We start from the raw sequence: 255,000 nt of genomic DNA, 5'->3' as shown, positions 1-255,000 counted from the left end.
GTAATGCGGGATTTACCCACGGTTCGCCCTCGGGACCAAACCATGCCAACCGTGGGTAAATCCCGCATTACCCACACCCAGGCGTGGGTTATTGCTATAATAACCATATGCTACTGAATGTATATGGATGTGTGTAGCATTTTGGGACAGGAATGTATTTATTTCCATATCTTTCAAAGGAGAAACTCTGCAAACAAGCAATGGAATCTCAAGCATCCTCACCTTTATGTCAACTTTAGTACATCTTATTATATGAAAATACAGAAATTCTCCTGAATGGCTCAGCAGGCTCACTGTACCCTTTATTTAAAATAAATGATCACATCTCCAAGGGGGAGAGATTGTGAATAAGTACAGCAATAGTATGGTTAGAGTTTTTGCCTGTTTCAGTTCCGTATTCAGTGATATTTTTGGTGGTACAATGGCATTCTGAATTGAAAGAGTGATTCTACTTTTTAGCTGTGTTTGTACACTTGCTGTTTTTGTTTATTTTCACTATTTAGTATCATATGACAAGATAGACATGGCTGTGTGGGACTTAGTAGACTGTATACATATAAAGGTATTTTATCAAGGTCTGTTGCATTTTGGGTTTTATATGGTGTTCTCTTTGGGTCTGTGAACATGTATCTTCTACTTCATAGTCATGAAACCATTTATATCACTTTATACTGCATGGAGCACAGCAACTACTCTCTGAAAACAGGGAAAAATCAAGCTTGTTAAGCACCTTTCTGATACCAGTAAGGTGCTTAACAAGCTTTTGTTAAGCCCCCTCTCTGCTGTTAAGGTTTACACTAAAGCATTAACAGTGGTGAGTGGTCCGCAGGCACCACAAAACAATGGCAGGAAACTGAAAGAGCTTTAAAACATTCATAACTTCATTCAGCCTTTCCTTTTCGGACAAATTAAGTATTTAATATGTTTTAAAAGTTTTTGTGGCACTGTCCTGTGGTGGCCTCTCTCTGTGTGTTAGCGCTAAGTGTGCCACAGCTTTCAAAACTGTAAAACGCTTACCACTCCTATGCTTTTTTCTTTAGTTACTATAGGACATGGAACCGGACTAAGCTCCATGCATGACAAACAATTATGATCAGGTCTGTCTGTGATCATAACACTGTTTAGGTGGTAGATGTTAGCATTTCTTCCCTACAAATTCAGTGATGGACTTTTTTATGAGATAACTGTTCTAAAATGTAATTATTTTAAGTAGAAGTTAGCAGTGGAAGGTTTCTGAAGAAAATTATGTTTGGATACTGAATGCAGTTTGCTGTCAGAGCGGCAAGTTGTCCCTGTGATGTTCTTTCTTTCATAGGCAGATTCTGAATATTTACTTAATATGTTGCTTTTATTTTGGAGGGTAAGATGAGGTCAGCCATAATAAGCAGGAGCTATTTTATGAAGTACAAGAGCTGTGTCACTGCAGTTGTGAACTGCTTAAAGTGGGCACCTGGCCAGCTGAATTTTTTTTTTTTTTTTTTGATAATAGGGAGTTCCTGCCTTGAATGTTCTGGATAGTTTCCTAATGAGAATGATTTCACAATTGCTGTGTGAATGAACAAGTTATTTAACCAGACAGTGTTACTGGGTCACTCCAGAAAATAATGTTTTTGTCCACTGGACTCACCAGGTTAACAAGTGAAAAAAATTAACATAAACCATTCTAAAGCATGAAATAAATATGAAACTGTAAGAGAGTGCAGTAGGTATACATTTCATTAAGACTTTGTTATCGGAATTTATGTATTTATCTGAAGTAGGGCACAAGGATTTATCATTTTAAGCGAGATTTTATCCTTATCAGGTTTGTTTGGAGTATTCTAACTTATGTGTTTGGTTTTCAATTACTGAGACCATTTTACATTGGGAGACCCATGAGTATGCGTATTGATTGCAATTCAGTAATAAAAAAAAATAATTTGGTAGGTTAAATACTGGTTATTATACCTGACTGGGCTGAGTCTGAAGGGTTCCTATCAGCAGACCGAAGATGCATGTTTTCAAATGCGTCTTGGTCGAACTGACAAAACCTAAACTGCAAAATATCGAAGCGGCATGTAAGCAAATTATTTCCCTGGGAAAGAATTAGCTTGGCCGTTTCGGTACTTAGTTGTTTTCAGCACTGTAGTGCGGTCTTGGAGTTGGTATATTTAAGTAGGGGGGTGTGGGGGACACAGCCCCCCACGTCGGGGGGTGTGGGGGGCGAATCCCCCCACTTAATCTCATGTTTTAATCTGCTTTTTTTTGTTGGAACAGCGTTTTTTTTTCCCTTGGAAAAAAAAATCGCTGTTCTGACAGTTCGGTTTTGTAAGCTTTCGCTTACATGGGGTTGATTAATCATCATTCGCTTACCTAAGCGTTCGGTGATCTAATATAGACCCTAGTCGGAAAAAGGTCCATAGAGATCAGTGCTCATCCTCTGTTAACAAATAGAAAATAAAATGTAAAATAAATTTTTCAGATGTGTATGTGTATATACCCGTGTGTGTGTGTTGCTTATTTGTATGGGGCTAGCGAGTTAAGGAGAGTACATCATGTGCTTTTTTTGCAGAGAAAGACCCAAAGTACTTTGATGTATCTGGAAAGGTCAAGAGATTTTCTGTGGTTTGCTGAAGACTCTGTTTGACAAATCTGAAATCATATTGCTTGTATTTTTCCAAACCTGGATAATTTTGAGCCTTTAGTTTACTTTACATAACTATATACACTTTATTTTACTTGTATATCTTGGAATATATGAAAACATATGCTCTATTGGTGGGGGTGTGGAAAGGGAAAGGTCATTTTTACTTGATGTAGCACTTCATTTACTGTTTTGTCAGGCAGTATATTTAATTAAGAAGGTCCATCCAGACTCCTAAATATTTAATGACAGTAACACCTGAAACTGTCACTGTGTACAGGGAATCGTATACTTCCCCAATACATCTGCCTCTAAATAGGTTATTCTTAGGTGCTCAGGACTGTATCGTTATGGCCCCACTGGGATTCAGACATTGTTCTTTGTTGGATGTGCTGCATCACTGGTATCCTGGTCACTTACTGGTGAGGAACAAGCTCAATTCTCCACCCTTCCCTGGTCACAGTTTATTGGAGGAGGGGTCTGATCATATGACAATGCACTGACAAATTGGGAAAGACAGGTAGCCATGTGCTACATCTGATGTAGCCAAAGGTCACATTTGATGAAATCTAATGCAGTCAATGCAGGTGACTTGGAGTAGTGACTGCAAATAAAATCAGTAAGTAAAGTGACAGGTTGATCACCACATATGACACAGCTCTTCCCTTTGCTCTTAGGAGATACAATAGTGTAGTGTGTCTATAAGGCAGAATGTGTTGTTAACAGAAGTAACATAAAGGAAAGGGTAATGCATAGGGAGCCCTCCCCAGTACATTACCTTCTCCTTGTAATGTCACATCTTCTGCCTTTATGACACATTGTACCATAACACCTCCTGTGTGTATAGGAGGGTGTGTCTTGTTCAGTGAACAGTGTGTCTGACATTGTCCATTATTGTGTGTATATTTTGAGACAGTAATCCAGCACACCTACATCAGATGGATTACAATGCATCATTTCTTGCTATTAGCTACCAGTCTTAATCTACTTGTCTGTTGATGAATTGTTAGGCAGCTAGAACCATTAAATCCATCACAGGTATGATCTGTCTTTCTTTTCACATGTAAAGCTGGCCAGTCATTTCACTCCAGAAATGTACATAGTCACCCATTGTGTTTCAGTTAAAGGTCATGTCACACATCAGGTGTGGAATATGGCTTTGATGGTTATATTTTTTTTCATCTAGGGCTAGGTGACTAGTCATCAATGCTGTGATATTATCTAACTCAGGATATTGTTCTTCAAAACTTAATTGTCTAGCAATGCAGTTTAGATCATGTGATTATCAAACACCTATTATATACCTTCTCTGTATCCCCTGACACATATCAATAGAATAGACTAGTGAGCCACATCTTGGAACAATTAGCAACAGCTGACATTTAGCAGTTTTGTAGCCACTCATCAACCTTTGTTAACATGTCATAACACTTCTCAGTGGCCTTTCAGCTGTACATTGATGTTTTGTTTTATGTGCTCACCTTCTTACATCTGATTTCACCAAATCAGATCTAGAACAGAATTTCTGTTCCAGAATAATGTTGCTTGTTTAGTACTGGTGGGTACCTGCAAGACATTAGGCTAAGTGAAGAGAAAATTACTGATCCAATGTTGCAAAGGCTTACTGTTGGAGCTCATTGCTTTTAAAGTATTCTTGAATGTTTCAGAAAATACTAGCATAAGCTGTTATCTGGCTGGGCCCTGATGGGAAAAGTGCAGAATTAAAATGTTTAATTCCATTTTGCTTTGCATCATTGTAAACTGCAGACTACTAATGATATGGTCAGGAAAGTTGTTTCTTGCAAAACTTCTCTTCCTTCTTTGTACTGACACTACATTTCTATACATTTATGACGCCACATAGTATATTTCAGACCACTTTGAATAAGCACACACTGCAGCTGGCAGCAGTGAGTCCACAAAAAGGACCTACAAAGTCGAAGTGAATACATTTTCTTGGAGGTGGGGTGCTGGTGTTGATACATTTTGGACCACCAAGAAGGATTATGGCTAACCATTTATACTCATTGTGCAGGTCAAGCCTCTGCATGAAACTGTGGATAAGGGGTCTTATTTTTAGAACCGCTGAGTGCTTGTCATGTGGATATCATTTCCTGTACTTTGGAACATATCTTGGCAGGGATTATGACACTGAAGCCACGCAATAAGATTCCTGCCATCACAACAAAGGTGTGGTACAACAAGTTGAAATCTTTAGGCCATCTTTGTATAACAGCCATATATTTATGACAGTACTGTTTTATTTAGTGTTCCTCCAGTCTCTCCAAATCAGAATGAACTGCTTATTAAAATAAAAACAGGCAAGCCTTTGAGCAAAACAACATTCTCTCCTTAGGTCTCTTCAAATATAAAAACAATATAATGAAAAGTATGCAGCATTATATTAAAAAATACAAACCAGATTCAGTCGGTCTGATAGTCTGAACTATATATTTAAAACTGATTCAAACTAATTTTATCAACTGATGATGTGGATGACTCAAACCAATGAAGCATCTGTTGGTGGCAGCTATGGGTATAACCCTTGGTATGGAAAGGTGCCAGATAAGTCGACCACAGGCAAGGGAAAGGAGTTATGCTTTGAAGCAGATCAATACACATAGTAACTGGACAACCTTTTGGACCCTTATTTCATACCACCTACCTCACCGGTATTCTTTCTCTTGGAGAACTGTACCCCATTTAGTTATATAGTGGCACAGGTAAGTTGGTGTAGAAGGAATGAACTCATAACAGTTTCCAATGTTAGAAGAGATGACAGCAACCAAAAGATGCCTGGTTGATTTCATATGTTGATTATAAAGCAAATAATTACATATATCTCATAAAGTGAGAGGCTTGGTTTTGGTGGCCATTATTTTACCAAATTGTATTAATGACAGAAAGTGGAACCTGGCTGTTGTGTATTACCATATTTTCTCTGTCAAGACTTGTTGCAGTACTTGGATTCAGATGCAGCCATCTTATAAACACTTTTCTTTCTGTTGCAGCTACATTGACTTGCTATTTTAAGATGTTTTCAGTTTAGCTCTTCTTCTTACTGAATGGGTTTTGCCCATTTGTTTACAGAAAAATAACTCTGTATGTTTCTGTATTTAGGGTCCCCAGAAGAAAAGCATTACAAAAGAGAAACCAGAGCTCAAGGAAGGCGAGGAAGACTTGTGATGTGTCACATACTTATATGCACAATGATTATTGAAATGTGAAATAAATATTCCTCATGCTTAGATGCTGTGTGTTTTTTTCTGAATCTGATATTCTAACTATATTGTACTGTACTTATATTTATTGTAGAATGTTTTACTGGTACAAGGTAGATCAGTAAAAATATGGATCAAACTTGGGTCACGTTAGTGCAAAGAAATAATGTTGTTAATATACCTGGCTAGCCCATTGGTACAGAGATAGGGTGTTGACTTTGTGATATATACAAGCCATGTTTAAAATGTATCATGAGTGCATGAAGTCACTTGGGGTGGAGAAAACAATTAAGGCAGTGAAGGGGGTGCATGTTGACATCCTCTTGATCTGTGAAAGTGGTATAAGGTTCCAAAGAGGTACCTCCATTAGTGGAACTTTCTGATCAAGGATGAAGACTTGAGATAGCTAAAAAGCTCTGCCAAGGAACATGGTTCTGGGAGGGGAGGAACTTGCTGAAATCAGTTCTGCCTCCTCTCACAGCCCAACACCATTGCAAGATGAGTTGATTGAGTGCTTATAAGAGCTACACATAAAGTGCAGCATCTGAGCATGCAAAAAACCCTTCTACAACAAGACATGGACCATCTTCTATTCTGATGATGATTAGCATAATAGGTTTAAGTGCCCTGAGGAGATCAATGGAACAAAAATAGTTAAAAAAACAGACTAATATGCTATACTTTTTTACCTCCCTGTAGGGCTTAGTGTTATGGCTCCTGAATCTGCACCCAATCAGCTTGTTCATTCCTCTAGTAGCAAGAGTCAGGAGTATAGAGTGGGCCAGTTTGCTGGTCATGTGAGATGGCCTACCATCCTCGTAGTAGAGCAGCCTCTTTTCCTTGGTGGCTATCCAAGCTTCATTGCATACTGCTGAGGAGTGTGATGTCCCATGCTGAATCCGCCAGGGCATACAATTGCATAATAGTAGTGAGTACTCCCTAGATCCATAGTCCATGGATGTAACATCTGATGCTCCCACTCTGAGTCATCCACGTGATAAGTCATAGCTGCACCTCTTCCCCCGGAACTGGAAAACTTGCATCATGTATTCACTCCCATTCCCCCCACTTGTCAGATTCTACAGATAACTGAGCTACTATTGAAACCAGGGTTACTTCTGTCATTATCAGAGCTTTATCCCTCTATATTATAGAGCTGTTCTATGTGCTATGCTTTTCATTAGGATCAAAATGTAACATAAAGCAGCTGGCATGCTTGAATAGAGGTTTTGCTCCAAATTGTAGCACTGATGACAAGGGTTTGAATACTGACCTTGATGTCAATGGCTATTGGGAAAGAATAGTAATGAAATGACCTACAGAAGGTCTCCCATATTTAGAGGGAGGGTGATGGGCCTTTAGCTGCAGCATTGCCCTTGGTAAATACTGGGAGAATGTCTGGCAGAATGTAGAATCATATTTCTTCATCAATGTCAAAGAACATCTTTAGTCAACCATCTGCATGGTATTACATCACATGTAGGACTGGCAAAGGAATGGGGTGGGGGTGCTATGGATAAAAGACTGTGCTCCTGGCTCCTGGTCAGGTGCTTAACTGTCACATGATTTACCAGTGTTGTGCCAATTGGGGCAGCATCCCTTAAGTAGCTGGCAAATAAGGGCTAGAGGAGGGGTGTGTTAATGAAAGAGGGAAGGAAATTAATATGATATTAAGCTGTAGAGCATGGGGAAAATAAATTGCCTAATGTACACAGACATCCCTCTCATCCTACCACCCAACACTACAACCTGTGAGAGATGCACATATCTAGCCAAACTGGAGGTAAAGCCCTCTCCAACTAAGACTGAACTACAGTCAAGAGGAGAAGGTAAACACTTGCAACACACCACACTCATCACATAGTCCCACTAAACCTACACCACCAAAATCCACACATAAAAACACAAAATCATTTGCGGAGGCTCTCAGTAATAATCTGCTCAAGCAACAGAGACCTCCAAAGCAGAAATGCAAACAACCTCCACCCCCAAACACAACCCAAATGACACATAGCCCACAGAACAAGTAGACCAAATATGAGGCAAACAGAATATACTAGTACAACCACGCATGACCAGTCAGCAGTTCTCCATGTTTCTGATGAAGTCATTGATGTATTCCTGACGAAAGCGCTTAAACTACTTTGGACATTTACAATTAAACTATCGTGGAGAACTGCTGACTGGTCGTGCTTGGTTGTACTGGTATATTCTGTTTGCCTCACATTTGATCTACTTGTTTGTGTTGGGTTCTTGGTTTCTCACATAGTCCACAGACTCAGTGTGCCATTCAACCACAGTCCATAAGGCAAAACAATGTACCTAACACACTAGTCATGGGTGAGTCTATAGTCAGGCACACTGATGTCCCACTCACCAGGCTAAACAAGGAGAAGGTTACTGTCAGCTGCCTGTCAGGTGCCAGAGTCCACCACATAAACCCACACACTCAGGTCACTCCACAACAAGTACAAATATGACTCTGTCATTGTCCATGTTGGTGTGAATGACCTGAGATGTACCTCTCTGGGCTACATGAAAAGAGACATGGAAGAGCTATCCAATCCTGTAGTCCAGGCAGGTATGACCATAACCCTGAGTAGCATCCTGCCATCACCCAGAATGATACTGCAGAACAAAGACAAAATGATTGACTTCAACAATTGGCTAAGCTTATGGTGTCATTCTAAGGAGATCCAGTATCTGTCTGCCTGGGACGACATGGTCAACAGACCACGATGCTTTGCCAGAGATGGCCTGCACCTGTCATCCCTGAGATTCCGGATACTGGCTAAGGCTCTTGCTGCCCCTATAGTGCCTTTTTTAGGCAAGGTTCAAATGACAAATTCACTACCATAACAGGAACAGGCAAGTAAAAACTGTGGGTAATGCTACTCAGTGCTAGAAGTCTAAATCTCAAAATGCACTCCCTCTAGGCACTCCTTAAAATAGAGAAAATCGATGTCTGTGCAGTGACTGAGACCTGGTTCAAGGCTCTAGAGAGCACCCCTGCATTACCAGGCTATAACTCATACCACACTTTTCGGCCACCTAACCTGGACCGGAACACCAAAGGCGGAGGTGTGTCCATATTCATTAAGAATATCCACACCTCCTAGTTGCTCAGCATAATGCATCCGAGGTTATCCAAGTGCAACTAACTCTGGGCAAAACTGCAATCCAAACTGTAGCTTGCTACAGATCCCCCACCATGCCCCAGGATTCCCACTCCTCTTTTCTTGATATACTGGAAAATATTAGGGTTCAACCAAACACCCTAATAATGGGTGATTTCAACTACCCCACCATTAACTGGGAAAACTACTCATGTACCAACTCCTTCGCTCAACGCTTTCTGGAATTCATAAATTCCAATCCCCTGGATCAACATATCCACACCCCCACCAGGGGCAACAATATCCTAGACATAGTCATTACCAACATGAGTGACCGGTGTTCCACACCTGAAGTCAAATCCTCGTTGGTCAGGTCTGACCATAAGCTAATCACCCTAGATATCCACATCCCGCCCCCACCCACCATTAAGGAAACCACAATAAAAAGCTTCTCCAAAGCCAACTTCATGCTTCTTAAGACTGAAGTGGCGAACTTCATGACACCCATGCAGATGAACAATACAGTTACAACTACTAAATCCTACACAGATGCACTCTATAAGCACTTACACGAGTGCATGGATCGTGCTATCCCAAACAGAACCAAGATGCTATCCTCCAAAAAAAGGAAGCCAATCTGGTGGTCCCCTGCCATAAATAAACTCTACAACAGAAGGAAGAAACTGTTGCAAAAGAGAGTAAAATCCCGTGAGTGGACGAGTTCCCTGGTCAGCCTCAGTAAGAAGCTGAGATCCCTTATAAGATCCTACAAAGCTAGGTACGAAAACAAAATCACTACTGATTCTAGGGACAACCACAAAGCATTCTATAGCTAGGTCAAGAATTTCAATGGCAACACCCAGATCTGCTCTGAGTTATAGCACAATGGCATGAAAATTACAGAACCAACTGATATTACCAACATCCTAGGAGATAGGTTCAGAGCTAACTTTATCCCCCCTCTCACCCCCGAAAGGGCCCATATCTATACAGGAAGAATGCAGAGTCCCTGTAATCACAACTATGCAGGTAAAAGCTGCACTCTCTAAAACCAAAAACACAGCATCCATGGGACCGGACAACATCCCAGGCTGCGTTTTAGACAAACTTCAGCCTAAGCACCATGTTCAATCATAGTCTCACATCAGGCTTTGTGCCCATTGAATGGCACACAGCAACAGTTATCCCACTCCACAAAGGGGGAGCCACCACTGATCCTGGGAATTATCACCCTATTAGCCTGATGAGCCTGGTCTGTAAGGCCATGGAACGTATCATCATGGAACTCATAAACAAAGACATTGGTAACCTCCAAACTCTGGAGCCCACCCAGTTTGGGTTCGTGAAAGGCAGATCATGCCTCCTGAACCTGATCAACTTCTTTGAGGCAGTCACCAAAGCTGTAGACGAGGGTAAGATGGTTCACACAGCCTGTCTTGACCTCGCCAAGGCTTTCAACACCATCCCCCATTCTGGAATTATAGCTAAACTCACTAAACTAGGTATAAATCCCTATGTCACAAGATGGGTTGCCAGTTGGCTCACTGACAGAATCCACACTTTAAAAGTTGCAGACTCCAAATCTGACCTCAAATCAGTGACAAGTGGAGTACCACAGGGTTCAGTCCTGGGACCTCTCCTGTTTGGTATCTACTTCACTGAAGTACAGGCTAACACAAGGCCTTTGGCTAGGTGAAGTTCACAGATGACTGCAAACTAGGAGCCATAGTCAAGTCCCCAAATGATGTGGGCATCCTACAGAAGGGCCTCGCTGAGACAGATGCCTGGTGTCAGAGCCATGGCCTCAAGCTCAATGGCAAAAAGTGCATTGTCATCCCCTTTGGTAAACACTCTGTACCCATGAACTACCACATAGGCGGCAGTCTACTTAACACCAAATGTGTGATAAGAGACCTTGGGACCCAGGTGGTCTGTCCTTTGATAATCACATTGCCACATTAGTCAGGAAATCCTTCTACATGGCACACCTCATCACAAAAGGGTTCTCGTCCAGGAAAAAAAGAGGTCATTGTTCCCCTCTACTTGACACTCATTAGATCCATTATGCCCCTTTTGGACTGTACCTCACAAGACATCTGCAGCAGCTGGAAAGGCCACAGAAGTACCTCACAAAGAGGATTACTGGCCTCAAACAGATGCCCTACACTGACTGTCTCAAAAAACTCCAGATTTACTCCATAGCATATCGCCTACTCCGAGGAGATCTCTGCCTAAGATACAAATCTATGTCAAACCCAGAGTTGTTAGACATGCTACACCTAAAGAAATCCCAATCCCTCTGAGCTACACGCTCTAGGGACCTAAACCTTGTCACCACAATAAACAATACATGCTGGAGGGATAGATTCCTGTCTGAGAGACTTCCCATGCTCTGGAACAAGCTACCCATCTATGTCAAGCAAAGTTCCTCATTAGCACTCTTCAAGAAAAATCTTGATGAGTGGATGGGAAATAGGAAATACACCCTGAGGATCACTTCTGTGGCTCTGCTCAACAGGGGTGCAGGAAAATAACTTTCTTGGGTGGCGTAAGCCAGGGAACCTTGTTGGCTAGGCTTACTTAGGCCCTTGGGCCGCTAGCCTAATACCTACCTATGAACCTATATAAGAAAAGGATCATTTTACTGAGACATGATAGTTGTAAATGAGAAAATATAATATTCAGGAGCAGAGTCCTTTGTGAAACATTACAGGCTTGAATATCCATGGCTAATAATCAACTGTACCTTTTAATGAAATGTGGTGATTTTATAAGTGACCCCACCTAGGTAAATGGTACTTCTCTTAAATGTGATCTCTTTCAAAATATCTGAATGCAAAATACATTATCACTACATTTCAGTTTGGGTATGTATGATACATATTTAAGTGTAGGATAAACAAGGAAGATGTTTAGTTGCAAAATACTTTACAGAATTAAGATGTCATAAACATTTAATTTACTTTACCAAAATATGACAAATTGAATAAATATTTTTAAACACCCTTACTGATTTACCTTTGCAATGGTGATGGACAGGCTAACAGATGAGATCAGACAAGAGTCCCCGTGGACTATGATTTTTGCAGATGACATTGTGATCTTTAGTGAGAGTAGGGAACAGGTGGAGGAGACCCTGGAGAGGTGGAGATATGCTTTAGAGAGAAGAGGAATGAAGGTCAGCAGGACTAAGACAGAATATATGTGTGTGAATGAGAGGGAAGATAGAGGAATGGTGAGGATGCAGGGAGTAGAGGTGGCAAAGGTGGATGAGTTTAAATACTTGGGGTCAAAAGTTCAGAGCAACGTTGAGTGTGGAAGAGAGGTGAAGAAGAGAGTACAGGCAGGATGGAGTGGGTGGAGAAGTGTCAGGAGTGATTTGTGACAGATGAGTACCAGTAAGAGTGAAAGGGAACGTTTACAAGAGGGTAGTGAGACCAGCTATGTTATATGGGTTGGAGACAGTGGCATTGACAAAAAGGCAGCAGTTAGAGCGGGATGTAGCAGAGTTAAACATGTTAAGATTTGCACTGGGTGTGATGAGGGTGGACAGAATCAGGAATAAGTATATTAGAGGGTCAGCCCAGGTTGGATGGTTTGGAGACAAAGCCAGAGAGGCAAGATTACGTTGGTTTGGACATGTGCTGAGGAAGGATGCTGAGTATACTGGGAAAAAGATGCAAAGGCTGAAGCTATCAGGTAACAGGAAAAGAGGAAGGCCTAAGATAAGGTTTATGGATGTGGTGAGAGAGGACATGCAGGTGGTTGGTGTGACAGAGCAAGATGCAGAGGACAGGAAGAAATGGAAACAGATGATCATCCGCTGTGGCGACCCCTAATGGGAACAGCCGAAAGAAGATGATGATGATGACTGAATTATCACTTGTGAAATAGGCAAATTTACATTTATATAAAAGTAATCAAATTGTATTTACTAGATCACATTTACAAACATTATACTTTACATAACCTAAGCAACATTACATAAATTATTCAGTTCCTGACCTTTTTTTAAAAACAAGATATATCTTTAGTAAACCAACAGTTATGACATAGTCAGTCATACATTTATATAAATGAAAGCAAACCACACAGACACAATCTTAGTTCCAAGCATTTTACATCACAAACCAGAATGACACGTTCCAGTTGCAAACATTATACATAACTTTTATAATCTACCCAATTATTTTCAGTCAAAATGTAAACTCAGAATGGTTTATGAAAACATGGCAGTACTACATATGCAGGTAGGTTATAAGAAGAAAACAAAGCTCAGCAGTACGAATATAAAAACAAACAGCAACAAGACGTGACTACAATATGGAGATGACAGTTCTTTGATTCGTAATGTTATGATCACAAAATAATAAGATATATTAAATCAGGATGTAAAGAAATTGTATTTTTTTCCAAGTGATTCAACAGAACAGACTCTAATGTAAATAAACGTGAAGGAGTTACAGCCTTGTTTGACAGAATGAAGTTTCTATTATAATATTCTTCACGCTTTCTATACCTCTGTTTAATGGAAAGTACTTTGTGCACTGGCTGTTGTTATTATGATTATTATTATTTTTATTATTATTATTATTATTATTATCATGTTGTATACATTTTAGTCAAATACATTCTAACTCCCCAACAAGAGTGTCATCATGCATGTAGCACATAAACTATGGCACACAAATTCATTTTTAAGGGACAGCAGGCAATAATTGATCCAACTTCAGGCACATCTTTGAAATTAAAAGGGCATAAGTGAACCAGCAGAGAAAATAACTATGTCCTGAATTATGTGCACGTGTTTAAGAAGACGTGTTGTTTTAGAAGGTGCTTTGTGCAATAAACAGTATTTTTGAAGAGATCCGTTGATTTCTCTACAGTGGCCTGGCTGATGTACGAACAAAGCTTCTCCTTATGTAAAATGTTGCTTAATGTTGCAGAAGACATCCAGAGAAGCCGTACTCTTTGAAAGTGGCTTATGAGAACAGACTATAGTGCAAATGAATGCAAATGAATTGTGCTGTATGACAGAATAAACTATGTCATAGAATTCATCATAACTCCTTAGCACCAGGGGTCTAGCCAGGATTTTTAGAACTGTGCACCACTTTCAAAAATACCCCCCAACCCCAGGCACTGCATGTTTCTGGACAATATATCTTTTTGATACTAGAAATATCTGAATTAACAAATTTAAGCAAATAAAAAATAAAATAAATAATAGCCGAGCAATGGGGCATAATTTGTGTTACCAAGTGTTTTGTAGCATGACTAATATTCTTTTACATCTGCTCAGAGCAGAAACCCTTCTGTGTGTTTTCTGGTTTAATTTTTCTAAATGTTTAGAGTTTGTTAATACCATGGCGGACTGGATGCCATTTCTACATCAATGTGAAAGGGCTTCTGTTTGTATAAAGTCCAGGTCAATTTGAAGGAGTAACAACTGAAGAAGGTATATTTTTTGCATGACGTTCAAGAGAAGAGATTCGAGGACAAAGATGTAGGGGTACTGGGGTGGCATTTATCAGAAAGAACTCCTGCACATGTCTTTAAAGGGACAGTCTTTTCAGTTAGAAAGTATTTTCTGCAGTGGGTCATATTTATTTTCTAAGAGTTCTGTGTATTTTAGGCAATTAAATGTACTATACTTGCTTATAAATGTGGCAAATACCTATTCTGGGACTCTGTATCAGAAATGCAAATGTTGAGCCATATGACTATTGAAAAGAAACTGAGATTAAAAAAAACAGATAGTTAGGGATCTGGAAAGCTATGCTGACAATGACCTGTTCTTTGATTACCATCTATCTATTGTTGTAAAAACACTTTTCATTGAACAGCTGATATTCAAAGGTGCTGTGCCCACACCCAGGGATGTAATTGGTCCACTGTACATGGCACTCATTAGGCTGACCATTGAGTTCAGTGCCCCTCTTGGTATGTTCCTGTCCAAACACTTGTCACAACTGGAATGACCACAATGCTTTCTCATTAAAAAAATCAATAGCCGAAATTATAAAAACTGAGCAGACAATCTCTCCACCTTCTTCTTCTCCTCAGTATCATACAGGCTACTGAGAGGCGACCTCTGTTTTGTGTATAAAGCTTCAACTGACCATTTCTATTTGACCTATTACACATTCCCAAGTCTGATGATATCATAAATGACTGCTGAAGGGATGTCAATTTATTTTGCAAAATAAATAGAACATGTCGGAGGAACACAGAATCCCATTTCTATGAAATCATCTCATTCCACATAAAGCAACGAACTTCTCTTATTCTATTCACATGTATTTTAGAGGAATGGATGGATAACAACTAATTCATCCCCAGTTCAGCACCCATGTTCATGGATAGCGGAAATATATAAAATGTCCCAACATATCTTTATTTGGCACATTTCTGAATTATTTTATAACAATATAATAGTTAGAAAATACAATGGGAATGTAAGGCTAAGCTTCTTAAGATCCTCACAGATCAATTGCCTAGTAAGTACTTATGAGCCTATGACATATACTTAGGTACATGCCAGAGGGGCCATTGTACTCAGTGACTGGTCTTATGAGGGCAGAGTACAACAGAACAATGACATATTTGGACCTGGATGTTATACCCTTGCTTATAAGTTGTGCAACATAAAATTATTTTCTTACTACTGTAGAAAAATGATGGTTAAAGACCAAGTCCCTGCCTGCATGCATTCCCAAATCCCTGACTACTGATTCTACTTTTAGGGGTGTATTAAAAATGGTGTAATTTGCAAGGGTGGCTTTCTAACCAAAATATACTGTTATGCACTTCTTGGCACTGAGTTGAAGACCGTTATTCCAGCACCAGTTATTAGTCTGTGTCAGGCCTTCCTGGACTTATTTGTGTCTTGGGGGCAATTCAGTGACTGAGCTTAACTTAAAAATGGTCTGCAATCTTGGTCAGAAAAAGGTATTTAACATTAGGTATGTATGATAACAAGGGCAGCAGGTATGATAAAAAGGGTGTATGCATGATAACAAGGGCAGTAGATATGACAACAAAGGCTGTAGGTATGATAAAGGCTGTAAGTATGATAACAAGGGCAGTACATATGATAACAAGGGCAGTAGATATGATAACACAGGGTGTAGGTATGATAACACAGGGTGTAGGTATGATAACAAGGGCAGTAGGTATGATAACATGGACAGTAGATATGATAACACAGGGTGTAGGTATGATAACATAGGGTGTAGGTATGATAACAAGGGCAGTAGGTATGATAACACATGGTGTAGGTATGATAACAAAGGCAGCATGTATGATACAATGGACTCTGGGTAAGCAGAGCAAAGTGAATGGCATAGAGGCTTAGATATACTGGTACCTTATGGAAGGTATAGAGGCTTGGATATACTAGTACCTTATGGAAGGTATAGAGGCTTGGATATACTGGTATCTTATGGAAGGTATAGAGGCTTGGATATACTGGTACCTTATGGAACGTATAGAGGCTTGGATATACTAGAACCTTATGGAATGTATAGAGGTTTGGATATACTAGTACCTTATGGAAGGTATAGAGGCTTGGATATACTAGTACCTTATGGAAGGTATAGAGGCTTGGATATACTGGTACCTTATTATAGGTTGATAGGTTGATACTAGGCTATCTGCCCTAGGGCATTTATAAGTCTAGCCAGAGTGTGTTTGGCTTTCACCACCCTTTTAGATTAGTTGACTGTGCCTCTGTATAGTAGGTCACAGAAGGTAGTCCTTTTAAGGTTAGTTTACTGTACCTCTGTCAAGCAGGGACACAGAAGAGATCCTAGGGGTAAACTTACGATCTCCCATGCACTCGTCAAGATTTCTCTTGAAGAGGGTCAGTGAGGGGCTCTGCCTAACATGGATTGGGATTTTGTTCCAGAGTGAGGGGAGCCTCTGGGATATGAATCTGTCCCTCCAGCATATCCAATTTATTTCTGTGCTGAGGTTCAAGTCCCTGGAGCATGTAGCTCGAAGAGATTTGGATTTCCTGAGGTGAAACATGTCCATTAATTCTGGGTTGGACATGGCTTTATACGTCAGACACAGATTGCCTCTGAGTAAGCGGTACACAACTGAGTAGAGCTGGAGTTTCTTTAACCGAGCTGCATAGGACATCTGTTTGAGCCCCTTGATCCTCTTGGTGAGGTACTTTTGGGGTCTTTCCAGTTGCTGCAGGTGTCGGGTAAGGTACATCCCAAATGGGGCATTGTATTCAATTATGGGCCTAATAAGTGATGAGTAGAGGGGCACAATGACCTCTCTTGATCTAGATGTGAATCCTTTCATGATAAGGTGGGCTATATAGAAGGTCTTTCTAACCACTTTGGCAACGTGATTGTCAAAGGAGAGATTGCTATCTACTTGAGTCCCCAAGTCCCTAATTACTTCTTCCGTACTTAATGGCTTACCACCTATGTGGTAATTTGTGGGCACTTTGTTTTTCCCAAAGGGGATGACTATGCACTTTTTAGCATTTAGCTTTAGGCCATGGCTCTGGCACCAGTTATCCATCTCTGTGAGACCCTTTTGGAGGATGCTTGTGTCAGCCGGAGAGTCGATTACGGCACCCAGTTTGCAGTCATCTGTGAACTTGGTCAGCCATAGTCCACCCGTATTAGCCTGTACCTCTGAGATATATATACCGAACAAAAGAGGTCCCAGGACTGAGCCTTGTGGGATGCCACTTGTAACTGGTTTAGAGTCTGACATGACACCTGCTTTTCTGACCATGTGGGTTCTATCCCTGAGCCAGTTTGCAACCCATCATGTGACATAGGGGTTGATATTTAAGCTGGTGAGCTTATTTATGATGCCCGAGTGGGGTATTGTGTCGAAGGCTTTTGTGAGGTCCAGGTAGGCTGTGTGGACTACCTTCCCTTCATCTATGGCTTTGGTAACTGTTTCAAAGAAGTCAACCAGGTTCAAAAGGCAAGATCTGCCCTTAACAAAGCCGAATTGGGTAGGATCCAGTGTCTGGAGGTTCCCAATGTCTTTGTTTATGATTTCCATGATGATATGCTCCATAACTTTGCAGACCAGGCTAGTCAGGCTTATAGGGCAATCGTTTCTGGGGTCTGTTGTGGCACCACCTTTGTGGAGTGGGACCATTGTTGCTGTACGCCATTCCTTGGGTACATATCCTGTAGTAAGGCTGAGATTGAACAGTGACTTTATATGAGGGTTTAGTTCTTCTTTGAGCTTGTGTAAGATGCAGCCTGAGACACCGTCTGGTCCCATTGATGCTGTGTTTTTTGCTTTGGAGAGGGCAGCTCTTACCTGTGCATCTGTAATCTCAGGAAGGCTACACTCTGTTGGGATAGACATTTGCTCTTTTGGAGGGGGGGGAGAGTTTGCACTGAACCTTTCTGCCAGGATGTTGACAATGTCTGTGGGTTCAGTGTATTTTTTGTCATTTTGCACTAACTCAGAGCATATCTGGGAGTTACCTCCCAGGTTTCTGACATAACTAAAGAAGATCTTGTGATTATCTTTAGCGTCTTGTGCAATTTTTCTTTTCTTTTGAAGCTGGCCTTAGATGATTTTATGAGGGATCGTAGTTTCTTGCTAGTACTGATCAGAGACGCCTTCCCTTTTTGGGATTTTGCTCTATCATGTAGTAGCTTTCTCCTTCTGTTGTATAGCTTATTTATGGCTAAGGTCCACCAGACAAGCTTCATGCATTCCTGTAGGTGTCCATAGAATGCTTTTGTAAAGGATTCTGCATTTTGGGCCGTATTTTCCACTGGCCCGGGGGCCTTGAAGGATTCCACCTCAGTTTTGAGAAGTGTGAAGTTTGCTTTTGAGAAGTTCTTCACCGTGGTTTCCTTGGCTAGGGGTGGGGATGGAATATGGATGTCCAGTGAGATAAGTTTATGGTCTGATCTTACCAATGAGGGGTATACCTCTGGTGTGGAACATAGAGACCCCATGTTGGTGATGACCAGATCCAATATGTTTTCCCCTCTTGTGGGAGTGGTGACCATTTGTTCCATAGCATTTGAGTTTATAAATTCTAGGAACCGTTGGGCGAGGGTGTTTGGGCTTGAGTAGTTTTCCCAATCAATGTTTGGGTAGTTGAACTCACCCAATATAATGGTGTTTGGAAAGACCTTCATATTATTCAGTGTTCTCAGGAAAGCCGAGTGAGGTTCCTGTGTTTGGGAGGGTGGTCTGTAGCAGGCTACAAACTGAAAGGCAGTTTTGCCCACTGTTAGTTGCACATGGATGGTCTCTGATGCTTCGTGCAGTGCCACTAACCTGGAGGTGTGGGTATCTTTGATAAATATGGATACTCCCCCTTCTTTTGTGGTTCAGTCCGAGTTTTGGGACTGGAAAGCATGGTATGAAGTATAACCTGTTAGTGCTGGGGTGCTCTCGGGAGCCTTGAACCAGGTTTCTGTTACTGCACAGATATTGATATTCTCCATACTGAGGAGAGTCTCGAGTGCGTGCATCTTGAGGTTTACACTTTTGGCGTTGAGCAGCATTACCCTTAGTTTTTTTTTTCTGTGTGTTGTCTATGGAGGTGGGTTTGTCTTTTGAGCCTTGCCTAAAAAAGGCACTATGGGGGAGGCAAGAGCCTTTGCCAGTATTCGAAAACCCAGGGCTGACAGGTGCAAGCCGTCCCTAGCAAAGCAACGTGGCTTGTCGAGCATGTCATACCAGGCTGACAGATACTGGATTCCCTTTGAATGACACCAATACTTTAGCCAATTGTTAAAATTAATAATTTTGTCTTTATACTGTGGCATCATTCTTGGTGAGGGTAAGATGCTGCTCAAGGTCAGGGTCATACCGGCCTGGGCTACATGGTCAGAGAGCTCCTCTATGTCTTTTTTCATGTAGTCCAGGGAGGTACGTCTCAGGTCATTCACACCAGCATGGACAATGACTGAGTCATATTTGTACTTGCTTTGGAGTGACCTGAGTGCTTGTGTTATGTGGCGGATCCTGGCACCCGACAGGCAGCTTACAGTGGCCTTCTCCTTGTTCAGCCTGGTGAGCGGGACGTCAGTGTGTCTGACAATAGAGTCACCTATTACAAGTGTATTAGGTGTGTTGTTTAGCCTTAAGGGCTGTGACTGTGTGGCACACTGACTTTGTGAGCTATGTGCTACGTGGGTATTGTTTTGTGGTAGGGGTTGCTTGGATGTCTGCTTTGGAGGTCTCTGCTGCTTAGGCATATTTTTATTTAGAGCCTCTGAGTATGTTTTTGTGTGTTTATGTGTTTGGTTTGCTGATGCGATAGGTCTATGTGAGACTGGATTTGTGGTGTGTGTGGTTACCTTCTCCTCCTGACAGGCTGTGCCAGTACTGGGTTGAGAGAGCTTAGCCTCTAGTTTGGCTATATAGTTGCATCTCTCACATATATTTGAGCTTGTTGGGAGGAGGAGAGGGTGGTCTGTATACATAAGGCAGTTGTAACATTGCCTCAAGCTTCCCAGATTCACCAGCTGGACTGGAGAGTAAACCTGAAACTGACCTTTGGACATGCCTGAATAATATAGGGAACTACTTATTGACTGATCAGAAAGAACCAATAGGGAGCAAGTGCTTTGAAGGAGTGTAAGAGGATGTAGTGCTTTAGTTTGTGTTTACCTATGAGTTTACTTATACCAGCAAGTGCAGGGCTTTAGAATGAAAATAGAGTGCTTATTTTGAGATTTAGAGCAGTTCTAAGGGGAAAAAGTGAAGAGCAGACTTTGTGGAGCCGGGAATAGTTTAAACCTGTTTAAGCGCGCTGCCCGACGCTGCTCTGTGCGCAAGACCGCGCAAAAAGAGAGTTGCAGGGTTTTAAGAGAGAGAGATCAAGGAGTTTGGAATTGACCCAAAATGGTCAATAAAACTACAGCTTCTAGGTAGTAACCACTCCTACAGGGACAGGCAGGCTGCTCAGTGTTAACTACTGCCACTGGTGAACACAGAGACTTCCCTTTAGCCCAAGCAAGCACTGGCCTCCAAGAAACTTACAAACAGTTCAGGAACAGCAAATCTGTAACTGAACTTTCTTAAATTTCAGAAAGTGGGAAAAGCAAGATTTTTTGTTTTAGTTTAAAGGTAGCAGAGATACAAAAGTAGCAAAATAGTCAGAACAGTGCAATAAATGACCCCACACTGAGTGCTAGGCCAGAGTCAGGTAAAATGCAATTTTAAGAAATCTGATTTTAAATTAAGTGCAACACAGGAAATGCAGTAAACAGGCTCTAGATGTGTTCTAAATACTGTTTCTAATACAGATATCAACTTTAGCAAGCCAGAAAATGTCAAAAAGTAGGCGGCAAAGCAGTAATTTTAAACAAAAAATCAGAAGAAAATACTTAAAATCTCAAAAGTGGCTCCTTTCTTCTCTCAGCATTTTCTCCCCTTGGTAGGTGCTTCAGCAACAACTATCAATGGACATTTGGGGATTCATATGAATGTCAGCCTATCTATACTAGCTGGGGAAAAGCATGGCTCAACTTTTTTTATTGAAGTTGTCACTACTGTATAAATTAATTGCTTATCCATACTTCAGAACCCAACTGATGCCCATAAAGAATAAGGTGCCTGCAAAATATCCCAGCAAACCTCCAAACCAAAGGGGAAAAAAGACACACACACAAACCATTCAGTAAAAACTGCAGGGAAAGCCCAGGCAAGCTAGAGTTTTCCCTATGTGAAACCTTAAATCTCCTGCAGTAGAGGCCCATGGGATATATGCAAATGACCCCTTCACCTTTTAGGGTTTGGCTTTATAGGCTTGAATATTACCATAAAAACGTAAAAAGTAAAAAAGACATGGATATTCATAAGCCATGTAGCTGAAACACGATGTCCTGAAGGGGTCTTTTGCATATATCCCATGTACCTCCACTATACAAGGTTTAAGGTATCCCACAGTGAAAACTCTAGCGTGTTTGGATTTTCATTCCAGTTTTTATAGCTTGTTTGGGTTTTCCTTCCAGTTTTTACTGCATGGTTTGTCTGTGTGTCCTTTTTAACCCTTGGTTTGAACATCTGAGTTTTAGTTATGGCCAAAAGACAAATCAAAACTGACAGAATGCTATCGTGAAAATTTAAGTTTAGCTGTGACAACTAACAGACCAGTAAAACTGGAGGAAGTATGGTGTTAAGACAAGTGACAATCAGCACCAATTTATATTTTCTAGAGAAAAATATATTTGTTATGCATTTCTTATTTTTAGCAAAAGTGTTAACTGTGATAACTACTGAAAATAGCAACACTGTGTACATAAAGCAGTATTTGAAGGAGAAAGAGAGGCTTGCAGAGTACAAATTTCCATTTAGGATGGACGTTATAATAACTGGTGCTGAGATAAAAACTGTGTGAATACTTATGTACATAGGAAGGCATTTCAGTGCCTTATAATACTTTTGTTAAACCACAGTTTATAGGTTCATAGGATGATACTAGGCTATTGGCCGAAAGGCCCCCATAAGCCTAGCCAAGAATTTTGTCCATGTTCCCTCAAAGATAGCATCTGTTTCTTCTGTCCAGCAGGGACACAGGTGGGATCCCAGGGGTATATTTTTTGTTTCCCATCCAGTCGTCCAGGTTCCTCTTAAAGAGTGCTAGAGAGGTACTCTGCTTGACATGGAGAGGGAGTCTATTACACAGACAGGGGAGTTTTTGTGACACAAGTCTATCTGCCAACAAGTTTTATTAATGTCATAGACCAGGTTAAGGCCTTGCATGTGGGTTGTGCCAGTGGAGTTTGGCTTACGGATATGCAACAACTCCATCAAGTCTGGGTCTGAAATGGCCTTGTATGCCAGACACAGGTCACCTCTGAGCAGTCTGTATGAGACTGAGTAGAGGGACAGGACTTTTAGCCTATCTGTATAGGATAAGTGTTTGAGACCCTGGATTTTCCTGGTCAGGAACCTCTGTGGTCTCTCCAACTGCTGCATGTGCTTGGCAAGGTACATGCCGAAGGGGGCATTGTACTTGATAATGGGTCTAATAAGGGAGAAGTGCAGGGATGTTATGACCTCCTTGCAACTGGATGAAATACCCTTATTTATGAGGTGGGCCATGTAGAAAGCCTTCCGTACAATGGAGGCAATGTGGTGGTCAAAAGTCAGGTTGCTATCAACCTGGGTGCCCAAGTCCCTCACAAATGATTGCATGCTTAGTACATTGTTATTAATGTGATAATTAGTTGGGATGATGTTTTCCCCAAAGGGAATAATGATGCATTTCTTGGCATTCAGTTTGAGGCCATGCCTCTGGCACCAGTCATTAGTTTGGCTAAGGCCCTCTTGGAGGATGTTCACATCACTAGAGGAATTTAAGCAGTGTCCAGCTTGGAGTCATCTGCAAACTTGGTCAGCCACAGACCACTGGTTATGGCTTGCACCTCAGAAAGGTATATCCCAAACAGTAGAGGCCCCAAGACTGATCCTTGGGGTACACCGCTTGTTATGGGTCTACTACTAGAGGTGCTTATTTTGAATGAGTGGGTTCTACCAGTGAGCCAGTTAGCTACCCATCTGGTAACATACAGGTTGATGCCTAGCTGGGAGAATTTATCTATTATGCCCGAGTGGGGAACAGTGCCAAAAGCTTTGGCTAGGCCAGGGTAGGCAGTGTGTGCAGTCTTCCCCTTGTCCATGGCTTTGGTGACGAGAATATTTATATCAACAGGGCAATGGAGTGTTTAGTAATTAGAATTCATGCCTCACACTGCTTGCTTCTCTTTCCGGATTCCAACCTGTTGGAGGCTTTATACCATTCTCTGTGTCCTCATGCATTTTCAATGGATGCTTAAGTTTCCAGCACCTAAAATGTGAAAATAATTGAAATGGGAGTCTTCCAAATTTTCCATTGCTATGGATTGTGTATGTGGGTGTAGGAGGATCCTGCTTGGAATATGTTTCTCTTCCCCGTAACCACTAAGAAGTCTGGCTCCAATGTAACTTTAAAAAGTGGATAAAGTATCAGAAAATTTGTGAATGGCTGTTTTTAATTTTTTATCCTTTCAGAAATGTTCAGGATTAAGCAAGCTGACCATGATTCTGATTCTAAACACGGTTCTTTCTTAGCGTAATTCTTTAATATAATATAGTCACACTAACAATACATACAATACATCTTGCTGGAACTCTTCAGAATTCTTCTAGAATTTCTTGATATCCATTACTTGAGTATCTAACAAACTGGTTATGACCATACCTCTCAACCTCTTAGAACAAGAAACTGGACAAAGCCATACATAATAATGGGGGAACAAAGGCCCAAAAATAGGGACAATTTTTAAATATTGCTTTTACAACAGAGAAAGTTGATAGAATAACAGCTTTTGCATTAGCATGCATTTTCTGAAGGGAATGAAGTCTGAAATGCAAACGTCTGTCATTATTTTCTGACTTCCATTCTCAATCCATGCATTCTCAATTAATGCATGAGGACAAGAGAATGGTATAAAGCCTCCAACAGGATGGAATCCGGAAAGAGAAGCAAGCAGTGTGAGGCATGAATTCTAATTACTAAACACTCCTCGCTCTGTTGATATAAATATTCTTGTCACCAAAGCCATGGACACATCGCCTACCAATCCCATCAGTCTGACAAGCCTGATCTGCAAGGGCATAGAACGCATTATCATGGAACTTATAAACAAAGACATTGGCAACCTCCAGACACTGGACCCCACCCAGTTTGGGTTTGTGAAGGGCCGATCTTGTCTCCTGAATCTGATTGACTTCTTCGAATCAGTCTCCAGAGCTGTGGACAAGGGTAAGGAGGTCTACACAGCCTATGTGGACCTTGCCAAGGCCTTTGACACCATCCCCCACTCTGGAATCATAGATAAACTTACTAAGCTGGGCATAAATCCCTATGTCACTCAATGGGTTGCCAACTGGCTTACTGACAAAACCCGGACTGTAAAAGTAGCCAACTCCAAATCCAGCTCCAGACAAGTGACAAGTGGAGTACCTCAGGGTTCAGTCCTGGGACCACTCTTGTTTGGCATCTACTTCTCTGAAGTACAGGCCAACATTAAGGGACTCTAGCTAACAAAGTTTGCAGATGACTGCAAACTGGGAGCCATTATTGAATCCCCAAATGATGTGGATATTCTACAAAAGGGCCTTACAGAAACAGATGCCTGGTGCCAGAGCCATGGGCTCAAGCTTAATGCCAAGAAATGTATAGTCATCCCCTTTGGAAAAAACATGTACCCATGAACTACCACATAGGTGGCAGGACACTAAACATCAAAAGTGTGATGAGAGACTTAGGAACACAAGTGGATAGTGGTCTCACTTTCGATAACCACATCGCCACAACAGTCAGGAAATCCTTCTACGTGGCACACCTCATCACTAAGGGCTTTTCATCCAGAAAAAAGGAGGTCATTGACCCACTGTACTCATCCCTCATTAGACCCATTATAGAGTATAATGCCCCATTTGGTATGTACCTCACAAGACATCTGCAACAGCTGGAAAGGCCACAGAAATACCTCACTAAAAGAATCACAGGCCTAAAGCAGATGCCATATGCTGACCGTCTAAAAACACTTTCAGCTATACTCTGTGGCATATCGTCTACTCATAGGCGATCTCTGCTTAACATACAAGGCCATGTCAAACCCTGAGCTGTTGGACAAGCTCCACTTAAAGAAATCCCAATCCCTCAGAGCCACACGCTCCAGGGATCTAAACCTTATCATCACATTGAACAAAACATGCTGGAGGGATAGGTTCCTGACCCAGAGACTCCCCATACTCTGGAATAGACTGCCCAAACATGTCAAGCAGAGCACCTCATTGGCCCTCTTCAAAAGGAACCTTGATGATTGGATGGGAGATAGCAAATTCACCCCGGGGATCATGTCAGTCACCCTGCTAGACAGGGGCCCAGAAAAGTAAATATTGTGGGAAAAAATGTTCAGGGAATTGTTATGGCTAGGCTTGCATAGGCCTTAGGGCCAATAGCCTAGTACCAACCTATGAACCTAATGCTTTGCTAGCGATTTACCAGAAAACTAAAATTTTATGAGGATTATACCAAAAACATAATGCAAAAATCTGGACATTCTGCAAAAATCTGTAGAGTTGAGAGGTATGAAGTTGATCATAATCACACCAAAACAATAAATCGAACAATAAAACAAGGAAACCATCATTTCTTCCATAATACTTATAGTATAATTGCTGCATTTTTCATGACACAAAAATAAGTATCTCCAGTTAAAACTCCATAGGCTATGCTATAAATTTCATAGAAAGGATTAGAAGTCGATACATATTGTCTTCCCACTAAAGAAAGACATATTGTATTCAGTTACATTTGCTGCAGGTCTTATTAGGCATAAATGTGACTTAACATATCATATTGGGCCAGATTTAATAAAGCCTACACTATGCGTACACGATGTGTATTCAAGAACATTCCTAACCCATTTTTTTGTACTTTCTAGTCACTCAGAAAGATTACACTAAGTGTACATGTAGTCTACACTTTGTGGTAACCTTTATAGATCCCTGTCAATATTTAAAGCTGGAAGAATATCAGTAGGAAAACTAAAATTAGGAGGAAGGTGTGAATTATGTCTGTGTTGTGAGGTCAGAAAAATATATTTGACTACGTTATCTTTTTTGCTGATTTTGTTGCGTAGTGAATTAATGTTCATATTAATAACTAATCATTGTTAACGGGGATGGGGGAAGCTATGAACAGTGACAGCATCAGTAGTTACTAGACGCACAGGCGTCCCAAACAGTACCTAGCAACGAGGAGGAACGCACCTAACGTCAATCGTGCGCATTACGTCAGCGGTCCGCCCCTTGCCCCTGTTTTCACTTGTCTGTGGAAACTGAAGTAATTGTAGTAAGCCGGGTTCGGAGATGGCTTTCTGTAGTTTTTTTCGTGGTGAAGTATATAAAGACCATTTCAGCCCGGGTAAGGCAGTTACTTTAGGAGAATACTGGAGTTTGAGTCAAACTGATAATTCCTGTTTTTGTTGAGCTGTTACTTTTCCTCACTTAGATTGTACAGTAGAGGTGCTTGTGTTCATGGCAGTGTACAAGACGCTAAAACATTCTCTAAGTTTTCTTTAATAGTTGCATAAAACAGCTGTGCTATGTAAAATAACGCACGCAGCTCAACTGCTACAATAATAAGTTTTTATTTGGTCAAAAATGAAAGTTTCTGTACTTTGCATTGGCCGTGAGCGTGTTTTGTCCTGGAAAATCTGGCGTTTCTATAAAAAAGAAAATGTCCTAATAAATATGTTCAGTGTGTGTAAGTCTAGAAACGTTTTTATTTAATTGGTATTTGTATGCACACGTAATCCGAGAGTTGGTATTACGCAACCTAGTTGTTAAAGAATAACTCCTTCTGGAGACCGTGCGTACTATTTTAATGGGTATTTTCCAGTTGTGTAACACTGACAGACAAGGTTTTGACAGCAGCGTGCTTCACTGTGTTTTGTCGAATTTAAGTTGTGTGTGTGTGTGTATATATATATATATATATATATATATATATATATATATATATATATATATAATGAGGCATGATGTTATGCAAGTGCTAACATTATGTACGTGATTTAGCTGAGATGTAAACATCTGTCTCCGTTAAGAGTATCTACCTTTAAAGTTTGCACACTCTTATGTAACGAAGGTTTGAGGAAGTGATGCAATCTGAGAGTTAAATGTACATTTGCTAACACTCTTACTTGAACGGTGGTGCTTTGTAAATGGTCATCGTAATCCACGTGCGATTTTTTTTTTGTGTGTGACCGTACCCCCCCAACAACAACTGATTTTTCGCAGTAGGTCCCTGATCTTTCTCCTAATGTTGTCTTGCCCTTCACCAACTGTTGAGGATAGCAGTTAGTAGTACCAGAAATTATTGTGTCATAGTTCTTATTGCTTTCAAAATGCATGCTGCTCCAAACCTCTTGTTTTTAAGTGCATTTAGTTTTCAAAATTGTCCCTGATTTTTGGCCTTTGTCTCTCCCCCTTTCATTATTTTTGACTTTCTCCATTATTCTTGAGCAAATAAGAGTAGTAGTGAGTTGGGATGTGTATGGGTGACTCAGTACTGTACAGATGTACAGTTTGAAGGTTCTTTGACTTTGTGAACGCAAAACATTTATTTGCTCCTTTTGTTTATGTAAATTATGATTTTTGCTGATTATATGGAAGTGTGCATTCTAGACCAGTAACCTTTCAAGTCACCAGGGCCGGTGTTAGCATTTAGAGGCCCCCAGCAGATGTCATGTTGGGGGCCCTAGTGACGTCTAGTTTACGTATCACCGTATTGCTGATTCCCATCCTAAGCAACCCTTTAGTTTATGCTGCAAACTGACTAACCTGTAGCTACAGTCCTCTTAATTACTACAGGCCTGTGTACCACACTATGTTGGCCCATCTCACAAAGGGACATTTATAGTTACTGGAATTTAGTTGCACCAATAATTGCAAGAACCCTATGTACAAGTCTGGACATAGGTGAAACGGCATCTAAGGCCAACTGTTTCAGTCACTCAACACCCACACACGCACGTGCGCCATGCTCTCCAATCTTCCCCCGATCACCCCCCCCCCCATCTTGAGCTTCCAATGCTATGCACATTAGTTTTTTCTTCCCTTTTCTCAAATTTTGCTTTACTCTTCAGCTTTTTCAAGAAGCCGTACTTTTCTGTATGCGCTGAAGTGCATTTTAAAGTTTATTATTTTTCTTTTTACACAACCTTTTCATCCATTGATGGCTTGAACAGAAATTTTAATTAAGGAAAGAAATAGTGTTGCTGTTCAGCTTCAGCTTTCCTTACATCCTTTCAACATGCCGTTCCTCACCAAGTAAGCACAGTAGTAACCATTTAGGAAATAACTCAGTTAAGACAGAGCCACCAGAAGCCATTGGGTTATGCATGTTAAATAGATTTAGAACATTTTCCCAACTTTTTAATCCAGGTTGTACCAAAGGCTTTATGTTCAAGGGTGACAAAATAGTAACTCACAATAAACTAACCGGCCAATTGTTGTCTGGATGCACAGGTCCTATCAACAGCCTTCCTCCCCCCCCCCCCCCCAAAAAAAAAAAGACTGCCTATGCCTATGCATCCCTCTGGTGTTAGACTGGGATGAAAGCAGAGGTTCAAATTTCTACAGTCATGTATTTCAAGTGAATTCTGACATACATATACATGGCATGCTTCATCATTCCTTAACCAAAACTGTCGAAGGCAGCTACCTGCATACATACCTGAAGTGCGATTGTGAGGAAAGTGGAAAAAAATAAGATTGTTGCTCCTAGACAGTACACTTCTCCTGCACAAACTATAGTAATCTTCTTTATACACCTCTGAGGTCTGTCAGAAAAGTAAAAGAAAAGAAAGAACACACTGTCCTCAGCCCAAACACAGGCTATAATAACCTCATGTGCACACCTCTAAGTTTGACTGTGATGTAGTAATAACCACACAATCCACCCCCGCCCACACATGCACACACATTTTATTTATATATATATATATATATATATATATATATATATATAATCTATCTAGTGGGGGCTCCCAGACTCTTAGAAGATCTAAGTGTCTGAATGTTCTGTGATTATATTTTATTCATTACTTTTGAAATATAATTACTGGTTAGCTACATTTTTAAATGATACCCTGAAGAGTGTCTGTGTCCTGGCATTACTGGGTGCATGCACAGATAAAAATCGCTAATATTTTTTTACACACAGACACGCGCGCATAAGCCATAGCAGTACTGGTTTTGTACTTATTTCAGCAAATTGCAACACTGGTATTGTCACACCAGATCAATGACTGTCATTTAGCAGTCATCAAACAGTAGCAGGGATAAGTCACTTTTGCTCTATCCTTTGTAAAAAGTCTGAGTTGGTTGTAAATCATCCAGGGTTAGACAGTCAATGAATCAAGACATTAGAGTTTTATACGTATTTGTCCAAAAAATGAAAGCTGATGAAAAATGTGTTATACTATTAACTTTTTAATTAAATTAGTGTAATATTTGGAACTTGTTCATGATTTTGAGCCTTTATTCTGCTACTGTAGGTGTTGTAATGAATTATTCTGCAAAGAAGTTGAAAGTTGCAGTAGATGATGTTCTGCCATTGTTTATAAGACTCCCTGAAAAAGAAAACCATCCCTAAAGATCAGAATCATCAGCTTTTATTAAAATCCAGGGTAGCACTGAGAAAAGTCACTCTGGGCTGCTGATCTCTCTAGTGCTTATGTTCATTATCAACTTTCTTCTAACGGTGTCATATCACAGACTTTTTCACGTTAAAGAGCATAATCAGGAAATTAATACATTTTTCCTCAGCCAGTGGCAGCTTTTGTGTGGCCCCCCACACACAGTCAAGGATGACTAAGGGGTTCCCCCCTTGCAGCCACGGATATTGCAAGTACCTAAAACTGGTTAAGTTTTATAGGTTCATAGGTTTATACTAGGCTATCTGCCCTAAGGCATTTATAAGCCTAGCCCAAAGTGGGCTGAATGTCCACTAGCAGAGTTTAACTAAGCCAGGGGTACTATGTCAGTGGTGAAATATTTAATGAAATTGTGAAGCTTTTTGCTTAATAAAATACTGTTACTATAACCAGATATATTTTTGAATTGTAAAGCAGATATAAATACGAGTTATTGCACATTGTGTTTATTAAGTACACAACATTGTTGTACTAGCTTTTGTTGGTTTAACAGACATGTTGCAAAATATCAGGGTAAGGCAACCTACTGTTGTTGGGGGCCCTCCAGGAACAAGGGGCCCCCAGCGACTGCAGGGCTCGCTGGTGCCTAAAGCCAGCTATGCAAGTCACTGTGGAGCTTGGTTTGGGGGCTGAATTTCACACCTGTCATCACCTGTCATTGTTTCCTCAAGCAGCACATATTTGACTGTCTGTCTGCTGTTTTGCTGAAAACAGCAAATTGTTTTGGTGAGCAACCCCCCCCCCCCCTAAAAAAGAGGTCTAAATGTAATCGACTCATTGCAGTGACTCTGGTATCCCACTTGGATAACAGTGTGGCGTTTATAGAGGACTGTGGCTCACTAAATGTATCTTTTTTGTACTTCAGTAGGTGACGTTTGTGATGCAGTTATACATGCAGTATATCAAGTGTCTAGAATTTTGCAGAATGGCCAGATTTTTGCCTCATTTTTGTTTATCTTATAACATTTTTGTTTTTCTGGTAAACCATTGAAGATTGAAGTCGCTAAATAATGACACATTTGAATTTCAGACTTCATATCCTTCAGGCAGTGCACTATAATGCAATATATTTTATTGTAGCAACTTTCTAAAGTGTATAAGAACAACATTTATAGTCTGTTCCTGATGTGGGGCCTTTGTCCCCCTATTATTTTGGTTTTCTGTTATTTTTGTGCTAGGAAGTTGAGTTATGACCTGCACAACTCCTTCAAGTGACAATCAGAAGATGTACAGGTGAACAGCAACATTTTGTGTTAATAATGTGTGCAGCTGACTGTTATATCTCAGACTTGACAAATGCACTATTCAGTCATTGAGTATTGTAGGCATAAACTTTGGTGAAATGGCATTGCCATGCTTTTCTAGGTATCAGTTCACCAGAGTTGAACTTCTCAGACAAAAATATTGTATAAGTCAGTGGCAAAATAAACAGAGCTGTTTTTTTAAATCTGATTTCTGTTCTAAAACCAGTCCAGAGTGTGGGTAATTAAAGCTTGATTATAAAATAGCAAAACTTAAAAAAAAAAAAAAAAAAGTTCTGCAAGTCATGGTCTCATCTGAAAGTGCACTTCAGTTAATTTGTTCTCTAATTTTTAGTTTGTCACATTCTTTCCTTCCGAAGTTGAGTAGCATTTTAAGTATAGTAAACTACTCCAGGATTTTAATATACTTTTCAAGGATACAGACACTTGACCAGTTGGACATTAGCCTGCTCTTGTATAACACTAAAATTCAAATTGATGCAGTGTAATGTCCTGCTGTTTTATGTGAGTGGGTGTGATTTAGCACCAGAAGTTTTGTTATAATCCCCCTTTTACTTCTTTTAAAGAGGTCAAAGAAGTTAAAGGTGTAATAAATGCAGTATATTCTGTGTAATCTAAAAATGTGCTGTCATTTTCAGCAATTGCTTATGGAAATGAAGTTCATAGGTTGGTACTAGGCTATGGGCCCTAGGGCCTATACAAGCCTAGCCATAACAATTCCGTGGATATTTCTTCCCACAATATTTACTTCCCTGGACCCCTGTCTAGCAGGGCGACTGACATGATCCCTGGGGTGAATTTCCTGGACCTCTGTCTAGCAGGGGGACTGACATGATCTCCGGGGTAATTTCCTATCTCCCATCCAATCATCAAGGTTCCTTTTGAAGAGAGCCAAGGAGGCATTCTGTTTGACATGTATGGGCAGTCTATTCCAGAGTATGGGGATTCTCTGGAGTCTCAGGAGATGGATATAATTAAAAAAAAAATATGGACTTTAATTGCAAAGAAATTCAAGCTGAGATGAGTGTTGGTTTGTGGTTAGTGATTTGTGTGTTAAAGGCTTTTTATCAGTTTCCCTTGTGGGTTGTGTTCTTGCTGTGTAAGATTCCTCTGCATCTCCTCCTTTGCCCAGATTTGAGGAGGTGGGGTGTACAGTAAGGCCTTATGGAGGTCTGAAGCAGTTTCTGGATTGGTGTTGTGTGGTGATTGCCCCATCCCCCTGGAAGATCACCTGGCTCTAATGGTATTGAAAAATGCAGGTAAAAGCAGTAAAGGGATCTTATTTTGTTAGCCTTCGGTATTGCTCCACAGGTAAGTAAAATGTAGTATATTTTTAGCAGGTGTAATGCATAATGCAGGGATATGACACTGTTTGGAAGTGTTTCTTGTCTTGGGTTGCTACTGTTTATTGTGCTGTGCTTTCAGCCATGATTGTTAATCTCAGAACTAGAAAGTGTGAAGTATAAAAAAAAAAAGAAAAATAGCTATGAGCAAATTAAAATAAAAACAGAAATGTTTTAATGTAAGCCATAGGCTGTAAGAATCTACAAGGGAGTTATTGGGGATGCTGTACTTAACAACAGTGGTATCACTTGTATTGCCTTACTGTGTGGACTTTAATAATACTTGAGTATGTGTCTGATGCACAAAGGAAGTTCATATTGTAATGTAGATAATACTTAAATGAAAGCATATTCTTTAAGATATGATGTGGTGTCTGTAATTCACCAGGTTGTGACACTGGTGATTATAGATACAGTGAAAACTACTTTTGTCAGATGGTAGGACTTCATCAGCTTCCTAAGGCTGGGTTTGCAAGTGATCAAACCTCTGGTGAGAGAAAGGAGTGGTACAGACTTTAAATATCTGGAGGATTGCTTAGTTTAGAAGTAGTGGTGGAGTGTTACAGATTTTAAATATCTGGAGGTTTGCTTAGTTTGGAAGCAGTGTTAATCCTGTTCGGTATCCAGCACAAGAGCCTGGCATGCAGTAGGTAAGGCAGTCTCTACACTCTTGTTGTAGATTATTTAAATTTCACTGCCTTCTTGTCTCTGTTTGGTTGGGTAATTGTGATTTATTTTACTATTGCCTCGTAACTTGCTGATTAGTTTGATTTTCTTGCTGTGTTTCAATTTTCACTCTTGGTGACTGCCAGTAATTTAAGCTGCACCTTGTTGCCATTGCCTGTCCATTATTGGTAATGTCTAAGGTAATTCTGTACTGCTCGTAACATTTATCCAGTTTTGCACTGTTGCAATTTTATTGTTAAGTAAATGGAAGTTAACATTATCCTCTGGTATTGATTACATTTTTGATTTTTTGTTGTTACTGATTTGCTAGGTTTGTTATGACATTTAAAGCTAGTTATCTACTACACTGTGCTGTAATTTTGTTGATTGATATACTGTTGTTGCATTATAAATATTTGATTTACAGTTACAGCATACGTAACTATTTTTATTTAGATTCTATAATTACTGCACCTGGGTCAGTTTTGTTATCCCGCGTGCTGCTACTACATAGGCAGAGACCACCTAATTTGGCTATCGATCGTCACAGATCTCAGTTGAAATCATTGCTGTTGCATTGATGCTTGCTTCTGATTGTTTCAGCGTTATGGAAGTTGAGATGTAGCTATGGCTGTCCGTTACTACAATAAAAACTGTTGGATATGGCTAACTGATTTAAAATTGCCACTTGTTACTGATTACACTATTCTTGTATATTGCTGTCACTTTTGCATATTTTCTTATGAATACTACCACTTGCTTATTGCCTTCAGAGTCTAAAGTAGTTGCATCTCCTATTCTTTATGATATATCCCATATTATCACCACTTAACCTAGTATATAATGACCACCAGGGCCTTTAAGCCTGGCTGTGCAACCCAACCCTATTGTGTCCCTATGTATTATGGACATTTATTAGGAGGGGTATTTTTGTTTGTAAGTTTCTAGAGGTTATGGAGGGGTGTTAGTTTGGGCATTATTGTCAGCTTCTGACTATCAGAGACATGGGGGGGCCAGACCCAGGGTGAAATTTCGATTTGCCATCCATTGGTCAGGGTTACGCTTAACTAGGGTTCGGGATGGGCTCTGCTTCACATGGATAGGGAGCCTGTTCCAGAGCATGGGGATCCTTTGACACTCGTATGTCTCACTAGCATATCACAAGCAAAATTTAAATCCTTGCATCTGGTGGTTCTTACGCTGTTCAATTTGGAAATGTGCAAAAGGTCCATCAGAGCTGGATCCAAGGGTGCCTTGTATGCCAGACATAATCTCTTCTCAGTAACCTGCAGGAGAATAAGTACAGAAAGCAGGCTTTAAGGCGATCTGTATAGGACAATGTGCTTATACCCTGGATTCTCCTGGTAAAGAATCTTTGTGGGCATTCCAACTGTTGCATGTGTTTGCTCAGGTACGTGCCGAAGTGGGTATTATACTCAATGGCAGGTCTGATAAGGGCCAAATAAAGTGGCACTGTGACTTCCTTACACTTGGATGCCATGCTATTACTTATGAGTTGGATGACACATGTTGATCAAAGGCCAGATTGCTGTCTACAGACGTTACCCGATGATTCATGTCGATCCATCAAAGGCAGTGTCAGTGAACCCAAATAAACAGAAGATGATTTGCTGAAACTGCCTTCATCGAACATTGAAAACATTTTTTGCAGGAGACAAGCCCCTGTACCTCCCATGTGGGGAAACCCACCCCACAATTATATATACCAACTCCAAGGTTGCACAACAGTTGAGAAAAGGCCAATCTCCACTTTTGAAGCCAGTTTAGGCAAACTGGCTTTGGTTTCTTTGTGTTTGCTAAAATCTCCTTTGGAGTCTGTAAGATACTCAATGCATAGGCAGAAATCCATGCCATCATAGGGGCCATATGTTGGGTAAAATTGGATTATAGTGGGTAGGCTTGTAAAGGCCCTGAAGCCATTAGCCTAGTAATCTTTCTTGAACCTATGATTGACTATTCCTTACTACCAGGTCAACTCTTAGGGGTGTCTTATCGATGGAGTACTTAGCCTGGGTGGCAGTTTTCCCAAAAGGGACTATAATGCATTTTTTTGGCATTGAGTTTTATGTTTGTGTCATGGGGGAATCCATGCTAGCGCCTAGTTTGCAATCATCTATGAACTTGGTCAGCCAAAAAAAACCTTTATTACCCTTTACCTCTGAGAAGTAGATGCCAAATAGGAGCACTCCCAACAATGGAGTGTTTAGGTACCCAGCTGGTAACTGGTCACTTTGTGAAGGTGGTCTTGCCAGTCATAATTTTCTAGGTCCAGTCTGTGAGCCAGCTAGCAATCCATTGAGTTATGTAGGGGTTTATGCTCCATTTGGTGAGTTCCTCAACTACACTGGAGTGAGGTATTGTATCAAATGCCTTAGTCAGGCCCAGGTATTTTGCATGCACCATTTTCCCTTCACCATTGCTTTGGTGACCTCCTCAAAGAAGTCCACCAAGTTTGTAGGCATGACCTTCCCTTGACAAACCCAAATAGAGTTGGGCCCTTTGTCTGAAGGTTACCTATACCTTTGATCATTTCCATGATGATTTGTTCCATGGCTTTGCATATTAGAATAGTCAGGCTAATGGGTCTGTAGTTGCTGGGGTTGGTTGGTGGTCCACCCTTATGAAATGGGATAACCATTGTAGTCCTCCGTTCTCATGGTACAAAGCCTGTTCTGAGGCTATAGTTAAAGTGAATTGTGGGGTCATGTTTCAGACTATTTAGGAGGCATTCTGGGATATGGTCAGGGCTCATTAAGACTGTTTTTGGCCATAGCGAGCGGTGCCAGGACCTGCTCCTTGTTAATAGTTGTGTGGGTTATGCTAGTAGGTATTTCATGGAGAAGGGGGTGGTGGTGTTGGGGGGGGTGTTTTGCACATTTTTTTTTAATAGCCTACTACCTACCTATCTGCCCAAGGGCCTAAGTAAGCCTAGCCAACAAGGTTCCCTGGCCTTCGCCACCCAAGAAAGTTATTTTCTTGTGCCGCTGTTGAGCAGAGCCACAAAAGTGATCCATGGGGTGAATTTCCCATTTCCCATTCACTCAAGATTTTTCTTGAAGCGTGCTAATGAGGAACTCTGCTTGATATAGATGGGTAACTTGTTCCAGAGCATGGGAAGTCTCTGGGATAGGAATCTATCCCTCCAGTGTGTTCTGTTTATTGTGGTGACCAGGTTTAGGTCCCTAGAGCGTGTAGCTCGGAGGGATTGGGATTTCTTTAGGTGTAGCATGTCCAACAGCTCTGGGTTTGACATAGCTTTGTGTATTGGCAGAGATCACCTAGGAGTAGGTGATATGCTACGGAGGAAAGCTGGAGTTTTTTGAGACTGTCAGCGAAGGGCATCTGTTTGAGGCTGGTATTCCTCTTTGTGAGGTACTTTTTCGGCCTTTCCAGCTGTTGTAGATGTCTTGTGAGGTACATTCCAAAATGGGTGCTGTACTCTATAATGGCTCAAATGAATGATGAGTAGAGGGGAACAATGACCTTTCTGTTTTCCTGGATTAGGTGTGCCATGAAGAAGGATTTCCTGACCACTGTGGCAATGTGATTATCGAAGGAGAGACTACTGTCCACCTGGTTCCCAAGGTCACATCACATATTCAGTGTTAAGTAGACTGCTGCCTATGTGGTAGTTCATGGGTATAGAGTTTTTACCAAAGGGGATGACAATGCACTTTTTGGCATAGAGTTTGAGGCCATGGCTCTGACACCAGGCATCTGTTTCAGTGAGGCCCTTCTGTCCACATTGTTTGGGGACTCGACTATGGCTCCTAGTTTGCAGTCATCTTGAACTTCGTTAACTAGAGACCTTCTGTGTTAGCTTGTACTTCAGAGAAGTAGATACCGAACAGGAGGGGACCCAGGACTGAACCCTGTGGTACTCCACTTGTCACTGGTTTGAAGTCAGATTTGGAGTCTACAACTTTTACAGTATGGGTTCTGTCAGTGAGCCAGTTGGCAACCCATCTTGTGATGTAGGGATTGATACCTAGTTTAGTGAGTTTATCTATAATTCCAGAATGGGGGATGGTGTTGAATACCTTGGCCAGGTAAAAATAGGCTGTGCGAACCACCTTTACCCTCATCTAAGGCTTTGTTGACTGCCTCAAAGAAGTCAGTCAGGTTCAGGAGACATGATCTGCCTTTCACAAACCCGAACTGGGTGGGGTCCAGAGTTTGCAGGTTACCAATGTCTTTGAGTTCCATGATGTTACATTCCATGGCCTTGCAGAACAGGCTTGTCAGGCTAATAGGGTGATTAGTTCCAGGGGTCCATGGTGGCTCCCCCTTTGTGGAGTGGGATAACTGTTGCTGTGCGCCATTCAGTGGGCACAAAGCCGGACGTGAGGCTATAATTGAACATGGTACTTAGGTGGGGAGCTACTAAGGTGGGGAGCCAGTTCAGTCTGAAGTTCATGTAAAACGCGGCCTGGGATGTTGTCTGGTCCCATGGATGCTGTGCTCTTGGCTTTAGAGAGTGCAGTTTTTACCTGCGTAGTTCTGATTACAGGGACTTTGCATTCTTCCATTATAGATATGAGCCCTTTTGGGGGTGATGGGGAGTAAAGTTGGCACGATGTTGGCAATAACGTTTGGTTGTGTAATTTTCATGCCATTGTGCTGTAACTCAGAGCAGATCTGGGTGTTGCCACTAAGATTCTTGACATAGCTATAGAATGTTTTGTGGTTGTCCTTAGAATTAGTGTAGATTTTGTTTTCGTAGCTAGCTTTGGAGGATCTTATAAGGCATCTCAGCTTCTTACTGAGGCTGACCAGGGAGCTCCTCCACTCATGGGATTTTACTCTTTTGCAACAGTTTCTTCCTTTTGTTGTGGAGTTTGTTTATGGAGGATAGCGTCCTGTTTCTGTTAGGGGATAGCACAATCCATGCACTCGTGTAGGATTCAGCAGTCATAAATGTATTGTCTATCTGCATGCGTGTCATGAAGTTCGCTACTTCTGTCTTAAGAAGCATAAAGTTGGCTTTGGAGACATTTTTGTATGGTGGTTTCCTTAATGGGGGTGGGGGTGGGATGTGGATATCTAGGGTGATTAGCGTATGGTCAAATCTGACCAACGATCATTGACTTCAGATGTGGAACACCGGTCACTCATATTGGTAATGACTAGGTCTAGGATATTGTTGCCTCTGGTGGGTGTGGATAAGTTGATCCAGGGTGTTGGAATTTATGAATTCCAGAAAGTGTTGAGCGAAGGAGTTGGTACCTGAGTAGTTTTCCCAGTTAATGATGGGGTAGTTGAAATCACCCATTATTAGGGTGTTTGGTTGAACCCTAATATTTTCCATTATATCAAGAAAGGAGGAATGAGAATCCTGGAGCATGGTGGGGGGATCTGTAGCAAGCTGCAATTTGGATTGTAGTTTTGCCCAGAGTTAGTTGCACTTGGATAATCTCGGATGCATTATGCTGACTAGCCTGGAGGTGTGGATATCCTTAATGAATATGGACACACCCCTGCCTTTACTGTTCTGGTCCAGGGTAGATGGCCGAAAGGTGTAGTATGAATTATAGCTTGGTAATGCAGGGGTGCTCTCTGGAGCCTTGAACCAGGTCTCGGCCACTGCACAGATATCTATGTTCTCCATTTTAAGGAGTGCCTTGAGTGAGTGCATTTTGAGGATGACTTCTAGCATCGAGTAGCATTACCCTCAGTTTTTGCTTGCCTGTACCTGTTACGGTGGTGAATTTGTCATTTGAAACTTGCCTAAAAAAGGCACTATAGGGGCAGCAAGAGCCTTGGGCAGTATCCGGAATTCCAGGGGCAACAGGTGCAGGCCATCTCTGGCAAAGCAGTGTGGTCTGTCATAGGTGATAATTTAATAATCATGCATTTATATAGAGTAAATGAAAACAAACCATACTGACATAATTTTATTTGCAAACATTATACATAACAAACCACAATAATATAATTGTAATTGCAGACTTTAAACATTTCTTATCTGTCCAGTCATTGTCAAACATTACATGGCTCATTCATATCCTACCTTGTTCCTTCTCTGCATGTATTGTTCCCACAATTCCCATTTTTTCATATGGAATTTGCTCCTTCCCTTTTCTAAAGATCCCAGTTCCAGTTGTTTTATCTCTGTTACTGTATCCACTATTTCTAGTAAAGTTAGATTAGACTTTGATTTCTATTTTCCAGTAATGGCTTTTTGGTAGCCGCCATAATTAGACTCAGCAAGGCCTTTTGATTCTGTATTGTAGCTGTCAGTCATTTTCTTACACCCGTTTACTCACCTAGTATCTCTGATAGAGCAGTCTGCAGGGAATCATTAAAGTCTTCCTACACTCTTGGAAAATATGTTCCCAGTAACCTCTTTCTTCCCCATCACACTTTAAACATTTGCTGTCTACCTGAGGAAAAATGCTTTGGAGTCTACTTGGGGTATAAAAATACCTGTGTAAACTCTTACAAACAAAGGTCCTAAACCTTCTAGATTTTGTGGCATATTTGGTAGACATATATATAGCCCCCCCATTGTTTCTTTGTAAATTGCTTATCCAATTCCTCTTCCAATCCTCGTGCAGTATTTTGTATGCTCCAATTAGTATTATTTTTTTTAACAGCAGCTTCTGTTCTAGATTCTACTAAAACTCTACCAGTGCTAGGATCCTCCTGTTTCTTTCTCTTTGCCTGTACTGTATCAGACCTTGGTAGGGAAGACTATCTGTATCCTGCAGGCCAAAGAAATTCTTGGCCTCTTCCCATTCTATTACCTCCCCCCTCTGATTATTTGCTCCCAGTACCTTGATTCTTTTACCAGTTTTCTCCAATAAATTTCAGCCCTCTCTTGCCTATTGTCTGTATCCCTAATTGCAGTTGTCCCTATTGGCAGAGTCTGTTTTCTCCATTCCCGTGTTTGCTTAGCTATTAGAATACTTTCTGGTACTTTGTAAATATAATAATCTGCATGGTTATTGTTTTCCTTAAGGATCTTCATCCAAAATCCCAATCTTGTTTCTTGAGCTTCCCATGGGGGGGGGGGGGGGGGATTCGTTATGTGACTCTGCACAGTGAAGGTGGCACCACAGCCCACTGGTTCGGCACACTGGTGTGCACCACCTGTGAGGTTTTGGACATAGCTGTAGAAGGGCTTGTGATTGTCATTTGGCTATGAGGCTGTCTTGACCTCATAATTAGCCTTGTTGGACTTGAGCTTGTACCATTATGGGAGTTTCTCTTTCTGATTTTATCTATGACTTCTTTTTCCCCTTTGTTGTATACTCTAAGGTTTGGATTCCACCTATGTTGTTTGTTTTACTTCTAGTAGGTACAGTAATCTCTGTACAGGCATTTACGTAGTTGTGCATGGTCTCTTTGAACAATTCCACATATGTTACTCAGAACACTGGGTTTGGAGGGGTGTTGAATTTTGACAAACTCACTTAATAATATGTAATTTGCTTTGGAATAGTTCATAACTGTTACAAGGTTTGCTGGGGTTGGAGTTTATTTTTATTTCTCGGAGGAGACAGCTGTGTGGTCTGACCTTACCTTTGTGGATGTGATGGGGGGGGGGGGGTGCAGTGCTGTCCATAATGTGAGTACCAGGTCCAGTATGTTTGAACCTCTGATAGAGGAACCTCTGATGGAAGTAAATTAGTTTGGGAAGAAATAGCCAGGGAATTGTTATGGCTAGGCTTGTGTAAGCCCTAGGGCTGATTAGCCTAGTACCAGCCTATGAACCTATGGGTGTGTGCACTATCTGGTCAAAGGTATTTTTGTTTAACAGAGTCCAGGAATTGTTGTGCCTGTGAGTACAAGGTAGTGTGTTTCCCAGTCTATAGAGGGGTTAAGTCTCCAATGAGTAGAGTATTTGGTTTAATCATGCATGTCTAAACCAGGTTTAGGTATGAGTTATGGGATTCTAGGGACATACAGGTTGACCTATAGCTTGGTAGAATATGGTATGGGACTTTGTGGTGATTTGTACATGATTAAATTCCATGGCATCATCCTGTTTAATCAGTTTAGAGTTCTAGTTGTTGCTAATGGTATAAACATATGGAAGGCACTGAAGCCTTGTACTGCCGCAGTACTTTCTGTAGATTTAAACCATGTCTCTGTAGCGGCACCGACATCTATATTCTCCAGACTGAGTAGAGCTTGTAGGATGTGGAGTTTCTTATTCAGTCTCCTAGAATTGAGCAGTAACACCTTTAGGTTTTATTTAATATGTTAGTAGGTTTGCCAATTTGGCATTGCATAAAAAAATGCTGTAAAGGGGTGGATAAAATTTTAGCCAGTATTCGAAAGCTAGGAACACTGTTCAATGTAGAGCACATACCTGCCTGTGACATGTTTAGAGAGATCACCACCATCTTTATTCATATAAGCCAGGGTAGTATTTCTGAGGCCATTAACGCCCACATGGACTAGGACAGAATCCTACTTGTACCTGTGGTGCAGTGATTAGTGGGTGTGTAACTTGGCAGATCCTGACTCCAGGTAAGTAAGTATTTTGGTCTGATGAGTGCAGCATCTATGTGTTGTACAATGGAGCCCCCCCCCCCCATGTCAGGGAGTCCTGGGTAATGTTTACCTTATGTGCTTTGCTCTTGGAGCTCCATTGTATGTAGGTATATGTGTGGTTGGTGTTGCTTTTGGTGAGTGCTTTAGGGATTACTGAGTATTGGCTTAGGAGTCTGAGGTGTAGGAAGGTTGCTTTTTTAGTATCGCCGCATAGGTTTGTCTGGTGGATGTAGCGTGTGTTCTTGACAACCTTATTATTTTATGCAAGATTTTTGCTTCCAGTAAAACTGTGCATGTGTACCTCTTGCATACTTTGTTTTATTAGGAATTATATGGATGTCTGTGAACATGAGACAACTGATAAGTTGTCACAGGATAGCCATATCTACAAAGCTGGCTGCGGAGATGTTTGGAAATTGCATATCCATGTTGTCTGGACCTGTGTGTGGATGGGCTACTGTAGGTCATTGTCTGGGTTATACTGGTGTCTTTTTGTATGGTCTCTGGTGGTTGGTACTAGACTAGGTTAGATTGTGTTAAGATTTGATAGTAGTGCTGATTAATGTGCAAACTACTGCTTTAAGCTAGTCTCTGTGCAATGGCTTTGTTTTAGTTGCACCAAGTTTCAGGTTTCTGTTCTAAGGGTAGTTTTAGACAGAGAATTTACTTGCTGGGCATTTGTATCTGTACAGGGCTAAAATCACCAAAAAAAAAAAAAGATTGTAGCATTACCTGGACCCACTCAGTGTGACTAGGGTACCAAGCAGATGGGAGCTCTGGGGAAGTGAGCAGGAGACCATTTGTAGTAAGGGAGGTTTACTCGAGTGCACTACTGGTTTGTTGGGTGATCACTTAGTGTTATGGATGTATGGAAAACAATGGTTGGGAAAGTACTTTTAAGTAGGTTGCACAACCGACATTAGCAATGAAAGAGGGAAGGGTGGTGCTTTGAAAGTCTGATTATCATAAAAGCTGGAATCCAGCGAAGCAGCCTTTAAAAAAAAAAATCAAACTGTAGCTCTATTCCTGTGGTTAGAATTTTAGAAACTTTTAGCTTAAATATCTCATTGGGGCCAGGGAGTACTTCTGGAACAGAGGAAACACAGTAGCAAGGTAAACGGACAGTGGAATGCAACTTTAAGCAGGCATTTACAGCTGTAAAAAGTACTGAAGCACAAATCGTGGAGCAGAATTAGTAATATTGCCACTGCTGCCATCCCACCAGAGACTAAGGCACCAGACTAGGCAAAAATTTACCAGTAATGCTGCTTATGGAAAAATGCTGTAATAAATGAGGTGCAAATCTGGGAGTAGATCAGTCCTGCCACATCTGTGAATGGAGCTACAAGATTGGGGCTCCAGAGTGGGTTAAAATACAAAAATCTGTCTTTAAAATGTAATTCTAATTATGGAAATAGAAGTGCATTATAATGTATATAAAAAAATGGTAAAATGTTGCAGTAAAACACAAACTTCCCACAACTGGAAATTAAGCTGTAAGACTAAGGTCCCAGAGCAAACAAAACAAAAAAAAATTGCAAGCAGATTCAACTTTTTTTTTTTTACTTGGCTTTTCTGCCCTTGCTTCATAGGAATCCCCAGCAGTGTGCTCGCATTCCCCTCAGCAGAAGTTTTATTCTGTGTCTTGGCCAACCTCCAGTAAACCAAAGGCTGTCTGTTTGCCCTGCACTGAGAGACTCTGTGTCGATGGAACACTATAAAAGTGCTTTCAGCTACACTAGTGTATGTTAGAGTTGTATTTAATATGTTCTCTAAAGTGAAGACATTTTGTTATAGCCTTTTACTGTAAGCATGCACACTACTGCCCCACCAACATTTTTTGTCTTCCTATTGTACTCCTAGGTCAGTTACTTGTCTTGGAAAAGGTTTCCCTATGTACCTGCAGCCCTATGTACCTGCAGCCCATACTTGTGTTTTCCCTATAGGTTTACCTATGTACCTGCAGCCCATACTTGTGTTTTCCCTATAGGTTTACCTATGTACCTGCAGCCCATACTTGTGTTTTCCCTATAGGTTTACCTATGTACCTGCAGCCCATACTTGTGTTTTCCCTATAGGTTTACCTATGTACCTGCAGCCCATGCTTGTTTTTCCCTATAGAAATGGTGGTCCTTTTCACCACATTGTACTAGATTAGTAGCACAAGGTTTGTAGTTATTAGGAAGTTACGGCACTACATGGAGTTGACTGAGCTTGGTTTTCTGGATTTGTTTTCTTAGAAGCTGGTCTGGTCCAGTTTTCTGGCTCACAACCTTGAATTACTAGGAGTCTCTCCCCCACCTTTAACCTGCACACCTCCCTCCCACTCTTGCTTAATTACAGAGGAGTCAAAGAACCTGATGTAGCAAGGCACCATCTTTTGATTTAGCTTTTCTACCCATGCTTCATAGAAATCCCCAGTAGTGTGCTTGCATATACCATATTTGCCCCCACCTGCTGTCATATTTAATATTATACAATTGCCTTTGTCACCACATTAAAACGTACACTATCTGTCTAGGTACTTTTTTGCTCTTCTTCCTACCCGTGTTGCTGGATTCTTGGGCTGTTAGAGCTTCCGAGGTCCATTCATCCTCCGCTTCAGGCTCATTCTGCTCCCCTACTTCCATATCCACTCTCTCATTACATTTATACTTCCCTAACCATTCCCATTAATTACCTCATCAACACCCTCCCATTAACTCAAACACATCCCCAACAAACTCCTGCCATATACTCACACTTATCTTCCTTAAGATGGCTTACATCACAAATGAACTACAACGCATACAATTCCTTTTATTCATTCTCACCTACACAGCTCTTTAAGGCCTACTATTCCGTACCACCTTAAGCCCACCTCCACAGTCGTCTGGCACTCGCATCCTCCCAGTAACAGATAATAGCAGCTACTCTGACATCTCTCCTTCTTTAATCTCATATCACTACTCTCACCCAAACAAAACTTCTCTATATCAAATCCAAACTTAAACTCTGCCTCTCACAATACTCCATACCCCTCTCTAAGAGCAATCATGCCCATAATATAATTCACCTTCTCTTCTCACATACTAAATGTGGGGACATCCACCCCAACCCGGCCCAAACCATCCCCAAAAATCTTAACACAAACCCAAAACAACACCAATTACACTTTTTATAACAATAAGCATTCATAGCATCTGTAATAAAATTTCCAAATTTTATACCTGGCTAACTACCCACACCCCAACTATTGTCCCAGTACCTGAAACATGGCTAAAGCCACATATTTCAAATACTGAAATTCTCCCCACAGGCAATTTGTTCTGATAGGCTCAACAGAAAGGGCAGCAGTGTTGCATTAATATGTCAAAACTCCCTCAAACTTGCTTCTTGCCCAAACCAGTCCCAACCTTTCAAAACTTAGAATTTCTCCTAACAACTCTTCAAATAAACAATAAAAACCTAACTATTGCAGTAGTCTGTATCCCCCAGGCCAGAACATTCCCATTTCAGAGGAATTTCTATTATGGATAAACCTAAATGTATCAAATGAAACTATAATCCTAGGAGATGCAAATATTAATTGGTAAAATCTTGCCTCCAACTCCCCAACCAACAGCATAAATTTTACATAGCTTTACTCAGCTTATCAAAACTCTCACCCATGGCCTATCTACAGGATCAAAATCTATCTTAGATTGGATATTAGTTACCCACCCCCACAATTACTCAAACTCTGGCACCCTGCCCAACATACTAAGTGACCACCTCTCAGCATACACCCACAGGACTCGCCCTCATCTAGTCAATACACATTCGTATAAAACATCCAGCAAGCTCACCCATTTTGACCAAAATAAATTCTCAAGCATTCTAAAAACTCATAACTGGCTCCCACCAAAGACTCTTCCCCCTAGACGAGCCAGTTAATTACTTTATTAAGCTCTTTTTGGATACTCTTAATAGCTTGGCCCCCATACATATCAAACGTTAAACAGAAGTGAATCACACTCCATGGCTAACAAAACTGACCAAACCACTGCATCCTTTGTAGAGACAAGGCATGGAAAATTTGGCAAAACGATAGAACACAACAAAATGAAATTAATTTTAATTTCAAACAATTAAGAAATAGAGCCAAGAAGCTAGTAATACAAGATTAAAAAAAAAAAAAAACTTTCTCCTCTAAGCTAACAACTTTACAAAAGAAATTCTGGAAGTCAGTCTCCACCCTTCTCAACCCTGGAACTCTACAGACTCCCTCTCCTGCACCTCATAAGACCCCTAATCAAATTTCCCACGACTTTAGTACCACCATCCAAAAATTACAGACTCCTCAACAAGCCCAAACCAATACTCCCAGAATACTAATAATCTCATACAAAATGACAATGTACCACTCACTCCTGACAAAAATTCCAATCCTTCTGCAACTCACTCATTTTCTATTCAACCAGTACCCACATCTCTCATATGTAAACTATTAAAAAAACTCAAACCATGATGCAGTTGCATATCCAGTTATTAGTCTTTTATAAACCGCTCTCTCGCAGAAGGATACGTTAAAATCTTTCTCCACTACATAAAGGCGGAAACTCGCACAACCTTTATCGCCCCATTGCTATACTTTTCCCAATATCCAAAATCCTTGAACTGTGTACACACACAATTACTCAAGTACCTCATTGATAATAATCTTCTGTCTCCCACTCAACATGGCTTCTGCCCAGAGCACAGCACTATTACAGCCCTGCTCTCATTCACCAATACTGTCAACAAAGCCTTGGATACAAGTCACCCCACTTCAGTAATCCTATTGGATCTATCTAAGGCTTTTGACACAGTATCATATACTAAACCTCTGAGCCAATTAACAAAACTTGGCTGCACCCCCAAATCCCTCAGCTGGTTTACATCATACCTTAACAACAGACAACAATCTGCAAAGTGGCATAACGTCCAATCTGATAATCTATCAAACAACATAGGTGTCCCACAGGGTACCATTCTGGGACCATTACTCTTCAACATCTTTATTAATGACCTTCACAAAGTCTCTTCAACTAGGTAAAATTATCCAATACGCTGACGATTCAGCAATAATCTCTGTCAAACAATTTCTCTGACCTCTTCATTGTTACTCAAAATGCTTTTACAGAGATGTGAATTGTTTAGCCATGATTCAAAACTGCTACTAAATGCCAAAAAAACAAAACTTCTATTTATTCTCTTCAAAACCACCAGATATAGACTTCAAAATCTTATCTAAAGATGGAACTGAAATAGAAATAGTAAAATCTGCCAAACTACTAGGCATTACAATTGATGACAAACTCACCTTTGAAACGCACAGTTTTAATGAAAATAAAATTGCCAAAGATTCCAAAGACAGCCACAAAGCATTCTATAACTATGTCAAGAATCTAAATGGCAATGCTCAGATCTGCTCTGAGCTAAAACAGAATGGCAATAAATATACTGATCCAAAGGATATTGCCAATATCCTGGCAGATCGATTCAGTGCCAACTTCACCCCCCTCTCACCCCCTAAATGGCCCATCTCAATACCGGAAGATTGCCAAATTCCAGTAATAACGGCCGCACAGGTACAAAACGCACTCTCTAAAGCCAAGAATACAGCATCCATGGGACCAGATGACATCCCGGGCTGTGTACTACATGAACTACAATATGAACTGGCACCTCACCTAAGTGTCATGTTTAATCATAGCCTCACCTCAGGTTTCGTGCCCACTGAGTGGCGCAGAGCTACAGTTATTCCAATCCACAAGGGGGGATCCACCTTGAAGCCCGGAAACTACCGTCCCATCAGTCTGACAAGCCTTATCTGCAAGGCCATGGAGCGTATTATCATGGAACTTATAAACAGAGACATTGGCAACCTTCAAACACTGGACCCCACCCAGTTTGGGTTTGTGAAGGGCCGATCTTGTCTCCTGAACCTGATTGACTTCTTTGAATCAGTCTCCAGAGCCATGGACAAGGGTAAGGTGGTCCACACAGCCTATCTAGACCTTGCCAAGGCCTTTGACACCACCTCCCACTCTGGAATCATAGATAAACTTACTAAGTTGGGTATTAATCCCTATGTCACCCAATGGGTTGCTAAATGGCTTACTGATAGAACCCACACTGTAAAAGTAGCCGACTCCAAATCCAGCTCCAGACACGTGACAAGTGGAGTACCTCAGGGTTCAGTCCTGGGGCCGCTCTTGTTTGGCATCTACTTCTCTGAAGTACAGGTCAACACTAAGGGACTCTGGCTAACAAAGTTTGCAGATGACTGCAAACTGGGAGCCATTATTGAATCCCCAAATGATGTGGATACTCTACAAAAGGGCCTTACAGAAACAGATGCTTGGTGCCAGAGCCATGGGCTCAAGCTCAATGCCAAGAAATGTATTGTTATCCCCTTTGGGAAAAAACATGTATCCATGAATTACCATATAGGTGGCAGTACACTAAACACAGAAAGTGTGATAAGAGACTTAGGGACACAGGTGGACAGTGGTCTCACCTTCGATAACCACATCGCCACAACAGTCAGGAAATACAACACCCCATTTGGTATGTACCTCTCAAGACATCTGCAACAACTGGAAAGGCCTCAGAAATACCTCACTAAAAGAATCACAGGCCTAAAGCAGATGCCCTACGCTGACCGCCTTAAACTCCAGCTATACTCTGTCGCATATCGTCTACTCAGAGGTGATCTCTGCTTAACATACAAGGCCATGTCAAACCCAGAGCTGTTGGACATGCTACACTTAAAGAAATCCCAATCCCTCAGAGCTACACGCTCCAGGGATCTAAACCTTGTCATCACAATAAACAAAACATGCTGGAGGGATAGGTTCCTGACCCAGAGACTCCCCAGACTCTGGAATAGATTGCCCATACATGTCAAGCAGAGTGCCTCTTTGGACCTCTTCAAGAGGAACCTTGACGTTTGGATGGGAGAAAGGAAATTCACCCCAGGGATCACGTCAGTCGCCCTGCTAGACAGGGGTCCAGGAAAGTAAATAATGTGGGAATAAATAGCCAGGGAATTGTTATGGCTAGGCTTGTATAGGCCCTAGGGCTGATAGCCTAGTACCAACCTATGAACATTCTCAATGCCATAAAGGACACGCACTTTAAACTTTGCAAACTTTGTCATAAACTTTACATGGACAAAAACACCAAAACAAAACTAGCAAGTACCTTACTCATCCCTGCTTTACTTTATGGTAGTGCCATCTTTACTAACCTTCACTCATCCATCAGCAATAAACTTGAGCCTTGTTACTATAAAATAGTTAAATTGCCTCAGGAATGCCTAACCGCTTAGACCACTGCCAAGCAATCTCTGAACTGAACTGGTTAGATTTCCCAAACTATCTTTGCTATGCCCAACTAATGCTAGCCCATAATTTATAAACCAAATACCTGCCCAGCACTCTCATCAATACTACAAACTTGTATGCCTTCATGTACCCCAAGATCCTCCAACAAATTGCTGCTAAGTGTAATGAAGCCCAACAAAAGAGCTGGACAATGCTTGTTCTCCCATAGCATTGCTAAAAATGGAACTCCTTACCCTCCCATATTACCAAAATAGATTTTAATGCTACTTTATATGTCTTTATACAAACTTACTTCCTACATAACCTGAAATGCCAGTGCAAATCAAACAAACCACCATAAAACCTTCACTACTTATTTGTAACCCAGATGTTCTTCGTGTTTCACTGTTGCAGTTATTACATTTGGGTTATCTGCTTGCAGGTAGCCCTCAGCCGGCCTGATTAACAAAGTCTTGGGTCCTGCGTCGGTTGCTGTCCCTTCTTCCATGATGTCAGGTCGTCAGGGCTATAAAACATGCAGCCGACGCCATTACATCAGTCTTTCTTGCCGTGCGGTGCCCAAAGCAGAAGCAGTTTGCAAGTGCCGGTCGTCCGACTCCTGAAATTTAAGTTTTTGAGTTTCAGAACCGAAGTCTTCAAACTAAAGGTAAGTACCCTGTTGGGGAAACTTTTTTTCTTGCTCCTTCCGATGTCAGTAAAAGTTAATAATTGCATTACTTGTGGAAAGCAAATACCTCTCAAAGATTTTCATTCGTACTGTATTTCTTGCCTAGGCCCTGACCACGACGTACCTTGCTATCGGTTTTGTGCTTTATTTAATCAGCGCACTATTCGTCGTCGGTATATTTGTGCTTCTAAATATTTCAGTTCTCGGTTCAGTTATCCAGAGATGTCTTCAGTTAGCCATCTGACTACCGATATTCCAAAAAAATGCAAAGATAGAGACAGGCCACCTAGGTCCAAAGCTGCCGACAACACTTCTCCTAAGCCAGTCGTCAGTTCGCCGGTACTCAGTGAGGCACCTTCGCAGCCCCTGATACCCGCTACTTCTGATTTGCAGGCCTCTACTGAGACCCATTCGGAGTCCGGTATTCCGCAACATGCTTCAACTGTGGAACCTGCGGATGTCTCTACCTTGGATGGGTCCGGAGCCGCTGTGCAGGCACCGGCTTCTGAGGGTGTATTCAGGCCTACGGACTTGCATATTAAACAGACACCTCCTCCTTCATTTAGGCCTAAACCTCGAACCATGCCTAAGAAACAGACACCCAAGCCGCATGCTCAGGCCTGTATGCCTAAAAAACAAATAAGAATGGCTGAAGATCTTATAACTCTAATCGGGGGAAGCCAGCCATCCCCTTCTAAGAGATCTAGGACTGAAGTTGTTTATGAATCTTCTGACCAGGATTCTGATTTTTCTGATGATCTGGATTTACCCTTATCTACTTATGAGGATTCTGATGCAGAGGACTCTATTCCATCTGCTTCCCCTCTAGAGGATTTTTCTTTTGGTGAAACCTTACATATCTAAAGGAGCATTTCCACTGGGAAGCCAGGAGTTTTCTGATTCAAAAAAGAGGCTTAGGGATTTCTTACGCCTGCCTCAGCATAGGCCTTTAGCTATTACCTCCTGTACTAGACATTGATGATGCCCTTTCGGAATCTAGTTTGGCCCCTGATTCTGTGCCTCCTGCCCCCAGAAAACCTGACCGATATTACAGGGTTCCTGATTCACACAAGTTCCTTTTTAAAAATCCTATTGCGGATCCAGAGACCATTTCACAGGGACCCAAGGGCATTAAGGCTTCTACTGCTAAAACTCCTACCCCTTCTGATAGAGACTGCAGGGCGCTGGATAGATGGGGTAAGAAGGTTTATGCTTCTGCAACCTTGGCTATTAGGGCTTTAAACTGCCAGTTTCATATGTTATATGTTAAAGTATCAACAGCATGTTATTGGATTGCTTAAACAGAAAATGATGATTCCTGACTGTGCTGAAAACAAAGAATTACAGGATTTAATGCATTCTGTTGAACAGGTTGGAAAACATACTTTGCAATGTAGATTTGATTAATTAGAGGCTTCTTGCAGGGCTGCTGTTACTGGGTCTGTGCTCAGAAGGTATTTATTTATTTTACATTTGTTAACCGGGCTGGTCTAGCTGGATATATTTCCATTTTCAGTAGAGGCCCGGGGAGAAAAGCTCCAACAAGATAGAAAAAAAAATTAAAATGTAATTGCATGTTAAAAGAAAGGCTTGATTAAAAAAAAAAAAAAAAAAAGTTACAGCAAGAATTATAACATAATAAAAGTATTTACACTTGAAAAAGCATCAGTAAAAAATATATATACTTGGAAAATCAACAATAGAATGTAGCACAATAAGATACATAAGGAAGTTTTCACTTCTAGTAGAACATTATTCAGCAGTATATAGATTAGAGTTTGAAACAGTGCAAGACTTGCTTGCAAGTATAAGAATTTAAAAGTTTTAAAGTTTGTAAGGAATGTGAAATAAAGTACAGAGGTGGGAGAGGGTGGAGGGGGTGGTTAGTCGGGGTTGCTATAGGGGCATAACCAGTGAATTTTGAGGTGTTTTTTAAGTTTTTGTTTAAAGAGAGGCAAGGATGTGATTAGGGTTAGTTCAGTAGGTAACAAGTTCCAGTTTTTTCCTGCTGAGTTAGTAAACAGAGAGTCACCAGCCATGTTGTTAGATTTTATAATGGTTGCGAGGAGTTTGCTAGAAGAACGTAGGGAATTCAGATTTTTATAGGGGATAAGATTGGAGAGTATAGGGGTAGCGTTGGGTTGATAAAATATTTTGTGGGCGATCGTAAGTTGGGAGATTGTCAGTTGGTTTTGGAATTCAAGCCAGTCTTGGCTTAAGGAGCAATCTTTGCCTGATCATGTTAAAGCTAAACTGTTGGATGCTCCCTTAAATCAGGACTGCCTGTTTGGCAACAAAGCTGAGGAAGTTCTTAAAAAGATGGAAGATAAAGCAAAATATATGCAAACTGTTAAAGATTTCTTACAAGTTCAACCTCCAAGATTTAGTAGGCATTGGCCCTCTAAGAATTGTTCCTTTCCAGGTCTTCTCAATCCAAACCCAGACACAGCAGAAACCCCAGGTTTCAGTCCCAGGGACGCACAAGACTAAGCAGTGGGGGGTTTCCGCATCCAAATCTGGGAGTAGTAAGACTCCCCCTATGGAAAACTAAAACTGTCTCAATGACTTGCTTTTAAAACTTCCAAGCACTTCCCAACTGAAGGCCATAAACTGTGAACTCATTACCCAGGACAAATGGGTTTTAAATATAGTGTGCCAAGAATACAGATTTCACTTCCACACATTACCAACACCAAGCGGGTGGCCAGATCTACCCCCAAATCAGTGGGTAGAGGCCCAAAATCAAGTACGCTCCCTCTTAAGCATGGGGGCTATTCAGTTGGTACCAGAAGAGGAAAAGGGACAACCTTTCTATTCAAGACTTTTCCTGGTACCCAGAAAAGACAACTCTTGTTGTCCTATCCTGGACCTTTCTACTGTAAACACCTTTCTGGTGATTCCAAAAGTCAAGATGCTGACTCTTCACCAGCTGCTTCCTATGCTAGGCAAAGATGCATGGTTTTCAATACTAGACTTAAAAGAAGCATACCTGCACATCCCTATCAGGGAGTCTTGCAGCAGATACCTACGCTTCAAAGCAGGCTACATACATTATCAGTTCTCTGCACTGCCCTTTGGCTTATCTACTGCACCCAGGGTATTCACAAATTGCATAGCTCCAGTCATTGCATTTTACAGGCAAAGAAATATTCAGATGTACTCATACCTGGATGGTTGTCTAATTCAGGCAGAAAGCCAGGACATACTTTTGAATCATCTGGTTTTTGTTCAGAGGGTGCTGACTTGTCTGGGGTACACCATAAACGAAAAGAAATCACACCTGGTACCCTGTCAACAAATTATATTCCTGGGAGCAAGCTTGAATACAACTTCCAAGATGGCTTTCCTCACGCCAGAGAAACAAATTAATTTGACAACCTACTTCAAACAAGTGGCCACAAAAACCCAGCTATCTGCAAGGCAAATACTGCAAGCCTTGGGGTTCATGGCCTCCTGCATTCTTTTAATTCCATATGCAAGGCTGCATATGAGGAAACTACAATGGTATCTCAAAAACCTATGGTGCCTGCCAACATTCTCAGGATCTAAAAGCAATGATTCCTAGGAGACAAAGATGGCCACCATTCTGTAGACACTGTACATCTACAGCTCTCCAGATACACGGAATAAAAATCAACCCTGAGATTATACTACAAGATTTTTTGTATTAATCGTTGGATATAACTATTCTACTACAATCAAACATTGCCTGAGAGGTAAAAGAACAGAAGGAAACTAATTAAATTCACAGGATTAGAGCTGATTGTCTGCCTGACTCTGAAAAGAGTATTAAACAAAAGATCTGTCTGATTTCTGTTTCACGATGTCAAAAGAGGGAAAAAAGCATTGAAACAACAACAGCTAAAATCAAATTATCAGCACTGCAGTCACCTGAAAAAGATTCAACAATCAAAAGACAGAAAACTGTAAAACAACAGGAACTTTTAAAAGCTGGAATGACAAATAAACCGGATCAACTGGCTAACATGGAAGACATCAAAACTGCTTTGTTGCCCATACAAGAAGCTTTAAAAGAACTTTCAAACCAGGTACTTTCTTTTGGTGCCACATGCAGTCAAATTCTTGAAAGGATAGATAAATCAGAAGCTAGGATATCCGAAAATGAGGACAGAATAACATTGCTTACAAAAAAAAACAGATATTCATGACCTGGACATGCAATCTATGCAAAACAAGATTCTGGACTTGGAGGCAAGATCCAGAAGGAACAACATAATTATCAGAGGAATTCCTGAAACTATTCAATATAATGATCTAATGTCTACCATTATACAAATACTGGAAATATTGTTCAAAGACTCTGATATGGCTAAGCAAATTGTTATAGAAAGAGCCAATAGAGCTGTCGGGGAAACACAAGCCTCAAATATTCCTAGACCGGTTTATGTCAAAATTCTCAGTTACCAGGATGTAAATAAAATAATTCTAACTGTTAAAGTTATGTGGCAAAATAATAGAGTTTCTATGGGTCAGGATTTACCATTGCAAATAAGACAAGCCAGACAAGCATTAGCTCCATACTGCAAGTTCCTTATTGAAAAAAATATTAAATTCCAGATGAAATACCCTAATACATTTAATTTTTACAGTTGATGGTTCCAAATATTCCATTCCTACAAAAAAAGAAGCAAAACTTACCTTTTTGAAGATTTTCAAATCCCTCCCAACTTCGGAAGCTTAATTGGAACATTCAGTCTGTTTACAGCAACATGGATACTGGGATTCCATGCCTACTGTACCTCAAGGCTCCAAAGTCCTTTGTTTGTTCTTTCTTCTTCACCAGGCCCCTTGGTTAATGATTAACTAGTTTTTTTTTTGCAGGTCCAGCTTGTTTACGAAGATTCCACAAACTTGTACAGCTTCTACGAACTGTGATCCCTTGTGAGGCAACAGGAAGTCCTTTAGATGCTGCTGAGGGTCCGCTTTCGTTGTGGCACATCCGGAAGTCCGTCCGCGAAATGGTTCCCCCTTCACGAATTCGAAAACAGGATTTCATGACCAGGAAGTAGATAGAGCTTTGTGGAAGCAGGGGAACCTACTGGGAACGAAAAACGAGGTTTCGTGGACTTTAAATGTGTGTTTCAACTTTTATTTCTGTAAAAGGGAATGTGAATTCATTCAGGTAGGATTTAAACTGAATATTAAGGTAGTGGTAAAATGTGTCATTTAATTAATATGGGGTAGAAGTAACATAATTAATATGGTAGAAGTAACATAAAGTTATCATAGTTATTCAATTTTCCTAGGTAGTTTGCCTGAATGTGGATGTGCCAATAATATTGTACTGTACTGCAATATTTATTCTCCTGCTTTTAGATTGTGTTTTAATACTGTAAATATTTAGATACAAAGGGGTTTTAATATGGGGATAGTAAGTAAATTAAAAGCACATAATATATCCTGGTATTCCTAGGGAAATGGAAGGTTATTTTTCTGATGTGGTTCTGAATGTTTTGTGTACTGTGCTATTTAGATATTGTGTATATATTTAAATATAGTATCTGCTAAGAATAGTTAATGCTATTTGTATTCACCAATGCTGATGTCATCACAATGTTAAACAAATTAGATTAGATAAACAATGTCAAATTCAATGCTTTAATTATAAATTAGATTAGATAAACAATGTCAAATTCAATGCTTTAATTATAAATTAAACGTATAGTGTATTATCTTGAAGTTAACATATAGTGTATTATCTTGAAGTTAATAACATTACTGTTTAATAGGAGAACTGTCATATATCTGTTTAGGTTAGATTTAAATAAGATAATTAGATATTCTAGGGTAATATAACCACATTATAGAACTAATAATATATGTGAACTAATAGAGAGGTAGAACATGTAAGGAATATCGTTTGTGTTAACTAAATAATGTGATCAAGAGCTGTAGATAGATACCAGTGTTTAGTAGGGAATGTTTTGTAGAGTTAGATGTAGTTATTATAGGTTTTTTGCATGTTTTTAGTGTTATTTTGTAAGATAAAGAACAGATATTTAGTAATGATGTGTACCAATAGAAGTTTATACAGTGTAAAAAAACCTATGTTTGTCCTGGTCCAGGGGAATAGTGGATAGGCACTGGTTAGGGATAGGACGTCAAGATTGCTTCCAGATATTACATAATGTACTAATACATCTGAATCTAGTATTGTTTTACAATTTTAAAATACACTTTTTAAAGTTTTAAAAATCTTAGTATGTGGATAATAGACTCATGGAATGTTAAAGGCTTCCAGAACTTGAAAAAAAGAAATGATTTTTTTCATTTGCTCCTCCAGTCAAAAGCATGTTTTATTTTGTTACAAGAAACCCATTTGGCTAACGATCAATGGACTGCCCTTAAAAATAAGAAATGGATTAGAGAGGTGATAGCTTCAGAAGGGACAACTAATAGTGCAGGGGTGGCGATTATTATTAAAAGTCAGTACCTAGAGAAAATTCTAGATTTTAAAGTGGACAAAGAGGGAAGATGGTGTTATGTGATTCTCGTATCCAAACTTTACGATAAACCGATGATACTTCTTAACATATATGCCCCATGTACCAATCAACAAATTTTCATAACATCACTTTATTTTATCCTGAATCAATATAATAATTACTATATCATAATACGATGTGACTGGAATACATACCAAGACCCTAAATTAGATAAATCAAGCTCTCATAGGTCCTTTAATAACCAAGTAGTGATAGCATTACAGGAATTTAAAACAGATTTCAAATTATATGATCCATTTAAATATAATAAGAATCAAATGAACGCAAATAACTTTACATTTTATTCAAGTTGTCATAAAATGTGGTCCAGGATTGACTTTTTTCTAATTTCAGATGCACTAATATTTTTTGATCCCTATATATACATACAAGCTCGACATTTGTCGGATCATTCTAGGATCACATTAACTTTTAATAAGGACACTAGTCATAAGATACGCTTTAGAGGTTATAATTGGACATTAAATCCATATCTATTGCATAAAGAAGAGGTAATAAAAGAAGCTCAGGAGTTCTTTAATCAATTACTAGCTAATCTATCGGAACACCGTCGTCCATCTGACATAGAATGGGCAACTACCAAAACACAAATTAGAGGAATGTTTCTCCAAAAGGCTACTTATTTTAAGAAATTACAAGGGAGAGACATACAAGAATTGGAAACTAAAATTAAATTACTGGATCAGGATCTAATTGGGAATTATAGTAAACAAACTGAAATGGAGTTATTAAAATGTCAGAAGGACCTTTTTTTAACTACAAAATAGTAAATTATCATTTTATAAGCAGAAAATGCTGGTAAAATACGCCAATCACATACAGATCTCCTCAAAAGCACTAGCACGTATTATTAATCAATTGAAAATACCTTCTCAAATATCTGAAATACACTTTAATAATAAAACATATACCGATACTGAAGATATCATGAAGGTCTTTGAACTAATATTTTCACAAGTATATGGTGAACAACAGGAAGTAAATATAAATAAGAGTAATAATGATTTTCTGCAGAAAATTATCTTTCCGAAGATTGGTGATGAGCTTCATATGAACTTAATTAAACCAATTTCTTCAGAGGAGATAACTGATGCAATTAAGAAGTTGAAGCCCTATAAAGCTCCGGGATCAGATGGATTGACCACAGAATTCTATAAAACTTTTAGTGATATATTGGGAAAAATACTTCCACAGGTATTTAACTATATAACTAACAATAAAATTACTGACCCGCACTTTAATGCTTCGAAAACTATTCTTATACCGAAAGAGAATACTGATTTACATACCCCGGATAATTATAGACCTCTTTCACTTTTGAATATAGATATGAAAATTATGACCTCGATTTTGGCTAATAGATTGAAGAAGGTAATTAACCTGATAATATCAGATGAACAAGCCGGTTTTATAAATGGCAGACAAACAACAGATAATACGTTATCACTTCATACACTGATTTCTTATGCCACTCACAGGAACTGTAATGCGTATGCACTCATAATTGACGCACAAAAAGCTTTTGATAGAGTGAACTTAGAATGTTTGTTTGATACTTTAGCATGTTTTAATATACCGCAAGAATTCATTTTAACTTTAAAAAAACTATATAATAATCCTTATACAAATCTAGTTATTAATAGGAATCTCTCAAAAAGAATTCAAGTTAAGAATGGTACCCGCCAAGGGTGTCCGTTATCTCCTATATTATTCAATTTATATTTGGAACCATTATTTCTACATATCAAACAAAATATTTATCACAATGCTCCAATAATTTATGGTACAAAGATTTCTATGGCTGCTTTTGCGGACGATTTGAATATTTATTGCACAACACCTGTTTCAGATATTAAGAAAATATTAAAAGCTGTGTAAGACTTTGCAAAAATATCTAATTACAAAATAAATTTAAAAAAAACCAAGGTATTCCCATTAAAGACGCCTACACCCTTCTCGCTTTTACCATTGGTAGGGCAGGTAAAATCCGAAGAAAAAATAAAATATTTAGGGTTGTTTTTCAACAGATAATAGAGACTTTTACGTAAATAATGTTAAGTTAATTTGGGAACAGATCGTATCTGATTTAAAAAGATGGGATAATCTGAAATTACCAATAATGGCAAAGACCTCAATTATTAAAATGAACATACTTCCCAGAATACTATATACCTTTAGAGCTACTCAAGTTCAAATTTCCAGGAAATTCTTCAAACAACTTCATACAGAATTAGCTAGATTTGTATGGGAACCTAGAAAAGTTAGGATATCTTATGACAAACTGATGACTCCGAAAAATAGGGGGGGGGGGTTTGAACTACCGAATTTTGAAACATATTATTTAATAATAAACGCTAATAGAATTCTAAGAGTAGGTAACTTTGATAAGATCAATTCGAAATGGGCTCCTAAGTGGTTGATTCTAAATCATAAACATGTTGCTGGTCTGGGTATTAATTGTAAGGCATTACCTTTTTTAAACAAAGATACCCTTAAAATGTACTTTTGATGGAGCATATCAAAATATATATAATATCAGTACAAAGTTTGTATAACTCACTAAATCTTTTACAATATGTGATGATTTTTCAACCATTTCACAAAAATCCGAATTTGAAAATTGGTAATCAGTTGATAGACCTTAAGAAATTCCCACTTATAAGTAATTTAACCATACTTGATTTATATCCCTTTCTCGGTATCTCAATACATAACATACTAAGAGAGATGGATCTCCCTAACTCGTATTTAATTATAAGACAGTTAAAGGACTTATCAATAAGCTATTTTAGTAATAGGAATTTCAAAATTAAAGAAGAAGATTTAAACATTTGTCTAAACTTATGGCAAACTTTAACACAGGAATGTAAATATATAGCAGCGTCATATAGTTTGATGAAAGAGGTGAAATACAATAACCAAATACTTTTATCGAAATACTGGAAGGAGAAATTGTTAACGATTGAGGATAGTAAAATAGTGAGAGCAATTAACTTGACCTTAAAATCAGTGTCCCTCCAAAAGTTATTTACTCAGTTGATGATATTTAATAATGCATATTATACGCGTCTCACTTTACATAAATTTAACTCAAAAAAACTCACCCAAATGCCCATATTGTATAGATCAAACAGCTGACCTTTTACACATGTTCTGGAGTTGTAAATGTATTTTTAAACTCTGGAATTCTTTGAAATTCCAACTACAAAAAATGGGATATCAACAGTCTACACTTTCTTGGGAGTTTATGATTCTGCATATTCCACCAACTAATTTGGATAGATCCCAAAGGATCATACTCGTAAATATCTTTTTGTTAATGAAGCTATATATAGCTACAAATTGGCTGAACCCATCCCAGACTTCATGGGAAAATTTCAAGAGTGTAGCGATAAAACATATTTTAGCACATAAATTATTAATTAGTGATCATAAGAAAAGTGTAAATAATACAAAAATGTGGGAGCAAATCTTTAACATTGTCTTAGCTTAAGGTTCCATTCCACTTTTCTCTGGGAAGTACAGACTAACTATGGAATTGTCTATAGATAAGTCTTATACTGATACTAGATTTTTTTTTTTTTTTTTTTTATTCTCTCTGTAATATCTATTTAGAAGTGTATAGTTATGTATAATGACTCTATGTAACTGTTGGAAGCATTCATGTATATATTGTAAATAGGTTGTAGTATTGTATTAACATTTAGAAAAAAAAAAGAAAAATAAAGAATTATTATTGAAAAAAAAATAGAAGCAATGATTCCTGTCATACTTTGCCTACGCCTAGAGTTCCTTTTGGTGGACAGAGGCCTGACACCAAAACAAGGGATTACCATTCACACTACCCCCTGCCGCCCAAACCTTAACAACATACGCATCAGACTATGCATGGGGGGCTCACCTGGCAGGGAAGTGCATTCAGGGCAAATGGAAACCAAGTCAAATGCACCTGCACATAAATCAAAAAGAAATGTTAGCTATACAGAATGCTCTGACAGCCTTCAAGGACCACATTCTTCCAGCACAACTAATGGTAAAGACAGACAACACCACTGTCATGTGGTCCATAAACAAGCAGGGGGTACACATTCCTACCCCCTCTGCAAACTAGCCATGGCTTTGTGGAACACAGCCTTGAGCTACCAAGTGAATCTACAAGCTCAATTCTTGCCAGGAAAACTAAATACACTGGCAGACGGATTAAACAGAAACCTCATGGACCCACATGAGAGGAAACTGGAACCAAGGATTTTCAACATGTTGACAAGCAAATGGGGTAGCCCAGATATAGATCTGTTTGCCTCCCACCAGAGCCATCAATTGGACAAATTTTGCACAAGGATTCCCCACAAGCTAGCTTGGAAAGTGGATGCTCTGTCCTTCAACTGGAAAAACCTATCAGTTTATGCCTTTCTCCTCTGCCCCTGCTCTCCAAAGTACTACTAAAGATCAAACAGGACAAGCCAAGGACGATTTTAATTGCACCAGACTGGCCATGCCAACACTGGTACTCCCTCTTGCGCAGTGTGTGTCACACTTGGCCCCATGGCACCTGCCTCAGACTCCTTCCCTGTTGTCTCAGCAGGAAAACCAGATTCTGCACCCTCAGCTGAAAACCCTGAACCTAGCAGCCCGGTTAATTACCTAATCTCTCCTTTACCATCCCTCAGTAAATCAGTGATGAATACCATTTTAGAAGCAAGGAGGCCTAGTACTAGAAAATCTTATGCTGCAAAATGGAAAAGATTCTGTGCCTGGAACCAATCTCAAGGGATGGGCGCAGCGGCACCCAATTTACCTCAGATTCTACAATACTTGACTGAGATGCTTCATAAGGGCTTGTTTTCCTCCATCAGAATTCATGCCTCAGCCATTTCAGCTCGTTATAGCACAGAGCCTCCCCTCTTTTCTCACCCACTGCTCAAGCAGTTTCTTGGAGGGGCCAAAACTTTAAGGCCACCCAGTAGAGCTCCAACTCCAGCCTGGGACCTTAACTTTGTCTTTGAGGAACTCACTCTTCCTCCTTTCGAGCCAGCTGCTACTGCAGATTTAAAATTCCTTTATTGGAAAACAGCTTTCCTTTTGGCAATCACTTCAGCAAGAAGGGTATCTGAATTACAGGCCCTTATGGTAGTGGAGCCTTTCATCATCTTTCATGCGGACAAGGTGTCCCTCAGGACCTATCCCTCCTTCATGCCCAAGGTGGTATCCAGTGTGGCTCTTAATCAGTCCATTCATTTGCCTACCTTCTTTCCTAACCCACAGAACAAAGGGGAACGGATACTGCACTCCTTAGATGTGCACAGACAACTTAGATTCTACTTGGACAGGACTAAACCTCAAAGGAAATCTGAACAACTGCTGGTGGCATTTGATGCAGGGACAGAGGGGAAAGCTATTTCAAAGCAAACCATTTCAAAATGGATAGGCAACTGCATTCATTTCTGCTATAAGCACCATGGAAAACCTATCCCACAGGGCATCAGACCCTATTCAACCAGGGCTGCATCTACCTCTGCAGCCTTTCTCAGAGGCATCCCTACCAGGGACATCCTAGAAGCTGCTACCTGGAGTTCTGTACATACTTTCACCAAGCATTATCATTTGCCAATTTTCTCTAAATCCAGAGCTGGCTTTGCCACTGCGGTCTTGCAGGGCCTTATAGCTGGTCCTAATTCTATTTAAATTCCTCCTCCAACCTTAGCTTTGGGAATCTACCCAAATGTAATGACTGCAACAGTGAAACACGAAGAACATAGTACAGTTGTGTACACTTACCATAAATGTTGATGTTTGAGTGTATTCACTGTTGCAGTCCTGGTTACCCTTCCTCCAGCCCCCTTTCTTTTTTTGGCTATACCTCTACTTTCCTTTACTATGCTCAAAAGTTTTTTTGGTGTATTTGCTTTTTTGTTGGAGGTATATCCTTGTATTTATAGATTTAATTGCTTCCCATTAGGGGGGCACCTGACATCTGGGGCAAGAAAAACTGATGTAATGGCGTTGGCTGCATGTTTTGTACACCTGATGTCATGGAAGAAGGGACGGCAACCGACGGAGGAACCAAGAGTTTGTTAATCAGGCCGACTGAGGGCTACTGCAAGCAGATAACCCAAATGTAATAACTGCAACAGTGAATACACTCTAACATCTATATTTATAGTAAGTGTACACAACTGTACTTTCCACAGTTCAAAATAACTTTTACCCTGACAGCAACACAGCTCTATTATCGCTGTAGCTGTTCGGCCAGAACTGCCATGTGTTTTTTTTTTTTTCATGCAATGCCAAAAAGAAACTGCTCAAGCTCTATACTATACTACCAACTGTTATCCAAGTTTATACAAGTTCTGATACATACCTTTATATTGTCTATGTATTCTTGTGTGTGTGTGTGTGTGTGTGTGTGTGTGTGTGTGTGTGTGTGTGTGTGTGTGTGTAAAATTTAATATATATATATTTTTTTGTCAAGTGTCTATATTTTTATTTGGCTGTATTAATTGTGGAGTTTTTCCTCCCTGGGCCTCCACTGAAAACGGGTTCCTGACCCAGTGGACTTCCGTGGTTGCTAAAATATAGATAGATAAAAACAAAACAAAAAAAAATATCACCACACAGGTCACAAAGGCAACTTAAAACATTTTTAAGCAAAATTTAAATAAAAGCTTTTTTTCTTCCCTTTTGATGAAAGAATAGATGAGTATATAATATATTTCTACTCCATTATGTTATACACATATGTCTTATTCCAAAAGTAGGGTAAGATATCTTCTTTTTTCATACCCATTTTGACTGCACTGGCTGTTATGGCATTGGTCAGCTTTTGCTCCTTCTAGCCTGACTAAAGTATTTGAGCCAGCAGAGCAAGTGACTTTGCTACCTTACAGTGCCTCGATATGTGGGAGGTATTTAATGAATTTGGAGGCTGCCTTCTCACCTCCAAACACGTTTAGTACGCCCAGTACACTAAAGTACACTAACTCAAGTTGAGATTAAATGAACACTTCTCAAGCCCATAGGCTAAGGACTGAAAGAAAAAAAAAAACTCTGCCATTGTTTCCACAGCAACACCCGCCTTCTCCTAGCAGGCCTTGGCCAGAATTAATACCTGTTAAGAATAGCAAGAGTGATGACTCTATCCCCCTATAGCCCACTGAAGCTACTTCAACCTACAGTACTTTCAGTAATAGTTAGGTCTCTTGTGGCCATGGACCCCACCCTCATCAGACTGGATATGAGTTGGGTGTTGGTTACTTGTCTCTGAAGCCAGGAGCCAGAATACAGCAGGGGCTGTTAGAGCTCTAATTCCTCACAAATATGATTATAATCTGTTTTTTCTACATGTGGGAGTATGACTTCAGGCACTGTACCTAGACTGACATGCAGAAGTCTATGACCTTGTTATGTAGGTGCATGGACCAAGAAGGACCATCACTCCGAATGATGCCAAGGTTCAAATAGAAGATACATTTTTTTAATAACTGGCTATGTAGCTGGTGTCATTCGTGGAGAATCTAGTTTTGTTAACTTAAGATGAGGTGTGGATAACAAGCCTTTCTGATATTTCAGATATCGTCTGCACCTGTTATATGGCTTTCAAATTCTGATGCTCTTGTAGTGCCTTTTTTTTAGGCAGAGTACTTTGGCTGGAAATTCCAACATAGTAAAATCTAATTTGAAATACATTAAGCTGCCTCTTCTCAGTACTTGGAGTTTTAACAAAAAAAATCATCCATCATTAAATTGGACCATAAACCTATACCCTTTAAGTTGGTGGTACTTCCCCTTGAGATACCTCTGTGTTTAGAGACATCTCAAAAGCAAACCTTCTTCAAATATTTGATGTCTTGAATAAATTCTGCCATAATCATCCTACAATGGATTCCACTGCTGAAGTCACCACTTGTACCTCTGACTTCTATTCCCACATAAATAGTTTTGGTGATAAGGCAGTGCCTATCCACACCAAATGTAACAAAATTCAAAACAAACCCTTATGGTAGAATACCAAAACTTTATAATAAGAGAACTGTAGTTTTTAATGCTTATAATAGGTTTTGAATGTACCCATCTTAAGAAAGCACACTAAAGCAAGTTGGCAAAGAGCTTGAGGACAGTAGAAAGATAAAATCTGAAAACAAACTTAATAGAGTTACCAAACTCAAAAATAACTGTAAATGTTTAATTCGGTCAGGAAGTTAAGAGCTAACATCAGGCAGTGTTCAGAGCTAGTGTACAGTAATACTGCTACTTTTATTAATATCTTGGATGAGAAATTTTACTCCACCCATAGGTGTAACTGTGCCACCATTGCAGCCATTCACATATAATTACTCTTTGATTTCTCTAAGGCTAAGGACACCCAATAATGGTCCCTGATAACATACCAGGTTACCTGATTTATTAGTACTAAATGTGGCCTGTCTAAACCCCTCTCTAATCTAAGCCTGTCTTGTGTTTACATTCTTGAAGCTTGGGGAACCGACTTTGTAATGCCATTTTGCAAGGGCGACTCAACCATGGACTGTAGACACATCAGTCTCACTAGCCTGTTGGCTCTCATCAGTTTGGATATTGAAAGTCTTGTAATCCTTGGCCCTCCTTAATTTTTGCTAATCTTTTTGAAAAGTCACTGAGGTAGTGGATTTTTCTTTCTAAGATGGCTTCAAAATGTCTAATTAAAAAGGTCAGTGACCTCAACACCCTCAGGTTTCCAGATCAACTAACAGTCCTGTTTCTGTATTCTGCCTTTATAGATTCCGTTGTGGTGATCTGCATTTAGCTTTGTAAGCATGAAAGAGCCGACCATCCTATCATCTCCTTTACAGAACAAATGGTTCATCAGACACCCAGTTAAAAGAACCAAATCCTTTATCAGCAGATAAATGAATCGCATCAAAGTGTGTTACAGTGTATTTGCCACCACTGGACCAAGGGCCAACTATGTTATGCAGAGTATTGTCCTTCCTACGTTCTAGGTAAACCTAGATGACTGGATGGGGAGCCACAAATCCCTCCCATGTTCCCATCCCGGGAACTTTGAGTGTGATTTTACTAGTCATGTAATGGTCTGTAGTTTACCTAGTACTTGTGAATCTATGAAACAGCTTTGAAATATGTAGCATTTTGTCTCAAACCCACACAGTTGTGTTCCCAATTTACCACTATTATGTAGGGGGGGGGCAACATGGCCACAGTGTGTTTAACTTCCATTCATAAACTTCCTGTTTGTGTGGAGTGTCCCCGTAAAGTGCTGACATTCATTTTTCAGACGTAAATTTCTCAGGGGTTGGATTCCTATATTGTAGAAGCCAGATCTACCAGAGTATGATCCCTCAAGTGCAGACGGCTATCCTTTAAATTTACATTGCTTTAAAATTAAAAGGCTTCATCATCATCATCTTCTTTCGGCTGTTCCCATTAGGGGTCGCCACAGCAGATCAACTGTTTCCATTTCTTCCTGTCCTCTGCATCTTGCTCTGTTCCACCATCCACCTGCATGTCCTCTCTCACCACATCCATAAACCTTATCTTAGGCCTCCCTCTTTTCCTGTTGCCTGACAGCTTCATCCTCAGCATCTTTTTCCCAATATACTCTGCATCCCTCCTCAGCACATGTCCAAACCAATGTAATCTTGCCTCTCTGGCTTTGTTTCCAAACCTTCCAACCTGGGCTGACCCTCTAGTATACTTATTCCTAATCCTGTCCATCCTCGTCCACACCCAGTGCAAATCTTAACATCTTCAACTCTGCCACGTCAAGCTCTGACTCCTGCCTTTTTGTCAATGCCACGGTCTCCAACTCATATAACATAGCTGGTCTCACTACCCTCTTGTAGACCTTCCCTTTCACTCTTAATGGTACTTGTCTGTCACAAATCACTCCTGACACTCTTCTCCACCCACTCCATCCTGCCTGTACTCTCTTCTTCACCTCTCTTCCACACTCACCATTACTCTGAACTGTTGACCCCAAGTACTTAAACTCATCCACCTTTGCCACCTCTACTCCCTGCATCCTCACCATTCCTTTATCCTCAGTCTCATTCACACACACATATATTCTGTCTTAGTCCTGCTGACCTTCATTCCTCTTCTCTCTAGAGCATATCTCCACTTCTCCAGGGTCTCCTCCACCTGTTCCCTACTCTCACTACAGATCACAATGTCATCTGCAAACATCATAGTCCACGGGGAGTCCTGTCTGATCTTGTCTGTCAACCTGTCCATCACCATTGCAAATAAGACAGGGCTCAGAGCTGATCCTTGATGTAATCCCACCTCCACCTTAAACGCATCCGTCACTCCCACTACAGACCTCACCGCTGTCACACTACCCTCGTACATATCCTGTACCACTCTTACATACTTCTCTGACACTCCCGACTTCCTCATACAATACCACAACTCCTCTCTAGGCACCCTGTCGTATGCTTTCTCTAAAGCCACAAAGACACAATGCAACTCCTTCTGACCTTCTCTGTACTTCTCCATCAACACACTTAGAGCAAACATTGCATCTGTAGTGCTCTTTCCTGGTATGAAACCATACTGCTGATCACCAATCATCACATCCCTTCTTAACCTAGCTTCCCCTACTGTTTCCCATAACTTCATGCTGTGACTGATCAGTTTAATCCCTCTGTAGTTACTACAGCTCTGCACATCACCCTTATTCTTATAAATCGGTACCTAAACACTTTTTTTCCATTCCTCAGGCATCCTCTCACTTTCCAAGATTTCATTAAACAATCTGGTTAAAAACTCCACTTCCATTTCACCTAAACACCTCCATGCTTCCACAGGTATGTCATATGGACCAATAGCCTTTCCGTTCTTCATCCTCTTCATAGCTATCCTTACTTCGTCCTTGCTAATCCTGCACTTCATGATTCACTATCCCTACATCATCCAACCTTCTCTTCCTCTCATTCTCTTCATTCATCAACCCCTCAAAGTACTCTTTCCATCTGCTCAACACACTCTCTCCTTGCTTGTGAGTATGTTTCCCTCATTATCCTTTATCACCTTTACCTGCTGCACATCTTTTACTAGCTCGGTCCCTCTGTCTAGCCGATCGGTACAGGTCATTTCTCCCGTGTCCAACCTTTTATACAACTCTTCATGCGCCTTATACTTAGCCTTCGCCACCTCTCTCTTTGTCATGCACCTCATCTCCTTATACTCTTGTCTACTTTCTTCATCTCTCTAACAATCCCACTTCTTCTTTGCCAACCTCTTTCTCTGTATACTCTCCTGTACTTCTTCATTCCACCACCAGGTCTCCTTGTCCTCTTTCCTCTTTCCAGATGTCACACCAAGCACCTTTCTAGCCGTCTCTCTTACTAGCTCTGCTGTAGTTGCCCAGCTATTCAGTAACTCTTCACTGCCACCCAGTGCCTGTCTTAACTCTTCCCTGAACATCACCTCACAGTTACCGTTTTTCAATTTCCACCATTTGATCATTGGTGCTGCCCTCACACTCATCCTCCTCCTCTTGATCACCAATGTCATCCTACAAACCACCATCCTATGCTGCCTAACTACAATTTCCCCCGCCACCACTTTACAGTCTCCAATCTCCTTCAAACTGGCCCTCCTACGTAAGATATAATCCACCTGTGTGCATCTTCTTCCACTCTTGTATGTCACCCTATGCTGCTCCTTCTTGTTAAAATACGTATTCATCACAGCCATGTCCATCCTTTTCGCAAAATCCACTACCATCTGACCTTCTGCATTCCTTTGCTTAACACCATACCTACCCATCACTTCCTTGTCCCCTCTGTTCCCTTCACCAACATGCCCATTGAAATCTGTTCCAATCACCAGTCTCTCATCCTTAGGTCCAGTCATCACCAATTCATCCAGCTCACTCCAAAATTTTTCTTTCTCATCCATCACACACCCAACTTGTGGAGCATATGCACTAACAACATTCATCATTACACCATCAATTTCCAGTTTCATAAACATCACTCTATCCGACACTCTTTTCACCTCCAAAACACTCTTAGCATTCTGTTCTTTCAGAATAATGCCTACGCCATTTCTCCTCCCATCCACACTATGATAAAACAATTTGAAACCACCTCCAATACACCTAGCCTTGCTCACCTTCAATCTGGTCTCTTGAGCACACAATATACCAACTTTCCTTCGGTCCATCATATCAGCTAGCTCTCTCCCTGTACCAGTCATACTGCCAACATTCAAAGTTCCGACCCTCACTGTCACAGTCCTAGCCTTTACCTGCCTTTGGGCATGCCTTCCCCCTCTTCTCCTTCGGCCAACAGTAGCCTAATTTCCACCAGCACCCTGTTGGCCAACAGTACTGGTGACGGTCGTTGTTAACCCGTGCCTCGACCGATCCGGTATGTATTTCTGTACTGTCTGCATGTATGCTTTGGCAAAATTTACACTGGATGGCCCTTCCTGATGCAACCCTTCCCATTTATCTGGACTTGGGACCGGCACAAAGAAATGCACTGGCTTGTGCGTCCTCAGTGGCTGGGTTTGCATCCCCAGTGGCTGGGCTTAGTCTGAACTAAAGAAAAGTATTTTTTTACAAATGGGTTTTAGAAGATGTTGTACTGTTCAACTCTGTTTTTTTGTAAAAAACTAAAACCATACAAGATGGGTGAACTGACTTTAAGAAAGGGACAGTGAAAGATTTGAACTCCATGTTGTTGTGGTTACCTTTGTATGTGCCAGACTTTTCATTCAGCACATTGTCCGTTTTCCTTGAAATCAAAACTGAAGATGCCTTTGTCGTAATATCATTTGGAATGTTGTGATCTTGTATCGATTCAATGCTGCTACTGTTAAATATGACCGTAACACACAAGTATTAAGTCCATGGACAGGTTTTGAGACCACAAAGATTAAAACTATATGTGGCTTTTTTAATTTGTATAATCAAAGTATACCTTATTTCATGTTTTTTTTAGTTCCTGAACAGATGATGTTAATCAGAGGATATAATTATTTTCATCTTAAAATTTAAAGACCGATATGATAAGATGCACACATAAGGGCTAATGTCTCTCTTGTAACTTAAAGAAGCACCTGGATTACTGCATCTTATTTGTTACCTGTAAAATCAAATTTGTGAGGAAGATTATTCACGTATAGAATGAAAACTAACCTTGTACTGATCCTAAATGTTTATCTCCAGGTTTCTGATTTGTAGTACTGGTATGCAGATGTACAATAGTTTAAGGAATTTCTGCACAAGTGCCTCCATGCTGCAAAGTGCCCTAATTTCGGAGTCATCCGTACATGTATGTGAACTGCCCACATACTGTACGATGCATACGATTTTGTATGACCTGCACAGTTTTTCTTTTTTTAGGCCAATAGTTTTGTCATAAAACACTTAACTTAAACTTAAGTCTAACATAAACAATACTTATGAGTAGCCCAGGTTTAGAAATGTGTAGCAAAAAGCCACCAGTAGGTTGTGTGCCTGGAAATACCAACTTTTCTGTAAAACAGCTAAAAAAAATGTATTCTTTACTCTGATGACCTCTTGTGTTTTCCAAACTGTAATTACTAAGACTTTCAGTTTGTTTGAAGAACAATACCTTCTAGCAGCATATTGAGTGTAATAGTCATCCGCTTAATACACATTATCCTTTAATCAATGTTTCCTTCTTTTTCATGTTTACATATCATCATTTTTTAAAGGGTTCAGTGCTCCAAACTCTGCAGGTGACATACCATTCAGACTGCCTTTCTCTGAAACATTATTTGCTATGCAGTTCGGTAGAACAAGCCTTATTGGCTTGGTCTTGTGTGTTCCTGATCATTAAAACCTGTAAACGTTTTTGTTTAATTTTATTTGCCAAGTTAGAGCACTTATCAAATGTGACCATTTGCACACTGTGCCCAGGTTATATGCATAGCAACATTAAAACTAAGTTATACTGAATAATGACATGATGTAGCTGTAAACAAACAAACAAAACTATATTTACAAGAAGTTTAAAAAGAAGTAAGATCAGAGCTGTTTTAGACAAGTTCCTTAAATGTTCTCGTTTAAAAGAAAATGACTGAGGTGGTGCAGAGGTTGGTGGTGTTACCTTACAGGAAGAGGTTCTCCGGTTTGATTCTCGGCTAGGGTGCCTTCTGTGCAGAGTCTGCTTGTCCTCCTTGCAGCTGCGTGGGCTTCCTCCCACATTCCAAAGACATGCAGTAGGTGGATTGGACATTCTCTAAATTGGACCTAGATTTGTGTGTGCGCGAGTGAATGGTATGGATAGTGACACCCCAACCCCATGTGCAAAATGGGGAAAAAGGGGTTGCGGATGGACGGACTGACTATTGATATTGCTTAACCAGGAACGGTATGGTGGGCCTTGGAAGCTGCTAATAGTGTTTGAATGCAGGATTCTGGAAAGTCTCCAGCACTTGCAAAACAAGGTCCTACCTAGTAGCAGTATCTTCAGGATTTGTAGATAGGTAATTCTGAGAGGCAGCTTCTCAGCTAAGTTTAATTTTTTTTTCCTGTTGTCAACAATTGGATGAGCTACATCAGTGTGAGAAACAAAGTTGTGCTGTGAATGTATTTCTTTTTAATGCCGGATAGAAGTTTGCATCCTCTTGGCTCCGGACTCTTGCACTCTTCTAGTTGAGTGCTTATGTTTTACATTTTTATCTAAGCGTATTATGGGCATCTAGAGTAGGCATGGCTGTAGTCAAGGCTGTGTTTAGGGCATTATCTTACTATTCTTGCCCAGACCTAGAGGGAGAAGTCCCCTAGGGTGCCTAGATGCAGATCCCTGGTTTGTATAATTACAAAATTATACCTTAAATCTTTAAATTGATGTAGCACACCAATAAATATGATAGAGAAGAACTCTGAGAACATGGTATACTCAGGTAGGTACCGTTTTGGGCCTTTTTAGTTTATTCCTTGCTTTCTTTCTGTTTTAAGTGTATTGTAAAGGAAACATAATTCTTTATGACTGGCAAAAGCTGTTGTATCTATTCTAATTTCTTACTACAGAGAATTATGTTACTTGTAAATGTAAAACATGGCCTCACTCAAGGATTTTTCTTTTGCTATTCTTAGCTAAATGTAATATGTTGGCCAGTCCTACAGCCATGTTAAATCCTTCAGTAGGACTTTGATAAGTAGTACAGGGACAAAAGAGAAAACTGTACTTGTATATAATTTTAATTTTTCTTTTGGAAACAGGCTTGTATGTGTGCTCCAAATGTGGCTATGAGCTGTTTTCCAGTGCAAGCAAATACCAACATTCTTCTCCATGGCCTGCATTTACCCAAACCATTCATAAGGATAGTGTCTCCAAAAAGGAGGAGCGACCAGGTGCCTTAAAGGTAAATGTATTCTCCAAATTCAGGTTGAAGAAAGGGTGCAGTTTTGTCATCTTGTCACTTTTTCCTGGCTTTACTTTCCAAATTTAACCACTAACAAATCTTTAGATAATGCTTTTTACGTCCTGTTAAGACTACCTGCTTCAAACATTTCTGAGTTAATGTCATTAAAGTTTTCATGTATACACAGAAGTAAGATTCCATTACCGGTCACATTTTATTTTAAACAAAATATGCTAGTCTTTCTTGGGTCATTCCTAACTGGAATACCTGGCTGGCATACCATTTACACTACACTAGAGTCCTGGTTTATTTGCTTACAGCCACTGCCATGTAAACGCGGAACCTGCTTCTTGCAGAGCATTGTAATAAATTATAGCCTTTAGGGAGAGGGGCAAATTTGCTATGTTTGGCTTTTGTGCTGTGATGCAGATTTGGAAGATTACATGTTAATAGCTCTTGTGTTTCTTAAGTTCATAGGTGGGTACTTGGCTATCTGCCCGAAGGCATTTATAAGCCTAGCCAGAATGTGTTGGCTTTCGCCGTCCCCTTAGATAAGTTCCCTCTGCCTCTGTCCAGCAGAGTCACTGAAGTGATCCCTGAGGTAAACTTTCTGTTTCCCATCCACTCGTCAAGGTTTCTTTTGAAGAGTGTTAGCGAGGAGCTCTGCCTAATGTAGATTGGGATCTTGTTCCAAAGCATGGGAAGTCTCTGAGACAGGAATCTATCCCTCCAGCACGTCCTATTTATTGTTGTGGTAAGGTTTAGATCTCTAGAGCGTGTGGCTTGAGGGGATAAGGTGGAGTATGTCAATTCTGGGTTGGACATGGCCTTGTATGTCAGGCAGAGATCACCTCTGAGTAGGCTGTATGCAACCAAGTACAACTGGAGTTTCTTCAGTCGAGCTGCATAGGGCATCTGTTTGAGGCCATTGATCCTCTTGGTGAGGTACTTCTGTGGTCTTTCCAGCTGTTGCAGGTGCCTTGTAAGGTACATCCCAAATGGGGCATTGTACTCTAAGATGGGTCTGATGAGTGATGTGTAGAGGGGCACAATGTCCTCTTTTGATCTGGATGCAAACCCTTTTGTGATTAGGTGGGCCACGTAGAAGGATTTTCTAACCACTTTGGCAATGTGATTATCAAAGGAGAGATTACTATCTACTTGGGTCCCCAGATCCCTTATTACGTCTTGCGTATTTAGGGGACTGCCACCTATGTAGTAGTTTGTGGGTACTTTGTTTTTTCCAAAGGGGATGACCATGCACTTTTTGGCATTTAGCTTGAGGCCATGATTTTGACACCAGGTATCCGTCTTAGTGAGACCCTTTTAGAGGATGTCTGTGTCAGCCGGGGAGTCGATTATAGCCCCTAGTTTACAGTCGTCTGCGGACTTGGTCAGTCATAGTCCTCCTGTGCTTGCCTGTACCTCTGAAAAGTATATGCCGAACAGGAGGGGTCCCAGGACTAGGGAACACCACCTGTAACCGGTTTCGAGATGGACCTAGCTCCCACAACTGTCACCATGTGGGTTCTGTCCGTGAGCCAGTTGGCAACCCATCTTGTGACGTAGGGTTTTTTTTTTTTTTTTTATTTAGTACATACAAAGCCATTGACTAACTCTGTTTTATGACAGGTAAGAAAGGTGGCCCTAAACAAAAGTCTAACTTCAGATGCCTTTTTTTGCAAATTATGACCTGGTACTTTGCCCTCAGATTTTCATAGTTTAGTATGCCGCTTCTAAAAAAAGTCTCTCAGTCATTCAGATTTTGTATTTTTATTGAAATATAGTAAAGCAAGTAAATACGAGCAGTGTACTGAAAAGTAACCAATAATCCAATAAAACAGTACCTTGGTATGCAAAAACGTAAGAAAGTAAATTTAAAGCAGTTTGAGAGTTGTATTCCGATTTTAAATACACTCACTATACACATTCAATACACACAGACACATTTAAACACCAGAGTTTTTAGCCCATCAATAAAGACTTCATCAGATGACTACAAATTTCCTGTTTACCATTTATATAGCCTCTAACTTTTAAAATAATCCAATTGGAACTGTGCAAACTTGCAAAGAATAAATCATTAATGATGTGTTTAAAACCATTTCATACTTTTCTACTTTGAATATTGAAAATATTAAAAATCACTTGTTAGAACCTGTTGTAAATATTATTGTGAACATAATATAAAATGATTAAAAACATGAGAATATTAATTAAAACTCATAACTTTACCATTTGCATAAAAAATAAAAGCCTTTCCATCTATACAAAAATTAAAAAAAAAATCTCCATGTTGCTTGGTTGTAGTTGATGTTAAAGCTCCCTCTAGTGGACACAGTAGGTAATGACATTAAAACCACATTATAGCTTGGCACATCTCATTTTTAATAGTGAAACTATGGATATATTGTCATTTAAACCTTTGGTGTTTGCTGCTTCCAGAGTGGTTTGTCACTATAACTCTCTAAACTCAATTCTCTCTTCCCATAATCCACCCCTGGCTTCCCTCTTCACCTCTTCCACTACAAAAAACATGAAATCTGACTTATGACATTTGTTTATATAGAGCATTATTCTCCATTTTATTCAAAGTATCATACGTAGATCCTTCTCTTTAACTTGTGTTCAGTCTTTCCAATATAGAAGGATCAACATTCTATACATGTTGCAAGATATATTGTACCCATAGTCACAATTATAGTAATTAGACCCTACAATCCACTTATTCCTCCTTTCCTGAGTACAGAAGAAGTTATCAGGGACCTGGGGACCCAGGTTGATAGTAGTCTGTCATTCGACACCCATGTAGCTAAAGTAGTTAGGAAGACCTTCTACATTGCCCACCTTATCATGAAGGGATTCTCATCTAGATCAAGGGAGGTCATAGTCTCCCTATACTCATCACTCATCAGACCAATGATTGAGTACAATGCCCCATTCGGAATGTATCTGACCCGACACTTGCAGCAGCTGGAGAGGCCACAAAAGTTCCTCACCAAAAGGATAAAGGGTCTCAAACATCTGTCCTATGCTGCCCGACTGAAAGAACTCCAGCTCTATTCAGTCGCACCGCTTGCTCAGAGGTGACCTTTGCCTAACATACAAGGCCATGTCAAACCCAGATTTGATGAATATGCTTCACCTCAAAAATCTAGATCCGTCAGAGCCACAAGGGCGGAGACGTAAACCTCGACACGGCTATTAATAGGACGTGCTGGAGGGATAGATTCATCACCCAAAGACTCCCTATGCTGTGGAATAAAATCCCGGTATATGTGAGGCAGAGCACCTCGCTGGCCTTGTTCAAGAGAAATCTTGACCAATGGATGGGAGATCGCAGATATACCCCAGGGATTACCTCAGTGTCACTGCTCAACAGAGGCACAGCAAAATAATGGGTATAGTTCCCCATACTAAAGGGGTGGCGTAAGCCACAAAACTATGGGCTAGGCTTGTAAATGCCCTCGGGCAGATAGCCTAGTATGAACCTATGAACCTATGAACCTATGAACCTTTCAATAAACACCTAGTCCACATTGGGAGCAGTGCCCACATTTATATGTTCCTTTCCTTCTTTTATTTATCCCCTGGTTCCTACCATCACTTTCCAAAGTATTCTTCAAACTCTGTGAATTTTTATATACAAACTTTAAGGGTTATTTTGGTAACTTTTTTCCAAGTCTGAAATAAGTAACAAATCCATTCCATTCGGAACTAATAATTCTCTTTGTGGGTCCTGCTAAAGCATTATATTCTAGCACCAAAGCTCTATCATAACCTTGCTCTTGACTATTAACTATATTTTCCTGTTCATCAAGTTCTTCCAAATTAGGCTTGAATTTACTCTGCCAACATTTATTTCATCAATAACCCCATTCACTAAGTCGGTCAGATACCGTCTTTCCATAAAGAAACTTTTCAACACCTTGGTTTCTTTCTTAAAATCTTCTTCCAAGGATGTCATCCGGCTCCCCTGAGCATACTGACCTTTTACTATGTTCCTTTTGAAATGGGGGCTGGGCACTATTGTAATGCAGGAAGGAGTTACAAAAAGTGGGCTTTCTAAAAATCTTGGACTTAAATTTCCCTTTAAATTTAAAGATTTCCACATCTAAATATTGTAAATGTTCATCTGAAATGTTATATGTGAAATCTAAAAAGATAGTTGTACTTCTCATACAGCCCATAAATTCATCACATTTTTTCTCTGGTTCCTGTCCACAGAATTACTGTATCTAAATATCTCTTTTATAGAGGTTCCAGTTAGATGAATATTCAGATCCAAATATAGATTTCTCATCCCGTTTTGCTAATACCAAATTAGCATAAGTTGGGGTGCAAGGTGCGCCCATCGCCACACCCTTTACTTGTTGATAGAATTCTCCTTTTAAAAAATATAAAATTATTTTTCAGCACTAATTTTAATAAACCCAAACATGTCAATTTCTCACTATGGCTCAATGTTAAGTTGTCAATCTCGCCTTCATTCTTGCTTGATGGGTTCGGAGCCGATCCTCGGCTCCGACTCGGCACTTGCTAAGCTCGAGAGTCACTTTTACCAGCTCGAGGCAGCCCCATATCCCATGATGCAAGGCGGTAAGTACCCAGATCTCGTTTGCCGCTTCGCTGATGAGGTCCTCCTTTTACCAGCTCCTGGTAAGTGAATTATTACTTTACTATTTTAGCCCCTTTTTACAAAAAATCCTTAAATTATTAGTTTTAACTTAGTTTTAATTCCTTTCTGACAGAAAATTTCCCTGTCTCCTCAAAACTTTTAGTCAGACTAAAACCCATCCCATCCCCCCCTGTTAGGGTGTGTGTGTGTGTCTGTTAGTGATACCTTTTGGTATATTTAATTTAATTTCTTGGACTGGTGTGTGTGTGTGTGTGTGTGTGTGTGTGTGTGTTTTACACCATGTCTAAAGAAAGGGTCTCAGGCTTTAAGAAGTGTGACTCGTGCTGTCAGAAGATGTCTCTGACAGACTGTCACACTTCTTGCCTGTACTGTCTGGGGCCTCTTCACCTGCAGGACTCCTGTGCTATATGTCATTCTTTTAGCCAGAGAGTCCTGCAGAAAAGAAGAAATAAATTGATTTTGAGGGGCCTTCTTAAGCCGGAGGGCTGTCCGGCTAAGTCGGCCCCATCTAAGACTTCTAAGTCTTCCAAGGCCCAGGCTTCTGTGTCCAAGCCTGTGGCCTCGGCTCCGACTCATTCAGAGTCGAGATCGGCTCCGGCTGGAGCCGATTCTGGGTTACCTAAACCTTCGGCACCGATGGCTATCGGTGCCGACTCTGGTTCGACCACTTCGGTGTCGGCTCCGATCGGTTCCGACCACCATGTGGCCCAGGCATCGGTATCGGCTCCAATCGGCTCCGACACCCTTACATTATGGCCGTATCGGCTCTGGCTGGAGCTGATACATCGAAGCTACCTGTCGGTGCCGATAAGTTGTCGGCTCCGACAGTTTCAGTAGTTTCATCGGCTCCGATGGTTCCTTCGAGGAAGAGGTCTAGGTCCCCTTCCTTGGAGCCGATACTTTCGGCTCCGGCTTTGCCTCTCCTCTCGGAGCGGAGCCATCGGAGCCGATCTTCAAGGTCATCCAGGCTTTCTGACCATGATTTGGAGAGAGTGGTCAGTAGACTACTAAAGTCACAGGCACTGGCCCAAATGCTACATAGTCCGTCTCAGCAGACGACTATTAGTCCACACCCCATTGCAGTTCCTCCTTCGACTCTACCCCAGAGTTTGGAGTTGGAGTCTTCGGGAATAGTTTCTGCTACGGCTGAGGAACAGATACCCCCTTCTGCTCCTTCAGCCTCTACTCTTATCTCCTCTTCGAGACATTCCTTAGAGGGATTCGGTGGCCGGGCTTCCTGGTCTCCTCCGAGGGGTGAGTGGCATCGGACCCTTGTCCAACCCGCTCTTCCCCTTGGAGCCTCGGCCTTGGTGCGCTCGGCTCCGCCATCTGCCTCGTTGCCTTCCATTTCCGTGGGTCCTGGTGTTCCTAGCTCTTCGGAGAGGGTTCTCTCGGGCCTCCCTGGGAGGGAGCCGAGGTGATGAAGAGTGTGCTGGCCTCTGGACTCAGCCAGCAGTCTGTTCCCTTAGCTCCTCCCTCTATAGTGCCTGTTGACATCTCTGCCACTTCTCTTGCTCCCGGACCCAGAGATCCTCCGCCTCAGGTTTCCCCACTGGGAATATCCCCCTCTTCTGAGGATTCTCCTGATTTGTCGGGTGATCCTCCGCGGAAGAGGACTTGTAAGAGGAAACACGTAGACTCCCCCGAGTCTATCACTTCGGATACTGACTTAGATGAGTCAGAGGGATCCCCAAGATCCCCCTCTGAGGATGTCTCCTTCTCAGACATCCTAGAACTCCTTAGGCAGAGGAAACTGGCCCACCAACAATCCCTCTGAGGATGAGTCAGTATACCTGGAGGCGTTTGGATCTCGGCCCTCCACCTCCTGGGTGTCTCCGCCTTTCGACCCCCTTATGCAGGTTATTGCTCAAAAGGCGTGGACTGCTCCTGACTCTGTAGAGCCTGTCCCTAGGAGGCCTTCTAAATTTATTACTGCCCCGTCGGACAAGCAATTCCTTACAAAAGGTGTCCCCGCTGATGCCATGGTGGTGGCGGCTGCCACCAAGAAGGAACTTGCAGATCCTTCCGTACCTGTCCATCCTCCTAATAAGGACTCTAGGACCATGGATAGATATGGTAAGCGGATGTTTTCTTCAGCGACCTTTGCTATGCGTTCGCTGAACTATCTTTGTCACTTCACCAGACTCCAAAGGGATATCCTTAAGGAGCTAGGTGAAGTTGTGCAGGATCCTACAGCTGCGGGGCTCAGGAAAAAATTGCTTCGCAGCTAGGAACCCTTAACTCCATTGCAAACTCCTCCATGCGGCTTATATCATATGCTGCTGATGGAGCATGTAGGGCCGCAGGTACAGGTGTGGCTCTTAACGCCAAGCCTGGATGCGACTATGTAATTTTGCAGATCCCTTTAAGGCGTCCTTCACAAACTCTCCCTTTGATGGGTCAGCTTTGTTTGGCCCTCAAGTGAAGGAAAGGTTGACCAGGTGTGAGCAGGACGGCAAAACTCTTTCTGCCGTGAGTCCGTTTTCCACCCCTTCTAGACCTTATCCCAAAGGACAGAAGGGTGGCAAAATGTGGTTCCGAAATCCCAAGGAGTCACGCCGATTCACGTGGTCAGTTTACCCCTAGAGGCAGAGCGGGTAACAACAACAGACGCCGCTCTAGAGGCAGAGGGGGTCCACAAAACCAGGGAAACAGAGAGTCTCTCTCTGACAAGCCCTTTCAGCATCCCTGAGATGTTGCCCGGCTGTCCCTCCTTGGAGGCAGTCGGGGGAAGACGATCACTGTACCCAGAAGCCTGGCGTTCTCTCACTCAAGACAGATGGGTACAGTCGATCATATCCGAGGGTTACATAATTCCTTTCGAGGAAAGTCCTTTCTATCCCTCAAATTCCCTCCCAGACGTACCACCCGGTCTAAGGGAAATTGCAGAGTTGGAAGTCTCAAAACTACTGCAAAAAAGAGCCATTCAGCCAGTTACAACAGACCATTCAGAGCCCGGAATCTACTCAAGGTTCTTTTGGTCCCCAAAAGACGGGAGACTGGAGACCAATATTGGATCTCAGCAGACTCAGCAAGTCTGTGAGGAAGACAAGATTCCGAATGGTCACTCTTCAGTCGATTCTACCCTTCTTGCAGAAGGACAACTGGATGTGCTCAATAGATCTTCAGGATGCGTACTAGCACATAAAAATTCACAGACGCTCCAGGAGATTTCTCCGCTTTTGGCTGGGGTCCAGTCATTTCCAGTTCAGAGCCCTGCCCTTTGGTCTCACCACAGCCCCCAGGGTGTTCACCAAATGCATGGCAGTGGTCACGGCTCACCTGAGACGTCAAGGATTCCAGGTGTTTCTGTATCTCGACGACTGGCTCCTGTCAGCCACCACCAGGCATCAGCTTGATCAAGCCAGGGATTACACAATAAATCTTTGTTCTCATTTGGGCATCTCGATCAACTTCGAAAAGTCATCCTTATTGCCCTGCCAGTCTATTACTTTCATAGGCGCAAACTTAAACACTGTTCGGATGTCAGCTACCCTTACAGACCAAAGAGTTTCAGACATTCAAAGTCATGTCAGGATCATTCTAGCCAACAAGAAGGTACAGGCCAGAATGGTTCTAAAAGTATTAGGTCTCATGGCTGCGGCCATTACTCTTCTTCCCCTGGCTCGCTTCTACATGCGCCTTCTTCAGTGGATGTTGTTCACTCAGTGGTCTTACCAACAACTTCCAATGCGTCACCACATTCTGGTGACACAGATTTGCAAAATCATCTTGCTTGGTGGATCACTTCTCCCCAGATTCACCAAGGCAGACACTTTGTGGTAGCCACTGTCACCACGGATGCCTCCCTGATCGGGTGGGGGGGGCATTATCAGGACAGGATGGTTCATGGGGCGTGGCAACCGTTCGAGTACCACCTGCACATAAATGTCCTAGAGATGAGAGCAGTGCTTTTAACGTTGCAAGCCCTCAACGACTCTCTTCCTGTAGGGACAATTGCAGTCCACACAGACAACATGTCTGTAGTTTGGTATATCAACAAACAGGGCGGAACCAAGTCCTACCCCTTGTGTCGAAGCGCTCAGACTGTGGCAATGGGCGATCTCCTCTCATCGGTTTCTGGTAGCAACGCACATCCCTGGGAAAACCAACATTTTAGCGGACAGATTGAGCAGAGCTATTCTCATGCCTCACGAGTGGTCTCTCAAGCAATCTATAGTGGAGGAGATTTTTCTGGAATGGGGTCGCCCATGTTGCGATCTTTTTGCTACTCCCCAAAACAGCAAATGCCCAGACTTCTTCTCTCTCTTCCCTCTGTCAGGCCATCCCCCCAGAGATGCTCTGACCCAGGATTGGCCCCAGGGACTTCTTTATGCTTTTCCTCCTTTTCCTCTAATCCCTCAGGTTATCCATAAAGCTACCGTTTTGAGAGCCAAAATGATTCTCATTGCTCCTTATTGGCCTCGACAAATTTGGTTTCCGTTCCTCCATCGTCACCTTTTGGTGCAGCCATGGCATCTGGACCCAGTGCCAGATCTACTGATTCACCAATCCGGTCAGCTGCACCGGTCAATCCCTTCTCTCAACCTCACAGCATGGTTGCTCCACTTCCTTCCTTAGCCAGGCTTCCTTTGATCTCTAACCCTGTTAGAGACATCATAGTAGCTTCTTTAAAATCCTCTACCAGGAGGATTTATACAAGCAAATGGAAACGTTTCTCTTATTGGGCTAAAGCCAAGAATATCGATCCCTTCACTGCCCCAGTTCAGGCAGTTTTGGACTTCTTAGCGGAGATTTTTCATGCAGGCTCCTCTTCTTCCACAGTTAGAGTTCAACTGGCTGCTATCTCGAACTTTCATGTCGGGATCGCAGATCACAATATCATGTCCCATAGGCTTTGTAAAGCCTTCTTGAAAGGAATTTTCCTGCTAAAGCCTCCAATCAGGAATCCTCCTCCTCAATGGGATCTAAATTTAGTGCTGACATCCTTGATTCTTCCCCCTTCGAGCCAGCTGTTTCTTGCTCCCTAAAATTTCTTTCTTGGAAAACATTATTCCTAGTAGCTATTACATCGGCCAGGAGGGTGTCTGAACTTCATGCTCTTTCGGTTCGACCCCCCTATTTGGTCTTTCACAAGGACAGAGTATCATTGAGAACTAATCCGACCTTTTTGCCTAAGGTCGCCTCAAAACTAATTTGAATCAATCCATTGATCTCCTGTATTTTTCCAAACTATTCAAACAGATCGGAACAACAATTACATTATCTTGATGTCCACCGCCAACTCAGATATTATTTGGACAGAACTAAACAATTTAGGAAATCCGATCAACTCTTTGTTTCCTATGCGGATAACAGGAAAGGCCTTCCTGTCTCTAAAGTGACTTTATCTAGATGGCTTTCTTCTGTCATCTCTGAAATTTATCTGCTCAGGGGAAAACAGCTGTGCTCTAAACCTAAAGCACATTCAACTAGGAGCTTAGCTACTTCTACAGCCTTTCAAGCTAGACTTCCTTTAGACACTATTTGTGCAGCGCCACTTGGGCCACTCCTCATACTTTTGTTTCCCATTACAAATTGGACTTGGCCTCCAGGGACAGAGCCAGTTTTGGCTCTACAGTCCTCAAGAGTCTGTTCCGTTGAGCCACCCAGGATAGAGGTGCTAGGGACGCGGTCCCATCAAGCAAGAATGAAGGCGAGATTGACAACTTAACATTAAGAAGTTATGTACCTACCATAACGTTCCATGTTAGTTGTCTTCTCGCCTTCTTTCTTGCGACCCTCCCTCCTTCGCCCAGGCCTGGACAGACCTTTCTACAAGAGATTGTTATGCTGAAGACCATTCAGAACTGGTCCTTCTTTCATCCTGTAGGCTTTCTTTCTTCCTTTGGGAAGTATTTATGCTTGGTGCTATTGCCCTTTGTCATCAAATGAGATCTGGGTACTTACCACCTTGCATCATGGGATATGGGGCTGCCTCGAGCTGGTAAAAGTGACTCTCGAGCTTAGCAAGTGCCGAGTCAGAGCCGAGGATCGGCTCCGAACCCATCAAGCAAGAAAGAAGGCGAGAGAAGACAACTAACATGGAACGTTATGGTAGGTACATAACTTCTTATTTCTACATCTTCAAATATTATTTCTTCCACCATACTCTTACCCTCTTCATAGGGAATGCTAGAAAATAAACATCACATTGATTGTGATAAATATTAAATTTTCTTGGTACAATTCTTGTTTCATTTCCCTCAAAAAATGCCATGAATCTTTCAAAATAGCTTTCTTTTTTATCCATAATCTTTTAAGCTTACTGTCTACATATTTTGCTAATGGAAGGGGACATCCTTGGAACTTGTACACCCTCATCTGTGATAACAGCTGCTTAATACCTGAATTGATACTTCTCTCTGTTTTTTTTAATTTGTCTGCTTGTGTTTTTTTTTTTTCGCTGTTCACTATTGGCCATTAGAAAATGGTCTTGCAAACTTAAATTGATCACTTAGGGTTCCAAAGGAGGTGATTAATGTTCACATACAATCTAGAGAAAAAAAGTGTGCTTATTCATAGCACAAAATTCTTACTTTCTTACATTGTGAGTAAGCACTTTTTCTCTAATCGTTATTTGTACTGTGCTCCATAAACCGGTGGAAAAGTCTTCTGTTTGCACCTTCCTGTGATATTTCTGTTTTTTGTGAAGCAGTGTATTTTTAAAAAAAAATGCTGATTAAATAAATAGCTGGCATAGAGAAACACTAGCAGAAGGCAGCTAAAAATGACATTTTAGCCATCTTCTGCTTTCACTTTTTTCTGCTGTGGGTCTTTTTTTTTTTTTTTTTTTTTTTTTTGGAAGCTGCAGTTAGTGTGTGGAAATAGAGGAGAGGTCTCACCAGAAATAAGTGCAGCAACAGTGGGTACCAGGCGATGGTCTGGCTGCAGCGAGGCAGACGAGCCTAGAAACTTCAGTTACTCTGACATCCATGTGCTCTTCTGTCTTCCCCAAAGCAAGATGCAGTTCGAACCATAGGGAAGAAATGAGGTATCAACTTGTGAAACCTTACTTGAGTGAGTGGGTATGTTGCATAACCTATCTTGTTTGTAAAATGCTTCAACAGTTGTATCCTAAACCAAAGTTTAAACATTAAACAGATAAATTCTTTTACACCATAAGGGTAACATATATTCCTAAAAACAAATGCAGAACAACTTAATACACTGTCCATTTTTTAAACACAACATTACACTCCACAGTGGGTGCTGAAAAGAAAGAAGGGACTTTCCAGAGATTGTCAGGCCTTGTCATTATGGCAGTTAATTTCTCTGTAATGCTCACCTCACCAGGCTCTATGGCCTAAGTCTACAAATGTGGATTGTATGAGAGAACTGTCACAGTAGGGCCTGTATTAAGTCCCTGGTATGAGAATTGCTCATAAGCTTCAGGTCTCATCCCTAACAATTTCGTATTGTCTGGTCTTTCAAGAACAGTCTAATTCTTTCCTTGCACAAAATAGGTCACTCATCTGAACAGCACCGGCCAGCCATTATAAGGAATGTGTGCCCCCCTAGGAAACAATGAATTACCTGTACTTGATTTGTTAAAATGGCTGCTTCTAGTTGGTGTTTGTTCTCACATTTCCCATACATTGTGAGACGTACCATATGATGTATGGCTTTATAAGTCTGTGGGGGGGGGGGAGGGGGGCATGAGAGCTGCCATGGGCCAACTTTCTTATATTTTGGGGGAAAACCCTTTCTATATGTATGTGGAATAATAAACCAAGTAGGAATTTACTAGGAATCTTCTTGTTTGGGTAGAAAAATGTGTTGACTAATTTTATGTTAACTCTACTATTAAAGCATTCTTTTTCCCCTTTGCCTTTTTGGTTGCATGCAGCTGTTTCAGCTAGGGCTTTGTATGTGAATGACTGATGGTAAATGGGTACATACTGGATGCCCCCACATTGTGCCTGTTTTTCCAGGTATCATAAATGTCATTCTAGGGAGAAGGACAAGCACCCCAAAGGCTTTAAAGAAAGCACCATAAGACATGAGCATGTACTTCAGATCCTCACCTACCTTTGCCAACATTACCGATTGTGCTACTGTAGGTGCAGGCCTAAGAAGTTATTGTACTCAGCTTTCATTGGACACCTGCTCATATTTTCCCCTCTCCTAGATGTTTTTCCCTCTGTAGTACCATCCCAGGTATAGGCTGCTGATTTTCAGTTTTCTCAGTCAGGAGAATGCCTGATGTGATCCAGCCAGAGATTGACCTTTTGATGGTGGCCATTGAAATTTAGTTGCTGGCTTCTCAATATCAGAGACAGGCTTTTGACCCAGCTGTTGTTGGTTCCATTTGCTCTGCTGATGTCGCCACTCCAGGTGTTCTTCCTCTGGTGTGCCTCCAATGCTGTTTTGTTTGTATTGGTCCATCTTAACACCAGTCCTTCCCCACAAGCATCAGCTTTACTGGTAATGATGACTGCACATTTAACATCAGTGGGATATGTCGTTATTAATGGTGTCTGCTCTACCAGCTTGTGTTTTGTAACATTTTCCACCCCATCTAATTACTTCTCTAATAGTCACATTTGCACTGAGACTTTACTTTTTAATCTGTGGTAACCCATCCTGTACTGCTACTACTCACTTGCTGTCCTCCACATCCTTCTTACAGCCAGTGTTCAGGCTCCCCCTATTGCCCAAATGTTGTTGTTTGTTTTGGCCCCCTTTCCTTTTTAAAATGGTAGGATTCATCTGCATAGAGAAAACAGCATCTAGAGTTCCTCTTCTAGGTATGTTGCTTTAACAGTGACCCGTGTTCTTGGAGTAGCCATTAACTTAGCCTTTGCAACCATCCCCCTGGTCCCAGCTGCTGTGGTGTGTAGTTACTGCTCTGCCTTGGTCATCTCGGCACATGAATCCACTCACACACACAGGTGCACTCAAAATATTTTCAGTACACCACAAGACTATTGCAGTCTCACTCTAGCTGTAATAACAAGTACAATAAACCTGTAGGTCTCTGAATTTGTGCCAAAATGCCCACATTCCATATCAGTCTGGAAAGTTAAAGTGGATGAAAACACAATGCTTTAAAAAAAAATGCGGTTTAGTATCTAGTTGTGTGTGTGTGTGTGTGTGTGTGTGTGTGTGTGTGTGTGTGTGTGTGTGTGTGTGTATGTGTGTGTGTGTGTGTGTGTGTGTGTGTGTGTATATATATATATATATATATATATATATATATATATATATATATATATATATATATATATATATATATATATATAAAATGTGTGTGTGCACCTCGATATGTGATAGATGGATATATACAACTCAACCCAAAAAAAACGACTGTGCACGATAGTAAAGTGCAAGTTTACATAGAACTGGGGGGTAGGGGCCGACGATGTTTCATTTATGACAAAATGGTGTCAGATACAGCAAACTTCATTGAATATGTTTATTATGCTGTTAGCTGAATATTATGAACTACAGTTACCAGGGTTCTTGGCCATATTGAATGAATGTTATGAGCGTATTAAGATTTGTTCTATACAAAAAGGTTATGCTGAGAAATATGCCATGTTTTTAACAGAGACTGATAAATATAATCAAGAAGTACAGGCACGCACAATCAGAAAGTACCAAAGAGATCTAAATGAAATAGTGACACTGCATACACATGGAAGAAAAACGAGAGGGCCGTTTGTTTTTCGGACTATCAAGGTTCCAATAGACCCAAGAGGAAAAGGTCTTGGTCTGTTTTGAGAAAAATTAACCACACGTCAAGTACTTCCGAGGCCTCATCAGGGTATTCGAACATGGATACTGACACAGGGGAATTATTGTCCTTAATTTCACCTGAGATGTAGAGCCCCTTTAGAAAGGGAAGATTAAAGCACAAGAAATGGAAGATTAAAGCACAAGAAATGAGGAAGTAGAATAGATGTTCATCCACCGTTTACAGGCACAATAGGTGGGCTGGGTTCATCCATTGGGAGCAATGATGAAAACCAGTTGGTTGTGAATTTGACAGACTATTGTTTTTCTGAAACTGAATTACAATTGTTAAAGGATTGGGATTTGTGCCATCATGTTTTGTTTCTCAGTATGATGTGGTCAAAGATGTAAAAGAATTTTGTCGATTTAGTTAATTTGAAAGTTTTTCTGAAACTGAATTACAATTGTTAAAGGATTGGGATTTGTGCCATCATGTTTTGTTTCTCAGTATGATGTGGTCAAAGATGTGAAAGAATTTTGTCGATTAGTTAATTTGAAATATTATTTTGCACAGTGACAGCGTACATCACTGATACCTGATAGAGGTTCATTTACTTTCAGGAAGTCAAAGTTTCAACCCCCTCTATCAGGGATATGTCAGGAGTTTTGAGCAACTAGTACTGCAAGATTTGCATGTCAAGCAAGGGGATATTTTTAGGAATTCCTATAATTTAACAGTGGGAGAAAGGAAAGCCTTGGGACACTTACATAATGATAGGTTGGTGGTATCTGGGGCAGATAAGGGAGATGCTGTAGTGGTTTGGTATAACCATGAAGATAGCGGACATTTGTCAGATACAATATCTTATTGTCACCTTCCATTGGATCCGACTTTGAGGTTCAAGAACATTATAGATTTTTTTTTTTACATTAGGTGAAGGAGCAAGGGATCATTTCTGAAAGTTTAGTGACCAAATTACAGGTAGATGACACCCAACCACAATATTTTTATTTAATACCCAAAATTCATAAATCAATCACCCCCACCCCACCCCCGGGGCATCCCATAGTGGCTGGAAGAGGTTCTCTCATTGAACCTCTCTGAGTACCTTGAGTTTAAACTTAAACCCCTGTTGGTATTTGTGCAGGCCAGAATTAAGGATACCAACCAGTTTTTGAAACTTATGAGTGATTTGCAAATTTCCAACAGTGCTTATTCCGGGACTTTAGATGTACAAGCATTATATACCAGCATCCCACACCAAGGGGGTATTATAGCAACAAAGTATTGGCTGCAGTATTCTGATATGGAATTCTGACTTTGTTGGGGTTGGTGTTAGAACATAATGCTTTTGTATATGGGCAAGATTGGTATTTACAGATTAAGGGTACAGCTATGGGGGCTACATTTGCCCCCCTATATACTGACCTTTTTATGGGATACTTTGGTTTCACTATAAATGTATTGGTATTCAATCTTTTTTCATCTGAATTGGTTATGTGGCGCAGATACTTGGACGATTGCTGAGTAGTATGGAATGACAGCTTAGATAGGTGGCAGGCATTTGTAAGTTATTTAAATAACAATAAATATTAAATTTATTTCATTGGTAAGTTAGGCCTGTTTACCATTGATTTTTTTTTAGATGTGAATGTAACTAAAACTATAGATGGGGCAATGATTACCAGTCTACACAGGAAACCTTTCAGGAAAGATTCTTTGCACGCCACCAGTTGCCATCTGGGGCATATTATAGATAACATCCCCAAAGCCCAGTTCCAAAGAGTTTTTCGTATCTGCTCCACAGATAAAAATTTTGTAGAGGAAGCCCAACATCTAAGGTCCAGATTTAGAGTGAGGCGCTATTGGGAAACGGTGATTCAGCAAGCATACAAACAGTCCCACTGTATATCTAGATCTAGTCTTTTAGATGAGGGCAAAGTTAAGAATTCCAAGGGGCAGGAACAACTTAGATTGGTGATTATATTTGGTAATAATACATTTAGGATTCAGTCGGTTATATCTAAACATTGGCACATTTTGAAATCTGATCCTTTTTTGTATCTATGTTGGGTGATAGATGTGGTTATAGTTTTCAGAAAGACAAAACACTGGCACAGCATTTTTCGGCATACAAAAAAGACCATATTCTAGGGAAGGGCTTGGATAGAAAAGTATTAGTGGGTAGCACTCTCTGTGGGCATTGTAAATATTGCAATCTTATTTCTAGGACTAAATAGTTTACCTCAGTCAACACATCCAAAGTTTATGACATTAGACATTTAATTACATGTACTAGCGAATGGATAATGTATATGGCAATATGCCAATGTGGTTCCTTTTATATAGGACAGACATCTTGTGCTTTTTAAACGTATAGCATTACATTTGAGTGATATCAAATGTAAACGAACTAGAAGTGCATCATATAAGCACATTATATAACACAATACAGCCCATTTTGTTTTTTCTTTTTTTTTTGGTATAGACAAAATTGAAGGGGACCATTTCACTTTGGATAAAAAAACACGAATTATCGACTAACAAGGAACAAATGTAGATAGTAAAATTTGGAGCTTTATTCAAACCGGGTCTTAATGACCATTGGTAATTAATATCAAAAATAATATACATATATTTAGTTGGATATGATGTATGTATTGTTTGTATAACTCAGTTTTTGCATTTATTAGCCTGTGGGGTAATCAGGTTTGTCTGGCTGTATGTATATTTTTTTGCATGTGGGACTTTGGTTGGCTGTTTTAAATATGAATGTATTTAAATGATCATGTCACTGTTGCCATGAGAGACACACTGATGACCCCATATGGCAAAACCAGTCTGGGTAGTGGACTGTTTATTCAATAAATGTAGTTGGCATCACTGCTTTGTTGTTTTTTTTATGTGCTGGAGTACTGTGTGTGTGTGTGTGTGTGTGTGTGTGTGTGTGTGTGTGTGTGTGTGTGTGTGTGTGTGTGTGTGTGTGTGTGTATATATATATATATATATATATATATATATATATATATATATATATATATATATATATATATATATATATAAAATCAAATGTAGATATTTAGTGGGATTTTAAGCAGAGTACCTCTTTACCCCTTTTTTAAGCGCAACCTGAATAACTGGAAGGGAAATGGAAAATATACCCCTGGGATTCCACCGGTGTCCCTGCTGGACAAGGGCATTGGGTGCTGATTTGTTTAAACATGGGCTAAATTCTTGGCTAGGCTTGTAAGGGCCTCAGGGCCAGTAGCCTGATGTATGTATGTATGTATGTATGTATGTGTATATAAAGTGTGTGTGTGTGTAATATACATATGCATATGAAAATAACACAGGATAACTTTCCATCTCACTGTTGCAGTATTGTTTACATTAGGAATCCCCTGCCAAGGTGGCCTGACGTCTTGGCAGTATACCAAAGCCTTTAGGTTGCCTTAAGGTATGCTGTGCGTCACATGTATGCTCCTTGCGTAGCATAGGGCATAACCGTGACGTTAAGACATACCATCCTCAGAACTACTTTGCCACCAGTCCGAGTGCCATCACTTGACACTTTAACTTACCAAGCCATTACAGGTAAGTGCCCCGTTAGATTCGTTTTTATTGTTGCTGGTGGGTAAATGCCAGTGTGTGTGACTGATTCCTAATGAAGACTGCCACGGCAAGTGCCTGTTTTGCTTAGGTGTCTCTCATGACTATATGTCCTGTTCTATTTGTCAGGCTTTTACACCTAAAACCTTTCAGAGTCTGCCATCTTTGGTGCTTTATCTTGAAAATCAGCATCTTAAGCTTCTTGCAAAAGACATGATGGATGGTACTTCCCACTCCGAGGGACAGCTGTCTGTGAAGAAGGCCAAGAAGCCTAGGCCAGAATCTTCTGCTGTTCAGCCTGCACTGAATATCTCTCTCCAGGCGAGTAAATGGCAGGAGGTTGCAACAGCTTTGTTGCTGGATTCCTATGCTGCGACCAGGTTGGAGGTCGGCGGGGATCCAACTTTAAGCATGTCCGAGGAGGCTTTGCAGATGTCGATTTCACACGTTCACGGGGAACCATGGCTGATAATTTCTGAGGGGCCTAGGGGTGTTCCTCACCTATTAGTCAGAGAGGAAGTCCCTACTGGCATTATTGAATGCTGTTCTGGGTCACAGCCTTCCATATTTTATAAGGCAGGCAGACCATTGAAGAACAGGCTAAAGACTTTAACATATTTCTCCTGCTCCTAAGGATCCACAGAATGAATGGCAGGCTTTTACTCAGTGTTTGTTTATTGTTTTGATGGCATTGAAACCTCCTCAGGGCGTTTGTTCCAACCTCTCCTTGGTCCTCTAGTACCTTAAAAGACCCAGGGAACAAATTTTCTCTGAGGAGGAGCTAGATTCAGGTGAGGAGTACCTTGCCTACTCTTGGATTCCTTTTTTGGACTCTGGATCAGAGAGAGATGAATCTATCAGTCCTGATATTTCCTGTGTGCCCCCAAAAGAAATATTTTCAATCTCCAGGATGATGGAGTTCATTAAATGGGATTGTGCTCAGGTCTCTGAGGTACATAAGATGATGAGTTGGTGCAGGTGGACTCTCCTAAACCTTTTGTTCCTCCTATTTTGGCTGCCTTGCTGGATGCATTTTCTAGTGCTTCTAAGGCTCCAGACTATCAGACCCCTGCTCCCAAGAAGCCTGATAGATTCAATTGGGTGCGTGAGGACTGTAAATTTTTGTACAAGTGTCCTCTGTTGATCCCCTAGGCAAGAAGGTTTATACCTCCTGCTACCTTGGCTTTTAGGGCTGTTTATTATCAGACCCATATGTCCAGGGAGTTGTTGGCTCTTCTATCCAAGGCTTGTCAGGTTATTTCTGATCTTCCAGACTCCGAGGGTAAAACATCTGTTTGGGACTTCCTCGCAGGTGGCTTGTCATCCCATCAAGTGTAGCTATGATGCAGCAGATGCTTTCTAGGGCTGCTGCTTTTGGTTCACTGATGAGGAGCTATTGGCTTTCACTTCAAGCTTTGCCTGATAATAAGGCTAAGTTGATGATGCCCCTCTTGATAAACAGTTGTTTGGCAAAGCTGCTAGTATATTTAAGTCCCTCCAAGATAAGGGTAAGGCTTTGCAGGAACTTAAACATGTGCGTGTTTCTCCTGTGTGTAAATTTGAGAGAAACTACCCCAATAAACCAAACTTTGTTTCGGGAAATTTTGCCTTCCTCCCAAGGGTAAAAAAGGTGGCAGGTGGGCTCCTTCTGCTAAGGCTACTCAGAATTCATTGCCTCTTTCCAGAGAAACCAGGTGCTGTCTGACTATACTATTCTTCCCAGCCACTTTCCTCTTTCTTCTCACCTATGGTTCGCTCTCGCTTTGTCTTTTCCCATTTGGTTACAGATTACTCAGGATTCCTGGATCATGTCCATTATTTGTCAGGGGTATTTCATGGTTTGAAAATCCCTTCTGCCTTTTATGGGTGTTCTTCAGCCCCATCAGGAACAACTCTACTTTCCAGAGGTGCTTTACATCCTCTTGATACTAGCCAAGAAATGACTGTGTCCCAAAGTGGGAGGGGGTTTTACTCCAGGATGTTTCTTGTACCCAGAAAAGAGGGTACTTGGAGACCAATTCTAGACCTCTTTCATTTAAATACTTTTCTAAATGTGCCCCCCTTTTTAATGCTGTCCCTTCAGACTGTTCCCTCTTTTGCTTCCTCGGGTTTACATGGGTGTCTTGATCTCAACGATGCTCATTTCCATATTCCAATCCATCCCCTTTTCAGGTAGTTTTTATGTTTCTCTGTAGCTTCCTGTTATTTTCACTTCTATGCTTTGCCCTTTGGATTTTCTACTACCCCAAGGGTATTCATGAAATGGCTCGCTCCCGGGATTGCTTTTTGCAGGATTCAGGGGATCCAAGTATTTTCTTACTTGGATGACCTCCTGTTTCAGGCGTAGTGTCCAACGATCCTGTTGCAAAATCTTCATTTTTGCCATTTCCCTTCTGCAAAGTCTGGGGTTCACAATAAATTTCAGGAAGTCTTTTCAAACGCCTGCTCAGGACCATGTTTTTTCTAGGGTGCAGGATTTGGATGGTGCTTATGCTGCCATTCCTACCACCTTCCAAGGCCTTGACACTCATTTCCTTCTTTGGAATTCTTCTTCTGGCCTGTATTACAGCCAGGGAGTTTCTGAGAGCTCTGGGATTCATGGCATCCACCATCCCTATGCTCCCTCTGGCCCAGTTCCACATCAGAGTTTCTCAAGTCAGTTGTGCTTCAACATGCACATCCCTAGAATTTGTAGTTCCTCTCCTACCTTGTCTTAGGAAGGAACTTCACTGGTGGATCCAGCAGTTGTCTGTAAATCCAGGGCTCCCTTTTCATCCCCCTGTTCCCTCTCAGGAGCTGTTCACAGATTATTTATATGTGGGATGGGGAGCAGCTTTTGGCTCCCTAAAGATGCAGAGGGTTTGGTTGCCTCTTTAACAGAGAAAGCACATTAATGTCAGAGAAGAGCTGTTCTGCTGGCACTTTAGGCTTTTCATCCTCTTCTCCCCAGGATCTTTCAAAGTATTTACACACACTACCACAGGGATGTGGTTTGTAAACAAACTGGGAGAACAACATCTTATCTTAGCCGGTTGTCACTCGTGGTATGGGATCTTAGCCGGTTGTCACTCCTGGTATGGGATCTTAGCCGGTTGTCACTCGTGGTATGGGATCTTAGCCGGTTGTCACTCGTGGTGTGGGATCTTAGCCGGTTGTCACTCGTGGTGTGGGATCTTAGCCGGTTGTCACTCGTGGTGTGGGATCTTAGCCGGTTGTCACTCGTGGTGTGGGATCTTAGCCGGTTGTCACTCGTGGTGTGGGATCTTAGCCGGTTGTCACTCGTGGTATGGGATCTTAGCCGGTTGTCACTCGTGGTATGGGATCTTAGCCGGTTGTCACTCGTGGTGTGGGATCTTAGCCGGTTGTCACTCGTGGTGTGGGATCTTAGCCGGTTGTCACTCGTGGTGTGGGATCTTAGCCGGTTGTCACTCGTGGTATGGGATCTTAGCCGGTTGTCACTCGTGGTGTGGGATCTTGCTGTCCAGTATCAAGTGACTCTTCAAACAGTTTACATTTCCTCAGGTCAGAACATTGTAGCAGATGCTCTGAGCAGGTACTTAATTCCATCCATGAATGGATATTCACAGGGATGTGTTTCTGGACTTTGTCTTCCAGTCGGATACTCCTCAAATACATGTGCTTGCCTCCCCTTTTAACAGACAGCTTGCACTGTTTTGTGCCTGAGTCCCAGGTCCTCTGGTTTAGAAGGTGGATGCCATCTCTTTTCTTGGAAGGGGGTGTTCCTTTATTTTCCCTCCCCTTCCCCTAATTCTAAAAGTCCTGTTCAAAATTCAACAAGATGCTCCCAAAATCTTGTCGGTGACTCCCTTTTGGTTGAGAAAGTATTGGTTCCCCCTTCTGCATTTAGCCAGGGTTAGTCACCACAAGTTACCCCACATGGTGGACCTACTCACACAAGACAAGGGATCTCTTGTCCAACCCCACCTGTCCACTCTTCAACTGACACTGTGGGTGATTAACATTTTGAATCCACAGTGATTAACATTTTGAATCCACACAGACGCCTTTTTTTCCTGAGGATGTGCTTAGGCTATGACAAGGGATCTCTCGTCCAACCCCACCTGTCCACTCTTCAACTGACACTGTGGGTGATTAACATTTTGAATCCACAGTGATTAACATTTTGAATCCACACAGACGCCTTTTTTTCCTGAGGATGTGCTTAGGTTCATAGCCTAGTATCTACCTATGAACCTATCTGCCCTAGGGCATTTATAAGCCTAACCAGAGTGTATTTGGCTTCCGCCTCCCTATTAGATTAGCCTACTGTGCCTCTGTAAAGTAGGTCACAGAAGGTACCCTTTTAAGATTAGTTTACTGTGCCTCTGTCTAGCAGGGACACAGAGATCCCAGGGGTGAATTTGCGATTTCCCATCCACGCGTATAGGTTCAAATGATAGGTTCATAGGTTAGTACTAAGCTAACTGCCCTTGCGAGCCATTTTAAGCCTAGCCAATTATCCCTTGTGAAACTCAAACCCTGCACCTTGTGTTTGTAACGCAAACACCTTAACCATAAGGCCAGTTTCCCATAGGGTCCTGCAGGAAACCCAATATGAGGAAATCCTACTTATCCAAATGGAAGAGGCTTTCTGTTTGGTGTCTTTCTTGTAATCTGGCTCCACTTACTGTGGATGTTCCTTAGGTTCTCTCTGTGTGTGAATTGCTGTATGCTGGGTTGGCTTATCCTTCTGTTAAGGCCCTGATCAGCGATTTCTGCTATGCTGGGTTGGCTTATCCTTCTGTTAAGGCCCTGATCAGCAATCTCTGCCTTTATCTCCTCCTTTAGCTGCTAGATTTGAGACGAAACAGTTCGTGGCATCCTTAATATTAGGCCTCCCAGGAAGCCTGTTCTCCTCCCTGGAATCTTTTGTTTTGGAAAAATTTACTTAGGCTCATTTTGAGCATGCAGCTTCGGCTTCCTTGCAACATTGCTCTTGGAGGACTGTTCTTTTGTTAGCCTTTCTGCCAGATGGGTGTCTGAGCTTCAAGCCCTTATGGCTTGTCCTCCTTTTTTTTTTTTTTTTTTGGTGTTTCATAAGGACAGGGTGCCCTTGTGTACTAATCTTTCTTTTATACCCAAGATGGTGAATGAGTTGTCCCTTAATCAGTCTGTTCATTTGCCCACTTTTTCCCTTCTCCACAATCTGCTAATGAGAAGGTGCTGCACATGGTGGATGTGCATAGACAACTCAGATTTTATTTAGACGAGACTAAGACTGTTAGGAATTCTGATCAGCTCTGTTACCTTTCATCTGAGGGTCTTGGGATTAGCTGTATCCAAACAATATATTTCTTCTTGGATCTCAAAAGCGGTTTCTTTTTGTTGTTCCTTTCACGGTAAGAGCCTTCCTTATTCTGTTAAGGCACATTCTACTACGGTTGTAGCTTCTTCTGGTGCCTTTTCTCAAGGGCTTGGATAATAATTGTATTCTTGAGGCAGCTACCTGGACTTCTGTGCGTACATTTTCCAGCCACTTCAAGTTGTTTGGAATCTCCAGAGCTAGAGATGGTTTTGAAAGGACCATCATTCATGGTTTCTTCCTCATCCCATGTTTCTTCTTGAGCTTTGGCACTTTCCCTAATGTAAAGGTGGAGGTGTAGCTATTTTATATAAATCTGAATTACAAGTCACCTCCATAGACTCTAAACCTCCTCTAACTAGCAATGCAGAAATTCTTATGTCTAAAATTCAACTCAACAAATGTAAATCCATCTATGTAATCTGTATCTACCTTCCCCCAGGCAATAATATCAACACTTTAAAGGCCATCCTAAGTTAGCTATCCACCACCTACCCCCAGGAAACCATAATTCTTGGTAACTTTAATATAAACTGGATGAGCTGTACATCTCAACAGCCTTCTACCCATATCAACCTACATGGTTTTACACAAACTATTTCAGCCCCCACTAGAACCAGTAAACATAATAACAATCACAGCACCCTAGATTGGATCTTCACAAATAGTCATCACCAATCTTACAAAGTAGGTACCCTCCCTGAAGATATAAGTGATCACTCACTCACCTTCTTAATCGGGTATGAGAGTGACATCCCAAACCCAACCATTTATAAAAAAAACAAGGTCTAACAAAAATTTTAACCCCGATAGCTTTCAAAAAGAACTCTTAGCCTGCAACTGGTCACCCCTGAAACACCTACCATTAGAAGTTGCCGTTAACTGCTTTATTTCTAAATTTTTAACCATCCTAGACTACCATGCCCCAACACGAATAATAAGAAGCAGGTCTAAACCAGCCCCATGGCTCTCCAAAACTACCAAACAAAATATCCTCCATAGAAACAAACTCTGGGCTAGGTGGCACACAAGCAAAAGTCCAACAGATCAACTAAAGTTTAGACAATTAAGAAATTAAACTAAAAAAGCCATATTGACTGAAAACAAAAACTTTTACTGTCATCTCCAACAAACCCACCAAAATAAACCTCAAAAATTCTGGTCTGGTATCAATAAACTTTTATACCCAGGTCGCTCTATTATACCCACCCCCACAGGCTCTAATCTCAACAGCCCTATCCAAATTGCCAATGCTTTTAACACTTTTTTCACAGACACCATTCAATCTTTGGCCAATCAACTATCCTCTAACACTACATCTTCGTCTACTGATATCCCTAACAGCCCCCCACTATTTCAATTCCAACCTGTTCCTACATCCTTTGTCTGCATCCTTATTCAGAAACTTAAATCCACCACCCTCTCTGCATATCAACTACCTGCAGAATACCTGCAAAAAGCTTCTAAAGCTATAGCCTACCCCATATCCATCCTCATTAACAGAACTATTTCTGAAGGAACTATTCCATCAATATGGAAAATCTCACATATCCCCCTGCATAAAGGTGGTAATTCCAAAGATTTTTCTAACTATAGGCCTATAGCCATATTATCCCCACTGGCAAAAATCATGGAAAAGTGCATTCATAAGCAACTATTAAACCACCTTCTAGAAAACAACCTACTAGCTACCTGCCAACATGGCTTCAGACCATTTCATAGTACCACCTCTGCTCTCTTATCCTTCACTGACTGTATTAATAAAAATCGTCATAATGACACACACTCCTCAGCCCTCTTCATTGATTTGTCAAAAGCCTTCGACATGGTCAATCACCTGCTACTCATAAACATACTTAGAAACTTCTCACTGTATCCACTTACTATACAGTGGTTCCAATCCTATTTAAATAACAGGCAACAGGCTGTATTAGGGGAGAATAACTTGTCTTCCCACCTCCCAGTTGCCCTTGGTGTCCCTCAAGGCTCCATATTGGGTCCTCTCCTCTTTTCTATTTTTACTAACGACCTACACTCTGTATTACCTCAAGCTGCCTGTATCCAATATGCGGATGACTCCACATTAATATGCTCAGCCTCTTCACCATCACAACTTCAGTCCCTAACCCAAGATGTGTTTAGTAGAGTGGAGAATTGGCTACTTCACCGATGTCTCATCCTGAACCCAAACAAAACAAAAATGCTACTATTTACTCCCACCCGCAGAACCTCCCCACTGCACTTCACTGTTACATCTAGCAATGGTACAATTATATCTCCCGATTCTACCACAAAACTACTTGGAGTACTAATTGACAACAACCTTACCTTTGAGCCACATATTAACAACACGATAAAAATGGTAAACAAGAAACTAGGCTCCCTCTACAGGATCAAACCCTTTCTGATTCCACTAGCTAGGACCACCATTGCCCGCACCCACTTAATCTCAACCCTACTATATGCATCCCCAAACTATACTAAACTAATCTCAAAAAGCTGGCTACTTCCTACAATAATATTGCCAGATTTGCTACTGGGTCTACCTACAGAACACATCATTGCAATAATCTTTATCAACTCGGATGGTTAGAGTTGTCAAATCTTATTGTATTGAACCAACCAACTATTGCCCATAAGATTCTGTATCAACCTACAAATACTCTCTAATCTAATCACCCCCTACAATAACCTAAAGAACCCTGCGGTCTTCTAATAAATTATTAGTAAAGATAAGTAAAACCAACAATCTAGCCGGAGACTCACTATTCTCTAACACAGTGGGTAAAACCTGGAACACCCCCCCCCCCCAACGACCTAACCTCCCTACCTACAATTACCTTATTTAAAACCAAACTCAAACCATACCTTAAATCACACTGGCTATGCCCCTGTGCAAAGCCAGACTAACTACCTCATTTGTCAAGAGACACTAATCCTCTCATCACCCAATCTCATTAATATTTTACTAACAATAATGTGTGTGTAATCCTTTTAGTTTAAAAGTGCCCTATTTCACTTACCTATGTATTTTCTGACATATATCCATACTTATGTAACTAGGAATGTATTTTTATTCCTTGCTCATAAAACTAATATGTAATGTACTGTTATAATTTTGTCTAAAGTTGTTATTGTACCTGTGTTTCTGTAATACTATTCTGATGTGCGGAGCTTTTCTCCCCGGGCCTCCAGTGAAAATGGACATATATCCAGCTGGACCAGCCCGGTCAACAAATGTAAAATAATAAATAAAATAAAATAAAGAATACTTCAGCAGTGAAATGGAAGGACCTAGTGCAGTTGTGTAAAATCTTACCATGATGGTAGATGTACTTCTCTTGTACAGTATTCACTCCCTCCCTCCACCCCCTGGTCCATTTCTCTACTAGATGTACAGATTCCCTCTCCTTTCCTTGAATTGGCATTCCTACTGGGACTCTGTTCTGAAGGTGGTATGTCAGGGTGTCACCTTTATGCCCTGCGCTATGCAAGGAGCATACATGTGACGTGTGGCATACCTTAAGGCAACCTAAAGATGTTGGTATACTGGCTGGATGTCGGGCAACCCTTGGCAGGGAACCAGAATACTGTAACAGTGAAGAGAAGGACAGCTGGTGTCATGGTAAGAGTTAAACCAATGAATCCAAAAGCCAGCAAGAAGAAAAAGAAATCCAAATGAGATGACCACTTTATTCGAGTTGAGCGCTTTCCTCTCCACTAAAGAGACTTCATCAGAACAATGTGCACACAACACCCAGCCTTTTATATACCCTCCCCAATTAATCAATCAAACTTTAATAAGAATCAATTAAAGGCAGAAAACCCACATTGGTAATAAAAACCCATTCAACACTGATACAATTAATTACCATAATCAAGTTTCATATGCAGACTTAAAATTCTGTGTTAAAAATAATATTAACATTAAAAACATGCTATTTTTAACAAGGAATTTTAAGTCTGCATATGAAACTTGATTATGGTAATTAATTGTATCAGTGTTGAATGTGTTTTTATTACCAATGTGGGTTTTCTGCCTTTAATTGACTTTTATTAAAGTTTGATTAATTGGGGAGGGTATATAAAAGGCTGGGTGTTGTGTGCACATTGTTCTGATGAAGTCTCTTTAGTGGAGAGGAAAGCGCTCAACTCAAATAAAGTGGTTGTCTCATTTGGATTTGTTTTTCTTCTTGCTGGCTTTTGGGTTATGGTAAGAGTTTACGTAACCACTTTTTCTGAGCAAAAATAGTAACTTGTGGTTTAAATGCACAGCAGGTAACTTGTTATACTGCTGGGAATCAAGCTTTCCTCTCCCCAAGGTCTTCCTTCACTGTGGTTGATTCTTCTAGAGCCATTATACACATTTTTGGGTAAGTTGTATTCTTTTGGGAAAGGAACCCCTGCACTGTGCTACAGTTACTATCTATATGAGTGCACGTGTGTGGAGTTTTGTGTATATGTTATGAAAGTAATGTGCACGTCATGTACTTTGTATAGCTGTGTTTATATGACCGTATACTTTTTTGTGTGTTGTCTTCAGTAGGTCCACCGTTAACCCCCCAACTCTTCTGCCTGCTGGGTAGATGGTGACACTGGCCACTTGTATATTATGCACAGCTACACCTTCAAGGCTAGGTGCTGTACCTGGCCTGCAAATAAATATGTACGTATGCATGGTCCTATCTTCCCCAAGCTGTTTACTGTGATAGAGAAGTCATCATACAGGCATATCTCAGTCATGCACATGGGAATTCTTTTGATTGTTTCACTGTTATAGCCTGCTGTATTTCACAATTCTCTTTTCATGTGTGTGTGTGAATCCCTATTCTGATTTCCTGCATCTCTAACTAGTTTCTAAAAGGATAACTGTTAACTGTGGAATAGAAAGATGGAAAATGGTGATTACTGAATCTTTTGTGTCAGCTTAGAAGTTGGAGTGTGGTGGAAGTAAATGAGGATTAGTAGGCAGTTGCATCTTTGAGCTTAGCTAATTCTTCAGTGTGTGTAGTGCAGTGTGATGGAGAAGGAAGAGCCCATTAAATGGGTACAGGTACGGTGTCCTGTAGGTAGTATGATACAGGCAATTGGATTTCACTGGGTAGTTTAAGTTTAACTAATAAGATTTGTGGCATATTCCAAGAAAAGTATTGGACAAATCCCGGCAGGATGAAATTTGTTGGACAGTACAGGGACTGCAGTACTAACTGGACAGTTGGACAGTACAGGGAGTGCAGTACTAACTGGACAGTTGGACAGTACAGGGAGTGCAGTACTAACTGGACAGTTGGACAGTACAGGGAGTGCAGTACTAACTGGACGGTTGGACAGTACAGGAAGTGCAGTACTAACTGGACAGTTGGACAGTACATGGAGTGCAGTACTAACTGGACAGTTGGACAGTACAGGGAGTGCAGTACTAACTGGACAGTACAGGGGGTGCAGTACTAACTGGACAGTTGGACAGTACAGGCAGTGCAGTACTAACTGGACAGTTGGACAGTACAGGCAGTGCAGTACTAACTGGACAGTTGGACAGTACAGGCGGTGCAGTACTAACTGGACAGTTGGACAGTACAGGCGGTGCAGTACTAACTGGACAGTTGGACAGTACAGGCGGTGCAGTACTAACTGGACAGTTGGACAGTACAGGCGGTGCAGTACTAACTGGACAGTTGGACAGTACAGGCGGTGCAGTACTAACTGGACAGTTGGACAGTACAGGCGGTGCAGTACTAACTGGACAGTTGGACAGTACAGGCGGTGCAGTACTAACTGGACAGTACAGGGGGTGCAGTACTAACTGGACAGTTGGACAGTACAGGGAGTGCAGTACTAACTGGACAGACTTTTTTTTCTTTTATTTTTGGGGTGAGGGGAGGTCAGGTACTTGTATGCCAATCTGGTCATTACAGTGATGCTAAGTCAAGAAACTCGCATATCATATTGAATATTCTGTTTTTCATACTCATCAGAGCTGAATCTCTAGAGCAGTGATGGTAATAGAGTATGTGCAAATCTTTATTGTATACCTTTTTTCAGTATTGCTTTTTCTTTGTAGGTTTCATGTGGAAAATGCAGCAATGGGTTGGGACATGAGTTTCTTAATGATGGACCAAAGGGTGGTCAATCACGCTTTTGAGTATTTAGCAGCTCGCTGAAATTTATTCCCAAAGGTTAGTATTTGAGTAACATACGAGCGATTTTGATGAAACAAATGTTATTGCCTGGTGCAATGTAAAAGTAGCAAAGCATTTGTATTACATTTTGTAAAAAGTTAATGTGATGTTTTTAGACATGAAATGTAAGACTGAAACGAGCAGAAACTCTTGATCTGATCACTGCTGTACTAGCCTTAGCTTTATGTGGTTATATCATGCCTGGGATGTAACGGTTAGCCAGCTTCCAAAGCTTTGGGGCACCGTCACACCCCCAAACTGTCAGGCAGCTCAAGCAGAGCTGACTAAAAGAAAAGCTTAGGTGAGAAGCCCTTGAGAACTTTATGACTTTCGAGGATCGACTGTCCAATTGGTGCTGTTCCTATGAGCACATAAGTTCCCTTTGGGGAAGAACCTTTCATTTTATAAATTGTTCGGGTTTGATAAGTTCCCTTTGGGGAAGAACCTTTCATTTTATAAATTGTTCGGGTTTTATCACTTTCCTCTTCAGGAAAGTCCATTTTAAAGCTAGAAGTATCTGTTTTATCAGACTATCACAAAACTTTATCTCACTTTTTTCTTTGGAGAAATTGTTTGCCATCCCAAAAAAAATGAAAGTGTGTTGAAGTACTTTTTAATGTGTTTTTCTGTGAAAAATGACTTGTAGTTTTTACCAGCATTTGCTGCTCCTTTTCTCTGGAAAAGAGGCACCATTTTCGGCTTGATCATGAAACCACCTACCAGTCCTATGCTCTGTCCTTCCAGCCACAAAAAGAAAAAGTTAAGCAAACAGCCTTTGCCACCATAGCTGGATAGCAATCTGCCTCCGTCACAGATGGGTGACTGTGCTGTGGCCATGTGTTATAACTCAGCTGACATAATTTACCTCTGTGCTGTGGCCATGTGTTATAACTCAGCTGACATCATTTACCTCTGTGCTGTGGCCATGTGTTATAACTCAGCTGACATCATTTACCTCTGTGCTGTGGCCATGTGTTATAACTCAGCTGACATCATTTACCTCTGTGCTGTGGCCATGTGTTATAACTCAGCTAACATCATTTACCTCTGTGCTGTGGCCATGTGTTATAACTCAGCTGACATAATTTACCTCTGTGCTGTGGCCATGTGTTATAACTCAGCTGACATCATTTGCCTCTGTGCTGTGGCCATGTGTTATAACTCAGCTGACATCATTTGCCTCTGTGCTGTGGCCATGTGTTATAACTCAGCTGACATCATTTACCTCTGTGCTGTGGCCATGTGTTATAACTCAGCTGACATAATTTACCTCTAATCCCTCTCTGGTGAAGCGTCAACAGCCACTGTTGGCTAGGAGTTAGCCACATCCTCTGCAGCTGTTTGGGTTCCTTCAGTGTGCAACGAGTCCCACTTTTGTCCCTCCTGGGAGAGGGAGCCGAGAGGACTTTCCTGTTTTGTCAGGATGCTGTGCCCATCCCTGGGTAAGTTGCTGCTGCCATTAGTAACAGAGTTTGCCATGTTTGACAAAAAAAAGAAACTGAAAACTAAGCATGCATCTTCTCCTCAAATTTCCTTAGACAAGAGTAGTTTACTGGGTCTGGCTTAGAGTTTAATTCAAACTATTGATCCTTCTTGTAAAGTATTTTGTGGTAAAAGTGTTGGTAAAAGGGGGATACCCATTTTCCTGAAGAGATTAAAGATTGAATCTGAACAGGAAGGTAAATTACTCTTCAGAAAAAGAAGTATCCTCAGAGTCTGATTCTCTCTTTCGGGGCTTTCTTTTTTTATGAGATTTGTTAGAATATGCCAGTATTTTCAGTGGGAGAACACTCAGGTTTCTCAGTCACTCAGAAAAATACTAAGTTGTTACAGAAGGAATTTCTAGAACCTATACCCATTCCTCCGTTATGACTGCTTTAGTGTGTGCCTGTGTGTTACTGCCTACAGGCTTCCTGCTAGCCAGCTGCCACTAAAAAGGCAGGTAGGATGTATAAAGTGCACAGTGTTAAGTTTTTATAAATGATTTCCAAACCTGACCCAGCAGCTATAGCTTTCACTGATCCCACTGCTGCTAAACTCTTCACTAATTCCAGTCCTACTCTTTTTGACAAGGATGAGAACTGTTGGTAACTGGGAAGGAAAAAGTGTATTCTGCAATATTGATTTTCAAAATTTCTAATGGTCAGGATCCTATGTTAAATTTCAGACTAAATGGAAGTGTGAGGAATGTTTATTTGCAATCTCCTCTTCTTGTGAGGAAAAAATGTGCTTTAAATTGTTCTTTCTGTCACACAGGTCACTACTCATTTATAGTGAATGTAAAACTCTTGGTACTGTTTCCAGGACTATGGCTGCTGGTTTTGTTTTGGATAGGTTTGTATGGCTGCATTCTCAGAACCTCCCAGGTGATGATAAAAAGAGATTTTAAAATCCCCTTTGGATAGAGATTTGTTTTTGTACTGTCTGCTGCAAAGATGATCAAAACGTGATGAAATGGGTAAGCTGACCAAGAGCATCTTTAAGATTGTCGGACCTCCTTTTACAAATTTTCTAAGGGATTATTTAATTCTTCATCCAGTTTTGGCAAAAAGAAGAGTAAACAGTGGCAACAAGTTACAGGTAAATGGACATTTTAGAAGAAATGCAAGGGAATTCCAAAAACAAGCCTCAAACCTCCCAAAACCAGGGACATTTCAACAAGTCTGACTGTTCAAGAGACATTATGACCCCTTCCCATCCCTTCCCTCTTTTTTTTCAGAAAGTCTGAATTCTCCATTTTCCTTTTTGGCAACAGTTTCAGACAAATGGCTTATGAAGATAATTCTTCAATGTTAGAAATTGCAGTGGAAGAAAATGTCTTCTTTCCGGGGGGGGGGGGGTGTGTGGGGGCATTCCTCATGCTCCAGATCAGACTCTCTTGTTTCCACGTTTTTTTTTTTTTTTTTTTTATCACATGCTGTCCCTAGGAGTAATAGAACCAGTCCCTCATTCCCAGCTGGGGAAGGGTTTTTATTCAAGGATATTCTTAGTGCTAAAGAAAGAAAGAAAGAAAAAATGCTTCGAGACCAGTTCTGTATCTTTTCTAAACCTGTTTGAGACACTAAAATAAATTCAAGAATGCAGAGAGGACCAGGACAAAGCCCAAAAATAGCTAAATGTAAAAGCAGATGTCCAACAATGGCTGAGTGTTAAAAACTTGGTTTTAATTATAATAAAACTGGTGAGCACTTTTGCTTTCTGCAATATCAATGTAGTATATAACATTGTTAAAAAGAACTGGCCCATTCTTATGACTGACCCTGAGTTGTGTAGAATTCTAGGTCTCTCACCCAAGTTCGCATTTAGGAACAAGATGTTAAAACAGCATTTGTGTTAGACAGACATCATCTTGGAGAGTACAATCCGAATGCAGGAGCACATATTCTTGCAGATCTTGTAGTGCATTTAAATTCATATGGACAATAACCTCCATTCCTTATCTGAGACTCTCTAAGACTATTGATTTTTGTTTTTACACAGATTGCACTACGAAAAATATAGTTTATTTGGCTGTGTGTGCAATGTGGGGGATTATTTGTCGGTAAAACTAACCGAACTTTAAGGGAGAGAATTCTAGAGCATGTTAATGATAATTGTAATAGGAAGTTAAATAATGCTCTAGCAAAGCATGTTGCTGAAAATCGAGATGTACACTCTCACGTTCCTGGTGTTGAGTATAGTGGATTGTGGTCTGCGTGAGGGTGACATTTTTAATGAAACTGAATATGTTGAACTGTGCTAGATTTCAGATTTAAGAACTAATGTTAATCACGTCTCAATAACTGTTTCTTTAAAACCAGCACTCAAGAAAAGGGGTTTACATCATTGAATGCTATCATGTGATACGATTTTACATTTTTTATTGGTAGTTTATTTTTATTTAAATGTTTTATTATTGTACTTGTGTTATGGTCTGAAGCAGGTTTCCTGTGAAAGTGCTCACCAGTTTTATTGCAATTAAAACCAAGTTTTTAGAACCCAGCCGTTATTGGGCATCTGTTTGAGACGCTGCCCAAATTGAAAATGTCACATCTGAAGTAGTTAACTTCATTTGTCCATCAACCTATGGGTTATCTGATCCATGTTGGATCCGAGCCGGCAGCTTCCAACAGCTAAGATCCAAGCTCCTCCCCCTTACCCATAATCCCCTGCTATCCATTCCTGACCTCAGTTCTAGTTTGCCACGGTTCTCTCAGCAGCTTGATCGAGCTTCCGGGCGTGGTGGTTGTCGAATTTGTGAGAAAAAAATCTCCTTTTCTTAGTTTTAAACAGATTTTTGTGTGTGTGATTTAGCATAGTTCCCCAGTAGCATTAACGTTTTCTCTACTTGGTGTTTAGTTATCTTTTTAGTGTTATTCCCTCCCCCTCGTGTGCGCATTAGGGTGTGTGGTTTTGGGGCCTAGCGGGTGTGTTGTTTTTATTGTAGGTATGGCGGAGGCACCCAAAACATTCTTTTCAAAGTGAACTGAGTGTGGCCATAAGCTGTCCCCAGCGGATGGCCACACTCGGTGCATTTTATGCCTTGGGGTTGAACATCTTTCCACCGGCCGCAATATTTGCGCAGCGTTCAACCCCAGGGCCCTCAAGGAAGGAGGTCGAAGCTGATTCTGGCGGGACTTCTGCCCCTGGACCCGGCTTCATCCTCAGGTCCCTCCGTGTCACCTGCCACGGCTGCAGCAGCGCCATCTGCTATTCCCCTTCACCTGGCCGGGACTCAACCTCCCACCTTGGGCCAGGAGGAGAGGGAAGCTAGAAAGGAGAAACGCTGGGAAAAGCACCACAAGCGGCGGGCCGAAGCTACTGCATTGGCCCCACCAGCCAAATGGGTTTCTCCTCCCAGGGCCTCCCGAGTCTTCTCCTTCCCGGCTCCGTTCACTGCGCTTTTCGCCGGGGCCGAAGGAGGAGGAGACCCGGTCGCCTTCAAGATCATCGAGGCGGCACTCCCGGCCCGCCTCGGTGGCCTCATCAAGGTCTACCCGGAGTTTGTCCGATGCAGACTTGAACCGGATGATGCATAGGTTCCTCCAAGCCCAGCTGCAGATGGGAGTGCACCTGCCCCCCTCCCTCTGGGGGGGGGGGAGCTCGACCCCATTTTTTGCCCTGATTGCTCCTTCTCTGACCCACTACCGGGATTCGGAGCCTTCGGAGCCTTGTAGCGTTGGAACCGGGGGGACTGTCGGCGCCAATAATATCGGGTACTTCGGCGCCAATGGCACCTTCGAGTCTGTCTGGTCCCTTTTCTTCGGATCAGAGCTCTCGGAACCGAGAGCTGAGCTTCGGATCCGGAGGTGTCAGTATGGCTTCAGCTCTGTCTTGGTCAGAGCATACTGGGCCTTTGGATCCGACTGCGTCGGCTCCGATCTGCACGTCGGATCCGAGGGAGGGCCTGCTCTTGGATCCTAGGGAGAGCAGCTCTCATTTGGCGTTTGATGTCGTGGAGAGGGTTTTGTCAAGGGATTCCAGGCCCCCAGTTTCAGCTACGGGTTCACCCTGCACTCCCTCTGACGGGTCCGCCTTCCATCACCCGGCCCCAGGGACAGCCTGCACAGACATCCCAGATAATTCCCTTGCTGATGTGGTTGATGAGGCCTCTTCGGACAGCCCCCCCCCCCCCGAGGAGGTCCCTCACAAACGCAAGTGCAAGAGGAGGCACTTGGACTCCCCTGAGTTCTTGACAGAGGACACAGACTTGGAGGAAGGGGAAGGTTCCCCAAGGTCACCCCCCCAAAGTCTTCTCCTTCGGAGACATCATGGAGATTCTTCGAATCAGAGTGGAGGGGTCTGCCCCAAAACCTTCCTCTGATGAGTTTGTGTTTCTGGAGGCATTTGAGGCAGGCCCGTCTACCTATTGGATGTCCCCTCCCGCCGATCCCCTGGTAGACCTGATTACTACCAGGGCATGGAAGGAACTGGACACTGTGGAGCCCATTCCAAAGAGGCCGGACAAAATTCTCAGCCCCCCTTCGGACAAGTCATATTGGAGCAAGGGAGACCCGGTAGATGCCATGTTGGTGGCGGCCGCCACCAAAAGGGAGCTGGCCCAGGAGAGTTCCTGGGTTCATCCTCCAGACAAGGAGTCTCGGACGATGGACCGTCTGGGGAAGCGGGTGTTCGCTTCAGCCACCTTTTCTGTGAGGTCGCTGAATTATATGGCACACATGATATGGCTCCAGTGGTATCTTATCAAAGAATACGCTCGGTCGCCCCCAGAGTCCATGTCGGCGGAGGACAAGAAAGTTTACTCTACCCGAATGGCCACTCTCAAATCTATCTCCAATACATCTCTATGCGGTTACTATCCCATGCCATGGAAGGAGCCGCTAGAGCTAGCGGAGCGGGCGTCGTCCTACGGCGACAGGCGTGGCTCCGTCATTGTGATTTCGCAGAACCCTTTAAGGCGTCGTTCGCAAATGCCCCGTTTGATGGTTCTGCCCTTTTTGGCAAGACCGTATGTGACACACTGGTCCAGAGCGAGAAAGATGGAAAGACGTCTGCCGTCGGAGTCCGCCTCTCTGCTCCCCAGAGGTCTTTCTCCAGGAACCAAAAGGGACAGAAGAAGATGTGGTTCCAGAAGTCTCAACAGTCCTGTTTCGCTCCGGACCCGTCGTCCTTCAGAGGCAGACGAGGACAGGGTGGGCGCCGCCCTAGAGGCAGAAAGGGCCCGAAGAACTTTGGGTCCAGAGAACCTATCTCTGATCAGCCCACGCAGCAACCCTGAAGGGTTACCCGACTGCTCCACTCTGGAGGCAGTCGGGGGGTGTTTCTCGAGGCACCTTGCAGCTTGGGATTCCATTACAACAGATCGCTGGGTGCTTCAGATCATATCCAGTGGCTACAAGATCCCCTTTCTCAATCCCCCTCTCAGTTTCCGAAGCCTCCCCGATGTCCCACCCAATCAAAGGGAGGCGGCAGCCGAGGAAATACTCCGGCTGCTAGAAAAGAGCAATCCAGCACGTACCCCCAGACCAGTCCGGATCAGGCTTTTACTCCAGGTTCTTCTTGGTGCCAAAAAAGATGGGGGACCTAAGACCAATCCTCGACCTGTCCTTCCTAAACCTGTCAGTAGCCAAAGAAAAGTTACGGATGGTCACCCTTCAGTCCATTCTTCCCCTACTGCAGGAGAATGACTGGATGTGCTCCATAGACCTCAAGGATGCGTGCTACCACATTTTGATGGACAGACGATCCAGGAGGTTTCTCCGCTTCCGGCTGGGAGCCAGCCATTACCAATTCGGGGTCCTTCTCTTTGGTCTCACCACAGCCCCCAGGGTGTTCACCAAAGTGTTAACTGTTGTAGTGGCCCACCTGAGACTCCAGGGAATTCAGGTCTTTCCGTACCTGGACGACTGACTCCTGACCGCCCCCACCAGGCATCTACTATGCACTGCCGGGGATTACTTTCCCCATCTAGCTCCCCGGCTGGGGATCACGATCAACATTGGGAAATCTTCCCTTCTTCCAACTCAAATCCTAGATTTCATCCGAGTCAGATTGAACACAAACCAGCTTCTAGCCTTCTTGACTCCGGACCGGCTACGAACTCTGAAACTCCATGTACTGGCCCTTCTACAATCCCCAGCTCCCCCTGTGGAATTGGTCCTGAGGGCTCTAGGCTCGATGGCGGCAACCATCAACCTACTACCCATGGCGCGCTTAAACATGAGAGTTCTTCATGGACTTTGCAAGTCCAGTGGTCCTTCCTGCGACATCCCCTGAGCTTCCCCGTTCCTCTCAGCAGGGTGTGCAGGAAAGCCCTCTTATGGTGGCTCCAGTCCCTGGACCTCCAGAAGGGGCGCCCCTTCTCTGTGTCCCCTCCTCTAGCTTCAGTGACCACAGACTCCTCTCACCTCGGGTGGGGGGGGGGCACTGCTTGGGCAGGACCGTCCAAGGCACGTGGAACCATTCGGAGACCGCATTGCATATCAGTGTCCTAGAGATGAGAGTGGTGCTTTTGGCGTTGCAAGCACTTCAGAGCCTTCTTCCCTTGGGGACAATTGCCATCCAGACAGACAACATGTTGGTCGTCTGGTATATCAGCAAACAAGGGGGAACCAGGTCCTATCCACTTTGTCGGGAGGCCATGAGAGTGTGGGAATGGGCGATGTCCACCAACTGCTTTCTCATAGCGATGCACATTCTGGGACGGTCCAACATCTTGGCAGACAGAGTCAAACCATCCTCTCACTGTACGAGTGGTTTCTGAACCCCAGAGTAGCGATGCAAATCTTCTCCAAATGGGGTCAACCTCGTTGCGATCTTTTCACCTCTCCTTCGAACGCAAAGTGCAGTGACTACTTCGCTCTAATTCCCCCACCCAGGGAATCCCCCAGAGACGCTCTGGTGCACGTTTGGCCACCCGGTCTTCTTTATGCTTGCCCTCCTCTGCCCCTGATGCTAAAGTTTTTACAGAAAGCCAGACAGTTGGGGAGCAGAATAATCCTCATTGCCGCATTCTGGCCTCATCAAGCTTGGTTCCCATATCTATGGTCTCATCTAGTGAATCCCCCATGGATTCTAGATCCCATCCCGGATCTGATCTCTCACCCATCAGGCCTGTCGACCCCGAATCTGGACAACCTCAAGCTCGCAGCTTGGTTGATCCAGTTCCAGTGATAGCTAGGTCTCCCGGTATCTCGTCCCTTGTCAAGGCTATTCTAGTAGCCACTCACAAGCCATCTACTAGAAGAATTTATAATAGCAAATGGAAGCGTTTTTCTATTTGGGCGGAGCATCAGAACTTAGATCCCTTTACAGCTCCGTTGCCAGCAGTACTAGATTTTCTGTCAGGATTATTCGACCAAGGTGCTAGCTCTTCTATGGTCAAAGTCCAGTTGGCTGCAATCTCTCATCATGTTGGCAGTGATCTCAGCCATTTGACTTCGTCCAAATTATGTAAGACCTTCCTAAAAGGCACCTTCTTACTAAGACCTCCGGTTAAAGATGCAGTCCCTCCTTGGGATTTAACTCTTGTACTTCAGTCTCCAGCAGCTCCTCCCTTTGAGCCTGCAACTTCACTGGATCTGAAATACTTATCTTGGAAGACAGTTTTTCTTGTTGCCATAACTTCGGACAGAAGGGTCTCGGAGCTACAAGCCCTTTGCGCCAAGCCACCGTATTTGATTTTTCACAAAGATAGTCTCACTCAGGACCAACCCCTCTTTTCTGCCCAAAATTGCTTCGGAGTCTAATATCAACCAATCTACTAATTTACCAGTTTTCTTTCCAAATTATCAGAACAAAGGTGAATACAAGTTGCACTCTCTAGACGTACATAGGCAACTAAGATTCTATTTGCACAGGACAGCTGATCACAGGAAATCAGACCAGCTTTTTGTATCCTTTGCTAAATCCTCTTTGAGAAAACCTGTATCAAAAGTCACATTGTCCAGATGGATTTCCCAATGTATTCTTTTGGCATATGAGAGTTCTGGCCGACCTGCACCTCAAGGAGTCCATGCCCATTCTACTCTGTCAATTTCTACCTCTGCTGTTTTTCGATCTAGGGTGTCGTCTGGTGACATTTGTTCAGCAGCCACTTGGGCTTCATCTCATACATTTATAAACCATTACAAGTTGGATATTGTTTCCAGAGGGAGAGCATCCTTTGGCTCTGCAGTGCTCCAGAACATCCTTCCATGAGGACCTCCCAAGAATCAGGTAGCTGGGGACTCTGTCCCATAGGTTGATGGACAAATGAAGTTAACTACTTCAGATTAAGAAGTTATGTACTCACTATAATGTTCCATCTGAGTAGGTAAACTTCATTTGTCAGCAACCGTCCCTCCCTCCATCCTCCTAACCTATATGGATGTTCAAAGGACTCCTGCTTTCATGGCGGATTGTCTCTAGGTTAGAGTATGGAGGTGGTTCTTGGTATCGTATGGTTTATGGATAAGCAAACTCTATCTGAGGTCAGGAAGGGATAGCAGGGGATTATGGGTAAAGGGAGGAGCTTGGAGGTCGGATCTTAGCTGTTGGAAGCTGCCGGCTCAGATCCGATGTGGATCTCATAACCCATAGGTTGCTGACAAATGAAGTTTACCTACTCAGATGGAACGTTATGTGAGTACATAACTTCTTATTCACAACCTGTTACCCTTTCTTCCTTTTTCAAGTTTCCTGGTAACACTAGACTTAAATACTTATTCCGTCCCTATTCATCCAAACTCCAGATATTTAATGTGATCCAGACACGCACAGCCTTGTCAGTTTTTTTCTTGCTCTTTGAACACTCTTGGTGCAGTGGATAGTCCAGAGTGGCTAGCTCCATGTATTCACATTTTTTTATTTTTGGACAACTTGCTTATCTTTGCAGAGTCTTTTTCAAAGTGTCAGGAATCTCTTCTTTAGGGTGAGAGATCTCTTACACAAGCTGGAATTCCAAAAGAACGTTCAAAATTCTTTCTTGACTCATTCACACAGAATTGTGTTCCTGGTGTGTGAACTGAGATGTCTGTTTGAAAGAGCTTGCCTTAAAACAGGCAAAAAATAGATCTATAATTAGATCTGTTTCTAAGGTTTTTCAACTCCCTTTGCTCACTGTGAGGAGAATACCTCAGGACTTTGGGTCTCATGTCTTCCATGATTCTCATGATATCCCTGGCAAGACCCCACATGAGAAAGATACACTAGTGTCTGAAGTCCGTCTGGTCTCTGCATTTACACCTTTTGTCTGTTCAAATCCCAGTGCTGGGGTTTGTCAGAAGAGAAATCTTTTGGTAGAGATGACAAATGTCCATAAATCCAGGCTCCTCTTCTCTTCTACCTCCCTGTTCCAAAGCAGCCAGTTCCCACAGATGCCTTGGACTTTGCTTGGGGAGCAGTTTCAGGAGGAATAAAAGTGCAGGGTGTGTGGAACACAAAGGACAGACACACAAGCATGTAAATATAGAGGATGCTTGCCCTAATCAAAACACTTAACTCTCTAAACCATCTTTGGTCCCTGGGACCTTTTCAAGTGGTTACAGACAATATCACATTCATATGGTACATCAGCAAGCAGAGGGGAATGAGGTCGTATCCCCTTTGCGGACTAGCCATGTTAGCTTGAGATATAGCTTCACAACACAATCTTGCTAGACGGGCATTGTACATTCTGTCACAAAAAATGGTGTGGCAGGTAAGATGAGCAGGACCAGGGAAAACCCTCACGAATGGAAACTAGATCAGGGGGTCATCAAGATTTGATCCATCTGTGGGGGGTTCAAGTAGCCCCTCTGCCTCCTCTGTGAAAAAACAACTGGCAAAATTCTGTTCCAGGATTCATGCAAGCAGGCATGGAAGATAGGTGCCTTTTCTTTGGACAGGAATGTTCCTGTATGCTTTGCTTTTCTACCCTTTCCACTAATATCCGAGGTACTTCTGAATATTAAGAAGGAATCCAAGATCAATAAGGTGACTCCCTTCTGGCCCAAGCAGCTGCAGTTCTACCGTCTTTTTGGAAATGTCCAGGGACAGTCACCACAAGCTTCCTCACAGACTTGATCTACTCGCACAAGAACAGGGGTGTTTGATGCATCCTGACATCAGTTAACTTAAGTTGACTGCCTGGATGATAGGGTCCTAATGCATTTTAGGCACGTGTTTACTGAGGGTGTGTAGCAGGTACTAATGGAGTCAAGAAAGCCTGCTACTAGAAAATCATACAGTACCTTGTATTATACTCCTTATGACAAGTCTATTCCAGGCAGGGTCAAGGCCCACTCCACCAGGGCCTTGGCTTAATCTATGACTTTCTGGAGAGGGGTGGATTCTAGAAAGATTTTAGAAGTATTCTAGCAGCTGCTACTTGGTCCTCTGTACATACTGTTATAAAGCACTGTAAGAATGATTCCTTCTCTGCGTCCAGATCAGGCTTTGCTGGGACCATTCTCCAGGGACTTTTGGACTTTTCCACTTCCCAAGAGTAGTAAGCTAGGGTAATCTAGCCATATTCTTAAGGCTACTGTGTAGCAGTGATGAGTTTGATGAAGATGGTGCGGTTATGCAAGTTTAATACATCACTGTTGCAGTAGCCACTCCCTCCCTCTATCCCCCTTGTTTTTTGGTGCGTTTTATGCCAGGGTGTAGACATTTATTTCTTTGTTCCTAGCATTGTCCTTTCGGGGCCCAGCCTTCCTCTCCATTGGCAGGAAAGCTCTGAAGGGCTTGGCACCCAGACTTGTCTTTTAGTCAGATTAGTTCTAGCTGTCAGAACGTTTGGGCACAGGGAAGGAGCTCTGAAGCTTTGAAAGCTGGCTGGCTGTTATGTCCTTGGTATGATATAACCCCATATAGCTAAGGCTACTGGAGCAGTGACCATTTGTACTTCTGTTACACAGCTGTACCTTTTTTTAACATTTGGGAAGAGCTGGAATTTAATCTTTAGTATAATCCACAATGATTACTCAAATGATTGCAGAATGTTGGCATGTAAGAGTTGCAAGTCAAATTAAATTGCACATCTAAAATTTAGCAAATTAAATCCATCATGTGCTCCTGAAATTCACATAAAATGTTAATACATGCATCACCACTGCAGTAGTCAAAGCTATGTGTAGGTTCTATTCCCCCTGCACCAGCCAGCTTTCCAAAGCTTTTGGTGACTTCCAGGCACTCTATCTGTTGGGAATGCATGATGTGTTCCGTGTAAAAGGGAGGTGGGGCAGTTGGTCTTCAGAGCTTTTTTTTGCCGCTGAAGCACAAGCTTCTTTGGCAAGTCTCATTATCCTGTCACTTGTCTAGCAATCTTCAAGAGCTGGGCATGAATCTGCATTGGGGAAGAACTTCATACTTTTGTTGCTGTTTATTTTATTTGGATTTATTTATTTTATTTGGATTTATTTATTTTATTATTTATGGGGAACTTTTTTTTCTGTCAAAGTTTCTTGTGCTATAAAACAGAGAGATAAGGACTTGTGTTATGAAAATGAATCTGTCATGTTGCTGCTTGTATAAAGTTTTGTGAGGAGAATGTTTATTTTATTGAGTTTGTGTTTAGGAAAGGATATTTTGCCTTTGGGGGAGACTTTCGGTGGTGTGCTTACCTTAGTACCACTTGCTCTCTGATGTTCTTAATGACCTGCTTAGGCTTTGCTGTCTGCATTCCAGACCACCTCCTCTGCTTACCATTTGAACAGTAGTCTGTGGTTGTACTTTCCCCAGCGCACAAGAAGACCTGATATAAAGAGTCTTTAAGGGTTAGTCCATTGTTTTGATTGCTTCAGTTACTGTTTGATGCTGCTGTGGTTGGTTGGTTCCTCAGACCGTTCATATTCACCCGATCATCTTGGTGTAGCCTTCCAACACACCAAATACTGGGGGATAGTCATGTCCTCAGTAGCTCTAGTGATGTCCTTAGTGGGCAAGGAAGAGCTTCTGTTGTCACAGTCTGCGGAAGGCACAGGTGAAGGGTCTTCACTTGGCCAGGATGGGGTTGAGGAAACTGGGTCCAGTGGTACCTAAGATTCAATTTGTGGGAGATGTAGGATCCTGTTTCTACTTCTACACACATGGCAGATGTACCGTGCCTTGCCTTGCTATTGAAGTAATTTCTGTTTTTTTCTTTGCCATTAGAATCTTCAGGCAGAATTTTCCAGTTAGAAGAGCAGTCAGTGTGGTGGGAGGGGTGGAACCTCAGAGCAGTCGCTACTGGGGGGGGGGGGGTCCTGTGGAAGATTTAGTCTGAGCATTCTGAGGAAAGTATAGCTTTAGATTTCCTGCTGAAGAAATCCGTGACTAATCTAACATGAGAGCTTTTTCAGTGGGAGCAGAATGAAATTTCTGTGGCAGAAAATCTGTTACGAATTTTTACTACTACAAATGCCAAACGTTACCTGTATCCCTTCTGTATTGCCTGCTTTAGAAGATGTCTTTCTTGCTGCAGTCAGTATTTCTGACTTTCATCCTCCTCCTTCCAAGAGCAGAACAAGGTAAGTGTTTTTGCCGTGGTGTCCTTGAGCAGAAACTTTGAGGTTATACAAAGTATCCCAGGCACACGCATATCTGTTTTCTAATTGAAAAGAAGATGCACCTGTTCTCTTTCTAAGTCTGCTGCTGCTGAACAGGTTACTGTTGCTAACCTCATTCCTTCTGACAAAGGCGGATAAGTTGTGTGAGAAAGCGTATTCTTGTACTTTAACACAGAGCTTCTTAAACTTTTTCCACTCACAACCCAATTTCACAAGAGAATTGTACGTGCCTTTGCTACATATGCATATAAAATAGGTATACATATAATACATTTCTGGTAATAAATCAAAAAAAAGTTTATTTCAATACATTTAAGTTTATTTCAATACATTTCTGTGATGTGCATATCATTTTACCACACTAGGGCCTAGAAGACAAAAAACAACTTTAAATACTACCTACATAATTTAGATTACGTGAAAGTTTTGATTGTATAGACTGATTAGTAATCTAAAAAGGCCTGTATTTCTTTTCATTAACTGAAGACTGTGCAACTACTAAACATAGCACTACTGTGTGTTTAGTAAGCAGGGCTACAGTGTTAGCTGAATTGATGACAAAATTGTCGCAGAAGGTCTCTTGCAGACATTCCCCTAGAATTTTGTTCCTCATATGATGGGGAGCAAGATAAGGTGTCATTTAAGTAAACTAATATTAACCAAACGAATAAAAACAAAACATGCGCACTTTCGTCTCAAGTGTTTGAAACTTCATCAGATAATCATGGAAACATTTCTATTTCCCTTTATGCTATTAAACCAATTAGAATTGCTAAACACAGTCATGTGTTAGCCAAGCTCCCCGCATAGTTTCCAAAGCCAAGTAGCTCTTTAAAAAGAGACCTAAAAGTTGAGAAATACACAGTAACAAGCCTTGAGAAAAAAAGCACGCATACTAACAAATTAAAAGTTGAAGAGTTGTAACATTTGGTTTGAAGTACAAATGTTTTTTTTCTTTTTTTTTAAATTTTAAATAAAATTTAAATAAAATGCATGCAGTCTGACTTGAATAAATAGTATGAACCAATATTTAAAAATACAAGAAAGGGACCGTATATGCAGAATCAATCTTCAGGATGCTTATCTCCATGTGAAGGTTGCCAAAATGTCCATCTGGGAACTTACCACTACCAGTTTTGAGCCCTGGCATGCAGTTTCACCACAGCTCCCAGGGTGTTCAGCACGTGCATGTCAGTCATTACAGCCCACCTGCGGTTTGAAGGCATTTGCATTTTCCCACACCTAGACAACTGACTCATAGCCAGTAAAACAACGGAGTCTCTCATATCAGCCAGAGATTATTTGCTTCACTTTTGTCCGTCTTCAGACATTTCTGTGAACCAACAAAGTTAGTTATAGCCATCACAAATTCTAATATTGATAAGCGAGCCATCTGGACATGAAAGTGAAAAGCAAATTCAAGAAAACATGTCTGACATTAAGGACCATGATTTCTAAACTTCTGCTTACAGTCGCCACCCCCTGCATTTCTAGTACTCGAGTATTCAGTTTAATGGTGGCCTTAATCCATCTAATGGCGCATGTGAGGCTCTGTATGAGAGTGCTTCAGTAGAAACTGAGTGAGCAGTGGTTCCAGTTAGTGCATACAATGAACAAACCCATTTGAGTCTTTGCAGACAAGATTCAGACTGGTGGATTCCGTCTTCCAGTGTTCTTGTAGGAAAAGCCATCATTCTTCCCTTTCAAAAGTTCGTAGTGACTGTGGAGGGTCTATATCAGAACATTGAAGTATTAAAACTTCGAATGTTCTGATATCGAGTACTATTCAGTGAACACTAAGAATAGCGAAGCTGCAGAACAGCAAATTCTTTCTTCGAGGAAAGAATTCGGTTTGCAGTTTCTGTGGCTTCGCTATTCTTAGCGCTGTGGTGGAAAGTTACGGTTTGGGTTCAGGTAAGTGTGCGATTGTTTGTACGTTAGGGTTAGGGGTGGGTTAAGTGAGTTAGGGTTAGGGTGTGGGTTAAGTGAGTGTGCGATAGTGACAGACTTTAGGGTTTGGGTTTGGGTTAAGGTAAGTGGGTAGACAGTAGTGTATGTTTAGTTTAGTGTAGCGTTAGATGTAGGAATTTAAGTGTATGTGTGTAGTTGCTGTTTGTTTGATGTGCTTGTGTTGTGTGTATGTGTTTCAGAGCAGCGAATTTTTTCCATGGGAAAAAATTCGCTGTTCTGAATGTTCGATATTTTCATGTTTAGATGTTTTGGGGCAGATGAAATAGCGTTCGTTATTTTCATCTTTCGATAACGTGATATAAATGCACTGTGGATGCCTCCTCCCTGGGATTGGTGAATGCTCCAAGGCATATGGACACAGCAGGAGGCTGAATATTCTTCATTATCCTGGAGATAAGGGTAGTCCTCCTAGGATTGCAGGCCTTTATGACTTTTCTCAGCTTATTTCTAACCATATGAACAGTGTGTCCAGTGGTAATGTATATCAACAAGCAAAGAGGAAAGCAGCTGTGCTGCTCTAGTGCTGAGAGTCCATGAGGTTGTGGTAAGAGATATCTTTGCAGAGCTTTCTGGTAGCTATGCACATCCAAGATGGGCCAGCTGTTTGGCAGACAAGGTCCGTAGGTGCATTCTGATACTTTGAGTGATCTCACAGTTCTTCAGCAACACAGATAATTTGTTGCTGTTGGGGAAGGCTTTGCTTTAACCTATTATGTCCCTGACCAACACCAAATGCAGCAGCTTTTTTGCTGATCTCTCCACAGGTACAGAAGCAAAAGGATGTGTTGGGCCATCAATGGCCTTGTAGGCTTCTTTCTTTCCTTGTTACCACTAACGATAAAATTGTCCCCTTTTGGTCTAGGCAGATTTAGTTACCCATGCTGTGGCCTCACCTTAAGAAGGTGGCTTGACTCCTAGATCCTAAGCTGGATCTTCTATCCCACCAATCCAGTGAGCTTCACATGGTGATTTTCCTCCTAATTCCAGGGTTTCTCCAGTTTGCAAAATGACCAGGGACCTGCTGTACCCACCCACGGTGGTCAAATGTTTTCTGCATAGCAGGAAACAGCTCAAACTTTACAAGAGTAAATGGAAGAAATTCTAAATTTTGGCAATCCAGAAAAAACTGGATTCCTGCAATGGTCCATTCCCCTTATCTTACAGTTATAATCAACTGTTTTGAAACCGGTTTCAGTTATTCTACCATCAAAGTTCAATTTGCTGACACTTCTAATTTCCATCAAGGTTTCAGATCTCAAACATTGGCCTCACAGAGCATATGCAAAGCCATTTCTCAAAGGACCATTCTTTCTGAGACCTCCTCTCAAAGATTCTAAACCTCCTCGGGGAATCTGTTTTCTACATGAGGCATTTACTTGCTCTCCTTTTTAAACCTGCCTCCTCTTCTAATTTGAGGCACCTCTTCAGGAAAACATTGCTTCTAATAGCCATTATTTCAGCCAAACGGATTTCTGAATTATATGCTTTTTCCTCCAAACCACTTTATGAAATCTTGCACAGTTACAATCTCTCTCTCTCTCTGAGAATTGTTCCTTCATTTATAGTGAAGAGCACTTCAAAATCCATTATCAACCAAAGTATTCAAATCCAGGACATTTTCCCCATAATTCTAACGCAGGGAAATATTTGTTACTCTCTCGATGTTAATGGTGGCTATCAGGGAACTCCACAAACTTTTCAATTTTTTTTAGGTTGTTTAAGTTGGATCAGAATGTCTTCAAAGTTACTTTGTCCAAATAGTTGACTGTATTACTTTTATATGTCCGTCAGTCTATTAAGCCATTGGCATTCAAGCCAAAGGCACATTTTTAAAGATCCATTATAACTTCCATTCCATTCCATTCCATCCCATCCAGGACACTATAGGTTGTGATTCTGTTCCATGAGTCGATGCAGACAGATGGGATAATGTAAGATACAGAAGTTATGTACTTATGATGTTGGATTTTTGTCTCTAGTGCAATAAAGCTTTAACATCCCCTCTCCATCCCCTTACACATTTTCATGAAACTTAACTTGTCAGACAACTACTGTAGAACAGTCATGAAGCCTACCCCTTGGTTTCTGCAAACTGTTCTGTTTCCACCTAGTTTGTTGCCTACAGGCTAAGAATGAAAAATCTGAAAGAGACTATGGAGAGACTAGCGCATTACCACCCAACACTACAACCTGCGGGAGATGCGCTTACATAGCCAAACTGGAAGCAAAGCTCTATCCACCCAAGATTGTGCTAGACAGTCAAGAGGAGAAGGTTAACACCCACACTACACCTCAAGCAGCAGATAGCCCTTCTAAACCCACACATAACACTAAACCCACATATGTGGAGGCCCTTAACATTAACCTGCCCAAGCAACAAGGACTTCCAAAGCTGAAACGCTAACAAACCCCAATCATAACACCAGTGTCACATAGCTCACAACACCAGTGTGTCACCCAGTAACAGCTCCTAAGGCAAGACAACATACCCAACACTTTAGTCATAGGTGACTATAGTCAGGCACACTGTTGTCCCACTCACCAGGCTGAACAAGGAGAAAATTACATTCAGCTGCCTGTCTGGTGCCAGGATCCGCCACATAACGCATGCACTCAAGTCACTCCACAAGTACAAATGAGACTGTCATTGTTGGAGTGAATGACTTGAGATGTACCTCCCTGGATTACATGAAAAGAGACATGGAAAAGCTCTCTGATCATGTGGCCCAGGCAGGTACGACCCTAGCCCTGAGTAGCATCCTGCCTTTGCCCAGAATGATACCACAGTATAAGGACAAAATGATTGACTTCAATTGGCTAAGTTTCTGGTGTCATTCAAAGGGGATCCAGTATCTGTCTGCCTGGGACGACATGATCGACAGACCATGATGCTTTGCCAGAGATGGTCTGCACCTGACGCCCCTGGGATTCAGGTTACTGGCTAAGGCTCTTGCCACCCCTAAAGTGCTTTTTGTAGGCAAAGTTCAAAGGACAAAACCACCACCGTAACGGGTACAAGCATGCAAAATCTGAAGGTAATGCTACTAAATGCTAGAAGTCTAAACCTCAAAATGCCCTCTCTCGAGGGACTCCTAAAAATTGAGAACATCGATATCTGTGTCGTAACTGAGACCTGGTTCAAGGCTATAGGGAGCACCCCTGCAAAACCAGGCTACAACTCTCACCACATTTTTCAGCCACCAAATCAGGACCGAAACATTAAAGGTGGAGGATTGTCCATATTCACCAAGGATATTCACAACACCAGGCTAGTTGCCCAACACAATGCATCCGAAATTCTCCAGGTGCAACTAACACTAGGTAAGACTGCAATCCAAATTGAAGCTTGCTACAGATCCCCCACCATGCCCCAAGAATCTCACTACACCTTTCTAAACATACTGGAAAATATTAAGATACAACCAAACACCCTAATCCTTTTCTTTTTCTATTATAGCAGTAAAAATTTGTGTGTGTTGCTCCTTAGGTAGTTTCCAGTTGTTAACTGTTTTGTAGTTAATTTTAGTTAAATTACCTCCTCCCATGTGTGTGTGTGAAGGCATGTCTGTCTTTGGGCCTAGTGTAAATGTCCTTCAAGGATGCATCTGCAGTCATCACATATGGGTTGTCCTGCCTCAGGCAGCCCTTCGGTCGGCCGGATTCCAAAGTCTGGGTCCGGCGTCGGCTGATGTCGCCCTTTCCCCGACGTCACAGCGCCTGGTGTATAAAAACGTCAGCCGACGCCATCTTCCTCAGTCTTTCTTGCCACGTGGTGCCCGAAGCAGAAGCAGTTCGCATGTGCTGGTCGGCCAGCTCCTGTAAATTCGCTATCCGAAGACATCAAAAGCTAAGTACCCCGTTGGGGACTCTTTCTTGCCTCAGCCGATGTCAGAAAAAGTTAATAATTGTTTAACTTGTGGGAAACAAATACCTCATAAGGATTTCCACTATTACTGTCTCCCCTGCTTAGGCCCAGACCACGACGTCTCGGCCTGTTCAGCCTGCGCTTCCTTCAACCGACACACTCTTAGACGTCAGTCGGAGTTCGCAGAAGAGTTTTTTGGGGATAGTTTTTCATACAAAATGCCGTCGGAAACCCCAACATCACATTTAATTAAGAAACGGAAAGACAAGGACCGACACACGCGGGCCGCGGTTTCGGCTGAAACCGCAGCTAGGCCTACCGCGAGTGTCTCGGTCTCGGCTGATACAGAGTCCTTGGAACTTCTGAACCCTGAAATAATACAACCGACAGCCTCGGCCCCGGAGGCTCCTACCGAGTCGGTTACAGAATTGCCTTCCGAAACTGGTGTATTGGATTCTTCCGACACCATACCTTTAGACAAAGATACACCAGCACGTGGTGCAGCCAGGCCTCCTGCATCTATGTCTATTAAGGCCTTCACCAGGGCTAAAGCTGCAAAACACACTAAAGTCATGCCTCCCAGGGTTATTCCTCAGGGACCCTCTTCTAGTTCACAGATTCTAACCTTAGCAGAGGACCTTATCTCTTTAATTAGGGGGGCTCAGCCCCATCCGGACAGGGGCTCCCAACCCCCTCTAGACAAAAGGCCCAGGGTGGATCTCCCTGATCCCCTTTCCTCAGAGGAGGCCTCTGTTGGCTCGGATCACTCAGACTACCAGGAGGAGGCTTATTCGGCCTACGAGGATTCGGATGCAGAGGAATCTATTCCCTCAGCCTCCCCTCCTGAAGAGCTTTCCTTTGGGGAGACCCTTCACACTATGAGAGAGCATTTCAAATGGCAGGGCCAGGAATATTCTGATTCCAGGAAAAGACTAAGAACTTTTCTTCATTTACCTCAGCATAGACCTTTGGCTATTCCTCCTGTTTTAAATGTCATTGATGATGTGTATTCTGACTCTAGTATGACCCCTGACACTCTGCCTCCGGCCCCTGTTAAGCCAGATAGGTATTACAGGGTCCCGGACACACATAATTTTCTTTATAAGGCCCACTCTGATGACCCTGAAACTATTTCACAGGGCCCTAAAGGGGTTGCAGCTGTTACTACTAAGAACCCACTCCCCTCTGCTAAGGAGTCCAGGGCATTGGAGAGATGGGGTTAAAAAGTGTATACTTCTGCCACTCTTGCTATGAGGGCATTAAATTGTCAATTTCACATGATACAGTATCAAGAGTATTTGTTAGAAGAAATGCATAAGAAAGTGTCTTCTACTGGACCCCTTGACCGTAAATCCCTTCAGGATCTGGTACATAACTCCCAGCAGGTTAGCAACCATTTCTTGCAGTGTGGTTATGATGCATTGGAAGCTTCATGTAGGTCAGCAATGACAGGTGTTGTCATATGTAGGCATGCTTGGCTGAAGGAACAATCTCTGCCAGACCATGTTAAAGCTAAGCTGTTGGATGCTCCACTGGAAAAGCAAAAGTTATTTGGTTCCACTGCTCAAGAAGTCCTAAAGAAATTTGTGGAAAAGGCAAAATCTGTACTAACAGTTAAGGATTTTCTGCAAGTCCAACCGCCTAGATTCAGCAGAAACTGGCCTTCCAAGAATTGGTCCTTTCCGGACACAGAAAGATTTCAAAGGGGCAGGAACAGGCGTGCCAGAGGTAGAGGGCAAGCTAGGGGCTCCTACTGAGGCCGTCAATGGCAACCTCCAATCCAGACAGGCAGTTCAGGACCTGCAACTGCTGCACAAGGACAAACTCAATGACTTTGCTTTGACTCTGCCAACCAGGGCTCAATTAGAAGCACCTTTGGGCGGAAAGCTTTCTTTTTATTCTCAATAAATTGGCACAACATTACAAGAGACAAATGGACACTCCAAATAATAGACAACGGATACAGGTTCCATTTCCACACATTGCCAAAAAGAAAAGGCATGCCAGGTCTGCCACCAAATCAAAGGGTAGAGGCCTTGAAACAAATCTCAAACTTACTACAAATGAAAGCCATAGAAAAAGTTCCTATTTCAGAACAAGGCCAAGGATTTTACTCCAGGCTATTCCTTGTTCCAAGAAAAGAGCATCAATGGAGACCAATTCTCGACTTGTCCGTACTGCATACTTATCTCATTGTGCCAAAATTCAAAATGCTGACTCTGCAGCAGCTCCTTCCCATGCTGGGCAAGGGGTCTTGGCTGGTGACTCTAGACCTCAAGGAGGCATACCTGCATGTCCCTATCAGACAAAGTTGCAGAAGACACCTCAGATTTCTTGCAGGGTCAGATCATTATCAATTCTCAGCATTGCCCTTTGGCTTATCTACTGCGCCCAGAGTATTCATGAAATGCCTGGCATCAGTGATAGCACACTGCAGACTCCAGGGGATTCAAATATACCCATATCTGGATGACTGCCTTATACAAGCGGACAACCAACAAACTTTGATAAAGGACTTGTTATGCCATCAATCTTCTACAGGCCTTGGGATATACAGTCAACATGCACAAATCAAGACTTGTTCCATCCCAAAGAATAACCTTTCTGGGTGCGGATCTAGATACAACCACCCAAATGGCTTATCTCACAGAAGAAAAACAAAGTCAGCTACTGGATTACTTCAAGAATCTGACAAGACAAACTCAGCTGACTGCAAGGAAAATCCTGCAGGCCCTGGGTTACATGGCATCCTGCATTCTTTTGATTCCACAAGCAAGGCTACATATGAGAAAGCTACAGTGGTACCTAAGGAGTTTATGTAGCACAGTCACAGTTTGGAAACTTTAATCCCACTCATTCCATGCCTTCACAAGGAATTTCTGTGGTGGGCTCAGGCCAGCCAGTCCAACAGAGGGTTGCCTTTCACAAAGCCAAAAACCTCCCAAACTATTACAACGGACGCTTCAGACCTAGGTTGGGGAGCACACATGGAGGGCAGAGGTATCCAAGGACAGTCGTCACGAAAGGAGCTACGCATGCACATAAATCAAAAAGAAATGCTAGCAGTGATACATGCAATCGAGACCTTCAAACCCTTTCTGCATCAAGGCCATCTACTAAAAAGGACAGACAACACCACAGTTATGTGGTACATAAACAAGCAAGGAGATACCCATTCCTACCCTCTTTGCAGACTGGCAATGAATCTATGGGATCTTTCCTTGAAACTCAATATACAGCTACAAGCTCAGTTTGTGCCAGGGAAAGACAATACACTGGCGGACAGCTTAAGCAGAAATATCATGGATGCGCACGAATGGATGCTGCACCCAGACATCTTCCAACAGATAACACAATCTTGGGGTAGCCCGGACATGGATCTATTTGCATCCCCCCACAATCATCAACTGAAGAAATTCTGCTCAAGGCCATACCACCCACAAGCGTGGAAAGTGGACGCCCTCTCTTTCAGCTGGAGAAATCTGACAGTGTATGCATTTCCTCCTATCCCATTAATGACCAAGGTGTTACTGAAGATCAGGACAGAGCAGCCAGAAGTGATTCTGATACCTCCGGACTGGCCAAGACAGCACTGGTACCCACTGCTAAGGAGCATGTCATGTACGAAACCATGGCCTCTACCTCTATGGCCACTTCTACTGACACAGCACAGATACAAAACTCTACATTCCAACCTGAAAACATTGCAACTAACAGCGTGGAGAATACCTTGACTCCTCCTCAGGATAAGCTATCCCAGAGAGTGAAGAATATTATTATGGAAGCTCACCGCCCTTCCACAAGAAAGGCATATTCAGCAAAATGGAAAAGATTTCTCATCTGGAACACCACAAAGGGCCTAGATGCGACAATGATGAACATGGCACATATCCTGGAATATTTGGCAGAAATGTTCCACAATGGTTTGTCTTACTCTTCTATTAAGATTCATGCTTCAGCAATTTCAGCAGAGTACAATACTGATCCACCTGTCTTTTCTCATCCTCTCCTAAGACAGTTTCTAAGAGGAATCAAAAACATCAAACGTCCTCGGAAACCACCTCTATCTGCTTGGGACCTTAACTACGTGTTGGAAAAACTAACAGTGCTTCCATTTGAACCAGCAGCATCTGCAGATCTACAGTACCTTTCATGGAAGACTGCTTTCCTTCTGGCAATAACCTCAGCAAGAAGGGTTTCAGAATTGCAGGCCCTGATGGCAGTTCAGCCATTTATTATTTTTCACCAGGACAGAGTTTCATTAAGAACTAATCCTACTTTTATGCCAAAGGTGGTATCCAGGGTTTCATTGAATCAAGCCATTCACTTGCCTACCTTCTTCCCAAATCCACAAAACAAAGGAGAGAAACTGCTGCACACCCTGGACATTCACAGACAGTTGTGCTACTACTTGGACAGAACTAAAGGTTTCAGAAAAACTGACCAGCTGCTGGTTGCGCATGCTGCTGGTACTCAAGGAAAAGCAATTTCCAAACAGACAATTTCAAAATGGATAGGAAATTGCATTCACTTTTGTTACTCATTTCATGGAAAGACTGTACTAGCTAACATTAGACCTCATTCTACGAGAGCCACAGCCACCTCCACAGCCTTCTTAAGAGGGGTGGCTACAAAAGACATTTTAGAAGCTGCCACATGGAGCTCCGTGCATACATTTGCCAAGCATTACAATGCATTACAATTTACCTTTATATTCCAGATCCAGCGCAGGCTTTGCTACGGCTGTCCTGCAGGGTATCTTAGCTACACCATCCTTTTCCTAGTTCCTCCACCCCCAGATTGGCTATGGTATTCTACCCATATGTGATGACTGCAGATGCATCCTTGAAGGACATAGTACAGTTTTGTACCTACCATAAATGTAGATGTCCGATAGGTATGCATCTGCAGTCAGGTTTACCCTCCCTCCTTCCCCTCTGTGGTATTCCTAGGGTGCTTACCCCTCTATTAGCTAGCTGGGGGGATCTATTATGGTGTATTTGTTTTTACATAGAGATATATATATATATTTGCAAATGTTTGGATTTTTATTGCATTTCTCCAAATTTAGCCTTCCTAGAGGGCACCTGGCATCTGGGGCAAGAAAAACTGATTAAACCAACCAAACGAAACTGGAAAGGCTGCAAAGGATTTTATTCTGGCACCTCAGCCGAGGTACCGGAATAAAATCCTTTGCAGCCTTTCCAGTTTCATTTGGTTGGTTTAATTCGTATGTTGTTGGTTTTTTTCATTCCGCAAGAAAAACTGAGGAAGATGGCGTCGGCTGCCGCTTTTATACCCCAGGCGCTGTGACGTCAGGGAAAGGGCGACATCAGCCGACGCCGGACCCAGACTTTGGAATCCGGCTGACCGAAGGGCTGCCTGATGCAGGACAACCCATATGTGATGACTGCAGATGCATACCTATCGGACACCTACATTTATGGTAGGTACAAAACTGTACTTTTTGTCTAGTCATGTCTGAGGCCCCTAAAGCCTTCTTTTCTAAATGCACCGGGTGTGGCCATAAGCTGTCCCCAGTGGATGGCCACACTCAGTGTGTTATCTGCCTTGGGGTTGACCACCTCTCCTCAGCCTGCACCATTTGTGCAGCCTTCAACCCCAGGGCTTTGAGGGACAGGAGGTCGAAGTTGATTCTGGCGGGACTGTCGCCCCCGGACTCGACTTCGTCCTCCTCTCCCTCCGTGGCACCTGCTGCGGCAGTGCCACCTTCCATCCCTGCTCCCCTGGCTGGGACTCACCCTCCCACCTCAGGCCAGGAGGAGAGGGAAGCTAGGAGGGAGAGGAGAAAAGAGCAGCACCACAAGCGGCGGTCTTCCTCCTCTGCCCAGTCGGCCAAGCAAGCAGCTTCTCCCAGGGCCTCCGGGACTTCTCCTTCCCGGCTCCATTCACTCCGTTTTTCCTCGGAGCCGGAGGAGGAGGAGACCCGGCCACCTTTGAGGTCATCGAGGTGGCACTCCTGGCCTGCCTCAGTGGCCTCCTCTAGGTCAGCCCGAAGCTTGTCCGATGCAGACATGGACCGGGTGATGCGTAGGTTCTTCCAGGCCCAGCTGCAGATGGGAGTGCTCCTGCTTCCCCCCCTGTGGGGGGGGGGGGAGCTCAACCCCCTTTTTCGCCCTGATTGCTCCTTCTCCGACCCACTTCCGGGGTTCGGAGCCTTCGGAGCCGGGTAGCATGGGAGCCGGGGGAGTGTCGGTGCCGATAGTACTTCGTATTTTGGCACCGACGGCACCCTCGAGTTTGTCAGGTCCGTTTTCGGATCCGAGCTCTCAGAGCCGAAAGCTGAGTTTCGGATCCGGAGGTGTCAGTGTGTCTACGACTCCGTCTCGGTTGGAGCATGCTGGCCATTCGGATCCGATTGCTTCGGCACCGGCTCCGATTCACACATCGGATCCGAGGGGACTGCTCTCTGATCCCAGAGAGAGCAGTTCTCCTTCGGTGTTCGATGTCGTGGAGAGGGTATTGTCGAGGGATTCGAGGCCCCAGGCTCCTGCTATGGTTCCGCCCTGCACTCCCTCTCAGATGGGCCTACTTTCCATCACCTGGCCCCAGGGACAGCCTGCGCCTACATCCCAGATAGTTCCCTTGGAGGAACAGGATGTGGTTGATGAGGCCTCTTCGGACAGCCTCCCCGAGGAGGTTCCTCACAAATGTAAGTGCAAGAGGAGGCACTTGGACTCACCTGAGTCCTTGACAGAAGACACAGTCTTGGAGGAAGGGGAGGGTTCCCCAAGGTCACCTCCCGAAGACGTCTCCTTCGGAGACCTCATGGAAATGCTTTGAATTAGAGGGGGGTGGTCAGCCCAAAAACCTTCCTCTGAGTCTGTGTTTCTGGAGGCGTTTGACGCAGGCCCATCTACCTCTTGGGTGTCCCCTCCTGCCGATCCCCTGGTAGACCTGATTACTACCAGGGCATGGAAGGAGCCGGACACTGTGGAGCCAATTCCAAAGAGACCAGATAAAATTCTCAGCCCCCCTTCTGATAAGACGTGTTGGAGCAAGGGTGCTCCTGTAGATGCCATGTTGGTGGCGGCCGCCACCAAAAAGGAACTAGCCCAGGAGAGTTCCTCTATCCATCCTCCAGACAAGGGGTTTCGGACGATGGACCGCCTGGGGAAGTGGATGTTCGCTTCAGCCAGCTTCTCTGTAAGGTCGCTGAATTATATGGCACACGTGATACGACTCCAGCGAGATCTCATCAAAGAATACGCCGGGTCGCCCCCAGAGTCCATGTCGGCCGAGGATAAGAAAGTATTCTCAACCCGAATGGCCACACTCAAATCCATTGTGAACACCTCTATGCGGCTCCTTTCCCATGCTATGGAAGGAGCCGCTAGAGCTAGTGGAGCGGGCATTGTCTTACGACGGCATGCTTGGCTCCGCCATTGCGATTTTGTGGAACCCTTCAAGGCGTCCTTAGCTAATGCCCCGTTTGATGGCTCTTCGCTATTTGGCAAGACCGTATGCGACACGCTGGTCCAGAGCGAGAAAGACGGGAAGACGTCTGCCGTCGGAGTCTGCTTCTCTGCTCCCCAGAGGTCCTTCTCTAGGAATCAAAAGGGACAGAAGAAGATGTGGTTCCAGAGATCTCAACAGTCCTGTTTCACTCCGGACCCCTCGTCCTTCAGAGGCAGAGGAGGACAGGGTGGACGCCGGCCCAGAGGCAGAGGGGGACCGAAGAATTTCGGGTCGAGAGAACCCTTTTCTGATCAGCCCGCGCAGCAACCCTGAAGGGTTACCTGACTGCTCCACTCTGGAAGCAGTCGAGGAGCATTTCTCGAGGCACCTAGCAGTTTGGGAGTCCATTACAACAGATCGCTGGGTGCTTCGAATCATATCCAGAGGTTACAAGATCCCCTTTCTCAATCTCCCTCCCAAACCCCGGAGCCTCCCCAATGTTCCACCCAATCAAAGGGAAGCAGCAGCCGCAGAAATACTCCAGCTGCTAGAAAAAAGAGCAATCCAGCACGTCCCCCCAGACCAATCCGGATCAGGCTTTTACTCCAGGTTCTTCTTGGTGCCAAAAAAGATGGGGGACTTAAGACCAATCCTTGACCTGTCCTTTCTAAACCTGTCAGTGGCCAAAGAAAAGTTCCGGATGGTCACCATTCAGTCCATTTTCCCACTCCTGCAGGAGAACGACTGGATGTGCTCTATAGACCTCAAGCTTGCGTACTGCCACATTTTGATGGACAGGCGATCCAGAAGGTTTCTCCACTTCCGGCTAGGAGCCAGCCACTACCAGTTCAGGGTCCTTCCCTTTGGTCTCACCACAGCCCCCAGGGTGTTCACCAAAGTCTTGGCAGTTGTAGTGGCCCACCTGAGACTCCAGGGAATACAGGTTTTTTCGTACCTGGACGACTGGCTCCTGACCGCCCCTACCAGGCATCTACTGTGTTCAGCCAGAGATTACTTCCTCCACTTGGCCTCTCGACTGGGAATCACAATCAATATCAAAAAATCTTCTCTTCAACCAACCCAGATCTTGGACTTCATTGGGGCCAGATTAAACACAAACCTTTTGCAAGTCTTCTTAACTCCGGACCGGCTTCGAACACTAAAGCTCTATGTGCTGGTCCTTCTACACTCCCCAGCTCCTCCAGTGGAATTGGTCCTGAGGGCTCTGGGTTCCATGGCAGCAACAATCAACCTGTTACCCTTAGTGCGCTTGAACATGAGGGTACTACAATGGACCTTGCAGGTTCAATGGTCCATCCTGCAACATCCACTGAGTTCACCCATCCCCCTCAGCAGGGTTTGCAGGAAAGCCGTATTCTGGTGGCTCCAGTCCCCAGACCTCCAGAAAGGGCGCCCCTTCTCTATGTCCCCTCCTCTAACCACGGTGACCACGGATGCTTCTCGCCTCGGGTGGGGTGGCACTGTATGGGCAGAACCATCCAAGGCACATGGACCCATTCAGAAACCTTGTTGCTTATCAATGTCCTAGAGATGAGAGTGGTGCTTTTAGCGTTGCAAGCACTCCAAGCCCTTCTTCCCTTGGGGACAATTACAATTCAGACAGACGACATGTCAGTAGTCTGGTATATCAACAAGCAAGGGGGATCCAGATCCTACCCACTTGTCGAGAGGCCATGAGAGTTTGGGAATGGGTGATCTCCACCAACCGCTTTCTCATAGCGACGCACATTCCGGGCCGGTCGAACATCTTGGCAGACAGGCTGAGTCGAACCATCCTTTCACCGTACGAGTGGTCTCTGAACCAGAGAGTAGCGAAGCAAATCTTCCTCAAGTGGGGTCAACCTTGCTGCCATCTCTTCGTGTCTCCTTCAAATGCAAAGTGCACTGACTACTTCGCTCTAATTCCCCCACCGGGGGAATCCCCCAGAGACGCTCTGGTGCATGTTTGGCTATCCGGTCAACTTTATGCTTATCCACCTCTTCCCCTAATGCTAAAATTCTTGCAGAAAGCCCGTCGGTTGGGGAGCAGAGTGATCCTCATAGCCCCATTCTGGCCTCGTCAAGCGTGGTTCCCATGTCTATGGTCTCATCTAGTGAATCCCCCATGGATTCTAGATCCCATTCCGGATCTGATCTCCCACCCGCCAGGGTTGACAACCCCGAACCTGGACAACCTCAAGCTTACAGCTTGGTTGATCCAGTTCCAGTAATAGCTAGGACTCCCGTTATCTCGTCCTCTGTTAAGGCTATTCTAGTAGCCGCTCACAAGCCTTCTACGAGAAATGTTTATAATAGCAAATGGAAACGCTATTCAATTTGGGCGGAGCACAGAAACTTAGACCCCTTTACAGCTCCGTTACAAGCAGTGCTATAATTTTTGTCACTTATTCAACCAGGGTGCTAGCTCCTCTACGGTCAAAGTCCAGTTAGCCGCAATCTCCCACTATCATGTGGGAAGTTATCTCGGTCCCTTGGCCTCTTCCAAATTATGCAAGACCTTCTTAAAAGGCACTTTCCTCTTGAGGCCTCCTGTTAAAGATGCAGTTCCTCCATGGGATTTAACTCTTGTTCTCCAGTCTCTGACAGCTCCTCCCTTTGAGCCTGCAGCTTTGGTGGATCTAAAATACTTATCTTGGAAGACTGCTTTTCTTATTGCCATCACTTCGGCCAGAAGGGTTTCGGAGCTTCAAGCCCTTTGTGCCAAACTACCATACTTGGTTTTCCATAAAGATAGTTTCCCTCAGGACCAATCCCTCCTTTTTGCCCAAAGTTGCTCCGGAGCCCAATATCAATCAATCTATTAATTTACCAGTATTCTTTCCAAATTATCAGAACAAGGGTGAATACAGGTTACATTCTCTGGATGTACACAGGCGATTGAGGTTCTACTTGCACAGGACCGCTGAACATAGGCAATCTGAGCAACTCTTCGTATCCTTTGCAAGACCCTCTTTGGGCAAACCAGTATCAAAAGTTACATTGTCCAGATGGATTTCCCAATGTATACTTCTTGCATAAAAGAGTTTTGGTCGACCTGAACCTGAAAGAGTCCACGCTCATTCTACCCGATTGATTTCTACTTCTGCTGCCTTTTGTTCCAGAGTGTCCTTGGACGACATTTGTTCAGCAGCCACTTGGGCTTCATCCCATACTTTCATTAACCATTGCAAGTTGGATCTAATTTCCAGAGGGAGAGCATCCTTCGGCTCTGCAGTGCTCCGGAATATCCTTCCATGAGGACCCCCCCCAAGTTTGGGTAGATGGGGACTCTGTCCCACAGGTTGATGGACAAATGAAGTTAACTACTTCAGATAAAGAAGTTATGTACTCACCATAACGTTCCATCTCAGTAGGTAAACTTAATTTGTCAGCAACCAACCCCCCCCCCCCCATCCCCCTAACCTATAGTGCGTCCTAGAAGGATTCCTTGTCCTTTTCTCCGGGTAACACCAGGTTAGGAGTTGCAGGTGATCCTTTGTTGTAATATGCTGTTTTACTATAGCAAACTCGATCTGAGGTCAGAGAGGGATGGCAGGGGATTATGGGTAAGGGGAGGAGCTTGGAGCTCGGATCTTAGCTGTTTGAAACTGCCGGCTCGGTTCCGATATGGATCCGATACCCACAGGTTGCTGACAAATGAAGTTTACCTACTTAGATGGAACGTTATGGTGAGTACATAACTTCTTTTTATCCCCTTTGGAAAAAAAACATGTACCCGTGAATTACTACATAGGTGGCAGTATACTAAACAGTGAAAGTGTTATAAGAGACTTGGGGACACAGGTGGACAGCGGTCTCACCTTCGATAACCACATCGCCACAACAGTCAGGAAATCATTTCTGTGTGGCACACCTCATCACTATGGGCTTTTCATTGAGAAAAAAGGAGGTCATTGTCCCATTGTACTCATTCCTCATTAGACCCATTATAGAATACAACGCCCCGTTTGGTATGTACCTCTTAAGTCATCTGCAACAACTGGAAAGGCTGCAAAAATACCTCACTAAAAGAATCACAGGCCTAAAGCAGATGCCCTATGCTGACCGTCTAAAAAGAACTCCACCTATACTCTGTCGCATATTGTCTACTCAGAGGCAATCTCTGCTTAACATACAAGGCCATGTCAAACCCAGAGCTGTTGGACATGCTACACTTAAAGAAACCCCAATCCCTTAGAGAGACACACTCCAGGGATCTAACCCTTATCACAATGAACAAAACATACTGGAGGGATAGGTTCCAGACCCGGGGACTCTCCAGACTCTGGAATAGACTGTCCATACATGTCAAGCAGAGTGCCTCATTGGCCTTCAAAAGGAACCTTGATGATTGGATGGGAGATAGGAAATTCACCCCAGGGATTACGTCTGTCGCTGTGCTAGACAGGGGTCCAGGAAAGTAAATACTGTGGGAAGAAATAGCCATGGAATTGTTATGGCTAGGCTTGTGTAGGCCCTAGGGCCGATAGCCTAGTACCAACCTATGAAGCTATGGGAGTGGGGAAGGAGCTTGAACAGTTTAGAGCAGGTGTAGTTTGGTAAAATCTATGTGGCAGCAATCTCCAACTAGTCTAAGTGGATAGACTAGAGGTACTGAAAATCCACCACCTGTGAGGGTGAGTGGCACACGGTAAGGGAGGATCAAGGTTTATTACCTTCCCTTTTCTTTTGGCCTTTGTGGTCGCGGAGGCGGTATATTTAGAGGGTGGGGTTAATGAGTAAGGGCTCGGAGGTGGTATATTTAGAGGGTGGGGTTAATGAGTAAGGGTTCGGAGGCGGTATATTTAGAGGGTAGGGTTAATGAGTAAGGGCATAATGGTAACAATATTACCTTTTGCGTACAGCGTTGTAGCACAAGCAGGTGAACGATTCATTGGTAGTTCTTCGTACTGTCTTCTGCTGTTTTTTTTTTAATAGTGTTGCTTCACTGTAGGAAGCACTAGAGTAATAGAAATTAAGCACTGTAAACTGCTAATACTGTTAATATTACTGTAAATTTTTATTAAGTGTAAGGGAAACAAATTATGTACAGTACTGTATGCCTCTTAAACTAAATCCTGCATGGTTCTGTTTAGCACATATCTTTCCCTACTTAAGTTGCCCGCCCCCCAACTGATTTCTTTTTACTCTATTTTTTTTAGTAGCTAATGCAGTTGATTTCACCTCTGAACTGCTATTTCCTCCCTGCATCTCTACTGTGGCCTGTTGCTTCTCTAAAAATATCTTCAAGCAGGACATCAAATACAGTGTGTACCAGAAAAACTAATGTAAAACTAATAAAGTAAAACTAATGCTAAAGAAATACCATTACTGCTCATTTTAAAATGTCACTGTAACTGCCGAGTACACCGAGAGGGCTGACAGCTGCTTTCTTTCTCATATATTCATTTTTAGTCCCCCCCCCCCCCTTGTCTTGATTAATTTAATGTTGTAAACTTGCTGCCAATACCCTAAACTGTACCTCACTCCCCACCGCTTATCCAATTCTACTGCAGTGTATTATTTAAGTAACATTGTCTACTATCTCTAATGTTGATGATGCAGTACAGATTTAGGAGTTTAATGGTGCCTGGGAACTTACCTTTCAACTAAGGGTGTCTGATGTGTTTGGGCTTTTATATGCTACCAGCCGAGGTCTATCTGCTGTACTTGGGCTCACTCTGCTCCCTTTCCCTACCCCCAAACTTCACCAAGCCCCACTACAACTCCATTTATTTTGAGCGAGCCACTCTCACTAAACACGTATAGCCTATAAAATTGGACCGTCTAATGAGCCTGCCACATTACACTGTCCAAACCCTATCTACTAAATAATTACTCCACCCCTCCTGGACCCACTGCAGTTATGCTCTCAAAATCCCCACTACTAATTAACGCCAGTAAGTACGTGTAATAACTTATTCTTGCAATTACTCAACATACCATTTTAACTGCCCTTAGTCTGTCCCAACAACAACAAAAATAACCAGTGACTCTAACTCTCAACACCTTTCAGTTAGATCACTATTAAAGTATGCACATAGCTATACATCTGATGTTGTTAATCTTCATTCCTTACATGTGGGTTTGGAGCCAATCCTCTGTTCTGACTCTGCAGTTTCTCCAAGCCTGCAAAAAACAGAGAGACTTAAGCTAAGTCTTTCCCATAGTGCCCTTCTCCACATTACCTCAGATCTCATTTGCCACGTTTCTTCCAAAGTTTTCGTTAGTTGTTGTTTCTTCCTGTCGACCATTTTTCTTGGTGTCCTTTCAATTTTTCCTTTTCTACCAGTTTGGTATTCTTCATACCATTGTTGGTACTTTCTCCTTTTACCTATCCGGGTATTTTTTCCTTTACCACAGCTGGTATTTATTCTTTCAGTTTTCTATCAAAAAAAAAGTTGAAGTTTTATATTTTTTCCCATTAGTAACTTGTTATTGTTGATTTTCTCAATATGTCTGAGAAAAAAGGAACCACTGGTTTTAAGAGAGGTGGTAAATGTGACAGAAAAATGCCAAATATGGACAGCAATGTTGAATGTGTATATTGTTTGGGAGTGCCTCACCTCTCTGAGAAACCTCCTTGTGACATTTGTAGGGGCTTTAGCTCCCGCACACTGCTGGAGCATAAAAATAAACTTATGCTTGCTGGCTTACTGAAATCTCCTTTTGCAGAGGCGATCTCTAAGTCGGAGGCCTCTCCACTTCTCAAAATAGACAAAAAGAGGAGTAAGTCTTTACCCTCTTCTTACGAGGCCAAAATATCAGAACCAAGACCTAAGATGCCTAAGGTAGCTCACAGAGTCATTGATTCCGAGGCCTAAACAATCAACCTCTGCTCTGAAAGTTTCTACTGTATCTGCGCCACCCATCCCTCATTCAGCACTGATCATTCTGACTGCACCATGCATGGCACCGGCAACCTCTGTAATGTTTACTTCAGCACCGACTCACCCTTCTGTGCCAACAATAGTCATCCCAGACCAGGTCACCCCCCCCCCTCCCTGAACTTCATACTGGCCTTGGCACAGAGTGGTGATACACTTCCTAGGACCAGATACTCCACCTCGGTGGACCCCTTCTATGGCCAACAGTACAGCCCCTTTCTGGGATGCCCTGTGTCACTGTCAGAGTTATCCAGTCGTTCCTCCAAGAGTCTGTCTGAATTGGATGTGGTGAGATTGGTGGACAAGCTGTTAATAGTCAGAGGCATTCCTACACCAGTTAAACCCTCCCTCCCTTCTGGAGCCGAGGGTTCTGCACCATGGGCCTCACAATATTTCCCTCCTCCGACCTCCCGGTTTTGGAAGAACAGTCTCTGACTGCAACCCTGGTTCCAGCTGCTTCAGCACCAATGGTAGACCTTACCTTGGTGCTGGAGACTACTCTTTGGCCTGAGTCTACTTCAGAGCCATTCCTTCCTCGGGTCAGAGACTGGCCTGTCAGCACCATATACCTGGGTATGGCACCTACTTTCCCTGTGCTGGTTGCCTTGCCAGGCCAGTCTCCTCCCGTGGCTCCCTCCTTGGCGGCAGATCCTTCAGGGCAGAGTGTGACTCTGGTTCCGAGTTTCTCTTTCAGTTCCGAGCTCCCATCCCTCCTTGGGGGGGGGGGGGTCCTGCCTTCCAAGTGATGGAGAGAGCACTAGCCTCCACAGGCTCCCAGTTGGATCCACCGACATCGGACATATACCCTCGTCCTGCCTCTATGCCACAGCTACCACAACTCACTATTGCTGGACGCTGGGCTTGGGAGCCTGAAGACACCCTTCAGCTAGGTTCCCCCCTGTGGGTTCCTCATGTGATTCTCCCATTGAGGAGGTTCCCTGCAAGAGAACATGCAAGAGGAAGCATGTTGATCCCCAGAGGAATCACTGACTGAAGATATGGACTATGATGACTGGGAAGTGTCCCCACATTCAGCCCCTGATGATGTCTCCTTTGCAGACATCCTGGAGTCCTTAAACAGTGGGGTGATTGGAAGTCCAGCACCCTTTCCTCCAAGGAGAACGTATTCTTGCAGGCTTTTCAGGCCTGGCCCTCTACCTTCTGGGTGACACCCCCCCCCAGTGGATGAGCTTATCTAGTTCATCGTGCAGGAGGCATGGAAAACTGATGCCACTGAACCAGTTCCCTATAGGCAAGATAAGATTCTATCACCTCCTGCAGATAATCCCCACTGGTCCAAGGGCCTCTCAGTGGATGCTATGGTTGTAGCGCCAGCCACAAAGAAGGAGCTCGCCGAAGAGAGCACTGCTGTCCATCCTCCGAACAGGGAATCTTGGGTGATGGACAGGCTTGGGAAGTGGGTTTTTTCTTCAGCGACCTTTGCTGTTAGTCTATGAACTATTTGGCACATTTTACGTGACTTCAGTGAGACTTAATTACAGAACTCGCAGAAACGCTGGCAGGAGCAGTCTCTGAAGTGTGAGACAGTCGCCTCACAGCTTTCTACTCTGGAATCCATTTTGAATTTGTCCATGAAGTTGATTTCACACTCAACCAAAGGGGTGGCGAAAGCAGCAGGCACTGGTGCTGTGGCTAGGAGCCACGCTTGGATGCAGTTATGTGATTTTGTGGACCCTTTCAAGTCTTCCTTCCTTAATGCTCCCATAGAGGCCACATATCTGTTTGGCTCTAAGGTTAAGGATACAATAGCCAGGTGTGAGAAGGATAGTAAGACCTTGTCTGCCATGGGTGTCCATTTTTCCACCCCTCGGAGACCCTATTCTAATAACCAGAGGAGTGGGAAAATGTTGTACAAAAAAATCCCAAGGGCCTTTCCATGACACACATGGTGAATTTTCACCCCGGGGCAGAGGGGGGTAATGCAAACGGAAGATGCCCCTTCAGAGGCAAAGGAGGTCCACATAACCAGCGATCCAGAGATTCGTTCTCTGGGCAGCCCTATCCGTGCTCTTTGGGATTGGCCCGATTGCTTGCCTCAGAAAGCAGTCGTGGGTCGTCTCTCTCTGCACCACTTTACCTGGCAGGAAATGCAGATTCTTGGGTGCAAACAGTAGTAACCAGAGGATATCACATTCCCTTCAACTCTGTGCCCAGTCAAAGGGAATTTGCAGCTCTAACAGTTCTAAAGCTGCTTCAAAAGAGTGATCCAAGTAGTTCCCTTAGATCAGATAGAGTCCGGGTTTTACTCAAGACTCTCTCTTTAGTGCCAAAACAAACAGGGGACTGGAGGACAATTCTGAACCTCCGCATTCTAAACAAATTTGTCAAACAAGTAAAGTTCCGGATGGTCATGGTACAGTCTATACTCCCCTTTTTGGGAAAAGATGATTGGATGTCCTCTATAGATCTTCAGGAAGCATATTACCACATAAAAATGGACAAACACTCCAGAAGATTTCTCCACTTCCAGTTGGGAGCCAATCATTACCAGTTTTGAGCACTGCCCTTTGGCCTCTCTACAGTCCCCAGAGTGTTTACCAAATGCATGGCACTGGTGACGGCTCAGTTGAGACTGCAAAGATTCCAGGTGTTTCCATATCTGGACGATTGGCTCCTTACCGCCCCAATCAAGCATCAACTATTGTAAGTGATTCATCACACCTGACAACTTCTGACCCATCTCAACATTACAGTGAATGAGAGCCAATGCAAGCTTACTCCAGCTCAATGACTAGAATTCATAGGGGCGGCATACGATGCATAGCTTTGTCGAGTGTTTCTTCCCCCTCACAGGTTACAGAGACTCAGACTACATCTCCAAGTGATATTGAACCAGACAATAGTGTCGGCCCAGTGATTCTTCAACTCTTGGGTCCATGGCAGCCTCCATTATGATGGTTCCTTTAGCGAGATTACACATGAGGCTTCTCCAGTGGTTACTAATAACACAATGGTTTCCCTTGGACCTACCCATGTCTTACCAGTTCAGGATAACCAATCAGTGTAAGCAAGAGCTCCTGTGGTGGATGCAGCCAGACCAGAATCCTATGGAGCCATCCTTTCTCCCCTTTGCAACCCACAGCTGTAGTGACCACGGATGCCTACCTGATTGGGTGGGGGGGGGTCATCACCAGGGACAAAAGGTCCAAGGCACTTGGTCACCCTTGGAGGCCAACTTGCATATCAGTGTTCTAGAACTGAGGGTAGTGCTTGTCGCATTACAAACATTCCACTCTGTCCTCCCTTCAGGAACGATTGCCATTCAGTCAAACATGTCCATAGTCTGGTACATAAACAGGGAGGAACCAGGTCCTACCAGTTATGATGAGAAGCCTTGAGAATCTGGCAACGGGCGATGGCTTCCAATTGCTTTCTACTAGCAACGCACATTCCCGGGGATTCCAACATGATTGCAGACCAGTTGAGCAGGTGCATTCTCCTGCCTCACTAGTGGTCCCTCAATTTTGCAGTGGCGACAGATTTTCAGTAGCTGGGGCCAGCCTTGCTGAGACCTGTTTGCTTCCCCTGCAAATCACAAATGTAGCAGCTACTTTTCCCTAATTCTCTCCCAGGGGAGTTCCCGAGGGACACTCTCCTACATGATTTGCCCATGGGTCTCCTCTGTGCTTATCCTTCTCTCCCTCTGATCCCACAATTCCTGAAGAAGGCTGTTTGGTTGAGAAGCAGAGTAATCCTCATTGCCCGTATTGGCCTCGACAAATTTGGTTCCCTAGCCTATGGCCTCATCTAATTCATCAACCCTGGATTCTGGATCCAATTCCAGACCTGGTATCAAATCCACAGGGTCTGATTCACCCAAATATAGCGAGCCTCAAGCTGACCGCTTGGTTTCTCCACTTCCATTGATTGCCAGGCAAAGTAACCTATCCTCTCCTGTCTGTCCTATACTTCTGTCTTCTCATAGACCATCCACCAGGAGGCTTTACTTTAGTAAATGGAAGCGATTTTCTATCTGGTGTCTTAAAAAGGAATTCTGTCCTTTTTTTAGTGCAAGTATCTACAGTCTTGGAATATTTGTCTAGCCTTCTTGAATTCAGGGCTGCAGCCTCTTCAGTCAGAGTCCATCTCTCTGCAATATCCAACTACCATAATGGGTTTGATGGTTCCTGTCTAATTTCTCATTGATTATGTAAAATTTTTCTAAAGGGAGTCCTATGTATCAGGCCCCCTTTGAAGCAACCAGTTGAGCCTTGGGATTTGACCTTGGTCCTCCAGTCCTTAACCAGTTCCCCCTTCGAGCCTGAAGCAGACTATGACATTTGACCATTCGGGTATTATTGATAAGCTCACCAGCCTGGGCATAAACCCTTGCGTCACAAGATGGATTGCAAACTGGCTCTCAGACAGATCCCATAACGTAAGAGTAGCGAGATCTATGTCCGAATCCAGACCAGTAACTAGTGGTGTGCCTCAGGGCTCTGTCCTGGGGCCCCTCTTGTTTGGCATATACTTCCCAGAAGTACAGGCAAGCACAGAAGGGCTGTGGCTGACTAAGTTTGCGGACGACTGCAAACTGGGTGCTATAATAGAGTCTCCGGCCGACATGGAGATCCTCCAGAAGGGCCTAAATGAGACTGATGCATGGTGTCAAAGCCATGGTCTCAAACTAAATGCAAATAAATGCGTAGTAATCCCCTTTGGAAAAAACAGAGTACCCGCAAACTACAACATAGGAGGTAATCCCCTGAAATCTGAAGAAGAAATAAGGGATCTAGGGACCCAAGTAGATAGTCAGCTTTCCTTTGATAACCATGTTGCCAAAGTGGTTAGAAAATCCTTCTATGTGACCCATCTGATCACGAAAGGGTTCGCATCAAGATCTAAGGACGTAATGGTGCCCCTCTACTCTTTCCCTCATCAGACCCATTATTGAGTACAATGCACCAATTGGAATGTACCTGGCTAGACATCTCCAGCAGCTGGAGAGACCACAGAGGTACCTAACCAAGAGGATTACTGGCCTCAAACAGTTGCCCTATGCAGCACGATTGAAAAAGCTAAGACTGTTCTCTGTTGCATACCGCTTTCTCAGAGGCGATCTCTGTCTAACGTACAGAGCCATGTCCAACCCAGAATTGTTGAACATGCTCCATCTTAGCAAAACCAAATCTACTCGAGCTACACGCTCTAGGGATATAAACCTCAACACAACAATGAATAGAACATGCTGGAGGGATAGATTCCCTTCGTAGAGACTTCCCTTACTATGGAACAGGGTCCCGATCTACATAAGACAGAGCCCCTCACTATCTCTCTTCAAGAGGAACCTTGATGAGTGGATGGGTAACAGAAAGTTCACACCAGGGATCACACCAACAGCACTACTAGATAGGGGCCAAGGGTACTAGCTGCTAGTACAAGGGTCTAGGGAACTACTAAAGAGGCGGTGAATACCGCACAACGTGGCTGGTCTAATATATGCCTTCGGGCAGATAGCCCAGTACCAACCTATGATCTGAAATTCCTGTCTTGGAAAACCTTGTTCATTGTAGCCATTACATCAGCTAGATGTATTTCAGAAATACAAGCTTTGTGTGTGAATCGCCCATGTCTAGTTTTTCTTAAAGACAGAGTATCCCTACAGATAAATCCCTCCTTTTTTACCAAAAATGATTTCTGACCTAACTATTAACCAAAAGCTAGACCTGCCGGTTTTCTTTCCAAATTTTGCTAATAAAGGGGAGTACACTTTGCATTTGCTCATTTTCCACAGACAGTTGCATTTTTGACAGTCTATCAGAAAATCTGACCAACTTTTTACCTCCTATTCTGGTCCCAAAATGGGAAAATCAGTTTCTAAGGTTACATTATCTAAGTGGCTAAGAGATTGCATCACCTATGTATACCATCATAAAGTTACTATTCCTTCTCTGATCAAGGCACATTCCACAAGGTCAGTGTCAACCTCTGTAGCTTTTCATGCAAGGACTTCCATGGATGACCTTTGCGCAGCAGCAACATGGTCCTCTTTTCATACCTTTATCACAGATTACAAATTGGACATGGTCTCAAGGGGAAGAGCTGCTTTTGGTTCATTGATACTCAGGAACATTCTTCCATAAGGCCTTCCAGGAAACAGGGTAGCTAGGGAGTCTGTCCCACATGTAAGGAATGAAGATTAACAACATCAGATAAAGAAGTTATGTATTACCATAACATTCCATCTGTGTTGTTCATCTTCATTCGTTCATTAAATCTCTCCCACCTTCCCCCTCCTAAGACTCTTGGAAGTTCAATTATGGTCCTTTAATCCTGATAAGGAAGCTGCTCAGAGGAAGCCTCTGGTTTCTCTTTATAATCTGTCCTGTGTTCTAGGCAAACTCGATCTGAGGTAATGTGGAGAAGGGCACTGTGGGAAAGACTTAGCTTGAGAGTTTCTGGCTGGTGTGGGCTTGGAGAAATGGCCGATTTGGAACCGAGGATCTGCTCCGAACCCACATGTAATGAATGAATGAAAATGAACAACACAGATGGAATGATGTGGTAAAACACAACTTCTTTTTGATAACTAAATCTTTCTACTAAAGAATTAATATATAACAGAAATATAACAGAAATGATATCCCTACAAACTGTAGCACTCATAACTCTCTAACAACTCATTTACCCTCCTGGCACTCCCAAGTAAACCTCCAGCTATCCCACACCAACTAAAACGCACACATCTCCACATATCTCCAGGCATCTGCAAGCATACAGTCTTTACCATAACACCCCATCAGGTCTTACCACATGTCTCCCTTAGATACAGTAAGTACTTAACCAAATTCCTTAACACTCTGGCAAACGTAGCATCCCACCTTGCAATTAGTGGTGATGTCCATCCTAACTCTGTCCCCATAACCTACACACACACAGCCTTCCCCCTGCCTCATAGTATGCTAAACTTACCTAGAAAGGGATCTGATCTGCTACTCCGAAATATAAACCTCAGAAGTGTCCTTAGTAAAATTTAGGAGCTCCATGCTATCCTCCCACTCTATTCACCAGATGTAGTACTACTGACGGAAACCTGCCTGAAACCAGGTATTGATGACAAGTTATTCCTCCAGGTTACAATACTCTTCAGACAGCGAGAAAGGCCAAAAGAGGTGGAGGAATTGCCTTCCTATCTAAACATAACTGCATATTACAACCATCAGATCAGACTACCCCAGATTTTAATAATGCCGAAATAATCTGCACTAAGCTAAAAATTAATTCCAAAACTCCATCTTCCTCTCTTAAAACCTGGTTGCCTCATGGTTTTGGCATCTTTTCAGGCTTGTTGGCTGTTGGTGAAGCACCCACCAAGAGGAGAAAACACTGAAAGAAGAAAGGAGCCACTTTTGAGACTAAGTATTTTTCCTTTGTTTATTTGCTAAGTTTTTCTGCATAGCCGCCTATTTTGAGCATTTTCTGGCTTGTTAAATTTGATTTCTGCATTAGTAACTGTATTTAGAGCACAACCTAGAGCTGTTTACTGAATTTCCTGTTTGCACTTATTTTTAAAATCGTTTTTTCTCAAAACTTGCATTTTATCTGTCTTTGGCCTAGCACTCTTGTGTGGGGTCATTTACTGCACTGTTAAAACTTGTTGATACTTGTTAACCTCTGCTATCTCTGAAAAAACAAAAACAAAAAAAATCTTGCTTTTTTCCCACTTTTCTGAGATTTAAAAAAGTTCAGTTACAGGCTTGCTGTTCTTGAACTGTTTGTAAGTTTCTGTGTGGCCATTTTTTGCTTGGGCTAAAGGAAAGTCTCTCTGTTGAAAACATTGAGCAGCCTGCCTGCCCCTGTGGGAGTGGTTACTGACTTGAAACTGTAGTTTTATTGGCCATTTTGGGTCAATTCCAAAACTCCTTCATCTTCCTCTCTTAAAACCCTCTTTTGTGCGGTTTTGCGCGTTTTTGAGCATAGGGCAACAACGGGCAGCGCCGCCTAATTGGGTTTAAACTATTCCTGGCTCCACAAAGTCTGCTCTTCACTTTTTCCCCTTAGAACTGCTCTCTCTCTCAATTTAAACACCATATTCTCATTCTAAGGCCCTTCACTGGTCCAATTAAGTAATCCTACAAGTTAGCATTATTAAACCATAAGCACTACTTACTGTTATACTCTCTACGATTACCCTGTCCTCTATTGGTCCGTCTTAAATTCAGTTTCCCTATTACTCTAGCATGTCCAAAGGTCAGTCAATGGTTTCCTCTCCAGTCCAGCTGGTGAATCTGGGAATTTTGAGGCAATGTTACAACTGTCTCATGTACACGGACAACCCTCTCCTCCTCCAAACAGGTTCAAATATATGTGAGAGATGCAACTATTTAGCCAAACTGGAGGCTGAGCTCTCTCATCTCAAAACTGGTGTAACCAGTCAGGAGGAGAAGGTAGCCTCACACAACACAATTCCAGTATCACATAGTCCCACCACATCAGCGAACCAAACACACATAAATACACAAAAACATACTCGGAGGCTCTACATAAAAATCTACCTAAGCAACAGAGACCTCCAAAGCAGACATCCAAGCAAACGCTACCTCAAAACAAAACACACACAACACATAACCCACAAAGTCAGTGTGCCAAGCAGCCACAGCCCTTAAGGCTGAATAACACACCTGATACTCTTGTTATAGGTGACTCTATTGTCAGACACACTGACGTCCCGCTCACCAGGCTGAATAAAGAGAAGGTCATGGTGAGCTGCCTGTCGGGTGCTAGGATCCGCCACATAACGCAAGCACTCAGGTCACTCCAAAGCAAATACAAATATGACTCCGTCATTGTACAAGCTGGTGTGAATGACCTGAGACGTACCTCCCTGGATTACATGAAAAGAGACAGAGGAGCTCTCTGATCATGTAGCCCAGGCTGGTATGACCTTGACCTTGAGCAGCATCTTACCCTCACCTAGAATGATGCCACAGTACAAAGACAAAATGATCGATTTTAACAATTGGCTAAAATTTTGGTATCATTCAAAGGGGATCCAGTGTCTGTCAGCCTGGGATGACATGCTCGACAAGCCACGTTGCTTCGCTAGGGACGGCTTGCACCTGTCACCACTGGGCTTTCGGATATTGGCAAAGGCTCTTGCCACCCCCATAGTGCCTTTTTTAGGCAAGGCTCAAAAGTCAAACCCACCCCCATAGACAGCACAAGGAACAAGAAACTAAGGGTAATGCTGCTAAACGCCAGAAGTCTTAACCACAAGATGCACGCACTCGAAGCTCTCCTTAGTATGGAGAACATCGATATCTGTGCAGTGACAGAAACCTGATTCAAGGCTCCAGAGAGCACCCCAGCACTACCAGGCTATACCTCATATCATGCTTTTCGGCCCCAAAACCCGGACCGAACCACAAAAGGAGGGGGAGTTTCCATATTTATCAAGGATATCCACACCTCCAGGTTAGTGGCATTGCACAAAGTATCGGAGACCATCCATGTGCAACTAACAGTGGGCAAGACTGCTTTTCAGTTTATAGCATCCTACAGACCACCCTCTCAAAGTCAGGAATCCCATTCGGCTTTCCTGAAAACATTGGAGAACATGAAGATCTCTCCGAACACCATTATATTGGGTGACTTCAACTACCCAAACATTGACTGGGAGCACTACTCAAGCCCCAGCACCTTAGCCCAAAGATTCCTGGAAATTATAAACTCAGATGCTATGGAACAACTAGCCACCACTCCCAAAAGAAGGGACAACATACTAGACCTGATCATTACCAACATGGGGACTCTATGCTCCACACCAGAAGTATATCCCTCATTGGTAAGATCAGACCATAAATTCATTTCACTGGATGTCCACATCCCGACCCTACCCCCAGCCCAGAAAACCACAGTGAAAAACTTCTCAAAAGCGAACTTCTCACTTCTCAAAACTGAAGTGAAATCCTTCAAGGCCCCAGGGCCAGTGGAAACTACAGCCCAAATTGCAGAATCCTATATAAATGCATTCTACGGACATCTCCAAGAATGCATGAATCATGCTATCCCAAACAAAACCAATCATCCAAAGGCCCAGTCTGGTGGACCCCTGCCATAAATAAACTGTACAACAGAAGGAGGAAGCTACTACATGATAGAGCAAAATCCCTAATAGGGAAGGCATCTCTGATCAGTACTAGCAAAAAATTACGATCCCTCATAAAATCCTCCAAGGCCAGCTTCGAGAGAAAAATTGCACAGGACACCAAAGACCATCATAAGGCTTTTTTCAGTTGTGTTAGAAACCTGGGATGCAACTCCCAGACTTGTTCTGAGTTGATTCTAAACGACAAAAAATACACTGAACCCACAGACATCGCCAATATCCTGGCAAAAAGGTTCAGTGCAAACTTCTCCCCCCCAAAAGAGCAAGTATCTATCCGGCAGAGGGCTGCCTCCCAAACATCTCAGATGCTCAGGTGAAGGCTGCCCTCTCCAAAGCAAAAAACACTGCTTCCATGGGACCAGATGGCGTCCCAGGTTGCGTCCTACATGAACCACAAGAGGAACTAATCCCTCAAATAAAACAGCTATACAATCTCAGCCTCACTACAGGATATATGCCCACAGAATGGCATACAGCAACAGTGGTCCCACTCCACAAAGGTGGAGCCTCTACGGACCCTGGAAACTATCGCCCCATAAGCCTGACTAGCTTAGTCTGCAAGGCTATGGAGAGGATCATCATGGAGCTCATAAACAAAGACATTGGGGACCTACAGACACTAGATCCTACACAGTTCGGCTTTGTCAAGGGCAGATCCTGCCTTTTGAACCTGGTTGACTTCTTCGAAACAGTCACCAAAGCCATAGATGAAGGGAAGGTAGTCCACACAGCCTATCTGGACCTTGCAAAGGCATGTGACACAATACCCCACTCGGGCATCATAGATAAGCTATCCAGCTTAAATATAAACCCCTATGTCACAAGATGGGTCGCAAACTGGCTCAAAGACAGAACCCACAGAGTGAGAGTTGCTGGAGCCATGTCAGACTCGAAACCGGTCACAAGTGGCGTCCCACATGGTTCTGTCCTGGAACCACTCTTGTTCGGTATATACTTTTCCGAGGTACAGGCAAACGTGGGAGGACTATGGCTCACCAAGTTCGCAGACGACTGCAAACTGGGCGCCATAATCAACTCTCCAGCTGACACAAACATCCTTCAAAAAGGTCTCACAGAGACCGATAATTGGTGCCAGCGCCATGGTTTAAAGCTAAATGCCAAAAAATGTATAGTCATACCCTTTGGCAAAAACAATGTGCCCACAAATTACCACATAGGCCGAAACCCATTAAGTACAGAGAAAGTTATTAGGGACCTGGGGACCCAAGTTGATAGCAATCTCTCCTTTGAAAACCACATTGCCAAAGTGGTTAGAAAGACCTTCTACGTAGCCCACCTCATCACGAAGGGTTTCACATCTAGATCAAGAGAGGTAATCGTGCACCTTTATTCATCCCTCATCAGGCCCATCATCGAATACAATGCCCCTTTTGGGATGTACCTTACCTGACACCTGCAGCAATTAGAAAGACCCCAGAAGTATCTCACCAAGAGGATCAAGGGTCTCAAACAGATGCCATATGCTGCTCGGTTAAAAAAACTCCAGCTCTACTCAGTTGCATACCGCCTACTTCGAGGCGATCTATGCTTGACATACAAAGCTATGTCAAGTCCAGAATTAATGGACATGCTCCACCTCAGTAAATCTAAATCCCTTAGAGCCACATGCTCGAGGGACTTGAACCTCAGCACAGAAATAAATAGAACTTGCTGGAGGGGCAGGTTCATAACCCAGAGGCTCCCTTCGCTCTGGAATAGAATTCCAGTTCATGTGAGGCAGAGCACCTCACTGAATCTCTTCAAGAAGAATCTCGATAAGTGGATGGGGGATCGTAGGTTTGTCCCAGGGATTACTCCCGTGTCACTATTAGACAGAGGCACAATAAACTGAACCTTAAAAAGGGCACAGTATACTCAAATCAAGGGGTGGCGTAAGCCATACAGAATCGGGCTAGACTTATAATTGCCCCAGGGCAGATACCCTAGTATGAACCTATGAACCTATTCCAAAAAATACTTAGTCATATTAGGAACATATATTCCACGTGCTAATAACCTGACCACTGTAGAGCATGTCCTTCACTGGACTTCTAAAACGTGAACCCAGGAAACAATCATCATGGGTGATTTTAATACAGACTGTCTCACTTGCAATTCAGAGAATTCCACTAACTGTGTAAACTTACATGTCTTTGAGTTGGATAAAGTCCCACTAGAACAGACAAAACCTCAAATAGGCAGTCCATCCTAGACTGGACTCTAATAAACCATCCCTGTCACAATATTATGGCTGCCTCCCTGACAGTCTTGGTGACCACATGCCAACCTACTTTCTTAGGCAATGTACATATCCCCTTTAAACACACCATTTATTGCCATTTTGTGTAATAAAAAAACTTTAACAACCAAACCATTATAACAGTACTCTGTCACTGTAACTGGACTCCTGTAAAGGATTTGCCCCTAGATGAGGCTGTTGGTTATTTCAATTTCACCTTCCTGAGAATACTTTATTAAATTAGCATAATTCTGGACAATAAGGTTAAAGTCAGGTTATGCACCTTGGTTAACTAAGGAAACTAGAGCTGTACTCCGTGAGGAATAAGGTCTGGGAAACACGGTATAGAAAGAAATCTCAAAGTAATTGACTAGCATATCAAGAACTCAGAAGCAAGGCCAAAAAACACAGGATAAAATAAACTACAACACCAATATCCAAATGAAACATAAAAATAACCCATACAAATTCTGGACAGCAGTAAAATCATTCTTACATCCAGGCCAAGCATCAACCCCATATCCCTCTTCCTCAGACAATCTCTAGGTACTATAACAGAACAATTTAATAAAGTCTTCACTGAAAGCATACTTTCAAACTCCAAAAATAGCTGCTCCTCCCCAATAACCGCAATCGTAACAGCAAAAAAAAAAAAAACAATTCAATACATTCTTCTTCCATGTTGTATCATGTAGTAATAAAGAAACTTCTCAGAAAACTTAAACCAGCAACTATAGCAGCTAACACCCTACCAGCTGAATATCTAAAGCTATCTGCTGACGCTATTTCTTAACCTGTCTCCATTCTTGTCAATTGTCTGTTACCGAGCAGAAAATCCCATCTGTCTGCAAAGTATCATGCATAATCCCTCTTCATAAAGATGGTATCTCTACAGAGCTTTCAAATTACAGGCCTATTGCCATTCTATCACCACTATCCAAAAGTCTGGAAAAGTGTGTATATTCTCAACTTCTGAACTACCTCTCCACAAATAACCTGTTAGCCAAATCACAACATGGATTTAGACCTTATCATAGTACAACTGCCCTACTTAGCTTCACTAAAACTATTAATCAATATAGGAACAAAGGCAAAATAGTCTCTACCATCATTCTTGATCTGTCAAAAGCTTTCAGCACGGTCTCCCACAACAAATTACTGACTCTCTGCCCTAAATCTCAGTCTGTGTGCACTCATGTGGTTTAGAAACTTTCTAATAGGATGCCAACAAGCTGTAAAATGGGAAAAACCTCTCCTGTCTACTTCCAGTCACACTGGGAGTACCACAAAGTTCTATTCTTGGCCACCTTTTCTTTACTCTGTTCAATACTAACCTTAACACAGCTACACCCCTTGCCTCCTTAGTCCAGTAAGTTGATGACTCCACTCTTATGTGCTGCCCCTTCCATACAGGAACTTCAAGATGTAACCCAAAAGTCCATATCTGCTATTGAATCCTGACTTTCAGAATCTCAACTCGTACTTAACCCCCAGCAAAACCAAACTTAGTATCTTCCATCCCACTAGAGCCAGTGCCCCTCCCCCCCTTTCCTAATCAAAGCTACAGGTAATACCACTATTACATTAGTGTCCTCTACAAAACTCTTGGGTGTCATGACTAACAACTTGAAATTTGACCTACACATATCACAACCTAGAAAGCAGATAAAAAAAAATTCTTAACCAACCATACTAGGATAGCCATTGCAAGAGCTCACCTTCTCTCCACTGTCCTTTATGCTTCAGTCATACTCTCCAACCTAAAGAATACAGACCTAGGAAAACTTGAAGCTTCTTGTAATAAAGTAGCAACATTTGCTGCTGTTTGTTAATATTGATCACTCCACTGTCTAGCCCTGAAACAGCTTTCCTGGTTCGAAGTTCCACATCTGCTAGCCTACAGTCAGCTGATAACCGCTCATAAACTATTCTACCAGCCAGGGAAAAAAAAGTTATAATTGAATATATAACTGAACCTTACTCCAATAACAGAGTATTATGCTCCACCAATAAATCACTATTAAAAGTAAACAAAGCCAATAATACTGCTGGAGCCTTTCTCAAATCATGTAGCTAAAATCTGGAATTCAGTCCCTGAAAGTCAGATCTACTACTAACACTGCTCATTTTTAAAAGGTTGCTAAAAACACAATTGTCTAATGCATGGCTCTGCTCATGCAAAAGTCCTGCTTAGCTTAGACCTCTACAACACACCTCTATACCCTATAGTAATCAATATCTGCTGTAATACCCTATAGTAATCAATATCTGCTGTAACTAACCTCCACCTCTCTTACAAATATTTTCTTCCTTGACTGCATCTCTTACTGTCTTACACAACTACCTCTATATCCCCCTCAACTTCTGTTGGTCAAAACCTTCATCTTCACTACCATACCTCCCAACCGTACCGAATTACTCACTTTTTACCGAGTTTTGGGGTCCAAATGAAGGGTGCCACGATTCCTAAGTCGCACCCCTTCATTTCTGATTTTTTTTCGTTTGTCTATTTTTCGTGCTTTTTCGCGCTTTGTGAGATGACATCATCATGTGCACGATGACGCCAGCTCCATCAGGGATAACAGCATGTCGGAACTGAGCACAAGGACCTCACATCGTGCACACATTTCCGGCTGGCCTGCGAGCGGGAATGGAAAGGACTGAATGGATTTAACCTGAACAGATTTCTGCAGTAAGGAATGGATTTAACTACCTTAAACAGAAAGATTTCTGCAGTAAGGAAATTGGCCTGCAAGCAGGAATGGAATGGAAAGGATGAACTGCTGAATGGATTTAACCTGAATGGAAAGATTTCTGCAGTAAGGAAATGTATTTGATTATGTTTGAATGTATTTAACCTGAACGGAAAGATTTCTGCAGTAAGAAGTAAGGAAATGTATTTAATTATGTTCAGGGAAGTGTGTGTGTCTTTGTGTGTGTGTCTTTGTGTGTGTGTCTTTGTGTGTGTGTCTTTGTGTGTGTGTCTTTGTGTGTGTGTCTTTGTGTGTGTGTGTGTGTCTTTGTGTGTGTGTGTGTGTCTTTGTGTGTGTGTGTGTGTGTCTTTGTGTGTGTGTGTGTGTCTTTGTGTGTGTGTGTGTGTGTGTGTGTGTGTGTCTTTGTGTGTGTGTGTGTCTTTGTGTGTGTGTGCGTGTCTGTGTGTAGTATGAGAAACAGTTTATAACTAATGATATGAGCTTCCTTGTTGATGCTACTGCTGCCTGTTGGTAACTGTTCCACATTTTGTGTGTTTGTTCCATATTTTGAAAAGAGTGATCCACATTTTGAAAACAGAAGGTTGACAGCTATGTGTAATGAAATACTAGACATTACACTTCATATCTGCTCATTAAAGTTAATCTTTTAGGAAAATATTGATACTGAATAAGATATATCTGTAGCAGATCAGTTGAGTTTAAATGTGGTATGCCAGGGTTCAGTTCTGTACTATCTTTACAACAGCCAGTGTGCTGTGCATAGTTTCAGCCTCTTAGCACAAGAATCCGGGGAAAAGGGGAAAGATAATGGTGCATAAAGGCCCAAAATCAGAACACTTGAGAAGAATGGCATAGCAGACAGAAACAGACTGAGCCACACTATCGCTTTCCAAGACCTGTCCGAATGTTAACATGGCAACTATTAAACATGGCACTACTGCCGTTACATTCTGATACCTGTGCAGCGCTAGCAAAGTTGTGGCTTCTCCATTATCACCCATCCCTGTCGCTTATATATGACAAATAGGGCAGACAAGCATGGGGAAGATGGAATACATTGTTTGCCTGTTTACAAAGTTATATAGCTTCATGTTGTCTCATAGAAGTAGCATGGTTTGGGTGACAGAGAAACTTTCCCCTTGTGAAAATAACGCTTCTGTGTTTAATGATACTGGGACCATTCAACAATATGCCATTTTGGTCTATTATTTCTAGGAAGATTAAGTTCAGTGAAAAGGTATCCAGTTATGTATTATATTAATAATGAAACCGCGCAGACAAAGATGGAGACCATATTAATTTCAGAATCTCTAGAATATTCTCACCAACATATGAAAAAGGCTTTGCAGAGAGAGATCTTGGTGTATAATTAATGGATAGGTGTACAAGCTATGATTCTGAAGCTGCATAAGGTCTTTGTGGGTCTGTGATGAATAAAAATAAGCAGCATTGGTAAACATTTCAACATTTTTTAAATATGAAAGATTTGTCTGTAAATGGTTTGACATCATTAAATACAGATTTTGGGGTGAAAATCGTTATGCATAAATGTGTTCTATTCAGTTTCTCAAACAGAATGCTGTATCTACTATGGCTTACAGAATACTGAGTTAGTTCACAGCATTTTAAAATGAATTTTTTTGTCTCTTCATATTGGTGACTTCTGTATTGGTGGGAGCCAAGGAAAGTTTGCTGACTGCATACCTGTAAAGCCCTTGTGATGCATTAAGGGGTACATACAGATTGTTGGTATGATCTCTGCATAGAATTCCAACATGTGTATATTACTGGCTTTGAAGTGAAAGCTTTGTCAGCCAAGTAACAGATTTTTTGTAGCACTGAGCCTTTATTCTGATTATAGAGCATCCATCATAGCAGATGAGATTGCACTTCAACAGGTTGGGTCTGCAGTTGGACACCCGTAAGTAAGTAAATAAAAATAATTTCATTTTTGTAACCCAATATTTTCTAGTGGCCAATATGAAACAAAACAGTTTCTGCCTAATGTGTATTCCTAGTAAGCAGTAAAGAGTTAATAGATTAGTGAATGTCGAAGTATTTTTTCCAGCATTTTAGTGAAAAGCTTTGTGTGGGTTACACAAGGTAGAGTTGAGCCATAAAGCTGTAAAAACTAATGAAATTCCACCAAAGTATGATGAAACTGACAGTTAGTATTAGTCTTTATTGTGCTAATGATGCCATAGATATGCTGGGTCAGTTTATATTGTGGATAAGGAAACAGGAGTACGTTTTGGTGAGTACTTAAATGAAATGCAGTATGTCTACTGATGAGCTTCGGTCCCTAATCTAACAGTTTGCTGTACTGGAACTTAACTGCATATCAAATAAACCTCATATTGTTACAGGGGTTATCGTGTGTGTTTGTGTGTTTGTGTGTTTGTGTGTTTGTGTGTTTGTGTGTTTGTGTGTTTGTGTGTTTGTGTGTTTGTGTGTTTGTGTGTTTGTGTGTTTGTGTGTTTGTGTGTTTGTGTGTTTGTGTGTGTGTGTGTGTGTGTGTGTGTGTGTGTGTGTGTGTGTGTGTGTGTGTGTGTGAGATTGGAATGGTTGTCTGTTCTACAGTTTGTGTTTAAAAGCTCATATCCCACAATTCCATTGGAGTGGGTGGAGTTACATGATTATGTATGCAAATTCTATGCTAATCCGTGTACAGATTTGTACCTATTTTTCATGGGCCTTGTCCAGATTTTTGATGTTTCCAGGTTGAGAGGTATGTTCACTACTTATATTTCAAAATGCGTTTCTACTGTCAGTTTCAGAATTTCATAACATTTTAGTAGAAAACCACTGTATACAAGGATTGTGTATAAGAATGAATGCTGCTTGACTTGTTAAACATGTGCTTATTGCAACAAGGTACAGTGATTGATCGTATGTATTAAGTATAGCTAATTCTACTGTATTTTGTTTCTTGTCAAGCTATATTTGGTGTATTGATTTAGCATATGTACATGTAAACTTTGTATGTCATTCTTACATTGTTTGTATGTGGAGCTTTTCTCCCCGGGCCTCTGCTGAAAATGGGTTTCACCCAGTCTGACTTTCCTGCAAATGCAAAATAAATGAGTGCAGAAGGCACTGTTCCCTGAAAAATATTGAGTTTTTGCAATATGTGAAGGTTCAGAACTGTTTGTATTGTTGTGGGAATTGGTAGTTTTAGTTGAATTTTGAGTCCAGATTTTCTGAAAATTGCTATTTCCTTGTAGATCTATTTTTAACTTATTTACTTTTTTAAACACAGCAGAATGCCAGGAAACGGAACACTTAATTTTTTTTTAATAGTGGCATGTTTGTGTTCGTTAGTAGCTTTCCTTTTTATAGGGAGTTTCTTTGCTTTGTTCTAAGATTTGGGTTTATACATATTTAAACAATGTATTTTAATACAATTAATTTCAGCGAAGAACCTTTTCAGTTTTTTTCTTTTTTTTTTTCTTCCTTTCAGACAAGGTTGATGGAGCCTTGCAGAATAATTAAGCGAGCAACTTCATTGAGAAAGTTAATTTCATCTTTTTCTGAAATAAGAAGAAACATCAGCAGAAGATAGAAAAAATAACTGTCTTGTGTTTTAATGGAACTTGTCCAGTATATGACGTGTCCAGTTCAAATTCTTTAGAATGACTGTGACACAGATGATCAATGGATTAGTATTACAAAATATGCATAAGTGATCATTTTTAGCTTTGTTTGCATAATGCATTTTGAGTAGTGCACAGGTTATAACCCTGCAGGTAATTACACCCGTTAACAACTCTAGCAATGACCTATGGATGGAATTTTACATTAATTTATTTGTGAGAAAGTGAAACTTCCAATGAACCATGCTGATATCTGAATTTAAAACAAAACTTATGCAGTTATAGGATGAACTGAGTCATGTTTACGATTTCATATTTTTCACACTAATTACTGTAGAACTGTACTGTATTCTCCCTATGGGTCTCTCCAAGTATTATCTTTTTGCTGTAACACGGTACACTGTTTTAACATTGGGGAAAAGTGTACCCTTTCATCAATGCATAGTTAAACTATTAGTGTGACAGTAAGAAAAAAGTAGAACATTATATATTATAAGTATATACCATGTACAAAAACAGTCCAGGCTTAAAACATTTTTGCATCTGTAAAACTTCACAAAGCACTTGTTTTCCATTTATATTATGCAGGGCCGGCAAGTAGGTGCCTTAAACAGCTGTAGTTTGTTGCCTTTAATTGAAGTAGATAGTTTCATTTTAACTAATAAGAATAATTTTTGCAACCTTGTAAATTTGGAGTGGGAAAGTCTACTTGAACAAAGCACACGTGTATCAGAAATGATCCAGTGGATCCTACTATGGTTCCACACAAGTCTTTGATGCATGAATTTATAAAATGAATGGGAAAGAGCTACAGGCAGATGTCACTGTTATCTTTTTCAGCAGTCAAACATTTCTAGAGGTGCATGCCTCCATGCAGTGGATATTAGGAGCCCCCTGTTTTTAATGGACATCATCTGTGCCTTTCATTGTGTTCTGTCTCAACTGAAGATATTTTTGGGGTTTTGTAGTGAATCTAACAATGTCTCCAAAGAAAATTGCTTGTGACTACTGTTGCAAGTATCAGAAATGATTGATTACTTTTACCTCCTTTGTCGTCTTTGTTGAAATGGCAGCCATGGTATCAGTAATTGTGAGCTTTAAATTTTGGTAAGACTTTTTGTAGTAGAACTAACATTTTTTAAGCCTTCTTAAAGAGTAAGTGATTAATGGTAACTTACCTCTTTTTATCTCTTCTTTAGCCAGAAATCTGCACAAAAGAACATGTATGTTTTTTTACAGAAAAGTTAAACACCACTCCCTACAGGCACTCCTTACTCTGGAAAACATCGATATATGCATTGTCATGAAGACCTGGTTCAAGAGCTGTGAAAGCACCCCGTCAATGGAGGGTTTCAGTGTCTGCAACACGTTCAGGCCCACCACATTTGATGAAGGCAGTAAAGGTGATGGTATCTCGATATTTTGCCTCCAAACTCATTAAACAAGATTATGACCTGTAACTCCTCTGTGTCCAGCTAAGTATTAATAAAACCCCTTATGTCACAGCTACGTATGATGCTGTCTGTCCTGATCATCCCATTCCTCCAGTCCTAACAAGTATGGAATCCCTATTCATTAAGCCAAACATTATTCTCCTAGGAGACTTTTAAAATTGAGAGACTTCTACAGCCTCAAACATGTATGCCAAGAAATTTTGGACTTCATCAATACAAACCCTCTGGACCAGTTAGTCCAGGTCTTTGTCATTATCAATATGGGACAGCTTTGTTCCCCACGTGTTACTTCCTGTCTGTTCAGATATGGAAAGAATCTTCCAATACCTGAGTATTTAGAGATTATGCTAAGGCTAATGTTCTAAAACTACATGATGACCCGACCAAATTCAAACCACCTCTAACCTAATAACCCAAATGCATATGCAGACACCTTTACCTTCAAATTCTTTGTACATATAAATAGCTGCAAAGATGCATCTGTTCTCCTCTTAAGTAAATATTACATAAAATTAAAGATTAAACCTCCTATAGTGGAACCCAAGTAAATATAAACAGGTTGTATAATTGAAAAAAAATCACATACAAATAAACTTAACTCTCAAAATGCTAAATATGCTCTTACTAAACTAAACTGGGGACTCCAGACCCTGATCAAATAAACCAAGGCCAGGTATGAGGTAAAAATTGCCACAAAGGTGAAGGGAAACCTCAAAACCCTCTTGAACTATGCTAGAAGTAATGCCAATCACTGCTCAGAGCTAATAGTAAATTACATCACATACTCCGACTCTGTGGACATAGACAATCTACCTTCTGACAAATTTAGCATAATTCAGCCTCTGTCCTCTTCTGTATTCCCAGATCATTTACCTGCTTCTATACCCCCCCTTAAATATCCCAAGAGCAAGTCCTCAATGCACTATCAAAGGCCAAGAATAGTACTTTCATAAGGCTGGATAACCTACTGGTCAGCCTGGAACAGGACTTAGACCCCCCCCCCCCATGGAAGCTATTCAGTATCGGCCTCCTAGATGACTTTATGCCAGTCGGATGGAGGACAGCAGCAGTCATTCCCTTGCACAAAGTTTGAGGCATCAGTTGACCCAGGTAATTATTGACCTGTAAGCCTGACCAGCCTTGTCTGTAAGGCTGTGAAAGGGTCATTATGGAATTAATAAATGACACACGCAACCTACAAAGTCTTGACCCAAGCCATTTTGGTTCATCAGGGCAGATCATGCCTACTTAATCTGGTCAGCTTGCTTAAGAAGGTTACTGTGACAATGAATGAAGGCAGATTGGTGCCCACTGCATTTCTAGATCTTGCAAAGGCATTCAACACCATCCCATACTCTGTTTATCATGGATAAGGTGTCCCAGCTAAATATAAATCCATATGTAACTATATAAATCCATATGGAACTCCTTCAATAACAAATTGACCAACATATGGTGCATTTAGGTGGCCTAATCATGAAGCCTAATCCATGGCCGTCCTGTATAGTGCACATTATCACCTCAAAACCCTCAGCATTTGTATTTTATAGCAGAATTACACAACAGAATTTTTTTATTTTTAAGTTGATTTTACTGATGCAATATTTAGGCAGGCATGCTTACAAAAATAAGTAAGGCATAACCTTTAAGTCAGTTGTACAAATAAAGATTACAACATTACTGCCTGTGCTTAACCACTTTTACAAGCATTTACATTTTTACTTCACACCATATGTAAGAATTAACTTCACCAACTTTACATTTCAAGAAAATGGGCATTTTTAATCCGACAATTTCACATTTACTTATTCAGTGAGAATAACCCATGATTTAAGTATTTAGGTATAGACATGCTCTTCATGAATAACTGCTACAGAAGTGCGAACCTCTGGCCTAAGAATACCATCCTTGTATGTTGGACATGCATACGAGCTATAACAAAAACACATTTTAACTGCAGTAAAATGAGATCTAATCAGCATCACCTTTTACAGTTTTTAATTTCACCCCCTGTACTGGTCAGTGTCCTCTGAACAAGATTGCTGCTATAAACTTTTTTGTAGCAGTTATGGTTTCAGAGTTGTGGTTTTTGGGCTTGAGACATGATTTGCAAACATGATTTATGCAAAGGCCTTTCAGGACATGGCAGGCATCGGAGGCTGTAATTGGGTTAGAGAGAAACATACCACTAGAAAATCTTGCAAGCAGTGTTGCCCAGTTATTAAACAGACACTTTCTAGGTTGTTCACTGTGTGTGTTGTATATCTTTATGAATAGTAAAACTTTGGTTTGGTTAGAGCTCCTTCCACTAGGTCAGCAGCTACTGCTGCAACCTTCCTTTAACCTGTTTCTGCCATAAATATTTGTGAAGCTGCTACTTGGCCTTCATTCACACATTTTCTTAGTATTACAACTTAGATGGATTGCAGGTGGAGCATGATTTGCTTCAGCTGTGCTGCAGGGAGATGCTTTATCCCATCGCTGATTTATGGGGTGGTGGATAACACTGTTCCACTTACATCATGAATGCCTACAGCAATGATCTTATGACCATTGTACAGGTGTGGGTGGGTGCGTGTGTGTGTTTACTCAGCATAGCAGTAGATGTTTGAATAATAGATGTTAAGTTGTCTATCTCGTCTTCATTCTTGCTGATTGGGATCGGAGCTGATCCTCGGCTCCGACTCGGCCATCTTCAATAGCTCTAGAGCTGTTTACTGGCTCGAGGCTACCCCTTATCCCATAATGCCTAGCAATAGCTACCCAGATCTCGTTGGCCGCTTCAGCTGCGAGGGTGTCATTTTTTTGGCTCAGGCTCGTATATTTAGCTTTTTGTGTAAACTATTTATTTATTTGCTGTTGGTTAACCAGGATAGTCCGTTGGGCCAAGTGAACTCTTTTTCAATGGAGTCCTGGGGAGAAAAGCTCCATCAAAGATTACATGTTACAGAGATTTACAATTACATCATACAAGACATAACAAGGTACAGAGGTTATAATCAGTAAAGTTAAATAACAAAATTTAAAAAGTAGCAAAATAGAAACAAAAATATATCGTAAGAAAAACTATATATTTTTTTTTTTTTTTTTTTTTTTTTTTTTTTTTGCTATCCTTCTAAATTTAAAATGTTTGAATCCTTCTAAACTTAAAATTTTTCTAGCATTTTTTTCTATTTAGGATAGTTATACTTGTTGCTGTTATTTTTTCTTGTTATAAAAAAAAAAATTATTGTAGTTAGCATAGTATTGGTGTGTTTGTCTAGGTTAGTACTGTTTTATGTGTCTATGTCTAGTCACTTCTTAGTCCTCCTTTTTTTTAGTACAGCATGTCTAAGGAAGCTAAGGTTTCTGGTTTTAAGAAGTGTGACTCATGCGGTCAGAAAATGTCTCTAACAGATGGGCACACTAGTTGTGTCTACTGTTCATCTGCAGGACTCTTGTTCTGTTTGCCATGCTTTTAGTCCAAGAGTCCTGCAGGAGCGTAAGAACAAACTAATTCTTAGGGGTCTGTTAAAACCCAAGGATTCACCGGCAAAGAGTTCACAGCCAGTGAAATCCCCAAAATCTACTAAGCCGTCGGCTCCATCCCCGGAGTCGACTCCTGTGTTGGATTTACCTTCTAAGTCTGTTCCGACTGGCACAGACAAGGCAACCTCCAAGTCGGCTCCATCTGATGTTTCGGAGCCGTCACAAAGTCACAAGAGGCTGAGGTCCCCTTCTTTAGATTCAGTGCATTCGGCTTCTCGGTCTCCATTGTTTCAAAGTGAGCGTAGCCTCCGATCCTCTCACTCCTGTCGGTCCTCTAGGCTGTTCGATCACGATGTGGAGAGAGTAGTCAGCAGGTTGTTAAAGTCGCAGGCACTAGTTAAATTATTGTCCAGCCCTCCTCAACAGGTATCGGCTCCATCCAATTCACTTGATATTCCTCCTCCGCTCCGATGAGTTCGGAGCCGGAGTTTGTTGGGGTTCGGGTAGTGGAACCGTCAGCTCCGATCACCATATCCTCTTTGGTTCCGACTTCGGCTCCGATTACCTCGATACTTCCTTCGATCAAGGAATCTGGTCGCCAGAGCTTCCTCGTCGTCTATGGGGGGGGGGGAGGCATTAGACCCTTGTCCGACCCCGTTCTCCCTCTTGGAGCTTCAGAGCAGTTGAGCTCGGCTCCAACATTGGCCTCAGAGCCGTCCCCCTCGGCGCAGAGAAAGATTCCTGTTTCTTAGGAGCCAGAGCTTCTTCTTCCTCGAGATGGGGGCGCCTTTAAGCTCATGCGGAGCATGCTGTCCCCTGAGTCAGCTCCACTACCGGCTCCACCGACTCCGTTCCATATAGTGTGTGTGCCAACCTCTGCTCCTACTCCAGACCCCAAGCGTAGGGAACCGATGGTCCAGGACACCCCATTGGGTGTTTTCTCTTCTTCTGAGGCCTCTCCTGATCTCTCAGAGGAGCCCCCTTGGAAGAAGAAGTGCAAGAGGAAGCACATTGACTCCCCGGAGTCTGTCACTTCTGATACGGACTTAGATGATTCGGAAGGGTCCCCGAGATCCCCTCTGAAGATGTTTCATTCGCGGACATCCTTGAAATGCTTGGGCAGAGGGGGAACTGGACACCCCTAGCCCCTACCAAGGAAGAGTCCGTATTCCTGGATGCCTTTGGTTCCCGACCTTCCACCTCCTGGGTTTCTCCGCCTTTCGATCCACTCATGTCTGTAGTGGCTCAAAAGGCTTGGTTAGCTCCAGACACTGCGGAACCAACTCCGAGGAGACCAAATAAGTTCATTACAGCCCCCCAGGATAAGCAGTTTCTTTCTAAGGGTGTGCTCGTTGATGCCATGGTGGTAGCAGCCGCCACCAAAAAAGAGATGGCAGAGACCTCTTCATCTGTTCATCCCTAACAAGGAGTCTAGGATGATGGACAGATACGGAAAGCGAATGTTTGCTTCAGCGACCTTCTCCATGAGGTCCCTGAACTACTTATGTCACTTTACTCGTCTTCAGAGGGATCTCCGAAAAGAGCTAGGAGATACCCTTCAAGATCCTACAGCTGAGGGAGTTCAAGCCGAAGTAACTTCCCAGCTAGCGACTCTTAATTCCGTAGTCAACTCCTCCATGAGGCTTATTTCCTATGCTGCCGATGGAGCCAGTAGAGCCGTGGGCACTGCTGTGGCCCTCAGGAGGCATGCTTGGATGCAGCTGTGTAATTTTGCAGAACCCTTTCAAGCGTCCTTCACCAACACCCCCTTTGATGGCTCCTTTCTCTTTGGGCCACAGGTGAAAGACTCTTTGACTAGGTGTGAGCAAGAAGGCAAGACTCTCTCTGCCGTGGGAGTCCGTTTTTCCACTCCCTCAAGACCCTTCTCCAAGGGTCAGAAGAGTGGGAAGATGTGGTTCCGCAAATCTCAGGGAGCCTTGCCTGACACACACAGTGATTTTTCCTCCAGAGGCAGAGGGGGAAACAACAATAATAGATGCCACTGTCATGGCAGAGGGGGTCCGCAGAACCAGGGCAACAGAGAATCCTTCTCTGACGAGCACTTCCAGCATCCTTGAAGGGTTGCCCGGCTGCTCACCTCTGGAGGCAGTCGGGGGAAGACTTTCACTATACCCAAATGCCTGGCAAAATTTAACAAAAGACAGATGGCTACTGTCCATTATATCCGGAGGTTACAAAATTCCCTTCCATCAAACCCCCTTACAGACAAAGAAGGCCCTTCCAGATGTTCCACCCAATCTGAGGGAGCAAGCAGTGTTACAAGTTTCAAAACTGCTAAGAAAAAGAGCCATCCAAGAGGTCCCCGCAGACCAGCTCGGATCCGGAATTTACTCAAGGTTCTTTTTAGTACCAAAAAAGACAGGGGACTGGAGACCCATTCTGGATCTCAGCAGATTAAACAGATCTGTACAAAGAACAAAGTTTCGGATGGTCATGCTACAGTCCATTCTACCCTTTCTGGGTCAGGACAATTGGATGTGCTCAATAGATCTTCAGGATGCATACTACCATATCAAGATGGACAGATGTTCCAGGAGATTTCTTCGCTTTTGGGTGGGGGCCAGTCATTACCAGTTCAGAGCTCTGCCCTTTGGTCTCCACAGCCCCCAGGGTGTTCACCAAATGTATGGCAGTGGTCACGGCTCACCTGAGACTTCAAGGATTCCAGGTGTTTCCATATCTAGAAGACTGGCTCCTCACTGCTACCACCAGGCATCAACTCCTACAAGCACGGGATTACACAATCACTTTTTGCACCCAGCTAGGTATTACCATAAATTTCGAAAAATCTGCCTTGTTGCCGTCTCAGTCTATCACTTACATAGGAGCAGAATTAAACACAAAGGAAATGTTTGCAAGATTACCACTGGAAAGAGTGTCCACTATTTGTCAACAAGTGCAAGTTCTAATGCAGAGCAAAAAGATACAAGTCAAATATGTCCTTCAAAGTCTAGGCTCCATGGCAGCTGCCATCCTCCTCCTTCCGTTGGTGTGCTTCCATATGAGGATTCTTCAGTGGCTTCTTTTCACACAGTGGTCTTTCCAAGAGCTACCCATGTCTCACATGATCATGATTACAGAAGCATGCAAAAGGCACCTTTCCTGGTGGATGGTCTCCCCACTAGTGACTCAGGGCAGACCCTTCATTCAGCCCCCTCTGGTAACCACAGTGACCACAGACACCTCCCTGATAGGGTGGGGAGGGCATTATCTGGGCAGGACAGTCCAAGGCACTTGGCAACCTCACGAGTACCATCTGCACATGTCCTAGAGATGAGCCGTGCTCCTAGCGTTGCAAGCCCTTCAAGACTCTCTTCCTTCCGGGACCATTGCGATCCAAACAGACAATATGTCAGTAGTGTGGTACATCAACAAACAGGGCAGGACCAAATCTTACCCCTTGTGTCGAGAAGCACTCAGACTGTGGCAGTGGGCGATTTCCTCCCAACGTTTTCTAATTGCGACACACATCCCTGGGAGATCCAACGTCATAGCAGACAGGCTCAGCAGAGCTATCCTCATGCCTCACGAGTGGTCTCTGAATCAGGAAGTTGCGGACCTGATCTTCCGCAAATGGGGACAGCCTTGCTGCGATCTTTTTGCCATCCCATTCAACAGCAAATGCAGCAACTACTTCTCCCTCCTTCTGCTTCCAGGTCACCTACCCAGGGACGCTCCAGTCCACGATTGGCCTCAGGGACTCCTTTATGCATTTCCACCATTTCCCCTTATACCAAGACTCATACAGAAATCAAAGTCGTTGGGTTGCAAAATTATCCTCATTGCCCCCTACTGGCCTCGACAGATTGGTGTCTGTTCCTACACCTCTATCAGCCCTGGACTCTGGACCCAATTCCAGATGATCTGGTTCATCAATCAGGCGGGTTGCATCAGTCCCTTCAGACTCTCCAGCTCACAGTTTGGTTACTCCACTTCCAACCCTAGCCAGGCTCTCTAGCATTTCCCCATCAGTCCGAGAGATTATAGTTTCCTCACTTAAGTCCACCACCATGACTATTTATGCTAGCAAATGGAAACGTTTTTCTTATTGGGCTTAGTGTAGGAATGTGGATCCCTTCTCAGCCCCAGTCCATGAGAGCCTAGAGTTCCTAGCACAACTGTTTCTCTCCGGAGCCGCTTCCGCTACCATTAGGGTGTAATTAGCAGCCATTTCTAATTTTCACATCTGGTTACAGAATTCAAGCATCATGTCTCACAAGCTCTGTAAAGCCTTTTTGAGTGGGACATCTCTTCTTACATGTCCAGTGAGAGACCCCCTCCTCCCTGGGACCTTAATCTAGTCCTAATGTCCTTAATTTTGCCTCCTTTTGAACCAGCAGCATCATGCTCCATCAGATTTCTCTCTTGGAAAACACTCTTTGGTTGCTATTACTTCAGCCAGACGAGTCTTAGAACTACAGGCACTATGTGTCCGTCCCCCTTATCTGTTTTTTTCATAGGGATGGAGTTTCTCGGAGGACGAATTCTTCGTTTCTTCCCAAGCATGCTCTGAACATAATTTAAATCAATCTATAGATCTCCTCGTTTTCTTCCCCAATCATAGCAACAAGGCAGAGTACAAACTTCACCAACTGGACGTGCACAGGCAATTGCGTTTTTACCTTCATAGAACTAAAGAAATAGTCAGACCAATTGTTTCTGTCTAATGCCTTAAACAAACAAGGTCTCCCAGTTTCCAAGGTAACTTTATCCAGATGGCTATCCCATACTATTTCATTTATTGATCAGTTACGGGATAAGGAATTACCATCTAAACCAAAAGGTCATTCTACTACGGCATTAGCCACCTCTGTAGCTTTCCAGTCTAGGTTGCCCATTGATTCCATATGTGCAGCTGCTATGTGGGCAAATCTTCATACCTTTATTTCTCATTACAAGGTGGATATGGTCTCCCGGAGCAGAGCTGATTTTGGTTCCACTGTTCTGAAGAGTCTGTTCCACTGAGCCACCCAGGATTTTAGGTGCTAGGGATGCTCTCCCAACCAGCAAGAATGAAGGCGAGATAGACAACTTAACATAAAGAAGTTATGTACCTACCATAATGTTCCATGTTAGTTGCCTTCATTTCACCTTCTTTCTTACGTCCTGCCCTCCATCCCCCTGTCCTAGTGGATCGAGAGGAGTCCCTTTTCACTGGCTGAGTATTCTTTGTTTCCCTTTATTGATTTAGAGGATATGGGAGGTATAAGTCAAGCAGTTCTTTTGACTGGTTTATTCTCTTGTTATGTCTGGAGTTAGCTATTTCAAACGAGGTCTGAGTAGCTATCGCTAGGCATTAATGGGATAAGGGGTAGCCTCGAGCCAGTAAACGGCTCTCGAGCTATTGAAGATGGCCGAGTCGGAGCAGAGGATCATCAAGAAAGAAGGCGAGATGAAGACGACTAACATGGAATGTTATGGTAGGTACATAACTTCTTTTTATTGCTGTAGAATTCCCTCCATCTCTCCTTGTTCTTTAATAAGTTGCATATTAAGTTCTGTTTTCCCTGCATTTTGTCATTTCTAAAGTGCTTCTTCCATCTGTTCTTTTCCCCCTGGTTCTCCAGATGTTTTGGGTTTTGGAGGCTGCACATACAGTTAACCCTGTACCAGATACATAGTCTTGATGTTATGCTTTCTTCAACCAAATACATACCGTTACTGTCTGTTCGCATGTGTAAATTAAAATAAAAAACGAGCAACAGAAACGTTCACTAATTTAATAAATAAAACCAAGTACAAAAGGCAATGCTTTCGGGTTTCCCCTTCATCAGTGCATATAAAATAACTATGTAAAACCATTTTAAATACAAACATATGACACAGCCAACCAATCACAGCAAAAAAAAAAAATTAACAATTAAGTTAATGTAACATTTTGTTTCTTTTGTAAAACTGGTTTTAAACTGATGCCCCTGGGGCTTATCTGCATTCAATTCCAAAATCCATGCAAATTCAACTTTTTCTAATTTATTGTTAATATCCCCACCCCTTACACTCTTCTGTAACACTCTTAGCTCTAAACGTAAACCTGTGTAGTACCTTTATCTAATGTATGTTTTGACAAAGCATTTGTTTCCACTTTCCTTCTAATTTCAGATCTGTGTTCTAGAATACACTCTTTTAACTTTTTAGAACATTTTCCTATGTAAAAACACAGCACACAGGTAGCTAAATATACTATATGTGTTGTAGTACAGTTGGCATGAGTGACAAAGGTGTATCTTTCATTAACAGGGTGTGTGAAGCATATATCAGCAGTTGTATCTTTGCAACAACTACATCCAAGACAGGGATATGTACCCTTTCTGGAACTATTATTCTGCTGCCTACCCGTCAACAGTTCCTTATAACATAATCTGCTCTTTTCTGTCATTCCTATACGCAAGCGCAAGGCTTATTTCAGGCATAGATAGCAATATGATCCAATATTTTTTAATAATTTTCTCTATATCTTGAGACCTGTTGTTGTAAGCCAGTACATATCTCAGTTTATTCACAATCATACCCCTCCCAGTGTATCTCGAGGATACTAAATATTCACTGCCCTGTTTAAAATAGGGAGCTGTTCTATCAGACCTTTCATAACGTCATCCATTACGTGATAGATCATATTAGGTACATAACCCCTCTCAATAAACTCCAATGCCATCTCATTCATCTGTTCCGTGTTGGTATCCTCATCTGTATTTAATCTACTTACCCTACAGAACTGACTTTTTACTATGCCCTTAAAGATATGTGGGGCATGCATACTGGTCTTATGGGTGTATCTATTGGCATGAACAGATTTCGTATACACACTAGTTTTAATGCCAGCGTCTTTCTTTTCCAATTTAATGTCCAAGTATGTGATAATTTCAGAGGAATTCCATTTTAAAACTAAGGAATTTTGTACTGTTTTCCAAGTAATTCACAAAATCTCAAACTTTCCCATAACAGGAAGCAGCCATCTGCAAACCTTATGTAAAATAGGATGTTCTTCGTGTTCACTGTTCCAGTCATTACATTTGGGTAATCTGCTGGCAGGTTGCCCTCAGTCGGCCTGATTAACAAAGTCTTGGGTCCTGCGTCAGTTGCTGTCCCTTCTTCCATGATGTCAGGTCGTCAGGGGTATAAAACATGCAGCCGATGGCATTACATCAGTCTTTCTTGCCGCATGGTGCCCGAAGCAGTTTGAGGATGCCAGTCGGCTGACTCCTGAAATTTTTGTTTTCGAGTTTCAGATCCGAAGTATTCAACTAAAAAGCTAAGTACCCCGTTATTTTTTGCTACTTTACAACAGGACTGTCTCTTTGGTAATAAGGCTGAAGAAGTTTTAAAAAAGATGGAAGTTAAAGCCTGGAAAGTGGATGCTCTGTCCTTCAGCTGGAAAAACCTATCAATCTATGCCTTTTCCCCTCTGCCTCTGATCTCCAAAGTTCTACTAAAAGTCAAACAGGACAAACCAAAAATGATTTTGATTGCTCCAGTGGAGGCTGGTGACTTCAAATTGAAGGAGGGCTGCAGGAGACAGCTGAATGGGTGGGGCCAATGGGAAGGGGTGTGGCCAACTAGCAAGGGGTGGAGCTATGCTCAAAACCACAACAACTGGAACTTTAATTAAATACACTGCCCTGGGTGCCAAACAGTCATTACGAGAGTCCAATCAAGACAAAATGAAGTGTAGAAGAAAAAAATATTTCAATGCATTGGCTACATGACAACTTACTTACTATCCAGATGGAAACCGGTTGTGAGGCATGAAAATATAAATTACTTTTTAAATACATTAATGGAATGCCAGTCAAAATCAAGAATAAAAAACAAGCAGCACTCAACTCAAGCCACTACTTTTTGCACTGCAGTTCTAATTATAATTTATATTCAGCTTTATAAAATTACCAAGTAGCATGCTGAACGTAGCAATCTCTGTGATACCCCCACTTGTAAAAATGTTTCTTATCCAAAAAAGACCTACTGCCTGACACAACTATCTACTTGTTTCATGGGGAAGACATGATCAAAGTAAAAAATGAACATTAAACAAGAAACAAGCTCAAGATAAATTGCTTAAAGAATTCCTGCACAAGTTATGGACCACACATGATAGATTGGCATTCTGTTTATTTTACGGGTAAGCCTGCAAAGATTGACTGCAAGTCTCCAACAAAAGATGACTGCAAGTCTCCAATAAATGTAATGAGCTTCTAAAAATACTGTAATCCTGCCCTTTTATTACAAATACTGTCATATGCATTTCAATACTTAAGGCTTATACATTATCTAGTTATGTAAATATTCTCTGCATGGCAACAACGAAAAGGCTTTCAATGCTGGTAATTCTTTAACAGTATGCTTATTAAAGCTTACTTGCATCTTACAATCTCTGACAAGCTTACCTGATGCTCATTAAATCATTGCTACTTAAACAGAGCAACAGGGAACTGCGACAGCATGCATTTCCTGAATAATACGCATAAATCAACAGTATAAAAATCTGACAGAAAACCAGAACATTCTGCAAAATCAAGGACAGATGAAAAGCCACGGTTGTACTTGTAGTCTACCTTGGATGGGGGAATACTCTGCACACTTACACTGCATAACTGCTCCTTGCCTTCCTTGGACACGTCCAGAGCCACTACAATGGGGAGTAGGGTGCAACAAGTATGTCATAATTTGAAATGTCTCTGGCTGACAGTGATGGCTCTGACACTCATACCTCTCAACTTCAGAACAAGAAATCTGGACAAAGCCATACATAGAACTAGAAGTGGGACACGGGCCCAAAAATAAGGACAATTTTTAAATATTGCTCTTATTAACTTGGATAATAGAACAGTAGTAGATCTTGCATTAGTATGAATTTTCTGAACTGTATAAAATCTGAAACTCAAATGTCTGCCATTATTTTCTAACTTCAATCTTTAATGACTTTCCACTAATTTGCCAGAAAACCACAATTTTATGTAAAACAGGCCAAAAATGTGATGCAAAAATATAAAGTTGCCACATAATACAGCTGGGAACCTGTCAAAAAAGGGACACCTTTTTAATATTAACATTGTTAACTTGAGCAGCTAACAAAATAAGAGCATCTACATGCATTTCTGAAATAAAAGTAATCTATAACTCTGATAATTACAGTTATATACAGTTGTAAACCCTCCACATTTTCTTCCAAAATTGCCATTTTGAGAAGGGATTATTAGGGGAGAGCAACATTTTGAGCCAAAATTGGGGACAGTTGAGAGTTTTGGATATTCCTAATTCTACAAAGCAATTTGCACGTACCTCTCAACCTCTTAATGCAGAAAATCTGGACAAGGCCAAATATATTGGGGGAATGTACAAACACTACTAAAAATTGCTCTTGTATAAACTTAAGACAGTTGATAGAATAACAGGTTTTGCATTAGCATGCATTTTTCTGAAAGTTTTGACGTCTGAAACTCAATGTCTGTCATTTAGTGACTTCATTCCTAAATGATTTGCTAGAAAACCACAAATTTTATGAGGAACAAACCAAAAATAAGAAGCAAATATCTATTCATTCTGCAAAAATATGGACAACGGAGAGGTATAGTTCAACAGGGGCTGTCTGAGTTTGCTACCCTTCCCCCCCTCACAAAATCATGGTCGAATGGAGCCTCCCCTCTGCAGCCATTCCAACGTCCCATTCCTTGGTTATTTTGCCCCATTTACCATAAACAATGTAATGTGCATACTGCTTTACTTCTGTGATGATTTAGATTTCATCTGAAAGTTTTATTTTGTATTTTACACACAGACCATAATATATATCTGTTAAACAAAGCAATGCAGTCTCACAATGAAAATAGACTTGGCATTAAAACTTCTCTGCCCTTGAAACTCACATGCATTGAAACTGCATTGAAACCCACATTCAAAGAAAATACATTTTGCTAGTGGCAGATAAAGATTAACTCTGGGCTGTTTTCAAAATCATAGGCACCTTGAACATGAAACATACACATGCTCTTTGATACACCTTCCTGACTGTATTACATTATATTCCTTGTACAATACAGTACAGTTGTTGGAGAGCACTTTAAATTTATTGTTTTGAACATTTTTCTAGTAAACAATGAAACAAAATGCATGCACCAATGACAAAACCGCCCAATTCAGATCATTTCCATCATAAAACGTCTACTCAACCTTCTATAGTCCACCAGTATCAGTAAATATGCACAATCTCTGAAGTAGTAAAATCCACATTAAAGAAATCTGTAACTAATAAAGAAGTTGCTGCTAGCAAACAACTTTTATATGTCATCGTTTCATCTACAAATAAAGTGCCTGTTGCCCTTGAAGAATAAATTGCCTATGTTGCATGCATTACAGAAATAAGCTAGTAATACCGCAATAGGGAATGGATAGCAAACTGATAACAGGTTCATAGTTACTAGATATCTTTGCCAAAAAGGACTGCAGCATTCACCCCCTTTACAACACAGTACAGTATCATGAATGCATCTACCAACTGTGGGAGTAGAATCCACAGCCTTCTGCATCAAAAGCAAGTACACTACCTGTTGTGCTATTAACAATGCAAGCAGACTTGGCATAAGCAGCACTAAACTTTTGTTCCCCTGCAGCTCTCAGCTCATTGTAAAATCTGTTCGACAATCAGCTGTATCTCTGAACTTTGCAGCACGAGATATCTGGAAAAAGCCAAAATTTATTGGGGGGGGGGGGGGACAAAAGGCCAAAAACCAAGGACACATTTTAAACATTGCTTGTATAATGTTGGAAAGTTGCTAGAATAAAATGCTGTGTTATCACCATACATTTCACTGCCACGTCTGGAACCCAGGGGACCCTGTGCAAAACAGTCAGAGAAACATACCACTATGCCAAATCAGCTGAAACAGAGGAAGACAAACTTAAATGGCTACTATTTAGTGAATTCAGTTCTCACTATAGTTGTCAACCTCTTAGCAAAAAACACCTGAAAAAAGCCAATAATGTGGGAATACAGCTGCCAAACATATTCAGTGAATTCAGTTCTCACCATAGCTCTCAACCTTAGCACAAAATACCTGGACGAGGCCAATAATGGGGGAATACAGTCCCAAAAATATGGGCAAATTTCAAATATCCATTTTCTAAACTTAGACAATTGCTAGAATAAAAGGTTTTGTTTTACCATATACTTTCTGAAGAATATGAAGTCTGAAATTCAAATGCCTGTTATTTTTAAACATTTGTTAACCAGGAAACTAGTCTGACTTGGAGCAAAACAAAGCCAAATTTCAGCAGAGCAGGGAGAAACACTGCAGACACATCTTTATAAGGGATGGGAGGACATGCAGACTCCACACAGAAGGCACCTCAGCCAAGAATCAAACCACAGAACCTGTAGCTGTCAGACAACAATGCTACCAGTGCATCACTGCACTACAAACCTTTGCAAGGAAATATGAAGATACAGAAACAACAGATTTTATGACGAACAGTACAAATATGAGGCAAAAATCTGCAATTCTTTAACAAATATTGGTGGGTAGGGAATTCAGGTCCTTGCCACCTGCATCCAAGGTACAGGGTTCAAGCCTGAGTATTTCTACCCACCACTATGTATTAACAAGGGCATTACACCCACACACACACACACACGTTTGAATAAACAGCTATTTGCACACACACACACACACCCTTGTTTGAATAAACAGCTATTTCTACACACACACACACACACACACACACACACACACACACACACACACACACACACACACCCTGGTATGAATAAACAGCTATTTCCACACACACACACACACACACACACACACACACACACACACACACACACACACACACCCTGGTTTGAATAAACAGCTATTTCCACACACACACCCACACACCCTGGTTTGAATAAACAGCTATTTCCACACACATCCTGGTTTGAATAAACAGCTATTTACACACACACACACCCTGGTTTGAATAAACAGCTATTTCCACACACACACACACACACACACACACACACACACACACACACACACACACCCTGGTTTGAATAAACAGCTATATCCACACGCACACACCCTGGTTTGAATAAACGGCTATTTCCACACACACACACACACCCTGGTTTGAATAAACAGCTATTTCCACACACACACACACACACACACACACACACACACACACACACACACACACACACACACCCTGGTTTGAATAAACAGCTATTTCCACACACACCCTGGTTTGAATAAACAGCTATTTACACACACACCTTACCTGTAAATGGGTCTGGAAAGCAGTAATCCACCTCTGTCTCGAAGCAGCAGCAATATCCAACTCCATTGTCTCAGCAAACCCGCGCGCGATGTAATGCTTCCCTGCAGGAGAACTCAACTTATCTCAGTCCTGATTGGTCCTGCGCTCAAATCCCTGCTTACCTCTCTCCCGATTGGTCCTGTCTGCGGCTCAAGCAGTCTGGAGCTTCTCTCTTCTGTGCGGTCGTCTACCACACAGCATCTTGGACGTCTGCGGGGCAGAAAATACCTTCTCTGCATCTGGACTGCTACTCAGGCAGTCAGAGTTCTCAGAGATTCCTGGGCATCAGCAGGGCAGTGTGTCCGCGCATGCGCGGCAGTTCCGGTACTCGGTAAAAAAAGAAAATATATTTTTTGAAAGTTTATGTTTTATGTTTTTATTTCTTTTATTTCTAGGTGGGAGGGCTGCAGTCCTGCAGACTGATAGCATGAGCCGCCCCTGGATTGCTCCAGACTGGCCTCGCCAACAATGATGCCCACTCCTGCGCAATGTGTCACACCTTCCACCGTGGCATCTGCCTCAGACGCCTTACTGACTGTCTCAGAACAGCCAAATGCTGCACACTCAGCTCCAAACTTTGAATCTTGCAGTGTGGCTAATCACCTAAATTCACCCTTAGCATCCCTCAGCAATCCTGTGATGGATGTCATTTTGGAGGCAAGAAGGCCTAGTACTACAAAATCTTATGCAGACAAATAGAAAAGATTCTGTGCATGGAATCAATCTCAAGGGATAAGCACAGCAGTGCCCAACATTCCACAGATTGTACAATACTTAACTGAGATGCTTTACAAGGGCCTGTCTTTCTCTTCCATAAAACTCCATGCCTCAGCCATACGCAGAACAAAATCTCAAAGAAAATCTGAACAACTACTGGTGGCATTTGCTGCAGGGGCAGAGGGAAAGGCTATTTCAAAGCAAACCATTTCCAAATGGATAAGCCATTGTATTCATTTTTTCTATATGCACCATGAAAAGACTATCCCCCAGGGGATCAGATCCCATTCCACCAGGGCTGCATCTACCTCTGCAGCCTTTCTCAGCGGTGTTCCTACCAGGGACATTCTAGAAGCCGCTACCTGGAGCTCAGTACATACGTTCACCAGACATTACCATTTACCACTTTTCTCTAAATCCAGAGCTGGCTTTGCCACTGCTGTCCTACAGGGCCTTATAGCTGGTCCTAATGCTGTATAATTCCCCCCACCCAATCATTGCTTTGGGAATCTACCCAAATGTAATGACTGCAACAGTGAAACACGAAGAACATAGTACAGTTGTGTACACTTACCATAAATGTAGATGTTCGAGTATATTCACTGTTGCAGTCCTGGTTACCGTCTTTCCAGCCCTCTATTTTTCTTTGGCTATACCTCTACCTTCTTTCACTATGTTTAAAAACCCTTTTGGTGCATTTGCTTTTGGGATTGGAAGTATATTTTTTGTGTTTCTAATTTTATTTGCTCCCCATTTGGGGGGCACCTGACATCTGGGGCAAGAAAAACTGATGTAATGGCGTCTGCTGCATGTTTTATACCCCTGACTACCTGAAGTCATGGAAGAAGGGACAGCAACCAATGCAGGACCCAAGACTTTGTTAATCAGGCCGACTGAGGGCAACCTTCCAGCAGATTACCCAAATGTAATGACTGAAACATTGAATACAGTCTAACATCTACATTTATGGTAAGTGTACACAACTGTACTATTTTAGGACTGATGTAACCTTCATCCTTAAAAATATACCTCTTCTCCCACTCACTTAATACCAAATTGGCATAGGTGTTACCCATGGACGTACCCATGGCAACACCTGATGAAACATTGAATACAGTCTAACATCTACATTTATGGTAAGTGTACACAACTGTACTATTTTAGGACTGATGTAACCTTCATCCTTAAAAATATACCTCTTCTCCCACTCACTTAATACCAAATTGGCATAGGTGTTACCCATGGACGTACCCATGGCAACACCTGATATTTGAAGATATGGTTTCCCATTAAACAAAAAATATTAATTGAAAAAAAGGATGCTGACAGCTGTACATATCCAACAAGGCCTTTACTCAGTGCAGAACACAAGCACTTTCACTAAGCTTCTTCAGGTGTATACTAAGCACTATAACACACACACCTTTTATACCAGCTGACATATCATATGTTCACATTCCTGAGATACTCTAATTATCTTAAAGGCACTAACCATATACATTAAAAATATATATTAAAAAATACATATTTTTAACACATAAACAACACTTCAACACACAATATCAATACAATTTACTGAATTTCACATAAAAATATATACACAAGCATTTAATACACAAAACATTTTGAATCATAAAATCACATATTACTACCTCCTAAGGGGCCTCTTCTTCAATCTAGGTTTTAAGGGAATACACTCATTCAGCCCATGCCCCTCAGTGCTTCTTAATTTAGTGATCCAGATAGTTTCCAAATTTTCTGTTCTATTACAAATGTCTCCTTGTCTTAAACTTTCTTGCAACAGACAAATGACCCTAAAACTAAACACATGTGAGTCATCTGCAGCAGCTACATGTTTGGAAAGGGCATTGGTCTGACTCCCTTTCCTGATGTTGTATATATGTTCCCTGATACGCTCTCTAAAGTATCTGTCTGTCTTGCCAATGTAGAATTTGGAACATACTCTAAAACTGGCAAGATAGACCACGTGTCTACTGTTGCATGTGGCAGAAACATGAAAAAAATATTCCTTATTTTGATCAGGATGGTAAAAGGAATTACCTGTGTGTATATAACTACACCAGTTGCATGCTCCACATTGAGTTGTACCTGTAGGAGCAACATGTGCTCTATTCTCCTTCGGATAACATAGCCTCCTTTTAATGGACTTCTCATTCCTGTAGCTAAATCTAGGTACAGTATCAACCAGGCACGCTATGGTATTATCTGCAAGTAACACTTGCCAATGCTTCTTAATAATCTCAGTGTACCTGCCAATATCATTAGTATATTTCAGGGACATTTTCAGCTTAGTTTCCTTCTTATCAACTCTGGAATTCTCCACTGGAACTCTCTTATTAGAAAAATATGGTTTTGCTTCCAGACCTCTCTTCTGAGTCACTATGGGCACCTGCTCAATGAGAGCCCTTTCATTATACCCTCTTTCCTTCAAAAATCCAACAACTCTGTCCATCTCATTATTAAAATCTACATCTCTCACATTTAATCTTGAGGCCCGCATAGCTTGATTGACAATGACATTCTTAAAAACATGAGGCGGATGTGCACTACTCCTGTGGAGGAGGTGATTCACATGACAATCCTTTCTATGCAGTTTGGTAAAGATAGACCCGTTAACATCTCTCACAATAACTACGTCTAAAAAATCTAACTCTTCATGTGACACTCTGTATGTGAAACGTAAGAAATCCATGGAACAATTAATAAAAATCAAGAATCTATTAAGACTATGTACATCCCCCTCCCACAGAATAAAAACATCATCCACAAATCTACGATAAAAACGTATTTGTTCTTTGAAGGGACCTGCAAGCACATATTCCTCTTCCCAAGTAACCATAACTGCATTGGCGTAGCTATTGGCACAAGAGGTGCCCATAGCTACGCCATTGCATTGTTTGAACATCTGATGTCCAAAAAGAAAAACATTGTGTTCCAGCACTAACTTCAATAATTCAATCAATAAACTGACCATCTTTTCATTATATAGTGAATGCTTATTCAAGAACTGTAAAACTAAGTTGACTCCTAACTCATTGGGTATCACGGTGAATAATGAGACCACATCCAGTGAGACAAACAGTGTGTTACAAATATTCTCACCGGACGCAGACTCATATAAATCACTAAGAAAATGTTCCGTGTCTCTAAGTACATGCTGTAAATCATTTAACAGAGGTCTAATACATTTCTCAACATAAATAGAGGCAGGCTCGGTGCACCAACCTCTCCCTGAGACAATGGGTCTCTGTAGCTGCTGCAGATGACTCACATGTGTTTAGTTTTAGGGTCATTTGTCTGTTGCAAGAAAGTTTAAGACAAGGAGACATTTGTAATAGAACAGAAAATTTGGAAGCTATCTGGATCACTAAATTAAGAAGCACTGAGGGGCATGGGCTGAATGAGTGTATTCCCTTAAAACCTAGATTGAAGAAGAGGTAGGAGGTAGTAATATGTGATTTTATGATTCAAAATGTTTTGTGTATTAAATGCTTGTGTATATATTTTTATGTGAAATTGAGTAAATTGTATTGATATTGTGTGTTGAAGTGTTTGTGTTAAAAATATGTATTTTTTAAAATATATTTTTAATGTATATGGTTAGTGCCTTTAAGATAATTAGAGTATCTCAGGAATGTGAACATATGATATGTCAGCTGGTATAAAAGGTGTGTATGTTATAGTGCTTAGTATACACCTGAAGAAGCTTATTAGTGAAAGCGCTTGTGTTCTGCACTGAGTAAAGGCCTTGTTGGATATCTACAGCTGTCAGCGTCCTTTTTTTCATTTATTACAGAGACTGCTTTCTGGACGTTTTTGTGTCTTTACCAGTAACTATTGTTTTTTCTTGCTCTGAAAAAATATTATTTGTTAAAATTATATCAGTGCGACAGATATTCTCTATTTCACAATGCAAGATGTTAGTTTCCATATTCATTAATTCTCTTATTGCTTCCACTCCATAAACCTTAGGAATTACTGTGAACTGTAATGTGTATACAAAAGCTGTTCATGCCAATAGATACACCCATAAGACCAGTATGCATGCCCCACATATCTTTATGGGCATAGTAAAAAGTCAGTTCTGTTGGGTAAGTCGATTGAATACAGATGGAGGATACCAACATGGAACAGATGAATAAGATGGCATTGGAGTTTGAGAGGAGGTATGCACCTAATATGATCTATCATGTAATGGATGAAGTTATGATTGAAAGGTCTGATAGAACAGTTCCCTACTTTAAACAGGGCAGTGAAGCTTTAGTTCCCTCAAGGTCCACTGGGAGGGGTATGATTGTGAATAAATTGAGATGTATTGGCTTATAACAGGTCTCAAGATCTAGAAAAAAATATTAAAAAATATTGGAGCATATTACTATCTATGCCTGAAATTAAAGGTATTATAAATGATAGCCCTGCGTTTGCATATAGGAATGAGAGAAATTTTAAGAGCAGATTATGTTATAAGGAACTGTTGACAGGTGGGCAGCAGAATAATAGTTCTAGAAAGGGTACATATCCCTGTCTTGGATGTAGTTGTTGCAAAGATATAGCTACTGATATATGCTTCACACACCCTGTTAATGAAAGAAGATGCACCTTTGACACTCATGCTAACTGTACTACAACACATCTAGTATATTTAGCTACCTGTGTACTGTGTTTTTAGATAGGAAAATGTTCTAGAAAGTTAAGAGCATATTATAGAACGCAGATTTGAAATTAGAAGGAAAGTGGAAGTAAATGCTTTGACAAAACATAAAGGTACTACACACAGGTTTATGTTTAGAGCTATAAGAGTGTTACAGAAGAGTGATAAGGTGTGGGGATATTAACAATAAGTTAGAAAATGCAGAATTTGCATGGATTTTGGAATTGAATGCCGATTTAAGCCCCCAGGGCTCAATGGGACAATCAGTTTAAAACCAGTTTTACAAAAGAAACAAATGATATTACATTAACTTACTTAACTGTTTTTTTTTTTTTTTTTTTTTTTGCTGTGATTTTTGGCTGTGTCATATGTTTGTATTTAAAATGGTTTTAGACTATTTTGTATGTACTGATGACGGGGAAACCTGAAAGCTTTGCCTTTTGTACTTGGTTTTATTTATTAAATTAGTGAATGTTTCTGTTTGTTTGTGTCTTTCGGCTTTTCCCGGTTAGAGGTCGCCACAGCGGAACTCAGGTCCGCTAATGATTGGTAGTTGATTTTTATGTGCCGAGTTACCAGCCCTAACGCACAACCTTCAACGAAGGTACGCCCATTCACGCATGTTTCCACGCAGAAGATGCTTTAGCTGAGAATTGAACCGGACAGCGTCTTACTGTGAGGCGACAACGCTACCGCAGCACCACCACCGTGGATAGTGAATGTTTCTGTTGCTAGTTTTTTATTTTAACTTTATCGAACACAGTTTGTTGCAGTATTTTCTCTTTGATTTTATCTTTGTTCGTATGTGTAACCAGATACGTGCAGATACAGGCATAACACAGTGTTTTGGAAAAATGTTTGGTATTATATTTACCTTGGTGAACTTTCACTTCCATTTGATGTAGGTTTTCAGTGCACATTTTTTTTTCTGTTAGTACCATTGTTAGCATAATAGCGCTTTTTGCCTGAATCTTATTGAAACATTGAGTGTCCGCTTTATACTGAGAAGTATAAACGTATGGAAGAACAATTACATTGTTTAAAAGATAACACATCTGTGCAGTACTTTAGTTGCCCCTTAATGTTGCAGAGCTTAACTGCATGGCTTTCAAGAGCATGAGATCTTAATAGCTTATGCTTATTGTACTATGTTATCTAAAATTAGGCACAGTAATTCAACAGATCACTATCTGACACTTTTGTCAGGAAAGGACAGTGTAGCTCACTGGACTCACTTTCATGGCCTAGTGTCATTAAGTAGATGTCATGCATCTCATAATCCTAGGGACATCGGCTACTGAAGAATGTCAAGCTGGAGGACTCGCATGTGTCTGTGCCTATTTTCCATTCCTTTATCAATTCCTATGGCTATGTGAACATTAGCTGTTCTGGGGATGTAGTTGCATAACTGCACTGTTATGCACAGATATTTTTTTTTTTTTTTTTTACTGTACATAAATTTGAATTCATGCATTAAAATGTACAGATTTGTTTTCTTAAATTCCTGAATGCAATAACTTTACTTCTCAAACTGTACAAAGATATTTACCTGTCTTTATCAGTGTATAGAAAATGTAGTACACTGTTTTTGGTTTAATGTAGATATGTTCCTTTCATATGCGTCCTTGAGCCATGTTGTACTCATGTAAGACAGTTGGCCCTGAGGATTAAGTAGCCATTTCCTGTGGTCTAAGGTTCGATTCCCTCAGTCTTCATTGCTTGTGTGACTCTGGTCAAGTCATTTTAACCAGACAGTGCTCGTAGGGCTAAGTCTGAAAAAGGTCCATGAAGATCAGTGCTCTATCCAGGTAGATTTAACTCCCTGTCCTCCATTTTAATGCACTCAAAGTACACTTATTCTTACTGTGCCCAGTTAACACATTGCTTCAGTATGTTGTACTGAATAACTCTACCATTTCATACTGTGCACATGTTTACCCTGGATTTTATTGTTCCCAGGAATCTCTAGTGTTAGATTTGTAACAAAAAGTGTAGGCATGCATCTTACTGTACCAGAGTAGTGGTATAAGCAACTGCATTCATGTTAATTATACTTGCATGTTCAGTGTGCCCCTTGGCTGTACTGCATTTAATTAACATACTCCTTTGTCATAATGTGTTCTGGTAATTCTCTATTCATATTTGCACTATTACTGCACCTTTATTTCAGGCTTCCTATAGTGATTTTCATACCTGTCATTGTAAATGTAAGGATACCATGTGGGCTTTGAACAGTAACCACATCTCTCTGTAATATTGCCCTTTAAACTAGCCATGCATCATATTGTACATATTCATAGATTCATAGATTAGTACTAGGCTAACTGCGCTTGTGAGCCATTTTAAGCCTAGCCACTTATCCCTTGTGGGACTCAAACCCTGCACCTTGTGTTTGTAAGGCAAACACCTTACCCATTAGGCCACCCTCCTAACACTATGTACAGGTATCTTCCTGTGATATATTAACGTAATTTTATAAGTTATTTTATGTTGTACATATTGTTTCTCTTCATGGCAGTATAGATTGGTAAAGCATTTGTTGTACAGTATACAAGAGGTATTCACCCTTGGTACTGTTTACAACAGATCTACTGTTGTCCTACACTGTACTCAGTTATGTTAAGTTACTGAAATGCCCTTTCTAGAATATGCCAAGGTAATGCACACCAGTTTTGTATTATATTGTATTTGCAGACTGTATTTCTTGTTGTGCAGAACTGGTGCTGCTTTGTCCTGCTGTACACAAACTGTATACCCCTGTACTGTAAGTAACTGCTGTAGCATCTAGTTCCAGTATTATGCTGAGTTTCTGTTAAACTGTATTCAGTAATTGCACCCAAATGTCATTGTATACAAGAAAATGGCAGTCTGTCCCATATAAAATGTTAATTTGCTTCAGCAGTGCTGACAAGATGGGCAGAAACTGTAATCTTTTGCTGTGTGGTACACACAAAATCAGCCAATTCAGTTTGCTGCATCACACATGCACAAAAAGACCCCTCATGTCATACTGTATACAGTAACTGTCTCCATGATCCCATCAACTGTGAATGGAGCTATATTAGAAAGTTTTGTCTCTCTTATAGATGGCAAACAATATGAAAATATTAATGCACTTCTATCATGGTGACTTGGTGTACTTCCAAACTTTGTTAATACACAAAATACACAGTGGTTGTTCACTGCCACATTTACTAAGTATATGCAACGTGATTGTAAAATACTGAACAAATGTACAGCACTATTAATGTTTCATTATGACTTTATACAACTGTTAATGTACTTTATAACTTCTGAAAAAATTGAAATAATTTGCAGACGAGCATTTTTCATGTCATTTTAGTGACTTGCTGAAATCTATTGAAAATGTGTGCACACATTATACTTAAGGTCGGAAGAATGAGATTGCCTGTGACAAAACAAAGGCTTATAGTCCCACAACAATGTAACAATGAAATAAAATAATGCTATTTCTTGATGGGGGCTCTTAGGAAATGATCACCAAGACTCTTGGATTATGGTTATTTTAAAATGATTATAGCTTTGTCAGATGAACTTATGGAATTTATGACAAGAAATGTAATTTGGAGACTGCTGTGAGTTAACTATTTCTATTGTATGCCACCAATTAAATATTCTAAATAGGGAGTATTAAATGTACTCAAAGTTGAAATAATGCAAGATTTGTATTCCAGATTTTGTTTAATGTATTTGGTACTTTAACATAATTACCTTATGATTAAGATTATATCCATCTTCAATGTTTTCCAAACTTGTATTTAATTATAACCTTTACAGATTTGTTTTGTGTGTTAGGTTATCTTGTTTTAAGTAATACTGTTTCTTTTTTCCCCAATCGAATACCACTTGTGTATTCTTATTTGTCTGTATCTGTGGAATTTTCCAAGCATGACCCATTGCACAGCTTCAGTTAACATTTATCTGACAGTTGCAGTTTGCATCAGTTTATTTGAAAAGCCATGAAAACCATGTCCAGTTATTAATGCTTATAGTGGTCGACTAGATTCAGAGAGTACTCCAGGTGGATTCCTTAAATTTATAACTTCTGCTGTTGGGTTTGGCAGGTTTTGGTTAGAAATTATGAAGACTTTTTTTTGCAGGTCTTGTATCTGTAAGTTTTAATTTTGCCATCCTTTCATAGGGACTAGGACTAGCCTCATGTAGCCCTGTTTATCTATATTTTAATATGCATGAAATGGCTGATAGCTAAAGAAGTTTTCATACACTGAGTGTATTTTGGTAAAGCACACTGAAACCAGTAGTCACTTTGTAAAAGAATGTTCAATCCAGGCACCAGAATTAAAAAAAAAAAAAAAAAAAAAAAAAAAAAAAACTGAAGGCTATTGAAGCATGTTTCTTAGAGAAACTCTGGGTCATTGTAGGTAATTGCTAAATAAAACTACAGAGAGTGTCATCCAAAAGAAAGTCCACTTCATGGTCTTTGAAGATAAAGGGAAAGAAAACAGGACCCCCCAGTTTCAAGAAAACATGAAAAGTCTAAGGATTCTAATAAAGAAGTAAAATTCAAGATTATTCTTCAGTTTGAGGATGATGATGAAGATGGATGATTGCAACTGAACTTTGCCTGTTTCTTCAGCTTGAAAGAACTGTTGTCAGTATGTAAAGGACACTGTAAGGCAGTCTGGCAGTTAACACAGAGGATTAAGGTTATTCATAGTGTCTTCCTGTGGTTCAGGGTTTGATTTCTGCAGCCTCCTTTTGCCTAATGTGGGATTTTGAACAAGTTGTGAAGCCTTGTATAAAGAATGCTACGTGTAACTTGAGAGCTCCTGTCTTCCTTATGCATGTCCCTGTATGAAAGGAGTAAGAGCCTGATGAGACATTCTTGAGTGGATGTCTGCATGATCTTTTGCAATGCATAGGTCTCATACCACAGCTTCTTGCTACCTTGCTATTTGATGGTATTGCAGATTGGCCAAGAGGATGTCCTCTACTATCCTACTGAGACTCTGACCTCACAACTTTTTGTCCGACTTGTCTAGATTCCAGTTCTGTAGAGGACCAGATGCATGAAAAGTTTTCTGCAACAGCAGAGTCTGGGCTTAAAGGTCAAACCGTGTGTATGTGGTTTGCACAGTGAACTGTCATGTAACTTGCCAATTTGTGCTGATACTGTAGTGAAGGTAGCAGGCTCAGATTGTGTCTGTACAAAATTGTGTGGATTTAAAAAGCAAATTTTACATGTTTTGGATGTCCTGAGGAAAGTTCCTCTCTTGCTGTTCTTATGTGACATGGTCAGTGTCCTAAGTTAAAAGCAGGTATTTGCAGTGTTGGAGGGTCTTTTTGACTCCCCTTTGGCCACTGTCTTCTAGGCCTGGCCACGCCTCAAAATCTTTCAAACATTGGAAGATCTTGTTTTCCTCAAATTTGCTATCACATGCTCCCAGGAGTGCTGCCCTTCTGCTGCAGTTGTAGCAGCAGTTTTTCATCTAGAGCTATGCATGAGGAAAATCCTTCGAGTTTGCTCACCTGGGAGGATTGCCATGATGGAGTCCAGTGTATTATTGACTGTTTAGGCTGCTCATGCCTTTGAGGTCTTCAGTCCCATTCCAAATAAAGTTCCACCTAGAAACCAAGCCTATTGTATAGATCTCTTAGGGCACTGCAGTGTTTTGCTTCTCAAGGGTTAGAGAGGCTTCATTCTTTTGTAATGAGACTGAGGCTTCTACTTACACCAGTTTTTTTTTTTTTTTTTTGCTTCTGAAGGAGTTGGAAGGCTTCTGTCCCACTCGAGATCTGTAAGCACAGCCAACAAAAAAAAAAAGGCTGTTGTTTTTTAGGCTAGCCTAGGGATGGCTGGCTCCTGCCCCACTGAAAGTAGGTGGTAATGCAGATTTCTGTGAAAATATATAAAAAAAAAAAAAAACAGTACTTCAGTGCCCATGTATGATCACTGTACATGACATGCTGTTTTGTATCTTCAGTGTGTAGAATCCTCAGGGGTGTTACTTCAATTCAGCCACACTTTTACGTGCAGAATTCCACTATTTGGTTATGACAAAGTTTGCTGATGACTACAAACTGGGGACAATCATTGACTCCCCAAACAATGTTTTTCCTACAGAAAGGACTGACACACTGATGATTGGTGTTAGCCATGCCCCTCAAACTAAATGTGAACAAGTGCATAATAATACCTTTTTTGGGAAAGTTAAGTACCCCTACAAATTACAACACTGATAGCAATCCCCTTAAAAGTGGACCCTAGTGGTTGAGATATCTGAATATTTAGATAGTAATCTGAACTTTGACCACCTTGTGTCCACGGTGGTGAAGAAATGCTATGCTCCTTAGCTGATAAGTAAGGGCATAGCATCCACATCTATGGATTTCATAGTACCAGTGTGCTTGGCCTTATCAGTGTAATAATCTGGTACAATGCACCCTTTGGCATGTACCTCACCAGACACCTGCAATAGTTGGAGTGTCCTCAGAGGTTTCTAACCCAAAAATTACAGGGTGTAATCAACATGTCATATGTCGACCGATTAAACCCCTATCACTGTATTCATCTTCCTACTGATTGCTGAGGGGTGATCTGTCTGACCTAGGTAGTCTCTAACCCAGTTGTGATGGAAATTTATATTTGCAAAACTAACTGCATGAGGGTTATGTAAAAAGAAAGCATACTTCTCAGCTGTCAACTGCAGAATTATGAATAAGGCAAAAATGAATTAATGGTAAAGGCCACAGATTAAGCATAGAATTTCAAATGCTGGTCCTATTTGCTTATAATTTGCAAAATTATTTCCAGTTTTAGCAGGGGTGGAGCAGAAGCTGGAGGATAAATTATGGTTGCCCCCTCCAAAATCTGTAAGAAAGTAATGGAAGAAAGAAGGTAGGTAAGAGGGTTAGGGAAGGTAATTGGGACACACACACACAAACAGAAAAGACTGACAAGGTGCTGTGACAATGTGGAAAGGGGGGTACAATGGAGAAGGACACATAAGACAAACGGAGGATAGATAGTGGATTTTGGGATGGCTGGACAGTAAACAAGGGTAAACATAGACCCAAAATGGAGGATAACACCAAGTTGGGGGGTAGACATGGGAGCCTAAATACCACCCTGAGCTAATTAACCAGTGGGCCCCGACTGAGATGGAGGAGTTGGTGCGGGGCAGAGTCATGACTGAATGAGCCACTGGAAGAGATTTTCTAGATGGCCAACATATTCATCAGTCACTCAACTCCCTCACAATGTAGGTTATCTGACAAGGGTGGCATCCCCATTGCCACTGCTACTAGCAGTGGCAACAGTTGCAAATGCCAGTGCAGAACTGGATGGTCTGTCTACCGCAGCTGATGTTGGAAGTGGTGATGGGACTCAGGCAGGCTGGACCACAGATGGGGTGAATGATGGTACTGCATTTTGGGGAGGGATGATAACACTTGCTGGAGTGACATGTACAGGTCTAGATTTTGCTGAATATAATTGTAAAATAAATGGGGAAAACAAAATAAAAAAAAAAAAGAAAAATGTGTATAATACAAAGGATAGCAAGCAAGGTGACGGGAATACATTAAGTAGAGATGCAGTAAAAAATATAACTCGTGTATTGTTTCTGTTATAATGTTATAGGTATTTTACTTGAAACTACAACAAATACCTATCCCAAATTTACCAGGAGTGGCATTTACACAATTGTGGAAACAGAGCCCACATAATCAGCATATACAATATGAAAGAGTAGTGCCTTAAAGGAAATGTCTAAAGGTGCAAAATGAAATTTTCTTTTAACACAAAAGGATGTTTGCATACATCTCTATGTATGCAAACACTTTTTCAGTGTAAAAAGAAAAGTTCAATTTGCAGCCCTAAGAAAATAACAAGGTTTAAAACATATGTTACAAATGAAGAAGGTTAGAAATATGGACTTGTGTTTATGGCATTAATATTAATGGCTGGACAGGAGGTGTTGTCATTCTGTGTGCCAGCTCTAATTAAGCTGGATTAGTGAGATACATAGTTGAGTATTAGTTAAGTAATTGCCAATCTGCTAAATCAACAGCTTGGCAAAACAGTTATGATTAGTTTTTTGTTTGTTAATTTAACAGTTTAGCAGTTATCTAACTAATACAATTACGTACCTACCCTAATCCAGCTGAATTAGAGCTGGAATGCAGAGTGCCATCAACACCTCCTGCCAGGCTGTTAATGCTGTAAATACCACTCCAAATTTTTAGTCTTCTGTGTTTTGGAAGATGCATTTAAAACTGTCATTTTTTAAGGCTGCAAAACGAACATTAAACTTTACACAGAAACATGATTGCATGCATAAAGATGCATGCAAACATTTTTTGAGTGTGAAAAGAAAATTTTGTTTTACACCTTTAGACATGATCTTTAGTGTGTTGAGCTACTTGTACAATTCCACTGAAGCCTACCTTCAGAAAAACTAACAGCAGCAAGCAGTCAGACTGCTACTTTGGAAGTTAGCCAAGAATTGGTGGTATAGGGCATTAATTACGGTAGCAGACTACATGTATAAGCTGACAACTGATTCACAAGTCTTCATACAACATTATGAAGCAGTTTTAGTCATCCAGTTGCCTTAAGATCCTCCTCCTATGCAGCTGTGCATTTTCTGCAGTGCCTTGTGGGGATGTGCAGAAAAAAAAATGTGTGTAACATCTATGAATACCGCACACTGTATGTGTGGGTAAGAAAAATGTTACAGTATGGATGTAGTGTTGTGGCTGTAAACTCTGCCTCCCATTAGCCAAGGAATTCAGAATGGTGTTTCAAGTTACTATGGTGATAAGAGACATTGCTCACCAGTACATGGGATGTCTGCTGCACCTATTAAAACCTTTTCCATCTGACTAAAAGCTTGTTTTTGAGGCCCTTTGTTGTGGTCATGGTGTATGTAGAGGAATATTTTATATTTCTTATAGAAATCACAGAAATAAAGCATCTTGTAGCTACACCCCTACTCCTTTTTGCCAGTTGCCATGCAAAATTGGCTAACTCACTTGCGTGATCTAGGATGGGAGTGTCATATGTGCTAGACAGTAGTACTGTTCATTGAACTGTATGGTGTGACACTTGGCACACACACTGCTTGTAAATCATGAATGCAGTGCAGTTACTTCATTTCTATTATGTAAGATGTGGAATTACATATACTCCCCCATTTCTATTATGTAAGATGTGGAATTACATATACTCCCCCATCAGAGTCCTGGGGTGAACTGTGCATTCACAGTGCTACCTGCAGTTGCCCAGGCATGTGCATGAAGCCTTGCACAGTTGGACATGAAGTTTGGGCATAATGCAAATTGAGGAATTTAGAGGAAGTAGCTGAGGCCTCATTTGAATGATTGTTGCACCTGGACTGCCAAGCTTGTGCGATTTATGTGCGAGGGAAGACTATTAGCATCATTGTACTACAGAAGAAATCTTAAAGCTGCAAGGTAAAAAAATACTACCTGATTGCCCAGAGGTGCTGGATTGCAGCTTGTATAGGATAAGTGCTACTTTTTCAGCTGCAGTTATTCAAGCACAGATACAGGTACCTTAACTATATAATAAGTTGGTTATAATACTACTTTTACGAGTTGCTGAATGCAGGAGAGGAGGATTGGTATTATAAGGATAAGACAATTCTTGTACTGAAAATTTGTTAAGCTTAGTGGGAAATGCATCCAGCAGCAGGTACTCATAGTACACCTGAAGACACTTGTAACTGTTTAATAAAAACTACCAAGCAAACCATAGTGTGGCCACTCCTTCAACTGTCTAACCTGAGATCTGACCTTGTCAGTTTTCATTCATTCCTCAACAATTGGGTTCAGATCCAACTCTGCTGTTTTTAGCTCATGGCCACTAACAAACTCTTGAGCTCCTCCCTTATCCATAGTGCTGAATCCCCTAACATAATCCCAGATCTCATTTGTTGCTTTTGGGTTCAGACATGGTCACTGTGAGCTCTTGAACTTAGTGTTCTTTTGGAGATGACTCAAAGTTATTGTATTTAGGTCCATAGGTAGGTACTAGGCAGGTACTAGGCTATCAGCCCAAGGGCCTATGTAAGCCTAGCCAACAAGGTTCCCTGGCTTACGCCACCTAAGAAAATTATTTTCCTGTGCCACTGTTGAGCAGAGAGACAGAAGTGATCCTCTGGGTGCATTTCCTATTTCCCATCCACTCAAGATTTTTCTTGGAGTGCTAATGAAGAACTTTGCTTGATATAGATGGGTAGCCTTTTCCAGAGTATGGGAAGTCTCTGGGACAGGAATCTATCCCTCCAGCATGTCCTGTTTATTGTGGTGACAAGGTTTAGGTCATAGAGCATGTAGCTCAGAGGGATTGGGATTTCTTTAGGTGTAGCATGTCCAACAGCTCTGGGTTTGACATACCTTTATATGTTAGGCAGAGATCACCTCTGAGTAGGCGATATGCTATGGAGTAAAGCTGGAGTTTTTTGAGGTGGTCAGTGTAGGGCATTTGTTTGAGGCCAGTAATCCTCTTTGTGAGGTACTTCTGTGGCCATTCCAGCTGCTGCAGATGTCTTGTGAGGTACATTCCAAAAGGGGCGTTGTACTCCCCCACGGGTCTAATGAGTGTCGAGTAGAGGGAACAATGACCTCTTTTTTCCTGGATGAGAACCCTTTTATGATGAGGTGTGCCACTTAGAAGGACTTCCTAACTACTGTGGCAATGTGACTATCAAAGGAGAGACTACTGTCCACCTGGGTTCCAAGGTCTCTTATGCATTCTGTGTTAAGTAAATTGCTGCCTATGTGGTAGTTCATGGGTACAGAGTTTTTACCAAAGGGGATGACACTGCACTTTTTGGCATTGAGCTTGAGACCATGGCTCTGACACCAGGCATCTGTCTCAGCGAGGCCCTTCTGTAGGATGTCCACATCATTTGGGGACTTGACTATGGCTCCTAGTTTGCAGTCATCTGCGAACTTCCTGTACTTCAGAGAAATAGATACCAAACAGGAGAGGTCCCAGGACAGAACCCTGTGGTACTCAACTTGTCACTGCTTTGAGGTCAGATTTGGAGTCTACAACTTTTACAGTGTGGGTTCTGTCAGTGAGCCAGTTGGCAACCCAACTTGTGACGTAGGGATTTATACCTAGTTTAGTGAGTTTAGCTATAATTCCAGAATGGGGCATGGTGTCAAAAGCCTTGGCGAGGTCAAGATAAGCTGTGTGACCCACCTTACCCTCGTCTATGGCTTTGGTGACTGCCTCAAAGAAGTTGATCAGGTTCAGGAGGCATGATCTGCCTTTTACAAACCCGAACTGGGTGGGATCCAGAGTTTGGAGGTTACCGATGTCTTTGTTTGAGTTCCATGATGATACTTTCCATGGCCTTGCAGACCAGGCTCATCAGGCTAATAGGTCGATAGTTCCCAGGACCAGTGGTGGCTCCCCCTTTGTGGAGTGGGATAACTGTTGCTGTGCGCCATTCAGTGGGCACAAAGCCTGATGCAAGGCTACTATTGGACATGGTGCTTAAGTGGGAAGCCAGTTCGTTCTGAAGTTCGTGTAAAACACAGCCTGTGATGTTGTCCAGTCCCATGGATGCTGTGTTTTTGGCTTTAGAGAGTGCAGCTTTTACCTGCGTAGTTGTGATTACAGGGACTCTGCATTCTTCCTGTATAGATATGTGCCCTTTAGTGGGTGAGAGGGGGGGGTAAAGTTAGCACTGAACCTATCTGCCAGGATGTTGGCAATATCAGTTGGTTCTGTAATTTTCTTGCCTTTGTGCTGTAGCAGATCTGGGTGTTGCCATTGAGATTCTTGACATAGCTATAGAATGTTTTGTGGTTGTCCTTGGAAATAGTGGTGATTTTGTTTTCATAGCTAGCTTTGGAGTATCTTATAAGGGATCTCAACTTCTTACTGAGGCTGACCAGGGAGCTCCTCCACTCATGGGATTTTACTCTCTTTTGCAACAGTTTCTTCCTTCTGTTGTACAGTTTGTTTATGGCAGGGGACCACCAGATTGGCTTCCTTTTTTGGAGGATAGTGTCTTGGTTCTGTTTGGGATAGCACGATCCATGCACTAGTGTAAGTGCTTATAGAGTGCATTTGTGTAGGATTCAGCAGTTGTAACTGTATTGTCCATCTGCATGGGTGTCATGAAGTTCACCACTTCTGTCTAAAGAAACATGAAGTTGGCTTTGGAGAAATTTTTTACCATGGTTTCCTTAATTGTGGGGTGGGGCCAGGATGGAGGCAGGATGTGGATATCAAGGGTGATCAACTTATGGTCGGATCGGACCAACGAGGAGTTGACTTCAGATGTGGAACACCGGTCACACATGTTGATAATGACTAGGTTTAGGATATTGTTGCCCCTGGTGGGGTATTTACACTCTTTATATCCTTGTATCTTTAGTAATATAACTTTTATATATATATATATATATATATATATATATATATAAATATATATATATATATATAAAATATCTATTTTTTTATTGTATCTGCTTTACCTCACTTTCCTACACTTTTGTGTACTCCTTTTTACCATAGTTAGTAAACTTTTCCTCTACTCTTTTTTTTCTTTACTTGCATGATACTTGTAGATAAAATTTATTTTTCTGTTATTTGTTTAAAAATGTCTGATATGCTGACGGTTTAAAAAAATGTCAGAAATATAGTCACAAGTTACTGCTTTATGACTTTATGACTTGTGTTTATTGCCTTGGCCCAAATCACCTTCAAATAGATTGCAAGATTTGTAAATCTTTTAATCTTAGGGCTGTTATGGGCAGGAAAAACAAATTGATTTTAAAGGGTTTGTTTCCTTCCTCTTTCTCAGCAGCTCTATCTGGGGCTCACCCCCCCCCAAACCTAAGCAGAAGGAGCTTTCTGGAAAACATTTGGGGCTATCTGGGTCCTCAGCCTCATCCTTGGATCTGATGTTGGAACCCATGAAGAAAAATTTTAAATCCGATCCAATCCTGCTCATTTCCCGAAGCTGGTGTCAGACTAATGACTTTGGATTTAAAGTTATTACCAAGGCCTTGTTACTCTCCCTCCATAGATCCGATACTCTCTCAGGTACATTCCCCCTTTTTAGAATTCCACCGGCACTCCAGGTCTCCCTCAGTGGCATCATCTCATTCTTCCAGAAGCCTGACCAAGGCTGATGTGGATTGAATTGTGAGGAAGTTTCTCTCAGCACAGGTACAGATGTGAGGTTTTTCTAACTTCTACCTCCTTTGCTAGTACTACACCTTCAAACTATGCTCCTTCTCTGATCTGTCTTACTGTTTCAGAGCTCTTGGATCTGAGTCTGCTGGATCCATTCGGTTTGGAACCGAAGATCATAGTATCTTCAGCTCTGAGGATTTTTCTGAGCGTGTCTGTTGCAAGTGCTTTGGAGCTAGATGACTATTGGAGATGAAGCATTCCTGTCTGAACAAAGGCATCAGAGTAGACTCCAAATCTGTTGGAGCCATCTATGCCTGTGGGAGCTTCAGCATTGGATAGCTCTGCACCGGCCTCTGCCTCAGGTGGATTGTCTTTGGGGTGGGGAGCTGATGGGTTTGAAGCTTGGCTTCTGGGCTGCATCAGCTTCCTTTTCCCCAGGGTGTTTTGCTTTTGAGGTGGTGGAGAGGAGTGTTCTTTGGTTCTGCAGGGACAGATGGTTCCTCCCCCCTCAGCTGTAACTTTTGGATCCTGTATATCTCTGCATCTTGAGCCCCTTCATTCCACTCCACAAGGGCAGCCAGCCTACAGTCTCCAGGACACCCAGCAGGGTATTACTATTTCTTCCAATACTTCTCCTGAACACCCCACCAAAGAAGTCACTAGGACTAGGAAGAGGAAGTGGAGGCACCTGGACTGTCTTCAGGAGTCGTCATGAAGATACAGATTTCAATGACTGGGAAAGGTCCCCAAAATCTCCACCTGAAGAAGTCTCATTTGGAGACCTCCTAGAAATCTTTAAACAGAGGGGTGGTTGACCCACCCATAACCCTTCCAAAGAGGAATCTATATTTCTGGCGAACATTGGGTCTGGCCCTTCTACCTCCTGGATGATTCCACCTGCTGATATTCTCATTGATTTGATCTGATCTCTAAGTGGGCATGGAAGGAATCAGACAGTTGAGCCAATCCTCAAAAGACCAGACCAGAATTTGGCAACACCTGCAGGAAAGGAATTGTAGAGCAAGGGGGAGTCTCCGTAGATACCATGATTGTAGCAGTAGCCACCAAGAAAACTCATGGAGCAGAGTTCTTCAGTCGATCCACCTAACAGAGTCTAGGTCATTGGACAGATTAGTGAAGCGTGTGTATGCTTCAGTGACTTTTGCTGTCAGATCACTGAATTATTTGGCACACTTCACAAGATTACAGAGGGATCTGATTAAGGAACTTTCAGATTCCCTGTCTGGGACCAGTACTGCTGAGGCTTAGTTTTCTGTGGCCTTGTGGGCTACCCTTCAATCACTAACTCATTCTTGAGGCTTATCTCCCATGCAGTGTAATGTACCTCAAGGGTGGTGGGTTCAGGCATTCCTGTTAGGAGGCATGCCTGGATGAGCTTTTGTGACTTTGCAGAGCCCTTCAAGTCCTCTTTTGTCAATGCTGCTTTTGATGGAACCTTGTTTGGCCCTAAAGTTAAGCACACACTCTCCGGGTGTGAGTAAGATGGAAAGATCCTCTCTGCAGCTGGAGTACTTATTTCAACCCCTCAATGGACCATTTCCAGGAATGAACGAGGAGGTTGAAAAATGTGGTTCAGGAAGTCCCAGGGTCCTTTCCAAGATCCCCGCGGAGATAGTTCCCTAAGGGGCAGAGGGAGACCTCAAATAGAAGATGCTGCCCATGCAGCAGAGGAGGCTGCCGAATCAGGTGTCCAGAGATTCTTTCTGTGACAGACCCTACCAGTGTTCCTGAAATTGGGCCCAATTGTCCACCTCTGGAGCCAATCAAGGATCATTTATCCTGCACCAGAGAGCCTGGCTAGACATTACAAAAGATACTTTGGTACAGGGGATTATTTCCAGAGGTTATGTAATTCCTTTTTCCCTACCTACCTACCCTGGTTTACAAAATCCTCAATGTTCCACCCAGTCAAAAGAAAGCAGCAGCTGTAGAAGTACAAAAGCTGCTAGAAAGAGTCATCCAAGAGGTCCCACCAGACCAGATAGGATTTGGAACTTACTCAAGATTCTTCAGTACCAAAGAAAACAGGGGGATGGAGACTGATTTTGGATCTCAGCAGTCAGTTCAGCACACCAAGTTCTGAATGGTCATGGTTCAGTCTATTCTGCCCTTTTTGTCTGGGGACTACTGGATGTGCTTGATAGTATGCATCATGAAGGTCCAGCACATAAAAATGGACAGACAATCCAGAAGGTATTTATGCTTCTCGCTGTGAGCCCATCATTACCAGTTCAGAGCACTGACCTTTAGTATTCCAACAGTGTTCACTAAATGTATGGCAGTAGTAGCAGCTCAGTTGAGACTGCAGGGATTCAGTGCATTTCCATACTTGGATGACTGGCTCATTATCACCCCAACCTGGCATCTACTGATAAGAGCTTGAGACCAGGTACTCCATACCTGCTCCCATGTAGGGATAACCGTAAATTGCAAAAAGTTTTAGAACTGTCTCAGACATTGGAGTTCATAGGAGCCATTTGCAACACTGTATCTGTGACAGCTTCTCTTACTCTGTCAGGAGTACAGACTATCAGACTCCAGGTCAAGAAAATAATTCACAGTATCAGCTTGATTAATCCTACAGGCCTTGATATCAGTGTTTGCAGCTATAGTTCTTGTTCCACTATCAAGATTTCATATGAGGATTTTTCAGTGGATGTTAGCAAAGTAGTAGTCCATTCTTCATCAACACATGGCTGCTCAGATAAGAATTACCCAAGTGTGCAAAACATACCTTTGGTGGTTGATTCACTCAAAGTTCTGCAAGGCTGCCATTTCATTCTTCCTCAACCCAAGGTCTTAGTGACCACAGACACATCCCAGATTAGGTGGGGGATATTTTCTGTGAAATACAGTGCAAGGTACATGGACCCCAAAGAGGTCAGTTTGTATATCAATGTCCTGGAAATGAGCAGTGCTGTTAGTATTGCAGACACTCCAAGACTCTGTTCCCTTTTGGGACAATTGCGATCCAGACAGACAATATTTCTATGGTTTAGTACATCAACAAACAAGGAGAAACTAGATCTTATCCTTCCCAAGAGGCTCTCAAGGGTATGGTAATGGTCAATCTCATCCAACAGATTTCTAATGGCATTGCACATTTTGAGGAAATCCAATGTGATAGCAAAAAAGTTGAGCAGGTCCATTCTGTGGTCTCTCGACAAGGGCATGGCCAAAATGATTTTTCAGCAGTGGGACCAGCCGTGCTGCAACCTATTTGCATCTCCTCTAAATAAGTGAAGCAGGTTCTTTGCTCTAATTCCCCCCACTGGGGGAGTCACCAAGAGATGCTCTCCTACATGATTGGCCTCCAGGTCTCCTTTATCTTATCTGCAAATTTCTATGGAAAGCATCCTGTTTGAAGAGCAGAGTCCTCCTCATTGCCCCTTACCAGCCTTGACAAATTTGGTTCCCCTTCCCTTGGCCTCATCTAACTATCCTCCATGGAGTCTCGATCCAATTACCAGACCTTCTGTCTAACCCAATGGGCATGATTCACCTGGATATCTCAAACCCAGGAGTGAGTTCATGGTTTCTCCACTTCTATTGATAACCAGACAGCGTACTCTAACCTCCCTATACTTTTCTTCTCCCACAAAGTTTCTACAAGGAAACTTTACAGAAGTGGAAGATATTTGTTTTATGGGTGCAGCAGAAACATATTGACCCTCTTATAGCACCAGTACATAGTGTCTGATTTCTTAGGAATAATTTTCAAGGAGGGTGCTAGTTCCTCAACTGTAGAGTCCAACTAGCTGCTATCTCTAATTTTCACATTGAGACTGAAAACTCATCATTGGCTTCATCTAAACTTTGTAAAGCCTTTTTGAGAGGTACTTTTCTTCTGAGACCTTCTTATAATGATCCAACTCTGCCATGGGATTTAAATTTGGTATTACAATCATTAATTAATTCACCCTTCAAATCAGCAGCTAAATGTAAGTTGAAGTTTCTGACTTGAAAAATATAGTTTTGGTAGCCATTACTTCTGCTAGAAGACTCATAACTTCAAGTATTGTCCTTCAAACTTCCTTACTTAGTATTTTATAACGACAGGGTGGCTTTACAAAACCAATCATTCCTTCTTTCCTAAGGTGGTGTTAGAATTTATTTATTTATTTATTTTATTTTACATTTGTTTACTGGGTTAATCCAACTGGAATGCGTATCCATTTTCAGCAGAGACCCGGGGAGAAAAGCTCCACAGTAAAAACAGGACTTTGACTTGCATACAGATAAATTCTTGATAAAAAAAATTAATTAGAGACACAAAATAAACATATCCATTTTCGGTCAGAGACCCTGGGAGAAAAGCTCCACAGTAAAAAATCAAGACTTTGATTTGCATAAAGAATAAATTCTTGCTAAATTAAATTAATTCTTGATTACATGGTAGGAAGAGATGACAATTTAAACAGAGCCATAAATTAAATAGTTCAGTGATATATAGGAAAGTGAAATTGGCTACACTAGACAATATTGAGGATTAAGATTATAAGCTCAGGGGAGAAGGATGAAGTTTTTATCCCATAAATCGCTCATAGTAATTATGAGGGGAAGGCAGTCAGAGGAACTAGAGATCTTATAAACATATTATTGTAGGGATCTAGTGGAAAAAGAGAAGGGAGAGAGGGCAATAGGAAATGACAAGAGGGTGTTTGTGGACTTTTAGGACTAGTCCAGTTTGGTACAAGGACATAGCCAATGAGCTTTTAAGAATAATTTAAGATTACTTTTGAACTGGTTGAGAGAGGTAGTTAGTTTTAGGTTATTAGGAAGGGAATTCCATAGTTTTCCAATGGAATTAGCATAGAGAGCATCACCACCTAAGTTGTTAGATTTGGTAGTTTGTACCAGGACACTATTTGAAGATCAGAGTTCCTTAATTATTTTAAATGCTTCAGTAAGTTGGTTAAGTTTGAGAAGATTGGGGAGTTCTAACCAGTCAAGTTTCTTTAGGTTAAGGCAGTGATGAGTACGGTACGGTTCTCCTGTAACGAATTTGGCAATATGGTTATAAGCAATGGAGAGTTTATTGAGCTCAGTTTTATTGAGGAAGGAAAGTACCGGAGAGGCATACAGTAGGGTGGAGAGGAGGTGTGTACGTGCTATGGTTAGTTTGGTATTGGGAGTTAGAAAGTTCTTAATTCTGTAGATGGAACCAAGTTTCTTGTTTACTGTCTTTATAGTTTGACTGATGTGCAAGTCAAATTTGAGCTTGTGATCAATAGTGATGCCTAGTAGTTTGGTGTTGGTAACAGGCTCTATGATGGTGCCGTTAGTGGACTGAACATGGAAGGTCATATTAATGAGTGAAGGGTGTTGCCCTAAGGAAGTGGTTGAGGAGGGGAAAATTAATAGTAACTTAGTTTTTGTTGGATTCAGGATAAGTTTCCGTTCTGTGAACCATTTTTCAACCACAGCAAAGCAGTTTTGGATGGCTACCTGGAGATTATGGAGAGAAACGTCAGAGCAGATTAGTGTGGAGTCATCTGCATATTGAATGCAGGTGGCTTTGGGGATGACTGAATAGAGATCATTTATGAATACGGAGAAAAGAAGGGGACCAAGTATAGAGCCTTGGGGAACACCTATGGTGTTAGGTAGTAAGTGAGATAGCTTGCTTTGCCACTGGACTGCTTGTTGTCTACCAGAAAGGTAAGCATTAAACCAGCTTAGGGATAAGTTGTCAAGGTGAAGGGTTTCGAGGGTGTGGAGCAATAGTTGGTGGTTGACCATGTCAAAGGCTTTTGACAAGTCCAGAAAGAGAGCAGAAGTAATTAATTTGTTATTACGGTTACAGTTGACTGAGTCAACAAAGGAGAGGAGGGCGGTAGTTGTACTGTGATGGGGGCGAAAGCCATGTTGAGTTTTGGACAAAAGACTGTTTAGGGTAAGATAGTATAGGAGTTGCTTGTGAACACACCTTTCCATTATTTTTGCTATTGGGGACAATATTGCTATAGGTCTAAAGCTTGAAATTTCCGTGGAGGAGCCGCCCTTGTGAAGTGGGATGACATATGATATTTTCCAAAGAGAGGGAATTGTAGCCTCTGTTATAGTTCTGTTTATCAAGATTGAGATAGGGTAGGCTATAACATCTGATGCTATTTGTAAGTATTCGGCCGGGAGACGATCGGCCGATAGGCTGGATGGTTTAAGTTTCTTCAGTAGGGTTCTGATATAGGAGGTGGATATTGGTTGAAAGTTAAAGGCGGGTGGAGATTTACCAATAGCATTGGTTATGGAGGAGGAAGAAGAAGGTAACTGACTGGCTAGGCACTGGATGGTCTCAGTGAAAAAAGAGTTGAACGTATTAGCTATTTCTTCAGGATCTTTACCAGTAAGTTTCGCGGGGGTAGGGGTGGACGGTTTCCCAGAATGAAGGAGGTTGTTAACCCTGCCCAAAACTTCTTTGGGTTATTCTGATGTTTGTCCTGAATCAAACATCAATCTGTTAATTTGCCAGTTTTCTTTCTAAATTTTACAAACAAAGGTGAATATATGTTACACTTATGGATGTTCAGGCAATTGCGTTTTTACTTAGAACAAAACATTTTAGAAAAACAGACCAATTTTTTGTTTCATTTGCAGATTCTAAATTGGGCAAGCCAGTTACAAAAGTAACCATAACCTTAGCCAGGTGGCTTACAGATTCTATATCCCTTTGTCTAAATTAGACCTTTCTTTACCAAATCCATTGAGGTGCCACTCAACCAGGTCCATGGCTATATGCTCAGATGGACAATATATGTGGATCTGCTCCTTGAGCTAATCTTCATAGCTTTATTACTCCTTACAAACTAAATCTGGTCTCAAGGAGAAGAGCAGCCCTTTGGCTCAGCTGTGCTCAGGGATATCCTTAGTCTCCTGGGGTTTTAGGTAGCTACACTGCCCCAGTTTTTGAAGAATGAATGAAAATATTGACAACATCAGATAAAGAAGTTAAGTAATAAATATAAAGTTGCATCTGTGTTGTCCAGTTTCATTCCTACTCAACTCCCCTCCCACCATCCCCAGACCTTTGAATAATAACTTCTGGAAGAATTAGACCTTATAAGGGAACCACTGTTCCTTATGTTGAGCTCTAGATAGGGATTTCTCTTAAGTTGCTAATAGGTTTCCTCAGCAAAAAAAATCTGAGGTATGTTAGGGGATAAAGCATTATGGGTAATGGAGAAGCTCAAGAGTTTTTATGGCTATAAGCTGAAAATAATTGCAGAGTTGGATCTGAGCCCAATTGTTGAAGAATGAAAATGGACAAAACAGATGTAATGTTATGGTGAGCACACAACAACTTTTTTTTTAGCCAGTGGCTTCATCCCTGAAGTGTTGCACACAGCAGTGGTGATGCTACTCCATAAAGGTAGTCATACTACTGACCCTTGGGATTACAGGCCCAAGAGTCTGATGCATCTCCTATTCAATGCCATGGAGTATATTATAACTATCCTGATTAACTATGAGATTAAAAATCTCATCAGGTTAGACCCAAATCAGTTTGTCTTTTTAAGAGTAGATCCTCCCTAATGGATCTGGTTAACTTTGAAAAAGTAACAAAAACTAATAACAGTGGGCATGCTTGTACACGTTATAATGACCTGACCAAGGCCTTTGACAGTATACCCCATGCTAGCATAGTAAGTTAAATAGATCCCTATGTCATAAGATGAATTGGAAATTGGCTAATGGACAGAAGCCATACAGTGTAGGTGACAGGTGCCTCATCAGAGTATGAAGGCAACTAGTGATTTTCTACATGGCTCAGTGCTGGGGACCCCTTTTTATTTGTCATTTACTTTTCCAACCTCCAGACCACAAACCAAGATATCTAGCAAACCAAATTTGTAGAGGACTGTAAACTGGGAGTCATTGTTAACTCACCCTGTGACACCCAAGCCTTGCACCAAGAATTTAGATTTGTAAACACCGGATGTGCTAACAGTGATTTTAAAAGATAAAAAGGGTAGCTTAGTAACATTTGATAAACCATCCCTCCTCCCCACCATATGACAGACAGTATCCCACACCAAAAATGTTATTAGAGATGTGGGTAACATTAGTCAAGAAGTCCTCCTACTTAGTGCAGCTGATCACCAGGTTCAAAGGGGTCATTGCCCCATTTTAGTCGGCATGAATTAGTCCAGTTATTGAATACAATGTCCGCTTTGGGATGTTTCTCACTGAAAATATCAAAGAAAGAAAAATCCCAGAGGTCTGCAACTAAGATCTCTGGTTTAAAACCCATATGCTGCTAGGAAAAAAAAAAAAAAACTGTGAAGGCACTGTTTCTTTATTCAGTGTCTTATATGAAGTGGGGAGATGCACGTCTTGCCTTCCAGACCATTAGAGACCCAGTGGTCCAGGATTTTTGTATCTGCACAAATTAAAACATTCCTCAAATAGTAGAACACAAGATACAGATCATCAGCAGAGAAATAAAATGAAGTGGAGAGAGAGGTGTGTTACACAGCATGTACTCCATCTCTGGAGCAGGCATCCACTGCCAGTTAAGCAGTATGATACATTATCTTCCTTAAACAAGGATTGGGATGATAGAATGTGTATTCATTACTTAATCCTGGGCTTGACTGGCCACATCTTCAAGAGTAGAAATTCAGACAGAGTAGGTACTGGCAAAGCATAATGGTTACAAAACTCCATTGCCTTGTGTTTCTTATGAGCTTATTCAATTCAACCTTGTAGTAGGAGTTTAAGCCAAACCGGTTGGCTGGTGTATAGCTTTTAAATGAGGCACATATGCAAATCATTTTAACAATGAGAAGTAACAGATAGTGTGGTGAGTGGAAATATTAAGGCTTTTCGGGTGTGAGGTAAATTTTGTCAATAGTGTTATGGGCCTGACACATCGGGCTCATCACCAGCATGGTATATGGACAAAGAGAACTGTGTATTAAATGGTTGTCTGGAGCAATCATTACCACCATGCTAACAATGCCTAATAAGGATAAGAGAAAATTTGTAGGTTTATACAAGGATAACCATTACAGCCTTTGTGTAAGCCTAGCTATGCAACCCAAATGTGCCCCACAAGTTATATGTTTTAGACATTTATATAGGGATGATTGTTGCAATACGGTTTACTAACTGCCTCTCTCCATCAGAGGTATGGGTGTCAGACTAATGGTGAACTTTTGATTTCCTATCCAGTGGTTTAGGTTAAACTTAAATAGGGTTAGGGAGGGACTTTGTTTTACATGGGTGGGTGGAGAGCCTCTTCCAGAGAAATGGAATTCTCTGAGATGCATCTCTCTCTAACATGCCCTATTTATGTTGGAAGCAAAATTTAGATGTGTAGATCTAGAAGTTCTGATGCTGTTTGTTTTGCGGATGTGCAAAAGGTTCATCAGAGTGGGGTTCAGGTATGCCTTGTATGTTGGGCAGCGATCGCTTCCCAGTAGTCTGTAGGAAACGGAGTATAAAGACAGGGCTTTGAGGTGACCTACACAGGACATTGTGTTTATGATTTGTATTATTTTATGTAGGGAGCCTTTGCGGATATTCTATATGTTGCATGTGTCTGGCTAATTACATACTTAATGGGGTGTTGTACTCAATGGGTCTGATGAGAGCCAAGTATAGTGGTACAATGACTTTTACTTACAAGTTGAGCAACACATTTGGATTTCCTTACTACCTTGGATACATGTTGGCAGATCCATGACTAGTGAAAACTCCTACGGGTGTTTTATTGATGACTCAGTTTCTTGGGGTGTCTGACTTCCCAAAAGGTGCTATAATGCATTTCTTTGCAATGAGTTTTAAGCATATCTTTGGCACCAGCCATTTGTTTGTGTTAGACCCAGTTGTAAGATGTTAATGTCTTGGGGGGGGGGGGTTCTATGACTGCTCCCAGTTTGCAATCATCTGCAGACTTGGTCAGCCAGAGACCTTTGACATTAGCCTTCTGAGAAGTAGATGCCAAAGAAGAGTGGGCCTAGAATAGAGCCTTGAGGGACTCCACTAGTGATTGGTCTCTTTTAGGAGGTCCTCTCACCAATCCTAACTTCCTCAGTCCTGTCTGTGACCCAACTGTCTGTCTAGCATGTTTTATAGGGGTGTTGTGTCTATTTCCATAAGTTTAACAATATCAGAGTTATGATATTATATCAAATACCTTAGCCAGATCATGGTAGGCAGTGTGCACTGTTTTACCCCCATCCATTTCCTTGGTGACCTTCTCAAACAAGTCCACCAGGTTCAGTAGGCATGCCCTTCCTTCCTTTGAGAAAGCTAAACTGGGATGGATCCAGAGTCTGAAGGTCACCTATAGCTTTCTTGATCATTTCCATGGTAATTCTAAAGACATGCATCTGGAGCATTTTCTCCCCGGGCCTCTGCTGAAAACAGGCTCTGTGGAACCTTATTCCCATGGCTTTGCATATAGGACTATTCAGACTAATGGGTCTGTCATTTCTGGGATCTGTTGATAGTCCATCCATATGTAGAGGGATGACTATTGCAGCTCTCCATTCGTGTACACAAAGCCTGTTTTAACACCATAGTAACTACAGTGGCCCTGATAGGTCATGTTTTAGACTATTCAGGAAGCATCCTGGCATATTCAGGCCCACTGAGCTGTGTTCTTGGCCTAACTGAGCACAGACAGGCTCTCTATTCATATTTAGAGGGGTTATGTTTGAAGGTATTTCTTGGCAGGTGGCCAGGGGTGACTTGGGGGGTTAAAGTTGGAACTGAATTTGTTAGTCAGCAGATTTGCTTTATTGCCTAGTTCAGTGAATGTGGCACCATTAACCACCAGTTCAGCACACTGCTGGAGGTTTGTGACATAGCTGAAGAAGGCCTTATGGTTGTCTTTTGCCTGGGAGGCTATCTTGACCTCAAAATTGGATCTATTGGACTTAATTAGCCCTCTTATCTGCCTGTTTATTTTGATGAGAGTTCTTATCTGTATGGGAGTTGGTCATGATTTTTTCCTTTTTGTTGTATAACCTGCTTAATCTGGGATGCTGCAAGGGTGGTTTGTTTTTAGAGTTAGTTTTGGGCTTGCTTCTGGTAGGTACAGCAAGCCCTCTATGCAGTCATTGACATGCTTATACAGAGATTCTGTGAACAATTCAGCAAAGGCTGCAGTTTCTGGATTTGGAAGGGCATTGAATTTTGACAAGCTATCACTAAATAAAAGTTAGTGTGCCTGAAATAATTCCTAATTGTTACTGGGTATTTTAATTTTGAAGGAGGCAGACCTTACCAGGAAGTATGTGACATTGGGTGTGTTGCAGCATTCTTCCATATTTGTGAGTACAAGGTCCAATATATTGTAACCTCTAGTGGGCATATGCACTGACTGGTTAAGGGTGTTCACAGCTTATAGAAGGATAATTAAAGTCCCCTATAAGTTAGCTGTTAGGTTGGCTTGTGAGTGCTAAGAATGGATTTATGTATGCACAGAGTTTCATGGGACATAGAGGGTGATGTATAGCTTGCTAGGATGTGGTACAGGATTTTATCTATGACTTACACATAGAGAAACTCCAGTGCATTATCCTGTTTAACCAACCTAGAAGTAAGTTTGCTACTGATGTATATCGAGACACCTCCACCTTTTAGACCAGTAGTGGTATAAATGGGAACTAAAGTGTGGAAGGCACTGAAACGTTGCACTGCGGTGGTACTCTGCAGCTTTAAACCATGTTTCTGTAACTGCACAGATGTCTATATTCTCTAGGTTGAGGAGGGCTTGGAGGGAATTTAGCTTTTTGTTTAGGGTACTGGCACTGAGTAGTAACACATTGAGGTTCATTTGAGCTGATTTTGCTACATTATGTTTGTCAATTTGGCACTGCCTAAACAAGGTTCTGTGGGGAAGGATAAAGTTTTAGACAGTGTTTGAAAGCCTAGAGGGGACAGGTACAGACCATCCCTGGTAAAGCAACATGTTTTTTCACCATGTCCTCCCAAGCTGACAAATATTGGATCCCATTAGAATGACACCAGAAACTCAGCTAATTGTTGAAATTAATCCTCTTTTTTGTTGGTATTGTGGCATCATCCTTGGTGAAGGTAATGTGCTGCTCAGTGCTAGGTTCATACCAGCCTGAGACACACAGAGAGATCTCGGTCTCTCTTCATATAGTGTAGGGAGGTATGTCTCAGGTTATTTACACCTACATGACTATGATGGAATCATACTGGTATCTGTGGTGCAGTGACTTGACTACATGTGTAATTAAGTGGATCCTGGCTCCAGATAGGCAACTAACCATTACCTTTTCCTTGTTCAGCCTGGGTGTCAGTATGTCTTACAAAGGAGTCCCCTATGACTAGAGTCCTGTGTTTGCTTGCTCTATGGGCTCTGTATTTGGGCCTCCATTGATTGAGATTGTGTGTGTGTGTGTGTATATGTGTATTTTATATATATATATATATATATATATATATATATATATATATATATATATATATGAGCACTTTATAATCTCGAACTTCTGAAATATTGAATTTCAGAATCTCGAGATCATAAAGCTGAAAGCTGTAAATACTGAAACCCCAGAAGTGTGAATTTCAAAATCCTGATGTTGAAGTACCGCTGCTGGTGTTGCAGTGTTTGAATGGATAGGTAGAAGTTCAGGTAAGTATGTATGTTTAAGGATGTTAGTTAGGGGCTTTAGTGTGTGTTGTGACTGTGATGTTAGTGTACAAGAGGAATGTAGGTACGTGGTGGTGTTTTCGTGTGTTTGTGTAGTGCGACCCTGGAGTTAGTATATTTTAAGTAGGGAGCACTATAGTGTAGGTTTGCGTGTTTGTATGTGGGGAGAAGGTGTGTGTTTGTGTATGTGTGTGGTGTATGGTTAGTGTAGGATTTGCGATTTTGAAATTCGCGCTTTTGGTATTTCGGTATTTAGAGTTTTCGGCTTTATGGTCTCGAAATTCTGAGATTCGGTATTTCGAGCTTATAAAGTAAATCCATATATACATACACACACCTATAAATGTGTGTGTATATGTATATATATATGTGTGTGTGTGTATGTATATGTATATATGTATATGTATATATATATGTATATATATATATATATATATATATATATATATATATATATATATATATATATATATATATATAGAGGGTCTAGGACTATTTACCAAAATGACCATTTAATGAAACACAAATGCTTGTGCACAGTTTCGCGAAAGTGCTTTTTCACCGAAAATGCAATTTCGCGAAACAGAAATAAAAAATTAAAAAACTTAAACTTAAAACCCCCCAAAAAACAGTAATCACGGTTATAAAGGGGGGCAAGCCCCCCCTGTACCCCCCTATTTTTATATTCTCATTCTGAAATTGCACTACAGTGGGGAAAAGGGATTATTCCCTTATCCCCACTGTGCCGCGATCTCACCAACAGCCCTTTTGTGATTTTTTTTTACTTTTTTTTTTCTGTTTCACAAAAGTGCATTTTCGCGAAACTGTGCACGAGCGTTTGGGTTTCATTAAATAGTAATTTTGGTAAATAGTCCTAGACATCTATATATATATATATATATATATATATATATATATATATATATATATAGATTAGATATATATATATATATATATAGATATATAGATTAGATATATATATATATATATATATATATATAGATTATATATATATATATATATATATATATATATATATATATATATAGATATAAAATGTATGTATAATGTTAGGTGTTGCTTTTGTTGAGTTCCTTTGGGTTTGCAGAGGATAATCTTTGATGATGGGTGTTGGAGGTCTTTTTTGCTTAGAAGATTGCATTTAAGTGCCTCAGTACATGTTTGTATACGTATGTGTCATATGCAATGTGTGGGCAGCATATGTTGGTGTACGTCTGTGTCATGCTTTGTGCCTGGTTTTGACAACCTGATGTGTTAGATAATGAATTCAGATCAAGTACATCAGTAGAACAGACAGTGAGAGGCAATATGCATTTTTTTCAGTATCAGTACAAGGAAAAACAAATAAGTCAAGGTAACAACAGCAGTGTAGCAAGGGAGGAGCTGAAAAAGCTCAATTTACAATAAGGGTGGGCAGCTTAAAAATCACCAAGTTTAAAGGGGAAATAGGAATTCTAAATGAAGTTCATGGCCTTAGACCAAGCAGCTAAACATTACAAGTTACCGCACACTCTTTGACATCACATTCACGTTATGTGCTGTCTTGCTCATAGTCATCTTTCTTTTTCCAACATTTCCTGCCAGATACTATGATTCTGGGTTCCTGAGAAGGCAGTCTTCAGTTTCACATAATTTGTTTTCTATTTAAGTATAAATAGAATGTCAAATTGTCCTAATTATGTAACTCCTCCAATTTATTTGTTAGCTTCCACTGATTGGCTCCCCTTCCAGGGATCTCATTCTTGCCTACAACATAAACAGGACCTGCTGGAGAGACAAATACATATCTGAGGTTGCCACTCCTCTGGAATAGGCTTTCAATCCAGCTCAAGCAGAGCACCTCCATGGCTGTGTTTAAGCGCAACCTGGATGACTGGATGGGAAATGTAAATTTCTGCTGGAAATTGCCCAGGCTTTTGTCCTGGGTATGGGTTGCCCTTGCTAGAAAAACCTTGAGCATAGACAACATCTGTCATCTAGTATTATATTGGGATTTAATGGCTAGGCTTGTAATGACTCTGGGGTCAGTAGCCTAGTAACATCCTATGAACCTATTTTTTTCTCTGCCTATCCCACACCGCGCACACAGTCAATGTGCAGTGTATGTTCTTATGAATGAAGTTGCTGAGGTCATCACTTTTTGCACCTTAACGTTACTCATCTAATTTCATTCATAATGAAGTTCAGATGTATAAACAGACTTCATCATTTTTATGAAGTGCTTCTGTATCAACTGCTGTAAGAACATTTATAGGGAGAGTGTCAGAGATGGGGGTCCGTGAACAACTATATGCTACTTTTTGTTTGTTGCACTTAATGGATTAAGCTAGTTTTTCTGGTGTATGTTTCACTGGATGACAATCTGTTTATTTGGGGAAAAACATTGTATGTTATGTCTCAATGTTGTGCATTAACTTTTGAATAAACTCTTATCCAGCATGCATTCACAGTGTATGCCTGCCAGTGTCTTTGCATGCACCATGTTCTCACTGTTCTTGATTATAAACCTGTCTCCAAGAAAAAGGCTACACATTCTTCATTTTTTGGAGAAAGGTTTATAAATCAAAAATAGTAGGAACAGGGTGCATATATGAATGCAAGGAAGCCGGCAGGCTCACACATTGTACTTTTTTCAGCCAAGGGGACAGCAGTACAAAAAAAAATATTAAAATCTCACTTTTATAGTTCCCCAAACACTCCACTCTCTTCTCACTATGCTAATAGTTACTAATGACTTTCAAACTTGGCTCTTACTTTGTTCAAACTTGTGTGCTACACTGAATTAATTGGTGGGGGTAAGGGGAAAAGTCGAATGATTTGCTTTCAGGCAGGTATGTGGCGGAATGGATGAAGGCAACAAAATCACACCTCTGTCATGGCACTTGTGATTGGCTACATTCATGAGGGTGTAGTTTAGCACTGACGTTGCTTCCCTTAAATCACATTTTCTTTCTGTTCAACAGCTGTATTCTCTGCCAACTATTCTATGTTTGCAGTTGCAGAACAGACTACATGGTTTTAGCATGATTTACTTGAGGTAAGCGGACACAGGACAAGCAAAGCGGCAGTTTTATAGTTGGAGAAGTGTCCACTTTATACGTTAGCTCAATAATGAGTAAGAAAAAATCTTTTTTTGTTTCATTTTTTTTTCCTGTCAACAAGCCATGCAGCAGAAATTATGGGCATATGAGACCCAGAACAGTAAATTTCACTAGGTGAGCTGCATGCTACCAAGAAGATTTAGTGGAGTGGATTAAGGGCAGGTCGGGGAAAAACAGACTAATCAAGAAAAATACAGGCATTTCTTCACAAACTGCTATGAGTTGGGTACATATGTTGACTTCTTTGTTCAAGAATTCTGTATAAAACCAAACCCAATCAGGAAACTCTGGTGTGAACTGAAATCAGGGACATGTTCTGTTAACTATAGCATTAGTTAGAAAAACAGGTTTTGTATCAACATTTTCAAAACTGATAGAATTATATAAGTATAATATTTGATCTGATGTTGTCGATCTTTAATTCCTTGGAACCTGCTTGGCCTTTATAGCTCATGCCAGCCAAAAATTCAAGAACTAAGTCTCTACCCACAATGCCCCTCTCTGTATTACGTCAGATTTCCTTTGCTGCTCTGTCAGCAAGTGCATCAGCTATTGCTCTCAGCTAAGTGGCTTATTTTTTTTTTCTTGTATATTAACTGTATATTTTTCATGATTTCTGTATGAGTAGCTCTACTCTATACATTATCCTTTAGATCCCCTCTCTTCCTGTGTGAGTAGCTCTACCCTATACATTATCCTTTAGATCCCCTCTCTTCCTGTGTGAGTAGCTCTACCCTATACATTATCCTTTAGATCCCCTCTCTTCCTGTGTGGGTAGCTCTACCCTATACATTATCCTTTAGATCCCCTCTCTTCCTGTGTGAGTAGCTCTACCCTATACATTATCCTTTAGATCCCCTCTCTTCCTGTGTGAGTAGCTCTACCCTATACATTATCCTTTAGATCCCTCTCTTCCTGTGTGAGTAGCTCTACCCTATACATTATCCTTTAGATCCCCTCTCTTCCTGTGTGAGTAGCGCTACCCTATACATTATCCTTTAGATCCCCTCTCTTCCTGTGTGAGTAGCTCTACCCTATACATTATCCTTTAGATCCCTGCTCTTCCTTCTTAATCTGTCGGGATCTTCTCTTCAATACCATTGTTGGTATTTTTCTCCACCCTATATCACCCTGGTAGATTTCCTGTTCCTTCTCTCCCGTCATGTGTGAGTGAATTGTGTTGGTATTCTTTGCTGTTTCAGTATAGTGGAAAAAGAACAGCAAAAGGCACATCTGGATTTAAGCAGTGCCAGGACTGTGGAAGAAAGATGCCCAATTCCAATGGGCATCTTTCCTGCATCTACTGTTTAGGATCCCCTCACTTAGAAATTGACTGATTTATGCAAGGGCTTCAGTCAGGGAACTTTAGTTGAGTGCTGTAATAAGTTCATACTAAAGGGTTTGCTCAAAACTTAATTTAGTGAAGCCTTGTCCAAGGCCGACACTGCTACCAAGGATACTCCAAAAGACTTCTCCATTGGTGCAGGTGGCTCACAAACATAAGACTTTGGTTCCAACCCACTTGGAACTGACTGCTAAGGTACTGAAACTTCAGACTGATGTCTCCTTGGTACCATCTACTTCCACAGTGCCATTGGCACTGGTGTCGGCTCTAGCCTCTTTGGTTTTCAGTTCTGTGCTGACCTCGCCTTTGGTGTAGTATCATGTTTTGCCAGCCTCTGTTCATTCCCTCAGTGCTGAAATTAGATCAAGACTTGCCCAAGACAAGATATTCTCCATCTATTGACCCTTTCATGGACCAGTTGCCTAGCCCCTTTTAAGAATAAGCAGTCTCCCTTGGTCTTCTCAGTTCGATCCTCCAGAAGTTTGTCTGAGTTGGATGATGTGAGATTGGTGGACCAACTGTTGGTGGCCAGAGGCATTCCTCCCCTTCTCAGGTCCCTCTCCCACCTGGACTTGGGACCTCCTCTCCCAGAACTCCTACTGTTTCTCCTCCTCTGACTTAAACTGAAGATTCAGATCCCAGCACTTCCATTTTCCTGGTACCAACTATTTTGGTGCTGTTAGGTACTTCCACCTCAGATGTTGCCTTAACTTCATCGGTTCCTGCTGTGGAGCTGACAGACTTGGGCCGGTGACTGCTCTGTCAGTTCTGTGGGTCTTGGTCCGGCACTTAATGGTGCTGGCCTCTGCTCCTGAAACTTCATCAATTTGCAGGTCCTTTCCCATCTCCAGCTTCGGAGGGTGGACTCTCGGAGTGGGATGTGACATCGGTTGTGAGGTGGTCTTTCTCTGTTCTGGGCTCCCACTCCTCATCAGGGGCACCGCCTTCCATGTCATGGAGAGAGCCTTAGCCTCTGCAGGCTCTCAGCTGTTCTCTCCTGCTCCAGAGTCTCATATTTCTATATCCTCTGGTCCAGAGTTGTCTCCATTCCCTATGACAGGACAGTGAGGACCGAAGCTTCAAGTTGCCAAGGAACAGGGCTCCTCTTTTTGAAGCTCTCTTCAGAGATCTCCACTGAGGAGCTGCCCCATAAGAAGACATCCAAGAGGAAACGCCTGGACCCCCCTGAAGAATACGTCACCGAAGACACTGATTTCAATGAAGGGGAGGGTTCCCCCTGATCACCCCCTGAAAATGTCTCTTTGGAGACATCCTGGAAATTCTAAAACAGAGGGGTAACTGGAAGTCCCAAGACTCCTCTTCGGAGGACACCGTGTACTTGCAAGCCTTCGGTGCGTGACCATGTACTTCCTGGGTGTCCCCACTCGCTGACGATCTCATCAAGCTAATTGCACAGTGAGCTTGGAAGGCTTCTGATGCCATAGAGCCTATTCCTGCAGACCTGACAAGATGCTATCACCACCAGAGGACCACCAGTTTTGGACCAAAGGTTTGACAGCAGATGCCATGGTGGTGGCAGTGGCTGCCACCAAAAAGGAACTTGGCAATGAGAGTCCCTCTGTTCATCTACCTAACAGGGAGTCTAGGATGGTGGACAGGTTTAGAAAGTGGCTCTGTGCTTCATTGACCTTCGCACTTAGGTCTTTGAACTTTCTGGCACACTTTACTAGACTCCAGAGAGACCTTTTCAGGGAATTATCAGAAACTCTACCTGGGGCTGTGTCTAATGAGGTACAAGATGGTCACCTTGTAGCTAGCCACCCTGGAGTCTATATTGTACTCATCCATGTGGTTCATGGCTCATGTAGCCAAAGCTACGACCGGGGCAGCAGGTTCTGGCATTGCCATTAGGCGTCACACCTGGATGTGCTTGTGTGATTTCATGGAGCCCTTAAAGTCTTCCTTCATTAATGCTTTGTTTGACAGATCATTTTTGTTTGACCCCAAAGTAAAGGACACACTAGTCAGGTGTGGAAAGAATGGTAAGACCCTGTCTGCTGTGGGCATTCATTTTTCTACTCCTCAATGATCCTTTTCCAGGAAGCAGAGGAGTGGAAAAATGTGGTTCAAAATGTCCCAGGGGCCTTTCCAGGACACATGGTGGCAGCTCCCCTTGGGGCAGAAGGGGGAGCTTAGGAGATGCCAATGCTGATGCAGAAGTGGTCTGTGAAACCAGGGGTCCAGAGAGTCCTCCTTTGAACTGCCCTACCAGCTCTCCTGAAGGAAGGCCCAATTGCTTAGCTCTGGAAGCAGTCGGGGGGGGGGGACTTTCGCTGCACTTTTTAGCCTAGCGACAAATAACCTCCAATGCTTGGGTGCAGAAAATTATTACCAGAGGCTATTGCATACCTTTCATTATTTTTCCACGTTCTTAAAGAAAAATTCCCGATGTTCCAGCCCATCAGAGGGATCAAGCTGCCAAAGAAATCCAAAAGCTGCTACAAAAAAAAAAGAGTCATCCAAGAAGTCCCACCAGACCAGATAGGATCCAGCTTTTACTCAAACTTCTTTTTAGTGCCAAAAAAAGATGGGGGACTGGAGACCAATATTGGACCCCTGTCATCTGAACAACTTTGTCCAGCAGACAAAATTGTGGATGGTCAAGGATCAGTCTATTCTCCCTTTTCTAGAGGAAAATGATTGGATTTGCTCTGTAGACCTTCAAGATGCGTATTATCACATAAAAATGGACAAGTGCTCAAGAAGGTTCCCCCTTTTTTTTGGCTAGGGGCCAGTTATTACCAGTTCAGAACACTGTCCTTTGGTCTCACTACAGCCCCCAGGGTGTTCACCAAATGTATGGGGGATTTCACAGCTCATATGAGGTTATGCAGATTCTGTTTCCTTATTTAGACAACTGGCTCCTCACTGCCCCAACCAGGCATCTACTGATTCAAACCATAGACTTCATCATTCACCTGCTCAGTACAGTACCAGGGGCATTAGAGTCAACTATGAAAAGTCTCAGCTGTCACCCACTCAAGACAGAGTACATAGGAGCCCACCTCAACACAGTTTCATGCATAGCTTCTCTACCCTTTCGCAGGCTCCAAAAGATAAGGTCACAAGTTCAATCCATTTTACTGAAAAACAAGGTGCCTGCTCTTCTTATTCTTCAGGCCCTAGGATCCATTTTTTTTAATTTATTATTTATTTAACATTTGTTGACCGGGAAAGTCCGACTAGGTTCCACAGATCCTGTTTTCAGCAGAGGCCCGGGGAGAAATGCTCCAGAAGCATGTCTTTAGAATGTGGGAGGAAACCGGAGTACCCGGAGGAAACCCACGCGAACGCAGGGAGAACATGCAAACTCGACACAGAAGGCACCCCAGCTGAGAATCGAACGGGAGAACCTCTTGCTGTGAGGCAACAGCATTAACTGCTGCACCAATGCGCCACCCATCATCAGCAGCTATCACTTTGGTTCCACTGGCAAGGTTTCACATGAAAATACTTCAGTGGCTTCTAGCCTCTCAGTGGTCCATTCTTACAATCAATCACTCAATACTGATAACAGAACATTGCAGAGAACATTTGCCCTGGTGGATGAAGTTGGAAGAAATCCTAATGGGCCATCCATTTGTTCACCTCTCAGCCCAAGGCCATAGTGACCACAGATGTCTCCCAGATGGGTTAGGGGGCATTATCTGGGAAAGACAGTCCAAGGCACTTGCTCTCCTCAAGAGGCCAACTTGCACATCAATGTCCTGGAAATGAGAGCAGTGCTCCTAGCATTACAGGTCTTTCAAGCTGCTCTTTCTCTGGGGGCAGTTGCGATCCAATCCACCATGGCAGTAGTCTGATGTATCAACAAGTGGGGGGGACCAAGTCCTACCCCCTCTGCTGAGAAGTTCTCAGAGTTTGGCAATGGGTGATATCCTTCAACTGCTTTCTTGTGGCAATGTATATCCCAGGGAGTCCCACTGTGATAGGGGACAAGTTGAACAGACCTATTCTACTGCCTCATAAATGGTCTTTCACTCCCAAAGTGGCAAAAGAAATATTTCACTGCTGGGGTGAGCCTTGTTGTGACCTGTTTACCTCCCCAATGAGCAAGTGCAATACTTACTTTGCCCTAAACCCCTCCACAGTGGGTGTCCCCCCTGAGAGATTCTCTCCTTTTTGATTGGCCCTCTGGTCTCCTTTATGCCTTCTCCCCCTTTCTCCTCATTCCCCTCTTCCTGAAGAAAGGTCAAAGGTTGTGAACCAAAGTGATCTGCATTGCCCTCTTGTGGCCCAGGCAAATTTGGTTTCCCTTTCTATGGCCTCGCTTGGTTCACCAACTGTGGATTCTGGAACCAGTTCAAGGCCTGCTACATCCTGATTTTCACTCCCTCAAAGTCACAGCATGGTTCTTCCAATTCCATTAGTTACCAGGCAGAATAATATTTCTTCCCCTGTCGGAAAAAATTCTTCTGGCTTCACAACGACCTTCCACCAGGAAACTTTATTCCAGTAAATGGAAAATATTTTCTCTTTGGGCCTCTGAAAACAATTTAGACCCCTTTTCAGCCCCAGTTGAAAACATTTTGGAATTCCTAGCTGCTCTTTTTGACCAAGGAGTGACTGCTGCCACCATTAGAGTTCATTTTGCAGCCATCTCTAATTTTCATAATGGATATGATGACCATTTATTAATCTCACATTGTCTATGCAAACTGTTTCTCAAAGGAATTTTACATATCAAACCTCCATTCAAGGATCTGTTAGCTCCATGGGATCTTGCCTTCATTTTGCAATACTTAGTACTACCTCCCTTTGAACCAGCTGCCACTTGCCATCTCAAATTCCTTTCCTGGAAAACTCTCTCTCTAGCGGCCATCACTTCCTCCAGAAGAGAGTTGTAAAATCAGGCACTTTGTGTGAAACCACAGTACATCATATTTTATAAAGACAGGGTGTTGAGGACTAACCCTTACTTTCTTCCTAAGGTAGTCTCCGAGTCAAACATTAATCACACCATTGAATTACCAGTTTTCTTTCCCAGTTTCTCAAACAAGAGTGAATATTTACATTTATAGGACGTTCATAGACAATTAAGATTTTACCTTGACAGGACTAAAGATTGCAGAGCATCAGACCTAGTGTTTATTTCCCTTTCAGGACCAAAACTAGGAAACTCCATATAAAAAGTGACCCTATCCAAATGGTTGAGGGATTACCTTCATTTATGAACATAATTGAAAATTATCTTCATCTGTAAGAGTGCATTCAACCAGATCCATCACCACATCAGCTGTTTTCCTTTCCAAAGCTTCTCTTGATGAAATATATGCAGCTGCAACTTGGGCTACCCCTCATACTTTTATCACTCATTACAAATTAGATATGGTCTCCAGGGGAACAGCATCTTTTGACTCTATGGTTCTCAGGAATATCCTTCCATAAGGCTACCCAAGGAATAAAGTAGCTGGGGTAGCTGGAGACTCTGTCCTGTCAAAAATTAACAACATCAGGTAAAGAAGTTATGTACTCACCATAATGTTCCATCTGTGTTAATCATTCATTCTTGACATCCCACATACCTTCCCTCCTCCATTTGATTTCCTGGAGGATTGAACCCTTGTCCTGAGCTTTCATTAGGATTATTACCTTGGACATTGCTGCTTCTTATAATTTCTATCTCCTTCTTGCTATAGTTTGCAAACTTGATCTGAGTTAATACAGAGATGAGCATTGTGGGTAGAGACAGTGCTGGAATTTCTGTCTGGCACATGCTGTATAAAGGCCAAGCCAGTTCCAAGGATTGGAACTGTATCCCAACTGTCAAGAATGAATGAAGATCGACAACACAGATGGAACATTATGGTGAGTACATAACCTCTTTTTCTGTCATAGCAATAACATGTATTTGATAGAAAAAATATATATATAATTTGGTAGAACTGTTTTTCCTTCCCAGTATAATGCGATGCATTGCCTTAACAGAATGTGTTTGTGTGAAACAAAGTATTATACTTCTGAATGTTTCTGTAATAAATGGCTTTAAAAATAGAGGCTTGTTGAAATATCCTAAACATTTGAATGTACACCGATATTCAAGATAAAGGGAAATGGCTAACACAGCAGAAAAGAGTTACAAACTATCCTATCAATGAAAGAACATTTCAGCAGGCTGAGAACTGGTTTTCTCTTGAAGAGCATGGCTAACACAGCAGAAAAAGATAAACTATGTTATTTGGCCTGCTGAGAACTGGTTTTCGCTGGACTGAAATATGGATGCAGATGACTTCAATACAAGAAAATAATGTTTTCATCTAGGACAAAGTTTTGAAACTATAAAAAGGACTTTTGTGGCAGACATTTTGGCAATCTAAGTCAGCTGAGGAAGTGCAGTGTACCTGGCAGTTATATTTGTGTTATAAAGAAAATGTTTATAATTGGTCAGCTTGTTTTAGTAAATATCTTATTGAATGAATATACAGTAGTACAGTCTGTGTACATGTTAATTCAATTTAACAAAAACAGTAAGAAGTATGAAACTGTCTGTCATTGTTAGATGATTGTAATACTCTGTGATTAACCAGAAAATGAAAAAAAAAAAAAACTTACAAGAGGTATGGCAAAAATGTGAGGCAAAATCAGGGGCATCTACTTTGTTTTGTTGAATCTCATTTCACCCTGTCCACATCGCTAAAAACACAAATTACTGAAAACTCATTTCACTGAACTGAACTTAGTATATACGGCACTGTGTAGAGTACTGTAAGGCAAGTAAAAGGTATATGCCCTTTCCCCCCACTGTAGTGTGATCCTGGAGTTAGTATATATAGTTAGGGGGGTATATTGGGCGTAGCCCCCCACCTGGTTTGTTTTATATTGTATTTTACCCAAACTTCAAAACAGTACATTTTAAACAATAGACATGCATACCTACGACACCATTGACTAACTCTCTCCAGATGACAGTATGTACCCAAACTAAGTGGAGGGCTATGCCACCCACAACCCCCAATGAGGGGGGCTGTGCCCCCCACCCCTCAACTATATATACCAACTCCAGGATTGCACTACTGCGGGGAAAAGGGCATATAACTTTTACTTGCCTTAAGCCAAGCCTATTAGGCAAAATAACTTACCCAATACACTAGTCATAGGTGACTCAATAGTAAGGCACACTGATGTCCCACTCACTAGGTTGAATAAGGAGAAAGTTACGGTCAGCTGCCTGTCTAGTGCTAGGATCTGCCACATTACACATGCACTTAGGTCACTCCACAACAGGTACAAATATGGCTCTGTCATTGTCCATGTTGGTGTGAATGACATGAGATGTACCTCCCTGGACTACATGGAGAGACATAGAGGAGCTCTCTGATCTTGTAGCCCAGGCAGGTCTGACCCTAGCTCTGAGTAGCATCCTACCATCACACAGAATGATACAACAGTACAAGCAGAAAATGATTGACTTCAATAATTGGCTCTGTTTCTGGTGTCATTCTAAGGGATCCAGTATATGTCTGCTTGGGATGACATGATCGACAGACATCGATACTTCATCAGAGATGGCCTGCACCTGTGCAGTTAGATAGGCGGGGTGGTCCCACTTCCTTATATCTAGAACAGCTCGAACTTTTTTAGCAATTAGTACTTGATGCCTTTCACACTCCAGGTTTAAATGAAGTTTGTAACGTAGCGTGTTTATTGAAATTAAAGAGTTTAAGCAGATAGGTCTTTAATAAGCACATTATATACTGCTCTCTGAGTGCTGTATTTTAAATATTCAAAAACATTTATTTATAATATTTAAATAATTATCTTAAAACACTTATTTTAATAGTATTTAGGTACTTGTATTTTTTTGTGGGGTTCATATGTTGAATACTTGTATTGATGTGTTGTATTTGTTACATTTACTGCTACATTTAGAGTAAATACTGATTGTTGCTCAGCTGACTAGAGCCTGTGATCGTATGACTTGTATGTTGTTATAAAAGAATGTCGTAAAGGTGTGTTTGTATCTGAAGAAGTTACAGTATCACTGTAGTTAAAAGCACTTCAATAAAACGGATTTGTTTTCTTGCCGGGTTTGTTTGTCTTCCAGTCCTTTTTAAGTTGTGTAGTTTTTAGCAGTTTCTCTTGTGTACTGTTCAGCATAGTTGTCTGCATCCTCTGAGGGGGCGGTGGTGTGAAACTACTGATACCCTCCCTTTGGAGGTTGTAGTCGGCTTTTGAGATGTTTTTTAGCCTGGTTACGGCTGGGGGGGTTGGGTGGAATAGAAACTTCGAATGAGACAGACCGATGATCTGATTTCACCAGGGAAGGACATACTATGAGAGTGATGCAGCGGTTGCCCATGTTGGTGAGAACCAAGTCCAGAATGTTATCTCCTTCTTGTGAGGGATGAGACGAGTTCATCTAGTGTGTTAGAACTGATGAAGTCAAGGAATTGTTGGGTGAGTGCATTGGTGCAGGAATAGTTCACCCAGTCTAGGGTGGGGTAGTTGAAGTCACCAAGGATCAGGGTGTTAGGGGGTACGTTGATGGAGTCAAGTAGGTCCAGGTAGGAGGAGTGGGTGTCCTGAGTCATGGGGGGGGGGTCTATAGCTGGCTATAACTTGGATGGGTGTCTTGCCAACTGTCAGTTGCACCTAGAGTAATTCCAGTGCATCATGCTGGCAAACCAGTCTGGAGTTGTGCCTGTCCTTAATAAAGATGGAGACACCACCACCCTTAGTCTTCCCAACCTCATTTTGGGGTCAGAATGTGTGGAATGAGGTATAGCCTGGTAAGGCAGGGGTGCTCTCCACAGCCCTGAACCAAGTTTTCGTGACTGCATAGAAATCGGCATCTTCCAGTGTGAGGAGAGCTTCCAGTGAGTGCATTTACCGGTTAAGGCTCCTAGCGTTAAGCAGCATGACCTTCAATTTGCTTTTTGACAGATCTTTTATGTTGGAAGATTTGTCTTTGGGACATAGCCTAAAAAAGGCACAATGGGGGAGGCAAAAGCCTTGGCCAGGATCCGGAATCCCAGGGGTGACAGGTGGAGGCTATCTCTGGCAAAGCATCGAGGCCCATCAACCATGTCATCCCTGGTGGACAGATGCTGGATCCCCTTGGAAAGACACCAGAAACTAAGCCAGTTGTTGAAGTAAATTATTTTTTGTTGGTATTGTGGTATCATTCTTGGTGACGGTAGGATGCTGTTTAGGGCTACAGTCATACCTGCCTGGGACACACAATCTTGAGAGCTCAATCATGTCTCTCTTCATATAGTCCAGGGAGGTATGTCTGAAGTCATTTACACAAACATGGACAATGACAGTCATACTTGTTCCGTTTGTGGTGATACTTAAGTGCGTACATGATGTGGTGGATTCTGGCACCCAACAGACAACTGACCATGATTAGCGGTGGTCTGATAGTACATGCAGGAAGTAGAGTTTCTTGTTTTTTTTTTATGATGTAAAACCTTAGTTAATGAATGAATCCCTGAATGAACCAACCAGTACTGTAACTTGAAGAAATGTGGAAGTGTGCGTCTGTGTGAGAGCTACCACTACTGCGTACTCCTGGAGAATGGGAACTGCATTACAGATTGGAGGAAGAGGCCTGATAAATTGAGAAGGCATTGCAGCTCTTGGACTAGGGCTTCATTTCTCCTGAGGCCATCTGTGACCGTAGTCTCATCCCTTTAACAGTTTTCTAGAGTTTGGCATTTAACTTTTGCATTACCTTTTTCTTTAGAACAGCCCATGACTGTGACTATGACAACTCTCATTTATAAAACTGAGGCAAATACTCATTTTCATGGGCAAGAGGAACAGTTTGCATTCACTGCATTAAATTTCCTTTCAAGAATCAATAGATAAGGCTTTACCTAATGAGATAGTATTAGAAAATATGCTAAAAGTCCATGGTGAAAATATTTAAATATGTCAAAGTCATGAACCTACACTGTTTTATAATCACACGTATTGATTTTCTCCAGTTTTTTTTTAACTGTGAACACTGTTCATATTTTGGTTACAGTGCACACATTTCTGCAGAAAACCAGAGAGATGGCACTTTTCAGATTCAAGGTATGCCATGTTTACGCAGTGATAAACATAAAGTCCACAAGCTTGGAGAAAAAGGAACTGATCAGTGATAATTATTGTTAACGCGATGCTTTATTCAAATAAACAAAAATAAAATCAAGCGCTTTCGCTTGGATAAATACCATGCTTTATCAAGATGAGTTCATTTTAAAACTTACAATGAATAAAGCATTGCGTTAACAATAATCATCACTGATCGGTTCTTTTTTCTCCAAGCTTGTGGACTTTACGTTTATCTGGTCTGGAGCTTTATCGGTATTGTGTTATTTATGTTTAAGCAGTGACAAATTGTTTACTGACCTTTTTTATAGTGTTATCTCATCTTAAGACAGTTTATGTAATGGCTTGTATTTGCTTTTCATGACTTTATACTTCTGTGATCTAGTGGTGAAACGCGGTAATGTAACTGCCCTTTTCATTTATCTGGGTATATTCTGCGATTCATATAATCAAATCTTTTTATTCAAGTCCTGATCCATCCATTTTGCAATTTAAGTAGAATAATATAACCACAATAAACAAATCCTTAAAATAGTGAAAGGTTTGAAGCCAGTAATCAAAATAATAGTTCTCAGTAACAACTCATTTTACCATCTGTTAAATTGTATTGTTATTTATTTATTTACATTTGTTGACTGGGAGAGTCCGACTGGACACAGCTCTGTTTTCAGCAGAGGCTTGGGGAGAAAAGCTCCACATTAAGTATTATTTGCATTATACAGAAAAAACATAACATTTAAATATAGACATTAGTCCAGCTAAGGACGCAAGACAAGAATAAAACATAGATGTAAAACAGCTGTAGAACATTGTACAATTTTAAAATATAGTGACATATACTAAACATGGTTACAAATGTAGTAGAGATTCATCAGTGAACAATTGATACAATCTGTTTTTGAGGTACATAACCGCCATTAGCAGTTGTTGCTACAAGAAGTTAGTATTATGTGGTAGGTAGCTGGGAACATGAGTAGCCAAGTTTGCTAAGAGTAGGTTGTTGACAGGGGGCCGAGAGAGGTAGTGGGTGGGAGGAGTGGATGGTATTAGAGGGGGAGTTGCAAGGGCATATCTGGCAAGTTTTGAAGTGTGATTTTAGTAAGGATTTGAAGTGGGTGCAAGAAGTTGCAGAGGTAATTGAGGATGGGAGGGAGTTCCAGAGTTTGGCTATAGTGCAGGAGAATAATGCTTCTCCAGCAGAGTTAATGGCTCCTGTGACCTGTAGGAGGTTTTTCTGGCTGGATCTTAGTGGTCTTGTGGTTATGTAGGGTTGGAGTAGATTATGGAGGGATGGGACTTTTAGTGGTTGGTTTATTAGTTTGTGGGCGAGTGCGAGTTGGTACCATTGAAGGAGGTGGGGGAGCTCTAGCCAGCCCAGTTCTGTTAGTGAGAGACAGTGGTGAGTACGATAGGAAGCCCCTGTGACGAATTTGGCGATTTTGTTGTAGCAGGTTTCGAGCTTATTTAGGTCGCATTGTCTAAGGTTAGTAAATATTGGAGAGGCGTAGAGTAGGGTAGAGATAAGATGAGAATTTGGTACCGAAATTTTAGCTGCTTTGGTAAGTAGTTGCTGATTTCTATATAATGCTCCTAGTTTTTTGTGCACTTTTTTTAATGGTCATGGAAATGTGAATGTCAAAGTTCAGTTTATTGCCTATTTCTACTCCTAGTAATTTGGTGTGTTCAGTAGGATTGCTGGTGTTGTTGTCTTTTGCTGTAATGTTAAAGTAAGAGCTGTCTAGGGTAAGTTTGGTGGGTTGGAAGATTAGTAATTTTGTTTTGTTTGGGTTGTGTATTAGTTGGGCAACAGATAACCAAGTTTCAATAGAAGAAAATGCTTCCTGTGTGACTTTTTGCAGTTCAGGTAGGGAGTGGGCTGTGCAGATGATGGTTGAGTCATCTGCGTATTGTATGTGTGCACCATGTGTTGTGGCTAAGGCTAGATTATTGGTGAAAATAGAGAAGAGTAGGGGTCCCAGGATGGACCCTTGAGGAACCCCTATGGAGACTTGTAGTTGGAGGGATAGGTTGTCCTGCCAAACAACTGCTTGTTGGCAGTCAGATAGGTAACTCTGAAACCAGTTGATGACTGGTTGAGAGAAGGATAGGTTATTGAAAAGAGAGATGAGTTGTTGTTTGGGACCATGTCAAAAGCTTTAGAGAGGTCTAGGAAGGTAGCTGAGGAGAGATAACCTGCATTTTTATTTTGTAGGATAGTGTTAGAGAAAGGCAGTAAGACGGTGGTGGTGCTATGGTCAGGTTGGAAACTGTGTTGTGTGTTGGAGAGGAGGTTGTTAGCAAGGAGGTGATCTGAGACTTGAGAATGAATGCATCTCTCTAGTATTTTGGAGAGTGGCGAGAGAATAGCTATGTGGATGTAATTGGTTAGATCTGTGGAGGGGCCTCCTTTGTGTAGGAGAATTATGTGCGAGACTTTCCATAGTGTGGGAACATAACTTTCTGACAGAGATCTGTTAATCAAGAGTGATACGGAGTAGGCTAGAGCGTCAGCTGCAAGTTGACTGTATTCACTTGGGAGGTTGTCTGCTGCTAATCTGGTGGTTTTAAGTTTAGTTAGTAGTTTTATTTTGGAGGTAGGAACAGGAGAGAAAGAGAAGCTAGTGGGGAGATTGTTAGTTGTAGTTGATGGTGTGGGTTTATGGGGGGGGTTGTGTTATCTAGCTAGTGATAGTACAGTTTGTGTGAAGGGATTGTTGAAAAAGGTAGCAATATTTTTGGAGGAGTGAGTTAAGTTAGGAGTGGGTGTACTTACTTTACCTGGGTGGAGGATGGAGTCTGAGGACCAGAATTGTTTGGAGTTATGTTGGGAGGAGGTAAGGACAGACTGGTAGTATTGGATTTTGTCCTGTTTTATAAGCTTTTTGGTTGTATTGCGTAGTTCTAGGAATTTTTGCCTAGTAGAGGGGATTTTGGTTTTGCGCCAGTTATCCCAGGCTTTATCCCTGTTTTTGATTTCAGACTTGGTGTTTTTTTGTAGCCATGGGGATGGTTGGGCTCTAGTTATGGAACGTCTTATGGGGGCGTGGTAATTAAGAATTCTTAGGAATGTTTTATTAAAGTAGTCGACTGTGTCATCTAGTTTGAGGTATTTTAGAGGTTGCCAGTAACAGTCTTTTAAGGATGAGCTGAATGAGAGACGGTTGAAGTTAGTTTTTTTGCGTATTTGATGGTAGATGATGGGTTTTGCTTTATAAAGGTATTTTCTTAGTAGGAAGGTTGGGGAGTGATCACTGCGGCTGTCAGATAAGCAGCCTGCTATATATATGACTGGGGACTCTTATTGACTAGTATCCAATCAAGGGTAGTGTGTTGGAGTTATTTATCCTAGTAGGTGACTGGACTAGTTGGGTGAAGCCATAAAGATTTACATGATGGGTTGGGTGGTTGCTAGAGCAGGATTGCCAGTCAGTGTTGAAGTCTCCTAGAATTAAAGTTTCTTGGGGTAGGTGGAGGGTAGTCCAGCTGAGGAGGTTTTCAAGTGGAGGGATGTTGTGGCCAGGTGGGAAGTAGCAACCTATTATGTTTAGGGTTTTATTTTGGTTTATTTTAATGTTGGTATATATTATTTCTTCCTTACCTATTTGGGGAGCTGCTAACTTTAAGATCTGGATGTCTAGATGCTGTTTAAATATTATAGATATAACACCTCCTTTTCTGTTTAGTCGGTCTACTCTTAATATATTGTAACTGGTAGGGAGGATTTGCTCATTAGTAATGTGTGGTTTTAACCATGTTTCTGTAAGGATCACTACATCAGGGGAGTAGAAGTCTATGGTGGCATGGACTTCATGCACCTTGTTGCATATACTTCTAATATCTAGGCTTATCAGAAGGTCGATTGGCTTTCTATTGGCTGTGATTTGGGAGAAGATGTGGTTTGTAGTCTGATTATGAGAGGAGGGGTTGGAAATTGAGGGACCAGGATTAGGATGGATGTCTCTACTGAGTGCTAGGTTGGATATGGATGAGATTATTAGTTTTATCAATTTCTGTTTATGCTTGCTTGTAAGGGAAGCATTTTGATTGTGTTCTGTGGGTAATAGGTTTGGTGGTAGGGTTATGTTAGGTTGTGGGGTTGTTTTTAGTTTAGGTATTGTGGTCTGTAGTCTATATATATATAGGGTGTATTGGGAAGGTTGTTGACCTGATGAGAGAGTAGTAGAGTAGAGGTGGGATATGAGTGGCGGTGGTGTGTGTGGTGGTACAGTGGTAGTGATTGAGTGCGGGAATGGTGGAGGTTTGGTAAGATGTGATGTATGCAAGAAGTGTGAATGCAGTCAGTATAGGTATGGTGTGCTTGTACATATTAGCTGAGTAGGAGGGATAGTACTGAGAAGCTGTAGGCGGTAGTATATGTGTGGTGATGTTATATGTTGTTTGAAGGGTGGGAGGGGTTACTGTTTGTAATAATGGTAGGACCACTGGGGGTGGGTGGGAATTGGGGAGCAGGGAGGGGAGCATGGCTGGTAATAGATGAAGGAAGACTATCAGTAGGTTTATAGGTTATAATGAAAAGGGCTGGCCCTGATTAGGCTGCAATTGTTCTTGTGGGGAGGGGGAGGATCAGACTAGACCAGTGAAGTGGTGGATAGCCAATAGTATGATGAAAAGGGCTGGCCCTAATTTCACAGATATCCAAGTCTACAGAAACAATAAGGAAAGGCAGTAGGTACTCTGACTTGCTTGTTTTGCGTACCTGTCTTATTGAAATAAAATAAGCCAATTTTACCAAGGAGTTATGTGGAAATTAGGAAGACAAGAATTTATAAGAGAAAAGGTTTAGTAGAAGTAGAGAAACAGCGGAGCATACAAATAGTACAGCATCTAAAGACAGATTGCAGTTAGAAGTACAGAATGGGGGCAGCTAATGTTCTGAAACAATAAGGAAAAGCAGTAGGTACTTTGGACTTACTTGTTTTGCATACCTTTATTTTGAAATAAAATAAACACTTGTAACCAGGAGTATGTGGGATTTAGAAAGAGCACAAGTTATAGGAGAAAGGGTTTAGTAATACTAGAAAAACAGCAGGGCTTTCAAATAGTTGAAACAGCTTACAAAGGGAGACTGCTGTTAGGAAGTACAGTATGGGGAGGGGGCAAGCTAACATCCGTGATGGAGCCCTTTACTTAAAAATAGAAATTAAACAAGGGCTAGCAATTATTGTCTGGAGGATAAAACATACTTTTTGTATATTTTGAAAATAACACTCATCTCAAGGTTGCCTGGTTCTGTTAAAGAGCACTGCAGGCCAATAGATTGAACTTGGCTTGGCGGGGATTCAGGGAAAGTAGAATTAAAAGGAGAAGCTGGGAAGAAAAATAATCAATATTAATACAAAATACAGCAACTGTTAAGAAAAAAAATGCAAAAAACACAAAGCTGATAACAGAGGAGTGGAAAGAAAAGAAAAAATAGGTAATCTATACACAGATAATTGCCTCAGTTTGTGATAATGTGAAAATTAACACAAGTTGTCAGTTATCACATTCAACAAATTAATGCAATTACAAATATATAGGAATACTGATACTAATTAAGTGGTATAACACATTCTAAACCAATAGGTGAGGAAATGTACACACTAATAACTAGGCACTTCTAAAAAAAAAAAGCAATAAAGTGAGCAGCAAAGAAATAATATTCTAACAAAAAATGCTCTGCACAAGTAAAGCTCTAACACGTCTATACTCTACAGTATCTGAGCCACACTAATACAATGGCTAAGTAAACAGTTTCAAGCACACACTTACTGAAAATACTGTCTCCCATAAAAATACATGTCTAGCTTCATTACACTTTACAATGGTGTAAATCAACATCAATACATTTTACAAATGAAGAGAAACAAATATGAAAAATAACCTTAGGTATGAGCACTCCATCCAAAGAGACAAGCAGCTACAGCAAGGGGATTTTAAAAATGGCTCCTGTAGCTTAAGAAAGCTAGGTTAGGCTGTAATAGGTCTTGTGGGGAGGGGAGGACAGAATAGACCAGAAAATGTGGTGGATAACCAATAGTGTAATGAAAAGGGTTGGCCCTGATTAGGCTGCAATTGTTCTTGTGGGGAGGGGGAGGATCAGAATAGACCAGAAAAATGGTGGATAGCCAATAGTATGATGAAAAGGGATGGCCCTGATTTCACAGATATGCATATTTTTGATGTAAAATAGTTCAACTGCCTAATATTTCACAGATATGCATATTTTTGATGTAAAATAGTTCAACTGCCTAATATTTCATACATGCTGTAGCATATGCAATTGTTATTGCGGGAAGCAGTTTACAGCCAAAATATATGCTATGCAAGTATTTAATGTCAAACGTACCCAGCAGTTACATACACTTTGTTTACTGACTGGATCTCATATGGCTCATTGTGATTAAATGAATGAAAAATAAACTCGTACAATACAAGGTAATGCAATCCCCCTCCCCACAGCTTTTAACTATGCTTGATTTTGCAGACTGTTCCTGATTTTGCAGCATAGTTTTGCTCTGTCTCTCTTAGAGTATTTGATTTGCTGTTAAATCCCTGAGGATTACAGTCAGTTAATAAGCAATGCTCAACAGGGTGTGTGTTATTGTGTAAATAATGCATGCCTGGGGGTGTTCTTTGGCCTGTCGTTGTAGGTTGAGGGTCTCTACAGCCCTGGAAGGGTGTTATTTACACAACAACACTCATCCTGGCAGGCATTGTTGCATTTCGAGAATGGGCTGTCTGTTAAATTGTTTTTTTTTATTTTTATCTTTTTTTCTTCTTACTATACGCATATATATTTTTTAATATTGTAATATGGTTTATGTAAAATAGTTCTCCATGTAATGTTTTAAACTGGCTGTAGTATATATTGTTGTTGAAGGAAGTATTTTACATCCAAACTATAAGTTATACAAGTATTTAATGTACACACACACACACACACACACATTCAGAAGCAGACTGACAAAACATACCCTTAGAAATGCACACACAGACACATTTAGAAACATTAACAGACAGACAGACAACTTAATATGCTACCGTGAAGCAGTGTGTACTTTTTTGTCATTAGGTTTTAGCTGTACATTAACACCCTGCTGGAAAACATTAATTTTTATGACAATTAGCCCATTCTCTAAGCATGAGTCTTCTAGGATTTCAAAGGTCAGGAAAAGGTGCAAGTGAATAAACTTGGGAGCAGATAACTTAGTGAGAAGGCCACAGGAATGAATACCCATTATGTGTCCATAGATGGCACGGTCAGATGATATCCAGGAACCCAAATGATTAATTCTAGGTCCCAAGCCATCAGTGCAAGGAAACAGTGAAACTAGTTATAGTTACCAGTTTTACTCCTAAGAAATCCACACTCTTAAACAGGATGGAATTCTCTATATGTTCCCAAAGCAGAGCTATTACTGAGGTTGTGTCCCATACAAAACTACTAGGCATCATCTTAGATGAAAACCTAACTTTTGACCTGCATGTATACAATAGTATAAAAAAACCCACAAAAAATTGTGTATCCTGTATATACATAAGGAGTTTCTTATCTACTCTACAAAACAAACTCTTGCCTTAACCTTTCTCCTAACTTTTCTTCTATATGGTGCTCCCCTCCTCACCAATATCCAATCCTCCCTAAAACCAAGCTCGAGATCTGCTACAATAAAATAGCCAAGTTTGTAACTAATGCTAAATATTCCTGCCCTCGCTGCTCCTCCGTACACTCACTGAATTGACTCAAACTCCCACACTACCTAACCTACTTACAATTAACTACAGCACACAAAATCCTCTACAAACCATATTGTGATTGCATAACTTTTACTATCCTGCAATTAATGCAGTTAACTTTTGCTGTATTTGTTAACTGTTAATGAGAATGATCTAATGTATGTAATAGTGAGCTATGACTTTATCAGACTGCTACTCAGTAGTATGTATTGTATGTTAGTTTTAATGTAAAGCTTTTCTCCCTGGGCCTCCACTGACCATCCCAGTAAACAAATGCAAATAAATAAATCATATGACATGTTACATATTTCAGTATATAGACAATTACAGTGATATTTTAACTTCATAAGCACAGTATTTTTAGAAGATGGCTATAAGCTTTTTATCTTACAGGAGTTTTTATAGGAAGCATGCTGATACCGAGGCAATGCAAATCTCTAGTACTGCCATCACAAACATTTCCGTCAGAACCCTGCTTCAGAATGTTTTTCAAAGACACCTAAGTACATGCAGTATATAATTTCCAGGGTTGTTGGGGTTTGTTGGTCAAATCAGGGCACCAAACTAAATAAACTGTTTATAAAAAGGGGGAGAGCTAGGTCTGGGACAGTTTGAGACACAAAAATAAAGGCAATGCTTGTATATGAAAGAGCATGAACTCAGCCGACTGCATAAAGTAAATGAATGGACTTCTGTGGGACTGGCTGCCATGATGTGACGCAGAGGCTTAGAGCTTAATATGCAAGCAACTGCGTGAATATACCTTAGTGGGACTGGTTACCATAATATGGTACAGGGGCTTTCTGCAGTGCTGCTTTGCAAGTGAATTCTGGGTTTATTATACAGACTTGTTAAGATGTGCAACTGTAACCAAAAGCCAGTCTGTCTGATGTATCCAGGCTCAGATACACTTCAACCAGAAAGCCTGTTTCCTCAGGGCAATGATGTCAGCTGTGTTCTACAGGAAGAATCGAAAGTAGGAAAACTTTAATGGCATCAGGGTCAATTGTGTCATATGCATATTTTCTGGGGGGAACTGACTGTAAAATGAAGACTGTAGGGTTGGACTCTGTAAAGGTAATAACTTGGCATCACACAGGAAAAAATCTGCCCTAATGGCTTTAAGGATTTTTGTTGCAGGGGGGTACAGGAGAAATGGATAGCAACCTCAGAATGGTAGGTACGGGGTATGGGGTGTGACAGGTAGTACAGGGTCATTTCAAAGGTGGATAGTGCATACTCTAAGGAGACATGCAACAGCCTTAAAGTAACAGATGGTGAGAAGGTTGAAGGTGTTCATGGAGGCATATTGTGATTCGGTGGCAGGAAGGACAGAGCAGCTATGGGGTGATAGTGATATTGAAGGAATGCTGAAGTGGTTAATGGTCAAAGGGAGAGAAGAAGTGATGAGGTGAGAGGTCAAGACATGGATAGAATGTTGTAGGCAGGGAGAGGACAGAAATGCGTAGGGTGAGTGACCGAGAGTTGGTGCTTCAGCCCAGGATGGAAGGGTTAGGAAGGGACACTACATGTGGGAAGAGATGCAGGGAAGTTCTGGACCAGCTTTGGGAGGGTAAAGGTGTTATTTAAATGCAGAAGGATCTAGTGCACTTGGGTCTGCTGAAGGGCTATAGGTTATAGGGCATAATAGCACACTAGTGGGTTGGTGAGCAGGTGTACAAGTGAGCTTGGGGCATAAATGATGAGACAGAAGAGATATTTCACAACTGAGAAAGACAGAAAAGTGCTTTGGGTTTCAACTGTACCGTTATGGAAGTCATATTAGAGGAAAGAGGGAGGGTGGTGTGTGAGAGGGATTATAGTAAAACAATAAGTAATGTGCTCTGAATTAAATGTTAACCATTTGAAATCTCAGGACTTGCTAGAGCAAGTCCTGAAATGCAGACACTGAATGGCTGAAAGATCATACTTGTATATACCATGTCTGAGATGCCATTTCTCAGAATATACCCTTTTCTCTGAGATATGGTGAGGTTTTCAAGATTTGCTCTTCAGGTTTTCTGTCTTTTTTTTTTTTGGCTTTATGGCAATTGGCATTTTGAGTGCTGACATTTCAATAGGGAGCCAAATTAAATAGATTCATGGGTTTGTGGTACTCCACAGTGTATATAAAGATGAAGTGTTGGGGAGCTTTACACAAAGAAGCTGGATATACGAGAGGTAGTTAAGGGGATAAAAGTTACTTGTACTTCCTCGGGGACAAAATTAGTATAAAGTTATCAGTTGCATCATGGACGTGTAGTTTAAAAATGGAATTTGAAGGGAATGAGGGCTATGAATGGATATAGGCAGTATAGAAGTGGTGGGGAAAGAGAGGAGGTGGAATGATGAGGCAGATGAGTTTGGAAAGCTGTAGAGAGAGATGCAGAGAGGCTGAGGGTTGTGTGGAGAAATACCATCTTAGAAAAGGGGACATTTCAGGAAAGGGCAGGAGATGAGGATTAAGGAGAGAGAATGAAAGTTAAGGACAGTACAGGACAGGTGTGTGAAGTCAGTCAGTGAGAGTGGGAGAGAGGAGAGATGGGCAAAAATCAGATGTCTGTAATGTGAAACTGAGGGACAAAAATCAGATGTCTGTAATGTGAAAATGAGGGACAAAAATCAGATGTCTGTAATGTGAAAATGAGGGACAAAAATCAGATGTCTGTAATGTGAAAATGAGGGAAACAATGGATCAAGTAAAAGTAAATCTGAGAAGATGAAAGGACTTGTGAGCAGTAGGAAAAGGCAGGAACTCTCTGATTTGGGGGCTGGAATACAAAAGAGAGGACTGAAACATTACAGAGCTGTAGAGGTGGGATGGTAGTAAAGTGGTGGGGAAGCTGAGGTGGGAGAAGTATCCGTGGATCTTTTTGAGGAGCTTTGAGCAGTTGTATGGAGAGGAAATGTTTTGTGAAGTGGGAAGAAGCTATGGTAGTGGGTGGTTGTGAACATAGAGAAGAGGGTAACCCTGGATAGGGAAGTGAGTGAAGAAGAAATATTGAGGAGAGTGGTGCACGTGAGAGGAGGGAATACCGAGACTTAGATAACCTGCACACAGACTACTACAAAATGGTGGTGAAGGAGGCAATGACTGAGATTATAAAAATAGTTTTGATGGGGCATTCATGGGACATGGTGATCGTTATAATGGAGAAAGAGACTAATGGCCATGGTGCTTCCTCTAGGGAGGGGTGGGAGGATCCAGCAAATTCCCGATCTCTAAATGAAACGGATGCAAAAATGTTAATGTGGGCATTAATTGGCCAAAAAGGTTGTAAAGAGTTGTAAGGCAGGAGGTAGAGGTATATGTTTGACTTTCTTTTTTAAATAAGACATCTATGGTATTATTGATCTGAACACAAATTTACCAGTGATCATACAGCAACCATAGAACAAGACTATCATAAATGCAAACTATTTAGAAAATGTTAATATTGTTTCTTCTTCTTCAGCCAGTGCTGTAAGAATTACACTTACATTTGTGTTCTTATTTTTACAGTTCTCTTTCTTTTCCTCATTTTCCCTTTATAGGATTCATTATACCAAAGTGTCCATACTACATGTACAATATTACTTACTTGATGGACAGCTAGTATAGATGAGGCTTAATTCCCACCACTAGCAACTTATTGTGAAGGTAGGAGCAGGCTGGCACCAGAAGAATAGTCACAAGCCACGCCACTGGTACTCAGCAGGTTAAAGTGAAACAAAGGAAGCGTAGACAAGTTTGAATCAATAATCACGTCACAAAATGGAACCTTGCTCCAAGAATGGACTGTGTGCTGCTGCTCTGGGTATGGGCTTAAAACATCCACATGCAGACTAGATTTAAAACACACCACTTACATGGTTGACTAGCCGCTTATCCATAATAACTTTTTCAAACAAGTTACTATTACACACACACACTTCCCAGGGAAGGCTGACAGAATTCTAAGAGCTTCCTTTCTGGCATGGCATCACTGCCACAACTCTAGGTAGGATTAGATACCCAGGCACATTAGTTTGTGTACCACTCTTGACATAGCCAAATATAAATATGAATATAGAAATATTAATATTTCACTGCTACTAGGCTCAATTAATCTAGCTACTTCAGAATTTGGATGCCCAAGCTTTATCATTCTACAGTGTTCAATACCTCCTTTCAGATAATAAATAATAGTGCATAAAATAATCAAAGCCGGCAACAAGATCTTGATGTAAACAAATACATTTTACTTAAGTAATAAAGCAAACAGTATAGATACAGATTAAACATGCAAGTGAATGAAGGAGTGCATAAAGAATATCAAAATAGCAGATAGTTACTTAGAAAGAATATGCAGGGCTGGCCTTAGGTAAACTGACACCCTAGGTGAAAAAGCTTCATGGTGCCACCCCCTCCCCCCATTGCCCAACTATTCAGATTACTTTTTTTAATTTATTTTTCTCATAGTTTGTCTCACTGTTCAGTTTTTTCCTGTAGTTATTAATTCATTTACCATCTAAGCAAGGCTGCTCTCTGATAACTGTTGAAGAAACATTTTCATTAAGCTGGGTGTCTGGGGGCCACAAGGCACCCAGAAACCATAAAGGTTCTAGATGCTCTGAGGTGCATTTTAGAGTTTTTTTTAATAATCTTTTTATCTAATAATTGCTTGAAAAAAAAAACATGTTTAAACAAACAAATTCAGTCTTACTCTTCAACTTGTTTCTGTATTCTTAGACTACAGTGTAATAAGTAGTGGAAATAACTGCATTAAGTCGAGGATCTTGGGGCCACTAGGCCTGCCAGAAGCCATGAGACTTTTAGATGCTCTGAAATATATTTTAGAGTTTTTAAACCACCTTTTCATGCAACAATAGCCTGAATGAAAACCATGATTAAGGAACTTTGCTTTTTCCTGCATCATTTCAACACGTCCAAACTGACCAAGACTATACTGTAAGAACTAAATTAAGCTGTGGGTCTGGCGGTTCCTAGGCACCCAGAAACCATTTGGTTATAAATTGTCAGGTGCATTTTAGAACTTTTTTCTAACCTTTTGATCCCATGATAGCCTGAATAGAAATGATGCATCCGAAAAAAGAAATTCAATCTTACTTTTTCATTTCAAGGAAGAAATGAGCTGCATCCAAATTTTAATCCACAAAGCTGACCAAACACCAGTTCACAAAAAAATTGAGAAGACAAAAGCTAGTGAGGATACATATATCATATCTAGGAACAGGTAATCACTTTTTATGTATAACCCTTCTGGTGTTAAATTGGGATTAAAATTAAGGCACAAATGCCCACAGTCATATTTAAAGCTGCTGCTGTCAGCTTTAGATACAGCATGATTCCTCACTCCCTACCCCTCAAGTGACAGCCACCTTCAGTGTACCCTTCTGATGTTAGAGTAGGATAAAACTTGAAAAAAAAATAGACTGTAACATATATGCTGTCAGACGCATATATAAACAGCATGCTTATTTACTTTCCCCACAAAGGATAGCCATCTATATGCATATCACGTGTTTCATTGGGGGGAAAATGAAAAAAAAACCAATAATTAGAATAACATCTTCAGCTTGTTAGTTCTACACAGTACAGTGCTCCTACAGAAGCTACTGTGACCCTCCATTCACCCCTATGAAGTTTATGAGGAAAGTTAAAGAAATAATAACCATACTGTCTGTAGCCCAACACAAGACATTATCACCTCCGAGGTTTGGGAGGAATGTCCAAGAAATAATGACATTGTCCCCATCACCCCCATACAAGTACAGCAACCTCCTGTGTACAACTATGAGCAGGGCTGGTTTTAATCTAAGTTGGCTTCAAGTCAGAGAATATTTTAAGCATATGTCAAAATCCACTTATACAACTTTGTTGGGGGGGGCACCAGCTCCAGCCCCCCAGATATTGTGGTCCGTGTATTCTGTGGGCATTTATCTGAAAAATTAGGAGATGACCATTAAACTGAGCAAGTGACAGCAAGATTGGTAACTTTCATCCTGACAACCAACAGATATAGCCACTTTTAGCTTCAGTTCAGCCATTTGTTTGTGATAGAAGAGGATGGCTGTGTAATGTATTTCACCGTTGTTCCAAACAAACAATTACCACACTTTAAAATATTCTACATTGCTTCACTTAATCACATTAGTCGTGCAAAGCCAAACAAGCAAACAGCAGCAGGTTCTTTTCCTCCTCAGACTTCCCCAACAACTTCACCTACTCTGTGCATATCAGGAGTCCAGTTAAGTAGTCCACCTTTCCTTTCACAAATGGACACTAGTCCTGCAAATCCAGATAGTGACTGTTTAAGCTTTCATCCAGCCAACCCGAAACCCTGATGGTAATGTAATGTTATTTCATGTCTACTGTCCACACAAATAAATTGTCACTCATTAAATTATTTCAATCCAAGCTGCTCCACACAAATCACAAAATCAAAGAAATATTGTCAAAACTATCTGGTTGATCATTGCCAGTATTATTACAAAAATAATAATAATAATAACTTAATCTCTCACCTCATTCCTCTTATGTCATGTCCACACAAATCACAAAGCAAGAAATATTACCAAAATGTTTGGTTTATCACTGCAAGCGTAAAAATAGTAATATCACTTAACTCATTGTGCCATTCCTTTCATTTATGTCCAGAACTCTGCAGAAAGTCCCTTGATTTTATTTCATTCTATATATTAAAAAAAGAGAGAGAGACCCTCTTCAAGTGGCTTCACTCCTGCATTTGAACACTGCAGCACTCTACTTCTGTGTTCTCTTAATGTTTAAGATTAACATCAGGTAACTTGAATGTTGTCAGGTTAACTGGAGCACCACCCCCTGCAGTACACGCTGTGTTACAGGAGCATTTTATTTCAGCTGGGAAACCTTTTTACTTCTTTAATTTTTTTAGAGCAAAGAAATATTGTGCTAAAAAATAAATAAATCGATGGAGAAAGAGCATCCTTAAAAGTATGGCACCATAGGGAGTCACCTGGTTCACCTATACATAAGGCCGATCCTGAGAATATGTAAAGAAGAATCTGATCTATAGCTAACTAAATATCTTTACTAAGGGAATACTGGACCTAACTACTTTATGCTGGAAAATTAATAAACAACACAGATCTGCAAAACATGTACAGATCTCACTAAGCAGAGACTAAAACAAAGTGCCTTGCTTTCAGTCCCAAATATTTATACATTTCAGTTCTCATTTCTGTTCAGCAAGCGCAGTGGCAATCAGATTACATCCTCTCCTTTTCACAGAAAACAGGTGCAACTACATTACATCAACTTACATTAGTTGCTTTTCCCACAGCAAAAGTATGTAAAGCTGTTTTTCTACAAGTAATGGAACATTTCTGAGGAACAGTGGCTTAATTATATCATCCCTTTCCCAAACCCAGAAAACAGCCCAACATTAATAAATATCTTCTTTAGAAAAGGGTAGGGTAAATTTCACAGGAAAAAAATGGGAAATGTGGGACCAGCACATGTCTTAATTGTTTGTATGTTAATGTCTGTATAATTTCATAGTTCTGGAGATCTGCTACGTTTAAAATACACTTTACTTTTATGATTTGCTAGTTTCCTGAAGTATGAAGTTACATTTTGCATTTCAACTGCAGTTTCATGCATTTGTCTTCCTTACATCTTTACAGAGAAAAGGTAAGACACCTTTTTGCAGATCAGCTGTGCTGTCAGCATAAATAAGATAAGAAAATCACATCCTTAGTCAGTTTTCCATAGTCTGGCATCACCCCATTACCACAACTTCTTACCCTCACACAGGACTGGCCTTTGGTCAACTGGTGCCCTAGGCAAAAGGTCTTCAAAGCACCCCACCCACATCACCTGGTGCCCCCATCCTGGTCTAACTACACCATCCATATTACTGGAAAAGTGTCCCTGCTAGAGTGGCGCCATAGGTGGCCACCTAGTTGGCCTATGCCTATGGCCAGCTATGTCCTCACATAGTATCTTTAAATCTTCTCTCTTACTTGTTCTATATAATCATATAACCTCTAACATGTAATACCTGCTCTGATAAATTTATCACAAAATAATCCAACTGTATATAACATGTTTACTTTCATAAATATTTTTCATTACAGAGACTAACTGTAGCGAAGTTGCTTGGATCTTTGATCAATACCAGTATTCGGCACACTCCAGGACAGAGTTGAAGAGCAGAAAAAAGAACATGCCATTCAGTGGACTGTGCCAAGGAAGGAGTTCCTTGCCAGAATTTAGTAAAGCTCCTTGCAATAGTGTTAGAACAAGACATAAACTGTTTGAAGGAGCTTTGCTAAACTGCTGCAAGCAGCTCTTTTCTTGGTACAAATTCATAAGAAACAATGTCACTTAAGTAACTTTGATTGGAAATGGCATCAAACAGCCATCAGAGATCGATAAAGGCACACTCCCCTTTCTAGCCTCTATAATCATCAAATGTCTGGAATAGAAACTCTATGAAAAGGTGAAAACCAGAATACTGAGATGCAAGACAACATGCACAAAATAGCATGGTACTACCAATGCTAAATTCTGAAAAAGTTGTGGTCAAAATGTCTAAATTTCGGCAGCAGGAAATACACAGGATGCAGGGATATCGGATGTCAAAAGAGGTGGAACTGGAGGCTTGTCATCCTGACATTTACCTACTGCTTTCACCTGGGCTGTACCATCTTGTGAGTGGGGATGTGTGCTTATTCTGTTCTACCTTCATGCAGTGCAGAAAGTATTACATTCCATGAACCATATTTTCTGTTTGCAAGGGGGGAGTACCGTTAATATATGTCCTGTGATACTGCCTGTTTTAGTGAGCTTTCAAATGCACTGATGTGTTGGCTTTGTCACCATGCATCGTGACAGGGCCAGTCCTTGTCATGCATTACTGGGGCTATAGGATCTCCAGATGTCCATACATTTACCGCTGCAGTATTCACAACTTATGGGATTCCCTGCTGTGAAGGCCATTGTCCAGCCAGGCTACAAAAGTCTACCATTGCTTTAAGATACACTGAACATCACCTACACACTCCTTGTGTAGCATAGGGCATAAGGGTGACGTTCAGGTGTACCATCTTCAGAACTTCATTGCTGCCAGTCTGAACACTGTTTTTAACTGTTGGTCTGTTTTCCTCTGTCAGTTTTTGCCAGTTTTTCTGTTTGTTGGAATTCCGGTGATTACTTCTATTTGCTGAAGTCCTCACAGTTGCAGATAAATATCCAGTTTAGGTTTTTGTTCTTTTTTTGATTTTTTTTTTGTGCTGTTTGGGGGGGGTTAATGTCATCCAGGAAGGGTAAATGTCAGTGTGGGAGACAGATTCCCCATAAAAACTGCCACAAGTGCCTTTTTTTGCCTAGGAACTTCTCACGACCATAGGTCTTGTTCTATTTGTCAGGCATTTGTCTCCAAAACCCTTCATAGTAGGCTTTCTTTTCTTACATTGTTTCTTGAGAATCACCATTTTAAGCTTCTTCCTAAAGATACTATGGATGGAACCTCTTGCCCCAAGGGTCAGCCATCAGGGAAGAAGAAAGTGAAAAAGGTAAGAACGGAATCTTCCGCTGTCCAGCCTCTGCTGTGAGTTTCTCCCAAGGTTATTACAAACCCAGACACTCACCTGGTTGTGTTGTTTGATTCCTCTGCCATGTCCAGGTTGGAGGCTGGTGAGGATCTGGCAGGCAGCATGTCCGATGAGGCTTTGCAGACGTTTGTTTCAGGCATACAGGGGGAACCCCCCCACAGGGAGGTTCTGCAATTTCTTCTTAGGGAAGAAGTTCCTGCTATGGTTGTGGAATGCCGTCCTGAGTCAGGGCCCTCACAATTTTCTAGGACGGATGTCCCTTTGAAAAAGAAACAGAAAACTAGATATGTTTCTTCTGCTCCTAGGGATCCACAAAATGATTGGCAGGCCTTTACTCAAGGGTTCTTTAATACTTTACTGTCATTAAGGCCTCCTCAAGGAGTTTCGGTTCCTGCTCCTCCTTGGTCCTCTTCCTTATCTAAAAGGCCCAGAGAACTGAATTCTTCTTAGTAAGAGTTGGATTCTGATGAAGAATCCCTTAGTTATTCTACCCAGATTCCTTCTCCTTTTGACTACGAATTGAATCCAATAGTCCAGATACTCTTCCTGAAGAAATTTCCTTTGGGGATACAATTAGGATGATGTCATTTTTTTAAGTGGGATTGGGCCCAGGTTTATGATATCCATAAGAGGTACAAGGAGTTACTGCAGATGGAATCTCCTAAACCTGAGGCTATTCCTTCTGTCTTGACTGCTTTACTAGATGTTTTTTCCAATGCCTCTAAAGCACCTGATTCTTTGCTCCCTGCTCCCAAGAAGCCTGATAGGTTTTATAGGGTGCCTGAGGATTGTTCCTTTTGTTCAAACGTCCTGCTGCTGACCCCTCTGTCATGTCTGTAGCCTCTAATACGCCTTCTCAGTTGATTCCTTCACCCAAGTTACTGCCTTCTAACAAGGACAGCAGAACCATGGACAGGCTGTGTAAGAAGGTTTACACTTCTACCCTAGCTTTTGGGGCTATTAATTGTTTATTTATTGGCATTTGATTACCGGGGAAAGTCCACTGGGCCAATGAAAGCCCATTTTCAGTGGAGGCCCGGGGAGAAAAGTCTGAGGTTTAAATAACAGAGAAACACATTTTACAAATAGTAAACATACATTACAAATAAACATTTACAAATAAAATATAGATGAGAGATGTTCAATCACAGAAAATAATAAGGAATAAAATATAAAGTGCATGAGAATTATACATTGTAGTTAAAGGTAATATAATATCCACAATATTAATTAAAGTCAAGTACAGGCCATCAGATCAATTAACCAATGCTAGCCAGTACTTGTGGTTAATGTATATTACAGGTTGTGAACTCCAGAGTAAGCATGCAGTTCAGGACTTGATTATAGTGGGGAAGTTGTAATGTATTTGTAACTGTTACGGTCGAATGCAATTTAACATGCGGTGAAAAGAGAAAGTAGTTGGTGTTTAATAGGCTTCAGTAGGAAAACGAAGTATTTTTGTGGAGGTTTCTGGTGGATAGAAAGGAGAAAAAGGTATATTAAGTAATAACGGAGGAAGGGGTTGAGCAGTTACAGATCCATTTAGAATGCAAATGGTTTTGAAGAGCAGTTTTAAAACTGCAGGGGTTCTGTTGTAAGTGGATGTTTGTAGGCAGAATATTCTATTTTTTATGTGCTGATCCATGAGTATAGTAACTGCCCTGCAGGTAAGTTAGGTTTATTAACTTGGAGTAGCTCTTGTTGTTCAGATCGCAAGGGCCTAGAGGGGTTATAAGGGGCGAGTAGAGAGTTGAGCACGAGACAGTCTTGTGGTTCATAGATAAGTTTATGAGCAGTTGTCAGACCCATATGTCTAGTTATGTGCTGGACTCTTGTGGTTTATAGATACGCTTATGAGCAGTTGTCAGACCCGTATGTCTAGTTATGTGCTGGACTCTTGTGGTTTATAGATAGGTTTATGAGCAGTTGTCAGACCCATATGTCTAGGTATGTGCTGGAGTCTTGTGGTTTATAGATACGTTTATGAGCAGTTGTCAGACCCGTATGTCTAGGTATGTGCTGGACTCTTGTGGTTTATAGATAAGTTTATGAGCAGTTGTCAGACCCATATGTCCAGGTATGTGTTTGCTCTCCTTTCTCAGGCTTGTCAGCTTTTTTCTGATCTTCCAGACTCAGAGTAAATCTTCTGCTCTTTCCTTGTCAGGGATTTCCTCTCAAGTAGTTCGTCATTTTATCAAATGTAGTTATGATGGAGCAGATGCCTCTTCTAGGGCTGCTGCTTTTACTTCAGTTCTGAGGAGGTATTCTTGGCTTAGGCTTCAACTTTTGCCCAGTAATATTAAGGCTAAGTTGATGGATGCTCCTCTGGATACTAAACGTTGGTTTGGGGAAGCAGCTGCTGGTTTGTTTAAGTCTGTTTAAGACAAGGGGAAGGTCTTACAGGAGCTTAAACATATCTTTGTTCTCCTGTGCCTAAATTTCAGAGAAACTACCCTTCTAAGCTAGCCTTTGTTCGTAGACAATCTTGCCATCCTGCTAAAGGTAAAAAGGGTGGTAAATGGGCTCTTTCTGCTAAGGTCACTCAGACTGCAGGGATTCTAAAGCCTTCCTTTCCTGACAAACCAGGTGCTGTCTGGCTGTCTGCCTGTTCCCAGCCACATTCCTCTTTCTCTTCCTGTTTGGCTTCGAATCACCCAGGATTCTTGAGTTCTGTCAGTTATTAGTCAGGGCTACTTCATGGTTTGGATTTTTCATCCTCCTTTTATGGGCATTCTTCAGCCTCCTCGGGAACATCTTCCATTTTGCACAGAGGTTCTTCGAGATCGCTTGTCTCAGGGTACTATTCAAGATGTGCCTGTGTCCCAAAGGGGGAAGGGGTTCTATTCAAGAATGTTTCTAGTGCCCAGAAAAAAAGGTACTTGAAGACTGATTCTAGACCTTTCTCATCTAAACACCTTTCTGAAGGTGCCTTCCTTTCGGATGTTGTCCCTTCAGACCAATTTTCCTCTCTTGCTCCCTCAGGCCTTTCTGGTATCTCTGGATCTCAAGGATACTTATCTCCGTATTCTGATCCATCCTCCTTTCAGGAGGTTTTTGCATTTTTCTGTTGCTTCCTGGTGTTTTCAGTTCTGTGCTTTGCCCTTTGGCCTTTTTACTGCCCCAAGGGTGTTCATTGAATGCCTCACTCCTGTGATTGCTTTTTGCAGGCTTCAAGGGATCCAAATCTTTCCTTACGTGGATAACCTGCTGATTCAGGTATCCTCTCCAGAGATTCTTCTGCAAAATCTTTGTTTTACAATTTCTGTTCTTCAGAACCTGGGGTATACACTAAACTTCAAAAAGTCTTCCCTGATTCCTTCTCAGGATCATGTCTTTCTGGGTTGCAGGGTTCAGGTGGTGCCAATACTGGCATCCCTGCCTCCTGCAAGGGCCTTAACTCTCATTTCTTATTTTCAAACTCTTCTTCCCCCTGACCTCCATTCCAGCCATGGAGTTTCTCAGAGCTCATGGCTCCCACCATTCCGATGCTCCCCCTGGCCAAACTCCACGTGAGGAAGTTCCAGTGGTTTTTGAAGTTGATGAGGCTTCAACATGTGCATCCTCTAGACTTTACAGTTCTTCTCCCTTGTCTCAAGAAGGAACTTCTGTGGTGGAGTCAGCAGTTGTCTCTGAATCCAGGGCTCCCATTTCAGCCTCCTCTTCCCTCTCAGGATCTATTCACAGATGCTTCAGATGTGGGATGGGGAGCAATGTTTGGCTCCCTGAAGGTTCAGGGAGTGTGGTCACCTCGTCAGCAGAAGGAGCACATCAACATCAAAGAGATGAGGGCTCTTATGCTGGCTCTTCAGGCCTTTCATCCTTGCTTCTCTCCAGGGCCTCTCAAGGTGTTCACAGACAATACCACAGTCATGTGGTGTATCAACAAACCGGGGGGGGGGGTACAAGATCTTACCTCCTTTGCCGGCTGGCACTTCTGGTATGGGATCTGGCTGTCAACTATTAAATTACTCTTCAGGCAGTTTATATCCCTTCAGATCAGAATGTTGTGGCAGACACTCTGAGCAGGTCATTCACTCTATCCCACGAATGGATGCTTCACAGGGATGTGTTTCTGGACATTGTTCACCACTGGGGTACTCCTCAAGTAGATCTCTTTGCCTTCCTCTGGACAGACAGTTTTTGCTGTTTTGTGCCAGAGTCCCAGGTCCTATGGTACAGAAGGTGGATGCCCTCTCATTTTCTTGGAAGGGGATGGTTCTTTATGCATTCCTCCCCTTCCTCTCATTCTGACAGTCCTGTTCAAGATTCAACAGAATGCTCCCAAAATCTTGTTGGTGACTTCCTTTTGGCTATGACAGCACTGGTTCCCTCTATTTCTACATCTGGCCAAGGGCAATCATCACAAGATACCTCACAGGGTGGATCTACTCACACAAGACAAGGGATCTATCATCCATCCCCACCTGTCCATGCTTCAACTGACACTGTGGGTGATCGGGTTTTGATCCCTCATAGACACCATTTTTCTGAGGATGTGCTGCAGGTCTTGCAGGAGGCCAGGAAACGTACTACTAGGAAATCCTACTTATTTTAAATGGAAGAGGTTTTCTATTTGGTGTCTTTCTCATGACCTGGACCCACTTTCTGTGGATGTTCCTTTGGTTCTCTCTTATTTGTGTGAGTGGCTCAATGCTGGTTTGGCCTATTCTTCTATTAAGGCCCACTTATCAGCTCTTTCTGCTTGTCTGCCTTTACCTCCCCTGTTAGCTCCTAGATTTGAGGGTAAGCAATTTCTTAAAGGCGTCCTTAATATTACACCTTCCAGAAAGCCTGTTCCTCCTCCCTGGGATCTTAATTTTGTTTTGGAGAAATTGATTTAAGCTCCTTTTGAACCTGCTGTTTCAGCTTCCTTGCAATATTGTTCTTGGAAGACAGTTCTTTTGTTAGCTCTTACTACTGCCAGATGGGTGTCTAAGTTGCAAGCCCTTATGGCTTGTCCACCTTTCTTGATATTTCATGAGGACAGGGTGTCCTTGCGTACTAATCCTTCTTTTATCCCCAAGGTGGTTAATGAGTTATCACTTAATTGATGTATTAACTCATTGCATCTGGGTGATGCCTCCAGGTGCATCTGCAGTTAACTCCTACTGATGTGTGTAGGCGTCAAATATTGCTTGTTCATATTTGCATCAATAATTACAAAACCATGCTATGTACAAGTTTTGAAAGACTTCATCCTAAAGATTACACAACTGCAAACTCAACTGCATTAATATTTGACCTCTGTCTAGTGCAGGTAAATAGATATTAACTATTTGTTTTTATGATATTAATTTATATAGATATCATTTTCACATTTTTCTAAATATCTCAACAACCAAGTAACACAGACAGAACTCCTTAGCCTCATATGGAATCTCTTAGCTAGATGAATAAAATGTTGCTGGCAGTGTGTGTGTAACTTGAGTGGTTGCCGAGATATTGTACGTTGTTTAGAGAATATTGCAAAAGTATGTGCTAGTGTTTACTGTGACTTATAAAATTCTGTTTATGACCTACAACCAAAATAATTCTACCACTATAAAAAATAGTTTGTGCTGAAGAGTTTGCCATTTATACTTCTTTCATAACCCCTGTGGTTCCAGTGATATGAACATTTGGGGTCTATATTAGAACATTGAAGTTTTAAAACTTTGAATGTTCTAATATCGAACCCTATTACGCGAAAGTTGAAAATATCAAAGCAACAGAAAACCAAATTTTTTCCTAGGGAAAGAATTTGGTTGTCTGTTTCTGTTGCTTCGGTATTTTCAGCACTGGGGTGGAAAGTTACGGGTCGGGTTCAGGTAAGTGTGCGATTGAGTGCGGGTTAGGGTAGTTAGGGTTAGGGTGTGGGTTAGGTATGTGTGCGATTGTGTAGATGTGAGGGTTAGGGTGCGGGTTAGGTATGTGTGTGATTGTGTGGACGTGAGGGTTAGGACGGGTTAGGTGAGTTAGGGTTAGGGCACAGGTCAGGTAAGTGTGTGATTGTGTGGACGTGAGGGTTAGGGCAGGGTAGGTGAGTTAGGGCGCGGGTCAGGTAAGTGTGCAATGGTGATGGACCTTAGGGTTAGGGTTTGGGTTAAGGTAAGTGGATAGTTAGTGGTGTGTGTATAGTTTAGTGTAGGGTTAGATGTAAGATTTTAGGTGTATGTGTGTGGATTGTTGTTTGTTTGGTGTGCTTGTGTTGTGTGTATGTGTTTTGGAACAACAATTTTTTTCCATAGGAAAAAATTCGCTGTTCTGTATGTTCGATGTTTTTAGCTTTCACGTAATAGGGTTCGATATTAGAACATTCGAAGTTTTGAAACTTCGATGTTCTAATATAGACCCGAACATTTGTTTGAAATGTGAAGACATAATTTGATTCTGTCAAAAGGCTTAGGCTCCTCCCATTGGAAGTTACAGTGGAAATTTTCTGAGCTCTTTTGGAGTGAATGAGTTAATTTGCCTATTTTTTCCCCTCTCTGCAAACTGACAGTGAGAGGGTGCTGCATACCATAGACGTGCATAGACAGCTCAGATTTTATTTGGATAAGACTAAAGCTATCAGAAACTCTGATCAGTTGTTTGTTTCCTTTCATCCTAGGTCTTTAGGCTTGGCTGTTTCCAACCAACCTTTTTCTACTTGGATTTCAAAGGCTAAAATCATCCAAAGCAAATTTTGAGAGAAAAATAGCTAAAGACTCAAAAGACAATCATAAGGCCTTCTTTAGCTATGTTAGAAACCTGGGAGGAAACTCCCAGATATGCTCAGAACTAGTTCAAAATGATGTGAAGATTACTGATCCTACAGACATTGCCAACATACTGGCTGACAGGTTCAGTGCAAACTCCCCCCCCTCCCCCCCAAAAGGAGAGATATCTATACCAAACGATTGCAGCCCCCCAAACATCTGTAACGCCCAAGTGAGAACTGCTCTCTCCAAAGCAAAAAACACAGCATTCATGGGACCTGATGGTGTCCCCGGCTGTGTGCTCCACAAACTCAACGAGGAATTAAACCCACAGCTAGGACAGCTGTTTAATCATAGTCGCATCTCTGGATACGTACCCAGGGAGTGGCGCACTGCGACTATGGTCCCACTTCACAAAGGCGGTGCCCCCACCGACCCTGGAAATTACTGGCCCATTAGCTTGACAAGCCTTATCTGCAAAGCCATGGAGAGGATCATAATGGACCTCATAAATAAAGACATAGGGAATTTGCAGACTTTGGATCCAACCCAGTTTGGCTTTGTCAAAGGCAGATCATGCCTTTTAAACTTGGTTGACTTTTTCGAAACAGTCACCAAAGCCATTGATGAGGGAAAGGCAGTCCATACAACCTACCTCGATCTGGCGAAGGCCTTCGATACAATACCCCACTCGGGTATCACTGAAAAACTCATCAGCTTAAATGTTAACCCATACATCACAAGATGGGTTGCAAACTGGCTGAGTGACAGAACCCACAGGGTCAGAGTTGCTGGCGCCATGTCAGACTCAAAGCCTGTCACAAGTGGTGTCCCACAGGGCTCAGTCCTGGGCCCACTCTTGTTTGGCATCTACTTTTCCGAAGTACAAGCAAACACAGGAGGGTTATGGCTGACAAAGTTTGCAGATGACTGCAAACTGGGCGCCATAGTCGAAAACACATCTGACACAGATATCCTTCAGAAGGGTCTCACAGAAATGGATAACTGGTGCCAGAGCCATGAACTAAAGTTAAATGCCAAAAAATGCATAGTCATACCCTTCGGGAAAAACAAGGTTACCCCTAGCTACCATATAGGTGGCAATCCACTGAGCACAGAAGAAGTTATCAGGGACCTGGGGACCCAGGTTGACAATAGCCTGTCATTCGACACCCATGTAGCTAGAGTAGTTAGGAAAACCTTCTACATTGCCCACCTTATCATGAAGGGATTCACATCTAGATCAAGGGAGGTCATAGTCTCCCTATACTCATCACTCATCAGACCAATGATTGAGTACAGTGCCCCATTCGGAATGTATCTGACCCGACACTTGCAGCAGCTGGAGAGGCCACAAAAGTTCCTCACCAAAAGGATAAAGGGTCTCAAAAATCTGTCCTATGCTGCCCGACTGAAAAAACTCCAGCTCTATTCAGTCGCTTACCGCTTGCTCAGAGGTGACCTTTGCCTGACATACAAGGCCATGTCAAACCCAGATTTGATGAATATGCTTCACCTCAAAAAATCTAGATCCGTCAGAGCCACAAGGGCGGGAGACTTAAACCTCGATACGGCTATTAATAGGACGTGCTGGAGGGATAGATTCATCACCCAAAGACTCCCTATGCTGTGGAACAAAATCTCAGTATATGTGAGGCAGAGCACCTCGCTGGCCTTGTTCAAGAGAAATCTTGACCAATGGATGGGAGATTGCAGATATACCCCAGGGATTACCTCAGTGTCACTGCTCGACAGAGGCACAGCAAAATAATGGGTATAGTTCCCCATACTAAAGGGGTGGCGTAAGCCACAAAACTATGGGCTAGGCTTGTAAATGCCCTCGGGCAGATAGCCTAGTATGAACCTATGAACCTATGAACCTATTTCTTTTTGTTACACTTTTCATGGTGAAAGCCTTCCTTTTTCCATTAAGGCTCATTCTACAAGAGCTGTGGCTTCTTCTGGTACTTTTTCAAGGGCTTAGACACTAATTCTATTCTTGAAGCAGCTACCTGGTCTTCTGTGCATACATTTACCAAACATTACCAGTTGCATAGTATCTCCAGAGCTAGAGCTGGGTTTGCTAATGCCATTCTTCATGGCTTCTTAGAGGGATCTACTGCTGCTTCCTCCTCCCAAGTTTGTTCTTGGACTTTGGCACTCTCCCATAAGTTAGGAGTACTGTGACAGTGAATGTAAGGACATAGTTCAATTGTGCAAAATGTTACCATAATGGTAGATGCCCTTGCCTTCACCGCTGCAGTATTCACTCACTCACTCACTCCCGCCCTCCATCCCCCTAGTCCTTTTCCCTTCCTGTATGTGTAGGTTCTCTTTGGCTTTCCTTGGACTGCTGTTCCTACTGAGGCAATCAGTTCTGAGGATGGTACGCCTGAAGGTCACCTTTATGCCTTACTCTATGCGAGGAGTGTGTAGGTGACGTTCAACGTACCTTAAAGCAATGATAGACTTTGGTAGACTGGCTGGACAATGGACTTCATGGCAAGGAATCCCATAGGTTATGAATACTGCAGCGGTGAAGGCAAGGACATCTACTGTTATGGTAAGATTTTACACAACTGTACTTTCCTTGTTTAAGTACTACCTCTTCACCACTGTAAGAGACTGTATTCCAATGTGCAGCTATTTGTATGGTCAGATTGTGTTTGTGCAACATTTCCTAAACAGTGTTTTCAGCCAAAGCATTCTATGTCTCATCATTTCATTATAGATCCAAATAAACTGTGTCTTGAAAAGATTTTTAAGTGAAACAAAATACAATCTCATAACTGCTGCATTGGCAGTCTTCCGGTTTTGGCTACTTGTGCTGCGTACGTCATGTTAATCGATTTTCTGACTCTAAGCATGTTAGTGTTGTACATTTTGTTAGTCCTCTGTACCGTGTTGCAGCAATTTGTTTTTCCTGGCAGCCATATGCATATCATTTTGTAACAACTTTATTTTCTTGTGTTATGCGAAAATACAGAACCATGGAAACCCATAAAATAAACGTTCAGTGAAGACAGTGTATCTTGAGGTGGAGTTCTTCATTTTACTGTGGTGTTCAAGATTTGTTCTTTGCTACAGAACATTGAATGACTTAATGCCAGTGATATGAATGACAATGCAAAAATACCCAATAACCTAGAGACATGTAATTTCTTAGTAATGCTCTGTGCAGTGCATCATTTCTTTTCATCACTTTATCAGCAACAGACTAATAAGCTATGTGGAATCAGAATTAGCATTCCATATTTAACTAATTTATGATCTTTGGAAAGGGGTATAAGAAAACATAAAGGACCAGAAGAAGGAAATGCATTTGAATGATATATCAGATGTCGCCATGCATCTCTACTGTCCATGTTTTTGCAGAATGCTCAGAATTTTGCCTCTTATTTTTGGTCTGTTCTTTATAAAATTTGCGGGTTTTCTGGCAAATCACTGAAGCCTGAAGTCATTAAATAATGACAGACATTTGAGTTATAGACTTCATATCCTTCAGAAAATGCATACAAATGCAAAAACTGTTATTCTATCAACTTCTCAGGTTTATAAAGACCAATATTTAACATTTGTCTCTGATTTTCAGTCTTTATCCTCCCCTTATTTTTGGCTTTGTTCAGATTTCTTGCAGTAAGACGTTAGAGGTATGGATATTGATAGTAGAATTATATATATCGGGTAGAATGGAAGGTCACAATTTTTAATCCACATGAAAGATGTGCCTGTTTAAACATGTAGAAGCATTATGAAACGTATGGTAGGAGGATTCTAACTGAACTGCACAGGACTGCGATGTAAGAAAATCACAGCCAAGGCATTTGGAACACTGGATGCCACATTCACAGCTCATAATACTGTTCTAAATTACCAGGGAAAATGAGTAACCCTGGTGCTATTCATTTTATGTTACACATGCCACAGTGTGTGCTTATGTTTTTTCATAGTTCGAATTAATCAGAAAATCTAGAACCCCTTTATAAGTATTGCAAAGTATTTTCCCATCAGACATTGCTGACAATTAAAAACTGTCCCAGATGAAAACATTTTTTATTCCATTTCATTTATTTGAAAACTGATGAACAGGAAAGATTGCCTTAATTTTAATTTTAGGTACGGAAAGTTAGTTAACCAGAGGAAAGTGCAGACACGCACAATGAAATAGTTTCATACAGGCATATGCAACTAGAATGTAACCATTCTAAGATTACAGCATTAGCAATATTGGATTCACAGGATATAGGGAAAATCACAGCATTTTCACTTGCCTGTTTAATATCTTTGAACTTGGTATTCATTTACAAATTGCTAAGCAACCACTGCACAGTTATAATGAAATGTAACCATATCAAGCAATTAATAATCATTAGAATAAAAATTGATTTTCCCATATTAGGAGCTCCCACTAAAGAGGAGATTATTTTATGGATTTTGGTGATAGGCAAAATCAGACGAATTAGATTTAAAGTGTGGCTTCCATTATAATCCATTATAATCTTTCAAAAGGCATGCTTGATAACTTAAAAAAATCACACAGCATCTAGGAAAAATGAAAAGTTTACTTCATTTAATTTTTATTTAATAACTTCATCAATCTTTATTAAGTACAATATGATATCTAACAGAATTCCATTATATTAATTGGAGTTAATGGGCAGGTAAATGTTAATCTTTGGGCTCCTCAGTTTAATTGCAACCTGGGGCGTTTCTGATTTTTAGGAGTCTCTAGACACAAATGGCTGAGCAGAAATTCCATCAAAGCTCAGATCTCATTGAATCTGGTGTAACTATAAAAAAAATATTTTCAGCAACATCAATAACATGCTGCTTTTAACATAGTTGTTTTTATATGTGAACAGTCCACACCTCTCAGCTGTACAGATGTTTGCAGAACATCCAGATTTTTGCCCCAAATATTTGATGTGTTCCTCATAAAATCTGTGGATTTCTGTCAAATCACAGAGTATTTATTAAATAATGACATATAGTTGTGTTTCAGACTTCATTTTCTTCAGAAAAAGCATGTTAACACAAATCCTGTTATTCTATCAGCTTTCTAAGTTTATAAAAGCAATATTTAAATCTGCCCCTATTTTTGGGCCTTTGTCTCACCATTATTTCAGGCTTTGTCCAGATTTCTTGCGTTAAGAATCTGTCCCTATGGCCTTTGTCTACCCATTATTTCAGGCCTTGTCCAGATTTCTTGCGTTAAGAGGTCGAGAGGTATGGTGAACTCTACCATTTTAAACACATGCATGCAACCTTTACTAGTGTTTTAATAAATGTTTTTTAAAATGTACTATGAATTTAGAGTAATCCATCACTGAGTCCCTTTGTTATGCTTTTTCTTATGAACATAACAAATTAGGTTAACTATAAGTTGTATTTCCTTTTCGAGAGGCTTGTGTACAGCTGTGATTGATGGGAAATGTCAGTCTTCTTGCAGCATTCTACCAACACATTGTTGATAGTTCTACATGTCTTTTTTTTTTGGTCCCCTTGGACCTGATCCTATTGACCCTGCTCCCCAGTACCCCATGTCTATGCCAGGTCTATCATCCTTGTACCCCCATAGACTTACTCTGGTACATCTGAGGCCAATCACAGGTCATAAGGGAATCACCCAGACTTGTCTGTTTGTGCTTCCATTGGGGATTCTTTTTATATGCCCTACCCACTTCCTTCATCTCTCTGGGGTCTCATTGACTATGTCTGAGAAGAACTCCCTTGTTTGGACCATGCCTCCCATTAAGGAGCATCAGCGGTGTATGCTCCTTCCACCCAAGATAGTTGTGTGCATCCCTCCTTGCTGCTCCATCAGTCACATAATTTGCTAATCTAACCTGGATCACCAGGGTCATTGTCAGAACTTTATCTATCGGACCACCAGAGTGGCTGCACAGAAACATGTTCTTTTCTACCCCCACTTATGCCATCCATTCACTGGCATTATAATGGTACCAATTTAGAAGATAGCTGTCCAACTGGTGAATAGAATCACTTATAGGTAGCTGTTACTGTGCTTTTACTGGGAAAATATGAATACATTGTAAATAGTCATGAAGGTGCAGATGATGAATTTAATGGAAAAATATGCATCAGAGCTACTATGTACATTTCAGGTAATGCTAGTTAGATTAATATAAATAATGGCAGAAAGAATAAAATGCTTTTATTTTGCAGCATTAGCATTGTAGGGGTTGGCATTTGCTGTGCCATCAGAAGGGTGATAAAACATATATGCCCAGTCCTTTTCTTACCATATAACTTTTATATTCAAGTTTATGTTGTGGGCAAAGGGTAATGCTTTGTGATCATCAATGACCCCTGTGCTACAGGTTTTACCCTTTTTCATTTCCTCTGGGACCTCTTGCACAGATACCTAGAGTGCTGCATCTCACACCAATGGACTATATCAGTGAACAACGAGTACCACCATGATTTTTTTGATCTCCTAATTCTGTGTAGGTAGATTACATATTTTACAATAACCATGTACATGTGTAGGCTTAAGATGACTGACATTACATTTCTGTCTTATAAGTGAACTAGAAAAGTGCTGATGTTCTTCGTGTTTCACTGTTGCAGTCATCACATTTGGGTTATCCCTGCCAAGGTAGCCCTCAGCCATCCCGAATACCAGAGACTTAGTATTTCTGCGTCAGTTGCTGTCGCTTCAGAACTGACGTCAGGTCATCAGTAGTATAAAGTAAGGCAACCGATGCCATTACATCAGTCTGTCTTGCCGTGGAGCCCGAAGCAGAAGCAGTTTGCACGAGTGCCAGTCGGCCGCTACCTGAGTTTTCCTCTACTGAATTGAAGTTCAAGTCTTCTAAAGCTAAGTACCCCACTGGGGATCCTTTTTTCTTTTACTAACCGATGTCAGAAAAAGTTAATAACTGTCTTGCCTGTGGAAAGCAAATACCACACCGAGATTTCTATTCTTACTGTGTCACCTGTTTAGGCCCAGACCACGACGCCCCTTGTTGTCACTTCTGTGCTTTGTTCAACGCCAGAACTATCCATCGTTGGGGCCTTATTGTAGCCAGATATTTTCGCTTACAGTCCTCGAATTCTGATATGGCTTTGGTAAGCCATCCAACAGCAGATCTTTTGAAAAACATAAAGATAAAGACAGAGACAGACCGCACGGGTCCAAACCTACCAATGATGCTTCCGTTAAGCTAGTCGTCAGTTCTCCGGTCCTCAGTGAGGGGCTTTCGCAGCCCCTGATACCCGCTTCTGTGGATTCACAGGCCACTACTGAGACCCTTTCGGAGTCCGGTATGCCACAAAACTCTTCTGCGACTAAGATGCTGCGGACGTCTCTACCTTGGATGGGTCTTCCGAGGAAGTCTTTTGCACTACCGATTCTCGACACAAATTGGCATCTTCTTTCGCGATTACCATTCTTTCAAAAACGACTGAGTTTCTAAGGCTCAGGGTACGAACCACACCCAAGAAGCCGACGACCCACTCTCAGATGCCTGCTTCCTTGCCTCAGTCTCAAATGCTTAAAATGGTAGAAGACCTTATCATGCTGATCAGGGGAAGCCAAGCTACCCCCTCCAAAAGGAAAAGGGATCTATCCCCTGTAGTTCTGTCTGAACAAGAGTCAGATGAATCTGATGCATATGAATATGAAGACATGCAACCCCTCTCTACTTGTGAGGATTCTGATGCAGAGGATTCCATCCCTTCAGCCTCTCCCCCAGGGAAACCCTGCATACCTTAAGGAGCATTTCCAATGGTTGAGTCAAGACTACCCTCAGTCTAAAAAGAGACTCAGGGAATTCCTAGATCCACTTCCACAGCACAGACCCTTGGCCATCCCCCCAGTCCTGGATGTTGTGGATGATGTTTTCCTAGAATCCAGCTTGACTCCTGACACCCTCCCTCCTGCACCCAGAAAACCAGACAGGTACTAAAGAGCCCCTGACTCACACAAATTTCTTTTCAAAAATCCTACTGGTGACTCTGAGGTAAATTCTCAAAGGCCTAAAGGAATTAAAGCAACCTCTGCTAAGAATCCCACCCCCTCAGATAGGGATTCCTGAGCACTGGACAGATGAGGTAAAAAAGTATACACCTCAGCTACTCTTGCTGTCAGGGCACTAAATTGTCAGTTCCATATGCTGAAATTTCAGCAACATATCCTGGAACTCCTTAAACAAAAAATGTCTTCCTTTACTGCTTGGGCATAATATAAAGAATTACAAGAGTTAATGCATTCTGCAAGTCAAGTAACTAAACACTCCTTGTACTGTGGTTTTGATGCTCTAGAAGCTTCTTAGGTTCATAGGTTCATAGGTTGGTACTAGGCTATCAGCCCGAAGGCATTTATAAGCCTAGCCAGAATGTGTTGGCTTTCGCCGCCCCTTAGATTAGTTCCCTGTGCCTCTGTCCAGCAGAGTCACTGAAGTGATCCCTGAGGTAAACTTTCTGTTTCCCATCCACTCATCAAGGTTTCTTTTGAAGAGTGTTAGTGAGGAGCTCTGCCTAATGTAGATTTGGGATCTTGTTCCAAAGCATGGGAAGTCTCTGGGACAGGAATCTATCCCTCCAGCAATTCCTATTTATTGTTGTGGTGAGGTTTAGATCCCTAGAGCGTGTGGCTTGAGGGGATAAGGTTTTCTTTAGGTGGAGCATGTCCATCAATTCTGGGTTGGACATGACCTTGTATGTCAGGCAGAGATCACCTCCGAGTAGGCAGTATGCAACCGAGTACAACTGAAGTTTCTTCAGTCGAGCTGCATAGGGCATCTGTTTGAGGCCAGTGATCCTCTTGGTGAGGTACTTCTGTGATCTTTCCAGCTGTTGCAGGTGTCTTGTAAGGTGCATCCCAAATGGGGCATTGTAGTCTTATGATGGGTCTGATGATTGATGAGTAGAGGGACACAGTGACCTCTTTTGATCTGGATGCGAACCCTTTTGTGATTAGGTGGGCCACGTAGAAGGATTTTCTAACCACTTTGGCAATGTGATTATCAAAGGTGAGATTATTATCTACTTGAGTCCCCAGATCCCTTATTATGTCTTCCGTATTTAGGGGACTACCACCTATGTGGTAGTTTGTGGGTACTTTGTTTTTTCCAAAGGGGATGACTATGCACTTTTTGGCAATTAGCTTGTGGCCATGATTTTGACACCAGGTATCTGTCTCAGTGAGACCCTTTTGGAGGATGTCTGTGTCAGCTGGAGAGTCAATTATAGCCCCTAGTTTGCAGTCGTCTGTGAACCTGGTCAGCCATAGTCCTCCTGTGCTTGCCTGTACCTCTGAGAAGTATATGCCGGACAAGAGGGGTCCTAGGACTGAGCCCTGGGGAATGCCACTTGTAACAGGTTTAGAGTCGGACCTAGCTCCTGCAACTCTCACCATGTGGGTTCTGTCTGTGAGCCAGTTGGCAACCCATCTTGTGACATAAGGGTTTATGTTCAGGCTGGTGAGCTTGTCTATAATACCAGAATGGGGAATGGTGTCGAAGGCCTTAGCGAGGTCTGGGTAGGCTGTGTGTACCACCTTTCCCTCATCTATAGCCTTGGTAACTGTCTCAAAGAAGTCCACCAGGTTTAGGAGGCATGATCTGCCCTTAACAAAGCCAAACTGGGTAGGGTCCAGTGTTTGGAGGTTCCCAATGTCTCTGTTAATGAGTTCCATGATGATGTGCTTCATAGCCTTGCAGACCAAGCTAGTCAGGCTTATAGGGCGATAGTTCCCGGAGTCTGTTGTGGTTTCACCTTTGTGGAGCGGAATAACCGTTGCTGTGTGCTACTCTATGGGTATGTTGCCTGTGGAGAGGCTGAGTTTGAACAGTGTGTTTAGGTGAGGGGTTAGTTCATCTTTGACTTTGTGTAGAACGCAGCCTGGGACACCGTCCAGTCCCATTGATGCTGTGTTTTTGGCTTTGGACAGGGCTGTTTTAACCTGAGTGTCTGTGATTTCAGGGACTCTACATTCTTCTGGTATGGTTATGGGACCTTTTGGGGGTGAGGGGGAGGTGAAGTTTGCGCTGAACCTGTCTGCCAGGATGTTGGCGATATCGGTCGGTTCATTGTATTTTGTGCCATTCTGCACTAACCCAAGCAGATCTGAGCATTGCCACTTAGATTCTTGGCATAGCTAAAGAATGCCTTGTGGTTATCTTTGGAGTCCTTGGCAATTTTTCTTTCAAAGCTCGCCTTGGATGATTTTATGAGGAATCGTAGTTTCTTGCTGATACTGATAAGGGATGTCTTCCCTTCTTGGGATTTTACTCTTTTCTGTACTAGTTTCCTCCTTCTATTATATAGCTTGTTTATGGCAAGGGTCCACCAGACTGGTTTCCTTTTCTTGGAGGAATGAGTCTTGGTTTTGCTTGAGATGGCACGATCCATGCATTCTTGTAGCTGCCCGTAGAATGCATTAGTAAAGGATTTTGCAGCTTGGACAGTGTTATCCTTCAGCATGGGGGCTTTGAAACTTTCTACCTCGGTCTTAAGTATCGTGAAGTTTGCTCTTGAAAAGTTTTTCATGGTGGTTTTCTTGTCCGGGGGTGGGGGCGGAATATGGATATCCAAGATGATTTGTTTATGGTCAGATCTAACCAGCAAGGGGTTGACCTCTGGTGTGGAACACCGGTCGTCCATGTTGGTGATGACCAGGTCCAATATGTTGTCACCTCTCGTGGTAGTGTTGACCAGTTGAACCAGGGTGTTTGAGTTTATAAATTCTAGGAAAAGTTGGGCAAGGGAGTTAGTACTTGAGTAGTTCTCCCAGTTAATGTTTGGGCAATTAAAATCACCCAATATTAAGGTGTTTGGTAGGACCTTTATCTTTCCCAGTGTTTCCAGAAAAGCAGAATGGGGGTCCTGGGACATGGTAGGTGATCCATAGCAAGCTACAATTTGAATTGCAGTTTTGCCCATTGTTAGTTGCACGCAGGGCAGCAGTCACTGGATCTGTCATTAGAAGGCATGCATGGCTTAAGGAACAGCCCCTGCCAGTCCATGTCAAATCTAAATTGTTGGATGGCCCCCTTGCACAAAGATAACTTATTTGCCATTAAGGCAGAAGAGATCTTAAAAAAGATGGAAGAAAAAGCTAAATCTATGCAAACAGTTAAGGATTTCTTGCAGGTCCAGCCACCTAGGTTCAGCAGGCATTGTCCCACCAAGCACTAGTCTTTTCCTGCTCCCAGTAAGCCAGTCCAGCCTAGGCCCCAGGGAACCAGACCACCCAGACAGCAGCCACAGGGAATGCAGAGATCTAAGCAGTGGACTACTTCCATTTCAAAAGCAGGGAGTTCTAAGCCACCCCCTTATGGTAAGAAGTCACAATGACTCACCTCCCCACCCCCTCCCTTTGCCCACCTTCACTTACCCCTAGGAGGAAAACTCTCCTTTCACTCAAGCACCTGGGCCACCATTACCAACGACCACTGGATTCTGAACATAGTGTCTCAGGGATACAAATTTTCCTTCCACACCCTTCAAACTCCAAAAGGGTTCCCAGATCTACCACCAAACCGGTGAGCAGAGGCTCAAAAGCAAATCCTTTCCCTGCTCTCTATGAGGGCAGTAGAGCACATTCCTGCAAAACAGATAGGCCAAGGTTTCTACTCCAGACTTTCTGGTGCCCAGAAAAGTGAGCACCTGGTGCCCCATCCTCGATCTATCCATTTTAAACACCTTCCTGGTGATCCCAAAACTCAAAATGCTCACCCTCCAGCAGCTGCTACCCATGCTCTCCAAGGATGCTTGGCTAGCCACCCTAGATTTAAGAGGCCTACTTCCACATTCCTATCAGGGAATCATGCAGGAAATATCTCCGTTTCAGGGCAGGATCTCAACATTTTCAGTTCTCTGCACTTCCCTTTGGCTTATCTACTGTTCCCAGAGTTTTTGCAAAATGTCTGGCTCTGGCCATTGCCTTTTGCAGACAAAGAAATATTCAGTTTACCCATACTTAGATGACTGCTTTATTCAGGCAGACAGCCAGGAAAAGCTGCTCAAGCACCTGGCCTTTGTAAAGACCCTACTAACCTCCCTAGGCTACACAATCAATAAAAAGAAATCCAAACAGGTGTCCACCCAAAGGATTATCTTCCTGGGAGCAAGCCTGGACACAGCATCCCAGATGGCATACCTTACACCAGAGAAACAAATTTTCTTGACAGCCTGCTTCTCTCAACTAGCCACCAGGCCCCGGCTCTCTGCAAGGAAGTTCTTGCAAGCTCTGGGGTTCATGGCATCATGCATACTACTCATTCCATATGCCAGACTGCATATGAGGAAACTTCAGTGGTAACTAAAAAGCCTTTGGTGCCAACACTCTCAAGACCTGGAAACTCTTATACCTATAATTCCTTGCCTCAGAAAATATTTTCTTTGGTGGGCAACAGCATGCTCCCACAACAGGGCACTGCCTTTCTCACCACCCCCACCACCCAGACCCTCACCACAGATGCATCAGACTATGCCTGGGGTGCACACCTGGGACGGCAGGTGCATACAGGGCCAATGGAGCCCGCAGCAAATCCCTCTGCACATCAATCAAAAAGAGATGATGGCTGTACAGCATGCCTTGATTGCTTTCAAGCCCCTTCTCTCTCCAGGGGCTCTCCTGATCAAAACAGACAACAGCACTGTTATGTGGTATATCAACAAGCAGGGAGGGACTCACTCCTACCCTCTATGCAGGCTGGCCATGACCCTTTGACACACAGCCTCTGCCATGCAACTACACCTGTTAGCACAATTCCTACCAGGCTCTCTCAACTCTCTGGTAGACCAATTAAGCAGAAATCTTCTGGACTCACATGAGTGGCAGCTGAACAGAAGAACCTTCACCCTAATAACTCAGAAATGGGGCACCCCGAAGTTCGACCTCTTTGCCTCCCACACCAATCATCAGCTCAGCAAATTCTGCACCAGGGAGCATCACTGCATGGCTTAGAAAGTGGATGCCCTGTCTTTCCCCTGGGTCAAGCTATCGGTCTATGCCTTTCCTCCACTACCTCTCATCCTCAGGGTACTGCTCAAAATAAAGGAGGAAAAGCCAAGGACCATTCTTATAGCTCCAGACTGGCCTCGGCAGCACTGGTACCCCTTGCTGCACAGCCTGTCCCCACTGCCCCCATTGCATCTTCCTCAGATTCCAAACCTCCTGACCCAGAGGGAAGGAGAATTCATGCACCCACAATTGCAGAAACTCAATTTGACAGCTTGGCTTATTCCCTAACCCTGAACCAATCTGCCATCCTCAGTAAACAGGTTCTAGATGTTATCCCTGAGGCCAGATGCCCTAGCACCAGAAAGTCTTATGCTGACAAATAGAAAAGGTTCTGCACCTGAATCCAGGCTAAGGGAGCCAGTATGGCACAACCCTCCCTCCCTCTCTCTCATCCTGGATTACTTAGCTGACCTACTATACAGTGGCCTTTCTTTCTCCTCTATAAAAATTCATGCCTCTGCTATTTCTGCTAATTTCTCCACTGAACAGCTCCTTTTCTCACACCCTTTGATCAAACAGTTCCTAAGAGGGGCTAGCAACTTGAGGCCACCCAGAAAGGCACCAACACCAGCTTGGGACTTTAACTTTGTATTAGAAAAGCTCACCCTGCCCCCTTTTGAACTAGCTTCTTCTGCAGAGCTAAAATTTCTCTCCTAGAAGACAGCATTCCTTCTGGCCATCACTTCAGCCAGAAGAGTCTGAGCTGCAAGTGCTCATGGCTGTGGAACCCTTCATCATCTTCCATGCTGATAGGGTATCCCTCAGAACTAACCCATCCTTCATGCCCAAGGTGGTGTCCAGTGTGGCTCTCAACCAATCCATTCATTTGCTCACCTTTTTTCCTAATTCCCAGAACAAGGGGGAAAGGATTCTGCACTCTCTAGATGTGCACAGACAGCTCAGATTCTATCTAGACAGGACTAACTCCTTCAGAACGTCTGATCAATTGC

General features: G+C 41.8%; 2 protein-coding genes across 3 annotated transcripts in view; both read left to right on the top strand.

Moving 5' to 3' along the window:
* RPL3L (ribosomal protein L3 like) overlaps window positions 1–5,871 on the top strand; it is a 223,020-nt gene extending 217,149 nt beyond the window's left edge. The window contains exon 10 of the mRNA XM_044089111.1: window positions 5,744–5,871. Coding sequence (XP_043945046.1) covers window positions 5,744–5,809 — 66 coding nt within the window. The 3' untranslated portion in view covers window positions 5,810–5,871. The remainder of the gene's footprint in view (window positions 1–5,743) is intronic.
* Window positions 5,872–26,772: 20,901 nt separating this feature from the next.
* Window positions 26,773–155,584, top strand: MSRB1 (methionine sulfoxide reductase B1). 2 transcript variants are annotated; one of them, XM_044089109.1, is made up of 4 exons: window positions 26,773–26,901; window positions 71,742–71,884; window positions 101,196–101,310; window positions 155,279–155,584. In XM_044089109.1, the coding sequence occupies exons 1-4, from the start codon at window positions 26,847–26,849 to the stop codon at window positions 155,518–155,520; spliced, it is 555 nt and encodes a 184-aa protein (XP_043945044.1). In that variant the 5' UTR covers window positions 26,773–26,846; the 3' UTR covers window positions 155,521–155,584. The 2 variants fall into 2 exon arrangements, with proteins under 2 accessions (XP_043945044.1, XP_043945045.1); XM_044089110.1 differs by lacking the exon at window positions 155,279–155,584 and adding an exon at window positions 153,947–154,366 and having other exon boundaries at window positions 26,781–26,901.
* Window positions 155,585–255,000: the final 99,416 nt, after the last annotated feature.

This window comes from Protopterus annectens, chromosome 12.part0, assembly GCF_019279795.1.
Source record: "Protopterus annectens isolate FY-2018-M chromosome 12.part0, PAN1.0, whole genome shotgun sequence".
Lineage (NCBI taxonomy): Eukaryota > Metazoa > Chordata > Ceratodontiformes > Protopteridae > Protopterus > Protopterus annectens.
This window is presented reverse-complemented; position numbering and strand designations above follow the sequence as displayed.